Raw genomic sequence first — 279582 nt, forward strand, 5'->3', positions numbered from 1 at the left:
AGGAAACCATGGACAAAACTGTTCTCTTATATACAACGATTTGCCGCCAACTGGAGGAGGACAATCCAAGGATCCCATCGATGATCCCCGCTCCCTCTCCCTCCCCATTAACTATACATTTAGTATCTCGTCTATATAACTCCTTGTGTGTGAGACTGTTTCGGGTATATCGGTATGTACTTCGATTTGTGCTGGAGCAAAGTTCACTGTTCACATGGGCTATCGCATTTGGGAGCACTGATCTTGGGGATCCACCCGGCTCCATATAACATTTACAATATTCGAGGGGCCATTACGAACTAAGAATGGGGGCGTAGCTCTGCTCCCGCCACGAAAACATAGCGTTTCCGATCGAACCGCAAAAGTTTCCATTCCATTTATGCTAAGCACAATTGTTTATTGAACAGAAAACAAAACAGAAAACAGCAAACAGAGATATAAAAGGCAAATCAATCATAAAAGGCTTAACGAACTGGAAGTAATTCGAAATTCAAAATCGAACTGGGTCTGAGATTGGAACTAAAGAACAATAAACGCTAACTTGAAGCCTGAACGGGTTTGAAAATCGGTACGTTGAAGGGTCGAAGGAAGTTGGGGCAGGTAGAAAGGAAGCTGGGCAAGTGTTTCTGCTTACATGTGTAGTTTATTTCACATACGTTAAGGTTCTATTGTTGGTTTCTCATCCTCGGAGCTTTGAATTCACTAATTTTTGCTTTTTGTTTCGTTTTTTCTTTAGTTTTTGATAACATGAAGATCTCTTTGCAATCGGTTAACATCAAATAAGTTTGTAACTGTTGATTATTTACTATATATATATGCTGCTGCGGTTGCGGCTGCTGCTGCTTCTTCTGATCCTTGTGACTGGTTGTGTGTGAGTGGTGTTAGGTGTTAGGTGTGTGGTGCTGGTGTGTGGTGTGTGGTGTGTCCGAGTGTGTGTCTATCTGATTCGGTCCTCCTTAGGCTCCTGATGCTGCTGCTGCTCATTACGACGAAAATATATATAATTATATATTTATATATTACGATTTAATATAGAGTTCTCATTAGGGATTCACAATTATTCTGAAATGGTTTCTCTTTTCGCAGTGCATCTTGTGTTTCGGGGGTTCGTTCTGTAAGCGTTCTGCGTTTCTTTCGCTTTGCCTTTCTGTGTAGCTTCTGCTTTATCTTCAACTTCTGTTCAACTTTTTCGGTTTCGGTTTCGATTTCGATTTCTGTGTGGGTGGGTGGATGTTGGTTGTGTGGATGAGGGATTGATGGTTGGTGTTTGGTGTCTGGTGCATTCTGGATGCTGGATGGGGAGGCGTTTAGCGGGCATTAAACACCGACTGCCTGCCGCTCAGCTTAGCTTAGTTATCCAGCCATGACTCGCGTCATTCTGTGTATTCCCACCAGTCCGTGTCGTAGCCCTCGTGCACGTGCTTCAGCAGAACAGAGCACCGCTTTTCACAATACCTAATCGAATGGGAAATGCACATTACATTACACATCGTCTCGTACTCGTTTGCATGCCATGCCGTTCGCTCGCTCACCTGTATTTATCCTGCACTTTCTGCTTAATATCAGCCAAATTCTCGGATGTAATATCACGTTCCAAATACTCGGACAACGTCTCGGTTGCCGACTCCAAGTCCTTTTGATTATCCTCGAATATCATGGATTGATTGTTCTTTTTCAAGTAATACGCAAACACGTATGTGTACATGAGAGTCTGACGGCACTGGCAAAGTATGTCGACAGCCTTTTTCAGAAATTGCACCTGCAAATGCAATGATTTTGGTTAATTTCTCGGGTTGGTCGTGTACTAATTACTGGACTTACTTCAATCCAGGACATATTGTGCTGCTGCATCTCCTCCATTTTCTGCTTCACAGATGCGTACAATTTGTTCTCGAACTTCATCGACTGCATGTGGTTCATGTAGCGATTGTAGTAGTGGAGATATCTGTCGATTAGGCGGCATAGAAATGTTAATGTTAAATTTTTAAGCCATTTTATATAGTACAGCTTGACAGAGCATTTCAATATGATTTTTTCATTATTAATGAATGGCTTTACTCATAACTGATATATAATAGATAGGCCTTTGCTCCGTTTTAATTTTATTTTTCGTAGATAACTCTACTTGTTTACTAGCGATAAAACTGAATTGCAAATTATAGCTGACTCATTCCTTTCTTTGGCTTAACAATCGTTATCAATAATAATAGCAATTAGCAGATAAAATAAGCGTAATAATGAGTAGGCACTAAAGCATTCTCATCAGTGAGCTGCTTAAAATACAGATCACCCGACCTACATCCATAGGTAAATCGCATTATGAGTTTCATTTTCGTAGGGCCATAATTATATATAACAAAATTAAAAAAAAATACTAAGTTATAATATTTAAAATCAAATCTAACTAATCTTAAAAACTCTAAGAATTTACAAATTTGATTAACTATGTGTTAAGTTACTTAATATTGTTTTGATTGACTTTGCTTTCAGTTAAAGAGTTTCTAAACTAACAACATTGATTTAGGAGCTTTTGCTACTTTGCACATCTAACAATCATAAGCGACGAACCCACCTGGCCAGCTCGGAGCGCAGCTTCTCCTGTGCATCGCGGGCGGTCTTGGCCTCGTCCTCGTCGAAGCGATTGCAGTTGTACCAGGAGGAGCCGTGCGGCTCCCAGGAACCGAGACAGACCCAGCAGAACTCGTGCTTGCAGTTCTGGTTTTTGCACACCATGTGATTGCAGCCGCCGTCCTTCTCGATGGTCACGCTGCACTTGGGACACTCTTTGGTATTGGCCGCAATCCAGTTGGACGTCTCCGAGTCGTCGTCGCACTTCTTGATCCACTTCTTCAGCCAGCGGCACTTGACCGGATCGTGCCAGTTCTCGCCGCAGGCGAAGCAGAAGACATGGCCGCACTTGCAGTGGACGCGACGTGGCTCCGCATACGGCACCTTCACCGCATAGGTGCAGTCGACGGACGGACACCAGCGCAGCAGCTGGTTGCACTCCACAAAGCTATTGGTGATCAGCTGCTGGTACTTGACCCGCACCCGCGCCTCCACTACCAGCTTGGTGACGGTCACATCGTCCACCAGGATATCACAGCCGTGCGCCGCGCACGAAATTGTCTGGCCCTGACCCTCCGTCACGATCTTCGTTGTCAGATACTCGCGCCAACAGATCATGCAGAATCGGTGTCCGCACTCCAGTCCGGTCATGGACTAAATGGAATAAGCATAGAATATTAAATGTTTTATAATGATAATTTGATAACTTTGTGTACGATAACAGTTAATTGTAAATCACTAAACTCTAAAAATTAAAACATGTAACGCAATTAACAAATATGGAAACATTTTACATTTATTTTATACATTTTTAGTTGTTTTGTAATAAATAAACCATCCCAATTGTAAGTCCTTAAAGTCAGTCAAAAGTGAAAGTTGCTAAGAATTGCAACTTAGAATTTACATATTTTACTTTAAGCAGACAGGCGACAAGTCAATTATCCAATCTAAACTATGACATAGCTACACATAACCATGAGCTGCTTAATTTTACTAGACATAACCAGATTCTGCCAGGAAATGTTAAATAAATGGAAACCATCAAAAATTATAAATCAAGCAAGTAAAATATCCGATAAGGTCTGCCAATAAAATAATTGAAATAATACAAATGAAATCATTTAGAATATTTTAGATTTGTGCAGCTAACAAACAGCGACCGAGCGCTATTATCAGATAAGGCATTGTTGGCCAGGCACGGAAATGTTGGCCATACTTCCCCAGAAACGTTCGTGGTAAACCACAATTAGGTCATGCATGATTTCTCCTGCAAGGCAACTTACATCTGACGGAAGCAGTGAAAAGCATATTTCGCACTCCTCGCATTGACTTCTTGTGGTCTGAAATGGAGGAAAATGCATTAGATGGTACCATAAAATGGAACCCCAGCACTTAAGCTTAAGCTCACCTTTTGTCTGACCGCTTCGGTGGCGTTGTTGAAAGGATTTATGACGTGTGCGCATTTGAAGAACTCCTCGGTGTTGTCGTCGAAGTACTTTTCCAAGAGCTTCTCCTTGTCCCACTTGAAGTGATTCAGCAGTATCCGCGCAATGGGTGTGGAGAGCTGTGGACATAAGACGCGAGACGCGACACAAAGCCAATAATGTCAGTGGATGGATGATGTCCAATAAATGGGTCGGGTCTGGCAAAAAGGGGGAAATGCGGAGGCTGGGCTGCATCCCAGTTGGCCTCGAAATCAATGCCAAATCATTAGCGATCACCAGCTAAAGCTGCATTGGGGTGAGCCACCAGCGAATGTGGTTGCGGATGTGGGGAAATACCCTAACCACTGCTTATCGTTTACATTTGTTTAATATATTAAAATGATTTTTCTATCATTTTCAAATTTGCCTAACACAAATCAGAATATTTAAAATGTTTTATGACCAAATCAATTCTATTATTAATTTGCTATTGAACATTTAATTTAGAGCAGCATCAAAAGTAAACATACAATTTTTTTTTTTATTTTCTATTAACTGTGCCTTATTTTGAATACATATTTTCGCAACTTATTGAAAATCAAAAATGGCAATAAGTGTGAAAATTGTTTAAAATAACAAAGAGGAACTTTTTAAGTGTTTTGTTTAGCTAAAAATTAGCTACAAAATATATACATATGTATCAATATTAGAGTGAATCAACACCCTAGAAATTAAAACAAATTCAATGCTGTTTTCAATTTGGTGAATTTACTAACATTTATCAAAAAATACAAAAGTTTTGACACACTTTATGTCTTCAAGGTAGTAGCTTGACCTTTTGTTTACCACAAGCACAGTGGTTGAAGGAATTACTCGAATTCTGGGTTTCCCCCGAAAATCCCTTGAATTCTGTGAAAGTGAAAGAAAGGGGTCGACCAGTAGTCAGCTTTGGTCAAGTCAGCTGCAAAAGCGGATGTGGATGTGGATGTGGATGGGCGACCTTGGGTGCGCCTGCCTGGGTGCTTGTGTTCCGATTTCACTGGCACTGGCAGCCATCAGCGGGCGACCTTCAGCTTATCCCAGATCCCAGGCAGGGCGGTGGGCGGAGACGGGGAGGAGGGGGAGGAGGGGGCGCGAGATGCGCGGGTACACATGCACAAATGCACTATGTGCAGAACAGTATACACTCTGATAGGTCGAATTTTGGTCAACTATTTTAGGAAATTAATTTGGAGATAGATATTTTTGCCACATTCCTATGGTAATTCCTATTTTCAATGTTATTTAGACGAAACCTTAGCTTAAAAAAAAGTAAGCTTGTGTAAATTGTAAATTGATAAGTCTTCTTTGTTAAACACTTTTTTATATGATATTTTTAATGAAATCTATATTATAGCACAATGAAGGGGTTCATAAAGATAACGTTCACGCTAGCGGGCGATGAGTGTACTCTGAAGAGTAACAGTAAGAAAGGAAAGTGAGCTAAATCCGAACTCTAAAGCTTTGCACCGAATGCTGATTTGGGCTGGTGTTCACTGTACTGTGATAGAATCTCAAAACTATGAAGGTTCGTGGTAAGGAAAATAGACTGGGTTTTGTCATTGAACACGGCAGGTATTCACTGTACTCTTTTGTACTCTATTTCTTCCGATTCCGATTCAGTTCGCCTTACCTTCAACAGCAGATTGACATCGTCGATGATCTCCCGCTGGTGTTGCACAATCTCGTCGGTGGTGAGCACCTTGTACTGGTAGTCGTCTTGGTCCAGCTGGCGCTCCGCGGAACTTGGGGGGTCCACCTCCATGCCGAAGTCGTCATCTCCGTCATCGCCCGAGGAAACGTTGCCCGAATCAACATTATCGCAGAAATCATTGTCATTGTCCGAATCCATTTTTCTGTTTCTGTTTTGCGCTTCTGCTTCGGTTTCTGCTGCTCCTTCTCCTTCTCCTGCGCGTTCTCTCTTCCTGCTCCCCTTTCGCACTGCCTCCCCTCTCCCTCTCGACGATCCACTTCCGTTCTGTTTGCAGCTCCTCTCTTTGTTCTTCGCTTTCGTGGCTTTGTTTTCCTCTGGCTTTCCTTTGGTTTGATTTGACTTTTGCTATTGCCTTTTCCTTTGCCCCGTTTTCTACTTGCTTTTGTTTACGTTTTTGCGCAGCCCTTTTATTCGCTTGTTTTTGTTGTTGTTCCCGTGTCGTGGCCCGTTACGTTCAACTGCCAATTTTGCACCAGTTGCACACTTATCACTAAATTTAGCAATTAACTGCTTATTTTAACGCTGTTTTTATTGAATGGAAAAGAAAAGACATATGTGAGATTTTCTAATGACAATAGGAGAGCCTCTTGGCCCTGGCTGGCGCGGTCATACTGGCGGCGGTATTTTTGGCAAAATGGCCACACTGCGTTGCCCACTTAACAGGGGCGAACTGCTGATTTAACAGCGAAAAGCCAAAATAACAGGGCACCTGAACTCTGTTAACTGTATGTGCATGTGTGTTCACGTATATTATGTACACAATGGTTATTTTCCCCCTTTTTCTTGTTTTCTTTTCTTAACAAACAGATTATGTTGTTTTCAAGGCAATTACACACACTAGCGCACTGCTTATATGAGCTGGTCCATACACATACACACGTTACGTGTGTATTGGCACACACACACACACTTAAAAAGCTTATGACTTTTTGTTGACTTTTTACGCACTTTTTAGGCAGAGTGAGAACACTAGCTCATATCACTAATTGTTGCCGACCCGACGTCGAGTTCAGTTGCATTTGCATGGCAGCCTTGCGGGGGTGGCGTTGACGTTGAATCTTAAAAATCGATTTAAATACACGAGCATTTTGAAACATTCATTTCGAGAAATGGCGTGTGACCGTTCATGAAGCTGAAAAATATACCAAAATTAAGTTTAGCACGGACTCAAACGATGTCAACAACTTTTGGACACAGACCATAACCACAATGTCTGGTACCACTGGTCACCCTAATAAGCAAGATGGCGACCAACCCAAAAAGCCTATCAATTTCCGTTAGATTGGCGCCAACAAAATGGTGGTCAAAAACAAATTAATAAAAAAAAAAAACAGTAAAATTTCTATAGTAAAATGCATTTATTCATAGTTTGACATGTTTTTACATAGAGTCGTTAAAAGACAAGCCATCCCTCTCCTATCCGGCACGATCTGCCTTCTCTTTCTATTCGAATCAGGAATAAGAAAGAGATCGCCATCTTATACCCATCTCGCTTTTAATAAATCTTTTTTTCTGAGCAATTGCTAAGTTTCGTATAACATTTCACCTGTTATACGAAATTTAACAATTTGTGTTTTTTTTAGACTGGTTAAGGCGCGTAAAACGTTACCAATTTATTTATTTTGCTTAATTTGCAACATTTTACATGCCTTTCAAAACTAACGGCTTGTAAAACGTTAAGATGAATATTTGTGTGTTTCATTGTGTTTTACAGCTTGACAAACGAGTCAACCATGAAAACACTTATTTTATGATTTTCCAATAATCTTTTTCCTCTTACTGAGCGTAAGACGTAAGCATTTCGATTAGAAGGAAATCATTGTTTCATCTTTGCGCCGGAGCGACCGGTACTATTTATGTTTTTGCTTCGGAAAACGGTTCGAACGAGTTTGAAGGCGTAGGTTTCGAACTGATCTCTAAAGCTAAAAGTTACACTGTTTTTACGTTTTTACCCTTTAGATGGCCATCTAAACACCCTAAGCGGAAGAGAAAAAAGAGAGAAAATAATTAGGATTGTGAAGGAGCAACGTGTCCAAAAAACAACATAGGTTTTGTAACAGAACATCGACACAATACGAAAAATATTCCTGCGAATGAAACTAGAAAGATCCTGGAAGAAACACACTCACTCGGAGCTAGGTTGAAACTGAAACGAAAAGCGGGAAAGAAAAGAAAGTGAGTTATAAATAGGTCACCACCATTTTGTTTGTCACCCATTTGAGTGTAGGTACATATACATACGTTGCTCAGCATGGGAGTACTTACCATGATAATGGAAACTGTACCACATTGAAATAACTATTCAAACGCCCCCAATTTATGTCCTTTCGTCTTAATTTTTTACTTGGTACAAAAAAATGGAAAACTAAAAGCATAAGCCAAACTGAATGCGTAACCAGTGTGTATGTATACCAGAAAATTATTAACTGAGTTACAAATGTGGGCGCGAGTGTGTGTTGGACCAAAACCAAGTCAAATTTAATTTACGTAATCCTACTAAATAAATATCACTATAGTTCGTTTAACGAAGGTCTTGAAATTAATAAAACAATAAAACTAGCTCAAAATTGTGTACAGAAATTGGAAAGAACGCTTTCTTCCGAACCGAACCTCTTGAGAAACGCCTGCTAATGTGCCCAGAGCGGGGATGCTACATCTAGCCATGCTAGCCTTCGATATGTTGCGGTTTTGGGCACACTAAATATGTCTAGACTATAAAATACCGAATATAGTGGGAATGGAATACAGAGGAAAAGAACAAAAAGCGGGAATTGTGAACTTATTCTTTTTCTCCCGCTGTTTTGACTAAATTTTACTAAATCATTAACAAAAATTATAACTTATATTTTTATAACAGATGAATAAAACAGACCTTAATTTTGTTTTCGTTTTCCATTTTTTTCCGAAATCCTAACTTAATTTATATTTTGCTTATGTAAGGAAATGCCCATGAATGCAGGGAAAAATTTAAAAATAGGGGGAATTTTAAAACTTGCTTTTTTCCTCCCGCCTTTTTTGAATAAACATTAGTTTCAGTTTCAAAAATTGAAATTTATTTTTTTATAAGATCTACTGAATTCTTAGTAATACACAATATTTACAATTAAAGCTAAGAAACTTGTATTTTGGTTTTGTAAGCAAATGCAATACGCGATCTATTTTAAGATTTAAAACAAGATAAAAAGACAGCAGTTCGCATATCATTGCCAATGCAGGTTTATTTAGTTTTTATAATCGATCAGTCGTTCATGTCGTTTATGCCCACTCCCACGGCGTGGGCGTGGTCCAGTTCCTTTCCGCCGGCGGCAAGGACGTCGAGCAGCAAGTCGCCCTTGTCCTTGCGCTTACTGGGCCGCACCTTCTTCTGCTGCTGCAGGGCGGCCACTTGGGCGGCGTGCATCTGGCGGCGGTGCTTGTGCATGTTGCCCGAGTTCTTGAAGGTGCGCTCGCAGAAGGCGCACTCGTACAGATCCTGGCCGGTGTGCGTGGCCGTGTGCTCTTCGAGGCCGCGGCTGCTCTTGAACTCCTTGCCGCAGTGCGTGCACTTGTGGTACTCCTTGGGATGGTGATAGCGTATGTGGGCCGCCAGCTTCGCCCGCGATCCCTTCTCCAGGCCGCACTGCTCGCACTTCCACTGCCGCAGCGAGGCGGCATCCAGGTGCATGTACATGTGCTTGCGCAGGCTGTTCTCGTCCGACAGCCACACCTGGCACTCCTGGCACTGCACCTCCGGCAGCTGAGAGCCCTCGCGGTGCACGGTGCGCTTGTGCACCAGCAGGTTCTGCTTCGTCTTGAACTTGGCGCCGCACGAGTCGCAGATGAAGGGCACAAAGGCGGGGTCATGGGTGCGTCGCATGTGCAGTCGCAGGTCCACGGCGGTACGGAAGCTGTAGCAAAGTAAGGTCTTAAAATCGAACCATATGGTTAAGGGCACATTCTGCTAACTTACGATCTGTCGCAGTGCTTGCACTGCTCCTTTCGCTCCTGCTGGTGCACCCTGGAGTGGATGGTGAGGAGAAACTGCTTGGAGAACCGCTTGGAGCACTGATCGCAGGCGAAGCTCAGCTCGTCCTCGTTGGAGTGGAAGCGCAGCATGTGTACATCGTAGCTAATCCGGCTGACCAGCTGCTTGGAACATATCTTGCACCTGCAGTTCGTTCATTAGTATGGGGTTATGCATAAAAAGCTCGTGCGCAGGCTGGGCACGTACCTAAAGTAGTCAGGATCGTTGTGCATGCGCAGATGGTCGACGTAGAGGGCCCGCTTCTTGTAGCGTCGTTGACAGCAGACCACATAGCCGGCGGATTGGTGCTGATTCCGGAAATGGCGCTTCATCTCGGCAAAGTTCTGGAACTGATCGTCGCCGCCGCACATGCAGCACTCCAGACGGCCATGCAAAGCGATGTAGCTGTCCATTTCCCGGCTGTTGCTGGTCCGGCTTTCCGGATCACCCTCGGCATCCTCATCCTCGTCCACCTCCGCCTCTGCCAGCTCCTGGTGGCGCTTCGTCTTGGCCTTGGCCTTAACGACCCGGGTTTTGGGGGCTGCGGCGGCGGCGCGCGGACGCATACTACGCCGGATGGGCGAGGGCAAACGCATCCTCCGTCGACTGGTGGCCCGGATACTACTGCTCCTGCTCCTGCTGCTGCCACTGCTGGCATCGCCATCGATCTCGTTGCACTCCTCGTTGTCCGCCGCCCCGGGACTCACGTCGATCTCCGGCTCGCACAGGATCTGAGCCTTCGTGTCCGCATCCTCGTCCTCCGAGAAGGGCTCGATCTTCAGCTGCTGCAGGCCCAGCTGCTTCTTCATCACCATGGCGCAGAACTGTTCGAAGTCGGCCAACTGCTGCCAGCACTGGGTGCACAGGCACTTGGACACCGCATCGTTGGGCAGGAGCTGTGGGAATATGGATGCTCAGAATGCTAAGGAATACAATCTAAATTGAACTCCAACACTTGCTTACCACCAACTGCAGGTGCTTCTCAATCAGTTCCGCCAGGTTGGAGGGCACCGGCTGCTCGGTGGTGTCCTCCTGGTCGAAGATCGGCACGCTGTGCTCCGCGTCGTCCAGGCAGAGACGGCATATCATAGCTTTTGGGCTGCAGGAACTACCTCCAATTAATTTACTCAATTGCTTGACAAATTCGGTTTACAAGACGTCGCCGCGGAGTTGCCAGATCGCGGGCAGAATCAACGTCAAGTGACAGAGATGCCAAAGCGGGGGAAACTAAAAATGTAGTGCTGGGAAACTTAATGAATAGTTTGTAATAAGATTTCCCAAGCAGTGCTTCATTAACTTTAAAAATGTCGTTAGATAAGATGACAACTATAACTCTACTTAGCTTAAGTTAATGTACTTACCAAAAATTTGACTACTATTAATATTATTCATCTTCATGGTAATAAATTGTAACTGAAGCTAAAATTCTGTCAGCACAAGTAGCTAGAAAAGTAGCCGGACTATCAGCACTGACAGCAACAACACAGGACAACGCGAACCGGACAAACAAAAAGGAAAAGACGCGACGTATCGGAAGAGGCAGATAGAGAGAGAGCAGAGGACGAAGAAGAGGAAGAAGAGGAGTGGCAGCGGAATCGACAAGGACCAGGAAAAAGAAGAAGATTACGCTCCTAGAGAAGTAATTTGTAGCATTAGATCCCAAACCCATTTGCCAGCAAATCTCATCCAGAATGACCGTTTCCGCCGCAGTGGACCAATACACGGTGCTGACCGGGGACCGTTCGAAGATCAAGGACCTGCTGTGCAGCCGGCTGACGGAGTGCGGCTGGCGGGACGAGGTGCGCCTGATGTGCCGCACCATTCTGCTGGAGAAGGGCACCAACAACAGCTTCACCGTGGAGCAGCTCATCACGGAGGTGACACCCAAGGCGCGCACCCTGGTTCCGGATGCCGTGAAGAAGGAGCTCCTCATGAAGATCCGCACCATTCTCACGGAGAACGAGGAGGAGGAGGCCGACGAGGAGATGGAGGAGGACCCATGAACTGAACCATGATGATTTCCACGCAACACTACAGTAATTACTCAGTTTTATTTGTACGGTTTTATACATAAATCCCGGCCAGGGAACGGATACACAAAGTACACAGAGATAGACGTACACACACACACAGATTCAGTCGGGCGTTGGGCACACGGAGCTGTTGCTGACAAAGTCGAAGCCCTCGGTATCGGGTATCTCGATCAGGGACTTGTTGATCCCGCCCAGCGGCGGCAGCATGTGTCCAGCCAAAGGAGCGGGCACGGTAGCACCAGCGACTCCTGGCGTTGGAGCAACTGGAACTGCTGTGGAGGTGATGCTGCTGCTGGGCTGCGAATACTTCCTTACCCAGTCGTTTGGATGCATCTTCTTCTTGTGGTTGTGCATGTTGGCGTGCGACTTAAAGGTGCGCGTGCAGAACTGGCACTGATACAGATCGATGCCCGTGTGGGTGGCCATGTGTTCCTGGAAGAGACAGTCAGGGATTAGTCCGATCAGGATGGGGTGCACGGGTAAACTCACGGCTAGAGCCCGCGGCAGCTTGAACTCCTTGTCGCAGAGGCTGCACTTGTGCCGCTTGGCGGAGTGATGGTACCGCATGTGGCTGCTGAGTGCGGCACGGGATGACTTCTCTGCGTTGCAGAGCAGGCATCGGTACTTAGTGTCGCCGTCGCGATCATCGTGGCGTGCCAGATGCTTGCGCAGGCTCCGCTCGTCCCGCAGCCAGCGGCCGCACAGGGTACACTGCACCTCCGCCACGGGCCCGTCCGGATGCAGCGCCTTCTTGTGGATGAGGAAGTTGGCCTTGCTCCTGAAGTGCGTCCCACAAATGTCGCAAATGATGGGCGTAAAGTCCGCCGCATGCATCCGCTTGACATGGGCGCTCAACTCGAACTTGGTGCGGAATCTGCAATGCGAGATGGGGAAAGCATTAGGGGATTGGCAACCAGCCCAGCGCCACTCACGTCTTGCCGCAGGTGTCGCACACCTCGGGCCGCTCGGTGCCCTTGTGTCCCTTGAGATGCATGGTCAGGAGGAACTTCTTGGCGAAACGCGCCTCGCAGATGGCGCACTGGTGGACCAGCTCCTGCTGCTGCGAGTGGAAGCGCAGCATGTGCATCACCTGGCTGTTGCGGTTGAGGAAGTTCTTGCGGCAGCTCTGGCAGCTAAAGTACTGCGGATCCTTGTGGCAGTGCAGATGGTCGACGTACAGCGTCCGCTTCTTGTACCGATTATTGCAGCACTTCACATAGCCGGTACAGTCGTGCTCCACGCGAAAGTGGCGCTTGAGATCGTTGAAATCCTCCAGCGGAGCGGTGCAAATGGCACAGTCTAGCTTAACATTGGCGGCTATATAGTCGTCCATCTCCTTGATGCTGCTGCGCTTGACGGGCGCCTCAGAGGGATCGTCATTATCATCGGCAGTGACCAGTTTCTTGGTCTTGGGTCGACCGCGTTTGCCACGGGGCTTCGGCTGCTCGTCATCTAGAGCATCTGGAGCTTCTTCTACCTCTGCCTCTGCCTCTGCATCCTCTTCCTCGTCCTCGTCCTCTTCCTGGTCCTCTTCCGCTCCTGTGCTGCTGCGCTTTATCTCCCTTAACCTGGCTCTCGATTCCCTCAAAGATAACTCTGTGATCTTAACCTTGTTCTGCTGCTTGCGCTTCTCGTACTTCCTCTTGATGATCTGATGCGTCTGCTGCAACGGTGTCTTTCGAGGCCTTCCTCTGGGGCGTGGCTTCACCGGATCCGGCACCGGCTCGTCCTCTGGCTGCAACTCGCCTGGCTCAAAGTCCGGCTCGAAGGTGTCGCCATAGTCGCTGTCCTTTTCATCGCCGGCGGACAGGGCATCGATGACCGGTTCGCACAGAATGTGGTCCTTGATGTCGTCGCCCTCGTAGCTGAGCTTCGGCTCGATGGGGGACTCCGTGTTCCACACGACCAGGGCGGGCTCCGGCTCCGCCAGTTCCGGCAGCTCCGGCAGTTCCGTCTTCAGCTGCAGCGAGCGGTGCAGGGATCGCTGCTTGTCCGCCACCATGGAGCAGAAGTGCTCGATCTCGGCCAGCTGCTGCCAGCAGCGGTTACACAGGCACGTCGACACCGCATCGTTGGCCGCCAACTGGGGAGTATTATTGGGGGGTAGTGGATGATCAAGAAGGGCTTTTTTCCGGGTGGGACAGGCAATCCGGTGCTAAATCTACTCACCACCAACTGCAGATGTCGCTCGATTAGCTCCGCCAGCTGGCGCAGCGCCGGTTGCGCCGCTGACTGGGCATCCTGGCCGAAAATGGGCACCCCGTGCTCAGCATCCTCCAGGCAGAGTCGGCATATCATCTCATAAAAGAAAGGACACAAATCGCAAAACGAATTGCTATGCGTTAAATGCAGCTGTTTTTGAGTCGTTGCTGAGTTGTTGCCACGGGCGTTGCCAGACCGCTGCCATAGAGCTGCACAGGAAAAAAGCTAGAAAAAAAAATAGCTTACTTTGCCAAGTTGTTGATTTTGGTTGTTTTTGTTTTACTAACTAAATGTATAAATTTCAACTCTGCGATCAACCAAACACAAGACTTACAGAGATTTTGTAATTCCCAAAACAATAGGACTTTTATGTGCTTTTAAATTTATTGTTGGAATATATTAATGATTTGCGAACAGGGTTAAACCTAAATGAATTATTTTGTATGTTCAACGAAATAATAAAACTGTATACTAATTAAAACGTGTTTCTAGGATATCCATTTCCTGGTTGCAAAGTGATGACTGACGCTTTGGCTTCGGTGGAGTTTGGGGCTTATCTTTGGGGATGGCAATGTGCTTTTTTATGACCAGCAGATCCGATTCCGATTCGCCTAGTAAATCCAAACCAGACAAAGTGCTATCCCTATCCCTATCAGTCTTGTCTCCCAGGACTTCATTAATGGTGTCGTACAGGTTTGCACCCTGTTTTCCTTTTTTCTTTAACTGTCTTTTGGCTATAACGTCGTTCACAAGATCCTCGATACTGGGCGTGATTTGGAGGGCTGGACGTTGTCCGCGGAATGCGAAAAGTTGACCCACTAATTGACCTCCTGTCAAAGTGGCATGAGTTACCAACCAGGTTATCACTTGGTCGATGGAGAGCTCGTTGTTGCTGAAGAAGGGCCGCAGGATCTCCCCATAAATCACCAGACTGCCGCCACCCACTGTGGGCAGCAGCCAGAACAGGAAGAGTAGCTTGATCTCGTTTAGAAATGGAATGAGAGTCCCCAGACTTCCTGTCAGATAATCGACGCCCACATAGACTCCATAGACGATCCAGTACGACAGCCACATGCGGAGTACCTCCACATCGCAGGACGTCTGGCTGTTAAGGATCTTGTAGGAAGCGAATGCCGGATACAAACAGCCCACTAGCAGGGAAAGCAGGTATACAACGTGCGCCAAAATCATAATTTTAATTTTAATAAACTTTAAAATTTTGGATTTCCTTAAAATATATCTATGTACTCTTGGCTTTCAATTTGAAATATGATTTTGCTATGTGAATTTTTATATGAAATGTGAGGGTATGCCTGCTTAACTTTTTATATTTTAAAAACAATAAAAACTAGAATTGTTTTAAAGTTAATTAAAAAATTTACGAAGTTTTAAACATGATTTTATCCCCACACTCAAGAAGAAATTACATTCAACACAAAATATTTTCTTATTTAATAATCTATATCTTGCAATCTTAACTTGCAACTTTTGACTACAGCGTAAAATAAATGCAAGTTATACAATAATTAATAAAAGTATATGCTTAAAAGAAAACTAAAATAGTATTGTGAATACAAATTGCCTTTGGCTATAAATTGGTGACGCATCACTGAATAAGTGTTGATCACCCGGCGGCACTTCACAACACTGAAAACAGATTTGAAACTAAGAAGCGACGCGATGGAGCAAAATAATATTGCAGATAAAACCCAAGTAACAACTGTCTGTTCGTCGGCTCTAATGGAAAACGTGGCCAGCATGAGTGCCGATTCCTGCGATGACCTGTCCGACATTGAGCTCAAGGACGTGCCTGCCCAGCTGGAGACCACCCTGAAGCCGCGGCCATACGAGGCCAGCACTCTGTTCAACATCAACATTGAATCAGAGTATACGCTTGCACTTAGTGATAACACACATGAAGAGGTGTTGGAGAAGTACAAGGAGCGCGCCCAGAAGGAACAGCACAAGTTCTTTGACTTCGTGATGCGGGCAACACTGGACGAGGACAACCGGCCAATGAGCTTCAAGCCCAACGAGGAGCAGCAGCGTCACCTCGATCAGGGCCCCAATTTGCAGAACTTCGTACGGGGCTCTTTGGATTTCATTAATATCGCTACACGATTCCAGGCGAAGCACGAGGAGATGATGGAGCTGCTGGACAGCATAGAGGATCACACTCAGTTCATCCAGAATAACATGTTCAACAATGCTGCGCACCAGAATCTAGCCAGTTAGACAGTATCCAGCATATGACGAAAGGCTACCCCAAAACTGTTGAAATCATAGACTTTTAGCTTAGTACGCAGCTATTTCAAGCTGTAGAAATTTTTTAAAACCAGCTCCATTACTCAATGTGATAGGTAAACCTATTAATAAACTGTACAAATCAAATTCTTATTAGAAATTTGGAACTGAAATGGCTTTCATTGTTTTACCCCCTGAAAAGCTGAATTTGTGGGAACCTTTATAAATGAACTAAAACTGCTTGCAAAAGAAATCTCTATGCCGCTAAAAACTAATTCGAGTAGAAAACTTGCACTCTCCAGACTGACAATTAAAAGCAATAAAAAATATTGAAAGGAACACATTTGCCTGTGTGTAAACGTAAGTTAACAACATTTTGGTTTATTTTCCTGTCTACTTAGGTTTAAGGTTTAATTTAGATTGTTTGTGTTGTGGTTTGATGAGCTGCTCATTCCTTGTTCCAGGCGGCCAGGTATTTCATGAGGTCCGTGAGGCTCTCGAAGTCGGTGCGGCTGGCAGGCGGTTCGTCCTTGGTGATCCTTGGCAGAGCGTTGCCCATCTTGAGACGGAACTCCTGGAACTGCAAGAGAAACGGGAGCATTAGTTGCAAATTCTAGTCGCACACGGAAAGCAGTGCCCACGTCTTTGGCTCCGGACAGCTTCCAGAAGCCGTAGCAGAAGGCTCCGGTGCCGACAACGGCGTACAGAGTGCCCCAGCCCAGTGCCCGCAGGGCCAGGGTGGCTCCCTCGTCCATCAGGATCAGTCCTTGCCGGGTTCCAGCCTGCTGGAGGACCTTGCTGTCCGCCTTCTTCGCGGTGGCCAGCGTCCGGGAGAATCCAAATAGAGCGGATACGCCACCCACTAATCCCAGGAAGGCGCCGGCTGTAAATCGGAGGAGAAGGTGTACTCCAGTCAGATCAGGAGAGTAACTGCCGGTTGGGAGAGGTCAACCCACCCTGGATGCGGAACTTGCGCTCCTTCTCGGCCGCCACTGCATCCGCGTTGGTGCCGGCCTCGTTCATCGTTGCACGAATTTGCTGCGCTGCACAGCTACTGCGATGTATTGTCGTAATTACCCAAACTAGAGTGCACAGCTGATCCTGACCGCTCTTGACTTGACCGACCGATGTTTCACAGCACTGCTGCGGCTGTCGTTGTTCAGCACTAGAATCGGAGCTGCCACATTTCGTTTTTCAAAAAAAAGCTATGTGTTGTTTTGGACACATTTAAGTGCGATTTCCATTACCATTTTTAGCTCAGTGAACTTAACCAATTTTGGTTTTTTCATTGGTAAATTTATTTCGAAGCCTAAATGCCATATAAAATAATAAGTCTGCTCTTTTTAATTATTTACAGTGAACATTGAATTTAGGGTGCAAATGGTAATTTATTTTTAAAATCTCTGAGACAAATGCGTCTGTTTTGAATAGGAAAGTGCCTGTCTGAAAATCTAGCTATAGCCAAAAACAGCCATTTAAGATTCTGGCAACCTACGTCGCGTGACCGTGTTCTTCCGTGGTCTTTTTGAACTTCGACGCTGCGGTCACACTTATCGGTCGGCGTTGTCCGCGTTTTAACAACGCATCGCGTGAAAAAAGGGGTAATTCGCACTCGCAACCGTCTGTTGAGAACGAAAGTTGTAGAATGCAAGGCCTGGGAGCCAGCAACAAACAGTGATTGTTTACCCAGCTTTGTTTTTGCCAACGCTCCCGCAAATTCGCGTCGGGCAGTTCCTTTTTTTTTCGTTCGATTGCACGAGGTGAAAAGTGTGACGACGCAGCAGAAAAACAGAAAGCAGCGCAGCCCCACTTTCTGGGAATCGCAGTCGCCGTCGACAGTTCCCCCGCGCTAGTGGCCACCACTTCCGCCGAGCAGGATGAGCACCACCACGGACTCGAAGGCGCCCCTGCGCCAGGTGAAGCGCGTACAGTTCGGTATTTTGTCACCTGATGAAATTGTAAGTGCAGCTCCGTCCGACGCCATATTGAAAAAAAAAATTGCTAACGAGAATAAAAATTCGCAATCGCCCAAAACGCATTTAATTGGGGGGATATTTGCAAATAAATGGATATTATTAAATATACGCATGTTTTGTTGCCCTCTGTGCGAGGTTAAATCCAACCCAATCGAGTTGGGCACGCGTTCCATTATTTATGGGGATCGATCTGGGTTGGGAACATATCCTCAATATTTCGGATATTTAGGATGTTTGATTTGTTTTGTTAAGAGTGTAATGGATCTTGGACGGCAAAATACCTTGCTTGTTCAGTTAGGTGTCCTTCATAAGTAAATTTGAACAAATATATTACATTATTATTATATTATTATAGCCAAAAGAGAAAGCACTATAATCATTTTTTAAAATAAGTTAGATTTGGTAAAGATCAGCGAATTTCATGTTAATAATTTTGACATTAAGCTATAGTTTTTCCATAAATAAAATATACAGATAAGTTTTTTTGTTCAAAATGCAACAAGTTGAGCCTCATTATTGACTAATCAAAATTATCAAAAACCTGACAAAATATTGTTTACATAGATAATAATCAACAGACATTGTGGTAAACTAAAACTCCCTATTCCTTCAGTAAAACAACATACTTGCCTTTTTTTTATAAATACTAGAAATCTATAAATATCCCTCTACCAAAAGTATTAATTACTTTGTTAGGGTTAAAATACAACGAATTTGTCTTGATGTTTACTTTTTTATATTAAGCAATAACACTTATCGGGTTCTTAAATTCAGCAAAAAGATTTTTTTATACGGTAAAACGGATAAATCATTAATTCCACAAATTTTCCGTTGTAAATCTTTCGCAAGCCTGAGCTTATTTAAAAAAAAATCATTTTTTAGAAATGTATGTATCCTACATTTGAAACTGTCATTTCAAATTCAATAGTATTTCGATATTTTTATAATATATTAATATTGTAATAATATAGCATTGAAAAAATAGTCAAGATAACCCACCAAAGAGATTGTATAAAATTAATAAAAATGTTTAGGATAATAAACAAATAAATGGAATGGTAAGAAAAGGAAACTCCAAGAAGAAATATAAGAAATAAATCCTGTTAAGATCCTATTTATATCTTTTATATATCGAACTTGAATGACTCATGGAACTCTCTTTCTGCTTGCAGCGCCGCATGTCCGTCACCGAGGGCGGCGTCCAGTTCGCCGAGACGATGGAGGGTGGTCGACCCAAACTGGGCGGTCTGATGGATCCGCGCCAGGGCGTCATCGACAGGACGTCGCGCTGCCAGACGTGCGCCGGCAACATGACCGAATGCCCCGGCCACTTTGGACACATCGACCTGGCCAAACCGGTGTTCCACATCGGCTTCATCACCAAGACGATTAAGATCCTGCGCTGCGTGTGCTTCTACTGCTCCAAGATGCTGGTCTCGCCGCACAATCCCAAGATCAAGGAAATCGTGATGAAGTCCAAGGGACAGCCGCGAAAGCGTCTGGCCTATGTGTACGATCTGTGCAAGGGCAAGACGATTTGCGAGGGCGGCGAGGACATGGACCTGACCAAGGAGAACCAACAGCCGGACCCGAACAAGAAGCCCGGTCACGGAGGTTGTGGTCACTACCAGCCGTCGATCCGGCGGACGGGCCTGGATCTCACCGCCGAGTGGAAGCATCCCAACGAGGATTCGCAGGAGAAGAAGATCGTGGTGTCGGCGGAACGTGTCTGGGAGATCCTCAAGCACATCACCGACGAGGAGTGCTTCATCCTGGGCATGGATCCCAAGTACGCTCGTCCCGATTGGATGATCGTCACCGTCCTGCCCGTTCCACCTTTGGCCGTGCGTCCGGCGGTCGTGATGTTCGGTGCGGCCAAGAATCAGGACGATTTGACCCACAAGCTGTCCGACATCATCAAGGCGAACAACGAGCTGCGCAAGAACGAGGCCAGTGGAGCGGCGGCGCACGTGATTCAGGAGAACATCAAGATGCTGCAGTTCCACGTGGCCACGCTGGTGGACAATGACATGCCCGGAATGCCCAGGGCCATGCAGAAGTCGGGAAAGCCACTCAAAGCCATCAAGGCGCGTCTCAAGGGCAAGGAGGGCAGGATTCGTGGCAACTTGATGGGCAAACGTGTGGATTTCTCCGCCCGTACTGTCATCACCCCGGATCCAAATCTGCGTATCGATCAGGTCGGTGTGCCGCGATCCATTGCCCAGAATCTGACCTTCCCCGAGCTGGTCACTCCCTTCAACATCGATCGCATGCAGGAGCTGGTGCGGAGAGGCAACTCCCAGTATCCGGGAGCCAAGTACATTGTGCGCGACAATGGCGAGCGTATCGATCTTCGCTTCCATCCGAAATCCTCTGACCTACATCTGCAGTGCGGCTACAAGGTGGAGCGGCATTTGCGCGACGACGATCTGGTGATCTTCAACCGACAGCCGACGCTCCACAAGATGAGTATGATGGGGCACAGGGTGAAGGTGTTGCCCTGGTCGACGTTCCGCATGAACCTCTCCTGCACATCGCCCTACAATGCCGATTTCGACGGCGACGAGATGAATCTGCACGTGCCGCAGTCCATGGAGACGCGCGCCGAGGTGGAGAACATCCACATCACGCCCAGGCAGATCATCACGCCGCAGGCGAACAAACCCGTCATGGGCATCGTGCAGGACACACTGACGGCGGTGCGCAAGATGACCAAGCGCGATGTGTTCATCACGCGCGAGCAGGTGATGAATCTGCTCATGTTCCTGCCCACGTGGGACGGCAAAATGCCGCAGCCATGCATCCTCAAGCCGCGTCCCCTGTGGACGGGCAAGCAGATCTTCTCTCTGATCATACCCGGCAACGTGAACATGATACGTACGCACTCCACGCATCCGGACGAGGAGGACGACGGACCCTACAAGTGGATCTCGCCCGGCGACACCAAGGTAATGGTCGAGCACGGCGAGCTCATCATGGGCATTCTCTGCAAGAAGACGCTGGGTACTTCGGCCGGTTCGCTGCTGCATATCTGTTTCCTGGAACTCGGTCACGACATCGCCGGTCGGTTCTACGGCAACATTCAGACCGTGATCAACAATTGGCTACTGCTCGAGGGTCACAGCATCGGTATTGGTGACACCATTGCCGATCCGCAGACCTACAACGAGATCCAGCAGGCCATCAAGAAGGCCAAGGACGACGTGATAAACGTTATCCAGAAGGCCCACAACATGGAGCTCGAGCCCACGCCGGGCAACACTCTGCGTCAGACGTTCGAGAACAAGGTGAACCGTATCCTGAACGATGCTCGTGACAAGACTGGTGGCTCGGCCAAGAAGTCTCTCACAGAGTACAACAATCTGAAGGCCATGGTGGTGTCCGGTTCCAAGGGTTCCAACATTAACATCTCACAGGTGAGCTAGAGTTTTTCAATTCATTCGAGACCCCTCAATTTTGACCGACTGGATTGGATTGTTTCTGTTCCCAGGTTATTGCTTGTGTGGGCCAGCAGAACGTGGAGGGTAAGCGAATCCCCTACGGATTCCGCAAGCGCACGCTGCCCCACTTCATCAAGGACGATTACGGTCCCGAGTCGCGTGGCTTCGTGGAGAACTCGTATCTGGCCGGCCTGACGCCCTCCGAGTTCTATTTCCACGCCATGGGCGGTCGTGAGGGTCTGATTGATACCGCTGTGAAGACAGCCGAAACCGGTTACATTCAGCGTCGTCTCATCAAGGCTATGGAGTCGGTGATGGTCAACTACGACGGCACGGTGCGTAACTCGGTGGGCCAGCTCATCCAGCTGCGTTACGGCGAGGACGGCCTGTGCGGCGAGCTGGTGGAGTTCCAGAACATGCCCACGGTGAAGCTGTCGAACAAGGCGTTCGAGAAGCGCTTCAAGTTCGACTGGAGCAACGAGCGGTACATGCGCAAAGTGTTCACGGACGATGTGATCAAGGAGATGACCGACAGCAGCGAAGCCATCCAGGAGCTGGAGTCGGAGTGGGATCGCCTGGTCGGCGATCGTGAAAGCCTGCGGCAAATTTTCCCCAACGGCGACTCCAAGGTGGTGCTGCCCTGCAACCTGCAGCGCATGATCTGGAACGTCCAGAAGATCTTCCACATCAACAAGCGCCTGCCCACGGATCTCTCGCCCATGCGGGTGATCAAGGGTGTCAAGGGACTGCTCGAACGGTGTGTCATTGTGACGGGCAACGATCGGATATCGAAGCAGGCCAACGAGAACGCCACGCTGCTGTTTCAGTGTCTGATCCGCTCAACGCTGTGCACGAAATACGTGTCGGAGGAGTTCCGTCTGTCCACCGAGGCCTTTGAGTGGTTGATCGGAGAAATCGAGACGCGTTTCCAGCAGGCCCAGGCCAATCCGGGCGAGATGGTGGGTGCCTTGGCTGCCCAGAGTTTGGGTGAGCCCGCCACCCAGATGACACTGAACACCTTCCATTTCGCTGGTGTGTCCTCGAAGAACGTGACACTGGGTGTGCCGCGTCTCAAGGAGATCATCAATATATCGAAGAAGCCCAAGGCTCCGTCGCTAACCGTGTTCCTCACTGGCGGAGCCGCCCGCGATGCCGAGAAGGCCAAGAATGTGCTGTGCCGGCTGGAGCATACCACGCTGCGCAAGGTCACGGCCAATACGGCTATTTACTACGATCCGGATCCGCAGAGAACGGTGATATCCGAGGATCAGGAGTTCGTCAATGTCTACTACGAAATGCCCGACTTTGATCCCACCCGCATCTCGCCCTGGCTGCTCCGCATCGAGCTGGATCGCAAGCGGATGACGGACAAGAAGCTGACCATGGAGCAGATTGCCGAGAAGATCAACGTGGGCTTCGGCGAGGACCTCAATTGCATCTTCAACGACGACAATGCCGATAAGCTGGTGCTGCGCATCAGGATCATGAACAACGAGGAGAACAAGTTCCAGGACGAGGACGAGGCCGTTGACAAGATGGAGGACGACATGTTCCTGCGCTGCATTGAGGCCAACATGCTGTCGGACATGACGCTGCAGGGCATCGAGGCCATCGGCAAGGTGTACATGCATCTGCCGCAGACGGACAGCAAGAAGCGCATCGTGATCACCGAGACCGGAGAGTTTAAGGCCATTGGCGAGTGGCTGCTCGAGACGGACGGCACCTCGATGATGAAGGTGCTGTCCGAGCGCGACGTGGACCCCATTCGGACGTCGTCCAACGATATCTGCGAGATCTTCCAGGTGCTGGGCATCGAGGCGGTGCGAAAGTCCGTCGAGAAGGAGATGAACGCCGTGCTGCAGTTCTACGGCCTGTACGTGAACTACCGCCACTTGGCCCTCCTGTGCGACGTGATGACCGCCAAGGGCCATCTGATGGCCATCACCCGTCACGGCATCAACAGGCAGGACACCGGTGCCCTTATGCGTTGCTCCTTCGAGGAGACGGTGGACGTGCTGATGGATGCCGCCGCCCACGCGGAAACGGATCCCATGAGGGGTGTGTCCGAGAACATCATTATGGGCCAGCTGCCCAAGATGGGCACCGGCTGCTTCGACCTGCTGCTCGATGCGGAGAAGTGTCGCTTCGGCATCGAGATCCCCAACACGCTGGGCAGCAGCATGCTGGGCGGCGCCGCCATGTTCATCGGCGGCGGATCGACGCCGAGCATGACGCCACCGATGACGCCGTGGGTCAATTGCAACACGCCGCGTTACTTCTCGCCACCAGGCCATGGTGAGTACTTTTCTTGTCTTATAATTTCTGTTGTAGTTTCAATTTACAAGTCATTTTTCGAATTATTTTATTTAGTGTTTAAAAAGCCAATTTGTCATATTAATTATGTAACGATAATAACAGAAACTAAATAACAAATACCTTTAAATCGTATACTTGAAAATATGGTCCACTTATTTCGATATCCGCAACTAAACTTTTCCCTCTCTTTCTTTTTTGTGTTCGCAGTGAGCGCCATGACTCCCGGCGGACCCAGTTTCTCGCCCTCGGCGGCCTCGGATGCCTCCGGTATGTCGCCCAGCTGGTCACCAGCTCATCCGGGCTCATCGCCCAGTTCACCGGGTCCCTCGATGTCACCGTACTTCCCGGCCTCGCCGAGCGTGTCTCCCTCATACTCCCCAACAAGTCCGAACTACACGGCCTCATCGCCCGGCGGAGCCTCGCCCAATTACTCGCCTTCGAGTCCGAACTATTCGCCGACATCGCCGCTATATGCGGCTGCAAGTCCTCGGTATGCATCCACAACGCCTAACTTCAATCCCCAGTCGACGGGTTACTCGCCATCTTCGTCTGGATACTCGCCAACATCTCCGGTGTACTCGCCCACATCGCATTTCCAGTCGAGTCCGTCATTTGCTGGCAGCGGTAGCAACATGTACTCGCCGGGCAATGCGTATTCGCCCAGCTCGTCCAATTATTCTCCCAATTCACCGTCCTACTCGCCGACATCACCATCCTACTCGCCGTCGAGTCCTTCGTACTCACCTACATCGCCTTGCTATTCGCCGACGTCGCCTTCGTACTCGCCGACGAGTCCGAACTATACACCCGTTACACCCTCTTACTCGCCGACCAGTCCGAACTACTCAGCCTCGCCGCATTATTCACCGGCCTCGCCAGCTTACTCTCAGACGGGGGTGAAGTACTCGCCGACATCGCCCACGTACTCGCCGCCATCACCGTCGTACGATGGCTCGCCTGGGTCACCGCAATATACACCAGGATCGCCGCAGTACTCGCCGGCCTCGCCCAAGTACTCGCCGACCTCACCGCTCTATTCGCCGAGCTCGCCACAGCACTCGCCCTCGAACCAATACAGTCCCACAGGATCGACATACTCGGCGACGAGTCCGAGGTACTCCCCCAACATGTCCATCTACTCGCCGAGCAGCACCAAGTACTCGCCCACCTCGCCAACGTACACGCCCACGGCCCGCAATTACTCGCCCACGTCGCCTATGTACTCTCCAACGGCGCCATCACACTACAGTCCCACAAGTCCGGCCTACTCGCCCAGCAGTCCCACGTTCGAGGAGAGCGACGACTGAGGAAAGGAGGACGGGGGCAGTTCCCCCAGCACATCCCGATCCCCAGAAAGGTCGAGCCGTAGTTAAGACCCGTTTCCGATCGATCTACGGAAGGAGGAGGGCAAATAAAAACCTCTTAAAGTCCGCAAAACATAGCTGATAGATATCTCAAATAGATAAAAGTCATTACTGCTTGCATTTCCAATTTTATCTTATGGAAAAGCGAATTTCACCCCATTTCTCTTTCCACATAAAAGATAAAACTTAAAATGCAGGACAGGATGTAAAAGTTATTATTTGCTTGATGCTTGATTGCTATTGTTGACTTTAAAGTTTCTTGTCACTCCTATGCAACGGATTTTTAAATTTTTTTTTACTATATTTTCTCTGGCCTAAAGTTAGTAGCAAGACCCTAGTTGATAAGTTTGAAGAGAAAAAGTAAACGGGATAACTTAAGTGCGGCAATCAACCAGTAAACACCAAACTCTATATGTAGCGTTTTCCATATAAACTATGGTTTAATCAACCCGCTAAGTTGTTTTCGCCAGCAAAGTGTTTCAAAAGTTTCTTAACTTTTGTATCCAAGTATAAAGACCGCTGTCATGCATATATTACTATCTATATATTCATATATATTTTTATGACCAAAACCGAAAACTTTTTGTAAATTATGACACACAAAAAAAAAAAAAAACAGGTAGAAAAATATTAAATAAAAAAACAAAACCTACTCAAAAGCAGCCGTTTATTTATTTCAATAAAAAAAAAAAAAAATACAACTTTTTGTGAATAAATGCAGTTTGATCATTTTGTTTATCTTTGAACATGCCGACTGCGAATTGGCATGGGCCATCTCAAATTCGGAGCAATTGTCTTCCACCAGCGGGCGGATGACATCCTTTGCATTGCTGCTTGAGCTGGAGCAGTTTTTCTTCTCGAAGTCCTCCATTTGATGGCCAATTTTTGATCGCAAATATTTCACACCTTATTCTTACCGCACTGGAATCCAAATGAAAAGCACATGGCAAGCTGATCCGTTATCGATAAGCTTGAAGACGCCATTTTGAATTAGCAAAACGGTTGGGATTGGGCAATCCGCCGTCCTTTAAAAGTCACAGTTGCGTATGCTGAATTTTTTGCGAGGGGTCTCTAAATCTATTAAACTCTTTAAGAATTCCCTTAGGCGGCTTTTATTTCATTTTAATGCTATTTGTTAGTGGTTAAATGGTAAGCTGAACGTTTAAATAATGGCTTATATCTATTATATCGTAAAACTCCCAAGCCTCCACTTCACCTTCGACAACGCCTCTAGTACACGAAAACAAAGATGGCCGCACGCCATTTAAATTCAATTGCGCCAAGACTTTAGAGTTGCACCCAAAAATCATCGGATTAATATCGGTTAGAAACGTGCAATTAAAAACGTAAGGTTAGGAACGTAAGTTTAGGAACGTAAATTCCAATATCAAGGAATAACTGATCAATTTAAATAGGGTGGTTTTTTATATTCAGTTAAAAAGGAAATATTCGTTGCTGTTTGAGAGCAACAGGAAAGCTCAGAAACAAATATTCTCAGGATATACAATTTGTCTATATTTTTATTAACTTTAATTTTTAATTGGCTTTTCTTTAGAGGTCAACACATACATAAGTAATTTTTTTAATTTGGATTTTGTTCTCAAATTAAGTGAATATATTTGTAGTTTATTCGCATAGCTTTCAAATTATAGTTTTAAAAATCTTTTTTTTTTTTTTTTTTTTTATTAATATCCAAGAGATTTTATTTTGCTGTCTTTTAAAGCATTAGTTAAATGTGCAGAAATGTTTATTTGTGGTCTTTTATTATTTATAGTTTAATTATGATTTACACATTACATTAAAGTTGAATGCACAAAAGTATCCGTTGTTTTAATTGAAGTGTATTGGAAGGCCATTAATAACTGTAAATCCCAGCTGCCCGTCAATCGGTTATCGAAGCTTTCGCCACAACGAACAGAGTTTATGTTTGTGGAATTTCAGGGATTTGAGAGCCAGTGCGGCCACTCCTGGATCTCGTTATAAAGCGTCAGTCCTGGACTCTGGGTGCTAATCACCTGGGAACCGGCGATCAGGGCGTAATCCTCGCTCAACTCCCCCTGTCGCACCCCGCATGCTAGAAGACTTTTGGCCGCCTGCAGAGCCGCATCCGTTGGAAGTTTATCTGTCGGGAATTGAGGACTTGTAGTGCTCCATCTGCAGGAGATGCTCAGCTCACAGCAACTCACCCACGAAGTTCCCGATGAAGGCTATGCCCGTGCCATTGCCGTTGTAGCCATAGGTGTGGGCTCCTCGCAATCCCCAGCCAGTGCCCTCGTAAACAATGCCATCACCGCCAATCAGAAAGCTGTAAGAGATCGCCGGTTACTCAAGTAGGTGGTTACTTAAAAACGCACTAAAACTACGCTTTCTTATTGCTGTGGCTTAAAAAAAAAGTGTTTAATAGCCCTTAATATATGCTGTATGTTAAATAAAAACTACAAACTAGTTTTTTTTTAGTATTAAACTTTAAACCTTTGTTTACTCGGGTAGGTAGTTACTTGCAAACCCACTAGAACAACGCTTTTATATTGCAGTGTCTTAAAATTAGTATTTAATAGCCCTTTCTTAAAAATACCGTTTCTATTTTTAATTATATATTAAACCTAAACTAAAGTTATTAGACCTTAAAGCCTTTGTCCCAGTTCAATTCAGAACTAGCCTACCGTCTTAGTTCATCTTATAAACCAAAAACCTGAGATATTTTTAAGATACTTCTTATGCTAAGTAAGATCTAAAGTAATTAAAACTTAGTCCAAAAGTAAAGCGTTGCCTCTACATGCATGCCCATAAGAATATTGCCTATTAAGCCATCCTTACTTGTAACTGATATCATTGTAGTTCAACTCCTTTTGATGATAATTCTGCATGTTCTGAAGAATATCGGCACACTCAATCAAACCACTGCACTCGCCGGTGACCGTGTGATGGATGACCACGTAGCGGATGGGACGGATTTGGTAATGGAGGCCCAGCGATGGTTTACCGCCCCATTGGCGCTTCAGCTTGATGGTCGGACAATTGTCCGCCCGATGACGCGGCTTTCCGGCGCCCACTATCACTAGAATCGCAGCCACCATCGCCACCACCAAAAATAGCGAACCAATGCGAGCGGAAAACATTGTGTGCAAAGATCTGATGCCGGATGAGAACTGCTCTCGGCGGCTTATCAACCCAGCCGGTTTTATCACCGCCAGCGATCCGAGCTTTCGCCATTTGTTCTCGAGCTTACGATCCGCCAGAGCTACCGGGGGACTCCCGTCCTCTGACCGCCACCCGATCTCCCGATCTCTCGACAGCGATTTCGCGTTCCTTGTTCGGTTCTTTTTCTGTACCACCATATAAAACAGGTTGCAAACAGATCTGCGTTGGCATTTCCGATTTCCAGCTGGTGACGAATGTTTCCCCGAAGTTATAAAGGGTTTGTGAATATATATTTGTTTGCAAATAACATAATAATAATCAATTTTATTTAGATTACAGATACTCTAGGCATCTTGGAAGCAATTAACTGATAACGGGGATTTGGAGCGTAGTCACAGCAACAACTTCATTCATCACAATACACAATTTGTGAGAACGCTACATTCTGAACAGTGAACTCAAACAAATGGAATAATATAACATTCCACTTAATTTTCTATTTTCTTAAGCCGTCGAGAATCTAACAGTTTTCGCTATTAATACCTTATAAAATTAATTTTAATTGTATTTATAAATGCAAATTCAAATTTTTATCTAAACAAAGAATAGTCTTTTGCCAACACTTTAACGTACCTAGTACTTATAAGAAATGTTAATGTTGTAAGTTTTCTGATTCAACTAAATAAATTAAATTTAAAAATTAAATTTAAACCTAAAGTGGCGCCAGAAGAGCACACTTCTACTGTACCAAAATAATTTAGAATTGTTGTATTTTTGTTTTCTTCTTAAAAAAAAAAAGAAAATGCTGTTCTTATCCTTCAAATAAGTTTTTAAAAAATGTATTATATTTTAACGTGTTTTGCATTTTTACAGGATCTCTCAATGAGTGCCTCAGTAAGGATCTTTCACAAAAAAAGCGCTGATAAAAGTTGAACTGCTACCTCACGCATTTCCAAAACCTTTTTTGCGATACATTAAGCTACTGAAGAAATTGAAAAGCTTAAATACATACATTTGAAAGTGGTTTTCGCATCAAAATTGATTCACATAGGCCTACGTCATTATCTGATTGCAAACAGATCAGAAAATGTTCTTTAAATGTTCTTCAAACGAAAGGAAGATAAACATATTAAATAAATTGACGATACTTGCATGTACTAAGCAAATGCATTAATCCACCCGAAAAGAAATCACTCGCCTCGCCCACAACTATTCATAATCACGATATGCATGCCGACATGTCGAACATTCATTCAACCAGTGATCAATGCAATTAAATAAAAAGTGCTAATGTTTCCCTTATGTGGTTAATGGGTAACGGCAAACCTATTTTTATCCTAAAATGGAAGAAGAAGGTAGGCTTTTAAGGTTGGTAACATTTTAAATGTTTTTCTCAGAGACTTTTTAATATTTGGGTCAAAGGCAAGCAAGTGTTACTTACGATTCTGTAATTAAATTTACCCTTTCCCGGTAAATTTTGTATTTTATTGCTTAAATATGAAATTATTTTAAATACATAAATTGCAGAGTTCATAAAAAAGGTTAAAAAAACTAAATTACGAAGCAAAACCTTTGATTTTAAATGTTCGATTATAAAGCAAACTTTTATTTAAATATTAAACTGTATTTTATTTTAGGTAAAGGCATTCGACCAATTATACAATCTACTTAAAATGAAGTTTTAAGTTGAATAATACTTTTATGCATAGTAGAACCTAATAATTGACCCCCATCCATCCAGTGGACATGATTCTGATGCCTTGTCTCTATAAATTGCCCATTACTCATGGTGAGTATTTGCATGCCTTAAGGTTCTCCTCCGAAGGCGATCCGCATTGCTTATGCATTACGCTACCAGCTTGATGAGCAGCTCTGTTTTTTCATTCATTGTGTTTCATTTGTGTTATTGATAAAAGCTATTTGGCTGATAACTGCCACCCACTGGAGCGGCGGCATCTTCGCTATTGCTGCATTACTCATAGCCCTCTCTCAAAATGTTACTGCTACACAGAGAAAAAAATTATTTGGCTTGAAATTAAAGCCCCAAAAAATAGGACGAATTAAAAAAGTATTTAAAATGTTTTTGTTTTTTTCTTAAAATTGTATATAATAAAAATATTTAAAAACAGTTCAATCAATGTAGTTTTAAAGCATAAGCTTAAGTTTCATTTATAAATAAGGATCTGCAACTTATTATATCAACTAATATTAAATTATTTTTTAAGAAAAAATTGCTTTTCATTCCATTACCTACTCTCAATTGCTATAAAATTTATTTGATCAATACTGAGAGTTGATGACAGACCTTAAAAGATTGGTATGTCATTATAAAATATTTTTGTTGTTCTATGAAATTCAAGAACCTTTATTTCTTGCAGTGCACTCTCTTTCGCCTTCACCCACTCTGTGTACTCTCCATTTAGGTGGCGCTGAGTCAGAGGAAAAGTTTGAGGAGCTTTGATGGTCCACCAGCGACCGACTACCAAGTTTAATTACTTCCTTTTTAATTGCCAATCGGAGGGCGGTTAGGGAACAGTGTCAAGGGGGCGTGGCCGGAGCCTAGTTGCACTTGAAGATTACAAATATTAAGGTTGGCCGCCCCTCCGTTCGGCCGCTCACACGATGACATCATGACGTCAGGCGTCATTTATACCGCGATAGCCAGTCAAGTCAATGCGGTCGCCGCCTTTCGTTGAGCACAACTTGTTGGCGTTGGCTGAATTGCCTTGCGGATTCCCTGCACATAGACAGCTCCGGGTAGCATCGACCAGGCCAAGGTGAGTACGTCGGAGCTCCTACCTTGAAATCCCCAATATTAAAAATACCAAATCTCGGTAAATTTCTTCTTTTTTTTTTTTATTTTACTCTTACTTTCCTTTTTGCTTGTCTTAAATAATATTTAAATGTGTCATCTCCTGTTATAATATCAAATAAAATAAACATGTATAACATATATCTTTCCCAATTCGGGAAGTTTAGAACGATGATTAATGTTTCATACCCTTTTTTTTAATTTTTGCGGTTTTTTTTTAATATTTTAAAATAAAAATGATGTGTCCTAAAAACTTTTTTAATAATCATTATTAGGTTTATTATGTTTTTCCAAACTATGTTTAAATCGCCTGTGGTTTAGTGGGTTGTGATTAACAATTTTAATACTAATACAAAAAAAAAAGATAGTGGAGATTAAATATTGGTTAGTAACAATAGTTTGTAGAACAACGGAAAATGTAAAAATATTTAGCACTTAAGCTGCCCTTTATTTTAAGCTAAAAGATGCTTGTAATATTATTGTAAAATTTGTAAGTTATGTAAGTGTGTGTCTCTGGTGATTTAAAACGAAAATAACTAATGAAGGCGTACAATAAGAATTTAGTATTTTGAACTACTTTTTAAAGTGCTTTCAAGTCTCTAAAGTTTTCTTTATCATTTTCGGGTAATTGCGGGTGCTTTCCAGGGTATCCGGTGGGTCGAGTCGCAGTAAATCCGTCTGGAAGCCTTCTGCTACCTCTTGTTTTGTTTTCGCTCGCTGCTGCGTCGACTGCGACGCAAAAATCGAGGCAGAAGCAGCGACTGCCAAAACGCTTGTATTTTTCAGTTTTCGGTTTCAGTTTCGTTTGCAACGTGCGCGCGAAAAGACACAAGAGTCGTATAGTGCGAGAAAAAACCAGTTGGCCGAGTCCTACGACGAATTTTGAGAAAAGTAAGAGTAAGATCCACACCAAAAGCCATAGATATAGAGGAACACTCTTTTGTTTTGCCAGTACTATATGTGTTTTTTTTTTATTTTATTTTTTGTGTTTTTGTATATTCAAAAAGCGCGAGGATTTTCAAATTTTTGGTACTTTACTGTGCAATAAAATGTTGCTATTTTTTCCTACAATTATTTTCACTGTTTGGCCATTAAACTGCATTATTATTGGCGGCGATGATATCATTTCCAGAGTTCGAAATCGCGAAACGAATGCGAATCGTGTTTGCTGGTAAATGCAGTAAGAAAATTTTCTTATCAGCAAGTTGATTTATTTTGTTTTGTTTTCAATATTGATTGGATGTTGTTATTTAGAAATTGGTAAAAGCGGCCTTTTTCATCTTTTATCTTGTTCTTTGAGAAAAAAAACTAAGGGCCCAAGCAACCTGTTGCCCAAGTTGGTTAGCATACATATGCATATGTGTTGAAGTCGTGATATCATATTATTCTTGGGCGGAAATCCGCCGCCCAATCATCATTCAAAATATTTCGTTTTTTGTTTTCGCTTATGTCGCACATGGTTTCAGTTCTAGTTCTGTGTTTTGTTTTTTAATTTTGGTTTCGGTTTAAAGCTTTGGAATTGGGGCCACACCCCTTATCAACCCCTTACCTCGCCCCTGGGATATACACAATGTGTACATACCTATATCACTTCTGTGAATTTTGATGAGCATCATCATCAACATTGTCTGTAAGTTATTGCGTCACCGATGGCGTCATCGTCTTGACTTGACTAATGCGTCGTCGATTTTGAGGAAGGCCTGAATTCTAAAATCCAATCCCCATCCCATTCCACTTTCCATGAGACTTTCAAACACGTTTGTTTTTTTTTCAGGGCTGCTTAACTTTGATTTAGAATTTTTGAAATTCTTAGGCACCGCTTTAATTTATTTTATTCCTGATTTAAGATTGTCTTTATTAAAGACTAGAAATATTTACATATCTATTTTATTATTTTTGTTTTTCAACACTTTCAATTTGTTTTAATACTTATTTTGTTATATGGTTTGGATTTGTCCATCAACAACTTTTCCAAATGGCCAATTTCCAATCTCAATCAGTTTATTTATAAAAGGTGTTAGGTTTTGTGTGTTTAACTCTAACTCCTTCCGTTTTATTTGTTTTAAGCTATCTTCTTCGCACAGCGTTAAACTGGTTTTATTTGTTTGTTTACAACGTTTTTTTTTTTTTGGTTTAATGGTAAACAAATTGGACACAGTTTGAAGTCGGAATAAAGTCTTTATTAACAATCGGCTTTCCAGATATATTCTATACAGAATTAATCAAATCGAACGGCGAAATGAAGCGGTTCTGGAATTCGCAAACATTCTCCATTAAACCCCACACCCACAGCATCTGTACATATTAAGTGTGTGCCCCAATTTCGGGATCGCTTTTTCTTAGCTTTTCCAACGAACAGCAGGCAGCAGACCATAAAGTTCATGACGTTACGGAATATATATAAGCATCTGACCGTCTCCATTCCTAGGCGAACATATAGACGAGCGATTTATCTATTCTGTTCGCTTGCCGATCCCCGAAAAGGGGGGGGACTTGTTGAAAGGGGTCCGTCCGGATCGGTCAAGTAAATAGATTTTTCCGATTCCGATTCCGATTCTCCCACTGCCGCCTGATGCTTCAATAACGCTTTTGGCGCTTTTTCGCCTGCCCAGTTTCGTTCGCTCGCCGAGGCCGGCATTGAAAAATTGTTTTAAAATTAGACAAAAACGAAAAAATCCAAAACAAAAACAGCAACAAATAGATGGCCAAAAATACACAAACATTGTGTGGATACTGTGCAGATCGATGGGCGTGGCAAGGGCGTTCGATCTGTAACAGCTGGCCAAAAGAACAAAAACACGCCATATGAATTACGATATTGGGCGAGATGTTGGAAAACAAGTAGACTTACTCATATATACCGCTTATTTTTATTTTTGGTTAAGCTTTGATTATCAGGAGAGGAATCTGTTATGGAACGTAATCATGTTGATATATACAGCATGAATCACCCACAAAGAAAGCAGGCACTTGTATTGTTTGGTACTTGGCAAACATACATATACATGACTAGTTGAAAGTATTTTTAAAACTTTCACTTAATTTTAATCTTATCAAAGTTAGTATCCAAAATTAAAATTGTTTTGAATATATAAAAAAAAAACACGGTATGACAGCATTGTTGTGTTCTATTACTTAACTAGTATTTTTTCGATTTCAGACCCCACCTTTAACACCCCCAAAAGAACCACCGAAACAAGGCCAAGATGTCGCACTCAGTGACCATTACCCGCACCACCACCAGCACCACCAACACTTCCTACATCGTCCTGAACACGGGCTATCTGAAGACCTTCCCCGGAATTCTCAAGCTCTTTCAGCTGGTGAGTTAAATCCCAACAATGCGTTTAAATTGAAATTAACCAGAATTGTGTTGGTGCAGATCATTGGTGCCGCCATTGTGGGTATTCTGGCATATAACTATCAGGATTACCGCAGCTATTACAGCCGGGGCCAGCAGGATCTGTTCCAGTATCTCATGGCCGTGACCTTTATGATAGGAACGTTTTGCTTACTCCTTGCCTGCCTCACGTCGCTGAGTACGGGTGGCATTATTGCCAAGACGATCTATGTGAGTACTATTCGTGTTAATCGAAAAAAAAAACCACAGAAAACTATCAGGAAAATACAATAGATTTAATTTTGTAATTACTTACATGCCATAGTTCGGTGTCTTAATAAATAAGGTTGAAAACATGTAGTAAAGCGACGTTTAATTACACATCTTAATAATTTTATATGGGAATCGAATTCAAAATTTATTTCTTAACAATTTGTTTATTTTCATATTGTGATGTTTGATCAATTTTAAGAGATTTTAAAATAGATCGCTTGATTCTTGAAGTTTAGTGCATCGTTTGGAGTTTAAATTCGTTGTTCAAATATATTTCCCTATTATTCCTACTTTATATTTCTCTATTTTTCAATACCCTATATTTTCCTTACTTTCCCTTACAACAACAAGAAAATGTCTTGTATTGGTTATTTTAATTTGTAGTAACTCTATTACTCTATTACAAACATGACCAAATTTGAATACCCATTATTTTTGCAGGAGCTGATTTACCACAGCGTTGCCGCCATCCTGATCCTCGTTTCGTCCACCTTCCTGCTGATCCGGTTGCGTGACGTGAAGCACGACGCCTATATGGTGGCCGGCGTTTTGGGATTGGTCAATGCGGTGCTGTACTTCATCAGCGCCTTCTTGGCCCACCGGTCCTACCGCGGCATTTAAGCATTAAAACCAACCAAAACCCATACCCACGCCCACTCGGCAACTCCCGCAAACTTTTGCAACTCCCCTCAGCGAGTGTTCAAGTGGAATCAGCAATCTCGAAGCATTTGTTCTTCCCACATCGACATCCAAATCCATATCCACTTCTAACCATCGGATCGGCCAGACGGAGGAGGCGAGAGCCCGGGCGTAGTAGATGTATAGAAAGTGGGTGCCAAGCGGCGGAATCTTTGTTGTACCGTGAAACGTTCTTTGGCGCTAGTGACACTTACTTATATTTTAACTGATCTATACAACTTTTTTTTGTCTCACTTTCTTTTATACCAAGCAATTGTCATGTATTCGAATAAAGATGTGTGTCTATATGTTTTTCTATAAATTTGCTTGAGTTTCGATTCAATTGTGTTTCCGCAGTTGTGTCAAATGAGCGTTTTGTTATTTTTTGTTATTTGTAACCTATTTATATTTAGATTAATTTAGTCTGAAAAATATTGCATACTTTTGGGCTCGCTGTTAACAGACCAATAATTGCAGTGCACTGCTTTCTTTTTTTTAGCTACATGGCTTCCGCGTTGCCAAACATCGACTGACCCATCAGTGGCCCCTTAAAAGTATGCAACATTTTAGCAAGCCAAAAATTGTTGGCCAAACTTTAATTTTTTGAGGAATAGTTATACACGATTGACAACCCTGCAACACAAAACTAAATGCCGATGGGATGCTTTCATCTTTTGGACAAATTTCAAGCGGTACAAGAGCATCACAGTTTTCTTTGGCCGAGCTTCAACAAAAAACAAAAACTCTTTGAAAATGCTTTATTTTCTTATTTCTCCAAAAACACTGGAAAATAAAACTAATTTTTCAAAAAACGCTTCTTAAAATTCGTTTTTTGTACCGAAAGAAAATTAATTTTTATCAATCGATCGGGAATGCATAGTATAGGTTGACAGCTGTTAAAATAGTAACTCTTTTGACTTTTTGAAAAATCGCCAAAAATCATATTGGAATGTCATACACCGTTGAATTCGTAATAAAATTTCCAATCAAATGGCATTCACAGTTAAAATTTTTTCAGATTTTCGAATTTCGGCAAAAAATGATGATGTACCCCCTTACAAAAAAGTCAAAAATTTGGAAAAAAATAAATTTGTCAAAAAACGTTTTTCAAAATTCGGTTTTTGCGTCAAGACAAAATAAATTGTTTTCAATCGATCAGGGATGGATAGTATGGGTTGCCAGCTGTTCAAAATAGCAACTCTTTTGACTTTGGGTCTTATTTTGGTAAAGTTACAGCAAAAAGACTCTTCAGAAAAAATTTTGTTTGAAAAATCGCCAAAAAACCCAAAAAACACATTAAAAACTTGGTTTTTGTGTCAAAACCCTGGGAAATAATGGTCTAATGTTGGAATGTCATGCACCGTTGAATTCGTAATAAATTTTCCAATCAAATGGCATTCACAGTTAAAATTTTTTCAGATTTTCGAATTTCGGCAAAAAATGATGATGTACCCCCTTACAAAAAAGTCAAAAATTTGGACAAAAATAAATTTGTCAAAAAACGTTTTTCAAAATTCGGTTTTTGCGTCAAGACAAAATAAATTGTTTTCAATCGATCAGGGATGGATGGTATGGGTTGCCAGCTGTTCAAAATAGCAACTCTTTTGACTTTGGGTCTTATTTTGGTAAAGTTACAGCAAAAAGACTCTTCAGAAAAAATGTTGTTTGAAAAATCGCCAAAAATCCCAAAAAACACATTAAAAACTTGGTTTTTGTGTCAAAACACTGGGAAATAATGGTCATCAGTTAGAATGTCATACACCGTTGAATTCGTTATAAAATTTCCAATCAAATGGCATTCACAGTTAAAATTTTTTCAGATTTTCGAATTTCGGCAAAAAATGATGATGTACCCTTACAAAAAAGTCAAAAATTTGGACAAAAATAAATTTGTCAAAAATCGTTTTTCAAAATTCGGTTTTTGCGTCAAGACAAAATAAATTATTTTTAATCGATCAGGGATAGATGGTATGGGTTGCCAGCTGTTCAAAATAGCAACTCTTTTGACTTTGGGTCTTATTTTGGTAAAGTTACAGCAAAAAGACTCTTCAGAAAAAATGTTGTTTGAAAAATCGCCAAAAATCCCAAAAAACACATTAAAAACTTGGTTTTTGTGTCAAAACCCTGGGAAATAATGGTCATCAGTTAGAATGTCATGCACCGTTGAATTCGTAATAAAATTTTGGAAAAAAAATTATGATGTACCCCCCTACCCCTCAGTAGTCAAAACACTTTAGTAATTTTTGTGGTTTTTATTGAATATATTTTAAATTAGTTATCTATAAAATAGTTACTATATAATATAATATATAATAGAATTTGCATCTTTGTTTGTCTTCTCATAGAAATAGATTCTCTAAACACAAAAAATCAATTGAAATTACTAATAATTAAAACACACTTCTCGCTCCATCTGGCGCAGTTTTTATTATATGTTGGTGGCCGAAAGGTCTTCGCCTTCGCTTTCGCCTTTAACTACTAATGTACATATACAGTAAACACAAAAAGTGGTTTAGGTGTATTAAAAAAAAAAAAATCATAGTAATTAAGAGAAGTACACGCAAGTATTAAATATAAAAGAAAAGGGTAATCGATTACGATAAATTAAGCATTTTTCTTTAACAATTAACTGACCTCCATCGATAGCCGACCACACAAACCTTTTGCCTAATAAATACAACTCGTATATCAAGCTTTAAGATATGATTATCGAAAAAAAAAAGAATTACATTTAATTATATGCGCTGCTGGCTGCATTTTGCATTCTGCATTCTGCTTGCTGGAAATATATACAAAAACCGACTTTAAACGAGGAGAACTGGGTAATCTGGGATCTGGATCTGGATCTGGATCGGAATCAGGATTGGGATCGGATAAATGGTAGATGGGGCCTACGTGAGTAAAGCGATTAGTTCTCTTCCTCAAGATGCTTCCTTATATGATCTGAGTGGCTTCTTCTAAGTAATGTAATGTATTCTAGGCAACATTTATGCAACGATTTGAACGATTGAACGATTGAACACACACCGAGACACACGATTAACAATTTTGCTTGGCTTGTAACATTCTCTAAATTCTCATTCCCTTCAGGCGAATAACACTGTACGCTATATGATTGATTATCATCTGATTGATGCACTGATTGGCCGATTAACAAACGCTCTACATAACCAATGGCGGGCTGACACACTGTCGTCGATTCTCCCTATTTTTTGGTACATATATATATGCTATGAATAGGTCTATATGTGTATGCATATGTATATAGATAATGTATATAGTTGTATAATTTATGCTAGGCCAAAGGGCTTACTTTCTTGCCTTGTGGGCCGAAAATTGACATTTATATATATTCGTTGAAACAATGAACTCTATTATCCTCCTCATCCTTATTTATTCTTTCCGTTTTTTTTTTTTTTTTGTTGTTTCTTCTAAACGTATAACAAACATGGATGATATGTCTACCGAAAATTCCGTTGAAATCAGCTTACTCTACCACTACAACTTCCAAACGCTCTGTTCGATCTCAATTATCTTTCATCTCTTTCGTTTTGCTTCAGTTTTCGCATACAATTTGAATTTATCGCGACTTCAGCTAAGTTGTTTTTCGTTTTTCTAGTGTGTGTGTGTGTGTGTGTTTATGAGTGTGTGTGTGTTTGTGGGGGGGGAGGGAGGATGCTGTGGATCACCTAGACACGGTTGCCACCAAACAAGTCTGTGATATTATAGTTTAAATCTACATTTATGTTAACAAAAAATAATTAAAATATTCTTTTATTTAACTTATAAAAATGTAAAGTTTGGTACGAAAAACGTTCAATTTTCCTTTATCTCAATACGGTTTTTTTGTTTTTGTTTTTTTTTGTCAAGTGGCAACCGTGACTCTGCAGTACTCATTTTAGATGCTAGGGCCGTAAAACATTAACTAAACTAAGCTCAAATCGAAATCAATGCATCCTCGTCGTCGTCGTCGTCGTCGGCTTGCCAGTTTGGCTTCCGTTTCCACAACCACTTCCATCTCCCGCTGCAGCACCAATTCCAATTCCAGTTCGGGTTTCCATTTCCATCTGCATCTCCATTGCCCTTCCATCTCCATCTCCAATGACTGCCCAACGCTGATCCACTTCCATTTTCATTTCCATTTCCATTTCCATAGCCATAGCTCCTTAAATCGCCACTTTGCCACCTAGTGATCCTGCAGCTAGGTGATGTTTCGCAGCCGCTCCTCCTCTTTGCATTCGCTTTGGCCCTCTGCCAGTGGGCGGTGGTCGGTGGAGGGGGCGTGGTCGTGGTCGTGTTAGTGCTTGTGGTAGCCATGGCAGCTGATGGTTACATGCAGCACAGGAAGCGATGAAAGAAACTTTTGGCATTGCGGCTGGCCCGGCTGGCCCTTAGCTAACAGATGATACCCTGGTCCAGGCTCAGGTTGTTGGTGGCGGCCACGGCGGCGGCATTCTTGGCCGCAATCACCACATGATGGTGGTGATGATGGTGATGGTGGTGCATGTGATGGTGGTGCAGATGATGGGCGGCTGCATTACTCGCTGTCTTCCCTGAGCTGGAGTTGGAGCTGGAGCTACTGTTGCTGGCAGAGGAGGTGGCTGTGGCTGTTGCTGTTGCGGTTGCTAATGCTGTTGCTGGAGCCGTACTGCTGGCCAAACGCTGGCTGTGGATCAGCAGGGTGGCGGTGCTGCCGGAGTTAGGACTGCTGCCAGGACTTGGACTCCCACTGCATCCATTCTGTGGCATCTGCTGCTGCTGCTGCTGCTTCTTGTAGACCGTGGTAAGCGGCTCCGATGCCCGACGTATACTGTTCATCCTCGTCGTCGTCGTCGTCGTCGACGTGGGCGAATGCAAGCCACTGCTGCTGCAGCTGCTGCCGTTCACCGCCGATCCCCCACTGCGTCGGCACATGGATGCCGAACCCACCGAGTCCTCCAGCTGGAACTTCTTGACCAGAGCCTTGACGGACGTGGCCGAGCCATTCGATTCGCCCGAGGGCGTCTTGCGGATCACCTTGGGCGTGGTGGGGGCATCGGGAAAGAGGGTGAGTGTGGCCACCACTGTGGCATCGTCGATGCCATTGGAGCTGCCCAGCTGAATGGTGGCCACCGGTTTCTTCACAAACGTGGCCGTGTATGTGTTCTCCTTGTCCGAATCCGAGGCTCGTCGCGTCGGCGTCACAATCTGGGTGGGCTTATTGCTGTTGCTGTTGCCGATGCTGTTGCTATTGCCGATGCTGTTGCTGGTCAGCGTGTGGATGGCCGTGGTGGTCTCCGAGCTGGGACTGCTCAGCAGCTTGCTGGTGGCAATGGGTATCTTGGAGATGCTGCCGCTGCTATTCGCCCGATGGTGGCCATTGTGCGTCGGTTTGCTATTGCTGCCGGATTTGGCCAGCTGATGATGGTGCTGCTGTTGTTGTTGCTGCTGTTGCTGCTGCAGCTGTTGTTGCTGCTGCTGATGCTGCAGCTGTTGTTGCTGCTGCTGCTGCTGCTGATGGGTTGGCTCTGACGCTGGCTCCTCCACGGTCTGCTCCTCCACCTCCTCTTCCGGCGCCTCGACGGGCTCCTCTTCATCCTCCACTTCCTCGTCATCGTCATCGTCGTCGTCGTCCTCCTCCTCCTCCTCTTCCTCCTCGGCATCGCTCTGGGGCTGCAGATAGATCTGTCTGTCCAGGGAACAGTCGTCCTTTAGCCAGACGTGCTCCAAGCAGCCGGCGGCATTCATGCGATCGCTATGAAAAAATGGGAATATATCATTAATAAGATTTAAATCACTTAAATCAATTTAAATCACACTTGGGGGTTCAACATTTATTAGAACTTCAAATATAAATAAACTGCCATTTTTTAAATTTAATGTTCCTGCAAAAAAATATATTTCTACTTTGATATTTAATATACTGGCTATAAATTCACATAGTTTCCAATTAGGTTTCGAATTTTATTTATATTTAGCTAACTTTCTTGTTTGGTTTGTCACGTTGCTTTTGCAAGTGTTTTAATATACATGCTACAGTTTGGTTGAATTTGTATGAATAAACTAAACTATAACTAACTTTTTTGATGATGTTGTCAAGTTTTATGGTCCTAAGATCTCCTTATATAGTAAACAGGGCTGTAGTTTTGCTTAAATTTGTATGAAATTGAAGACTACATTTAACATTTTTGATAATCTGGCCTAGTTTTGTACAATTTGATGGCTTTCTTTGATGGCTTTAAGTTCTCCTTTGCAGTGCTGTAAGTTGACCCACTGTGCTATTTAATGGCCGAAACAACACTCACTTTGGCTTAATTCGCAATGCGCGACGGATGAAGTCGATGGCCACCGGCGAGACGCCGCCGAAGAGGTTGTCCGGGAAGGTGAGGGCGCACTGCGAGATGTTGAGGAAGGTCTCCTGCTTGGTGTCGCCGCCGAAGGGCGAGAATCCGGACAGCAGCACGTAGGTGAGCACGCCCACCGACCAGATGTCCGTCAGCAGGGACAGCGGCTCGTACTGCAGCACCTCGGGGGCCACGTAGTCGGGTGTGCCAGCCATTTCCCGCACGTTGATGCCCTCGCACACCACCCGCGAGATGCCAAAGTCGCACAGCTTCAATCCATCTGTTTTATTTGGAGATTTTTTGCACACATTAGAGTTGGTTTTGATTGATCATTTTTGGGTTTTTGGGGGAAAGGAAGGGAAGAGCAATACTCACCTTCAATGCGCTCGCCGGCGAGCAGGATGTTCTGCGGCTTGAGGTCCAAGTGGGCAATGGAGCGGTCGTGCAGGAACTTCAGCGCCTTGAGCACCTCGCGCATGCAGTGGCGGGCCTGCGCCTCCGTCAGGCACTCCTCGTTGTCCAGGATCGTCTGCAGCTCACCACCAGTGGCCCTGCGAGGAGGAGCATTACATTACTTTCGTTGCCAGTTTATTATTTAACAAATCAATAAGTCTTACAAAAGCTAAATTCTTCAGCAAATCACCAATATTCACTATAACAAACCATACTAATCATACACATATAAATCAATTTATGTGCCAGTGTATTATTTAATAAATTAATAAATCTTACAAAAGCTAAATTCTTTAGGGAATTACCTATTCCTATACCTACCTATTCATTATAATAAACCACACTACTAATCATAACTGCCTTCTAACTTTCACACTATAGCTGTTAAAAATTGTTATAGGTTTCTGCCAATAATAAAAAGTAGTTTTATAAGTGAATTTTTATTTACGTAGATTTAATATCGTCTTATGCCTTTAAAGTTTTAAAGCCTTTGATTAAGTAATTTATTTATTGCGTTGACAACAGGTCTTGACAAATTAAATATTGTTCTTAATGCATTATTATTTAACAAATTTACTTCAGCAAAAATGAAGTCTTCTTTTTATTATTTTTATCATATAGCTCAATAGGAAAACTTTCAGTTTTCAAATTATTTAAACGTACATCGAGATGTAGTGGTGGTTACTTCTGGCTTAATAATCCGTATACTTTGTAGTCTAATTTCTATATCTAAGAACCAGAAACGTTTTATTTTGATACTTTTAAATTCATGTAACAATAGTTTAGTTTCTATGACCATTTTTGTTTAGGTTTAGTGTAACTTTGAAAAATGAATTAAATACAAAATTCCTATGGATATGGATATGGAATATGGTTTATAGATATGTTGGGCAATATACTTACAGCTCCAGCAGGAGTGCTGTGTCCGAGCGCGTCTCGTGGACGGCGTTGAGGTTGACGATGTTGTCCTCGCCCTCGCAGAGCATCAGCACCGCGATCTCGTGCTTGATCTCCTTGTCGCTGCTCTGCGCCCGGCGCCTCCGCTTCAGGAACTTGGCCGCGAAGTGCGAGCCCGTGTTCTTGTGGATGGCGCGGCGAACGGCGGCGAATTTGCCCCTGCGAATGGATTGGATTGGATGGGATTGGATTGGATTAGCCAGTGGTTTCTGTTACGACCAGCCAGCCCACACAGTGCAATGCGTGCGTGAGCCAGCTCCGATCATTTTTCATTCATAAGTTGAGTGGTTTTAGATTTGGATTTGGGCCGAGTTGCGGAGTGGAAAACTAAGCACTACGAAAAAAATATGTCCCATAATTTCTAGGGGGTAAAACTTTTTTTTTTAAACAGAACAATTCAAATGTAAAATTTTCTGCTTTAACTCGCATTAATTTTTATTTATTTATAACCATTTCCTTTTGAAAATCATAGCAGTTCGAAATATACCTTATTACACATAATAAAAATACGTGCCATTGAAATAAGACACATTTTAAAATACAAATACATTTACCAGTTCTTACAGGGCATTCATGTATTTAAGAAACTTAAGAAAATATCGGTAGTTTCGGTTCAATCATTATTTTATAAATTCCGATAATAATATTCTTTTTTTTTTTGTAGTGCACAAATCGAACAAAAAGTGACTCAACGCGACGCCTTTTGACAAAGTACGTGCCATAATGAAGCAATTGCGCTTCCGGCAACAGGCAAACAACTAAACAACTAAAACAGCAACACTATTGCCAACACTTAAAGCAACAACTGGCGGAGCAGCAGCGAGAACAGGAGCCAAGAGCGGTGGTCAGAGGAAAGAAACTTTGGTGACAAAGCTGGCATACCAAATAGTTGACCAGCTGCTTCTCTTGTGGATCGGGGATCGGATCGGATCAGATCGGTTCGGTTCGGTTCGTTTTCTCCTGCCCCATTCGAAAGCCCCACCACCCACCACCCACCTCTTCCTGCCAAGAAGACGATCACGCAAGCCTCGATCAGTTAAATGGGAATGTGTAAAAGGGAAGTATTTCGATTACAGCAAAATTCCAATACTCTTATGATAAGTTTTCGATAAGTTTTCATTAGCGATAAAATCGATATTCTTGGCTTTCTTCTACGATTGTTGGCAACGAAACAATTGATAATTAAAAATTTGATTATAGGACCTTCTTATAGGTTTATCTGGCATAACAAGTTTAAGTCATAATTATTAAGCGAAATATGAGTTGCCCAGTAGTGTATAGATATTCCCACGCACATCGATCCCTGATTTTTGATGACATTTTGATTGTCCCATCGTGGTCACTTAGCTAATGAGCTCGTCCGATCTGAAAAGGGGCTTCGGCTGGCCATCAATAATGAGCAGCGCTTGGCCGTCGTCGCCTTCGCCGGACTGGTTTTCTAATTGCCCCCCTCTGGCGGAGATCGCCCTGCCCCTTGGTCGGTTGGTTGTGCCTGTCAAGAGTTCTGTGTCTGCGTTCCGGCAGCCAAAGTTCTCGCGGAGAGCCCCCCTCCAAGTCCAAAACCGCCCCTGGTAACTGTCCCTGTCTCATTCCCTGACATTGACAGCGGACACACGACAGCAGACAGACGACAACAACGGACGACAAACATTGACTTGGACTGGGGCGCTCCTGTCTTTCTACGTCTATTTGCCCTCCCGCTTTCTCCAGCTCCTCCAGTGACATTCGTTGTCTGGTCTTACAGAGGAAAAAATCATTTAAGAACTATTTTTAAGATTTGTACATTTATTATTATAATATGGCAATTTTCAGATACATATTTAAAAAGGTATTGCTATTTTTTATTTTTGTTTAAGAAAGTCCCCTTTTTTTATCTTTTTTATTTTTTAACATTTTTAAAAACGATAATAAATAATTTAATAAGGCTATTGTTAAAGCAATTTATTTTTAGAATGTTTGTTCTTTAAATAAAATATTAACGTTTATTAAAAAAAAATTTTTTTTACTGTTTTTGAATTTTTTTTTAATATTTGACAATTTTTACAAACAAGCTGTTGCTATAGTAATTTAATTTTAACTTTCTCCTCATGAATTATTAGAATTATGTTGTCACTGGAAATCTTAAAAAAAACGTTATTCAACAAGATTTCAGTTCATTAAATCAATTATTAAACTGATACATTTTATACCATTACAAGAATTTTTTCTGTGTATCCTTGACTAGAATCGGATGCCGTGTTCAACATTTGGGCCAGTCTACGTCTACGTCTACAGAGCTACTACTAAAACAAACAACAAACTGTCTAGTGTTGCGGATCATAAAATAAAAGTTGTCCCGGCATCAAATTGAAATATTTAAAGCCTGCAGCCGCAAGCGCAAGCAACTGCAAATCAAAACATAAACATATGGAAGGAAGTCGGGCCACAACTCAACTCAATCCCCGATCCCCAATCCCCAATGGTTTCAGATTCATGTTTTCGTTTGATTTAATTAGCCAGGCGATTTGCATACGCGATGAGAATGAACAGAAATAATGCAACAATGTTGCTTGGGAATATGAAATCACAAGGGGGACAGGACAGGACAACAGACATTATGTTGCACATCTTATGGGGGGATTTATTTAAATATATGATGGACAGGAGAACACACAGCATACTTTAGATGTAGTAACCAAAATACAAAGTTGTATAATGATTTTTATTTATAATTCTGCCACAAGAGGGTATGAAAAGTTTCGATCATCCAGCTTAATGTAGTGTCTCTGCATTACCATAAATTTTAATTAAATTACAATTTTTTGCACTCCTCACTTCTCGGCAGCAGCAACAAAAACTACAACAACAACAACATTGCCTAATTGGGCAAGGTCTTTTCTGATCGTAATAAAGTTATTGCCCTCTTCTACTCTCCTTTTTGGAATTTTATCTGGCTCTTCTGTTTCGGTTTTTGTTTTTATTTTTTTTTTGTATTTTTATTTTTTTTTGCTCATTGCTGGTTGTCCGTTACGTAAGACAGTTGAAATGCTTTTGGCACGACTTTTTGAATTGGATGTTTTTTTTTCATTTTTGTATTTTTGTATTTTGTTTTGTTTACAGTTGGCTGATGACGAAGACATCGGTGGTTTAAGTCACAGTTAAAGAGTAGGAAATCGTCGTGGGCGTGGAATTCTTAGAGAGCTACACAAAACTAAACACAGTTAAGGGTATAGAAATATTTTAAAAGCTGTGTTACAAAGATTACTGAGCAATGACGCAAAAAAAAAAAATTAAAACAAAAAATTGAGCTAATAAACATTTACATTTAAGGGTAGGTAGATCAAAAAATGTATTTCTTGAACGAAAATAAAATTAACACATTTTTAATTACTATTTTTCCCCTAAGTGTTTATAGCATTAACGGGTAGTAAACATTGCCCAGCACTTGGTTAACTGAACTTTAAGAGGTCAAACGCGATGATGATATATAGGAGAGGAAAAATGAGACGGTAGACGATGGCTATAGCCGAGTTCATGGTTGATCGGTGGCGGAGAATTAAACTGGACACACCCACGCAGCTCTGCCCTTTTTTTTTCATTTGAAAGCTCTCAACAAAACATAATAAATAAATAATAAAGTCTTTATAGCAAGATAAAAAAAAAAAAAAAAATCGAGTGTGAATTTTGTTCGTTTTGAAGTGGAATCGGAGAAGATTCTAAAATTGGTCAGCTTTGGCAGCCTTTTTTGTTAGTGTCTTGTCTTGTGCTTTGTTTGATCGTCTCAAATGATCGTCAATCGATCGGATCTACATACATGGCTTACGCCCGCCCCTTAAATGCTGATTTCTTGATCTACCAAAAACCAAAGCAGACGACAATCTCAACTGGAGACGCAGACTCTGAAACAAAGAGCCAAATAAGGTGGCGTTTAAAAACGCGCACAAAACGCGGCGCGTGCACGTGTCAAGATAATGCCCATGGGGCCACAAACGGGTTAAGACGGGGGAGGAGGGTTAAGACTTGATGGGGCTCCAAAAGACTGCGCAATATTTACATTGCCCTTTTCCAGTCATTTACCGCCAGGCTGAGAGATTGGAAAACAATAAGCAAAAAAAAAAAAAAAAACCAAGAAAAAATTGGGAAAATAAACCGAAAACGAAAATGTTGCGAACGACTTTTTATGGTGGCGATTGAAGATCCGCAGAAAAGTAGTGTAAACAATATTGATTTAATTACTCCTTTGGCTATTGCGTTGTCTATATTGCCAAATTACTGATCTACACTTACATTAAAATCAGGCACAAAAAATGATAAAAATAAAATGACACAAGACTTGACTAGCTAGTGGTAATGAAAAGTCAAATAGTTTTATTTTTATAATGATCTCAGATTGGTTTTAATATTTAATTTTTTATATCCTTCAATTTGTAAATTTTTTTTGCGTTTCAGTACGTTTTTAATCACGAAATATTAAAAACTATCTGATGGTAATGCATAATGAAATAGTTTTATTATTTTAATGATTTCATTTTTGTTTATTTATTTATTTTTCAAATCCTTCAATTTGTACAAGTTTTTTTGCGTTTCATTACTTATTTATTTACATATCTCCTGATGAGTGATCTGTGTGATGGCTTTTTCGTTTAACTCTCTCCCTCATAAAACAAATCACCCGCAAAAATGTGCAAATAATTTTAAAGTGCCCCCTTCCCAGTCGTCTTCCTTGTGGCCTGTTTGGATTTTTGTTTACCCAGCTCAATTAAATAAACAACCGCACAGAGAGTCAGAGGCAGTCAGTCAGAAAAGCGGCCCCTCTTTAATTTTCCTATAGCAGATTGCAGATCGTATTGTTTCATTTGGGTTTCGGTTGTTTATGGCTTTTTAATTGTTTTCGCCTTTCGCCGATGCTCGTGTTTACGCATTCCTCTTCTCTTGAGCGGGTCAGTTTTGATTTTGGTTTTGGATTTGGTTTGAGGTGGTTTGCGTTTAGTTTTTGGCTTTTGGTTTAGTCGGGGGGTAATAGCGATTAGGCAAATATGTAAACCAAAATCTAAACAAACAAATAAACAAACAGAACATCAAACAGCAGCAGCTGCCACCGATTGGCAAATCGCATTGAGATCGTCGGTGTAATTTCCAAACTCCCCCACACATCGCATTTCGATCTAATCATTTCGAATCCGATTCCGATTTCGAATCCGATTCCGTTTCCAATTGCCATTCTAATGCTAATGCGATGCGGAACAATGTCACTTGCATTCATTAGCTAATTTGCAATTGCAAATTGCAAATTTCAGATTTTGTTTTGTTAACAAGGTGCAAATTGTTAGGCGGGTGCTGTTTGTTCTAGCCAAAAGGTTAGCGAGTCGGCCAAAAGCGGCAAAACGATCATGGGAAATGGCTGAATTATTTGATTCATAATGATTTTGAAGGTTTCGCGCTTTCCCATTCGCTTTAATTAAATATCAATTATGATTCAATGGTATGGTAATTATAGTTGCGAATTTTAGGTCTTACAATTAATAGTGGGCACGATTTAATGAGAAAGTAATTGCTTAAATTTTGCATTTAATATGTTTTTAATGCAGTTAATAGCCATTATTTAGTCTTAATTATTGGGTTATATTTTTGAGCATTCATTTCTTATTTTCTTTAAACTAAACGTTTTTGTATTTTGTGTTTAAAAAAAAACTAACACGAAATGGATATTGGGTTAATAATAAATTAGAAAAATAAAGTTACCTTAAATTTAAATTTATTTTAATGTTAAAGGTGGTTATTTTTTTTTGATTTTTAAATCGTATTATAATTATAAATGTCGAGCCCAAAAATACGTAAACAGCAATATTTATTTTCAATTTCGATTGGTAAAATTTGGCAAATTTGTATACCTTATTTGTAAGTGATTTGTAAAGCTATTTCTATAAAAATAACTTGAGCCCCATTTAGCTGCATTTTGCTAAGGAATAGGTATCTTCAAAAGTCTGGCTATATATATAATGCCCAACCTTTCCAGGTGCCCAGATATTCCCCCCATTGTGACTTTACAATAACATTTTTGCAACTTGCACTTCTCGACGGTCTGAAGAATTTCAGCTTCCTCTTCTTCTGCCCAACATCTTCGACGTTTTCTTTTCTTTTCTTGTGTACTTTTTTTTCTTTTATTTTTTTTTTTCTGCCTTTGATGGTCTGGGCCCAAAGTGCATCTAAGTGTTGTTGTTGTTGTTGTTGTTGTTGGGCTGGATGGATGCTTTTAGCACAGTGCAGCGAAAGAGGGAGAAGGGTATAGAGGGGCCAGAAAGAAAGAGAGATGGCGAGTGCAATGAACCAGGAGTGAAGCGCAGAGTGGAGTCATCATCGTCATCGTCATCCTCATCCTCATTGCCATCCCCATATCCCCATACCCATAACCATTCCCATCCCCATTCCCATCCACATTTAACGTCAGGCCAACTAATAGTTTTCTTTTTTGACTGACTGTTTGAAAGGTGACTAACGAGACAAGAGACATTCGTTCGTGCACACAGCATAAAAAAAATGTCACTTAGGTTAATGGGATATCCTTCGCAAATATAGGACATGTAGGACATAAAGCTGTACAAATTTCTTATTAAAAGAAAACTTTTCTGATGATATCATATTTAAATAATGTTACAAGTGCAATTAATATGGTATTTTAACTGTATATTTATACTTAAATTAACAATATTTAAAAAAAAAACTTATTTTTAAACATTTAAAACATATTTTTCAGTTTCACTTTGTTTTTTTTTACAACTAACATGTTTATTAGTGACATTTTTAAAGGCCTTTAAGTTGCAGTTTTCTCTGTGCATTATTTCCTCAAGTATGGAATAACTTTTAGGAATTCATATAATGGCCACAACTTTCTCTCAGTGTGCTGGATTCCTTCTAATGTGACAATTAAATTTGTCAGGAAATCCAAGCAGTGCGAAGAATGTGTGCAAGCAGTGCATTGCCCAGAGGAGAAATGCAAGAATGCCGCGGAAAAGAGACGGCCTGCGCGAGACGGGAGCGACAGAGAGGGGGCGACACATGGAGCTGGTGATGAGGGCCCATGCGTCACGATAATATTATTAAGCTGCAGGGCAGCCAGTGCCAGTGCCAGTGCATCCAAAGGAACAAGGGGGGGGGAGGGGAACTAGGGGCACTGGGGGCCCAAGGAGGAGCAGACAAGCCTCTTGTTATGCAAATAAAAACACAGCACAAACACGACGCGGTTCTGATTAGGTTTTTGACCCACAAAATGTCAACAAACCAAGGCAAGGGCAGTTCAGTAAAGGGAAAACAAACAGACGAGGACAAGCGACTAGGTAAGTGTCAAAAAACAAGGATAAGTTGTTGAAGTTGACAAGTGTTTGACATTTCTGTTTTGTCCTTAACTAAATGATGAACATATTTTAAAAGAAAAACGGCAATAGTGCGATATTGTTGAAAAGTTATTGCTTTTTAATAAAAAAAATTTAATCTAAAATTGTTTTTTTATGAAAAAAAAACTTATATTTATTATTATTAAGAATTTACTGTACATTCATCTCCATAATTTTGTTTGCCATCAAAAAACTATAGTACATTCACGTTTCTTTTTAGTTTTGTTCGGCCTTTGTCCAAAATATATTTCATTTCCCGTTTGGCCAGCTATCAGAATAAATCACAAATTGAAGCCCACCACTCTGCGATTCATATGATTTTATTTTATTGTGAGATGATTATGATATTGTTGGCTTTTCGTCGGGCACTTTCCAATTTGCAAATTGACATCAATAATTTCCGTTAAATGTGCCAATTGTTAATGCGTCTTAGAGCCCCCGGTTGGCGGCATTTTCGACGAACGCTTGACCATTTTTGGTCAGCTTAAAAAAATTGACGTTGACGGGCGAAGCGGCAAAAAACGCTCACAAATCGCGTGGGCGTCGCGCGCGCTTTGTTTTTAATTGTGGACAAATTTGGTCAGAGCTTAAAGGCAGCGCGTGTGTTTGTGTGTTTGTGTGTATTTAATTCATTTAATAATTTTGCGTTCGTTTCATTTTTTATTTCGAGTTTTGCCGTAGTCAAGGATTAATGTCTTTGTGTTTATTTCATTAATTTGCAGCTTTGTTTGCTCTTGCCACACACAACACATGCATGACATGCTCTGCATTTTGCATTTAGCATTTAGCATTTGGCATTTCCTTTTCAATGAAGCCCGTGTCAAAGCCCCCGACGAGGGTTTGTCAACAGGGACAGGTTCATAATCGGGTGTCCTGTCCTGGGTGCTTTTGTTTTAACTTCTTTTGTTTTTATTTATTCCATATTTCTTTTTTTTTTTTTTTGCATTTCTTATTTTGTTTATCTGCCTGGGCGAAGAGATTTTGCCTTCGCTTTAAGCACTTGACATTATTACGAGAAGCTTACAGACACATGCTTTTCGAACAAAAAAAAAAACAAAATCGCATATTCATATGCAGAGTCGTACAAAAGAGCCTGCAATGTAGGTGGTATACAGTAAGTGACAAAAGTAAGCAGACATCACAGTTTTTTTTGTAATACTACACTTTTTACTTAAAAAATTTTTTAAATGATGTCTTCAAAAAATTAAAAGGTTATCAAAAAAATTAAATTAAAGAATGTAAATTTTAATTTTGATCATAAGAATTAATACCATAATCAAAATTAATAGCTAACCCAATTTTAATTCAATTTCAAATGCAAGATTATCCTCATAATAACCATAATTCCTAATCAATTATTTAATGTGAACATAGTTAAGACATCATTAAAAACGAACGTAAATGTATGCAAATATATATGAGGCAGTGGGAGAGTCGAATAAATTTTTGATTAGCTGATTTCCATTTCGATGTTAATTAGAAATCATAAAAACAAATATTTGGCGAATAGCTTAATATTTGATAGCACTTTGACAGGTTCGTAGACTTTAGCCACCCACTGTGTTCATTCTATTTTTAGCACAGCATGCAGTCGCATCCTTTGGCCGCCCACCTTCCACTCCTATTTCCGTTTTCATTTCCCATTTCCCACTTCAGCTTGACACATTCAGTCAGTCAGTCAGCCAACGGAAAGAGAGGGCCATACAGGGCTAGAAAGAGAGGACCATAGAGGGCTAGAAAGAGGCAGGGATACAGAGGTATGTAGGGCCATCGACACCCACTTGAAAATGTGTCAGGCTCGTTAGCTTAGTTGGTTTAACCCCCTTGATGCCTTCAGCCTTCACTTGCCTGCCTTTTCGGCTTCCGTTCGCTTACCTATTTAGCTTTCACAGCATTTATATTTTTTTCTTAAGCGGCTTTAATTATGATAAATTAGCTTAGCAATTGCCAATTGGCTGATATGGCACACAGCTGTCCGTTTCGCTTTTTCCCCACTTCCATTTCCATTTCCATATGGCCATACTGCCATAGCCCCAATTGACTTGAGTTGGCTTTTGGCCTGCCGGTTCGGTTCGGATCGGATCGGTTCTGTTATCCTTGAGCTGCCAGCAGTGGGGCTGCTATTTTATTTTATTTTCCCTGTATCGACCGTGATTGGCTGGCCATTGATAAGACGCATTCCTCGAGTTCTTTGGAGCCGGATCACCAGACATGTTGACTGGTTTAGCGACTGTCGACTGTAGTTGATTGCAGGGAATGCAAAAACGAAAACGAATCTAGTGCTGGCAAAAAAAAAAAGGAACTAGTTGTGCAACTGAGTGTTCAATACATTGCAAAAGATGGTCACTTAATCTTTGATATTACAAAAAAAACCCTTTTTAAAATAAATAATTTTAGATAAGGATGGTTGGCAGTAACTTTGCATTTAGGAAATTGATTCCAATAGATTCGAAAACTACACATTTGAATTTCTGTGGTGCCTAAAAAAGTAGTTCCATTGGGAACAAGTACCCACTCCAGTCCACTCAACAAACTGCAACTCCATGTGGCAGCTGTGGGGCTAATCTCGGGGCACATGCCACCAGACAAAATGAATTTATTGGCAGCCCCAAGAATCACAGAAACAAAAAAAAAAAAAAAGTAAGACTGCTGCAAACAATATTGCGATTTGTTTGCCGATATGTTTTTATGCACAACACAGCACAACACAACACAACACAACACAGCACAGCACAGCACAGCACAGCACATACACACTCATTTGTTGACCTTGCCAATATTATAAGGCGCCCAAGAAAGGGAAATCGAGGGAGAAAGAAGGGAAGACGGACCGAGACTATATCTTTGCAGCTTGGCAGAATCATCGGTCGTTGTTCCTGGGCTGGAAATCATTTTGTCGCCGCCCGTTGGACACGTAAAAACTGCTGTCGCTGACGAAGAAGATAGCACGAAGTGCACGGAACACGCATTTAACATATTGTATATGGTGTACTGTACGTGTCATCGGCGTAATCAAGGTCTCAAGTCATGCCCGCAGCAACAAGAGAACGATATTATGCCCTTGCTGGGGGTGTTATCTTTAATTGAGAATTTTTACGAAGGTACCTGGTCCCTGGCATGGGAGCGTTTTTGGGTAAAACTTGAAGAATACCTTGCCCAATAATTATAATAATATAAAAACGTAGAACAACTTATTGGATAAATTAAAATAAAATTTCAGACATGGATCTGTATTTTAATCTGAACAGTTAAAAAGCCGCCTTAGCCAAGCATAAAGATACAAAATTGGTTGTCCGTAAAGCTTGTCCGTACTACTTTGTCCGATATTCTATTCCCTAATGCTTGTCCGTAAATTTCCCTTAAATACTTATGTATATGAATATCATTACATTGAGTAAATTAAGTATTTCCTACAGACTCTACTCAGCCAATTAAACTGCAGATTATGGCTTTTTTGCTCAAAATATGCATACTGCTGCTTTAATATCTTAGCCGTTTGAGTAACCATAAATCTCTGTGGATATTTAAGGTTTCAGATCGAGGAGCAAAATTTATTTATTTTTCAAGTTTATGCTCATTTACCCCGCATGTTTTATTTTGGTTGATATTATTGTCGACTCTTCGATATGCGGATATGCAGCAGGAGTTGAGGAATAAAAAGAAAAAAGACGCGGGCTGGCTGATTTTGCATGCAGGGCACAGCGAGAGATGGGATTTTCTTAGGAAACTCAACTGGCGGCAGTGGCAGCCACCACAAATTATGATTTCTCGTGTTTAATTGTCGTCTCCCTCTGACTTTATCCCTCTGTCTCTTTCTGTGGCAGCTGGTGATGAAGGTCGAAGGCTGGTTGGTTGTTGTTTTCTTTAAGCCGCTTAAGAGGTTACATAAAAATCGGAATTGAAACTGAACCAAAATAAAAAGAAAAATATATATATATATATAAACACATATGTGGAAAATAGTAACAATAAGAAATAACACGAAATGATATGTGGACTAACGGTTTGAACTAGTTTTATTTCTTAGTTAATTCAACTGGTTTTTGCGGCACAACGAAAAGCCCAGAGAAAAGGTTTTCTTAGAAGAGTCTTGCACAAGTTCCAGAATTAAGTCAAGTCCCCAATTTTTGTTTCCCCACTTAACTGGTTTTCTTTTTTGGTTTTTGTTCGGTGAGCTGCATGATTCATTTGTGTATGTGTATGTATATATATGTATATATGGGTGTATTGAAAGAGGGGGGTTAATAAAAAATAAGTTGGTTAAGTCAACACTTTGGGCTTAGCCCTTGACCTCAACTGCAATTTGATGCATTTTCTGGCTTTTGGGCCTTTCCCTTTGGCCGGCTGACTGGCTGGCTGACTGGATGGATGGCGATGTTGTTTGTTATATTTGTTGCCTTAGCTGTCATTAATACTTTGACTTTGGCCTTTTGTGGTTTAACATTATCCAAACAAAACGCTTTGGCACCCACAAAAATACGAGAGCTTGGAAAAAAATAAGATTGCAGTTGATTGACAGAATTGGGACGACAACGACAACACAACTCTTACATCGGGGGGCATAGCATAGCATAGCATAGCATATAGCATAGCAACAACACAGCATGTAAGGCAAAAAATAAAATAAGCATTTGAATTCTGCATGCGTGAAACCCAGCGAAGCGTTAAAGTTCAAAGCGTTGGATTACACGACGAAGTGGCAAAGAGCAAAAAGCGAGGGGCAATCGGTCGGTCGATCGGTCGTTTGGGGGTTAAGAGGGTTGGCTCTGCCTTGGTTTTGACTTTGGTCCAATAAAAAACACACGCAACAACCCACCCACACGCGGTTAACCCTTGGCAGCTCAAGATTGCTTAAAATGTGGTTTAATAGTGATCAAATTGGATCAAGTATTACCAGAAACTAGAATTTATACTTTTAAACAGTAATAAATATTTTAGCTTTAGCATTAAATATTCAAACTCAAACATTGTCCTGTACTTTAACTTTTTTATGCACTTATAACAATGCCATGGTTATATACGAGATTTTTGGGGCATTTAAAAAACTTACTATACCAATAGCTTTAAACAGAGATAAAACATTTTAACGATTTCAAAATACCTAATGTTTATTTTTATTTTCGAGAACTGACTTGCTTAAATAACATGATTACATCATAGAGGCAGCGAGGAGAATAAGAATCATCTGTTTCGATAAACAGTTAAGCAGCGAATCCTTCCCTTTTCGAATGCGAATGCGATGGTGATGGTGGTGATTCATCGACCAGGAACGTTTTACCTTCTCGGATTCTTCAGTCGAGTCTGCTCATTTGGTGTCTGAATGAGTCACAAGTCAATTAAATGTGAGGAAGAGGTAGGGGGGCTATCAAAAGAGTGGGTTGAAAGAAAATAAGTCTCCATTAGGTCTAAACAAAAGTATTTAAAAGATTTGTTACATTTTTCTTGACAAGAATTTCAGAAAAACTCTTGGAAAAATCAACAACCAAATTAATGTAGTACCCTGTACAAAACATTGAAATAGTTGAGTCTTTAATTGATTTATAAATCAAATTGAAATCTTATTATCTACAAAAACCACTGATTTCCATTTTATATCTACAATTGTTTTCTCAAATGAGATGAGTAATAACCCATGAAATCAGCAGACACATAATAAATAAACAATGTTTATTTGACAAAGCTATAACTTTGCTGGCGATTCATAGTATCTTTTAAATTGTGATTTATTTTACATGTTTAAATTAATTTATGACATTCCTTTTATTATTTCCTGTTTGTTCCTAAGTTATTTCTGTGTTATATTATTTCACCTGAGAGCAGTTCCGCTCTCAATTGAATGCTAGTCAATTATGCTAATTCGCCTCCCGCTCCTTTTCTTTTTGTTTTTTAGAGCTCTTCTTTGCCCGCCGCTTGCATTTCTCTGGGAAAAAGTGGAAATGTTTTCACACATGAATGCGAATGCATTCTCTGGCGACGCGGGGCAGGGGCGCAGCCAAAGGGGGATGGGTAGATTGATGGGGGAGTGCAGCAGCAGCAACAACAGCAGCGAGCAGTGGGAAAAAGGGGGGTTTTTAGCTTACATCCCAAGCATTGAAAGTTTTTTTTTTTCTTTTCCTGCCGTTGCAGGCAAACGTTTTGATGGAAACTCGTTTTCCACAGGCAGTTCGCAGTGGGAAAATTGTGGGAAATTTCATGGAAACAATTTTTTTCGTTGCTAAAGTGGGAAAAGGCGAGACGGAGTAAAAAAGAAAGAGAGACAGAGAGAGAGAGAGAGAGAGAGAGAGATATTGTGCAGTCGCATAAATGAAATACAAAAGCTCGATTTTATAGAGTAAATTAAAGTCTCTAAATTCTTCGCATGCAAGGGAAGCAAACTGTCTTGATTCATTCTGTCCTTAATACCTCTCCCCTCTCGGTTTACTTTTTTCTTTTTTTCAAAGGTTCTCACGTCTTTGTGGCTCACATTTTTATAGGCCCATGCCCAGTTCCCCCATTGGCGTGTCTGGAGATCTTCAATCCCGAACCAAATCCCGGCTTGAATTAAAGAGAAGATTAAACCATTGACGAGTTCGTAGAAAGAGGTTAGCAATTGAAGCATTTCCCAAAGAAACTGTTTGCGAATAATGCACAAAATCAATTAAGTAATAGTAAGAATTAAAATTACCTACTAAAAGTATGTTTGTACTTTTGTATTCCCCCTAATCTCTATTTCTACCATGTAATACACATCATTTCATGAGCCGCAGCCTTGAATCATTATTATTTTTAACAACTTCCCATATTAATGACATCAAAGAATTTAATTATTGCGAATTTGATAAAAGTTTCCGACTTCATAGCCATGAGAATTTATCTAAGAATCTTTTAATAAAATATTTAATGTATTTCTTATGTGCTAACAATGAGACGATTATTATTTTCTTAATCTCAGCTCATAAATCAAAGTGGAAAGAAAAAATACAATAAAAGAAGCAACAAACGAAAAATCTTTAATATGTTAACGTTGATCGTGTAAAAAATGTTAATATTAATCAGCAAACTACATTATGAACGTAAACTTGGCACTACTGGCCGTCAAAGTGGAAACGAAATGCAAATGGAAAACTAATGAAAAGCTGCCACTCAAAGGAAAATGTGAAGAAAAAAAATCATATATAGTTGTTTTATTTGTTTTTTTTTGCGCTCACATTAGAGAATTAAATACAAAAATAATCGAATCGAAATCCAAGCACGCAAAGCCAGTCTGAGGATTGGTAGAAGGGGGAACTAGCCGGATTGCCTTGGCCAAGTGAAAGAAAGAGTTGAACAGAAATAAATAAAACCCGCCTCGCATGTGAGCCCGAAGGGGAAAAGCAATGGAAAAGCGAGGGAAAAGCGGCGGGAAATGTCTAGAAGAAGAGCCGCCATTTGGGGCCAGGCAAATGGTTAAATTTAAACGATGGGGGAAATACAAATAACAATAAAAATACAAAGAGCATCAGAAATGGTTTATTTATCGATAAAGAGCTTTTAAAATAAAACCATATCAATATAATCAGATAATTAAATGTTATCCAAGTATCAAAGCCAAGCATAAAAAATGCATAAAATACGCGTTGATTTGAATAAAAAAATATTAAGTGCAGATTATAGAAATGTCTGGGAATGCTGCTATATGGCAATCAACCAGTGCTGGTGATAATTCTGAGAAACAAACGTGTTGAAACCTTAATGAAGAAGATCAATGATTAAAATAAATTACTGAAGTGTTTTTTCCGATGCGATTTGTCGATAGGATCATAAATTATTTATAAAAGAAGGGTAAAAGGCAAGAATCTCAGTATAAGTCTCAGTCTTACATGTTCTCACATAGAAAGTACTGTCTTTTTATTATTATTCTTATCGAATTGATCGGTGTCTTTAATCCCTGGCGAGGACACTCGATTTATCATCTTCCAGCCCTGAACCCACAGTTTATCCCCTATTTTTATCCTCCATAGATCTCTCTTTCTATATATCATGCTGTTGATTTTGTTATTTTTTTTTTTAAGTCATGCCACCACACCTTGCGTGTGTGAAATAAACAATTAATTGGCAATTAATTATTTTTATAACTTTTTAAGCAGTCTCCTTCGTTTGTTTGTAAATATTTTTACAGTTGTACGAGGAAGTAAATGGGGGAAAAGCAAAATTAAAAAAATGCTCTCAAGACGATAATAACGATCTTAGAGCGAAACCCCAGTGCAGAGATTTTAATTTCGTGTTTTTTTTTTTGGGACTGAAAAATGGGTCAAACATGTGACGCTGCAACTGCAAGCTTTTACTTTACAGGTTTGCAACATCATGGCAACCGGCTAACCCAGGGGCAGGAGACGAGGGGGGCTTACAAGGGGGGTCACTAAGGGGAGTTGGAGAAAGGGGTATGCAATAAAAAAAAAAAAAAAAAAAAAAAAATGGAAAGAGAGGGGGTTGCTCTCGTCTGGTGGCCGAGTGAAAAGTGAAGTTTCATTTCGGTTTCAACAACTTTCCTCTCCTCCGGTGGGTGGTTTCCGCCTGTCCAACGAAAGAGACAGCAAAATCGCGTTAGAGTGAGTCGGCTAGATGGGAGGAGGACTCAAACGAAAGAGAGGGAATGATTTGGGGAAGTCGCCAGCACAAATAATACACACAAATGTTGGGGTTACAAAAAACAGCAATTTATAGGATTAAACTTAAGGGAAGAACAAAATATAAATATATTCATGACAAAAAATATTAAAGTTGTAAAAGAGATGAGCTTCTGTATTTATTGTATATATATTTAGCATTATATAGTTTTATTATTTAACTAACTCTTTGGTTTGTTTGAATATTTTGTCCTATTGTTTTAAATATTTGATCTTTGGATCCCTGTGACATCACGCACACATCTCTAAAGTTCGACTTGGCATTGGACTCATTTGCGTAGCAAGGGCGCAAAGTCAAAGTCTTTCCAGTGGAAAGTGTTGAGGCGGGAGTTGCATTAATGCCCATCACGTAGACCCTTTTTACCCCGTCTTTGGCGAGCACAGCACGATCCACATGCCAATTGCAGCGGAAGAAGAGCAGCCGAATCCATGGGTGTAGATAGATTAACTTAAATTTAAAGGGGTTATTAAGAGGAAAAACTTTTGGTTTGACTTTGGAAAGCCTAGAGCACTTTTAAGAATAAATTAAGTTGAATACCCCCTTCGGTTACGCCCATGGATGGAGTGGCAAGGGAGCGACATGAGGCGATGCATTTTTATGATTCTTTTATACTATATATACATTTTGTTGTGTTTCCCTTTGGAGGGGAGCAAACAAAACGAGGTAAAATCATGCGTAAAGATTTTTTTATACAAGCATGTGAATGATTCTATTTGTATGACTACTTCCGCTAGAAAGGGATGGCCTGACAGAGAGCGAAACAGAACGAGGGAGTTGGAGTATATCACTTACAATGCCGTCCACTTAAATGGGCCAGGAATAAGAAAGAACTTACTAAAGAAAAGGGAAAAGGATTGGTACCTCCAAAGAATTTTAATGAACTCTTTTTTCGGGCATACAAAATTAATATGTTTCCTGTTAATTAATTCAGTAATCAGTATTCATCAATTGATCAATCAAAGTTACAGCTCGTGAAATGAATCATACCATGCGCAAGCTAATTTTTCAACATAACTGTTTATATCGAATGTTACTCATCATTTATTAGGATTGTACTACAGCTAGCTTTGGCCATTATTTACTTTTGCATTATTTAAATAAGTAAACTGAATAGAACCTTGTCTGTAGTAATGGAAATTGCCTTACTGGTCAAATGAAAATGTTTGTAATGTATACAGGTTATTTAAATATTAATTAAACACCTTTCCCTTTTAATTACAATGAGAAATCATTGATGCCTCGCTTATAAATAAACTTGTGGGCCATTTGATAGCCCCCTGGATATATCGATTACCTCACTTTTCCCAATTGCGATCCATTCATGACGATGCCGAAGGGCTGGGGTGTTGGAAAATAGTAAACAGAAATTCAGGAAGTCATTTCATATCGAATGACAGCTTTCAATCGAACACTCAACGATTTTTCTTCATTGATTGAAATAAGGAAATGCATTGTGTAAGGTGTGCATAAGAGGGAATGAAGTGAAAAGTAAGATGCTTTTATTATTTTGACTTTATTTAAAACTTTGTTTCTTGGTGGTATTTTAAGGGTTATTGGCGGGTTTTTTCCATTTATCGCAAATTTATTTATTTTCTATCTTGGTGGGTAGTCCTATTTATTTGCACAGTACTGTACTGGATCAGAATCAACAAATTTAACTTCAATTACGAACAAACACAATCGCACTTTTCATTCATTGATCTCCCACACCCTCTCGCTCTTTCCCTCTCCGTCCCCCTAGTTCTGCCTGTCTCGCTCTCTCCCTCTTCGATGGCCTTTTGGTTTCATTCATTCATGCGTGCGATCATTCATTCATTCACTCAGTCAGTCAGTCACTCACTCATTCACGCATTCATATGCACAAATTAAGCGAAGGAAAATACGATTGTTTATTTATTCTTAGCTTGCCGCCACGCTTCTTCTTTGAATTTTTTTCTTTCTTTTTTTCAGTTTCCTACTCGTTGCCATTTTTCAATTAAATTTCAATTTGAGTTTCGCTTCCTCTTCCACGTTTCATGTTGATATTATCGATTGATAAACAACAACAAAATGCGAAAGCGACAGAGGGAGCATTTTTGAATAATTAAAAAAAAGCACTCAACTTCTAAAACTGTTGTAGAAAGTGAGAAAATATTTTGAAATTCCATGGAGAAAATAAGTGATATATTGGCTAATGCTTTTAATTAAACTTTATGCTATATTTAGAGATTTAAAAAATAAAAATAAATCGATGCACCTCTTTTAAACTTTTAAGGTTTTAAAAAAAATTTTTTGTATATAGTATGCATATTATGATTTGTTTTGTCAATATGCTAGGGATACAGAGCAAATTCCTAAACAAAAAAAATTTATATTATACATATATTGTTTTTTTTTATTTTTTTTTTGTCAAATTGATAAACCCTTCAAGGCCGCTACTGTAAATGTTGGCGAATTGTTGCACACCTTAAACAAAGTCGGTGGACATAAAAAAGTATAACAATTTCCCCTCATAAATTATGCAACATTATTTCCTATGTAAAGGGAAGCTTGGGACTTTAATTTTTTTTCTCGCCGCTATTTTGCATCCGAGATGAAGATGAAAATGAAGATGAAGACGGATTGGACTGGAAGAAGTGGCAAAAATGCGGACGCGGCTGCGAAAGTCGCGTCGGAGTCGCCTCGAAACCGCAAAGAAGACAATTGCACACTTCACACACACACAAAAGCAATCTCACATAAACACACACAGCGGAGAGTGTTGGTGTTAGCCAACTCCATTTTGGGCCACAACATTCCATTGTCTATTTTGTAGTGCGCTTTGTTTTCACCTCTCTTTCGCTGGCAATCTGTTTTTCCCTTTAATATGTAACAGTGCAGTCAACAAGAAACTTTTCCTCGCCCAAGAAAGAAAAATAAACACGGCTGCATATACAGCAGAAAATTAAATAAAGTCGCAACCGCAAGGTATTCGCAAACTTTTTGTACCCCCTCGTCTCTTTTTTACCCCATCAATGTTTGAAAACTTTCCACTTTCTTCAAGATTTTTAGAAGTGTAAATATCTTATTCAGAGAATATCTTAACATACGGCAAATATGTGCAAATTTTAAGAAAAGCCCCATTAAAATGTTCATTATTCCCCTTGGTTTTTTATTTAATTATTGAAATGCATAAAAATATATTCAGACTCTGTTTCTAATATACATTTTTGAAATAAATTCTTATATATTTGAATAGCATTCAGAAACGTTTAAGTGGAGCTCATAAGTGAACAATCAAATTAAAAAAAATAAGGAAATACCTGATGTATGCTTTAGAAACTAATCTTTAAAATAACCGCTTAAAACCAACTAACGAATGGTTTAAAGGTATTTTATAAAATCAATAGTTCGCACACCTTTGTCCTTCGAGGGGTTTCGCCTTTTTTACCCCTTTAATCTGGTAATTGTCTCGCCAAATTATATGTGCATAGCATCGAAGAGGAAGAAAAACTGGCGCCAGCAGCAGCGGCAATTATGATCGCAAACGCCAACGCGTTTTGGTGGCGATTTTAAAAGGTGGGTTCAAATCGAACTATAGCCTGCAGATTATATAGATTGGTGGCTGGCTTGTGTGCGGTGGGCATGGGCATGGTTTTGGATATGGGCACCCCTTTCTAGGCCCCCCCTACACACACACACAACCACGACACTTGGGATTTGTAATCTCCGTAAACAAATATGCAAATCAATTAAATTCACTTTTGTTGTTTGTTATTCACTCTCCTGCCCGCAAACCGCTGTTTGGCTAATTGAAAATGCCGCAGGCGTCCGCAGAGTTCTGAGCTGTCACGGACCCCCCCCTTCTCTCAATATACCTCCGACTATTGCCAACACTCCCCAGCCAACCCTCTTTTTACAGCTTAAAAAATAGGGAATCTCTAGCTTAGAGAACTAAAAAAATTTAGAAGTTTTTATCATATAATTTTGTTAGTTACCTTCCTGATATAACTAGTCTGGAGTTATAATTTAAATAATTTTGTATCTTAATTTTTGGAGTGTTGAAAGAAATTTTTTTTTATTTATATATTGAAATTTTCGAATCTTGAAAGAATTTTTTTTGTATGTCAACAGGTAACAAATAATAAAATGACTATTTAAAAATAGAAGAAAATCGAAGTATATAACTATTCATTTTCCACAAGAATTTTAGTCTTTTCCCCTTTTAAATCTTTTTGAATTAATACTTTATTGAGAACTCAAGGCCTGATTGAACCAGTTTTTGTTTCTTTTTTTTTTCGTCAAGTGTAAGCCCACTCTCGAATCACCGCCAACCGACTGACATAATAATTACCGCAACTTGGCGACAAAACAGTTTCCTTCCCAAGTGGCCCACCGCCCCCTTCCCCCTTTTCCCCTTTTAGCCCCTCCACCACTGGACAAGTTGGCCAAGCGTTTGAAACTAATCGTCAGCTTGGATGACTGGGTCTAAAAAAAAAAAAAAAACCGAAACAGTAAAAGAAAAAGACTGTCTTCTGTCGCAGAAAACCGCCGTCTAAGTTGTAACACGAAATGTTTCCTTTTGGGTTTTTTTTTATCTCTATTTCGCTTTTGCTTTGGCATTGAACCATGAAATGTTTTCTACGCTTCGACTGCAATTTTTTGTTCCCTCCCCGGTTTTTTCAATTTTTTTTTAGTAGTCATTGTGCGTCTGGGCCTGGCTTTGCGGTCTTGGCTTGGACAATGTGTCCCAGTCGCCGGTCCGCCAATTAGATAATAATATATAGACAAAAGCCGCCGCCGTTGTTAATTTTTTTTCCTCTATTTTGGATTGCCCCCTCTCGCTATTTTTATGCAATTTTTGTTGCCTTACATTACCTTGAAAATTGGCCAAGCGGGCGGCTTTAAAAACATTTCGCATTCAGTTGGATTTGAACAAAATGTATGCAGGTTTTTTGTAGGAATTTGCAATTGGTACAAGGATATTTGGCGTGGAAAATACCAAATAAAATCATTTTTCAATTGTAACATTGTAACATAACATGTGTAAAATATTTTTCGAAATTAATACATTTAAATTCAAGAAATTGATAAATAAATTGAACTGATTACTGTAGTTCTACATTTTGTTTTTCTAGTCATTCACTGATTCAGTAAATTATGAATGGATCTGCTGTAAAACTTTTTAAAGTCAAAAAAAAAGAGCTCAACTTAAAAAGAATTACAAAGAATGAGGAAACGCATTTGTGGTTTATTTAGCTGTACTTATTTCCCGATTCTTTCAGTTTTTGATCTTCATTCAAGGCAGTCTTCTGGTGGTTCTTTTGGCCAACAGAAAGTATTTTCTTCAGCTGCTTCTTTTTTGCTTCGCTTTGCAGTTGGCTTCTTCGCTCTTCACGTCGCTCTTTTTTTGTGGTTTCTTCTCAGCTACTTTCTTTTTCGAGTTTTGCCGGCTTCTTCTATATAATGCAGTTAAACGCGCCTCTTTCCCCTCGTTTTTCTTGTGTGCAAATTTTTCGCGCTTTTCATTTCTTGCAATGTTATTTAATTTTTTTCTGCCTGCGGCTTTTACCTGACGGATCTTGGCTTCTACTTTGTCATCTTCGCTTTTAGCGTTTATATGGCTTGTCAATTATTTTATAATAAACGAGGTGGAGAGAGAAAGCAACAACTTATTTGGGCCGAGAACGTAAAATGCTGTGGCCAAAAAGGTTTAATTTTTTGTTGGGCTTTAACGTTGTTTTTTTTTTTTTTGTTGTTGTCTTCGTTGACAGAATGGTTCGAAAATTGCGGGTAAGTGAAAAGCGGTTTGTCCACAAAAATAACAGCAACAAAGAGTCGGGCATTGCTAATTGGTTAACTGCAATTGGCAGTCAACTTTTCAATGAGCTGACCCACAAAGCAAAAATGTTGGCCAAAAAGTGTTAAACACATTTTGCGCAACCAAATGTGAAGTGGCACGAGGGTTAATGGGATGCCGAGGGGGCAAGGGGCGGTGGGTGGCAGGAGGCGTAGTCATGCACTAGAAAAAAAAACTCACAGTCCAATTTAATATAAATGTTACATTATTACATCCCCTAACGTTGCTTTTCTTGTAAAAATACAGCAACTGTATTTAAAAAAATTTAATAAATATTGTAAAATGAAAACAATAAATCGAGTTACGTTCTTTTACAAGTGTAAATAGTGTTTTCTCTGTGTAGACACCAAAAACGTGACCGCAAATGGCAGGCAAATTGGCAAATGGCAACACACCAAAATTGTAAAATAAAACGCCGAATTCAATTAACACAATTTTGGGAGTGGGTACAAAATGGGAGGATCTATGGAGGGGTGGCGCAGTGGGTGAACTGGGCGTGGCATTGCTAATGTCTTTTATTTATTTACTACCTCTTTTGACAGGTGGACAGTTTGCAATTTTCCCTGCAGTAAGTTGTCAGCACCTCAATTACCAGATAACTCACTTAGCACTTTCCCATAACATGAAAAAGGAAAACTTCAAAGGACTTCAGATAAAATACTGTAAAAGTTGAAGGCAAAAAAGCTATACAAAAAAGCACACAAAATGTGAAAACAAATTGGCAGCTACTTTTCCAATAGTCGTAAAATATTCAAAACATTGTGAGAAAAACTTTGATAAGTTAGGACACCATTTTAAAGATAATTTAAACCTTATTTTAAAGTAGTTGTAGACTATTTTAAGACATTTACTTATCAAGTTTTAGTCACAAAAGTTGACAATAATTTAATATTTATGTTAATGTTAAATCTATTTTTTCCAAGGAATTAACAAGCTTAGGTTCTCTAACAAATAAGCCATTACATAGGCAAACAAAATGTCAGGCAACACAGATGATTATACGGGTTATATGGGACAAACTCACACAACTCGGCTCCAGTTATATTTCTTAAGTTTTTTTTTATTTATGGATGGGGGCAAAGCTTACCTGTAAAGAGAAGAAAAAAGAGAACACAAACATTAATTCAATTGTTATATGTGGAGAAGTCAGAGGCGTACGCAAAGGTTTTTTTTTAATATTTCCAGGGGACTATAACAATAAAATCATAAATCAGTGAAAATCAAGCATATTTATTTATAAAGTAGTTTAAATTTCGTCTTTATATAAAGCTCACTTTTTTTACGCAAACAATTATAGAACCCCTCCATAAAATGGTTCCTATTTGTCTATCCCCTGGATTTTTTCCAGTTCTCCCATTTACGTTTAAACGTAATCATGAAAAATGACAATTTCTTATCAACTAGCAACACCAGAGAATAACAACAATAAAGTGGAGCCCGCATTGCGTGTATTGTTGTAGTGCTTGGTTTTTTTGTTCTCTTTTTTTGTTGTCCTCAATTTGCGTAAAATGGCACAACGAAATAAATTAAAATGCAGCAACAGTCTCAAGTCGTTCTTTTCCCGCTTTTTCCCCCCGATTTCCTCCCGTTCTTCATGTTCTTCATATCACACGCAACAACAGCATCTCAGTGGACAGGGGCGGTGCGGAAATGGGGGGTCGCGGGGTCAGAGGCGTGACGATAACAAAACAAACGAATGCCGGGTTGGGAATTGTTATCGAAACGAAAGAAACAAAACAAAAAAAAAAAATGTTCAACGAATTATTAAGTACTCTTAAAGTTCTTTAAAACTAAATCAGCTGTTCGATACATACGTTTTTTTTGTTTAGATATACTTGTTGATTAAAGAAATTAAAGGTCAAAAAGATCAAAATAGTATAATATAATAGCCTAATTTGTTGAGAAAATAGTTTTAAAATATTGATTTTTACTAAAAATTAGGGTATATATTAAAGAACATTTTTTTTTTTTTTTTTTTTTTAATTTTGATGCAAAGAAAAGGGGTCGAGTGATAAGATGGATGGCCTATGTGTTGCTTTAGCTGCGTATCTCTCCCCATTTTCTGCTGCAACGTTTTCTTTTTATCAATTTTTTTTTGTATTTTTTTTTGTATTTTTTTTTTCTTTTTATTTTCTTGTGGGTGTCTGCGCTGTTGCACTGTATTTGCTGTTCTTGTTGTTTTAGTTGTTATTTTTTTGTTGTTCTTGCTGCCGTTTTAATTTGCATTTAGCAACGACAGCCGTCCGCTCGTTATGGCGTCGGCAAAAGTTCAAAAGAGTTTCGTTTTTGTTTTTGTTTTCATCAAGTTTTTTAGTTTCAATTTAAATAAGAAAAAAAATATATACACAAAAGAAAAATAGCAGAATGGAATGAAATCTAGCGGCAATTGCGAGTCACTTGGAAAATAAAATATATATATGTATATAAGTATGTATATATATGGACAACTGCACGATTTTATTTCGTATCTTGCATTTTGTTGTCGGATTTTCCTGAAGCGGTAAACTTGAGCGCAGCAGGAGCCACACCCCCGCCACGTGTGCGACTGATTTGGTTTGGATTGGATTGGATTATTATACATACATCCAGCAGTTGGCCAAATTGACGACCACCCGCAACAACGAAAATTAGCGACCGAAAACACACGGAAAACGCGGCCAAATCGCTACGGGCGGTGACTGTTAAGAAAAATATATAAACCGTAAAGACAAGTACAGTGCGTACATTGGAGCAATTAACCTACAATCTATCCACAAAAATCAAAATACTTATACAAAATTAAGACAGTGTTCAGGGTAACGTTTAACTGATAGGCCCAGCCATTCAAAATATCTCTTAAAATTCCCAACCAGTAAATTTATAAATCTTATATGCAGGTCCCACTGTTAACGATTTAAAATTTTAAATGTACTAAGCATTTAATTAGTATTATTTTTTGGAGTCTGAGTCGCGGAGTCGGCGAAAACCTTCAGATCATATCAGTATAGGATCAGTGGCACTGGGTGAGCGGGTGGTTGTGCAATCGGCTTTCTAGTGGAGATGCCAGCCACTTAAGGTCATCGTAACAACAGCAACAACAACAACAGCTTCCGCGAGTGTGCGGTGTGTGTGCTGGGTGTGTGGGTGTATGTGGGGGACAGAGACAGACTGAGGAGTGTAACACAAAGTAAAAGAGAGAGAGAGAGGGGGAAAGAGAGAGGGAGAGTGGCAAAAATATAATTAATGGCACCACTTCAATGCAATTATTGCATAAATATATTGTTAAGACAATAAATATTGGCTGCACATTAATAGCTTGTTGTTTTTGTTTTTTCTCTTTTTTTTATTATTGTTTTTACTTTGTGTTTTTTGTTATTACTGGAATTGTTATTAGTATTTTTGTTGCTGTTGTTGTTGGCGGCAAATTAACAAAGGCCGCAAGTCGCAGCAGCAGCAACAACCGGCAAAACGATTCGCTTGTTTAGACGCCTCAACATCGCCCCCAATCCAGCACAGAAAAAAAAACAACAAGTACTTAACCGACTGTAAACGGTAAAGCAAATGTCGTAATAAAATCATACAAAAAAACAGCAAGCGCCAACAACAACGAAAGAAAATAAAACGCGCACTTAAAAAATGCACACACAAAAAACAGAAGACAACAAAAAAAAAAAAAAAACAATAATATAAGGCCCTGTGCGTTTTTTGCACACGTCTAAAAACGCTATAAAACATTTGTTCTAATATAATGGGCTTCTGGGCAAGCTGCTCGTTAACTTGGCTAATGAATGACTTTCGGCCAGAACCTCAAAATGAACAAGTAACTGTAATTAACTGCCAATTGATTGCGTCTGCGGTGAGATGATTCACAAAACGAGTTAGATAATTGATTCACTTTGTTTTATTTTTTGATTATTAAATGGTTAGTTGATTATTGATTCAGGCGTTTAAGTAAGTTCATTATTTTCAGATTTAAATCAGTTATTTGAGTATTTATTTGGCTATTGATTAGAAATGCTTCTTAAATATTTAACAGAGAATTAGTTTTAAATTATATTCTAAAATTATTCTTTATGTTTTAAGTATCATCATCTCTTTTACAATTATTATTTAAGACCAATCGGCACTAAATTATTTATATAACTTTGCTTTAGGTTAATTCGCTTAGTCAGTTTTTAATGCCATGCAACACAACTGGTACGTCTTCTTGGAATTGATTCATTCGTTTAACCATATTGATTCATTGGCTCGGTAACACATAAATCATACGCCTCGTTGTCCCAATTTGTATGCTGCTGGGTTTTCCCCAGCTCGCCGGCGATTTTCCGTTTCATAATTGGGTCAAAGTTGTCCCCAGACAAATTGCGGCTATCAATGCAAGGCAACCGCCCCCCTATTTTCCTTTTTCCAAGCACTTTTATCCCAGCCGCTTGTGAAAATTCAATTCTAGCGAAACCTACATTGGATTTATTCGATTTTTCCTTTCGGGCATCTGGAAACGATTGTTCATTCTAGTTGGTGGTAGAAAGGGGTTATTATAATCTCATAATCGCCCCTACTTCAGGCAATCTTTCGTCAAATCAATCGATTTATTTGAATGCACAGCGAAAAATGTAAGTATTTTAGTTGCAACTATTAAAGTCAAGTAAACGGAACTGAATTCTCCCAGCAATTATTTGCATTACCTTCAAGATAGATTACTGATTTCATGTTTAAGATTCGTTTGGGATAACATTCTTGGCTACTTCATTTTCAGACAGGCATTTTTCTATCTGTGAAACTGGCTGAGTTACTGACTCACTCCATTTCCTCGTTTATTATTTCTGGCTTTGCATACATAAATCAATGCTGAGATAAGCTCCGGCATCATTGGCGTCGACAAAAGGGTTATTAATTTGTTTATATATTCCACTTTCTTTTGTGTTTAAAGTAAAATGTTGAAAAACGGTAAACAAAAATGCAAACAAAAAAATCAGAATCTATATAAAAATTAGGTGGAGTGAGGTCCAAGTTCGATTCCAACTCAGAATTTTATTTTTATTTGCCAATGGCTTTTTTAAATGGTAATTATATTAATACCGAAATACACTTAATATAAGTAGTCTGACCTAAAAAACTAGTTTAATCAATATGGTTTTTTGTTCTTAGTAAGTTTAAAAAGAAAACAAAATTTTGTTTGAGAGAAAATATATTTTTAAGAGGAAGACCACCTACAGTTCAGAAACTCAAAATCATTATGCACTTGTACTTATCTCAAATATTTATTTGTATGTCTTTTTTTTTATTTATTTTCAAATATTTCACTTATTTGCATTTATTTAATTTTCCAAATAAAACCCCCTCTTGCCACACCTCTGATTTGAGCCCCGCTCTAAACGTGTTTGCATCGATGTCCGTTGGACTTTTCTAGCCATGAGTTGTTAGCATTTGTTGTTAATTTGCCAAGGAGGGGGTGGTGCAAGCGCGGCGTGCACAATTTATTGAACGTTTAAGTTTATAAGTTAAAAAGCTAATTGAAGTTTGACGTTGCCAACAACTGGGCAACTAAAAACCGCATTAAATCATGAGCTGGCGGTTTTTGTCGCGAGCGCGTTTTTGCGGCGCCACTAAATACAGAAACTATAGTAACAAAAAAAAAAAAAAACTATACTAGTAAAAATATAAAATAAAATAACGTAAAAAATACAATACAATAGCTATACAAATGCTGGCCCGTTTTGGCGGCGAAACACGGAAAAAGGCAATGATCAAGCGTTTGGGGGGCTCCTATCTACATTTGGCATCTTTCTCTGGACCGGAGGAGCGAGAATCAAATCGAATCGAATTGAATCGAATCGGTTCGGTTCGAATCGCGTTGCCTTTGATCGCGTTTTTTTTTTTTCAAATGCGCGGGTGGCGCGCTGGAATTCACGCGCCAAAAACACGGTTCGAAAATGGCAATTACTATTTCGCATTTAATACGTTTGTATAAGCTGGGTATGGTGGTTTATGATTTATCATTGTTATTACATCCCCCAGCCATCATTCACACTATTCACTATACACAATCCACCATCCCCACCACCTGCAGTCGTTTTAATGGCGGCTAATTTGACACTGGAACACGCCCGATATATGGTCGTTGTCATCATCATCATCATCGTCATCTCGCCTCTCGACTGTCAAATCAAACTTCGAAACCACTCGACACATTTCACAATTGAGCCAGAGCCATAGACATAGACATAGCCATAGTCAAGCTATTCCCATTCCCAATGCCCGGTTCTATTTAGCATTTGCATGTAAATTATGCTAATTAAAACTAGACAAAACACGTTCATAATACACGCTTAGGTGTTTGTCTTGGCTTGGCTTGGCTTGGCTCGATTCGGTTCGGTTCGGTTTAGTTTGCATCGGAAGATTTCTTTCAAGAGGGTGCTGGCTGGGGTTGGGTTTTTGCCATATTCAGATTCTGGCTGGCATATATATTTACACAAGGCAAGGAAGTAAATTTGTCACCAAGATAATGGTTACTTGGTTTTCCTATATGGCCTGCATCTTGTAAGTGTCCAAATCGCCATTATATGCTGATATATTTTCAGTTTTATGGCTGCCATTAGCCGCGTTTTGTCTACACTTTCCGTTTGTGAAATATCCGAATGATTCACTCTGGGGAATGCTAAGGTAATGTGTTATTACATCTGGCTTTTCAACGACCTGTTTGACGTCTTTGTCTTTGTCTTTGCATTGAGTGAAATTTAAATTTAAATAATAAACTTAAATATGGTGTTGATTTTAATTTGAAATGTTTTTTATCACCGATAATTCCCCTATAAGTTTTTTGCAAAGTTTTCTATGCTAGAAATAAAATGTAATTAGTAAATAATTTAGTGTGTATATTTTTATTCACACATTTTAACTTTTTAGATTTTTTAAACAAATTATTTATTTTTTTGTGGTATTTATTGATATTTTGCCATATTAAACTTGTTTGTTTGTGGTTTGTTTGGCATTTGGCATTTTTAAATATTTTGCTCGTACACCCATTTTGAATTTTATATATTTTGATATAAATATTTCTGGATTCTTTGGGCATTTATTTACTCAATCATTAGCATCGTCATCTAATGTGAATTTGAATCATTCAAGCTTCTACCAGTTTAAGGATTGTCACCTTAAATAGATCTTAGAACACAAATGTTTCTGTTTTCGATTTGTAATAATCGCTTTGCGGTTCCATTTTCATTTTCCGCATGTCGCTAGCCAACTTTTGATTGCCAAATCGAAGTCGGGGCGTCGTGTTCGGGCCATAAACAGTCAAAACAAAACAGTCAGGCAATCGCAGCTTGCCATTTTTTTATGCTCGATATATAAAAAAGTTTTGGGCTTTCTGCTCCGGCAAATTGTTTGTCACGATTCTTAGAGCTGCGTGCCAAAATCTTCAGCTGCGATTGTAATTAAATATGGCTAAATAAAAGTCTGAGCTTGGCCAAAAAATCAAGTTCAAGGTTGGCTCGCACAAATCGTGCTTGGGCTTTAACAAATCCACATTTTTTTCTACGTATTTTGTGTAACGGTTAGGCAAATTTCTGATGCCATTGTTTTGGTGGTGGCGAAAGTTGGCTTCTTTTTCGCCAGTTCTTAACCTAATTAAGCCATTTGTTCTTGGTCTATATGGCACTGGAGCACAAACAGTTATGTCTTGATTTAATGCCCATTTTTATGAATTGCCACATTTGAATAAAGTGTTGTGTTGTGGTGCTAGCTGAAATTGTGGGAATTTCGGGGCAAAATTGTAGGTTTCTCCATAGGCAATAGATTTCTGATAGACGTTAACAAGGACAGGTGTAGGCCTGGCTTGGTCGAAAATCCATGATTCAAACCTCCGTCGTGGGCGTCTGCTGTTGGACGTCTTGATTTTGTTTTATTTTATGGCTGGAGTTTTGGTGCTGCGGTGTCAATGATGACACCATATCATCGTCACTAAAGTTTTCTGACCAAAGTGCAGCCCACACAGGTTCAAAAAAAAAAAAAAAAAAAAAAAAACGCTGGAAAAGGCCTAAAAAGAGGTAGCAACAACCAACAACATCGAAGCGTAACCGAATCATAATGAAATAGTCAGGTCTATACAGACATAAAAATACATTTATATATATCTTTACACAGGTGCACCACACACACGCACACACTGAGCTGAGATCGAACCCAAATCGAAAATCGAAACGAAAACGCTACAAAAATGTTAAGCGCGACTCTCGTGCGGTTTTTGTTTTGGTTTCGGTGTATTTCGATTTTGTTAATGCATTTTGACCAAGTTTGTTTAGCGGGCGCCTAAACGGCGGCAAGGTCGTTCAAGGTAGTCCATAAAAATGCTTTTATTGTTGTTGTATTTTTTTTTTTTTCGATAATGCCAAAGGCGGCACATGCTGCGTATACGCAATGTGTGAAATATAAAAAAGGGGTGAGAGACCCGAGTTATTATAATTCGGTTATCATCATCTGTTTTCGGCCAATAAAAATCTAATGATTGATACCTTTAAAACCCGGTTAGAATAGTTTCATTTTCTTAAAATTTCAAGTGAATTTGTCTTACTTTAAATCGGTTATTCCAATTCTAAATACACATAATATTTAAAAGGTATTCAAATATTACAAATAAAATTTGAAGCAGTTAGTTTAGTTTAAAATTAGTACAAATTATGTTATTAAAACTAACTTTAAAATAAGGTTTTAAGTACCATAATCAAATGTTTCTTTTAAAGATCTTTCATCTTGTTTTGCATAGAATATAAACAAATAACCTACAAATATCATTGTCTAACAATATCTAACCTACAAATTTCTAATTGTGTTAATAATTTAAGTGCTTCCATATATTTCTTATGGGTATTAACCATTTTCATACTTTCTGGTTCTGTTTTTTATATATATAAATATATATTTCAATGGCAGTTGAATAATATTTTGTCTGTACATTTCCTGCCTCCCACTCATTGATCTTTCCTTTGATTGGCAATTCCGTAAATTATCTTGGCCTTGCCCCACTTGAGTCGCCCTTTCGCTCCATCAGCCAGGCCACACTGGTACCTTAATTTTCTTCCTGCTGATTTCGGCCTTGGCCTGAAACTGGACTTTCCTCCACTGATTGCTCATTGTTTGCTTAATGATATTGCAATACGATCTGGTACTTTTGTTTTTGTTTTTATTTTTCGCTTGCTTTTTGCAGTCTCTTGTTTTGGAAACGTTTTTCAATTGCCATTTATTGCAGATACGTATTGTGAGTGGTTTTTTGGGTCAATAGATTTGAATTCCGAGCGGTTTGTTGAACTCTTTACGAACCAGATTCAAATCTGTATCGGGGACCAACAATCTCCCGTTGAGTGCTGTGCAGTGTAGTTTATATACCTTTCACAAATGGCAAACAAACAAAAGTAAAAATTGATATTTTTATGTTAACCCGACGACTGAGGGGAGATTATTATGCAATTTGCCCGGGATCCTATCCTTATAATGAGCAGCAGCAGCAGCAGCAGCAGCAGCAGCAGCAGCCGGGAAAAATGCAAAATCAATTAATTATGAATAATAAAATTTTGCAATAAAAAATCTATCAATATATCTAATGCCAGGCGGTGGCGATGGCGGTGGCGGCAGTGCCATGTATCTGTATCGCTGAGATACACATTACAAGACTCGCAATTGACAGACGATAATTGATGGTTATTGCCGTTGTGCCAAATGGATCCCTGAGTGAGTAATGGAGCGGAAATCTGGAAGTACGAGTATCTGTATCTGTGCAGATAGAGCCCGCGACGCCCACGCCCATGCCCATGCCCATGCCTCGAATCGCTTTTTATTAACCTCTTTTTGTTTTTCCTTTAATATATTCTTTTTAATTGTTTCATAATGACTAAGCGGCAGATAATGCGAGTTGCAATAAAAATAATTTTCAAGTTCATTTGCATAAGAAATAAAAAGTTATTGTTATGGCCGTCGTCGTCTTCTTATTATAATAATTATGGCAACCAGCCGCCGCCCCCTTCACCTTCGATCATACATTATTATCTTAGAACTATCTGTAGTTGCTATTGTGTTTTATTTTATCTACTTGCTGCTGCTTAACAAAGGTCAATGTAAACTCGTTTTGTGCTGATTGATTCATTTGGTCGGTTGTTCGGTCGGTCGGTTGCTCTGTCTCGCGTCAATCTCTTCAAGTTTCCTGCTCTTATATAGACGTATCTTTTAATTATTTTCTATGCTGTATTGATGACTAATTAGTCACAATTATCGCAACATTTCAATTGCAATTGCCCCGCTCTAAAATGGTGCATCGCAGGAGGGTGGGGCACGATTGATCCCCTGAAACGATGACAGATGATGATAATGCTGTTGATGAGTTGATGCCGATGTTTATCAAGAGATCTGCATCAACGTATAGTAATTAATGGCTGGGAATCAATCATCATTTAATCAACAAAGATTTTGTTAATTTTGTTTAAACAATAAGAGACCCAAATTGAGTTGCAAAAGAAAGCATTTACATCCTCGCATTTTTCCAAAAATTGTTTTAATTGTAAATGCAATTTGTCCATCATGCTTAAGATTGATCTACAAATTACATCTTTTGGCAGATATTAAAAAAGGAATTTAAATATAAAGACAATGTCACAAAAAAAGGTATCTATGTGCCTACAACAATCTTGTGTAATATTGTTACTTGTTGGTATTTTATGAGCTTTGATTTTTTTCTTTCTTTCTGTTGAATACAAATAATCAAATGACTAAAGTAGTTATCCATAAAATATAATTTCCTTTTTTGTCTACCACCATTCTACCATAATTTCCATGTGCATCCAACTTAGAGTCCACCGCCTATTGTTCAGTCCCCTATATCCTAAGCCCACCTGTGGAGTCCCTCTCAAGTTTCCCCTGGTGTTCTTGAGCAATCAGCTGATTTCCCACACATAAATTTGGGTCGATTCGTATTTGCTTTTTCCCCTCTGACCAACCAAAAATAAAACAAAAAAACAGAAAAAGGTTACAATGGGGCACTTGGGCACTTTTGCTTCGAGTTCAAAGCCTCCGAGTTGACAGTTCAAGGGGCTATTGAACTGCGATAGGCAAACTGCTTTTGTTTTAAACTAACAAGAAAAAAGAAGAAGTTATGTAGGTATATGACCGCTGACGATGGAACTTTATGGAAATTATTTCGACCGAGAAGTTTGTGTATTCACGTCAGCGGCATAAACCGAAAAAATTCTATGTCAATTAACGGTCTTTTGTTTACAAGAAGAGAGCGGGACGACAAATGTGCGACAGGGAGGGAGCGAAGGTAAGAAATAAAATCAACTTTTCGTGTGGAGCAGTCAGAAAGTCAACACAAAAAAAAAATGCAAACAAATAAACACACCAGACTTTGCAAGAACGTTGACTTAAATACCCTAGAAAAAATAAATATTTATGCAAATTCAAAACAATAGTTCGACTTCTGCCGACACACGAGTATTAATCAGCGTTCCTTAGATTTTTCAGCATTCTTCAGAGCTTTTGTTTCTTAATTATTGTGGTTATTTAAAAATTATGGACGTATTTTGTAAGGAATTTATAATTTCGATTGAACATTTCATTCAATTTAAATTTTAAGAAAATCAACTAAGAAAGGTAAGTATAGATAAATGGTAAATATGTTTTAAAATGGTATTATTGAAAATATAAGAAATCTTAACTTAACTCTCTAAAATTGAGTATCCTAGAATTTATATAGGGTATTTCCACGCAAAATTGTTAACAAGCCGCCATTGTGCGAACTTCATTCTTCATTCTACAGTCTCTCTGTATCTTTTCTCTGCAAGTTTGCCTGTTTGCCAGTTGCCAGTTGCCATATGACTATATGATTGCTGGCTGGCTCTGGCTGAGATGTGTCGAGTGCTAAGGTCAGTTGGTGGTTACACACACTCGCGGCCATTCGTGTGTGTGTGTTTGTTACTTGCAATTTGTTTGCATGTGCGAAATCTTCGGAGCCACAAAACGAACTTTGCTTTGTTGTTTTCTTAGTTTACGAGTGTGTTTTTTTTTTTTTTACAATTCTCTGCAAGCGCTTTCTGTTGTTGTTGCGGCTTTAATGGCGGTAATGGTTGGTTTATGTGCCGGTCTTCAAGTCTTCAGTCTACGGTCGTCTACAGTCTACAGTGTTCAGTCCCCAGTCTTCAGACTTTAGTCAGTGTGCCATGGCAAAAGATAACGCAGTTTGAAAAGCGGGGAGTGTGGGGTAAAATTTAAGGCAAAAGCAGGTCATCGTCACACACACTGAGATAGACAAAAGTTGGCCTTGCCAAGAGATTTTTTTTTATTTGAAGGGATTCCGTTTTTACAGTACCCTTACATTGGATCCTCAAATTTGCCACATTGCTTTAATTCAAATTCAAAACATAAATTGAATTTATATATATGTTATAGAATTACCCCTTTCATCATCATCATCATGTTCGACCCCTCATTTTATAGGCACAGGGTCATGCAAGCAATCATTGCATTATTATTATTTCAATGATTAATATCGAATTAATTATAATTTAATTAAATATTTTTAATTAAAAGGTATAATGTCGAGTTCATTGCCATGGAAATCGGAAAATTTTCTATGAAGGGGCGGAAAACCTTCACTTGGGCTCACATATCGCGACGGGTATTGAATTACCTTTCCATATATGAGCGACATATCGAAAAACTTTCCAACACAGTTCCATTTACTTGCCACAATTTTGTTGCCTGTTGGTTGGTTTATTTTTGTTTTTGTTTTTGTTTTTCTTTTATTATTTATGCGGTGACATTTTTGCGTGCGTGTGCGTTAATTTTTTTCACGGCACAACTCAATCATGATCATACCTACGATCATAATCGTAATCATGATCACTTCTAATGCTGTGCGCGAGCGGCGCGCGTTTTGCTGGCGTCTTTAGCCGCTGGGCTGTCGCCGGCATCAGGTGAAAGTTAAAAGAAAAGCAACAGAAAGAAAAAATAAATAAAATTTCTTCTTTCAGTTTTCGCCTGCACTTTTCCAAGCGACGATTACTTTCGGTGGCTCTCCTGTCTTCGGTCTCCAGTCTCCGGTCTTCGGTATCCAAACTGCGATCTCCGATCTCCGCTCGCCACCGATCTTACACACCACCTCATCAAAGTTAATGTGACAGTTTTGGATGAGTGTGACTATGACGATAATGATGATGGTAATCATGAACTGCAGCCGGATGCAAAAAAGCCGCAACTTTGGAATTCATTTAAAATGAGATTCGGGTGGAATAGGTATTTTTAAGCATAAACCAAGTTTAACATTTTAAAACTCAGAAGAACAAAATTAAAATGATTACTGGTTTTTATTAAAAACATTAAATATCTTGAGATTCATTTAAAAACTCACTCGCCTATAAAATAAAAAATATATTTTTTCATATTTACTCTCTGGACTAAACATTTAAAGTTTATAAAATATATTAGAGTTCTTCAATTTTTATACCCTTGCAGAGGGTATTATAATTTCAGTCAGAAGTTTGCAACGCAGTGAAGGAGACATCTCCGACCCTATAAAGTATATATATTCTTGATCAGCATCACTAGTAGAGTCGATCTAGCCATGTCCGTCTGTCCGTCCGTCTGTCCGTCCGTCTGTCCGTCTGTCCGTCTGTCCGTCCGTTTATATGCAAACTAGTCTCTCAGTTTTAAAGCTATCTGCATGAAACTTTCCCAAAAGTTGTCTTTCTATTGCAGGTAGTATATAAGTCGGAACGAGCCGGATCGGACGACTATAGCATATAGCTCCCATAGGAACAATCGGAAAAATAATTGAAAAAAAATTATTACTTTGCTGTTTTTTAATTTTTTGTTTAGTTCTTCGACATATAGCAATGGTTAAATAATTCAGAATTATGGTTTAAATTTCATCAAAATCGGACGACTATAGCATATAGCTCCCACAGGAACAATCGGAAAAATAATTGAAAAAAAATTATAACTTTGCTGTTTTTTAATTTTTTGTTTTGTTCTTCGACATAAAGCAATGGTTAAATATTTCAGAATTATGGTTAAAATTTCATCAAAATCGGAAGACTATAGCATATAGCTCCCATAGGAACAATCGGAAAAATAATTGAAAAAAAATTATAACTTTCCTGTTTTTTAATTTTTTGTTTAGTTCTTCGACATATAGCAATGGTTAAATAATTCAGAATTATGGTTTAAATTTCATCTAAATCGGACGACTATAGCATATAGCTCCCATAGGAACAATCGGAAAAATAATTGAAAAAAAATTATAACTTTGCTGTTTTTTAATTTTTTGTTTAGTTCTTCGACATATAGCAATGGTTAAATATTTCAGAATTATGGTTTTAATACGCAAGTAAATCATAATTTTAATGTTTTCAAAAATATTTAATTCTTGCGATAGCTGCAAGGGTATATGAACTTCGGCTTGCCGAAGTTTGCTTTCTTTCTTGTTTAAGCATGAAATAATTTGCAAGCTTAACATCAATAACATTCTAGTTAGTTGTGATTTACGCATGCCAGACAAGTGAGCTTTGACTTGGCCTAGTCTGGCTAGTGAAGTGAGTATCTGCTCCGCAATCCAATCGGTTTGGCTAAGATCTGATCTGGTTTTGCCTCGGTTTTGTCTCTTTGCCGCCCACTTTTGGACATGGCAACAACAAGAGGTATTGGCCACAATAACAAAAATGCCTGCAAAGGTCGTTTCCAAGCCGCACAACAAACAGTTCTCTCCATATCGCCATATAGCCATATATCGCCTCTGCCCCGCCAGTTTTTGATATACAACAAAGTAAACCTGAAACTGGCTCGAAAAATAAAATACTTTTAAGAGTATTTGCTGAGTTGGCATTTATGTGTATCTGTGTGTATCTATCTGCCAATGTTTTCCAAGAAGTTTTTGTATTTCAAGTTGAAATATTTGTCTGCTGATCGCCGAGCTTTATATAGATGTAGATATATAAGTATATATATATATATATATGTATATATGTATATATATATATGCATGACTAACGGCAAAATGCGGCGCCAAATTGGAGTTGGAGACTTGGTCCCAAACAAAAAGTATCTTTGGCGTGTGTGTATCTCTATCTATCAGTATCTGGATTCATATCTGTAGTATCTGCATCTGTATGCCGTTTATCTGTGTCTGTCGCTCTGTATGCTCACATATTTCGGCTGCTTTTCTGACTAACAAAAAATGAACTCGTTCATAGTTCGTCTTAATTAGGTTCTCAAACCAAGCGCAAAAAAAAAATTCCCAAAATTTATTTCTATCTTAAAGATGACATAAATATTGTTGTTATCAGTTTGTAAATAGAAAATATTTGTCTTTATAATCAACTATAAGCTCAAGGAATTTTAATTAGTATTTATTTAAAAAGTTAAAAAAATGCGAGTATGTATATTTCGTGTAACTAGAAGAAGCATTAGAAAAACATATGTTTATTTAAATATAGGTTTTAAAAATGTACGTACACATTTAATATTTAACTGTTAAAAAGTAATTCATTGTCTACAATTCCTTGAAATAAGATCACTTTAAATTTTAAGACTTTAACAATGATCGTCCCATTAAAAGCGGATCACATTTTATGAGCTTTTCTTGTTGATATTTATTTTGTTGTAAGTGCTTAGTGTGAGGGGGAAAAGTTCAATAAACTGTTCGAAAAAGTGAACGAAAATCTTGACATTGAACTTTTGTGAGTAATTTACCTCTACGGTCCGGTCCGCCCCCCTTAACCCTCTTAGCCCCCTAAAGCACGCACATCTCTTGACAAATGTTTCACGCGCTCGACTAATAAACCTTTTCTCAAAAAAAAAAAAAATGTTTGCTTCGCTCCATCTGAAAAACAGTTTTATTTTCTGTTGTTGGGCTTTTTGCAATTAGAGGTGCTTAACAATTGGAGAAGAGCTTCGCGACGAGTCGGGCTCTTTATTTATTTATTTTTCTGTATTTTTTTTTTTTTTTTTTGGGAGGTTTGGGGGTATTCCGTTCTGCATGACTGGACAACAAGTCGTTGGACTGACAGACTGGGAATCAATCAACGATCGACGGACAATGTTAAGGTTAAAGAAATTACATTCGATGCCCTAAACTGATCGATCGATTCAAGCAACTAACTAACTATCATCATCATCATCATCATCATCCGCTCTTTCTCTTCAATCAATTACCGTTGAGTTTCTTTACAATTTCAACAAATCGAATCAAGATATAGGCAAAAGAGAAAGAATAACTTCGGTTGGGGGAAGTTATTGAATCTAGCACAACGGCAATTAAATACTCTTTTTAATATAAAATTCGTGGTAGAGTTTGTAATATGTTTGTTGGAATTAAAATATGTTAAAGGTGTAATCTATAGTAAAAATGTTTGCAAAAAAATCAAGCTACTGGCATTATCTTTTCTTTATTTTTTGGATTATCTATAAGTTAAAATTTAAATTTTTATCTTTTTTGACATTCTATTAATTGAAAAAAAAAAATTTTGATTTCTATCTTGGTTTTGAGCCCACGTTAAAGAAATGTTCTTAAATTTCAATACTCTACCCTTCCACCGAAAGAAAGATTTCCATTGTGCAATAAGTTCAAATAGAAGATTATTTACCGTTTTCCGTTTGCTTTCTACAGCATTTATTTATTTATTTGTAGAATTCTTTCCTATTCATTAACCAACTGGGACTCCGAGCGCCTCTGTGTTGCCCACAATTTGTTTTACAAACATACTATATACAGCCAGATAGACAAGCAGCACAGAACAGCACAACACAGCACAGCACAGCACACATTATGCTATGGAGAGTCGTAGTCGTGTACTGTAAAAGTTCAAAGTGCTCTAAAGTGCTTTGACTTCCCACCGACTCTCTGACTCTGGCTTTCTGACTCGGGCGGACTTTCCTATCCCCTTGGCCTCCGCCAGAACTTGTTCATCATCTTTTCATGCTTTGCCGATCTCGAGCTGTCTCCGGATTTCCCCTCCCCTACCCGACTTTTCCTCCACCCCCTTTTCATAGCATTTTCTTCTCGAAGAAGAGAGCAGCTGGTTTACAGGTTGTACGCGGCACAAATTATGCAAGGCCCTTCACAGTTTGAAGTTTATAACCTGGTAAAGTGTGTTCCCCGGCAGAATAACTTGTCTTCAATGGGGGGGAAAGGGGGGGAATGGTATAACGAACTCTGATCAGTGATCGTTGATCTTGAGGCAAGCTGACATCCACAGCCCCTGTTGTGCGATCCCAATCCTTATTTACTTGTCCGCCATCACGATTAATTAGGCAATCTCTAGTCCAAACGTTATGATCTGCTGCAGTTGATCATTAGATGATCTTCCTTTTTTCAAATGAAAGGATATCTGGACTGTTGGTCGCCCTATCTAGATCAGACTTTGAATTGTAATTAATCTTAAACAACTTCTTTAAATTTAGAACTCTTCCCACTTACACGGAAATTCCATGATCTCGCCATTGCGCCCCCATCCACTTTTAATAGTTATCATAACAATTATCTTGGCATTTCTTACCTGCAAATAAACAAAGAGAATACATTATTTTTAGACTGTGCAATGGAAGAGAAAACACCAAAAGGTGAAGAAGCAATAACAATAATATTCAAATAATAAAAATGCCCCATCATATATGGGATGTGAGAAGTTCTCGCACAGCTCCAACAATACAAAAAATTTAATTTATGCAAAAACAAACAACAACAACAACAAATTTAATATACTTGGAAAAAAAAAAAAAAACACTGGCCAGAAAATTCCACACCCCAAAGCTGCAAGTTCCTTCGTACTATATCTATAAATACGATTCTCTCCATGTGGTTACGATGTTATTATTATGATTTTTATTTTCGTTTGCCGGGTTATTTTTAAAACGCCACAGGCAAAACCAAATAAAGCATACAAAGTTCGAGTTCGGGATATATATATCGTTCGATTGTTGGGGAGGTTTCCAAAGACATTGAAAAAAGCGCGAGTTTTTGCACCCAAAAAACAACGAAACTGCACAAAAGTTCAAGAGTTCAAGGCTTGGCCGAAATGTGAGAAAAATCAATAAATCTCAATAATTAAAAACAAATTAACGTGGCCGAGTGTTAATTACCTTTTAAGGAAAGAAAAATACAAATAAAATGAATTGAGGAAAAAACCTAAGCCCAACAAAAGAAGAGCCCCCAAACAATGCCAGTGAAATATGCGAAAAAATAAGTATTTTTCAAGTTATCCAATCATAAAGAGACCTTCAAGCTTGTTACCTAAGGATAATAAATGTCATTTAATTAGTCAACATAAGCAGGTAGACAGGGAGAGTGGAAAAAAGGAAATGGAAGGTTAAGTGAGGCCTTAAATTTTTTTTTTTGAGCTTTCAACTCCAAAGTGATCTTTAATGATCAACAAAAGTACTTGAATTAAATGTGTAATAAAAAAAAAAAAGAATTTTAACTAAAAACTTGGCGACTTTAAAGTCAATTAGTAAATTTGAGACAAATGTTACAATATTAAGTGTTAACTCAAAGCGCAATGTAATATAGAGTTTATGGAATCATATGGAATCATATCAAATCCTGAGCTTTAGAGAACTGTGGGTAAAATGTGTGTTTAAATACCCATAAGTAATATAAGACGGCCTTGTTCTTGCCCGCTTCCCAGTCCATTGAACTGTTGCTAATGGATCGTTTATTTTTTTTCCTTCTCCGATTTTTAAGGAGAGGTTCAAAAAACCCTTTCAGCTCGAAAATCTTTGAAGCGTGCAAATTATGTAAAGAGGAGGCTGAGAGAGGAAGACGCTGCCCATATGTCAGCTTTATTTGGGTAGTGATTTAGCGGACGGACTTTTGGGGGATCCATCAACATCAACTTCGCATCATGATCGTGAGCATTTTTTCGTGGTGCCTTGCTGCTGCTAATTAGTCAAGTACTTTTTGGCATTCGCAGATTTTGAAGAACAATGGGGGGGTTTGGGAAAGAGATGGCTTGAAGAAGCCGAGAAAGAGACGGCACGATGGCATCTCCAATTCTTCGCTCTTCTTGCGCTTTGCTTGGTTGCATCTTCTTGCAGACTGACCAGTTTTCTTGGCAGTTCCATTCGCTGCATCTTTGTTGTTGTTGTTGTTATTGTTGTTGTTTTCAAGGCAAACACCAACGACCTTGACAGCATCTTCAGACCCCCCTCCCCCTTCCGCCAACTCTATCTGTCCCGCTCTCTCACGATCGTTAAAGCCGCATTCCTTCGGTTTGTCCATTTGATTTGATTTGCCTTTTCCTGCATTCCTCGTTATTTTTTTTTTACGTTTTTTGCATTTTACAATATCGTTCTTTATTTTTTACTTGCGGGTGCGGTTGGGTTGATCTCTCCTCCGCAATCCGTACTTGACTCTATTCTGTTCTCTGTTGTTCTCTCTTTTTTTCTGCAATTTGTATACTTGACATGCCAGGTCGTTTATAGTGCGGAACGTGCGTGAGTGAGTGTGGCACTCGGGGTGCCAGTGTGTGTGCGTGCTTTAAAAAGTCTTTTTCGGTCTTTCATCGCTGGTTCTATGCGTAACTTGGTGCTCTGTCGATTTGGCCAACTGAATTTTGGTATACTCTTGTATAATGATAAAATATGCAAATTACAAGCCTTTTGGTGGTAATAATTCTCATATTTTTATATTTATTGGGCCAAGAAATGGTAATAGCCTTTCATTTAACTTGACTTAAGTGTTATTATTTATTATAAAGTAGTTAAACTTGTAGAGCATTAAAACGTCGAAGAATCATACGTTAATTCTCCGAGCACAATGTTTCAGCTTTTCTTAGCAACAGACAAGCAAATGTCGCCTTGAAGCCAATACCGCTTAACCCCTCCACGCCCCATACACACGATCCATCGCCGCCTGAAATGCAATTGCATATTGCACTCACTCAATTATAACAAATTGCAAAATAAGCCATAAGCCATTAATTGTCTTTGTTGGTGGGCAAATTTCATCGAGAATCGCGAATCGCGAATCGAGGGAAAACGTTCAGTCGGCGCATTTCTTGAATAACAATTAAAGCAATTAGATCGACAGCGAGAAGGAAAAGCAACTAGAAAACTACGCAACCAACAATTGCAAAATAATTCTCGATTAATTTGATGCGAAAAAAATGTTCAGCACAAAGCGAGCTGAAAACAAAACACACAAAATATGTAACTAACTAATTAAAAAGTGAAACAAATTTCCACACATGTGGCAATGTTTTCATTTTGCTGTGTTGTGTTGTGTAAGGGGTTAAGAGTGAATGAGTGTGTGAATTATCAATGAATGTAAAGTTCATTTCAATGGGAGCGAAATAAATATATTGCCAGGCGAAGGAATTCGCGCAAAGTGCGGCAATAAATAAGCAAATGCAAATGCAATCTTGAGTACAATGTATGAAGGAATTTGAATCTGGGGAAATGCAGTATTAAATAATTAAAACAAGTTGAATACTAAATGATTGGAAAATTTGTAATTGAGACTTTTTTTACAAGACTTTTCCATTAAAGTATTTAAGAAAATCATTTTAAATCGGTTTTAATCTCGATGTGGGACTGTTTTAAATTTAGTTGACAATAATTCGAGAACATTTTTATTTAATTTTGTAGTAAATGGATTGTAAAGTTACAATTGGTAAACATTTTGTATAAAATAAGCTCCCCAAGAAATATCCAATAAACACCCTTAAAACCAAAACTAAAAGCCCAACCTAACAATTAAATGAGCACTAAAGCAAACCAAAAGTACCCAAAAACCCGATTCGCATGTGAAGCAATTGCAGGCACAATTTGCCATAAAACCCAGCAAAAACTTGAAATGAAAACCGTTAAAAATTAAAATTTCAAATTTGTCAAGCCCCCGAAGCGGTACAAAATAAAAGACTAAAAAGAAAAATATTGTTGCCATTTTCGTTGTGTGGAAACACACAAGGCAAAAGGTGAGTGAAAGAAAGGGAGCCAAAGACGGAGAGGGAGCAGGGTCAGCATGGGTTAAAGCCTTCAACAAGATACAACAGCAACAACATCAAACCAATTTTGAAGTCCCAAAACGATGTCACGTTTTTTTGCCAACAATTTTTGTTTTGTGTATTGTTGTTAAGCGAAAAATTAACATAAACATACGAAAATTATAACAAGCAAGAAGGGAACCTTAACTTTAATACCCTTTCAAGTTTTTATAAAAAAAAGGTATCTATATATATTAATTAAAACTGAATTTTTATCAATATCGCAAAACCCTATATCTAGACTCTACCTCGAGCTTCACATTACAGGGTTAAAAATGCCTTATTTACTGGATTAAAATCGTGAAAAATTAATTTATTATACCCTTTGCAAGGGTATAAATAAGAGTCGCAAGAACGAAACAAGAAATGGCGAAGAAAAGGGGTGGGTGGCAGCAAAAAGTTGGTAACAACAAAACGACAAAGAAAAAGAGGAGAAAGACAGGGACAAAAAGCAATAAGAAGTTTATTTACCTCTTTTTTTTCGAGTCAACAGCAATATGAAAAAATAACCACAAATTCAGCTTTTTATCTGCTACCTCCTAGCCCTCTTGAAACCCCCTTCATAACCCCTATTGACCAAAACAAATGAGCGAACCAAAGCAAGAGATTCACGTTACGCGTTACGATTTTTCAGCCATTTTCATTTTGGTTTTTCACGTTTTTTTCACTCATCATTTTTTAAAGTGGAGTTTTTTTTTTTTGGCAATTGTTCACGCAAATCACGTAAAATGTTTTCATTGCTGGGGCAAAATGTTGCGCATACGCCGCGTTGCCAGTTGTCCAAAAGTTGCTGGCCTGTTGCTTCGGCAATTAGACAATTTCATTTGCCAGCTTTTGTTGTTGTTGCTGCTGTTGGCCGCTTCTGATGCAACGGTAAATTGGCTTTGGCTGCTTTTGTTGTTCTTTTTTTTTCAAGCATAAAGTGCGGAAATTTTGTCGCCAGAGTTGCACCGTTAGCATTTTCAAGTTAGTCATCAGTTTTTGTTGCTGGCAGTTGGGTAGGTAGGTCAGCTTAAAATGTTTTTTTTTGTTTTGTTTATAATATTTGATAAGAAGTTTCGGGCACAGCACAGTTGCTCATTAGAATTTTAAGTGGTTTTTAAAAAAAACTTCAAAGAAGTGTTTTAATCAAATTATTTTGAAAACAATTGTGCCATGATTTTAAACGCTTTATTTATTTGGTTTTTAAATTTAAAGAAATAAACATTTTTCTTTATCGATCTTATAGTGCTTTTATTTATAAGTTTCCAAGTACTTAAGTGAGAAATTATATTACAGTCCCCTTAAGTACTATATTTTCTTGAATTCCCAGCCATTGGACTTACCTCTTATCAATCTAGCCCTTATTTGCCATCTGGCCCTTATCGTCTTAAAAAGCACAGCGAAATCAAGAGCAAAGTAAACTGCAGAAATGTGTTATACCGAAGTATTTTTTTTTCATTTGTATTATTTTTATTATTATCGCCCAACCTTTTTATCGCCCCAGCGATAAGCACGCTAATTGCCCTGACCATCGATTAGATATCGAGCTGGGTACAGTTTTCCTTGCTCTTGGGAATGGAAATGGAAAAACAAAGAAAAGTTAGAAAAATCGAATCCAAAATGAATGCCAAAAGTAAGGTCACAACTTGACCATAAACTTAGTTTTTGCTGGCTTCCAGTTCTATTTGAGATTTCGTTTTCTGTTCGGGGTTAAGGTTCGTTTTCTATTTCTATTTCTATTTCTCTTGATTTATATTTCTCTTTTCCACGGCTTGGCCCAATGCCATTTTGGCATTGCACTTGTGCCTGGCTTTATTTTATTTTTTTTTTTTGGGTTAGTCACTCGAATGCATTTTCAGTCAAGCTTCCCATTATTTTTTTCCGCTTATAATTAATTCAGCGGAAATGTTTGTGTCTCCCCGCCGCCATGCGTCATCGTTGCATTTTGTTAGCTTTAAATTAAAAGCCGCCTCATTGTCACCTTTGTGCCTGGCCAATTTTGGAATTGAACTCTATATAGTAGAGTACATATATATATATATATATCTTTTTTTGCTTTCCATTCGAGTGTGCGGATCATTAATTTCAGTGTCAGTTGATTGATCGATTAATCGCTTGATTAGTTTCGTAGTTTTTCCTCGATCAAGCCAATGTCAAATTGGAAATTTCATTATCATGCCTGTCGTTCCTATCATCATCGCCTGTTATCAGCTGTTATGCCTCTGACTGGATGCAAACAGCGAGATATTGTAGAGCCCTTAAGTCCCGTCCCGGCCAAAGTCCCCCCGCCGACATATGGAAATTTGTTTTCTCATGCGAAACACAACTTTGTAGTCCGCGATTGAATAACACCACACGAAACAACTTGCATCATCTGCTGCCCAGTTAGCCAACTGAACTAGTTCTCCAACAAGTGAGTTTGAATAATGGAAATTAAAAAGCTTAAAGTGCTTTTAAAAATTGTCATTCTAATTTCATTTGGTAAAAATTGTTTTCATCAGATAAAATCTCTTAGATAAATTAATTGAAAATACCTATCTTATATAATTTTTTGAGTGAGCACTTTTAAGTTTTTCAAAGAAACATTTTATAAAAATCACAGCTTTATTTAATTATGTCGGAGTTAAGAAGTGTAATGAATTATTTAATGCTCAAGCCTAATATTAAAATGAAATATAAGAATTAAACTAATAAGTAACCAAGTATTAACACTAAAATCCAAAGTTAGTGATTTTTTAAAGATCTACTTATTTTTGTATTATTCCCCATTTCAAGCAACCAATGTGAGTCAGCTCCATTTGGCGGGCACAAGTATATGTCCAAAAGGCCCCCTTCACTTTTGAACTTTTCAAACGAATCCACTGACAACTTTTGTTCCTTTCTCGACATCCCCCGCAGAAAAAAACCAAAAGAATAGAGGCACAAAATGACTCCTTTTGTTGCCCATGGCCATGTCAATGTCAACAGGCCACGGGCTTTGGCTTTTTATTTTTGGCCTGCGACAAAAAAAAAAAAAAGAATAATGTAGACAAGAACGAAATTGTTTTCCCCCCAATGAAATGCGTCATTGAGCCGAAGAATTAGGAATTGTGAGCCATGGAAACGCGAGAAGGCGGCGGAGGGCAAAGGTTACACAGTAGGAAAATAAGAAGGCACGGGCTTTGTACGTGAAAATGCGACTCGAGTGCATGGGGAACATTGAAATGTAAAACAGCAACAAGAGCACGGGAGCTACAGAGAGAATAACAAACCGGTAAGAACAAAAATCGTTTTACAAGAATATATTTGGAATACGATTTTTATTCATATCTACAACTTTTAAAATATACATATAAATATATAAATATTTTAGAACTTATATGCCTTACATGAATAAATACTCTAATACATTTAAAATATAAATAATAAATAAATAAATATTTTAGAACATACAATAATAAAGTTATTTTATTTAGATCTTAAGGTTTTCTCACTCTGCATACCCTAATCGGCGACAAAAAAATAAATACGAAAAATGACTCGCGTTGCCGAGTCGCATTTTATTATCTTATCGTTATTTGTGGAAGACAGAGACTAAAGGGAAGCGTCGCAAAAGCGGGGCACAAAGGGGTAAATAATAGGGGGGAAAACACCAGCCACCCACTCACCACCCAAAAGCCACCCAGCCAAGGTATGCTGTTTGTGTGCCAAGATAAAATTCCACTGGCCCGTATAAATATTACGAAAAAAAAATGCTGTAATCACCAGAGCAGAAGACAAAACGATTTTGCAAGTTTAACTTTATTTGAAATAAATACTAAAAAAAATATCTGCAAGAACTTCCGCTCTCTTCAATGGGAAGGGGGCCCCCCTGTCAAGGTCACTGCACATTGATTTCGAACTCGTTCGCTTTGCTCAGCCTTGACTGGAGTCAACTAACCACAAAAAAGCAGTTAAAAACATACATGAAACGTATAAACACAGTGGGGTTAAAAAGAATTCATAACTTAAAGGTTAAAGGCCATTTCGCAGCGCGTCAAGCGGAAATGGAAATCAAAAAATGGCCTAAAAATTGCTAAATAACAAAGGCAGCTAGAGCCAAAAGGCAATTAGAAAAAAAAAATAACAAAAGATCAAAACAAACTAAATCATTAGGCAAAATGGAAGCATTAGGAAAATAAGTTTTCAAGATGTCCTTGACATTTGGATATTTCCCCCGAGGCAGTGGAAAAGTTGGGGATGCTTGGAAAAATGTTTCGACAGGTGACAGGAACAGTTAGAGCTGTATTTTAATTGGAATTCCTGACAGCTCACGCGAATTCAAAAGCCCTTATTGTTTTGGTTCTATGAGCTAGTATTTGCAAATTAAATAGTCTGAAAATAATGTACTTTTAAAACAATTTGCAAATGTGAAAGCATAAAAAACATTTTGATATGGTATGGTATTGGTAGCCCATTAGAACTGAGATTTTTGGTTAAATTTATTTCATTAATATTATTGCTTTTGCGGCTGGCAGCTTACCATAAGGGTCTTAAGTTTCCATCCCTCTTTCATTGATCACCCTTCTGTTTACCTTTCGGCAAATTGTCGTGACATTTGGCCATAGTTCACATTAAGCTGTCAGCATGACTTAGTCACCCTGTCAATGACCCTACCCTTCCCCTCCTCCCACACTCCCCCCCGGCAACCATCCCCCGGCCCATCCCCTCGAAATGACAGCCAAAAACCTCATTAAATGCAGCTGCAGCTTTATCAACAGAAGGAACGAGAACCAGGGGCGGTGGGTGCCAGGGGGTTTTATGAGAGCAATTAAAGTTCAATGCAGCAAGCAAGTGGAAGAGGAAGACAAACACATGCCACACTGCGAGGAAAAAGGATCACTAAAGCACTAGAAAGCACAAGCCCAATATAACCCAGTAACTTCTAATTTGGTTGATAGGTATTCAATATAAATTCAGTTCATCATTAATTGGCAATTTCAAATACATTAATCTATATAACATAAAAACACACTTGATTATCATTGCTCTTTTTTTAATATATATTTAAAAATGTAGCCACAAAGAATTTTTTTTTTAATAAACATCTAAAATATTTTTGGGCAGTGCATTATAGTAGTCAAAAAGATCCGAAAAACAAATATTTAATGGTGGTTCGGGTGTGAGTGTAGGTGGTTTTTCACTTCCATCGCCCCAAGGGTTGCAATCTATTCCCATTTATTTAATGTCAATGTCCAGGGCGTCGACATCACGATTTATTTTTGGTGGAGAAATGGAGTTGCTAATATTTCACTTCGGACAAGAACATTTCTTCTAATTTTATGTTTTGTCATCAATTTTTATTGACTTTTCGGTTTTTATTTTTTTTTTTTTTCGTTTTTGGAGTGAGATTTATCATCCCCCAAGCTTTCCCACCCATTGAAATTACCGTTAACAACAAGGAAATGTTTACAAAACACATATTTTCTTGCATTTCTTTTGATAAGCAGCTTTTGTTTCTCTGATATCTCGCTCTCGTGTTTTTACTGCCGCATTTAACTCCTCTTATACCCACAACTACAGTATACTCTCCAAAAAGTTAACATATTATTTTGGTTTTTTATTTTTGTTTTAAAGGGTTGGGTTGGATTTTTCAGCCTAAACTACAGTATCCTTCCAAAATTTATGATAAACATTTTACTAATTTTTTCTTGTATTGTTTTATTGAAAGTGCACTGTAACAACAGAAAATATGTTGATTGCACTTTCTTCAAGCTTTGCTGACTGATTATTTCTGTCTCTTTCTATCTATCTAGCTCCGGCTCTTTCTTCGTCGTCTTCTCCTCTGGCTTTCTTGTCTTCTCACTTGGCTTTTATTATCTTCAGTCTTCAATTGTTTTTCTTGTTGTTGTCAACGCGTTAATTATCTGAAGAAAACATTTTTTTCTGTTGTTTGAAGGCAAAAGTGTTGATGTGGATGTTGTCTTTTTTTTTGTTTTATGTTGTTGTTGCTTCCTGAAGCGGGTGTCTTATTGTTATTGTTTGATATGTGAGGTTCGCATTGGTGGAGGATAGGGATTTAACAAAATTACATCTAACATAAGCATATATTTATTTACTATGTCATTTAATTTTTTCAATAATATATTTTTTGAAAATATGTCAATACAATAAACAAAATAATAAAAGCTAAATTGACAATGTAAACAAAATCACAGATGTATATTTTTAAAAAATATTTACATATACGTCAAAGAACTTAAAAATTTTAAACAAACTTTGAGCGTGTTTGTTTATATGCGTAACAAATGAATGAGCTTCATGCAAATTAGTTTTGGCCCAAAGAAAGTTTGATTATCTTCGAAAGTTTGCGATTCCATGTCCCGCTGACATTTTCCAGCGCAGAAGTTTCCATCATTCCTAAATATAGACCGTCCAAGGTCGCATTCCCAGTAAACCACCCGGCGAATTCGCCACCCCATCATTCCCATTTTGACTGTTGACTGACACTCCCCCCAAGAGCTTAGCATAAACCACTCAGTCGGCATATTGAAAAACTCAATTAAAATGAACTCATCATCGACAGTTTGGGGCGCTCTTCTTTATTTGCAGCCCATAAAAGAGATAATCAAAACTGTATCAATACGAGGCAATAAATCATTGGCAGCGTGGGCGTCTCGACTTGGTTTCGGTTAATTAGCCAAAATGGCAATTTGAAAAATTAATTTGCAAATAAACAAAGCTAAACAGAAAAGGAGCAACGGCCCCAGTGGGTAAATGTGGGTGGGTATGAGGCAGTTAAAGCCAAATTTTAATGCGTATTTTTCAGCAAACAAATAAATGCATTAACACCAACCCGAAATGCAGATAAACAAATAAAAAAGTCTTAGCAAATGGATTTTCTTTGTACTTTTTAGGTAAAATGTTTACAAAATGGCATTGTAACTTTGTTCCAGAAAAACCAAATAAAGCAATATTTGTTTTACATATTTACATAAATTCTAAAAAAATGTTTCTCTATTGTTTATGCTTTAACTTACCCAATCTTTAAATTTAAAGCAAAACTGCATTTCCCCTTTCCATTTTTTGGTTTTAAACTTTGTCCCCCAACTACCCTTGTATCTTTTCATTTACACACATGGTGGCAAAATCGATTTCGCCTGTAAAAACAAAGGGAAAATCTCGAATCCTGTTGACTTTGTCAATGGGTCCTCGAAACATTAAGGGCGGCGAAGATGTGCGATAGGCACATCCTGGGCACCCTACTCAACACTCAATACTTAAAACCCAATACCCCTATTATGATCGATATTCCCCTCGGGCAGCGTTTAAGATTACCAAGAAAACTTTGACTTTGTCAAAGAGCCCAGAAAATAAATGATGTTCGTGCTGTGCTGCTGCTGCAGAGGGTGGTTATAATGGGCTTTTATATTATTTTGCTAGAACTGAACCTCGCCCACGCACAAAGTTGTTTGAGACCAGAGAAACCGAGGCAGAAAACTGAAAATGAACCCAAACTCATCTATCAGCTGTTTGAGTATGTATTTGTTTCTGTGTGGGCGGCCTTCTCCACCACCTCCCCATTTTGGGTGTTTTGCTTTTTGGAAGGGATTCTGGGGGTTGATTTTCCTTTGACGTCAGTCACACTCATTGAGGTTATGTTAGGTCTCAGAAATGTAGAAAACCATTAAGGGGAAAATTCGTTTATCAGTGGGAAAGTCTGTGCAACATTTGACATTTGTTAAACTTCAATTTGGTATGATTTCCTTTTGTGTTTCTAACTTGATTAAGAGGTTTATTCTAAATAAATGAAATATGTGTATTTTTTGTTAATTAGATCCTACAAATCAAATACCGAAACAAGATATATTAATGTTTGCGAAAAGGAATATGCTCAGGGGCAACACTATTTAATATTCGTCAAATAGGCAAACACCCCAGTCATCAGACATGTGTTATATATTTGTCTACCTGCACAAATTATCCCAAACTTAATCCCACATAAATAAAGGCCCCCCAAAGGTGTGACTTTCCTCGTGTGCGAGCTTCAATTGAATTGTAAATCATTGTTAATTATTATTGATTCGCACTCTCCACCAAAAATCTACGTATACACACATTATTTTTTGTGTGCAAAAAATGGAATAAAATTTCCATTATGCAAGCGTTCGGCTGCCGCATGCTGCCCACAAAATGCGTCCTAATTTCCAATTGAAAGGCCAACTCCGAGCTCCAAAAAAACTGGACAATGTGCCAATGCTGAAGTCAAGTGGGCTTTGTGAAGTCTTGTGGCAGCCACAACAACCAAACACGGCCAAAGACAACTGAAAAACCAGCAACCAAATCTCCAACTCCGGTGTCCACAACTTCATTTGTCTCGCTGTCAATTTGTATTTCTTTTTCTTCGATTTTTTTCATTTTTTTTTACCATATAAATTGGGCCATAAGCCAACAACAACAATGGTCAAGCGAGCAAACACAAACATATAGTTTTTTATTTTTCCATACATATATCATCCCATCCATCCAAGTCCAATTATGCACAGCTCAAAAGTTATAAGAAATATATTGTAATATGTGCGTCGCCCAATTGGCCAATATTTATTTTGGCATTCCGGCTTGCAGAAATCAGAAATCCCCTTCGATCCCCTTGCCACTCGAATGATTGACAGCTTGCAATTGTCGAACATTTCCATTTTGGCAGGTTTTTTATTTCACTGGTCATTAGGGCTAAACTTTTTTTGGGGCGAAATGTATTGTGACATAGGGGGTTCATTTAAATACGCTTCAAGTATTTTAGTTGTGTTATTTATGTTTTATATTTAACAACTAACAATAAGTAGGTTCATAGTTTTAGAGCTTAAAAAATATATGTAATTCTGTTATTCTGTTATAAAATTCTTATCAATGTATTTGTGTTATATTGCAGTTGTATTTGAAGTAATTCTATTTGCCCAATTTTGAACCTAATTGGTACAAAATATTTGTATCGCAATGCAAAGGTATTAATACAAAACAAAGAACACCCCTTCATTTACTCACTTTCCTCACTTGGTTTTTGTCCTAATCGTTATCTTTTTGCGACTGATAAAAACAAATTAAGCTCTTTTTTTCTGGCCCACAGAACGCATTTCTTGGGGGAAACGTTCAAAAATGATGCGTTGATAAAGCAAACGACCCCAAAAAAATAAGAAAATACTGAAAATAAAAACAAAGTCAAGACAAAACGTGAAACGAAAGAAAAGGCAGCAACAAGTTGGTATTGAGCGAATGCGGAACCAGAGAAGCATGAGAAACCGAAGCGAAATGGCTTAAAAACAAATGACTATTACCGAGGAAAAAAAACCCGTCTGCGGCAGAACCTTTGCTGCTGTATAAGGCAATTTTGGCATTGGAATTCCGAGGGAGTAACATTAAAATACATTTAAAAATCAAATTAAGTGCCAAAGAATTTGGGACTTCGAAAGGGAAGGGAATAATAGAAGGAAAAGTAAATCAAAAGAGAGTTCGAAATGTAAGTCAATTAAATAAAATTGTAAGGCCACAGAAAATATTCAAAATATTTCATTATAAAATACAATAAAAATAAGATACATAAATATGCAGTTTCGGTAAATAATGATTCCTAATTCGCATTTCAAAGAAGCAAATTTGCTATGAATTAGTGAAATTTGAAGACTTTTAAAACGATCACAACTAATGCCATAACATTTATGAGAAAGTTAAATTTATTATACAAAACATGTGAATCCATTAAATTTTCATAAACTCAAAGCAAATTTAACGGTTTTAACTTAACATATTAAATAGATTTATTAAAATGTATCTTAAATAAAGGAGAAGCTTAAGATATCATTTAATTTATGATTAAATGTTATATTTATATGCCCGGCAAAAGAACTTAACAAACTTTAAAAAACAGAGCTTTACTTGGGACTTATTTTTTACATTTTGAAATACTTACGAACCCCATAAGGTATACAACTTTAGTTAACGAAGTAAGATATATCACCTAGCGCCCTCTTGAACTACTTTCGTGAAGTATTACCCAACTTAATAAATATAATTTTCATGGGGTTTTTACAACCAACACTACGGAGAAACGGTTCCCTGATAAGAATTACGATTTGAGACCCACAATCGATGACAGAAAAATTGTATTTCATACGGCTGGCTGCTTACGAAACTCAAAAACGTCGATTGGGATTTAAGTTTTATTATTAATTTTCGTTTGTTTTTTATTTTTTTGTTGATAACATAAAGCTTATCAAAAATGGGGGAATATGGTGATAGATGGGTACCGTGGAAGTACGAAACAGTGGGGCTGGAAAACAAACGACCTTCGTGAGGGGAAAAAGGGGCGTTGTGGGTGGCAGTTAGAAGATTTAGATGAAACAACGAAATGCAAAACTATCGAGGCAAAAACCAAGCGAAATTCGAAAAAGTTATAATGAAAAGGGTAGAAAATGCAAATTTAGCTGAAAGTAAAGGGCATTTGAGAGGGATAGGAGTACAGAGAGAACGAGATGGGGCAAATCGAAGCCAGGTGGAGCAAAAGAGACGGAACATGAGGGTCAGTTCGCCAGCATACGGTAACAGCTGCTCTTTGGAAGAGTAAGGAAAAGGGAGAAAAAGAGCAGAACAAGGAAGATGATGATGAGGAAGATGAGGAATAGGGAAGCATGCAAAGAAAAACACGAGAAGAAGGAGATGCACAGTGGTTGCACAAACCCAAAATTCCTTGAACCAAAATCAGGTAAATAAACTATGAACCCTCGATACATACAACGTCCATTGGCAGGATCACCTCGAAAATAACAGCAAGAAATCTATTTAAAATTCATTTTGTAGTTGAAGTGAAACGAAGATAAAACACATTTATTTATTTTGGGCTAAATTCAATACTACAGTTTGCCAATACTAGAATTATCGAAAAAATTAAATTTATATTCTTGTCAAAATAAAGTTCAAGCATTTTTCGAAGTTAAATAGATGCTTCCTTTAACACTTAACCAAGAATATATATAACAAATTTATAAGTAAGTTTAAAAATTTATGGAAAAAAATATTTTCATAGCTGAAATGTAGCCCAATCATTAAAATATGAATTTTATGTTGTATTTTGTTTAAACTTCCAGGTAATTTTCATAACAAAACCACTGTGCCGTTATCCACACAAAAACTCTCTTTTTGTCTCCCGTCCACGCGAGTGTGTGTGTTGAGTAGAAGCTCACACACACAGGCCAGGCACAAGAAAGAAGAAAAAAGTAAATAAAACAAGTTTTGAGACGCAGAAGTTTTTCAGAAAAATAAAACAGACTCGCGACTGACTTTCTTTAACATTTTTAGCTTTGTTTCGGTGTTTTTGGGATTTCGCTTTTATTTTTTTGGCAGCTGTTTTTGCACAGAAAGAAAAAATACGATGATCAAACCGATCAATTTGACCATCATTTCAACAAATTGCTATGTCAAAAAACATTTACTTGCGAATTTCATTTTTATGTTCAAATTTTGTTCTTGATTTTACCCTTTGATGAACAAATGTACACTTTAAATTGATTTAACCATAATTTCAATTTAATTTAACTTATTCGCTTTTCATTATAAGTCTTCGTCTTAAGTAATATTTTATTTTGTAAAGCATCAAATTATGTTAATACAATTAAGTTTAAATAAATAAAATCTGAATTCAGACAAATATTGACATCCGCAAGTCGAACTAGATTTATTTGTAAAAGAGTGTAAACACGTGTTGGACTATTCTGATCTCGAACTCCACAACTTATCTTTTGTTTTTGGCTTGATAGCTACATATGGTTTCTGTGTAGGTTTAATCTCGATTTAACGACTTCTACAGATCAAATCACAAATCAGTATGAACGATTTATATAAATGCAATTTTTTTTTACAGAAAAATAATCTAAAACAAAGATATTATTGTATTTATTTGAATAATGCACTTGAATAACGTTTGGTTAAGATTTTCCTTCATTGTTTTTTACCTAAAGATCTACTCCTCAAGGGAACTGGTAAGTAGAAATGTGACTCGATATCGAGCTGCTTTTCTTTCCGTGTGGAGATGCGAGAAACTTGTTTTTTGCGTATTTTTTGGCAAGGGAAAAGGAAACTCACCTGGCAAACGGCGTCTGTTCCACCTCGTAGATCTCGTTGATGTCGTGACACGACACGAGAAGTCCCTTTAGCCGATCGGCGTCCACGTCCAGAAGTCCGTCTCCAATGGGAAAGATTCCCTTTTCGGTGAACATGGTGTGTGTTTGTTGTGTGTGTGCTGTGGTGTGTTGTTTTGTGTGTGTGAAGATCGAATCTTCTTTCGATTTTTTGACTTTATAATCCTTCGTTTGATTGCCTTTTGTATTTTGCGGGGGTAAAATTCAAATCTCAACTGCACAAGAACCAAAAAAAATTGTAGTTTTAATGATAAACACACACGCTTAAAAATAATTCTGCGGAAAACGTTGCGCGCGCTCTCTCCGTTTTCCACACAGAGAGAGGGAGAAGACAAAATTCCAGTACAAAACAACAAAAAAAAAAATAAAAGAAGCAAAAACTATGCAACTGCAACACACACACACACGCGCGCTAAGCGAGGCCCGAAAAAATTCCCGCGTGTGTATGTATGTGTGAGGCTGTTGCTGCTCCGTTGTTTTTATTTTTGTTATTTTCGGTATTTTGCAAGTACCGTTCTCAGCGAAGAACTCCTCTCCTGCTTCTTCCTCGTTTGGCAAAGTGCGAAAAATGGCCCGCAGATTTGGCCAGGTGCTGTTGTTGTTTTTGTTGCGGATACGGAGGTACGGATGCACAAGAAACTCGCGAGCGCGCACGAACCGTTCGTTGGCGAGGAAAATTTCAATTTGCTCGGAGAAACGCCGATAACGACGATTATTATGGGCAGTGGGTAGAGGTGGAGAAACTCCGATTGGTCGGGTGGTTGAGAACTTCGGTGGTTGCGAACTTGGAATGCGAACAGAAATGTTAAAAATCAACGTTTTCCTTACATTCAGTTACAAATCATAATATTCCTAAGAGAAATAATTCTTATCATAATTTTCCTAGCACAAGTGGGCTTTTTAAAATTATGGAAATTTTACAAAAATGATAACTTGGATGCTTGAAAGTTTTTATTTTTTTTTTCTGTTTTAAAATAAAATCTTGTACCACTCTTCTTCGTAGTGTCTTTGGTACAATAATTTTGGTCTTAAAGCCGTGTTATAGGTCCCACTTTTTGCATGTAAATTACACATATTTTAAAACAAAAAAAAGCTGAGCGGCTGGTATGTCGAGATTGATTTAAAGCATATATCTTACATCTCAAACAACATTTTGATGAGAAGAGCGATTACCGCCATCGAGATTTCCCGCTATTGGTTGATAACTCGGATAATACAACCGATAAAAAGGTTAGTTATCAATTGGTTGATAACTTGGATAATACAACCGATAAAAATGTTAGCTATCAATGCTTGTCTGAATGTCATCAACGTTTTTCCATCTCTAACGATTAGCAAGCCACTTTATAAATGGTCACACCAAGAAAAACCGTTAACGATGTCTCTAACGGTGCTAACAGAAATGTTAAATTCAACTGCACACTGGGCCTATTTAAAAAACCCAAAACAATGTTTGTAAAATCTATTAAAAGATAAAATTATTATAATGTTATCAAAGACCAATGATTGAATTACTTTAATTACCAAGTTAAGGAAAAATAGTCGTTAAATTTTGGAAACACTAAAAAAAACATATATCTTTCGCCATGTTGCGGGTATGAGCAAACATGGTACATATAAATAATGTCTGAGTTATGATATAGCTCTATATATTTATTGTTTATGCCGAAAAAAAGGGTGTATCCTAACATGCCTGTTAAAACTGTGACTGTGGCTTATCTAAATATACCTGCAGTCGGGAATTTTGGGCTTAAATTTTAATAACATTGTCTTTTATTTTTAAAGTATTTGAAATTTAAACGTAAAAAATGATATAATTTAATCCTGATTTCTCTGCTCTAAGGAAATGAAATAAAATTCAAACTATTTCCCTTTTTTACTTTACCAAATCCAATAAAATATTTGATCATCAAATTTGGAAGATATGTTTTTCGCAATCAATACAATTTAGTTTAGGGCCATATATGAATTATATTTAACACAATCAATACAATTTAATTAGAAGCTATAAATTCAAATGAATTATGTACGGCATTGTCACCTTTTTAATTTTTTACTACTGAGCTTGGTAACATGGTAACATTGCACCGAATTCAAAACATGTTTTTGCTCAAGTAGTATTTTTGAAAAATATATATTTTCCTTAAAAGAAGAGACATCCAATTTGTTGTGCGTTTTGTGTGGCGCCTGTTGTCGGGGCGTGGGGCGTGGCCCAGCCCACAAATAGTTGGCATCTCGCGTGTCTATTGAATTCTCAATTTTATATTTATATTTATGCTTGCAGTTCCCTGGCTTTTCCTCCCCCTCCCAGTTTTTCCGCCGATTTCCCTGGCGAGTGTAGGTGTGCCCGCCTGCATGAGTGTGTGTGTGCTCCACTTGCAAACCGATGCACATTTTTCATGCACTTAAAAAATAATTTTAAGCTTTAAAAAAGTTATGATAGCAAAGATAAGTCAGAAGAAATTTATAGAAATCGACACAAAGCTTGTTAAAATTTGAATTTAAAACTGCTCCCATTTTACATGATGACAACAGTTTCCATTTATTATTTATAAGAAATGGTATTCTTCAAAATTGGAATAGAATTTGAATATATGGTAGCCAAATTTGAAGGCTAATATTTTTTTTTTCAGTGCAATCGGATTGGATGGGATATGCAGTGGATATGCGTTATGCTTGCAGCTTTTCGTGTGTGTCGCATATATTTTTGTCACCACGACGGCATCTCAGGAATGCGGAGCACCAGAAATAAACCAAGTGCAAAAACCTTTAGCATCCATCTATTTATAATGCCGTCGTCTCCGGATCTCCTCGAGTTTTTTTTTTATTTAGCTTTTTGCCGGACGGTCGCCTCGTTCCTGATTTTCTTCTTGCCGCGAACTCGCCAAAAACTCCTCTTGGCAGCCATTCAAGTTTAGCAGATCCGGCTTTTGACCTACGGAAAATGCTTGGCCACTGCATAAATAGAAAATCGGATCGGCGAGCGATCGCGAGTAACCCGAAAAGTGTAAAACGAGAAGAAAAGGAGTATTCTATATGTATTACAAAATTTAGAATTTTGCGATTGAATTAGAATCTTTTTTGGAAATGCTAGTGTCATTTCCATTAATTGCAAAAAAATGTAATTTTGGAAATATGATTTCTGAGAATAAGAAAAAGTAAAATACCTCTAATAAAATACCTTTGCTTTTGTGTGCTTAAACAATTTTATATATGTCCTATAATAAATTTGTTTCTATTTGAATTACACAATCAAACATTTTTTTTTTTTTAAGTCTTTCTAAATTATACAATTAAGTTAAGTTTGTATGTTTTTTTAGAATACATTTTTTTTTGGGAATTTAAAACATTTAATTTTATACATTTCTCTGCTTGAAATTTATTCTCAACAATTACTGAAAAATCATTCTGAATTACAGGCCTATATGCATAAATTAATGCATTTATACATATTTAAATCAGAAATCCATAGCGACGAGAACGAAAAACATATTTAAATGCATTTATGCATTGCTTTATTTGGGGGTGCTTAAATTCTGAAAATCGCATCCAAAATGTAATCTCAAAAGATTGAATGTTGAAGAATTAATTTTCTGACGTGTCGATTTTTAAGATAGGGCATGTCAGTTATTCGAAACATGAGCTCTATAACTCTTATTATACAAAAAGATTTAATAAAAGTTTTAGGTCTTATGGTTTGGGTTATTGCACTATGACGCGATTAGAACCTTGACTCCCATTCTTTTTAGGTACAATTTCTAAAGAAACACACAATATTATAAATTTGAATACTTGTACTCTACGGAGTTACAATTCCATGTAAATAGTTTTAAGTTGTAAGCATAGTGTGTGTGTGCTTTTAACCTTAGTTACAGAAATGCAAAGACATCCAGCTGACTTGTCAAAATGATGCAATTTAAATGTTGGTTCCTCAACTGCTAACTATACACATAATTCGTAAATAGTAAACTAATAGTTGTTAGGCTGGTAAAACGAAAACAGGCTTTCCAAACAAGTGTACAGTTTAACAAGGCATAAGAATAGATATAGTTTCAAAAGAAAAAACAGCATTATGAACTTATGTCCTCGTACTCTGCGGAGTTGCATCTCCAATCAAAAAAGTTCTAAACATAGCAATTTAAAAACTATACATGAAGTTTAAAAACCAAAATTAAACAAAGACAGAGATAGAGACAGAGCGCAGTTGGCTTACCACAAAAGTTTACAGTTTAATGAGACATAAAGTGGGAATTTGGTTTTATTTATCAAAAAAAAAATAAGATGCGGATTCAGCTGGCTGCTGCTGGGCCACCAGCCACCAGCTACTTGTCCTTCTTGTCGGCGGCCAGGGCGTTGTACAGGCGGTTGACCTCGTTGGCCACCAGGTTGTCCAGGACGATGCCGTTCTGGTCGATGAAGGCGGCGCAGGACTTGTTGCTGCTCTGCTCGCGCCGCTTGCCGTTCTTTGAGTCGCGCACGCTGAGGGTCAGCAGATACTTGTCGTCGTACTTGCGCATGTCGGAGCTGGCCTCCCACAGCCGCTCCCGCTCCTTGTCCTTCTGCAGGGCCACCGCGAAGGTGCCCTTCTCGCGGAAGCTGGAGTGCAGGGTCAGGATGCCCAACAGGGCGAAGTAGGCCAGCACGCTGAACAGCAGGACGGGACGCGACTGCGGGAATGGGTGGGTAAAGTCCCAGGCGTGGGCCATGATGGCCACGCCCACGGCGAGGGCGCACAGGGCCAGCCGGGTGTTGACCAGCCCGAATTGCTCCTTCAACTGGGGACGGTCGCCCAGCAGGCAGGTCTTCACCGCATCGTCCAGGGCGTGCTTCACCGCCGATCCATCCCACTTGTTCACCTTCACCAGCTGGCAGATTGGGCACAATACATACATATAATACACAGAGATTAGTGGTGGCTTCAATATACAACAACAGAAGTGCACAATGACGTGTCTTGGAAGTCGATCTTCATGGACCAATTGCCAAGCCGGCATCCGGCGTTTCTCACCTCGTCTCCCGGCTGCGACTTTTCCTCCTTCTTGGCCATGTTTTCTGTACCCTTGTTAGCCCTTTGCTGCCCTTGCTTATTCAGAAAATCGTGTGTGGCAGCAGGAAAAACTCTTTTCGCAGGAGATTCTTCCCTTTTTTTTTTGTGACAACGCGACAACAAAATTTTCTATCGCCTATCGCAGCTTATCGATAACATGCCAGCGTTGCCAGAGCGGGCAGTCGGGTAAAAATACCAAAAAGTTCCTTGCAAATTAAACAGGTGCCCGCGTAATTCAAATAATTTTAAAAGTATTTTAGGCATATTTATATATTTCTTATCTAGCACTCTCAATGCCTTACGCGGCATTAATATGGTATAATTATATATATTTTAAAATAGGATTAAATATTTCTTAAATACTTAATACCTGATGCTTTTAAACTTTAATCGCCCTTTAAAAAGTACAAAACTTGCACGATATCTATAATGAATTGTGCTTACTCAATGATAGAAAATTGTCAACTACTTTTAAAACTAAAGAAAAATGTTATTTAAACCAAAAATGTTATTAAAAAAAAATAGACCATAATTTTTTCCTAGAAATATTGAAGTAACATTTATTCATCACCAAGCGTGTTTAATATTTAATGGAAAAAAAAACTGTCTGAGCCAACTAGTATACATGCATATACATATGTACAAAAAGCTCAGCTTATGCAATAAAAAAATGTTTTACAAAAGAGTGCCTATAAATACAGAGTATGAAATCAATTCACATGGACTTCAGCTGCGCCATCAGGTCCTCCACACTGGTTTCGTCCGCGGGCGCAGTTACACTTTCCCCTGGATTTTCGCTGGATTTTTCGGGGGCTTCGTAGGCCAGTCGTAGACCCTCGCCAACCTCAGAGCTTTTGGCTGGCTGTGGATCACTTGGCGGTGAATCTGCGGGCACCAACTCAATGCCCCACTCGTTGGTGGCATGCAGTGGCTCCTCGCTGACCACCTCCTCCTTTATCACCACCGGCTTGGGCCTGGCCTGGAACTCCTTTTGCCTGAGCAAACAATAGCTATCGTCGCACTGCGGATTCGGCTTGAGCGTCATCCTGGGAAAGAAGTCGCTGAGGGCATTGTAGCCCAGATAGTCGGATACCTCGCCGAAGTTCAGCAGATACTTGAGGGCGTTCTGGACGAGGAAGCCGGCCGTAATGCCCATGGTTGTGGGCAGGGAGGCGGCGCACACGCCCTCCCGTTTCAGCGTCCTCTCGTCAATGTTCTCGGCCACCACCAGCGGCGGAGCACAGGCGAAGCAGGCGGTGTCCCCGGGCCGGATGAACTGGATGTGCCCCGAGACGGCGTTCTCCGAGACGCCCGACTCGAACCAGTTCAGATTGCGCTCGTTGCACGCCGCATTGATCGCCATGCGGGCCTCAAAGTTGTCCACACAGCTGAGCACCAGATCCACCGGTTGCCCGTCCACAAAGCCGCACTGCGAGATGGTGTCCAGGAAGCGTTCGAAGTTGTCCACCGTCGTGATGTTGTAGTTGTGCGCCTCAATCCGCACGTCCGGATTGATGAAGCTCAGCGTATCGACGGCGGCATCCACCTTGGAGAGACCGGCCTGGTCGGGCGTGAAGAACAGCCGGTTCATGTTGGCCAGCTCCACCTTGTCGTAGTCGAACAGGATCAGTTTGCCAATGCCGCAGCTGCAAGAAATGAGGCTAATTAATAGGACATCTACATAGCTTAATTTACCAACATTGTGGCAAGTAAACAAATGAAATTGATCATAGCTTTTGCATGAGGAGCACTCCCACCCATCTAGGTACTACCTTCGCTAAGTAAACTAGTTAAGGGTTCTCTCAAGACTGACTAGCAGTTAGCATTTCTCGCAGTGTACGAACCGTGTCAGCATGTCGGCGGTGACGCTTCCCACGCCGCCGACGCCCACAATGGCCACCGCCTTGTCCCGGATGCGCTCGTAGTCCTTGACAATGTTCATCCGCTGCAGGGCCATTAGCCGGCTGTAGGGATTGGAGTCCACCACCTCGGCGGACATGCGTGCGATGCGGTCGCGTACCGGACGATTTGGACCACCGCCAGTACTTCCACTGCCGATCCGGTGCTCCTCCATCTCCGATTTCATCTCCGCGATGATCGCCTGCAGTTCGTCGATGGCGTTGGACATCCTGGCGATTGGCGATGGCAAATCCCGATCCTCAAGCTTTTGTGCACGGCAAAAAGAGCCTGTAAACTTTCGCTTTCGATTTAGCTTCGCTGCCGCCGTGTCACTTTCGGATAGTGTTACCAGATGGTGAATTTTAATTTCCCCCCAAATGGGCTCTTTACCAGCACTGGATTACCGCTAAAAACTGCACATTTCCCCCTAAATTTAAATGTGAGTTTGGTTTCAAACATGTTAATGAAAGTAAAATATATTAAACTGACAATTGTTTAACAAATGTATATTATATCAATGTATTTGAAATTTTTGCCAGTTTATAAACAAAACCCACATTGAAATCCTATTAACTTTAGTTATTGTACCCCATCGAAATGCTCGATGGCCGTCAGTAAAAATACCGCAAAATACCAAAATAAATAATATTGTGAGGATAGTGCTGGAAAATTCTAAAAACGGCGCGCTTATTTGAATATAAAGTTTGACAGCATGATAAAGGGCATTTTTTAAGAACAAGTCAACCAAATCCCTTAATTCAATGTTTAATATACATTTTTTTAGCTGTTTACAATATCAAAAGAAAACTAATTCGATATATAAGAACCAACTACCCAAATAGAACCCATAAAAATAGATATATAAAGTTTATTGTTAATTTTTTCCTTAAATCATTGCCAATCCTTTGCTGCAATTTTTTTGGTGAATTGATTCATACGATCGATTTGTATAATTACACAAAAGTTTTATTGTCAAAATCATTACACAAAAAAGGTATTATAATTATTAAATAACCAAAAAAAAAAAAGAACAGTTAAAGGAAGATGACGATAGTTGTGGTGTTGCTTTTCGTATTAAATGCGACAAAAAAATAATTCATTTAGGTACTATTCAATAAATCGAGTGTTGGAGCACGTTTATTATTTAATATTATCAATATTACTGTATAAACCGGTGACTATCACTTGCCAACAAGTAGAGATATATGTATGGATAAGTGTCCGTTCTGTGTAGCTTATTGTGTACGGTGTGCTGTCCGCCATCTCGGTGACCACCGTCCATCCGCGTGGGTCACCTGCACCTGCTCCGTCCGTCCGTCGGGGTCACCAGGTTCAAAAGGTTCACCTGGTCCGCGGCTGCAGGCGCACTCGGAAGCCCTCCTCCCGCTTCAGGATGATGTCCGCCTGCAGCTTGAAGTCCGATTCGGTCAGGTCCGAGTAGACACGGTAGTTCCGCAAAATGGTCGACAGAAGGATCTTTAGCTTGAGCATCGCATACTTGCGCCCTGAAATTAAATGGATTGTGGACGTCCTTAAATCATACGTATTTACTTGTATAATGTGATTTATTTAATTCTTTTAAACATGTTCTTTGATTTAATTAAATACTTTTGTCTTCTAGATGTTTTATCTTTTTAATACACAGATATTTCTACTTCTTCAACATATAAAAACAGAAAGTCTAAATAATCACTAGTTTTAAATGGATAAAAAGTTAAACAAAGAATGCAATTAAAAAAAAAGTCTTCCGAATTTTGATTACATAAAAAGATAAATGAGGGAATATGTCTTATTAAAAATAGTTAGAGAGACATGAAATTTCTTCATAAATGGTTTTTGCAGCTAATTATTTTGAAAAACTATTTAAATTAAACACTTTTATATGAAAACTTACCCACACAGCTGCGTGGTCCCGCGGAAAAGGGCACGAAGGCATAGTAGTGGCGGTTGGCCTGCCGCTCCGGCAGAAAGTTGTCCGGATCGAAGACATTGGGATTGGCGTAGACCTTCGGATTGCGGTGCAGCAGGACGGTGGCCACCGTCACCGTGGCGCCCCTGGGAATCACGTAGTTGCCGGAGTTCAGCTTGAGGTCCTCCTGCAGCTCGCGGGCGATCAGCGGTACGGGCGGGTACATTCGCAGCGTCTCCATCAGACACCGCTCCAGATACTTCATCTCCAGGGTGTCCTGTCATCGGGATGTACACAGTTTTAGATGCAGATACAGGAAGTTGAAGAAATGATTTTAATGTTAACCACTAATGTGCATTAAATTGCTCAAATATGGAATGTCAGAGCTCTACAACCACATTATTTGATAGATAGAAATATTAAAACATTGACTTAATGTAGCTTATTAAACAAAAAAAACTATAAGATACTAATATTTATATTAATATATTAAGAATGATTGGTATTCACAGAAGGAATAAGACATAAACCCTTAGGTTTTATGATTTATCTATACACAGGGAAATGTAGCAAAAGTTGTAGGTTTAAAAACAGTGTCGAAACATTTTGAAAATGTAAATGCATCAAACCAATTTACTACTTAAATTTTTTGTTTTATTTATTTAATTGTTTTTACTTTTTTTTTGCACTTAAAACGTGGAATAACTTTCTCTGTGTACCAATTTATCGTAAGTTTGAGCTTAAGTAAGATGTATACCTAACTTCAATGAGATACCCACCTGAAACGTGGCCGGTCGCTGTGAGTCACCGAAAATGGAGTCGAGTTCGGCGAGCACGCGGTCCTGGATGTCCTGGTGGATGCCCATCAGCGAGAGGAAGAACGAGGAGCCGGCTGCCGTGGTGTCGTGACCCTCGAACATGATGGTGTCCACCTGCTCCTTGATCTCCGTGTCGGTGATGATGGCCCCGTTCTGGGCACTTTCGAGCATCAGGTCGAGGAAGGCCAGCCGTTTCTTTTCGCCAATGTCGTTGTCCTCTACATCCAGGTCGTCCTTGAGTCCGGCCGACTGGCCATACGAAAGTCCAGCCACCGGAGCGCCATTGCTCTTGTCATCCTTTGCGCTAGCTGCCTGATCCTGTTCCGGCTGATTCTGCCCATTCTGGCCATTCTGCTCGCTCTGTTCCCTTTCCAAGGCAGCCGCCTTGAGCTCACACTGGGCCAAGGAGCCACGGGTGCCCTGCTCGAAGGCCGCCTTCTTGCTCTTGATCACCTTGGTGGTCAGGCCGTGGATGATGTTCAGCAGGCGCCCCTGCTCCTTGTAGTACCTGGTTAGGGTGAACACGAACTCGTTGCGCAGGAAGATGCTGCGGTGGCGGGCGTGCAGGATGTCGCACATCCGCATCACGGCCATCGCGTACTCGAAGCCCGACTTGTCCTGCGTCTTCTTCGACACGCCCATCGCCGTCTCTGGAAGGCCAAAGAACACTCTGTGAGAAACCCACTTCAAAATATACACAAAAAAAAAACACCTAAAAATTAACTACATTCAATACTAATTTATATAGCGCCTATACATAAGTTATAGGTATTTTTCATTATACACCCCAAATTGGTATGTGAGGTATGTGGTATGCCATCAAATGATTATTAAACATTATACATTTGATAAGTTTTCAGTATTTTTCCAAAGTAAAAGCTTAAAAGTTTTCCCTTTAATCTTTTAATAAATTCAACAGAGTTATCTGAGACTTGAAACCCAATTAAAAATAAGAAATTGAATATAGTTACTTTAACAAGAAATTAGGTACAAAATCTGTCTTAAATCTTTCTTAATAATAAGAAAGAAAGCTTTAAGAACCTATTAAAACTCTTCTCATGTTAAAGAAATATATTTTGCAAATTATTTTCAACTTGTTTAAAATGTTGCCACTAGTATTTAAATAAATTCAACAGAGTTATCAATTAAAAGTCATTAATGTAACCAAACTTTGTATAAAATATTTTAAATTTAAATAGCAAAAGGAACTTTTAAAACGATTAAATTTTGAAAATACGTTTCTTAGCACTTAACCAGATTCAACGACATAGGAAATTAACTAATAAGCTATGCTTTTGTAAATGTTTGATGTCGAAAACAGAAAGCAGTCCTGGATCAGTTCAACAAACATGCTCTTTATCCTCATTGACAGAACTAATACCGCTGTTAAACATAATTTAATCATGCGTTAAATGAGCAAATTTAATTCTAATTTTCGCCCAGTGCAGAATGGGATCGGACTCGGTGTTTTGGCGATCGGAGATGGATCCCCAGCTCAAATGGGGGGAAGTGGAATGCACTCGCCTGACCCAAGCGCCAATTGAACTTAACAAACAGACAACAGAACAGAAGTCGGCGGCGGAGGTGGAGGTGGAGGTGGCCCCTGGATGCCCCACCAGCTCACCATCCCGGCTGTCTAATTGTAGATACAATGCATAAATAGATCTATAGATGACAGCATAAACGAGCTTACGGGCAGATCCGCTTGGAGAGTAAAATGTTTTTGTGCTGTGGGAAAAATGGAAAAATGCGGGCAAGGAATTCGGCATTTAAGCGTGCTTTCTGTCTCGGCGAAAGGAGTTTTTTTTTTTGGCATTTTCTAAGCCAACAAATAATTTAAATTTAAATGCTGGATGCTAAAGAATATTCCCAAATGTATAACAACTAATTTGTTAAAAATTTTCACAGCCAAAGCATATTTATTTAACACTAATGGGCTTAGAAAAAAAAGGTTTTAAAATAAATAAGTTTGGGTTATTGGTTCAAATAAATATTTATCTATTCGAATTTAAAGAATCGGTGGTCTGCAAAGGTATCTTATATCAAATAAGTTTCCAAACTTGTATTGAGAAAATTCTGTACAGCTTAAATTTCTATTTAATTGTAATATCATCATAAGGAAAAATAAATAAAAATTTATTGGATTATTATGCTGAGATATATTTACCAAATATATTAAATAATTAATAAGAAAAAAATAAATAAAATTAGATAAATATTTAACAATAATAAACAAAAATAAGAAAATGCAATTAATATTTAATAAAAATAAACTAATATAAAAAAAATAAAATTAATATTAAATGTCAATGAAAAAAGTATCATAGGGCATAAATACATAGCACTTGCTTACTTTTTGATATTGATTTGAGCAATTAAGCTTTTCAACTAAAATCTCAGTCATGAGACGTATCCATAGACCTTACAAATATAATGCCAACATTTTGAGAACTTATCCATATAGTATTTAAGGGTATATAGTACATAAACAATTCCATTCTGAGTTGACTTGCCGGGAAATGGGAAATCGGGCTTATGCAATGACATTTCGTTTTTCCTGCCCATTCTTACGAATTCGAAATGTAAAGTGAAAAAATAGAAAAATAGAAAAATGAGAAAAATTTGCAGTTTTCGTTGAGGTCTTAATTGCTAATTGCCCGTTTGCGTCAGACCCCATAACCATAATCACAGTATCGCCGTGAAGTGAACAACAACCACAACAACCACAACAACCAAAACAACCATAACAACCACAACAACCTCATCGCTGGCCGTCGGCCGTTGCATTCAAATTTTCCTGATTAAATGCTTAATGGCAATGCGACGTGCCTTTAATTGCAGCCCAGCTTGGCCAGAGATTTTTGATTCATTCGGTGCATTTCGCTGGCAGTTCGGTTCGCTTCGGTCCCATCCAGTTGCGTTCTGTGAGTCTTGGCTGCATTTCAATTTCAATTGACGGGACGAAGGCGGAGGCACTTGGTCACTTGGGCCCTGGGCTGTTGTAATGGCTACAGCCATAGCTACAGCTCTGGGATAATAATAATTGCATAAGCAATGGCCTAGAAATCAATCCGAAATCGGCCAAACAGCGACTACGGCAATGTCATTAACATTGGCCGCCTTCCAATACGTCTAGCACTATCTGGTTTCACTTTTTTTTTTCCAGACTCGCCGAAAAACGTGTTTGGCTTTAAGCGAATTGTCGGGTGGTATGACATTTTGGGTGGCATTTTGCAAGTCCGACTTTGGGTGGTCCAAAAGCATAGGGATAACCTTCACCTGCATTCACAAATTCGCCTTGTTTTTATAAAAAAATAAAAAAAAAATCCCTATATACGGCAGGACTTTGCCAAGATAAATGAGTTTTCTAATAGCATTTTTTCATATTTAAAAATATTTTTAATATTATACTTCAAATTGCAGTATGTATATTTTGAATGCTTTTTAACTGAATTATTTAAAGTTTGTTAATAAATAAAACCTGTTTAATATATCTTTACCCCCCGCTGAGTTACAATAGGATATATTCATTTTCAAACAATTTTGTAACTTGATTCGTTAGGAACCAATTTAAATTTATATAACAGAACAGAAAATAATCCTTATATGAGGTTTTTATTTTTATTATTTTTTTTTATTATATTTATTTTATAAGCCACAGGAATAAAATTCGTTGACTTACGATGGCTTTTTCCGGAATGGGATCCCAATCACAGCACTTAAGTTGTGCATCAATATTGACCTTAGAGAACTCCAATTAAGGAAACCAAGCCTGAGTTACGATAGTTAGTTTTTGATAGGGAAAGACCACTCATTATGAATTTATCGTAACTGAGCCACATGATCGTTTAGAGGACAAACCCCAACCAGTTTGCAGCAGTTTGGCAGATGGCGGTGGCATAATTCGGTTAGATCGGGGGCCGGGATCTGATATAGTACATATGTATCATATGTATACATATCTATGTATTTATATGTATATCTCATTTGCGCCCATTGTGGGGGCACAACAAAAGGGGCTGAAATTTTTGATTTGTCAGTATATAGGGAAATGGGTCTGCACTCAATTGTGTGTGGCATACAATATAATGTATCACAATATAGTATGTTTTGGCGGAGATTAGGTGACTTGGGCACACGCATATAACTGAAACTGAAACTGAAATGATGCTGGGTATGGTGTGTGTGTTTTGCTGTGTGTGTGTTTTGGTGTGGGAATGATGATGATGATGATGATGATGATGATGATGGTGTGCCGCTGCGAGTGCGTGAGAGTTGACTGTACTTTTGTGTAATCACCATAACACCATATCACTATATCACCATATAACGTATCTCTATATCTATATCTATATCTATATCTGTTCACTGTTCCCTGTTCCCTGTTCACTGTTCACTTACCCAATAGAATCTCCACGGTTGCCTCGCTCATGTAATCATGGCAATCAAAAGTGCGACCATCCTCCGCACGCAGTTTCCTCACCACATTGCGCGAGTTCTCGTTAAAGAGCTCGATGAAGCTCTTCAAGACGTTCAGATGGAATGTGGGTGCGATCAGTTTGCGGTGCGAACGCCATTTTTGACCTGCAACAACAAATGGGGAAAGATTGAGTCTAAATAAAAGAGTCCACGTGAAAGTAATGACCCAAAAACCTAGGCAAGTATTATCATTAATATATATAATATTACATATTATTATAATATTTTTTATTTAAATAACTTTCTCTTAAAAAGGTTTTCTACATTTTAAATTTGATCTTTTAAAATGAACAAATTTAAAAACAAATTTGATAATTTTCCCGCAGAGCAATCAAGACTTACTAAAATTATTAAAAGCATCTGCCGTACTTTAAAGTTTGGTTTTTAATTTTAGTAAATTAATATTTAATATAATTTTGGGACATCACTTTTAGTTTTAATTGTTCTAACAATTTGTTGAAGTTCATTTCCCATTTAACACTTTAAAATTTCGTTTGCCTTCTTTTTTTTTAATTTTTAAATAAAACTTTAAAATGTTAAGCACAAACGACTCCATTATTTTTCTCCGTGACTTTTCTGCGACGTTGATTTTATTTATAGCGGCATTGTTGTGCCAACTGTCAGACTAGCGGATCGCTTAATTAATTTATGATTCCGCAAATTGCATTAGTGGCAAGTGGCAAATGGTCCTCAAACTGGCACTAGCTCCACCCCCAATAAAGCCCGCCCCCTAAGGTCCGCCACCCGCTCACCTGTGCTGATCAGCAGGCCATCGCCCAGCCAGGGCTTGAAGAACTTGTACTCGGATGCCTTGTCGATGTAGACGTGACTGCTCAGGAGTAGCTCCACGTCCCGGGGATCGTAGATGAAGACCACCAACTTGGGCCCGATCCACATCTTGGCTATGTGCTCGAAGGGGGCGCTCTTCCGGATGACTGTTTTGAAAACAGCTGCAAACGATGGCGAGATATTTGAAACTTATCGAAATATTTTCAAGGAGATCAAGAAATTCCGAAGAAAAACTTATAATTTAAAGATTCCTCACTTCGTTTTTTATTTGAAATTATAAATTTAAGCAAAAGGAATAAATAAATATATATATTTAAGAAATAGTGTCACTTAATGCTGACCATCAAATACCTTCGACAGGTATGTAGTACAATTCCATATAATTGCATTTCATTCATAAGTTAAGCAATTAATTACGTTAAATAAAAGGACAAAGCTTAAAAAGTCCACAAATATGTTTTTATGTTAATTAATCAGATCAGCATTTATTGAACTTCAAATTGTAAAGAAATAAACCAAAACCCAAATTCAGAAGCATTTTTCTCTGCACTAAATTTGGGATTTAATATACTTGAAAGAATTAATTTCATTAAATAAATAATGAAGTGTTAGATTAAATAGTATTTATTGTTAAAAAGTTTGTAATAGAAGAATTTTAATGCTTGTTTGTGTTTTATGTAGAATTTATGTGGAAACTCATCACTAAGTTGTTTTAAATTCTAGGGAAATAGTAGTAATGTTGATGCTTTTTATTAAAAATCCAAATAAAAATAAACAAAAAAAAAAGCAGGCCGTTATCATTAATTTAAAATGAATATCATTTACGCATATTAAATTTATCCTAGATATAGGATATATCAAATTTATCTTCTCTGTTTACACTTCCTAATTAAGAATGGTGCGGCACTTAAGTATGGCATTTACATGAAGCGGGTCCGATCACATCGAACAGGTGGCCCACGATGGGCAGACCCCTGGGTCCCGGCAGTCGTCCGGCCAGCCTGTACAGGTGGGCCCGGGATATTCGCCAGTAGATGTACCACAGCACCAGCGTGGGCAGCAGCAGGAAGTAGAAGACGCTGCTGGGCGAACCCAGTGCGGCGTCCTTCTTCAGCACTTCCATGGCTCCGGAATGGGATCCTATCTTATCCAATCCTGTTTCAATCAACTTCTTGTTCACCAGCGTAATATCACCAAAACACCAAACAAAAAAGCGATCCGATCGGTTTCGTTCGATTCGGTTCGATTCGGTTCGGAGCACGCACACTTCCACTTCCACTTCCCAGGTACACGGATCGATCGGGAGCGCTTTATCGGTCGAGCTATCGATCAGCTATCCATGGGATGGTGGATGATGGGATCGGATCGGATCGGATCGGAGATCGGAGATCGGATGGGACCGGATGTTACTCGCTGCTCGTCTAGCGCACAACTAAACGGTGATGACGGTGGCATCCAGCGAAAAATGATCACGAAAAATCAACACACACGGAGCACACACATCCGCAACACAGCCCACACACACACACTGGGGGTGTGGAACTGAGACTGGGACTGAGAATGAGACTGGAACTCGACTCGCAGATATATAAATCAGAAACGATAATCGCATTCGCACTCCTCGCGCCTCCTCTAATCCACCGACTAGCCAGCGGCGATGGTGCGAACGACTTTTATAGCCAACAATGTGCAGCATATGTACACTGAAAAAAAATTTACCACATTTGAAACTCTTTTCCATAAGAAAATTAATCAAATGCCTTTTTTCTTACATTTAAAATGACTTTTTCCGCCAGAAAGGACCTTGTATTTGCCCCAGTCTATAAAAACTGATAAAAGAAGTTTGCTTCATCTTATTTTTTAGGTATTTTCCATAAGCAAATTAATTAACTGCTTCTTTCTTAACACTTAAAAGTACATTTTTGTAAGTAAGTTTGTTAAAAAAAAAAATATAATATGTAATAATCAAGGTACTTTCTAAGTGTATTTTCTTAATTTCATATTAAGTTTGTGATATTTCAAAAAAATATTTTATGTTCCATTTAGCATTCCGAAAATTGTATCTATTTTTTACCCGATCTTGAAGCGAAAAGGGCACTAGATATTTGAACAGTGCTAAAGTAAATAAGAGGGGGTGGGTTTGTTTGGGGGTAAAATCTGTAGAATCGTTTCTCAGCTCTTCATAAAGCTCCCGGTGAAAGTTTTATTCGCCATAAGTAGCGAGCTTCAAAATCAAGCGACGAATTTAGTCAAAGCTTGCAGCTTTAAGCTAATGTGGCAGGAATTTAATTAATTATACTTTAGCGATGTGTAGTTAAAAGCTTTTAAATATGAAAAGATCCCTTTATTAATAAGATTCCTAACCAACTTAAACTTATATCATTTATCATATTTTCCACAAAAAAAATATGCCCTATTTAAAACAACTTGAAAATTGTTGAAGTCTTTTTTCTGTTTTTATTTTTAAGATGACATTTATGCATGGCATGGACAAGAGTTACAATTAAGATTACATATAACTTAAGCTACATCATACGGTTAGAATTACTCAAAAAAAAAATGATTATCTATGACTATAGACATTAAATCACCTGCCGCGCTTTGCATGTGTGAGATGAGTATGTTGTGGCCTCAGTACGTATGAGCAATGTTATTGCCTAGACATTTGACTATATAATAGCTATAGGTACGGACACTAACTTATGGAAGTCTGGCAGTGCTACAGTAGTCGAGCCAGAAGCCAGTAGCCAGTACCCACTGTAACCCATGGACGACGATCAGCAGCCTAACTACGTTTGATATTTTTCTTGATATTTTGTTTTTCTTGCTGGCTACCCAAAATTATGCAGCACTTTTTACGATGGAAGCTCTCTCGCTGTCTGTTATTTTCTTTTTGTTTTTTCTTTTCTAGTTTCATTTTTAGACAGAGGACTCGTAGATGACGATTTGCAGGACCTTGGGCTTGTTGTTCTGGGCCTCCTTGACCTCCTTCAGTATGGCATTGGTGATGGCCTCCAAAGCTGCAATATCGGGACTGTGATCGTTCTTCTTGCTATTCCACTTGGGCATGGACACCTGGGTGTATATTTTATTGTAATTGCAATGTGATGAGTGTTTCTATTAGAGGTTTCATACCGTAAGGACCTTCTGCAGGGCTGCATAATCGAGACCTGTGCCGGCTGTCTCACCCAAACGCCGTAAAGTCTCCGCCATGGGTCCAGATAGTTCCTGAAAACATTGGTTGCATTTATTATTAAATATATTTGAGTGTAAAGGACATGTCTATCGAAGACGTTTGAGTTTTGATTATGTGTAACTTGTTTAATGAATGCTTTAGGAATTTAATGTTACCTATTCTCACAAAAACAAAAAATTTTTACTATTTAAAAACTTTAAGCTAAAAAAGTATTATTTTAAAACTTGCTTAAAATACATATTATTTCAGGACCGATAAAAATACATATTTATAGCTACATTTGTAAATAAATATTTTAATACAGCCTCTTAACATTTTCATAAATATTTTAAAGGATTTCCCAAAAATAAAACGTCTTAATGAAATGGATAAGATCTATAATGTGAAACTTACCTGAATCTTGGCCCAACTTGTTGCATATTGCCGCCTAACCAGCTCAATTATAGTTGATGTCAGGGCGAGGCCAATGAGAATATACAATGTGCATAGCAACATATAGTTGGGTTTCTCTGAAATGGGTAAAATTAAGTAAATAAACAAGTAAGTAAATTAATATCATATGAACCTACTTGGCACCAAATCACCAAATCCGATGGTTGTCATGGTGATGAAACAAAAGTAGAAACCGTCGAAGAAGGTCCAGTCATCTTCCCAGAGCAAAAGAAGACCAGCTCCGGCGGCCAAGTAAACACCCAAAAAACCAACGGCCAAAATGGCATAGAACCAAGTTTTGCCTATAAAGTTGGTGAATTTTGGCTTGGCTGGGGAAAAATAGTAAAGTCAATTAGTATATATATAATAACTGTACAAGTACTGTGTGACGTTGTAGAGCTTTCAAGCAAAAACGGAAACTATATTATTTTGGCAAAGCCAACAGTGCGTATGAGCAATAATTTATAAGGGAACCACTTTTATTATTACTCATACGTAATGATAAAGTTTAAATTGTATATTGATTGCAAGCATTTCCTTTCCTTTTAATTTTAAATATATTTTATTTTAAACATATTAATTCTAATATAACTTACTGGGCATATGTGTGCCAAACACGGAGACAGCGGTGGCAAACAATCGACCCCAATCGGCAATCACTGTGAGGGTGAAGGGAATGCCGACGAGGGCGAAGCAAATGCAAAATACGCGACCACCAGTCGTCACTGGCACAATATTGCCATAGCCTGAAATAAGTGAATGCTAATTACTTCAATTAGGCTCCAAGCCAAAATTTCTTATTAAAAGAACAAAGATATAAGGGATAAGCATTTAAACATAATAAATGAAACATATTTAATTGATTTTAAAACAGAACTCTTTTGTTACCGTTCTTGAAAAATATATTTAATTATTTAATATTCTTTTGAAAATAACAAAAAATTTAAAACTTTCAAAAGCATTTCATTAAAGCTATGAATTTTCCTGTTATTTAATTATATGACAAATAAAAGCATATAAATTAATATTGTAAAAATGGTAAATTAGTTAACACATAAATTGATATATGAAAATTATTTTTATAGATTTGTTATTGAAAAAAACGAAAACTTGTTAACTTAAAATATATTTTTGTATATGCCTAACCCATTACTAACCTATGGTGGTTAACACAGTTGATGAGAAGAACACAGCTTGCAGAATGCTCCATCGCTCGTAGGGCTCTGGAAAGTCTTTATCAGCCACTATCAGCAGCCCTCCCTCAGCCGCCTGTTGAACGGCCTGTGAAAACACAATTAATGGATAGGATAAAGGGTAGAAAATTATGAAAATAAGTATTATTCTAACCGCTTCATATTTTGCCAACTCAAAGGACAACAGCACGTCGAGATTGTGGACATCGGTGTTATTCAGTATGGTGTGCATGAAGCGTTCCCTGTGGGTTTTCACCACATCCTTGAGATGGGAAAGTCGTTCCACCTCCGCAGGACGTTCTAAATGCCGAAATATCTAAAACAAAAAATTGTTTGTTAAACAAGTAAATCAAAAACAAATCCATATACAGCTTAATTTTAATTTTATTCATTATAATACATTTTATTCATTAAATTTAGGCAAATACTTTCTTGAAATCTTTCATAAATCCATTGCCTGACTTGTACTGAAAAGTAAATCAACTTTTAAACTTTTACTTGGAAAACCCAAAACAATAAATAATATTTTTCATTACATTTATCTAAAAATTTCCATTCAATGCGATTAATTCCTGGAATATTGCTAAGTGCTTTTCCGAATATTCATGCAAAAAAAAACATTTAAATTCCGATAAATTTTGAACTTTACCTTGTGACCTTCACCCCGTCGACTAATAATAATTATGAACAATAACTTTACAATTATTTTTAATGAGCCAAACAAAAAAAATGCCCCATTCATTTGGAATTTAACATTTCGTTGTTTGATGTTTTAGTGATGAAAAGAAACGTAAATACAACAAAATCAAATCTTCATTCAATTTCTCACACATCATCACGAGAAATTTGTTTAACTTGTAGTATGTTGTTTTCGATATAAAAATAGTTTGCACAAATTGATTTTGAGTTTTATTTTTAACAGCAAATCGAAAGCGTGAACCAGAGAAGCCAGAGAAATGTTTGCGAAAAAAGCGAATGAATTTGGAAATTCAATTTAAATGTGTCAGAGACGATGATTTTTCTTCGGCACACACAGACACGCACACACACTGGAAAAAAAATAAATTGGGGTAAGGAAGATATACGGTCAGCCTTGAGTGACTGTGACTGTGACTTTGACAGAGTTGCAGAAGCTTTGAATTCTTAGCACGTCTCTTCCTTTTGATTAATTGAATTCGTTGTACTCGCCTCCACTTAATTTCAGTTTTCCCCCGCTGCACAATTTTGCATTTGGTTAATTAAATTATGTCCTCCGAAATCAATCCTTTTCCCTTTTCCCTGACCAATTTAAAGGCGACAAGTTGTCCAACTTGCAATGGTGTCATGTCACTTACATCTTACATATATCACATATATACATATATAGAAGGAACTCGCAGACAGATCTGTAATTTGGTTCGTTATTTCCGAAGACAGACTTACAGCTGAAAGTTTGCGACTGGGTTTATTTCTGTGCTGGCGCATAAATTATAATTATTATTGGCCATGGGGTTATCTGTGGCTCCACTCTTTTTGTTTGCTGACCACTCGGAAAGAGGGGCATCCCCTGAGTTATGATAAGGCTGGGAAAGTGGGAGGGTTAGGTAGACCTTGGCCCCAGGGAAATGGAAGCTGACTTCTTCGAATACAGTGACTGCTGGTGTTCCCTATATATTCATAATATTTTGTTTTAAAAGGTCAATTTAAAGACTAAAATTTAAAATAAAATAGCTGCAATATTAGAATTTTAAACTAAATTTAAATATAAATTTAACAATTAATGTTGTCAATGTTTGTGAGACAACAAAAATATGTGGTTTGCAAATAAAAAAATTGGGTTAAACAATAATTCGAATATTTTTTTTAATAACACAACGTTTTCATTGATTTATAAAGGAAAGAAATGTACAAAATTAGTGGATAGGACCTTTTTTTTAGGACTTACAATTTAATAGTTTTTATACTTTTAAAAATGTATTGCTCTATAATTATTAATGTAAGAGGACTTAAATATTAATGTAAAAGTTAATGTTGTCAATGTTCCTTGCAAAGTAGAAAATTGGGTTAAACAATAATCCGAATTTATGACAAATGTCTCGCTCTAGTAGTTTTGTCCATAAAATCACTGTTTCGCAAAGTGACTTCCTGCCCGCAACTCTTTGCTAATGCCGGCTTATGGTACTTGTCACTTTGTCACCCCATTTTGCACACCATAAATCACACGCAGCAGAGCTAGAGTGTTTTCCGCACCCGAATCCCCAATCCTCAATCCCTAATCCCTAGATCCTAGTCCACCCTCCCCCAATCCTGGCCCTATACCATCCAGTCAGCATACATGTGCGGCAATTAACGCACGACATATGGAAATAATGGAGTGGTCCCGCCGGTGCCTTTTCCTGACCACCTGAACTGTGCTTCTATGAGCGGTGCACTATGAAAAAAATATTATTATAAAATATTGAAATGGATTATACCACACATCCTAACCTTTTTCATAATAATAATTTAATAATATTTTATATGTTAAAGCACTTCCTAACCTTTTTTAAGACCTTTATTATCTTATCTTGATGTTGTATTCCTAGAAATAGTAAGAAATGTGTTTAACATTCTCTTTAGAAGTATAAATAAATGATAAATTTATCAATACCTTTAAAAAGTAGGAAAACTAGTAAAATTTTCTAGTTTTAGCTCTAACATATTAGATCACAGTTTTTAATTTTACAAAAAGTGTTGTGAACTTTTAAAAAACAACAATAACGAATCCTTTATTTGTAAAATTTTTACGTTTAAGAGTTTTTACAAAAAGAAAAAAATTCCTGAGATTTTACGTTGTTAGTTGGCCAAATTAAGATCCACAATCAGTTTTGGCAGTGTGATTCTGGCCATTTCGGGAGTGGCAGTTAAAATACCGCAAACAGGGCTGGACCTAATCCAGATTGACAAGCCTGGCCAGAAACAAGAAACACACTTCGTAATCCCGCTTTTGCAGCTGCTCCTTTTTTTATTATTTTTTTTTAAATAGCCACCGCCAGTGTTCAACGCGGTTTCTCTTCATTACAAAGAGGGAAAAGAAAGCAAAACAAAAATCCCGGCTAAAATGTTTTCGCAACTCCAGCTGTTGGTTGCTAGCCACGAGTATAATAATAATAATGATGTGCGCGCCCATTTAGCGGGCGATAACTCATTTCCGCTGCGAGCGCCCTGAAAAGCAGGCTACGGTCAATAAACAGCCCGCAGACTAAATGGCAGCCCCAAGCCGGAAACAAGGTCACAGATTGATTCAATACACCATCTAGCGAACGATGAAGTGCGGGGCATGATATAGGGGGTCATATTTCAGGATCTATGGGGTGCACTAAGCTGAAATTTGGGATGAGCAGAGGAACACGGAAATCATATAGATCCATATATGTTTGTGTTTATTATGTGGGATAAAAAATAGGTGCTTATAGTGAGGGTCACACTGCGCAATTGGGGACGAGCACTATAAATTTAAGAAATTTAAGAAAATTGCTCTTTTGTTTCAGAATCTTTTATTTTTGACTACGGGCATGATATGGGGGGTCATATTTCAGGATCTATGGGGTGCACTTAGCTGAAATTTGGGATGATGAGAGGAATACAGGTCCTTATATTGTAGTGTTTATTATTGGGGCTAACACACTCCGCTTAAAATATAAGCAATTTAAGCAAATAGTTGTTAATTCTGCAGAATCTGTGCATTCAGAATCTTTTATTTCGGACAATTACAATTACAATTAGTTAATTTAACTTTTAAATCTTCGTATTATTTAATCTATCAACTAAAAAAAATGTTCACTCAAATTCATAAGACAGAGGATAATCTCTCTAAACAAATTCGGTATCTCAGAATGTAATTATCTACGCCAATAAAAAAACGTAATGCTCAAGAGCAAACACTAGCCCAAAGCCCATCATTCAACGAACATGGAGAAATAACAATAAATCTTTACAGTGCGTATTTATGATTATTTACCAGAAGAGAACATTATAACGAGGGCCGTAAGCTGAAGAAATCAAAACAAATGCGTCGGGCCAATGCATAATAAATATAAATGGATATTATTTATTGAAAATTAGTTCCAGGGGCGGCAATGACCTCCAGTTCCCAGGACCCTGACCCAAAGAAGGGCGAAAGTTTCAGAGTCCTGCCAAAACGGAAAAGTCAAGTCGTGAAATAGTGAAAATGCGAACATGGACAACGGCGTCCATTGGGCGCCCTTTTTTGAAGCGGATTTTGCTATAACCTTTAATATTGTTTCACTTTCTCGCCCAAAAAAACAGAGAACAGAAAACAGAAAAAAAAACATAAATGAGACTTGTTTGTTTATGGGCAGGGGCAACAACACTTTTCCACATTTTCCGATTCGCCGCGCTTCTGTCGTTCGCGTTTAAAACCGCGGGAGGGCAGCGTCAGCAAATTTGGTTTGTTGATTTTATGAGTTTATGATTTGATACCAAATTAGACATAATTTCCACAAACTTGTTGTTGCATGCATAAATATAAATCGCTGTCAGTTCATTAAGTTCTGATTATTTATTGAGTGCGCCTCGCTCGTCGCAATAAAACCGAATGGCATGAGGGCTCTTAGCCAGAAGATCTATTGTAAAATTTAACGATTGAACTTGTTAAGTGATTTGATGGCCAGCACTTACACTCGATATCTGTGGATAATAACTAACTGGAAATTGGCAGGCTGTTAAAACTGATAAAGAAGAATGGAATATGTGTGGCACCATTCACTTAAATAAAATATATTTATTATGAAAACACCATATCTAGCCTTACTTTCAGAAAATGTAAATGTATTGACGATTAAACTTGTTAGTTGATTTAATGCTATGGCAGTGAACATTTTGAGTTCTATGTCTGATAATGAAATGAAATTCAACAAGCTGTATAAGGTAATAAAAAAGACTTGAAGACGCAATAATTTAAAAATTATTACAGAATAATTTGAAGAAGTGTTAACCAAGAATGAATGGCTTGTGAATATAAACGGCTGTCGTAATCTTTAATAGTTAATATCTCGGGATCCCTTCGGCGAAATCGCAATAAATTTGGTATGCAGAACAATCACAGCACGAGGCACTTGTAACAGTGGGATTTCCTGCCGAGTTCCACGCAAACACTTCAAGAAATCCCATTTCCAATCCCATCCCACCCAGCCCCTCCTCTCCAAAATCCCATCTCGTTGACACAGAACGGAAAAAGGCCCAATTATAATCGTAAATATAAACGCTTATGGCTTTTTATTGCCATCGGCACAGCAGCCCGTTGAGGACCACCCACTGCTGGCTACTCCATTCGCACTTTTCGCCACTTGACATATTTATGCGTAATTATTATGGCCAAGGCCGTACTGCCACAAAAATATGGCACAGTTAAAATAAAACAAAATCAAATAAAAACAGAAAAGAAAAGAAAAGAAAAGAACAGTGAACAAAGAACAGTGAACAGTGAACAGCACCGAAATCAAATTAAAATCCAGTGGAATGATAATGTCGGGAAGGGGAGCCCCACCTGCGGTTAATTAACCAATTCCGGGCACAATGCCCGGCAAAAATCGCCGAGTAAGTGCCATTCCTGGAGCGCCTTTTGGATGTTCGTTTTATGCTAATGCCGCCGCTTGACCCAAATAACCATAGTCCCGAACCGAACTTCATGGGCTGGGCATTGCGATTGTTTGGTTTGGTTTGAATTGGTTTGGTTCCAAAATCCAGAGATTGTCATCATTATCGGGTCTAGACACATGCCACATGGCCATGATGGTGATTACCAAACCAAGACTTTTGTCACTGATTTCCCCCCAGACTGAGCCGAAATGGGCAATCATCACAGGCATGGGAAATCAGCAGGGATGGTTCAGGAATCTATTTGCCAACATAAATTAAGTTTACACTATTTTCTTGCAACACTTTTAATATAAATCGTAGATTATTTTTAATTTGAAGGGTTACAGAGCTACTAAAAATACGAGTACTTTTATAATTAAGCCAAGATTTATATGTGAAATAAATCTTAGTGTCTACATATATATATATATAAACTTTGTTGATGACCTAAGATTATATTTGCTTGTAATATATAAATCTTATAATTTACAAGCTGGTAACGTCATCACTGAAACTCTACCAAATCTTTTGACTTGATCGTAAGCCGACTTTAAGCTCTCAGAGCTGTTTTGGCTAAGAAATCATAACAAATCAGACGGGAATCGAGGCAGTGGCCCACACTCAACCTTTGACCCCTGCCCCGTCGAATGACCCAACCACCATTTTTGCGTGTCCATCAGCACGTGACAAGAAGAATAAAAAAATGTGCATGCCACGACAACAAATCAGCTGTTTAGGGGTAATATACATATATAGGGTATATATTATATAATACACACACACGCTCCAAACACACTTGCCCCCGCCCCCGCCTCCGCCCACATTACTTTTTTTTCGGTCGTTTGATTTGTGTGCGTCTGCGGCGTGTTTTTTACCGCCCCGCGATGTGTGTGAGCCAAACATGGCAGCACCGAAAAGCAGAAAGATTACGCCCGTCGAATCACAAGACGGTCTTCAGATTGCGTGCCACATGGCACGGCATTGCGTGGTGATAGAAGGAGGGGGCGGGGAGTGGGGGGCGAAGGCGGAGGCGGAGGCGGAGGCTGGCGATGGATGCCACTCACGACCTGAAGCGATAGTATCGCAGCATAAATCCCAACATAAATAAGTAAACCTCTGAATTTATATATATTTCGTGTACTATCTCTTACTTGATTTGGTTTTGAAAATAAATGGATGCCAATAGTATCGGAGTATAAATCCCAAATTGTCTGGTGGGATTTTAAAGCCTCACTTCATTACACATTCTCTTGAATTCGGTACTTAAAATCCTCTAATCTTATTTTTTTTTTAAATATTACCCATTTCATATACCTAAGAAAAATTGCAATGTTTTGCATTAATAATAACTATGATCAAACAGCGAATCTAGAATTTTAGGACGACATTTTTATTATCATGAAATTTTTCAATTTTAATACTTAAAAGTATTATGGGCTTGTAAAGTTATGGAAAACTTCAACCAAAACTACATTTAAAAAATTTTAAATGTAAAATTATAAATAATAATATATTCTGCTTGACTACAATGTAAACGTCTAAAAGAAAATAAAAATTAAACAAAATAGTATTTAAAGTATTAATGCTGTATAAAATCATAGTTAATTAAAAAAAAAAGAAAGTTGTTCATTTATTCTCCTCTCTAACCACTTTGCGTGTTCAAATAAAAAGATTCTTGGAAACCAAGAAAGTTGGAGTTGAGTCGTAACTATGCAGTGTTTAAAATTGTTATTTCCCCGAAAATGGAATCATGAATAAATTATAAGTCACGCCAAAGGCCTTCTCTAGCGTGAATTTAAGCTGCTTTAATCGCATTATAAGAGCTTGTCCAATGACTTTCAGTTCTCTGCCTCCGAAATCACCTGCTCATCTCTATGTCTTGTGATCTTAAGTTCTCAAGTGTCTTAATGAGCCACGAGAAAAATAACATAAATAATGATTATTCGAAAATAATGAAGTACAAGGCAAATCAAGTGGACAGCCAAGAGATATAGTTTTTTAATTTTCTAATTACGAGCTGGTGAATTACCATTCCCGCCCCCTTTCGTTGGCAGTTGTCCATGGGAAAACGGAGGGGGTGTGCTGACTTTTGATTGACACTGTGTTGTGGCCAGCTGCCGGATGAATTTGTTGGCTAATGAGATTGCTGTTCTTGGCTATGTGGCCCACGATGATTTGTGTGTTTTACTCGCATTTTATTTTATTTTATTTCATTTTATTTTCAATTTGCAAGCGATGGCATCATTTTTGGACAAGGGGCGGTCAAACCATGAAATTGATATCTTTTGCTGAGGGGAAATACTTATAAGTTTGTTTCAAGAGTCTTGCATGTGGTCAAATCTATAAATGGCTACCTCAATTTGGGCAGCTTAAATTTGTAGTAGGTTTTAGGCAATTTTTTGAGGGAGGAGCACCAATAAAACTTCCAAATGTGCAAACAAAAGGGTTTAAAGTGAGATAAAACTGTTAATAAATTGTGTTGCTGTGGCTTACGGAAATTATCATCTTTTTTGAGATTTTCTGTTGCTTACCTAAGCTAAAAATTTATTTAATAATATATTTATGTACAAATTAAAAAATTTAAAAATGGTTTCGGCATATTAAGTTTACAAAGAAAAATACATACTCTTAATAAAAAGTTTTTTAACAAAGCAAAGCCGCATATAATAATGCAATTAAACTTTAAAAAGTTACAATCCCCAGCAAAATCCGCTTTTGAGACTTTAAGTCCATAACGTATACTGTATGAACTCCCCTAGCAATTTCCATAATCGACTTGTGCAACTTTCATAACTTCCCCTTTCAATAAGCTAAACTTTAATGCATTTTGCAGCCTGTCAAAGATCGCGCAAAGTATTATATCCATCTATTTACTTGCTGGCTGGTGAGTGCGTAAGTGTTTTTATTGTTTACCGCATGTCGTTCACTCGCTTTTGCGGAAAATATGCTGAGTTGGTAGCGAAACTTTGGCTCAAACAATGTCACACGCTGCGTATGCGCATTATGTGCATTTAGCGCACACTCGCAGTAACACACAGAAAGTCATCATCAATCAACGCCATCTTGACATGCACAAATTTTGCACGCAACTTTTGCATGCCGAGGTATTCGGTGGGTATATATATAAACTTTAAATCACCCATTGATTGTAAATTATCAAATGAGAAATTCTTTTTCAAAGAATGAAGAATCCATTGAATTTATATTTTGGATTTATATTTTCGGGAAAGCTGATTTTGTTTTTAAAAACAATTTGAAGTCGCCAACATTTATATTCATATATTTTTTTTAATGTTAATCACCTTTTTAAATAAACAAATAAAAGCACATAAAAAAAATCATTTTAAGCAGACAGAATAATAAAGATATTTTTAATTATGTATTTAGGTACTCTTTACGTATGAATTAAGCCTATTTTTGGCAAATAGAAAATGCTTTTCACTCTGGCAGACATGCCTATTTTTATACCCTGTAAAAACCTTTTAGGGATCTGCTCCTGCCGCTGCGTTTGCCTTCAAAATTGAGTTGCTTTGACTTCGACTTGCGTGCTGCCTTATGTCTACGATTGTGTCGACTGTCGACCTGCATAAAAAAAAAAAACAATCAAAGCTTCGTCAATGCTCAAGTGAGGGGTGGGCAAATTGGCCAAGTTTTGGGGGAGGATGAGGACGAGGACGAGGAGGTGGATTAATGGCTGGCTGGCTGGCTCGGATTTTGGCTTAGCACCGATTTTGGTGCAGCACGCAAGGCGCCACAATGGCCGGGACTGAAAAGTTGACCGAGTTCTAGTTCGCTGTTTTTTGGCTTACTCCTGTTTTGACTCCTTTGCTGGCTGGCTTTCACTTTCTGGTAATTGCTGCGGTCGAATTTGGTGAAAGTGTTTGCAGTGTATTAGAAGGTGTCCCGTTTTTGGTAAAAGGCCTTAAACAATTTTGTAAAAATTTTGTTTACCATTTAAAAAAAAATTTTTATTTTTAAAATAAAAAAAAAAATATACAACTCTTTAAATAAATTAACCTAAATTAAAAATATTAAAAAAAATCAAGAAAGAGATATAAACGTTTTATAATGCTATAATATAGAAATACATTGATATTGATTTTATACAACCTAAAATGTATTTCTAATTAATAATAATCTTTTAAAAAAAACCATAAACAAGTTCACATTGATAAATAAATAGTTCAAAATCCTAAAGAGCTTATAGAGTAGAGATCAAAGTCAATTGCTCACATAGCTGTCTTCTAATACAAGCGGTCATGTGGAAGAAATCATAATGAACATCTGGATTCGATCACATAACAATCAAATTCTTGGTAATAAAAATGTTGCAATTCTATTTATAAAAATTCATTCAAAAATTATAAAGAGATTAATTTTTGTTAAGTACTTCATCAGCATATTGAAAAAAAATATTAAAATGTCAATAATTTTTTGGGAAATTCATATAGCAACCTAACTTATTCAAAAGAGCATTGATGCAGCCTTTATCGAAAAAACAAGTATTTCTTGTTTGGCTTAACTGAAGTCCGTCCCCACTCCCCTTTTCAATTATGCTAATACGGCGTCGAACGTTTTGTTATGAGCCACTTCCTCCCACTTAAACCACCTACAAAGGCCTAAAAAAATGAGAAAATAGCAAAACTTTAAGAAGAGCAATAACAAGAACAACAACCTTGACGTGCCAACTCCACATAAAATTGTATGGATATTTTTATGTTTGTTTGCCTCGTTGCCAATTTAAATTTCACACCATAAATACGTAATATTCGAAAACAAAAAGAGCAACAATTTTATGCTAAGCAAATATATAAATCAAATCAGCAACGAGAGCGCAACGGTAGTTTATTATTTTAATTTGCTAATAAATTGTATAAATTATTAATGCCAGCACATTTGCTATGGCCAGTTTGTTTTGGCAGACATACAGCAACAATCATCATCATAATTATACTGCGATTCTGCAAATAGTTTACAAATGATTTTCAATTTATATCCGCGAGCAGCGAGCGAGAACGAGTCCAATTCAAACAAAGAATTCTTCAAATTTATTTGCTTCTCGGTTAAAGATAGAAACGAGCGTGGAATATGCTATATGCTAGCAATGTTAGCATAAAAAAAAAAATCACTCATTCGCATATTACTCATACGCCTCGTACTCCGCCTTTACCAAGCGCAAGGCAAACCAAGAAAAACAACAGCGAATATAAGGTGAGAAAGACGCGAACAAGCTAACATTGCGGAAAAATGAAAGTGATAGTGATGGCCAGCGGTTAATTGCGGACCGAGGGGGTTAATTGTTGCTATTGTCAAGGGGCGTGTGTGATCGGGCCGCCCATAAACAGTGACGTCTCCTTTTAATCCCCAAAAGCGTGGGTGAATTCCGTGGGATAAATATAACAAATTCAGAAACGTATAGGCATTTAAATGGCAAATAAATACTGCCAAATGTAAATAGTGTCCGTCTGGCGAAAAATGCAATGGACTTTGGCTTGGCGACGGAAAATGGAAAATGACTGGCAAAAAAGTTTTTAATTTCTTGAGTAAATTCTTTTCTGCATTAAAGAAAACACAAGCTCAAGTTTGTTGTTTTAATTTTATTTCCAAGTGTTTTTAAGTTCAAAGACTAGAAATATATTTGTTTACTTCAATTGATACTCTAACTATTATATTTTATTGAAGAAATCATTGTTATCAAAACTTTTCATAAGAAAAAAATAACATATATAATGCACCTTTTACTTAAATAAGTTCCTTATAAAGCAAATATTTATAACCACAACCCTCATATTTATATTTAATTTTATGAAAAATTTCCGCATAAAACATTCCTGTCAAATCGTTGACCATCAATTTTTCACACTCTTAAAGTACATAAATTTACCACAATCTGGGCAGATCTATAAGTTCGCCATAAAAATATAAAAAATAAATCGCATCGTGTAAACAAACAATTAAAAGTAAAAACTGATAAGTGCGATAAACCAACTGGCTGGGACATTAACGATTGATACTGATGGATGGATGCTTCCAGCGGATCGGGGTTAACGTTAACTGCACCATGCACTTGGTGACCTGAATCGCTGAAAGGCGCTGAAAAGCCACTACACTTTGCATATAGACACGATAAATATATATATTCAACTTAACGAGATTCCCCAATGAGTCAATTTTATATATTTTTCGTATTTTTGGACGGGACACGCGACGCGACAGAATCTCGATTGGGAGGGAGGGTATGGATATAAATTCATTTCACACTCGGCAAAATGCCGCATAAATCTGTCCGATTCTTGTCACCTGCCTGTCGCCGCATAATTTGTTAATAATTTTACGGTTTAACGGTTCTTCGGCTCTCCCTCACTCTCGCCCACCCACTTGATGTATTCATTTTGTATTTATTCCACTGGCCGCTGGCCAAAAATAATTTGTATCTCGTGCCTCTTGACACATGTACATACATATGTATGTAAAACAACAAAAAGGCCGGCCCATTCTTGCGTGTTAAACTGCCGAAAGTTTCCACTTTTCACTTCCAAAGTGATTTTATGACTTGCAATCCATTTGATCTCTGGTCCTTCTTTTCGGTTATAAATTGAATCTCGATTTGTATGCCTCATGCGTGGTCGAACTTTGTCTAATACACTTAAACACTTTGGTCAGAGTTTGTTCTATCCCGCCCCATCATCTCACTATATGTATATCGAATGGATCTTTGTCTCGCAGCGTGTCATTGTGTCATTGTTTCGTAATTTGGGGAAAGTTCGGGGTGGGATAAATTGATGGCACATGATTGGAATTTGCAAGAGGTGACAAAAAACTGAAGCAATAGTCTTGCATAGCTTGGGGCGCTGGAGCATAAAGGCTTCATTAGCAAACCAAAATCAAATGGACGTTGGGGTATTTCATCAGTTGCTGTGATAAAGAAATACAAATATTGGTGACACCATCCAAATAAATTATTTGTTTCCTAAAAAAAATAATCAACATTTTTACTATTCATATTTAGAATGTTTATTTAAACGTTTATGCTTTTTTTTACTTTTAGAAAAAATAAATAAATTTGCACAAGACTTTCGATTGTAAAATTTGTTTTTTAATTAACATATTCCTTTTATATTAAAAGTAAATAATACTAGTACTAATCAACATGTATATACATATATCGATAAAATGTTTTCTAAACGTTTAAGCTTTACTTTAAATTAACTTTTCGATTAACTAACCAATTAAATTTGAATAAGACTTTCGATTGTAGAACTAACATATTCCTTAAATACAACTATTAATTGCCAGAAAATGGTTTCAGGTTCTTCTGTTAACTCAGTGCTCATCCAAAGATTAAAAATTCTCTGTTATAACTTCCTAAAAATAAAAGTTAAAATTGTGTTCATTTAACCTTAACTTTCTATCACGCTTTATCACCTTTTAAGCGGCGCGGGTCAATAAAAATGTCAAAATGTTGGCCTAATGTGAACCTGACGTGATTTTCTAACGTTCTCCGAAATGCCTTTCCCTCTTCGGTTTTTCCCATTCGCTCTTCTTTTGTATTCCTGTTGCAAACATCCGCGGTGGAAATGCGGAAAAGCGTCGATTGGGCCGTGCCTAGTTCCTGACTTTTGGCAGCCGCTTTTATTTTGGTTTTGGATTCCGTTCAGGGCCAAGAAGCAAATTGGCCTCGATATGAAAAATCATGTCTGGTCAGGCTTGGATGGGTCAGTTAATCAGATAGCACCAGCACTCACATGAGCATATAGATGGCACAATACAGCCGTGGTCAAATTGGTTGAATTTTAGCAAAATATAAAATAAAATAAATACAAATTGATAATTCAACCAACTTTAAATAGGTTTCGAAAGAAAATAAATACAAATTGATAAGCTAGTTCAAATAGATTTCTGTGATATTTATAAATTTGTTTTTAAACTGTTTGCCTTAAAATTGTAGAGATATGTAATTAATTTATTAATTAATATTTTTAAGAATAAAATTATTGAAATTATTTTTTTTTCATTTTCTGAAATTCAAATACAAAGTTGACAGCAACAAGATGTGACTATTTATAAATTTATTTGAATGTAGTTTGTACTAAAATTGAAGATATTTTAATTTTTACATACAGTTTGAAAATTAAAAAGTTTATTGAATTTAAATTTTTATTAGATTCGATTTTTATTAAAACTTATTTCAGCCATAACTATTATTTATGTTTAAATTTAAAATTAGTGATAAAAGATGCTATTATCTTAACTGCAACCGTATATATGTATATAATCTTTTATAAAAGGGAGAAAGTGAGGGAAATGGGTTGGGTTGTCTCGAGTCTAATTGGCCGTTTTGTTGTTGTGTGTTATTCTGGCCAACAACTTAATTCGCTTGGCCTCTAACTTTGTCCGCTGGACAACTTTTGACAAAGTAAAATTTGTAACACTCACACTTAGACAAGCGGAGAAAGCTCACACACACACTCACACACACGTGAAAAGAATTGACGACGCCTTCGAGTATGCTACAAAATGCTAATTAAAATGATTTATGGCCACTCAACCCCCATTTTTGGCCATATGTGAAATGGAGGCTGTTTGCTCGTAATTCGAGCCTTACTCCTTTCCGCTTCCCTGGGCCTTTGACTTTGGCTTTGGCTTAATTAATAAATAAACTGGGCGGTCTTAAGGCGAAAAACGGAAACAAAACCATTAAATAGATAAATGTCAATTGCTTCATGGCCCGCTCGTCAACAAAACCAATTAAAACTTTGTGTTTTCTGCTCCCAAAAAGTGATTTCACTTTAAAGCAGCTTATCTATCAAATAAGAAAAGAAGAAATTCAAAAAGAATGACGCCATGAATGTCTGGTGAGCTTGAAATTAAATACTTTCCAAACTTATACTTGGGAATATATATTTTATTATGTTAAATTTAATTTTAAAACATTTTTTCTCAAATTAAAAATAAACCTTAAATTTGTTGTATTTTATCTAAGAAAAAGTATTAAAATTAAACAAAAAAGTTGGAAATATATAATTTATTATTTTATATTTGTTAATTTTTTTTTTAAGCAACAAGTCAACTGTGTATATAACGTAAAAACTATGGAGTATTAAAATAAAACTATTAAGTTCTTATAAAAAATCATTTAATTTTAAGATGGATTTTTTGCTTTGCAGAAATCTCAAGATCATAATTCAGAGCTAATTATAGGGCAGAAAACTTTATTTTGTAAACTAATCTCTGGGGGAGTGCAGATGGGGTCAAAAGTTTTTGTCACTGGTCAAGTGACTGAATCTGATTTCCGGCCAGAAAAAATTGAAGAAAAACAGTGAGAAAACTTAAATGTCATGTGATATGCTGATGTGGACAGTTCCGTTCACGTCCCAGAATTCATTTCCGTTTAACTTCAAGTTGGCAGATGACATTGGGTTAAAGGGTCGATTCTGGGGTTAAGTCAATGCAAAGTAAATTGCGAACCAAAACTCAAATCGAACTGAACGATAGGGGCACCTTTGAAGTTGCAATCACTAAGCAAATCACTTTTAACATAATAATCATTTGAATTAATTTTTGAAGTAAAAAACCAAAAAACAAAACAAAAACACAATCTTTTCTCACCAAAAGCGATGTTAAAAATGTATCATTACAATTTCATCAGCTTTTCTTCAGTTTATTAAGAAAAGATCAAGCAATGAAGACCTGGGAAAATCGGAACATAAAACAAATGCTGTTCGCCATGTGAATTTGAAACAAATTTGATGAGCCATTTAAGTGAGAAGTGCGCATAATTGGCCAACATGTGGTGTCTGTGGCCAAGAGTTTGAAGGGTGGGATTTGGAATTGGGGATTCGATTCCTATTCCTCGACAATCCATATGAATGCGAATGTGTTGCCTGATTAATGCATGGCTTTTGTTGCCAGAAATCTGCGCAATTCGCCACATATTTTATATCAGCGAGGTGTTGATGGGGCTGGAATATTGCGGTGGATCGGGAATCGCAGGGGAACTCAACTTGATGTAGCACAGTATATCCAAGAATTCGAGGCAACATGAATCATTTAGTTGCCAAGGCAGTCCATATATATAGAGTCACTTTATGCATGAACCTGACAACTGGCATTCAGCATATGTAACACTTCAAAAATGTGTTTTAATTGTGGGAGTACCTAATTGAAAAACCAATCAAATTTCATATGAGTTTAACAATATTAATAATAATATTTATCTGTTTAAGGCAATAAAACATCAATCGAATCTCAAGGGGAAATGTCTATAACGACTGTATTATGATTATCAATATCAAAAAACCCATTTGAAATGGCTTTAATGTAATTAATATCAATACAATTTTTTTTAAAAAGATCCCGATTATTCAACAAAGTATTTAATGTCAAAATATATTTTCTTAAAATTGCAATGTTTAAATGCAAAAACTATCTGAAGTCTTTGCTTATAAATTGATAATTCACAATTAACTTTATAAGTTGTTTATTTCCTTATCACTAGCAATGAACTAATTCATTAATATTTGCACATTAAGCAGCAATGATTTTTAGTGTATAAAACAAATAGCCTGTATTAAGCACTAGTCTCGCAGTGCATATATATCAGATATCCTCGATAAGCTTCGACATCCATTCGTTCAGCTTATTTTGCCCAACACCCACACCATATCCACTCCATGGCATATCCTGGGCCCGTAATTGTGGCTGCTCGCCCAAGGAAATTGAGAGGCAATATAACAAATACCTTCCCGACACGACACTCGACCATATGTCAAGTCGTGGGAGACAACAATTAAGGCTCTTGATTTCCCCTCGATATTGCCCGCGGATCAAATGCAGCTATTTTGCAGTCATGGACAACTGACGACATCAATTTCAAATAAACCAGCACCAGCGGTTACTATAGAGTATACCAAAAGCTGAAACCACGACGTCATTGGGCAAAATGTAAATGTTTAGACAAGGCCAGAAAGATGTGGTCTGGACGTGGTCCGCCTGATGCAGTTCCTCCTGCTCCGCCGACAAAAAAGTCAGACAGGCAGACAGCCAGACAGGCAGACAGATTTGGATTCGGCTGTCTGGATATGCAGTGGCAATTAGGGGAGGCGGGGCACTTAAATGTACAAAATAGTTTTATGACTTAATTTTTCGGCTAATCTTTAGTATTTTCACTGCAATAAATTTTGGCTCTGTTTGGGTTATTGTCTTTATTCTTATTGGTACAGTAAACGATCGAGAGATTCATAATTTAACTTTTTAAAAATAAAGTACAACGTTTTTCAGTGCAACAATGATTAAAAATCAAAAGATTTAATCATTGTAGCTCACTGTTGATATACAGAACAACATTTATGTGTACTTAATAGAGGACAATCTGGAAGGAAATATGTAAATTAAATTTGAAAAATTTAATTTCCAAAATAAGAAACTTTATTTTTTTAGGAAAGTAGTTTCTTGATGTTAATATAACATTTTTAAGCCACAAACAAATACATTAACTTAATCAGCTAAGTAATATTTAGAGGGCAAAACACTTTAAAATATTTTTCATTCAAATATGTTTTTGTAGCAAGATAATAAAAAAATTTCAATAGGATTTGTAATTGCCATATTTGAACTTTATAATTTTATTAATTTTAAATTGAGCACCAAACAAAATTAAATGAATGTGAGTTGATAAGATTCGATTTCAACCATGTATATGTATGGTTTTATATTAATATCAAGCCACTCCTTCAAAATTTTGGCAATGTAATGCCCAAAAAACAATGCCTTGTTTGACAGCAAAATCCCTTAGACACAAAAAAAGTCAGTTTAATCACTTGTTCCACTTTGGCAAAGTATTGTTAACCCTATTTAATCCCTTTCTTCGATGGGGCACTGTATTTATGTGTTGTGCTTTTCGTTCTTGCTCCAAACAATTTTAACGCTCGCCGTTTTCGGCATTTCGGGCCCAATACAAATCATTTTGCATGTTCGCGGCGGCCGCAAAAGGCGAAAAAAGGCGGAAAAAATAACATCGAAAATAATTAAATATTTGTTTAGTTATGTTCGGGTCTGATGGGGACGTGGAACACACGTTCTTCTTACCAATCCGCCCACGCCGCAGTAGATGGACAGCGAGACGAGCAGTCCGATGTGATTGAGGGCCGACTTCCACTTTACCGACTGCCAGAAGGCCAGGCCACGCCTACCCCGACCGCCCGACGCCCCCTTGGCCACGCCCCCGCCCTCGACGGCATCCACACGGCGGTCCAGGTGCTTAAGCTTCTCCAGCAACTCGGTGCTAGCCTCATCCTGCGAATCGTACTCCTTCACCGCCACCTTTTTGATCGGCATTATCCTATTCCTATTTGTTTTTTTTTTTTCCTCTTATCCCTCAATTATTATGTTAATAATTTAATCTTTTATTTAATTGCTATTTTATTTATTGGCTTAGGGGCCCCGGCCCACTTCGGTCCTGCGAGTCCAACATTTTTCGGGGCACTCTCACGCAAATGGGCAATTTTCGAAATTTTTCGCACTCGCGCCAAACGCTCTGGAAATCGACGCAGCCCCCGAAATCCCGAAGAGAACCAACCGTCAACAAGTCAAAGTTGCGACTGTTGTGTTTTAGCATTGAATACGCAACGCCCAAGCCCCCCAACGAAAAGGTGGCAACTTTGGGGAGCCAAACATGTGGCAACATTGCGCAGAATGCCCAAAAATATATTTGAGTTAATTTAATGTGATTTGGCGAAGATTGAGGCAATAATTCTAAAAGATTTTACTATTTTTTCAATGTATTTAACATTTAGAAATTATTTATTTTCATACATTCTGTTCATAAGTAAGGTTGAGGCAACAATTCTTAAAGATATTCTTATTTGGTAATGTATTTAGCATTTAAGCTTGGGTCAGATTTTCCTATTTCTACTACATAATAACAAATAAGTCAGCTTACATCAGAACTAATCAAAAGTGCTATTTTAATCTGCTCATTTAACTTGGTAATATAAAATAACAACGACTATAACTAAAACTAATTTAATATACAATTAAAGCAAAATAGAAAGCATACATGAGATAGCATTAACTATATTAATGTATAATTATTGTAATTAAGTATAAAGTGTATTTGCCCAAACATTTAATTTAATTGTAATATTTGATGATAGAAATATGATTTACTTAGTAAATAAAAAAAATCCTTTTTACCTATATTAACAGATAACAATAATTGTACAAATGTTGTTTCAATAATACTTATTTAATTTACTCTGGTACCAAAATAAAAGAAAAGGCTCTTTTTAGCTTAGATTTCAAATAGAGTTTAAAATAAGGCGGTCAAAAGTTCATTCGAGCACAATATGGCAACTTTGGCCAGTTCAAAATTGTTTTAAATAACGCGCACAAGACCCAAAAATATGGAATCTTTCTCAGCTAAACAGAAATAAAGATCAATTTTTTCATGTGAACCGCTTAAAATTCAAGCCCAATAAAAAACTTGCAATATGTATTGGTTCTTTTTGTTTTCCTTTTCTTTATACATACATACATATTATTTTGTTCATTAATACATTGAATTTACAATTAATTTAATTTGATCCATACTTATATATATAAATATATATTTATATATGCACGAATGCATAATTGTTTTTAAACTTATTAGTTTTCAATTAAAAAAAAAAATGTTAGAGTTTGAACAAACGAACATTGCGTCTTCGTTTCTTTTTTTTTGTAAAACTAACATAACGATCTGTTTAAGCAACTTAAACATTAGATATTAAATCTCATATTTTGTTTTAATTTCCCTTACTAATTCATTTATTTCCACTGTTTTGCGCAAAATTGCAAATTGAGTGAGTGAGTTTGTGTGGATCCATCGGTTCAAGTCCTGTAAGCTGACTAGATCAGCAACTTATTTATGTGCAAATTATTTAAATTTGCACCATTTACATTCTTTTACAAAAATGTACCCTAAATATATGCCACTTTTGGTACCCATCATAAAAATGAAAGTGTTTTTAAAAATATCAATACGACTATTTGTTGATCTTAATAGGGATGTTATTAAAAATCCAGACTAAGCTCAAACTTAGTCGCTTTTGTGTGTGATTGCTATTGTGAGTGTGTGAATGCTTCTGTGAGTACTTTGTTGTGCAATTTGCCAGCTTCCTAGGATTCTAACGCAGTCATTATGTCGTCCAACGTGCCCCTGGAGATGGCATGGCGGCTGGAGTTCAGCTGGAAGTCGGGCTCTAAAAAGCAGAAGCACAAAATTTAATTAGTGAAAGGCATTTCCACATTATTATAATGTAAGTAAGGAATAGGATACAAGTGATTATTTCTGAGGATGTTGTTATAAAACAAACAAATGCCAAAACAACTAAACAGATGGTATTTCACAGTTTAATTTTTTTTATTAAAAGAAGGAATGTTTGTTTTAATGCAAAATTTAATATTCTTTAAATATGTTTAAATTAAAAAAGAGCGCATAAAAAGCTACTTTTACATAGTAGACTTCTAACAGGGACCCAAAATAGGTTATTTTAGAGTTTTATTTTTAAAGGAGTATTGCTATTTATTTTACTGATTTTTATATACATTGTAAGCAAGAATGAAGTTTTTTATTTATTAACCAATCTTTCATACACTTTTTCGAAAAGAGTACTATAATTACAAATTACCAAAAAATTTTAAATCTGTATTTGTTTTGAAATGTATTGAATAATATAAGCATTTTTTCCAAACAAAATATTTAAATAAAATTATTACTTAAAGTTAAAGAGTAAAACGTTATGAATGTTGGGAAAGAAAAAAAATGTTTTTATTTGTATAAATTGTAAATCATGAAAAAAATGTTTGGTTTGTAAACCAATCGTTTAAAGTAATTTAAACTATTATCTTTTATTGAAATGCATATATATGTACTTCAAAAATGTAAATTCGTTCTTTACAAAAAAATCTATATTTTCCACTACAGCTTTATGACATAGCGACAAGTCTTAATAACACTTAATTGTGATACCTAGTTTGACAGAAGGTAAACACAATTGCCAATAAAGTAGTTGTTCTGATGGAAACGGAATGGAAATGTGTGGATAATTGTGATGCCTATGAACAAGCGTATTTATGGCTTAAAAATGGGGGGGGTTGGTTGCAAGCCAAGGGGAACTTAATGATATGCAACGCAAACGGAACGCGATTAAAAACCAGATAATAAACGTACTTAGGTGGCTTGAAAACATAGCCCCTCTCTAATTGTAATCTACAAAAATAAATATGATATTATTGGTTGCGTGTTCAGTGGATCGAGGGGGAGTTCGTCGGCCACTCACCAACTAGCTGGCCCAGGACCTCGTCATCCAGTGTGGGCATGGGCTCGATGGGCGAGTAGAAGGGCGTCGATATGCTGGATCCGCTGGTGGGGTTGCTGCCATTCACTGTCCTGGTCGCCGATGGCGGGGTCGTCATCAGCTCCGCGGGCAGTTCGCCGGGATCGAGGGCGTCGTCGGCGACGATCGCATCCGCTGGTTGTTCTTCCTCTGCTCCGACGGATACCGCTGCTGGCTTGGCCTCCTCCTCCTCCTCTTCGGCAGGAGCAGCTCCAGCAGCTGCTTGTGGCTTACCGTGATCGCTGGCGGACTTAAAGCTGCAGTCGGAATCCCCCGAATCGAGGCGGCTGCGCTGCTTGGGCGTACTCTGGCGGGATAAGGGCGTGTGCAACTGACGGACATCGTCCAGGGACGTCTGGATCTCCAGCACATCATCCTGGTTGTCTTCAGTGGTGGTGGTTGTGGTGGTATTGGTTGTGGTGTTGGTGGTGGTGGTGTTGGTTGTGGTGGTGTTGGTTGTGGTGTTGATTGTGTTGTTGATTGTGGTGTTGGTTTTGGTGTTGGTGGTGGTATTGGTTGTGGTGTTGATTGTGGTGGTGTTGGTTGTGGTGTTGGTGGACGGAAGCTGTGGTGGGGGAGTTGAAAATTCCCTACCGTCTTCCTCCGCCTTCCCCACTTCCTCCATTTGTTCTTCTTGTTCTGCGGGTTTTTGGGCGCTTGCATTGAGGTCTTCAGAAGTTTCCACTGCAGTTTCCTCATCCAAATTTTCAGCTGAGACTACCTGCTCGGCCTTTTCTTCCGTTTCTTCTACTGTTTCCCCTGACTTGTCTTCTGCATTTCCCACCGGCTGGTCTTCAACATTTTCCCCAGGTTCGCCACTTAAGTCTGTATTTTCCTCTGTTGCATCTGGTGCTGGTGCCTCTCCGTCTCTTTCTACTTCATTTGTTTCAACAGCGTCTATGTCGTTCTCTTCCGTTTGTGACTGAATTTCCTCCACCACTGGCTTGTTTTCCTCCTCGCTGGCGGCTTTGACTTCCACTTTATTGGTGGCGGCATCGACAACTTCCGCTGTGACTATGGAAAGCTCTTCCTTTACAATCTCATTTGACATTTCCTTTGTTCTCTCCTTTTCTTTAAGCGTTTTGTCGGCCTTCTCCTTTTCCTTAAGCGATTTATCAGGCTTTTTGTTGAAGCTCTCTTTGAGGGGTTTTGGTGGCTTTTTGGGGATATCCTTTTGCTTTTTTACAAACGGCTTTTCGTCCTCATCGTCGCTGATGGTCGTGGTGAACGTTATCCTTTTTTTCTTGGGCGGAGGCGTTCCAGGTCGCTGAATGCCTGGCAGTTCGTTGGGCACTGGCCGTGAAAACAGAGAAGATTGCATTAGTTTTAGCTTTGCTTTGATTTTGTATTTAGCAGAACGCACAACACACCTGAAAACATTATTTCTTACTTCTCATTCATGTGATATTAATAAATTGTTTTTTTTTCTTGATCCCACATTGTATTATTCTTACTTCTTAGTCATGTGATATTTATAAATGAGTCTTTTCCTAAGCCCACTTTGTATTAATTATAATCGTATAGCAGCAAACACACAAGATATTTCTTACTTCTTAGTCATGTGGTATTAATAAATGATTCTTTTCTTGATCCCACTTCGAATTTATTATAATCGTCTTGGTTTTAACTTCAAAGATTGCTTCTATAAAATGGTTTAAGAAACAGACCAATCATGTGCGTGCAGTCGATAAAATGGTTATTCGATGTCGACTTTGATTGCCGACATGATATGGAACAAATGAGTGTACATAAAAAATATAAATGATTAGATATTCATGACTACCAATCATGTTTTTTGGTCATCGATCTAGTCTTGACCCCTAGATAAGGACTATTTAATCTGTTATCAATCTGACTATTGCGTCTACCTACCCTTGAACCACTCGTCCTTTTTGGGCATCGAACTAAACTTGAACCCTGGATAAGGACCATTTAATCTGTCGTCAGCCTGACTATTGCGTCTACCTACCTATGTACTCCTCGTCCTCATCCTCGCCAGCATTGGGCCCATCGTCCAGGCGCAGGCTGGCCAAACTGGAGAGCGGCAGACGCTGGTGCGATCGCTTGAGACGTTTGGCCATCGGCAATGGCGAACCGTTGCAGGAGCGGCGCTTGCCCTTGCCGCGCAGTCCTCCGGGAGCAGATGCCGAGGAGCCGGTGGCGATCGGAGGTAGAAGCGGTGTGGAGGTCAGAGCTATATCCTCCAGCACATTCCCGGTGGCATCCACCCGCTGCAGGCGTGTCGGCTTGGGCGATTTCGATGAGATCGAGCCGAATGTCGCCCGACGCGAGCTGCCCTCGCTGCTGCCCAGGATTTCCACGGCCTCACTGAAGGACACCGACTTGTTGGCCTTCGGGGGGCGGCCCTTCTTGGCCCCGCCAATGAGCCGCGCACCGCAGGCGAGCCCCTTGTGGCCACTCGTTGGCCAGTGGAGCCTCTTGACCCTCACCACGCTGTTAAAGAAGCGCACTCCAAAGCGCTCGATCAAAGCCTGACTGGCATGGCATCCGCGAATCGGCTTGGTCTTTGACTTGGGCTTCGGTTTGGGTTTTGGTCTGGCTTTGGGCACCTGGGGGACCGGTGTCTGTTTCTTCATCTGGCGCCTGACCAAACTGGGCGGCGGTGTGTGAGTGCGCGCCAAATGCTGCGAGGCCCGCTTCTTGGCGCCATTCTGCAGAGGAACTTTGATGTGGAAATTGGGCTTGCACGTAGGCTTGGGCGATGACTTCTGACCCTTGGGCGACGACTTCTGACCCTTGGGCAGCGACTTCTGAACCTTGGGCGACAATTGGGTGTTCTTCTTGGGCCTGCCACGCCCCCGGCTTCTCTGGGGAGCGTCGACCACATCGGCAAAGGGTGAATTGGCCACGGATTCAAGGGCCGAGTCGATTTCCTGCTGTTTGAGACGACGCACTCGCACCACGCACTCCTTATCGAAATTTGGCTTGGCCAGCGGCTGATCGGTGAACATCTTCTGCTGCGCCTTGGTCTTGGTGGGCATGGTGGTCAGTTGGTGGTCCTCCGACTCCTCATCCTCCTCGTCGTCGTCAGCCTTCTTCTGCAACTCGGGCTCGGCTGTCCTTTTCTTGTGCGGTTTTAGAGGAGGACCCGGTTTTTTAGCCTTGTCCAGTTCCACGCCTTTCTTAGGTTTCGTCGACGCTGTGCCAGCCTCCTTCTCATCTTTGAATTGGCTTACCATCTGCACAGCTTCGTCCATTTCCTCGATTTCATCATTTTTCTTCATCCTTTTTGGCATTTTGAAAAACGATTCGTCTGAGTTATGATGTAGGTTGTCACTGGACTCTCGTCTGGGTATTTGAAAAGGTGACTCGTCCAGATCCGCCTCCTTGTCCAAATCATCCTCGTTCGATAGAATTCCACCGTCCAGGAGGTCTGTAAAAAGTAAAAAACAATCCAAAAAGGAGGGAAGATGGTTATTTCTTTGAGAAGCACTTATTTTGCTGGCGGAAAGGCGGTGGTAATTGTACCTATTGAGTCCAGCGGCGAATCGGGCGGTATCGGCGACGGGGTGGATATCTTTCGCTCCACCGGATTTATTGTTTGCGGCGGCGGCGCCGCTTTTACCATATCAAATATGTCCATTTTCGCGGAATGCCGCCCGTTGCGAATTTCCCACGAAAAGGAGAAAACGAAAGGAACGCACGTTTGCCACACGGTTTATTTGGCCTAATCGCCTTTATTTGGACCAGTTAGTGGCGACCTTTCGATTCGGACAATTCCTGGCTCGGCACGAGCACCCAGTTCGTCTTCCTAATTACCTGGATGCGCTCGAAAATCGCGTTTTCGTTCAGCTAAAAATCGCTTGATTTTTACAACATTTAAAGACGCTATCACCGGTGTGACCGTGCCGGAGATAACGCATAAATACTAGAGCAAATGCATTACAGAGATGGGTGTTTTTTTCGGTTTTAATTTGCTCTGCCAAAGGTAACCTTAAAATTTGGAGGAATTGCAAAACAATTCAAAAGAAGGATGAATGAAGGAGATGGGATTTCTTTTTGAAATCAGTAAGAATGTTTGTTTCTTATTTGTAGGACCAACATGATGTTGTTGTTGTTGCAAGCATACTGAACTGACTCTTATTTTTTCGGAAAATTTATTTTACAAAGTAATTGTTTTCAACATTTATTTGTAATTTTTTTCTAATGTAATACATTCAAAAATGTCCATTTACTACTCCGGAACGCGGTCTATTGAACAGCTTGCAGTTTTCCAATTTCCAATTGGATAATTCTTATTCATACACAGTTATAACAATTTGGCCATTGAGGGCAGAAAGGGCCTAAAAATGTTAACCCAAAAGGCTGTGTTTTGTAATTAACTCTTAGCTGGTATGTTAATAATAATAGAATTAATTTAATGTTAGTCCTGGAACGTTGCCCACTGTGCAATATATACCCGTGGTTGGAGTCTGTGCTTAATTGCAGACAAGGATATGCACATTGAGTGGTATATTTTTGGTATATTCCGACGCCATCGATGGTTGTAGCGAAGACATCGATGGTATCGAAAGAACATCGATTTTGGTTCCATCCCTAGCCAGTGGGCGAAAAAAAACATTCGTCAATTCTCCGTCGTCGATCGAACGCTGTATTTTTTTCCAGTGCAATATTCGGCCGATGAATAAAAAGAGTGAATTGAAGTACTCCCTAAAAAAATTATAGTAAATAAATGTAGTCAAAAAGAACGACTGTGAGAGAGAGCGTAATACAAAACGAGTGCTGTGGCTGAGGTGTGTGCGTATGCGTGTATGTGTGTGTGACGTTTACAGCAAAAAGTTCGGAGGTGTCGTCAAAATTTTCGAGTATTTTAAAGTTAATGCAACCGATTCCCGATCGGATATGAATTGATCGCAAATAATCGATCTAATCGGATATGGAGAAATATTGCTAATTGCAAACAAAACAGGGAAAAACAATAAACAACGGCAATTTGTTGCTGCCGCAACAGCAACAACAACAACAGCACACTAACACCACCCCCTGTTTCAGCCTAACGGTTCATTCACAGTGGCAGAGGAATAAACAGTAGAAGAAGAAGAAGAGGTGAGTTCCAGCATCTTTATTTATATTTTATGTCTGGTTGTTCCTCTCTAAAAAAAACTACGTGTGTATGTAAACATTATCAACGAAAAATGGAGTGAGAAAAAATACAGAAACTTTCTTTCGCTGTCTGTGTGGCATTTGGCTTGCGAGTGTGTTAGTGACTTTGCTGCTGTTCATTTTTTTTTTTTACAAATTAGCGAAGCAGCAAAAGAAAAACTGGTACAAATTTTGTATGCTTTATTTTCGCGCATTAATGTAATTAAAAGCGTCCATTGTCCATCATCATTCATCATCGTTCATCATCGCTTCGCAGCTTCGCTGGGAAACAACAACATTGATAACAGGGCAGTCCTGCCCTTCCTTTTTCCATATCCATTCTTATTGCGATTTCCATTGCCCATTTCCCATTTCCACTTCCCATTCTCACTTCTCATTCCCTCTTCCACTTTCCACTCCCACCACATCAGCTGCTGCCCTCCAGTTGTTGTTGTTGTGTTGTAACCTTGTCTTCCTTTACTTTCCACCCACTTTTTGTGGGTCCATACAGTGGGAGAATTCTGAAAGACATTTTGCAGTTACATTTTTTTTTTAATTTTGTCCTACTTAGTACCAATTTATGAATTCTGTACAGCTAAACTTCCATATCTGTAACTTCAACAACTCAATGACCCTAAAAAATCAAACCAATATTAAGCCAGGAAAATATTTAACAAAATTAATGGAACCAGTACACAATCCCTAAAAAAAACATGCAATCAGTGCCACCAAAAGCAACTCAACAATAAAATAAATAATTTTAAGAAAAATGTTTTAAAATTTTTTTCTTTGTAATGCAAAAAACAGTTTCTCGAAAATTCGCAACATAGCTTTTAGTAAAGTAAAGAAATACTTTTTGTAAGCCAGATTTAATTATATTTTCCACTGTGCATCGCTCCATCTTGCTCTGACGTTCTCTGCGCCTGCGCATTGCCAACACGACGACACCTTGCACGCAGCGTTGCCACCTTGCACATGGCCCACGTAGACGCGACATACAGTTGGGGTAAAATAGTTAATTATTTTTGTGCTTGAGATAAAGATAAATAATATAAAATGTATTGTTATCCGAGTTCGTGTTATCTGAGATAATCGGTAATGAAAGTTAAAGTATTCTACAATTTTTTATAAACTTACCATTTATTTATTTTGCATTATAAACAAGCTCTTAATATTATAGAGTTTTAATAGAAGAACCCTACAAGACTTTTTTTTTTTAATTTTCTTAAAGTTAAGTTAACTTGTGCCGGCTTAAGATAACCTTGTGTTTTGGTTTTCTTTCGCATGTAGATTAAATATACGTGCAATTCGGTGGTTTCTGTCAGCTTTGTTTGAAAGACATTGTGATCTTAAAGACAACTAAAACCAAAAAAATTCGGGTCTTGCTTTTTTACTACCAGATTATTAAAGGCTTTGACTTAAAATATACATTCGAAATATATTAATGTAAAGTTTTAAGTTAAAATTGAGGAAGGCCTTGTTGGACATGGAGTGCTACTCCTTTGGCCGCTGCTGTACTAGGCAAGCCGTACTCCAGTATATTTGTATGTGTGCGGGGAGATGTTGCGTGCTTATTCAAATTTCAGTTGTGCTATTTATTTAAATCACGAGCATTAAAACTAGTGGAACACATGGAGCAGAAAGTCATCGTCATGTTAATTATGATCATAAATTTGCAGACAGTGTGGGTGTGGGTGTATCATCCGTCATTATCTGGGGAAGGTTGGAGCAGGATAGCCTTCATTCTGTCGTCTCTTGCCAAAAAAAAAACCAAGTCATTTTTTTGGCTTATTCAAATCGGAATTCTTTTTGTTTTTAGCGGGTTTTTCAACTATCTGCTCAAGTGTTTTCGCCATGTTTCATTATTTGTATTGTTTTATGATATTTTGGCGCTTGTTTGTTAGTTATTATGTTGCCCATTTGGAACGCAAGCTATCGACCTTCGCAGCAAAGCCGCGAAAATATATATGTCAAAAATAATTTGCACTTGAGTCTGTTTCCCTATCGTCGTTGTTTTGCTTTTTTCGGTATATTCATATACACACAGTTTTTAACGGATCATAAAAAGCGGTTGCCAACACTTTTTCGCGCAACCATACTTAAACACAAATTAAGTAAGCCAACTGGAAAATTACAGTGATCGCTAGAAAATCGGGGGAGTCCAAACATATTTTTCTACATTTTATTTTAATATGAATAAACAATGTTAAAAATGTGGTTGAATATCTTAAAAAATACATTTTTTTTTATAATTTGAAACCTAACAGACTAATGTTTTTGAAAGCATTTCCATAGTTATTAAAAAGAAAGTGTAAGTAATAATAAAATACAATTTTAAAGTGACATATCGTAAAACATGCGTATTATTAACATTAAATAAAACAAATTACCTTAATTGAATACTAATTAATGGTAAGGTTTTAAACCCTTTTTTTTGGGTTCAACAAAATAAGTAATTAGCGAAGCCACACTTTATCGGTCTTTAGTGGTTTCCTCTTAAATGTTGTTTTTAAAAAAGATTGACAACCTCATGCCGTCTCTTGCGATTGCGCAGCTTCCTTTGTCTGCCGTCCCTTTCTGGCGACGCCAAAAGTGCCGTTATGTAAAATTCAGGCAATAGCTTCCACAACATAAACAACATACACACAAAAACCCCCCAAGAAATATCGAAACAAACAACAATGAGGCGGCATCAGCATCCACAGTCAGAGCCAAGGTATTGTGGCCACTTGGCCAACTGGAGACTTACCTGATTTACCTGCCCCAAAGCGTAGAAAATCAGTTAACAACAGAAGCGGTATAAGCGATACCGATATGTGTGCCAATCTCTACGCAGACGTGCTGGCATTTCATCCCACAGTAAATGCCCATTAATTCGAGTTAACTTTGGTTAGAAGAAATTTCAAAAAGACATATTCATTGTTTTCATTAAACTTTATTATTATTTTATCACATAATATTAATATAGTATTCACTTTGGATTGTGATGTGAAACTTTTAAAACTGTATATTTTCACACAATTAAATAGAGCAGGAAAAAATTTTAATTATTTTGTTTTGGCCAATACCTACTGTATTTGGTAAAATTCCAGATTTGAAGAAATGAATTTACAGTTTCGACTACATACTTTTTGTGGTTTTTATCTATAGCTAGTTTTCTTTCCTGATTGTTGGAGCTTATTTGCCGGTTTATATATATAGTTTTTTTTTCAGTCATTCAACAGCAATTGCAGACACATATCGTTTTTTGTTATTTACTATGGCTCGGAACTGAAGGAGTTTCGTCTGTTTTCATTTCATTTTCAGTTCGGTTTCGGTTTCTGGCCGCTGTTGAAATCCAAAACGACTCAAATATTGCGCTGAAAACACTTTTTATTGGAGCACTTGTGAATGCTACTGGGAAAATGTTTATTTCAGCCAATAGCAACTGAAACAACAATGGCATTACTACAATAATAAATGTTATCGTATTGATTCTATTCAGTCTTGATTAAATCGTGTCGTAAAAATCCTTTATGTAATTCAACTTGACATTTAAATTTGTTTTATTATTTGCTAATTAAAATGATTAAGCCTTAAGGTCAATGCTTTGCATGTGATGATATGAGTTCAATAAAAATCATGAGCATCCCACTAAGTATCAAAAAATAAACAGCTGAAAAAACTAATTGCTTGTGTATATTATTGCCATATTATTCTGGCTTATCTCAATATTTTTTTCTGAGTGTAGTAGTAGTATACAGCAGCATTTTGTGAATAAATTATGTTAATGCGTTGGGAGTTAGTCGGTGCTCTCGTGGGGTGCCTAAAAACTCAGGGGAGTTGTGTTTCATAATTTCATTTTGCGTCTGCTTTTTCCGTTTGTTTCATATTTTTAGTTTACTTGGTTTTATTTCATCGTGCCGCCCTTTTACTCACTCCTCTTACCATACAAAAGCGGTTTAAATAATAGTGTAATTGATGTTGAAAAAAAATTCAAAAAATATTTTAAAACAAATAATGTCAATTGTTGAAGTTTTATAAATTCTTATTCAAAATTTATCTTCATTAAAACTCAAAAACATTTAATTTTTTTAATTTGTAAGAAAGATTAACAAATAAATCGAATATTTTCTAGTAGACCAACCCCAATCCTATTAATCTGGCTGCAGCTGTAAGTGCAATTCGTGCGATAAAGTTTCATTGTTCTCAAATCTTAAATTGTACTCGAGCGGAGTGCGTCTTTCTACTGATTGAAGAAATCGTCGAATTCTTATCGTCTGGGCCTCTTATTCCCCCCGTTGGTTTCTATTTCGCCCTTCCTGCTTCTGGTTATAATGGGTACTGCGCCCTATCAGTTGCTCTGCTGCACTTGTTTTTCACTTGTTTAGGATTCGAGTCGATAAATGGGAAATTGAGTTCGAGCTGGGGCGACACTTGGGACTTACGTTATTACATTAGCATTACCACTAATTGTGGTAAGCAGACAGGTAAATGCATTTTCTAATTACCATGGCCGTACAGTGGTCGCTCGTTAAGGGGCAAACATAATTTGCGGGCTTGGTCCTCAATGGGTTAAAACTTTTTAACCACAAATTTTGATTAGGCTTTTATTTCCTTAATCGTGCCAGCGCTTTTGTTTTTTGTAATTGCAAACATTAATTCAATGACATTGACATTAATACAATTTATTGTATATATTCCCAATGTATCAACCAAAATCAATTCAATGTTAAACAGAAGAATGGTTTATTCTCATAATTATGTTTGTGTAGTTTGTTGATTTCATAGAAAACAGCCTTATCGGGTGTTTACTGTGGCTGACGTCACAGCATTGTCAAGGGCTCAATTGCAGTGCGTCGGAGTGAGATAGCCACTGAACAAACAATTCAAATTGGGTTAATGAGAGTTGGCCAACTCAGGGCTTGGTTCTATATGTATCCGTGTGTATCTGTGTATACAAGTGGGCGGGGTTTGGGGTCTGGGCGTGGCATTCATGAATTTTTGATGATTGGGCTTAAATTACATTGGGGACACAAAGACTGGCTGTGATATTAGGAAACATTCTTATACGGGTCAGACATATGATTAGGGCTTTGCCATCCCACTGGATTAGTTCATAACATAAACATAAAGCCATTGGGAATTTCGTTAAAGAGACTGCTTAAAGCTGCTATTGGTTGTATGAAAATCTTGAGTGTTGGTCAAGTTTTTTTATTCATTAAAGTGTTTTAGTTAAACATACAATTTTAGTTAAAACGCAACTATTGATTTTTCCTACATGCTTTATGAACTGTGAAATGCCAGACTAACATATGTGACCTTTCTTGCTGCGCTCTAATATTGATCCGGTTAATCTATGAAATGCCAGTATGTGCCTTATTGCGATGGATGCGACTGTACGGAGAGGCATATGGCTCGGGGGCGTGACTCGAGATGCATTAAAAAATGCAAATGCAAATGCAGATGCAAATGCAGATATGTGTGCGTGCGCAAATTAGCAAAACAATACATGAACTCCGCTAAATACTGTCGTCGTCCCGGTCACCCATGTATTATTCATTTTGTCGGCAAAAAAATAAAGCCAAACACAAATCGGAAACAAAACAAAATAAAAACAGCAAATGAGCAAATTGTGATTTGTTCGAAAGTCGTTGTCAAAGAGGAGGTGGCGCGGGGTGAAAAATTAGCTAAAGCATTCACCATCAGGTTTCTGACTAATCGCCTGGTACAGTGCGGTCCATTTAAATTGGTCATCAGCATGGCATCAGCCTGTAAAAGATAGCGAACAGATGTGACTGTGGTCGCGGCAGATATAGAATTTAAGCGAACCACAGAGATAAAATAAAATAACATTGCAATGAGGCTAGCACAACATTTACTAATAATTATTTTGCACGAATATTTTATACTCTCTGTTTAAGACAATAGTTTTTATATTTTGTATTGAATTTCATATATTAATAGAGAAACAATAATTTACAGCCTTAAAAATTGAAAAAAATTAATCCTAAAAAGTTCTTCAATACAGAATTTAGCCTAAAATATGTTAAAAATCATCTCTATAGTGAAAGTGAGAGGAAAACAAGTTTTGGGCATATTAAAAACCACATTTAAAATGCCATGAGTCACAGAATTGGGTTGAAAACGTTTACCTGCGACAAAGCGAACGGTCGGATTAAAATACCCTAAAAATAATCGGAAATTGTGTTGGTGCCTTTATTTTTTATTTTATCTGTGGGTTGCCGACGTCTAACGGTTCTGCATATATAATTCTAAGACCATGAGTCGGCTTGGAGTTAACGATTCTGTTTTTTTTCCAGCAATTCTCATAAAAAGCCACCAACTCCAAACGAAGAAGAAGGCGAAATGTGAAGAACTTTTTATGAATGAATTAGACTGGAAATAGTGCAGAAATATCTGCCAACACACATGTGAGCGTGCTTCAGTCTATATGTAAGCACGAGATTATATGTACACATATGCTCCTATATATTTTCATATGCCTGCACTCAAGCTTAAGGCTGTAGAAACTTGAGAGGTCTTAGAACCCACAGTGGGCGTTAATAATTAAGGGGCCCAACTCATAGACCATGCAAAAAAAAATTATATGTATATATATATATATATATGTTGCCCTCTGGCATGTGTGGTTACAATCGTTTAAGCTGAAAACTTAAAGAGTTCTCTTTCTCTCCTATTAAGATTCATTAATTTATTTCCAGAGGGTATGTTTCATCGTTCCGCTGGCAGAGTGTTAACATCTGTTAACCGACTGTAACTACAATTAGTTATCGTTATTCTCTCGGTATATATGTGTACACTTGTCTGCTGGCATTATTTTCGTTTGATTTGCTGCTGTCGCAATTATCTTTGCATTGAATTGATAGTGGCAATGAAACAATGTTTAAGAATTGCCAATTCAGCACCAAAATACACCTTAACATGGTACAGTAGCCTCTAGTTGAAGAGCAACTGTGAAAGAATAGGAAAACATATAATAACCATCTAGCAAAATAGAAATCAAATTAAATGTTAAAACAAACTAGGTTTGGAATGGTATTAAAAAAATATTAATGTAATTAAATTTAAACATATGTAAGTTTTTAAAGCGAAATGTTGCTTACATTTGTGTAGAAATAGTAACTATGTATGATAATTTTGTTTTAGGGAGTCTAAAAATGGTAAAATAAATAAATGCGGCAATATATTCCTTGCATTCGTCAAACAGTTTAAGCAAATTCGTTAAATAAAAAAAGTTAACTAAAAGTTTTAATCAGCGAGCTTGCACTGTAACGAAAATTGGACAGCCTAAAAGTATGACGAGTTTGAATGGCAGTCAATGTGACACACTTACTTATCGATTTTCATTGATCTAAAATCAGGTTAAATATCTTGTTAGACTTTGTGACGTCAACGAAAACTTTTACCAGCATTTACCCAATTTTCTTTTAAATTAGTGTCTAGCGTGGCCCAAAAGTATGCCTTGGGTTCGTTTCTATTTCTAGCACTTCTATGTGTGTGTGTGAATGATAAGAGGTAAAGGTGTTATCAATGGTTCCGCAGTAGACGAGTCTATATAAACGAGTATGGACAAATATTAATGAAACCCGCACGAAAAGAGTGACTATCAGTTTTACCTATTGGTCTTTGCTCTATCTTCGATTTTATTACTATTTTCGAATGCATTTATATAAAAGTGTTTTATTTGCCTTACTCGTTTGAGTACCTGTCAAAGATAATCCCACACGACGTGTTCGACAGACGAAAATAAAAAGCTAGTTAATTACATTGTACTGAAACAAATTATTAAGAAATTTCTTTAGGACATTCTTGAAATTTTATTAATTTAACTTTAAAGTTTCTTACTTCAGAAAGTCATATGATAAAGTACTGTAAATTAAAGCTGACATCATTAAAATATCTCTTTATTTAAAATAAATAATAATTTTATACCGAAAATAATAATAATAAAAAAGTACAGTTTAAATAAATATTTCTTTATTAAAATCATTTCATTTCATTCTTTTTAAAATCATTTTTCTTAAGGAATTGTTTTTGAAATATGTTTTTCCCCTCTGAAAGTATGAAATGAAAATAATTACTTTTTCCTTTTAAAAACCTTTATTTTTTTCCAAACTATGAACTATGAACTCGACGAACTTTGAATACAATTAGTGTTATCATCGCCAACCAAATCGATGCTTAATGTTATGTATGGTTTATAGGTGTTAATTTTTCGTCTTGTTGTGTTATCGTAATCCCTTGCGAGCTTTTTTTCAGAGCTAATCTTGCCAATCGGTGTTTGTATTAACACAATTATGAAGTATCCCCACCACTTGAACATCGACCAGGTTTCTATTTGCTTTCGTGTAGTTGCTTCGGAGGCTCCTCAAGGCCCCAGTTTGGTGCCTGATATCGATAAAGATCGGCATGCAACCGGATGGGCGACGAATTCGCCATTATTCGCGTTTATTGTTGGCTTGTGGATTTGCAAAGCTTACTTCTGGCCAAATAAATCGATTCCACGGCAACACAACACCTGCCAAAATCCGTTAGAACTTGTACCCGCATAATCAGCAATTTTTATAGCGTTTATTTGTTTTATTCGTCTACGTAAATTTCTTAAAATAGTTAACACTATCGACCAATTAAAAAAAAAATGGCTTAAACCAACTTAACAGACTACTTTAGTGCATATTGTGAAGTTTTTGTTGATACATGGGCGGATGGAAGCAATGATTTTTTGCTAATAAAACGGAAATTTGTTCAATTTTACTACCTAAAACTGCTAAATATATGGGATTATTGGTTAAAGTGGGATTATTTTTTAAATTCAATAGTTTTAGAAATTATAGAATTAAAAAGGTTTTGATTATTTGACATTCTGAACACCGTTTCTTATAGAATAATTTTTATAGAATTTACAAATATGTCCAAATAGCTTTTGAATGTTGACATAGACATTCACTGAATGTAAACAAAGGCTTGGTTGGCTAAATCATTGAATGTAAACGTAAAAGTTTTAGCTTGGATACAAATATCTTTTGAGAGTTTAAAGTGCCTCATACAAAATACCTTCGATTATGTTTAAACATTTGAGGATACGACTTAAAGAAGCTGTTGAATGATGACATTCACTGAATGTAGTTTGTTATCAAATGGGTAATTGCACAGTTTGTAGCCTGATAGTTCTAAAAGACTACTACAATACTACTGACCACTGGTGGTCATCACATTGACCAGGCCGGGCATTACTTCCGCCTGAATGGGTCCGTATTCAACCCGTTCGCCGTCCACCACCAGGATGCCATCGGAGCTGTTCGGTTCGATCCGGAATGCCCGGCAGGTCACCACCTTGATGAAGGGATCCTCACCGATGGGCAGATGGGTGCCCGTGTTCAGACTGAGCATGAAATTGAGCAGCTGATGGCGACTCACGCCACTGCGAATGATCACCAGGTAGATGAGGCCATCGTCTAGCCGGGATTCGGGGGCAAAGAAGACGTCGGATGAGAGGTGGGTAGTGTAGGCGGCGTGGACCATCACAAAGTCGCCATCCTCGCAGACCCAGCCGTCTGTGCCCTGCAGTGGCACCTGCAGTCCCGGAATGGTGCCCGTTGGCACCTTCTCCGCAAATTCCGCGTTGGCCGCCTCAATGCGCTGGCTCACACTCAAGCGACTGCGATTGGAGCGCAGACTGGGTCCACCGAGGGAGTAGTATGCAGTTCTTCGCGACATGGCCGAGTGCCAGCTATCCGCATTCTGGCGATAGACCGAACGATCCAGGGATATGGCATCGGCAAACTGCTCCGAATCGAGGTCGTCCTCATCTTCCTCGGGTAAATCACGAAATTCCCCAGCATTCAGCGGCAAAGAAGAACGTATTGCTGCGGGTCTCTTCTCCTCTTTGGGATTTTCCCGAGCCTCTTTGGCTGCCTCCACGGGTGGCTCCTCATCTTTTTTGTTCTTGGCCAGTAGATAGGACACCCTGCCCTTGTAGGTTCGCAGGGTTATAAGCCTTTTGATGGCCCACAGCGTGAATCTCTGCGCTCCAATCGATCGCAGGCGCTCACTTTCAATATCGATGTCGGCTATCAGACCCCAGCCCACCGACAGGAAGGAGTACATCACAAAGTGCTTATCCTGGGGCGCCAGTTCCACCCTGACCACATCCATGGGCGTACTCTTGCCGGCAATGCAGGTCAAGGTGGCATGGAGAATGGGCTTGGGCTCGTACGGTTCGTTGCAGTGATGGGCCACACTTTTGGCCAGACCATTGCCCGAACCGCACGGTATGATGCCCAGCGGTAGCATTCGGCAGGCCTTGCGCCAATCCATGCGCTCCATCAGGCCGTTGAGTACTTCGTAGAAGAGGCCATCGCCGGAGGCGACCACAATGCCTGAATAGCGCTCCAGCAGATCCTTCCTGGTGCGCACAAATTCCTTGGCATACTGAGGATGTGTGGTGATCTGCAGATCATACTGGGCCTCCGCTTCCGTCAGCAGGGGGGCCACCTGTTTCTGGAAGAGCTCGCGACCTTTGCCAGAGCCGGACTTGGGATTGAGTAGAATGAGCAATTGTTTGCCCGAGTCGGCGGGGGCATTGCTGCCGTTTTCACGCTTATGTTTGCGGATCGTATGATGCCATAGCTCTGCGGTCTGGAGATTGACATCGTAGTTATTGCTGGATCGAAAGCGTAGAATCCTGAGGGTTTGCACACGCCTTAGGGGTTTTTCCTTCTTCAGATAGGCATAGATGTACAAATAGGCACTGTTATCGCTATCCGGTTCGGGTTCCGCCTCCTGACCCGGCACATTGGGATTCCGGCAGGAGTTGAGGCCACCCCTGGCTCGTTTCTTAAGGCGTGGACCATACCGAGATCCTATGATGTCATCGATCCTTATTAGTTGCTCGTTTATTTGATCATCTGCGTCCGTTTCGCGACGCAGGTAAACTCCTTCGGGGCAGAGTTTAACCTGGATTTTAATGCTGTGCTTGCGGCGACTGTTGTCCACGAAAAAGATCTCGCTCAGTTCCGGGGGAGTGCCACCGCCCATTTCGGTATCCGAGGTGGGCGTGGAGGGCTCCTGTGCATGTCCACCATTCCCCAGCAGATTTTCCTCCGACGTCGCTGTGTTGGCCGTCATTATTTCGTTGGTTTTTTTTGGAATATCTATTTCGTCTTTGCCTCTTCTTTTAGCGCTTCTTTGACCTTGTCTTCACATGCAAAAAATAAACAACACAAAAAAACACACAAAAACACAATGGTTATAAGGTGGTGCAAAAAAAAAAAAAAAAAACAAAATAGAAGAGCGTTTGCAAAAAATAAAATAATTGCCAACTTGAAAACTCGTTTATTTCGGTGTTTATTGTGCGTCGACTTTTACTATTATTATAAGTTTTGTTCCATCTGTGTCAAATTGGAGTTTGTAAACAGGTTTTCATGCCAGCAAATTATATATAATTATTTCTATTTGCTTTGGATTTATGTCGAAATTTGAAAGCTCTGCGATTGGTTGTTATATTATTTCACTTGAATGGTAAAAACAAACACTTAAATACGCAAACAAAAATTGTATTTAGGGCCTGTTTATATTTGACTTTATTTGATTGTATTCTTTATTTTTGTAGACTTTAAAAACCAGTTAATGATTAAGTTCCTTTCTTTAAAAAATTTTTCCATTGTTTAATTTTTTTTCACTGTGTTTCTCAACAATCCACATATTACAAATAATATTTTTCTTTGTTACTGTAAGTTTGTTGCTCATAATTTTGATAGCACTCATAAAATGATTAGTTTTATTTTTTGTGGACTATGTTGCTTATGATTTTTGAGTATTATTTTGAAGTTAATTTAGGTTACTTGTTATGATAAATTTAAAATGTTAGTTTTATATATTATTTGATTTTAAAAGCGTATTTTTTAATCCCTTTGGGCGGGTGAATAACTTTTTAATTATTTATTTGTGGCAATTCAATCAAAATAGTTGTATTTTTTACACTTGTTTTTTGTTGGTAGTAACAAGAGATTGTTATGTTTACGTTTTAATTAAATGAAGGGTTATTTTTTGTTGATAGCTCGGCTCGTTATCGCGCAGCGACTCGCTATTTACTATTTTTGTTTGGCATTACATTTAATTGTTTGTCCACATGCGATCGACGCTGTTCACCGTCGAAAGTCTGCGTTGTATATGTATTACATATGGGGCTCCGATCCGATCCAATCCGATCCGGGTTGCGATCGCTTCCTGTGCGCTTGACACGACAATTCGTACTGAAACTCGGAATCGCGAGGGTGAACTAACCTTATTTTCAATGGAGATTTGGTTTTACGATTGCATTGTTGCTGTTGCTGTTACTGTTGGTGTTGACTTTGCCTTTGCCTTTGCTTTTGATTTTGACTTTGCTTTTACTTTCTCACATACACAAAAGCACACCCCACACACTTGTTGTTTTTTGTTATTTTTTTTTTGTTTTTGTTTATTGTTGTGTCGAAATCTAATCACCACGTATCGTATCGATGAGATATTACTGCCTTTGGCTGCCTTTGCCATGTCTTTATCTTTGCCACTGTCTGCTCCACTATTATAGTTTTATTTATTTTCATTACTTTTATTCGATTTACTTGTAAGCGTTATGTAGCTTTTCTCAGTGTACTGATGTGAAATTGAACAATTTGCCTTTGACTTTGGAACGAAAGCTTTTTGGCATTGCCTTTTGGGATATGAGAATGTTGCATTTTTTCACCCTCTCTAAGGTACAGTGAGTACCTGATAAATTGAACATTTGCGGTCTTCTTTTAATGTATAGTTCTGGTGATCTAATAAAAGTATATAAAAATGTATAATTTCGGATAACCACTGTAGTAATAGCGTTCCGCATGCAATAAAAGTGGAAAATGCTTTGCAAATTTTCAACAAATCAGAAATTTGGATAGCCCATTTATAGGACTACTGTAGTTTACCTGCCACATGCAATAGCAATGTACCGACAATGCAATTGTTTGCTTACATAGACAATGAAACACCACTTAACCCCACCAGGGCCTTTCTGTTGGTTTAATCGATCATTTTGCGTGGGATAAGTAAGTAATATACAGCGGGTGGGGGTTTTGCGGCACCTGTTGCGTATACGTCATGTTGGTCTTCAGATCTTATCGCTTATCATATGTCCCAATGATAGCTGTCACCTGGTGACTCATTCAATCACAATTCGCACGATATGTCCCATTTTACGCGTTTAATGTTTTTTCAAAAAAAAAAAAAAATAAACACCCAAATACCCATTTCTGCAGAATCGCTTGCCAGGTGTTAGATTTGAATTTACTTGATAAGTTTAAGGGCTTTGCCATAAATAAATCGCAATTTCTTAGAATAATCAAATTTTTTTGTTTGCTTCAGACAGGTGCACAAAGCTAATTTTTAATATTTTCTATATGCTTTTAAACTGCGCGTTTGTTGATATCAGTAAACGAAATGAAGATTGTAAAAGTGTAGTTGATATTGCTGACGGTCATTTTTGGACCTATACAAAATACAGTGGGGACTAAGAAACGAAAATGAATGCACCAAAACAGCATTTAATATTATCAATAAAAATGTACTCATTCGCTAATAAATTTAAACATGTTTTTTCAACCCTTTTATTCTTCAATGACACACCATTTGTATATTTAAGAATGTCGATTTTAAAATTTTAAAAAATTAAATTCCTTATTCATGTATGTAAATTTAGAATTGTTTTTAACGTAAACAAATTATAAGAATGATAAGAGTTATGGCCAAATATATAAAAGAAACAATAAATACATGCCAACGATAATATTTCCGTTCTTGGATTTGTTTTTTAATAAGAACAAACGCACCTTTGCCTTGCCTTTGTTTTCCTTTTTTCTTAAACATACGATAGTTTTAACAAACCCCTAAAAATAGCCAATAAAAATGTTTTTATAAAAACAAAGGTTTTTATATATATATATTTTAAGCACACCTATTACCAGCATTATTGACGCAAGTGACTTACCTTGCTGTATTTTACTGTAGTTAAATTGAGAGATACGCCTTGTAATAGAAGACACGCCAAAGTGGAATTTTTAATGGGTTTAAAACGTTTGACTGTCTGATTCATGGAAGGTTTAGCGTTCGCACCTAAGTGAATCAGACCACAAAACGAATGCAGACACAGAGGCAAGACTACAAGACCCCCTCTTGGTAATTATAACTCGTTCATTAGTCTTAAAAACTTTGATTTATCATTTGAAAAGGGAACCACTCAAGTGGTTACTAACTGCATCATACAAATTCCATATATACTATGTATAAATAGACACCAACCATGTGTATGCACTTGCTCACGAAAAACCGTATTTCACTGGCTTGTTTATCGTTTCCTGACCTACATATCTATTTGAATTTACTTTGCCTTTCAATTGTATTGAAACCGGCTGGAGCAGGAGCAGCTTTCTGAAGGCAGGGGCCAAGTGGAGGGGTGCGGCATTGTCTGGCCAGAAGAATCCATTAGATAATGGCCAGACGGAGGCAGACGCCAACCCAAAGGCGGCTCAGAGTGCCTCCAGATATAGACAGATGTATTATAGGGGACTATTGGGGGTTAACACTAAATGATGGACTGCCAGTGTATCCATTAAATGTATAAAACAAAAATAGTACACCTTAATAGAGGTATTTTCGGAACATTTTCCTTTTTACAAAATTATAGTGCAAACGTCTTATCAAATTCTGATGAAATAAATACAAAAAGTAAGGCGTGAAAAATGGAACTGCATTTTTTTTTATAGATGACAACTTTATTTATCAGCAAAGCCATATAAATTTAAATTTTGATCCCTTTAGATAAGATCATGCCATACTTCCCATAAATAAATCATACATCACTTCATGCAATAAAAGTTGATAAAATGTAATGTTCAAAGGTACATTACTCCGTTTCTTAGAATTGGGTAATGGGGAATGTCAGATTAATAGAAGTAATAACTACGACAAGAATTTTAGAGTATAACAAATGCGATATGAGAGTCGTTCTGACGTTGCTTCACCAAAATCAAAACAACAAACTCCGCAGTCTTTCTACTGCATTAAAATCGAACTGATTGATCAGTGGAGAATAAAATCACAAATCGCTGGAATGTGTAACTTATCAAAAGACACCAACAGAGTAAAAAGACAAAGTTATTGTATTACCAATCTAATATAAACATCACTGCGTCTATTATTGTTCTCCAACCGTCTTCGGCAATCTTTTTCTCTCCAAATTGATAACAGTTTTGCTTTTAACAAGTTCGAACTTCCTCTGGATTTATTTTTGTTTTTGCCGAGAGAACTAGAAAAGTCAAAAATTCTTGATACAAAATGGGGCTCTCTTTGGCGATTGTTTTTTTTTTTTTTTATAAGTACAGTAAGCTCACAAAAATCATTAACACTTGATGTGACCAGTAACCATTTTTGCATTTAATTTAATTCTTTCTTTTTACTCTTAAATCTTCTAAAACTGTTTTCTAAAATTTTCTTTTTATAAATTTCAATCAACACTTGTTTTGATAGTGTTTGCAATACTTTCTTCTTTTATTTTGATCACTTATCTACCCTACTTTTGGTTTGAATTTTTTTTTTTAATACTGAGAGTGAAAAAGAGGAAAGTTAAACTTGATCTAGTTGCGTGAAAGAGTTGAATATACCCGCTCGGAAGAAATAGTCGCCAAGGCAATCAACAGAAAGCCCTGACAGCTTTTTCCATTGTTCAGTTGCAGGTCCGCCCGTCCCCCCACGAACCCCCTTTATAAGCACGGGTTTTGTAGGGCGCACGAATAATAAACAGAACGAGAGAAAAACAAAAAACACAGAGGCTGGCAAACAGACTGGAATACTTTGCACTCGCTTCTATTTGTTTTATATATTTTGTAGTATTTCCATTATGTGGCACATGCCAGATCTCGAGAGGAGTTCATTTCACTGGTCTCTCGAAATCCGGTAACTTCAGTTTCGCTACTTACTATCTATCATTAATATATCAATGATCTAAAGATTGTATTTTCTTGTACATACAGTGTGCGAACTGGGAGCATCATGTGGCGGTCTTAGGAAAATCAGCAAGGGATTAATCATCGCGGATCGCGAATCGGGCATCGGGCATCACAGTTCGCAACGATCGAGATCTAGGCAGCGTAACGTAACCCAGGGACTTAAACTTCAGCAGGGAGTATAGACTGAGATCGGAGATCGTCGTTCTGCGTCAGAAGATGACCCTGACCACAACGATCACTGCCTCATCAGCCGAGAGCCAAGCGAAAATGGACGTGAAGGGCGGCGCACTTCCCGGCGAAGAGAACCTGCCCACCTCCGAGATGAATCTGCTGGCCAAGCTGGAGGCGGCCAACAAGCTCATCGAGAGCGATGCCAAGTCCCTCAACTCTCTGCACTCCACGCACAGTCGCAAGAACTCGGACACGAGTCAGATCAGCCTCACGTCGAGTAAGTATTCTGTACAATGGCATCCAAAAATTAAATAATGCAAGAAGTATTCTTGTTTTTACTAATGTGATATTTTAGTTTAAGGCTTTTAATATTTGTAAACCAATGTCGGAATCTATGCCTAACGATTTAACTATGTAAACGATATACATCCAAGTCTTCAGCTTAAATAATATTATTGTCATTATCATTGTTAAAAGCTAATAATTTTAGTACCACACAAAATATTATTATTATTATAAAGTCAATTACTACTCTATGTTGATAGTGTTTAATACGCTTTAAATAAGTAGATTTAAAAAAGGTCTAAGATTATTACCCTTTATGTTTTCGGTCAGGAAATAATACATTTATTTGTTAATTATTTATTAAATACTAAGTCGTGTTAATAAAAAGATTGAGCTTAGAACAGTACTTAAAAACATTTTTATTATAGCAAAAATAATTATAGCGTAATCATTCTATGGCAAAATCCATTTTAAAAGATATTATCGATAAGGAATTTCGTTTGGTAGCTGTATTGTGACTAGGTGACTAATGTTAAATCAGATTCTGACAAAAATCGATGACCAAATATACACTGTTCTGATAGATAGATAAATAAATATAAATAAAAATCGTAGTTAATAGGAATTTATTCAATAACAAAAGAGTTATGTCTTACTTGGGTAATTAGTTAATAATGTATTTACTTGCTTAATAAATAGAACTCGATGAGTAACAAGTATCGTATTTACAGGTGGCAACTCGGTGGCGGAGGAGGACACCTGGACGACGTGGGCCACCATCCTGAACGACTGGGAGGGAGCTCTGAAGCGCAAGAATCCCTGCGTGGGTGAGCTGGTGCGCCGCGGAATTCCGCACCACTTTCGGGCGATCGTGTGGCAGCAGCTGAGCGGAGCGGCGGAGGCGGACAAGAAACAGTATGCGGAATACATCAAGGCAACCAGTGCCTGCGAGAAGGTGATCCGGCGGGACATTGCCCGCACCTATCCCGAGGTGGAGTTCTTCAAGGAGAAGGACGGACCCGGCCAGGAGGCCCTGTTCAACGTGATCAAGGCCTATTCGCTGCACGATCGCGAGGTGGGCTACTGCCAGGGATCCGGCTTCATTGTCGGACTGCTGCTGATGCAAATGCCCGAGGAGGAGGCCTTCGCCGTGCTCGTGCAGATCATGAAGCAGCATCGCATGCGGCACATGTTCAAGCCGTCGATGTCGGAGCTTGGTCTGTGCATGTACCAGCTGGAGAACCTGGTGCAGGAGCAGATACCCGACATGCACATACACTTCCAGCAGCAGGGCTTCCAGACGACCATGTACGCCTCCAGTTGGTTCCTCACCCTGTACACCACCACCCTGAATGTCAATCTCTCATGCCGCATCATGGACGTCTTCCTCAGCGAGGGCATGGAGTTCATCTTCAAGGTGGCCCTGGCCCTGCTCCTCACCGGCAAGGAAACGCTGCTCTGCCTGGACATGGAGGCCATGCTGAAGTTCTTCCAGAAGGAGCTGCCCGGTCGCGTCGAGGCCGACGTCGAGGGCTTCTTCAATCTGGCCTACTCCCTCAAGCTGAACACCAAGCGCATGAAGAAGATGGAGAAGGAGTACCAGGACCTCAAGAAGAAGGAGCAGGAGGAGATGGCCGAGCTGCGGCGTCTGAGACGCGAGAACTGCCTGCTGAAGCAGCGCAATGAGCTGCTCGAGGCCGAAAGTGCCGAACTCGCGGATCGCCTGGTGCGCGGCCAAGTCTCCAGAGCTGAGGAAGAGGAAACTAGGTAAAGATCTCTAACTAAGGTGATTGGTTAAGTTTAAGAAATTCTTAGTTTTTCTCCAATTGGCGCCTTTGTAACCATCATACTTATCTTAACAAATCAGCTTAATGTTGTTATTGTAGAATATAATGTAGCAAAGTTAATTAGTGTTTGTTAAAAAGATTTGACAGTGCGTTGATTATTAGTACATATTACTTAATTTACTATATACTTGATTTGTATTATATTCCAGCTATGCCATTCAAACAGAGTTGATGCAATTGCGGCGCTCTTATTTGGAGGTCTCCCATCAGCTGGAAAACGCCAATGAGGAGGTCCGCGGCTTGAGTCTTCGCCTTCAGGAGAATGTGAGTATATTGTGGCCATCTCCGTGAACTCATCCCTCAAATACATCGATCCCCGACCCCAATGTCTCGGTCATGTGTCCTGTAACTAAAACGGAATCTGTTGCTAATCTTCTGTATTCTTTTCTATTTTATTTGATTTCTTATGGTTGTGGTGCTTCAAATTACACACACAAAAATGTTCGCTTTAATCCGAAAAAAAAAAACAAAAAAAAAATGAAAATAAATACTCAAATCCCATACAGAATGTATCCATCGACAGCGTAAGTATCTCGTGAGCCACTCACGCAACCTCGTTTTGTAGTTTGAATGTACAATACAATAACTCTGCCGTTCGATTGTTTTGCATGTTTATTGTTTTGCCCTAAATACATAAATAGAAAATATAAACACATATTCGTATTTGTAACCAATAGGCTCAGAAATTCTTCAATAATATCGATTTCTGGGCTTCTTCCATCTTCATTTATTATGCCATTGTACTATAGAAATTAACCTTATTCAATTAGTTGTGTTTGTTTTTAAATATAATTCATATATATTAGTATCAATTTATCATTAAATATAAATCATATACAAAATTAAAACTTGCAAAAATATTTTATTGCTAATAAATCATATAACATCAATCCTTTTTGGAAAATTATAAAATATAATTTAATAATGCTTTAAACTTTAGTGTTATTTTTCCTGAATTTTACCAAGTTAAGTACGCAACGAAGAATAACGTAGGATAAGTACATATGTAAATGAGCGTGTAACCCAAGTAAACTTATTTGTATCATAGCTAACCACCCACACTCTGCATGCCCAAAACCCACATAAATTTATAATAAATCAGTCTAAATTAATGCCATTCTTGCTTGCCATTTAGAACAACTCCCGGCAGTCGTCCATCGACGAGCTCTGCATGAAGGAGGAGGCGCTTAAGCAGCGCGACGAGATGGTCTCCTGTCTGCTGGAGGAGCTGGTGAAAGTGCGCCAGGGTCTGGCCGAGAGCGAGGATCAGATCAGGAACCTGAAGGCCAAGGTGGAGGAGCTGGAGGAGGACAAGAAGACGCTGCGGGAGACGACGCCGGACAATTCGGTGGCCCACCTGCAGGACGAGCTGATTGCCAGCAAATTGCGCGAGGCGGAGGCCTCACTCTCGCTGAAGGACCTCAAGCAGCGGGTGCAGGAGCTGAGCAGCCAGTGGCAGCGACAGCTGGCGGAGAACCAGCGCAGCGAAAGCGAACGCACCACCAACGCCGTGGACTCCACGCCCAAGAAGCTGCTGACCAACTTCTTCGACAGCTCCAAGAGCAGCGAGCACACCCAGAAGCTTGAGGAGGAGCTGATGACCACACGCATTCGCGAAATGGAGACGCTCACCGAGCTCAAGGAGCTGCGACTGAAGGTCATGGAGCTGGAGACGCAGGTCCAGGTGTCCACCAATCAACTGCGGCGGCAGGACGAGGAGCACAAGAAGCTCAAGGAGGAGCTCGAAATGGCCGTGACCAGGGAGAAGGACATGTCCAACAAGGCGCGCGAACAGCAGCACAGGTGAGCACACGTTTATTTAAATATTAAACGTGGCACTTGTGTATAATATGCATCCCAAAATCAATTTCCAGATACTCGGATCTGGAATCTCGCATGAAGGATGAGCTGATGAACGTGAAAATCAAATTCACCGAGCAGAGCCAAACGGTGGCCGAACTGAAACAGGAAATTTCACGACTAGAGACCAAGGTAAGCACTACATACTTTTATTTTTTCTATATATTTACTTATGCTACCCTGCCCTTTATAATCACAGAACTCAGAGATGCTCGCCGAGGGCGAACTGCGCGCCAATCTGGATGATTCGGATAAGGTGCGCGACCTGCAGGACAGGCTGGCCGACATGAAGGCGGAGGTGAGCAAGGGACGCCATTCGATGCCCAGAGCATTTGCCGCTAATCCCCCACTGCATTTGGTTTTGGTTTCGTTTTAAGTTCATTCAAATGCCAGCAACAGCAGCAGCAGACATTCACTAATAACACGCACCCACCCACTTTACACCCACTCAACAATCACTCACCTAACTGACTTAACCAGACTAAGACCAGAGCAGAGTAATATTTCCAATTTGGAGGAGCGCCACCTTAAATATGCTTTGTTTGCTAGTTAACTTCAGGTCAAATCTGTTTGTTCTTGGAGGCTCAGAAAGTATTTAATTTACCAGCAGTAAATAAAATAAAATTGAGTTTTAATCCTTTGTATATTTACCTTCTATATATATTCTATTCTAAAAATGTTAATTTTAAAAATTATAAAACAAAAATAATATAGTTAAACAAAAACATAGGTAAATATTGTTCATATGCTGATATTCAATATCAATATCCAAAAAAATTGTGATTGTAAGTTAAAAGGGTCTATCCCTGCCCAGAACAGTCAGTATTTTGACTGATATATTTATTTTTACCATGTAAGAACATTCAGATTTGACATGAAAGACAAGTTAAACAGTTTGTATAGAAAATTCTTTATATTCTGTTGCGCTCGCTCACTGTGGCATATCAACAGGCTTATGAGTTTGCTAAGCTTCACTGTATACACCCTTTAGTTTTCGCTATTCTTTGATTTTATTGTTTCTTTTATTTTGCGTTTGATTACTTTTGAAAACCCATTCCGTAACCCATCTGTGAGCCAAGATAATAATCGGGTATTTCTCATTGAATTTCTTTCTCACACGCAAAAACAAAAAAACAATGCGTTGTTGGTTTTGCTATATAGTATCCCACGCCAATAACCAGCCCCGACACTGAACCGTGGAAATGGATAAGCTAAACTAATTTTAACACAACCCAAAAACGAAAACCAATTGAATAAAAGCAAAATTAAACGAGCAAAATTACCAAAAAAAAAAAAAACAAAAATTAATAAAAGCAAACTACCGAAAAAACCAATTTGAAAGTCAAGAAGCCACAATTATCCTCTAATCTTTATTGCCACACACACACACAACCCTCGAAAACATTAAAAATCCAACCTCAAGCAGCAGGCCAATCTACCAACTACCCAGGTCTCTATGAAACTGCTCAAAGCATCTCAGTACTTTTAAGCATTGCGTATTTGTAGCGTTCGTTGACCTTAACTTTCCATAGTTTGCACGTTCTACAGCTTCTAGACCCTCGCCATCGTTTATACCCCCTTTCCATAGTTTGAAAATGCATGAATCATTCAATTGGCAACATCATAAAAAATTGTTTCCAAGGGAAAAAAAATGTAGTTTATAAATTACAAAAATTAGCTTGTCTGAAATTCTGTTCATAGTGACTTCTTTTCATAAACAAAAATGAGCATTCAAAATATTCAAAAATTTGTTTTTGCTTTTATAAAATATTTAAACAGCATAAATAATATAAATTATACCATAGTAAACATTTATAAGTATATTTGGTAATAGATATACATTAATTTTGCTGCCCAGTGTAATGGTCTTTTAATTCACAAAGCTTTTTACTAGCTTTGAGCTTATTCTCAAACCCTAATCTGTAAGTTGTTCTAGTTCCGATCTAGCAAAACTTTGCCTCTGTTCTATGCTTTATTTTTTGTATGGGTCAATGACTTCACTCGTATTCGTTCTAAGATTGAATGCATCGGATGCTAGTTGTTGCCATTGAAATTGCCTGATTTTAATCAATCTTCGCTGTTGTTTGTTTTGCATACTTGTGATGACGTATTGTGATCGTTGGTCTTGACACGAGTACCTGTCATCAGTTGATGCTGTTTTGACACGAGTTCGTTTTGGCCTTGCCATAAAATTCCCATCAGCTTTGGATTATTTATTTAGATTTCTAATTGAGACGTTTTAGTCCCTGCGGAAACGTTTCTAGACCTGTGATTTATAGAAATGCGTTTTGTAATGTTATTAATTTTCTGCACGCTTGCATGCCTTCTTATCTAACAGACATATTCATAGCAACTAATCAATAAGGTATTTAAGACACGTTTCTGTACACGAACACTTTAATCAGATCTCTGTTTAACCAGATCTATGTTTTTCTTATTTCTAAATTACTAAGTAAAGCAATTAATGGCGGTTTTTATAGGCATATTTTTTTAGATATTTTATTGAAAATTGTCAATCAAATTTATTTTGAAGAATTCAAATCAGTTCTGTTCTCAACATATTTTACTTAAATATGATAAAGTCTAATTTTATTTAAAGAGAAATCTTTTGCATATTTTAGCCGCATGACCAAAATTCAATAATTGCTTTGGCCTTGTAATTGTAAATATGTTTTTTTTTTGAACTATTTCTTTTTAAATAATATTTAAAAGAACTTTCAACTAATGAAACCTTTTGATTTACTATAGCTGACGGCGCTAAAGAGTCGTGGCAAATATCCGGGCACAAAACTGCGCAGCTCATCGATCCAATCGATCGAATCGACCGAGATCGACTTCAACGATCTGAATATGGTGAGGCGCGGGAGTACGGAGCTGTCGACATAACCTAGAGATCGACCAGATCCAGCAGATCCTCACCAAATAAGAACCACAAACACAACCACAACCAGGAGAATAGCAGCGAGTGAGAGGGGAGAGAAAAATCAGGGCAGTACAGGATACACCCATAAGTATATGGGGAAGCGAGCTGAAGCCGATTTATATATATATGCATCATTGATATATATGTAAGGGCAGGCCTGTGATCACAAAGAAGGAACGAATCGGATGGAGCATCAGCATCGGGCACAGCAAGTTAATTAAGGATCGAGGAGGAGAGAGCAGAATAGTTGCAATCCCATTACAATACTATTTTATTTATGTTAATATTCGGTTAGACTTAACTATTATGATATGCATATTTTAGTATGATTATTTGTATCTACATTTTTTTTTTTTGGCAATAACTTTATTACTGTTATGTTTTACACTCGAAACACACTCATATTTATTTATTTTAAATCCTAATTGAAACGATATTGTGAGTATTTTACAACCCCTGTACATTGATCGATGGCAACTGATCCGATGCGATGGATTGCAGATAGGTGATTGGCATTTGGCATTTGGATATCCCCTAGATATATAGCACATATGCGCAAAGCAATGAATTTTATGTATACCCCCAAGAACCCATTTCCCTAACCAAGCATCCTGTGAATCACTTTTAATGTAAGTTTTAAGCGAATCAAATTGTTCTTTGGCCAGGCGAAGAAAACGTTTTTAATCAATGCGCCGACTTTTTAAAGTGTACTCATTTTTCGGTTTCGTCATATGATTTGTATTATGATTTCATCCCCGTAGAATGATATTAACACTCATACACACATTTGTCTGGAATGAATTTTGTAACTCTCGTATAGTAAGCTAAACCAATTTAAACTTTAAAGTAAAATAAAACCAAGTGCGAAAGACAAAGTAACAAGCGTGGCCAAATGCAGAGAGAAATGCAAGATGAAAAACTGAAAAACAAATATTATACAACTATTACAAATAGTTTAAAACGATATGTGAAAGAACCACGAGAAAAGATATCCCATTTTCTCCCCGTTTTAAGAACGATATTACGATAACGACTACGATATTCACACTAACGATATTCTACTTAGTTAAAAGTAGCGCTTTTCTAAACCTCTAAAAAAGAAGTATGATTTATATGGTTATTTTAATCAATACCAATCTTAAACGATTTGGCAGCTTGTCGCGAAAACCGATTTCGACATCGAATTTCGAACGATTACCGATTATCCACAAACAATACAATTATTCAGGTTAAACCGTTTTCCATGTGCAATATTATAGGTTTTTTTTTGTTTCCTATTCTGTATCAAGTCTTTATTATCATTCGTTAGCATGATGTCCTCATTGTTTAGGTTTGTTACTTACCGCGTTTAAGACCGATAACTTAATTTTCGTAATTACATTGATTTGCACATCATGACAAACCGATTAGAATCAGCGAGAGAAGTATGAAATCTATGTAATATGTTTTTAGCACGTAAGAAAGGCGAAAATGGTGTCACAAAAAACTTTGTTATGTAAACACTTAGTATATGTAATGCCTAAGTTTTGTTCCCGACTTTTGATAAACGACTAGAATTTTTTGTTCTATGCGATAATTAATTATTATGATTATGTAATGTATGTACTATATATATTTATATATATTTCTGCGGCTAAAAGACGAGGTTGTTGGGGCAGTATTAACAATCAGCAGCAGTTAACAGACATTTTAATATATGAAACATTCCCGAGAAAGTTAAATTTCCCCCAAAAACAGTTTCCCCAACAGCCTCGAGTCTTAAGAAATTGGCAAATCTAGAGTTAATTGCGTATTATGTTATGGCAAGCGAAGGCACAAATTATACGATATCTAAAATAGTTTATACAAATTTATACCCATGCATATGGAGCATTGTTGGCCAAAGTCTAGACTTGGTCCGTGCATAGTTGATGTTAACCGATTTGATTGACCAATAAGTGCGGAATTTGTGAGAAATACTGATCAAACAATTGCCCCACTTAGTGAATCATCGGTGAGGTACAATGAACCCCCGTCGATAGCAGCTAATTTTATTGCCTTGTCACTTCGATTTGATAAATGTGAAAAGACTTTGCAGTTTATCAATTTAGCGTGCGAATGTCAACGACTTTGGCCAAGGCAGAAAGCAGACGGTAAAACGATTTGTTGACTCTGCCAAACGGTCGAAACTCCTTTGAATCCAATTAATTAGCGGGCACACTCGCATATAGCATATACTTAATGCAAATAAATCAAGTTCAGCTTCCATTGAGCAAAATCAGTCTTCAATGTTAATTTTAATTGGCACTTATTTATTGCGTTTCTTGTTTCATTCATTGTTGACCATTGAGCAAAACCCAACAAACCCAACAAACCAACAAACAAAATTCAAATCACAAATGGAATGTAGTTGACAAAATACCACAACAAATAGTGTTATATACTTTACATATACAAAAATATATATATACATAACTATATCAATATAACGATAAAACTGACAACTGAAGAGCAGAGAAAACTCGCAGGGCTACAGTATGGATGAAGTAAAATTCAACTAAAACTACAAAAATCAATAAAATTAAACAGATATACAAAACGAAATCAAAGTTACAATTTTTAGTATTAAATAAATAAAATGAAAAGCAAAAAATATAGCGTTTGTATTGGGAATTATTTCAGCCAATTTTAGCTTATCGGCCAGGGAAAAAAGTCAACCCCATCAATGAACCCTAGCACTGAACTCCAGTTTTTAATCTACTTGCAGTCTATGTGTGTACTATATACACTGTAGAAATCAGAACGTGCAGGCAAAATAAATCGCACAGCATTAAGAGTAACTGTTTTATGCAGCTGGCGACCTATACTACCCACCCACAATCGATTCAGAAAAATAAATTTGGATTTGATTCAAACACTGATTTTTAAAAATCGATTTTTTGACTAATTAATTTTTTGACCAATTTTTGCATTTTTTATATATCATCATTTTTTCGAAAATTGGCTAAATTTAAACATTTTTAACTGTGACTGCTTTTCGATTGGAAATTTTATTACGAATTCAACGGTGTATGACATTTCAACATTTGACCATTATTTCTCAGGGTTTTGACACAAAAACCAAGTTTTTAATGTGTTTTTTGCGATTTTTTGTTATTACTTTGCCAAAATAAGACCCAAAGTCAAAAGAGTTGCTATTTTGAACAGCTGGCAACCCATGCCATCCATCCCTGATCGATTAAAAACAATTAATTTAGTTTTGACAAAAAAACCAAATTATGAAAAACGTTTTTTGATAAATTTATTTACGTCCAAATTTCTGACTTTTTTGTAAGGGGGTACATCATAATTTTTTGCCGAAATTCGAAAATCTGAAAAAATTTTAACTGTGAATGCCATTTGATTGGAAATTTTATTACGAATTCAACTGTGTATGACATTCCAACATTAGACCATTATTTCCCAGGGTTTTGACACAAAAACCAAGTTTTTAATGTGTTTTTTGGGATTTTTTGCGATTTTTCAAACAACATTTTTTCTGAAGAGTCTTTTTGCTGTAACTTTACCAAATTAAGACCCAAAGTCAAAAGAGTTGCTATTTTGAAAAGCTGGCAACCCATACCATCCATCCCTGATCGATTGAAAATAATTTATTTTGTCTTGACGCAAAAACCGAATTTTGAAAAACGTTTTTTGACAAATTTATTTTTGTCCAAATTTTTGACTTTTTTGTAAGGGGGTACATCATAATTTTTTGCCGAAATTCGAAAATCTGAAAAAATTTTAACTGTGAATGCCATTTGATTGGAAATTTTATTACGAATTCAACTGTGTATGACATTCCAACATTAGACCATTATTTCCCAGGGTTTTGACACAAAAACCAAGTTTTTAATGTGTTTTTTGGGATTTTTGGCGATTTTTCAAACAAAATTTTTTCTGTAGTCTTTTTGCTGTAACTTAACCAAAATAAGACCCAAAGTCAAAAGAGTTGCTATTTTGAACAGCTGGCAACCCATACCATCCATCCCTGATCGATTAAAAACAATTAATTTAGTTTTGACAAAAAAACCGAATTTTGAAAAACGTTTTTTGATAAATTTATTTATGTCCAAATTTCTGACTTTTTTGTAAGGGGGTACATCATCATTTTTTGCCGAAATTCGAAAATCTGAAAAAATGTTAACTGTGAATGCCATTTCATTGGAAATTTTATTACGAATTCAACGGTGTATGACATTCCAACATTAGACCATTATTTCCCAGGGTTTTGACACAAAAACCAAGTTTTTAATGTGTTTTTTGGGATTTTTGGCGATTTTTCAAACAACATTTTTTCTGAAGAGTCTTTTTGCTGTAACTTTACCAAAATAAGACCCAAAGTCAAAAGAGTTGCTATTTTGAAAAGCTGGCAACCCATACCATCCATCCCTGATCGATTGAAAATAATTTATTTTGTCTTGACGCAAAAACCGAATTTTGAAAAACGTTTTTTGACAAATTTATTTTTGTCCAAATTTTTGACTTTTTTGTAAGGGGGTACATCATCATTTTTTGCCGAAATTCGAAAATCTGAAAAAATTTTAACTGTGAATGCCATTTGATTGGAAATTTTATTACGAATTCGACGGTGTATGACATTCCAACATTAGACCATTATTTCCCAGGGTTTTGACACAAAAACCAAGTTTTTAATGTGTTTTTTGGGATTTTTGGCGATTTTTCAAACAACATTTTTTCTGAAGAGTCTTTTTGCTGTAACTTTACCAAAATAAGACCCAAAGTCAAAAGAGTTGCTATTTTGAAAAGCTGGCAACCCATACCATCCATCCCTGATCGATTGAAAATAATTTATTTTGTCTTGACGCAAAAACCGAATTTTGAAAAACGTTTTTTGACAAATTTATTTTTGTCCAAATTTTTGACTTTTTTGTAAGGGGGTACATCATCATTTTTTGCCGAAATTCGAAAATCTGAAAAAATTTTAACTGTGAATGCCATTTGATTGGAAATTTTATTACGAATTCGACGGTGTATGACATTCCAACATTAGACCATTATTTCCCAGGGTTTTGACACAAAAACCAAGTTTTTAATGTGTTTTTTGGGATTTTTGGCGATTTTTCAAACAAAATTTTTTCTGTAGAGTCTTTTTGCTGTAACTTAACCAAAATAAGACCCAAAGTCAAAAGAGTTGCTATTTTGAACAGCTGGCAACCCATACCATCCATCCCTAATCGATTAAAAACAATTAATTTAGTTTTGACGCAAAAACCGAATTTTGAAAAACGTTTTTTGATAAATTTATTTTTGTCCAAATTTCTGACTTTTTTGTAAGGGGGTACATCATCATTTTTTGCCGAAATTCGAAAATCTGAAAAAATTTTAACTGTGAATGCCATTTGATTGGAAATTTTATTACGAATTCAACGGTGTATGACATTCCAACATTAGACCATTATTTCCCAGGGTTTTGACACAAAAACCAAGTTTTTAATGTGTTTTTTGGGATTTTTGGCGATTTTTCAAACAACATTTTTTCTGAAGAGTCTTTTTGCTGTAACTTTACCAAAATAAGACCCAAAGTCAAAAGAGTTGCTATTTTGAAAAGCTGGCAACCCATACCATCCATCCCTGATCGATTGAAAATAATTTATTTTGTCTTGACGCAAAAACCGAATTTTGAAAAAAAATTTTTGACAAATTTATTTTTGTCCAAATTTTTGACTTTTTTGTAAGGGGGTACATCATCATTTTTTGCCGAAATTCGAAAATCTGAAAAAATTTTAACTGTGAATGCCATTTGATTGGAAATTTTATTACGAATTCAACGGTGTATGACATTCCAACATTAGACCATTATTTCCCAGGGTTTTGACACAAAAACCAAGTTTTTAATGTGTTTTTTGGGATTTTTGGCGATTTTTCAAACAACATTTTTTCTGAAGAGTCTTTTTGCTGTAACTTTACCAAAATAAGACCCAAAGTCAAAAGAGTTGCTATTTTGAAAAGCTGGCAACCCATACCATCCATCCCTGATCGATTGAAAATAATTTATTTTGTCTTGACGCAAAAACCGAATTTTGAAAAAAAATTTTTGACAAATTTATTTTTGTCCAAATTTTTGACTTTTTTGTAAGGGGGTACATCATCATTTTTTGCCGAAATTCGAAAATCTGAAAAAATTTTAACTGTGAATGCCATTTGATTGGAAATTTTATTACGAATTCGACGGTGTATGACATTCCAACATTAGACCATTATTTCCCAGGGTTTTGACACAAAAACCAAGTTTTTAATGTGTTTTTTGGGATTTTTGGCGATTTTTCAAACAAAATTTTTTCTGTAGAGTCTTTTTGCTGTAACTTAACCAAAATAAGACCCAAAGTCAAAAGAGTTGCTATTTTGAACAGCTGGCAACCCATACCATCCATCCCTGATCGATTAAAAACAATTAATTTAGTTTTGACGCAAAAACCGAATTTTGAAAAACGTTTTTTGATAAATTTATTTTTGTCCAAATTTCTGACTTTTTTGTAAGGGGGTACATCATCATTTTTTGCAGAAATTTGAAAAACTGAAAAAATTCTAACTGTGAATGCCATTCGATTGAAAATTTTATAACGAATTCAACGGTGTATGACATTCCAACATTAGACCATTATTTCCCAGGGTTTTGACACAAAAACCAAGTTTTTAATGTGTTTTTTGGGATTTTTGGCGATTTTTCAAACAAAATTTTACCTGTATAGTCTTTTTGCTGTAACTTAACCAAAATAAGACCCAAAGTCAAAAGAGTTGCTATTTTGAACAGCTGGCAACCCATACCATCCATCCCTGATCGATTAAAAACAATTAATTTAGTTTTGACGCAAAAACCGAATTTTGAAAAACGTTTTTTGATAAATTTATTTTTGTCCAAATTTCTGACTTTTTTGTAAGGGGGTACATCATCATTTTTTGCAGAAATTTGAAAAACTGAAAAAATTCTAACTGTGAATGCCATTCGATTGAAAATTTTATAACGAATTCAACGGTGTATGACATTCCAACATTAGACCATTATTTCCCAGGGTTTTGACACAAAAACCAAGTTTTTAATGTGTTTTTTGGGATTTTTGGCGATTTTTCAAACAACATTTTTTCTGAAGAGTCTTTTTGCTGTAACTTTACCAAAATAAGACCCAAAGTCAAAAGAGTTGCTATTTTGAAAAGCTGGCAACCCATACCATCCATCCCTGATCGATTGAAAATAATTTATTTTGTCTTGACGCAAAAACCGAATTTTGAAAAACGTTTTTTGACAAATTTATTTTTGTCCAAATTTTTGACTTTTTTTTCATCATTTTTTGCCGAAATTCGAAAATCTGAAAAAATTTTAACTGTGAATGCCATTTGATTGGAAATTTTATTACGAATTCGACGGTGTATGACATTCCAACATTAGACCATTATTTCCCAGGGTTTTGACACAAAAACCAAGTTTTTAATGTGTTTTTTGGGATTTTTGGCGATTTTTCAAACAAAATTTTTTCTGTAGAGTCTTTTTGCTGTAACTTAACCAAAATAAGACCCAAAGTCAAAAGAGTTGCTATTTTGAACAGCTGGCAACCCATACCATCCATCCCTGATCGATTAAAAACAATTAATTTAGTTTTGACGCAAAAACCGAATTTTGAAAAACGTTTTTTGATAAATTTATTTTTGTCCAAATTTCTGACTTTTTTGTAAGGGGGTACATCATCATTTTTTGCAGAAATTTGAAAAACTGAAAAAATTCTAACTGTGAATGCCATTCGATTGAAAATTTTATAACGAATTCAACGGTGTATGACATTCCAACATTAGACCATTATTTCCCAGGGTTTTGACACAAAAACCAAGTTTTTAATGTGTTTTTTGGGATTTTTGGCGATTTTTCAAACAAAATTTTTTCTGTAGAGTCTTTTTGCTGTAACTTAACCAAAATAAGACCCAAAGTCAAAAGAGTTGCTATTTTGAACAGCTGGCAACCCATACCATCCATCCCTGATCGATTAAAAACAATTAATTTAGTTTTGACGCAAAAACCGAATTTTGAAAAACGTTTTTTGATAAATTTATTTTTGTCCAAATTTCTGACTTTTTTGTAAGGGGGTACATCATCATTTTTTGCCGAAATTCGAAAATCTGAAAAAATTTTAACTGTGAATGCCATTTGATTGGAAATTTTATTACGAATTCAACGGTGTATGACATTCCAACATTAGACCATTATTTCCCAGGGTTTTGACACAAAAACCAAGTTTTTAATGTGTTTTTTGGGATTTTTGGCGATTTTTCAAACAACATTTTTTCTGAAGAGTCTTTTTGCTGTAACTTTACCAAAATAAGACCCAAAGTCAAAAGAGTTGCTATTTTGAAAAGCTGGCAACCCATACCATCCATCCCTGATCGATTGAAAATAATTTATTTTGTCTTGACGCAAAAACCGAATTTTGAAAAACGTTTTTTGACAAATTTATTTTTGTCCAAATTTTTGACTTTATTGTAAGGGGGTACATCATCATTTTTTGCCGAAATTCGAAAATCTGAAAAAATTTTAACTGTGAATGCCATTTGATTGGAAATTTTATTACGAATTCGACGGTGTATGACATTCCAACATTAGACCATTATTTCCCAGGGTTTTGACACAAAAACCAAGTTTTTAATGTGTTTTTTGGGATTTTTGGCGATTTTTCAAACAAAATTTTTTCTGTAGAGTCTTTTTGCTGTAACTTAACCAAAATAAGACCCAAAGTCAAAAGAGTTGCTATTTTGAACAGCTGGCAACCCATACCATCCATCCCTGATCGATTAAAAACAATTAATTTAGTTTTGACGCAAAAACCGAATTTTGAAAAACGTTTTTTGATAAATTTATTTTTGTCCAAATTTCTGACTTTTTTGTAAGGGGGTACATCATCATTTTTTGCAGAAATTTGAAAAACTGAAAAAATTCTAACTGTGAATGCCATTCGATTGAAAATTTTATAACGAATTCAACGGTGTATGACATTCCAACATTAGACCATTATTTCCCAGGGTTTTGACACAAAAACCAAGTTTTTAATGTGTTTTTTGGGATTTTTGGCGATTTTTCAAACAAAATTTTTTCTGTAGAGTCTTTTTGCTGTAACTTAACCAAAATAAGACCCAAAGTCAAAAGAGTTGCTATTTTGAACAGCTGGCAACCCATACCATCCATCCCTGATCGATTAAAAACAATTAATTTAGTTTTGACGCAAAAACCGAATTTTGAAAAACGTTTTTTGATAAATTTATTTTTGTCCAAATTTCTGACTTTTTTGTAAGGGGGTACATCATCATTTTTTGCCGAAATTCGAAAATCTGAAAAAATTTTAACTGTGAATGCCATTTGATTGGAAATTTTATTACGAATTCAACGGTGTATGACATTCCAACATTAGACCATTATTTCCCAGGGTTTTGACACAAAAACCAAGTTTTTAATGTGTTTTTTGGGATTTTTGGCGATTTTTCAAACAACATTTTTTCTGAAGAGTCTTTTTGCTGTAACTTTACCAAAATAAGACCCAAAGTCAAAAGAGTTGCTATTTTGAAAAGCTGGCAACCCATACCATCCATCCCTGATCGATTGAAAATAATTTATTTTGTCTTGACGCAAAAACCGAATTTTGAAAAAAAATTTTTGACAAATTTATTTTTGTCCAAATTTTTGACTTTTTTGTAAGGGGGTACATCATCATTTTTTGCCGAAATTCGAAAATCTGAAAAAATTTTAACTGTGAATGCCATTTGATTGGAAATTTTATTACGAATTCAACGGTGTATGACATTCCAACATTAGACCATTATTTCCCAGGGTTTTGACACAAAAACCAAGTTTTTAATGTGTTTTTTGGGATTTTTGGCGATTTTTCAAACAACATTTTTTCTGAAGAGTCTTTTTGCTGTAACTTTACCAAAATAAGACCCAAAGTCAAAAGAGTTGCTATTTTGAAAAGCTGGCAACCCATACCATCCATCCCTGATCGATTGAAAATAATTTATTTTGTCTTGACGCAAAAACCGAATTTTGAAAAACGTTTTTTGACAAATTTATTTTTGTCCAAATTTTTGACTTTATTGTAAGGGGGTACATCATCATTTTTTGCCGAAATTCGAAAATCTGAAAAAATTTTAACTGTGAATGCCATTTGATTGGAAATTTTATTACGAATTCGACGGTGTATGACATTCCAACATTAGACCATTATTTCCCAGGGTTTTGACACAAAAACCAAGTTTTTAATGTGTTTTTTGGGATTTTTGGCGATTTTTCAAACAAAATTTTTTCTGTAGAGTCTTTTTGCTGTAACTTAACCAAAATAAGACCCAAAGTCAAAAGAGTTGCTATTTTGAACAGCTGGCAACCCATACCATCCATCCCTGATCGATTAAAAACAATTAATTTAGTTTTGACGCAAAAACCGAATTTTGAAAAACGTTTTTTGATAAATTTATTTTTGTCCAAATTTCTGACTTTTTTGTAAGGGGGGTACATCATCATTTTTTGCAGAAATTTGAAAAACTGAAAAAATTCTAACTGTGAATGCCATTCGATTGAAAATTTTATAACGAATTCAACGGTGTATGACATTCCAACATTAGACCATTATTTCCCAGGGTTTTGACACAAAAACCAAGTTTTTAATGTGTTTTTTGGGATTTTTGGCGATTTTTCAAACAAAATTTTTTCTGTAGAGTCTTTTTGCTGTAACTTAACCAAAATAAGACCCAAAGTCAAAAGAGTTGCTATTTTGAACAGCTGGCAACCCATACCATCCATCCCTGATCGATTAAAAACAATTAATTTAGTTTTGACGCAAAAACCGAATTTTGAAAAACGTTTTTTGATAAATTTATTTTTGTCCAAATTTCTGACTTTATTGTAAGGGGGTACATCATCATTTTTTGCCGAAATTCGAAAATCTGAAAAAATTTTAACTGTGAATGCCATTTGATTGGAAATTTTATTACGAATTCAACGGTGTATGACATTCCAACATTAGACCATTATTTCCCAGGGTTTTGACACAAAAACCAAGTTTTTAATGTGTTTTTTGGGATTTTTGGCGATTTTTCAAACAACATTTTTTCTGAAGAGTCTTTTTGCTGTAACTTTACCAAAATAAGACCCAAAGTCAAAAGAGTTGCTATTTTGAAAAGCTGGCAACCCATACCATCCATCCCTGATCGATTGAAAATAATTTATTTTGTCTTGACGCAAAAACCGAATTTTGAAAAAAATTTTTTGACAAATTTATTTTTGTCCAAATTTCTGACTTTTTTGTAAGGGGGTACATCATCATTTTTTGCAGAAATTTGAAAATCTGAAAAAATTTTAACTGTGAATGCCATTCGATTGAAAATTTTATTACGAATTCAAAGGTGTATGACATTCCAACATTTGACCATTATTTTCCAGGGTTTTGACACAAAAACCAAATTTTTAATGTGTTTTTTTGCGATTATGTTGTAATTCAATCTACTTTTATTTTGTAGTTTTGCCAGGAATCAGTTCTATACAAGTCCAAAGTCGGGCAAAATTTTTATTTTCAATAAATTATATTTTTTGGTGTGGTTTCGATACGTAACTCCCAAAAACGTTTGCCTTAAATTCATTTTTCGAGTCCCCTTCATTATAATTCCAATCGCCGCCCAAACCAGTTAGAAAAAATCACATTTATTGTATTGTGTATTTTTTTTTATTTTTTAGTGCATTTGCTTAACTAGAGAGTATATGTATGTAGTTTAGGATTAAAGTTAATTATTTAATATCATTAACAAGTAGGGGGGTGTTTGATACTATAGCTTTATGTTTTTTTGTTGAGGATGGTGTGGATGTCTTTTTGGGTTCTTGCTCTTCTTAAACTCATCTCTATCTCGCTGACCATGTATATATTTATTGCATAGTATTGCTGGTCCAACAAAAAACTCGCACTAAATCCTAAGTAACAGCAGCTAAAAAAAAAAAAGAAAAAAACATGGGAAATATCAGCAAGATGGGAGCTGCCTTAGGGTTCTAGTTCTGGGTTGTGGAAAATACGTTAGGTAAAAACTAAGCCTACGGTATGCATATAACTTCGCGTTCGGTGTTCGGGTGTTCGTGGGTCAGTGGATCAAAAAGGTGGTGGTGGTTTAACAACAATCTAGAAATCGATAACAATTCTGGAGACGGTACGTCCTGCCCCCCTATTCGTCCAGGCAGATGGTACGCAAAATGGCCTCCACCACGGAGTAGGGATCGCAATTGGAGCTGGGCCGGCGATCCTCGAAGTAGCCCTTGCCATCGTCGTTGACTCCGCGGGGAATGCGTATGCTGCAGCCGCGGTTAGCCACTCCGGCACTGAAGTCGTTGATGGAGCTCGTCTCGTGCTTTCCGGTCAGACGACGGGCGTTGTCCTGGCCCTGCTTGGGGTCGTAGGCCCGGATGTGCCGCTCGTGGCACTTGGACAGCTTGGCCACCGCCTTCTCGATGTCCCGGATGCCGCCATCTTCGCGCATCGCCTTCGTGGAGACGTTGGTGTGGGCACCGGCGCCGTTCCAGTCGCCGGGCATCGGCTTGGGGTCCAGAGTGGACACAATCTGTATGTTACAAACAAAATGTTCACATTAATAAATTATCAACAAGAAAGCTGTTTTTTTTAACTTCAAAAAAAAATCATAATTAATATAAATGGGGCTAAGAACTTACGCCAAACTCCTCGGAGATGCGGTGCAAGAGGAAACGGGCCATCCAAAGGTCGTCGCCGATGGAGATTCCCACGCAGGGTCCCACTTGGAATTCCCACTGGGCGGGCATCACTTCAGCATTGGTGCCGGACACCTTGATTCCGGCGTACAGACAGGCCCGGTAGTGGGCATCCACAATGTCGCGGGCGTAAACCTGAAAATGGTAACCAAATGTTGGTCAAATATCACATATTGGAAGTAGAAAGCTTTTGAGAAACACTGAAAAAAGCTAAAAAAAAAGGGTCATCAAATGAAATATTACGTATACGCCCCATTGTCTACCTTTAAATATAAGTAGTCAAGCAGTAGCAACAGCTCATTTTAAAAAGTCGCAAGCAGTCAAAGCAGCAAAAAGCAAAAAGTTTACGACTTTTGCTATTTCGACTGCAGTTTTTTAAACACTGTTAAAATAGATACAAATACTTAAAAATAATAATAAATAATAATACTTGTAAAGCAAAACAATTTCATTATAAAATTCGTATTGTAATTACACAAGAATCTATTGGCAAAAAACATTTACAAATATATTTGATATCATTTCAAAGTTGAATTAAAACCAAACAAAATTAACCAACAAAATTACGTATACGCCACAGTGGTTGGCGACAAGTAACCAAGTTTTTCTGATCTTTGTAATGTTTTGTCTCTTATTAATTAGGTTCAAAATCCCTTAAAAATATTAACATTGTATGAATAAGTGTATTTTAAATATGCTGAATCACGAATTTCGTTTTTAATTGTTTATTTCTAGTGCTTCGATCAATTTAAACCTTTAATGGACTCACCTTATTGGCACCAACGCCGCAGTAGTAGGGTCCCTGGGGTCCGGGGAAGCCGTTCTTGGGCCAACCAAGTGGATGGCCATCGAAGTCGAGGAAGGTGTACTCCTGCTCGATGCCGAACCAGGGTTCCGCGTCCACGCACTTGTTGGCCACCTCCAGACAGGTCTTGCGCTTATTGGTCTCCGTGGGGGTGCCGTCGAACTTGTAGGTGTCGCACATCACCAGAATGTTGTTGCCGCGGCGGAAGGGGTCCTTGTAGATGGCCACCGGGTACAGGTAGGTGTCCGAGTTGGATCCCTCGGCCTGGTAGCACGAGCTTCCATCATAGTTCCACACGGGCAGCTCTATAATGGTGAAAAATTAGGAAACAAAAGTGGGGGTTAGTCCATATCCATTCCCATTAGTCGCTGCTGGGGGGTTAATTTTAAAGGGTGACCTCGTCGCTCACATAGCATGCGATACCCTCGAATTAAATGTAATTGATGGCAATTGAATGAGCATGGAAATGGGGTTCGACAGGGTTCGGTTTGAAAGTTCACATCTCCCCATTATTTCAGTCCTAAGCTCGTTAACTTATTGTTGCAAATAATCAATTGAAAAACTAAATAGAATATTTTGTGTTTGTGTTCTCAATATTAGTCTTTGAATTTAATCAAATAAATGCTTCATCAAGTAAAAAACTTAGATAAAATTTTAGTGCATTGTAGACGTATTCTAATTTGACACAACAGGGCAAACAATATTTTCAGTCTTAACCCCTTTAGGACTTTTATTTCGTTTTAAAATGATTGATGGCAATATATTTAAGTGAAACCGGCAGAGAGCCATTTAGTTTGTTTAACATTTTATTTTGATTGATTTATGACTAACTTAAAATAGGTTTTTGTTTCGAACAATTAGGTGATTTTCTCAGAAAACAATGGTGTAGCGTAAATATAGAAGCTATAATTATAAACTAAATGCTGTTGTTTATGACTGATTTAAAACATGTTATATATAAATAGCTTGCCCTATTTTTCTATAGTTGTCTATCCTACTGTACCTTTGTTTATGTAAAAGCATATGCATATGAATTAAATTTGTTGTGCGCCTATTAAGTTTCAAAACGCAAGCTGCAACCGCGCTACTCTCCTGTTTTTCCACCACTTGCCTTGCATTTTGATGATCCATCAAAAAATGGGGCTTGTGAGTGAGAATGAAAATTTAGATAGGGGGGATGTGGTGTTGGGTGACGGAAGTTTGTTCACTCGCTAACTCGTTTCCCCATTGCCTGTTGTTTATTATAATAAATAGTTAATTCCCCCGTATGTAAATAATGCTAATGAAAATATTTCACTTATGCAAATTTCTGGGCGAATGCAGGGGGGGAGGGGGGCGCATTGCATTGTTGTAACAGGCGGGGGGTGACCTTGAGCCAGCGATTTCATTTACAATCTGGTATCTCGTGTTGGTTCTCTATCTCTATCTTTCATTCCCATTGCGGCTGTATGTGTGTGCTCGAGTATCTGTGTGCCACTCGAATTGATAAACAGCTGTAGATTTTTCCACACACACACACCGTGGCGCAAATAGCGACTGCATCTCAAATACAAATGTCAGTGTGTCACTGTGTCAGTAGCACTACAGTTATTAGCCTTGCTTTGCCTTGCCTTGCTCTCCAAACAGCCACCAAACACAACCCACTACCCACCGCCCCCTATATACTCGTACAACCCTTGCAAACACTGTTGCTATTTGCTTCCGATTTCTGTCCTACACAGAAAGAATAACATGAAAATCTGATTGCACTATCAGCCGTTGGAGATTGCACTTCTTGAGATCATGAATCTTCAAAATTACTAGTTGGAGTTACCATCTAAATACATTTAATATAGTAGTTCAACCGATATTCACAAGCTATTATGATTTTCAATGGAAAATAACTAATAAAGCATTTTATAGAAATAATAAAATGTAATCAATCTAAAAGTGATTTTAAATCAATTCAACAATTCAAAAATTATTTTCTAATAATAATGGCTTTAAGCTAAATATTTATTCTAAGTATTTGTAATCTGTACTTTTTAACCACTATTCCAACTGATTTTTTCTCTCCCTCTATATCTTCGTACCCTGCTCATCCTTGAAGTGACTGGCAATTTTGTGTCTAAAGTGTTTAGAAATGCAATCGAGTTAAAAGTTTTCAATTACTTTTGGTTGTGGGGGGGTGAAAAGGAACAGACAACAAAATCGATTGTCCTTTATTGAAAGAGGCACGCTTTAACGATTAAATGTAATTTGTTGACAATTTTCTTTGCAAGTGCTCAATTAGAATTTCGCTTTGAACTTAAAATGGGGAAGGGAGAAGGGGCATATGCAGTTCTACACCTCCCTTTTGCACATTAGGGTGCGTCACACACTCATCAAATACAAATTTATCCAATTTCTCTCACACCTACACGCCATATGACCATCCTTTTCCAACGCTAGTCAAATGCAATTTCTGTGAGGAGAACCGTTGCGAGTGTGGGTCCCGCTTCTTAATGAGTAATTGTGCGCATTAAGTCATTTGTTTTTATTTGTGTTTTGCTTTTGCTTTCAAGTGCAAGGGTAATAATTAAGTTGACAGGTTGTTCGGGGTTTACAAAGTTGGGGGTTTTTTCTTAAGCCGAACAGACAACTGTCCGTCCTTGTCACTCGGCTGATTGGGTTTGCGGTTACATCTTCCAAGTAGCAACTACGCCAGCTGGAACATTTCTTATTTGCAATTTTGTTAAGTTTTTAATTGAAATCATTTTTTTTTTGTTTCTAAAAGATAGATTTTGAAAAATAAATATTAAAAAAAAATTTCTTTAGGTTTGAGTTTAACCAAGTTGATAATGTTGTTATTATTGGGGTTGATAACACTCTGATTTTCTGAGAAGTTAGAAGACTTCATAAACGTGTGTCACAGCAAAAGTTAGAAATAAGTTTACAATACCCTTAATACCCATACCCCTAATTGCTTCCTCTTCTTACTGCGTGGGTAATTGCACATTAAATAGCAATCAATTAGCAGCGAGCACAAAAAACTCTTTCAAGTCCGGACGGCCTTTTATAAAGCACCCCGATTAAATCGCATTATCAGACGCGAGTCGTGAAAATACTGTTTTAAGACCATAAAGCAAGCACTTCCCAGACGTTCGACCAGCCGAAGACCCGCCGCCAGAAACGTGCGAAGGCAAAGGTCATCGCTGGGGTTGTATAGCCCCGTACCCCGTGTGAGGGATCAATAAAAAACCGCAACAGACGAAGCCGTTCATTGCCACAATTTTTGGAGCGTTTATGGGCTAGATTTTCAGACGTTCGTAAAATCGCACAGATCGAGTATAGTATAGCTATAGCCATACAATATATAGCAATTGCGTAGTAATTGCTGGCAAATGTGACTTTTAAAGCGAATTAAAAGTGACAATTTGCCGGCGGAAGATAGCGGACGATAATACTATATATATTATGTGTATAAATACTTTCTGATTTTCTAAAATCTATAATTTATGTGTCTATGTTATTGTCAATATAAATAAACACTGACTTTAATAGACAATTAGTTTTTCTGAATCATTTGTGAATTACAATCACAAACCTTTTAGATCTTATCTACATTTAAGTTCTATAATAAATATAAATAAACCTTGACTTCTGAATGATTTGATATACAGAACTTGTGAAAAAGCAAACAGATCTTTTAAAAATAGAAATTTACTCAGTTAGCTTCTAATTTAGGATTGAGCCAGTATTTCTGGTCATTAAAAGTGTTTGACTAATTTTAAAAAATTAGCACCTGGCGAGACATAACTTTTTCATTTTCTTCGTCTTTTAAATTTAAGCGTTTATATATATATTTTTTAATTCTTTAGTTCTTTCTTCTCCTGTTGAACTTGAATTAAGGTTCATTCTCACGCGATCTATTAAATCCTCATTACGATTTTCAACTGGTTTTAAAAGCGATTTGTATGGACGAAAACTAGTAGAACACCGCGATAAATCAAGCCAACGTCTGAGACTGATAAGATTACACTCGCAGAAAATCAAGTATTTCGCACATAAATCAAGTGCGACCTATGTTGCGATAAGTATGAAATTACTTAATGCCGGTATTTCAAGTACTTGATCCAGGCGCCATTTAACAATAAACTAATCGAGAGTTATAATTAAGGTTTAGCGAACAAATATAAGGCATTTGGTCTAAATAAGAGTTGATTGTTTAATAAATTTAAAAGAAGTAGTAAGTTAAATGTCACGGACGATAATGATCTTGGCCATGTAAACAGAGGGCTCACGGGTTCTTTCGATTGTGCTCCTACACCGCTTTAAAGGCTAATACTTTTATCAAGTTACAGCAGGCTTATCATGAGTCTTGAGTTGCTGATTTTTGAGTGTACTTATGGGATTACCACAAATCCCTTACAAGTATAACAATTTCGTTTTAGAAAACATCACAAAAGAACCTGGGATTCTTGATAACGGAACTATTTGTGATTGACTTTTAGTAGTAAATAAAATAGTAAGATTAAGAACTGAAGTTATGTATTTTATTTTAAAGAATTAGCAATATATTTGAAAAAAATAGAAAACAAGAAATAAATTCAAATGTTAATATATGATTATACTTTTCTAATTGATTAGAAAATTTCTGAATTTTTTGTAAATAACTAGGCTACTAAGACTTTGATCTTAAATCGAAATCCAGGTAATCTGGATCTGTTTCTACAACAAATTTATTTGCATGTTCCTCAACATTTTTTGGGAAGACTTGACCGTTTGAAGACTTACCCTTGGGGCTCTCGGGAATAAAGTCGAGGGTGCGGTCCTTGCAGCGCAGATCCTCGCCGGTGCCGTCGATCCACACGTAGGTGGCCTGGACGATATTCTCCTGCAGCGGCAGCGACAGGTAGCGATCGAGGATCGTCTTGTTGATGCGCGCGTTGGGCGAGTCCTCCAGGATCCTAGCGGACATACTGCTGTTGCGATTAGGGCACCCAACAAAAAAAAAAAGGGTGGATATACAAATCGTAAGCGGATCAGAAATAAACAATGTTCTTTTGGCACTCGGTTTTTTTTTTTAATTTGGCGGGGGATTCCCCTTTATATATTCTCTTTTGGAGATGATCTGCACACCTGATTTATTAGCACTCGGATTGGGCCTGTTTGGTATCTGATTGGTGGCGGGACGACGGCTGCGTCCTTTCTTTCTGATTGGGATTTGGATTTGGTGTGCGCGGAAGCGTTGCTGGAACACGACTAAGCTGGAGCCCCTTGTTCCAACTCAATTTATAATGACCAACAACAAACAACAAAGCAAAACAAAAGCAACGCGCTCGCGTTTGCCTCTTGTTGTTGCTGTAGTTCTGTGTTGTTGCTATTAGTGTAGTATAAACTATACTATACACTATACTATACACTATACACTACACACCGTACTATACTTACAACAAACTACCAGCGACTGCGACGCCGGCAGCGACGCCGGCAGCATGCCATTGAAAACAAAAGCAACAGCTGTTGTCGCCGCAGCAAAAGCAGCGCTGCGGCAGCGCAGCCGCTGCACGATCAACGCCCCCTCTATCTCGCTCGCACTCCCACTGGCTCGCCCTCCCACTTCCACCCACTGATTAGACGCTCTGCAGTTTGTCGCCGGTGTCGCGTGCGAGAGCGAGAGGGCTCTAGAGCTCTCCCAATTGGATTCCTGGCTGACGCTTCCGGTTACACAAAAAAAAATGCACAGTTCTTTCTTAAATTCGCATAGAAGTTATGTGATTGATTAATCGAGTGCGCAAGCAAAAATTAAAATTTTAAAATATAATATCATCGCAAATTTTAATGTTTGATGCCTAATCCAAAATATTAAACAAAATATTGAACAAAAATAAAGTGTAAAACCCATTTAAATTATAATAATTATCAATAATTAAAATGATACAATTATTTAAAAAAAAATTGAACACAGAAAACAAAATATAACAAATAAAGTAGGTAACAATTTTGCCTTTGCTTTTAAAATAATATCCTTTTCTTATTTTAAACATCCCATTTCAATCAGAATTCAACTTAAACTTTGAAGTAGCCACAGAATGCACAGATTTGTTTTCTGTGTAAGATTAACAGTTGCAGGTTAAGGAGTTGCCAAATTGTTTTGTTTATTTTTAATTCACTTTTGATGTGCGAGCAGATGCGTGTAAATGAGTAAATGTCGCCTTATCAGGTGGATCGCCAGCAAATGATTTATTTATTTCTTTTTTTTTTGTCTTGTTTTGACAAGGACAAGGACAGTCGGCTGATGTAATGATGAACAACTTACGCTGAATGCATTTTATTGTCCGCTTTTAATGTTTTCCCGAACTCTTAACGAAAGTATTTCCACACGCGAACTATGAACTGGCGGCACTTGAGTTGAATTTGAATAGAATGCTTTCTTAATTCCGGTGAGGAGTTTCGAATTGAGCTGATACAGTGGGCACTTCTTTGGAGCGACTGCGCAGATCCAGCGGCGATTGATCTGCTTTTATAGGCTCTCCGATCCGATCAGTTCGCACTCGGACAGCTGGGGGGATGTTCGGTTGTGTGACTCGATTTTTTGATTATTTTTATGGCGCAAAAAGCAAACACGACCATGTGCTAATTACCTTTTCAAGATTCTCACATTTTTATTATTGTTTGGCGTCGCGCCCGCCTCGTCAAGCTGAGAAACAAAGATAAATGCCACAAAAAGGGAGCAACTCCTTTAACCCACAAAAATCGCCATCCCTTAACCCCTTAAAGCCCTCCCCCCAAACTGAAACTCCTTAACACCCTATCGCAATTGCGTACCATACACCCGCCGCAAAATGTTAGCCATGTTTGCAGGCCGGAGGTGTGAAAAACTTAATTGCAAACGAGTTTCGCACAGAAAGGTTAACTGTTTCTACGGATTTTAATGGCTTCGTCTAGGCGGTAATGTAAGTTGACGGGAATCGACAACTTATCAGGGCAGTTTTCCATATTTGACACTGACATGTTCTACCCTACATGGTGTTAAACAATATGTTTCCTCTAGCGGTTTCTTTCTACTTTTCAAAAAAGGTATTAGAATTACAATTTTTACAACTTTTTAAAAAAATGTCACACTGGTAAACTGTTTTAAAAAATCAAGGAAATCTTTCGGTTTAAATTGAGCAATGAAGAATAATACATTTTCAGTAATCAAAGCTAAATATATACAAAATATATAACATATTTAACATATTTAAGACCGCAAATAAAGAAGGTGAAAAAACGAATTAAAACAAATTTTTTTTCCTTTAAGAAACATATATAACATTTATAACATTTTGTTTATTCAATTTTCTATTTCTATTACTATCTTTAGTGCTAAATTAGTTTGTCAAACCTATTTTCTCTTTGGGTGTATCCAATTTGGTAGCTGATCTAAATTTAAACGCAAATAAAAACGTCTGGACGGGCAGACGATCGCAAGAAACAACAACTTAACGTATCAAATAAATTGCGACAAGCTACATTTTATTTCAATTTTAAATGCACAATTAACATATGTGCCGGCCAGCCGAAAACGCACAGACAAACATAAAATAAAACAAACAAGCAAACGTGAAATAATTTTCTATTAATCGTCTGCTGCGTCTTCAATTCCGCTCAGTGTTGGCAAGAAAACTTTTTTTCGTGGGAAGAAAAGCCATTAAATTTAATTTAAAAATGATTTATAACTGAACCTTTGTTCATTGAAATGATCATTTTACAGGTAGTTATTTGGAATTTAAATTTAATTACTCAGAAGTCACGTGTGCATATATATATGAAGTTGGCCACCACTGCGTATGAGTTATTTAATTAGTCATTTCGTATTTTTCACAATTTCAATGCTTCATTTAAGCCTTTCAAAAAGAAACAAAATTTGTGTATTTTATAAAAATATTTAGCAATGTTCAATATATAAAAACGGTCACCACTTCGTATACGTAATTTTATTTGGTCAACTCGACTAAAGCTGTATTTCAAAGTTGTATGACCAATGTTGATATTGGTATTATGTTCATTGATGCTTAATAGTTCATTAATTTGATAACAATGTAAGCATTTAAAGCTTCTTTTTTTTGAAAGGAAAAAAAACATTTTAAATTAATACTATTTGTTTTTCCATACTAAAAAAACATTCTTAGTTGCACATATTGGTTTATTGATAAAAATAACTATTAATTGTATTTAGTCTTTTAGGTCTTACTTTAAAATTATTAAAAATATACATGTAAAATTCTTAAATATAAAAAAAAAAATGTGACTATTTGCGACTGTACTTTAAGAATATTCAAAAAATAATATACCAAAAATGGAATTTATAAATTTGTACATCCCTTATGATATATATACTTTTGTGGCCAGCTTATTTTAAAGAAAAAGGCCAAAAAAATGGCTAATTAGTCAACGCTGGCTATCCGATCACGTGAACGGCGCATGCGTTTCCCGCTGCGGTCATCAGCCGTCTCCGTCCGCCGTCCGCCGATCGTCGTCCGTCTTCTGGTGTTTGCTCGCATTTAACGAGGCTTTTTCGCGAGCCTCTCTCTCTTGCCGGCTGCATTCAAATTGGCTTAGGCGACGGGCAGGCGATCGCGGGGCCATAAAGCCCGAAAAGCAAACAAAAAGCCAGCTAAAAAGCGTAACACTTCGATCTGCGATAGTGATAGTGCTGGTCAAGATTACTTGTCCAGGAGGTGGCCCGCCTTAATACCCGGCTAGAAGAAGAGCCGGCGACGCGTGGCGGCGATAACCGACTTAGCGGTAAGTAGGTGAAGGCAGCGGCCATTATATGGACCCATATATATACGTATGTATATACGTATATATATATATATATATGACTAATTGATTGGCGCAGACTGTGGTAATTGGGGAATTTGAATTGACATTACTACTTCTCATATTTCACATTAATTTCGCCAGCTTAATTGGCGATCATCAAGCGGCAATTTATGATCGAGGCCCATCATCAGGCGTTGGTTCTATTTTTAGGCCCCGCGTTGGGCGCCAGTTTCCCGGTTGACCAGCTCATCGAGGTCACCAGTTCGGTTGGATCCGATTCAGCACTAGATCCCGACGGCGTTAAGTACTGGCAATTCAGTAATATTTCTGTTTGCAAGTGATACGTTTACAATCACAAGTTCTCAATATCACGTTTTTGTTTTGTATTGTTATCTTTAGTATCTGGTTTTTTATATATGTATATAATACAATTATTTAACTTTCTACCTAACTGTATAATTACTTACTTATAAGCTTTGATTGATTTGTTCAATAATTAAATAAACACCAGCAGCTTTGTTTACTATTTGGCAACGTGTAACTCTAATTTGTTATTTATATTTACAAGTTATCCAAACAAATTAGCCTATCTTTTGCAGTACCTTAGACTTAGTAGTAATAATATCAGTTGTTCCTTTAAAAACTGGCATTAGGGCTTTTCAATTACTAGCTGATGCAGATTTAGAGATTTAATTCCAGCGAATTCAAACTAAATGTTCCAGAACCATTATCAGTAAATCGATGGGGGTCACCACCGCATTATTATTGGGCGCCATTTTCTAGGGATGACTATCGCTCCATCGAGTGGATTTCACTCTTTTGCTAGTTGGCTGCCTCTGTTTGGGTTTGGCCACTTGTGGGCTGCCATAAAGTTGCATAATCCGTCGCCCAATGGCCGATTGCCGCCGGCCAGCCAAAGATTGGAGGCAAATAGTGCTTCTGATTCCGGCCGGGGACCCTGAACTTTGCCAGTGTTACGTATTTGCAGCCGTTTAGCTGGAAAGTCTGTGTAGGGGATGTTAGTCTGCAGTTTCAAAACGAAACAGTACAAAAACCAAAGAAAGAAAAAACCCGAATAAAAATTATACAATGCGACACTCTTTATGTCCCCAATTGGCGTATAAACTCTATTAAACAATTTATGCTCTAAACTGTCTGAATTGCTTAACTTCTTTATGACACTCGCATTCGCATTCGGCTTCGGGCCCGCACGCTTATTTATTCTATAATAAACTTATCTAATAGTCATGTGCACTATATGCCCGCAAGGGCTGTATTGTTTTTGGTTCTGGTTCTGTTGATGGTGCTGGTGCTGGGGATGTTTTGTGGTGCCAGCTCAGTTCGGTTTGCTTTGGATCGGCTTGTCATGAAACAAAACGGAAGACGGAAAACAGAAAACAGAAAACAGAACTGAACCGAGCTGCGTGATCGGATACTCTTGTGCCCCCCAAATGCCCATGCCCCTCATCCAAATTAAGGCTTAGCTCCCTCGGATTCAGCTGATTCTACTGTTTCTAGTGACTCTTCAAAAACAATGTCAGGCCATCTCAATTGATATGAGTACTGGGAGCTTTTCTTTATACACTTCTGAATCTATAAAATGACAGTGATGTCTAGGTCATATCCTTACCCAGGTTTAACTTAAACTTCAGGAACAATCCAGAAACAGATTTACAAATAAATACTTTTAAAATATGTTTATTATATTCAATTGCATTTTTAAAATTTTAAATTAAACTTGAACTATTTCTAGATTGTTATTTACATGTTAATGAAAATTATTAATTAAAATTGTTTATTTTAATATATGTTTGTTTACTGTCTAGAATTGTTATTCCTTTTATCTGAGGCTTTACTGTATTGGTGTTGCGTGTTAACAAGTGGGTGTGCGTGTTCAGCAGGGGGTGCGTTTGCAAGGGGGCGGTATGTGGGAGGCACTTACTCTGTTGCTAGGAAGCTGCGATTTGGTAGTGCCTAGCACAAAAAACCAAAAAAAAAAAAAAACCATAAACCAAATGCATATGGAAAAGGGGCAACTACTGACTGCTGAACAATTGGCGTTGATTCAATTTGCTATCCATTTGCGGTGCTCGGCACTGCCTTTGCAATTATGCCCATCAAATCTATCCCAATCCAGCGAATCAAGCAATTTACCCCTCATCATTATTATCATCATCCAGTGTTTTATATCAATTTGGATGCCCTTGTATTTTCGCAGGAGGGGTATTTTTTCACATATTCAAAAGTTGACTCTTTTAGGATATAAAAAAATAATTTTAAACGGTATTTTTATTATATATTATATTTATAAACAAAGAGGATTTCCCTTAAAATAAAAAGTTCATAAAGAGAAAGTTCTAAAATTGTATATTTTATATTATTTTGTAAATCAGTATTGATTTCCTCTAATTGTTTTTAATTTATATATAGTGTGAGAACCTTTAAAGGTCCTGAACCTTTACAGTAACCTTAGCGGTGCTCAAGATCGACCTTCGATGGCGTAGCGGCTTTTTCAAACCCGATCAAAAACAAAAAAAAACCAAAACCCCTGGAGCCTCCAGGTGTGTGTGTGTGTGCCATCGCTGACGACACCAGTCCGAGGAACGTGCACTGCTAATCTAAGTATATATACTACATGAAAAAGTGGTATAAAAAGTAAAAAAAAAAAAAACTTAGACTCGTCTGTGGCGTTGACATCAAAACTTCAATACATCAATGGTCGCACTCGAAAACCCGAACACAGACGGTCGGACAGGTTTGCATGATTTATGACTCCGCCACTGTGACAAGCTTCACGGCGAACAGGTGCGGACTCCACTAGGGGGTTAAGGTGCTCAGTGGGTTAACATGCGAATTTCAGGTACTCTAATTTCCATATAATCCAGTTCAAGTAATACTGAAAACTGATTTTGTTTTGAGGCAATTGGCAAATTGAAGAATATAAAATAAAAGGATTTGGACTTTGGTGCACTGAATTGATCTTAAAAAAAATAATAATAAGAGCCTTAATTTAGCTTTAAGAAAGATTAGGTGGCCCTATATTTACACTGTAAAATCGTTAAAATAATGTACCAAGATATCTTAAAACTATTCTTTGGCATAAACATTTTAGTCTTGAATCACGTGATACAAAGAAAACAAGCTGCTTTATATCCAATCTGCTTGGCACCACATTTCTGGTTTGCGATAAGGCCACCTATTATAAGCAATTAAAACCTTATCAATGTGAATCATCAAGGTGACTGATTAGTATGAAGTAAAGTTGCAAATATGCTTTACTTAGCGATATAAAATAATTATATTTGCATTGCATAAATATTAGATGTTGACCGAGAACAAGCAGGCGGATTACAACCAAAACAGCAGTGACAAGAAATTAGATAAGTTGTGTGACTTTAAGCCGATTTAAGGGGAATTCCATTAAGTTCATAGGTGATAAGCCAGACTGATACGACTTGGAGAAAAATCAATAAAAATCATAGTAGGCAAGGCAAACAATACAATTACAATAGAAATATACATTTTGGGTATCCAGAACCCATCGAATCCGCTCCTGAAACCTCATGCTGTGCGTGAGTGGGTTTGAGATTAGTTAAAAACGCATGAATTTGACGAGTCCGACGTCCGAGTGCCTTAATCTTGATTTGTTTGTATTTTGATTACTGAAATTAGCGGCTAGCGCTAATTGATGCATTAGCTCTGATTGCGACTCGTTCCCGGCTACTTGTGCCTGTCGACTGCTCCGATTCTCGATCTGTCCCATAAATAAAGTAACAAAGGGAGCAACTCACGAGTCCAAGGGATTATCCACTATGTCACCAATTATCGAGACTTTTAAATAGCAAAATTTACTGGTTACTGGTCGAACTTTGGCAAACTTTGCCTGAATAACAAGTCAATTAAATGGGCCTGCTCAGATTTGGGGCTTCGGGAGGCGGTTACACTACAAAGCAATATATATTTAAAATATTTAACCTTAAAAAAAGTAGTTTCTTGATTATAGGAAAAAATTCCTTGATTTATGGAAATAAGGACTTGGAGAAATTACATTGAAGTCTTAGGCTAAATGGATGATTTATTCCAATTCCATTCGTTTAATTTGTTTATAACAAACTATTAAGTTCTACGTTCGAATCCTGTCTTAGTGATTTCAAAAAAATATAGCATTTAGTAATAGGAAACGAAATAATTTATTTAAGGCAAAACTATTTAATAAATAGAAAATTATAAAGAGAACTAAAAATACAACTTAAATCTACAAATTTGGTCTGCACTTTTTTCACGAGTGTGAAAGTATGATTTAAGTTGCCTATATAAAGGAGGTTTCTTGCCAGGACATGGCTCAAAGGTGTTTCAACCATGGTCAAGTGGTTTCGGTTCCTCAAGCGCGATCAGCAGCTGTCCGTGTATTTCTTTGCGGTGCCCCGTCTTAGCCTGGATATAATGGGCTATTGGCCCGGAGGCACCGGCGATCGTCTGCCCCGGAGATCCATTGTCCACTTTGTGATCCTGTCGATTGGCGTCATCACCGAATGGCATGCAGGACTGCGATTCCTGGACCAGCAGCAGATAACCCTGGCCCTGGAGACCCTCTGTCCAGCGGGAACTTCGGCGGTCACGCTCCTCAAGATGTTTCTCATGCTGCGCTACCGCCGGGATCTGTCTACCATGTCGGATCGCCTGAGGAGCCTCCTCTTCGACCTCAAGTCGGAGCGATCCGACCAGCATGACATCCGGCTGAGCCACTCGGTGAAGGCGGCTCGCATCAACTTCTGGCCTCTGTCCACCGGGTTCTTCACCTGCACCACCTACAACCTGAAGCCACTGCTGATCGCCTTGGTCCTGTATCTCCAGGATCGCTTCGACGGATTCGTCTGGTTCACCCCCTTCAATATGACGTGAGCAGATTATTAATTAAAACTATCCTTACAGAAATTTTAACTAAAAGTGACAAATAATCCTGTTTTTTTTAATTTCATGTATTCTATGCTAAGAAAATGTTATTTCAATATTATTCAAAAATACTAAAAAGAAATTATATTTTGGTTGTATTAAAAACGTGGTAGTTTTTAATATAATCAAAATATTTGATCACAGGCTAACAAGTTTATACTTGAAATACCTTTAACTTCATTAATAAAAAAAAAGGAGTAGTAAAAATTAGCATCTGACTATTTAATTCAAAATGTTTGAACTAAACAATAAATCAAAATATTAAATACAATTCGTATTTAATTGCATTATTTAATATAAACATTTAATTAGGAAAATATAAAAATTAAAATGGGACCTATTTGAGTTAATTATAGTTTAAATATTACAGAATGCCCACGGTTCTATTGAGATCTCCATTCTTCCCCCTGACCTACGTTTTCATTGCCTATACGGGGTATGTGACCGTATTTATGTTCGGAGGCTGCGATGGTTTTTATTTCGAGTTCTGTGCCCACTTGTCATCCCTGTTTGAATTGCTCCAGGCGGAGCTACGATCCATTTTCAGGCCCTACGAAGGTGAGCTTACAATTAGCCTAAAAATATTTTAATTTGATTATTTTTGAAGATTATTTGGAGCTTTCGCCGGTGCAGCTTTATAGTCTTGAGCAGCGAATGCGGGAAGTCATCATGAGGCAGAATACCATTATCGAGCTGACCAACTTTTTCCGGGAGCGTTATACCGTTATTACATTGGCCCATTTTGTGTCCGCTGCCATGGTGATTGGCTTCAGCATGGTCAATCTTCTGACAGCAGGAGGAAATAGTCTGGGAGCCCTGCTCTATGTGGCCTACACGGTGGCCGCCTTGAGTCAACTTCTGGTCTATTGCTATGGCGGCACTCTGGTGGCCGAAAGTGTGAGTTATGTGGCTCTTGGGTGATTTTTCCTGCAACCTCCTACTTGTAGAGTATGGAGTTGTGCCGAGTGATGAGCACTTGTCCCTGGCAATTGTTTAAGCCTCCACAGCGGCGCCTCGTTCAGCTAATGATCCTGCGATCCCAACGACCCATATCCATGGCAGTGCCTTTCTTTTCCCCTTCACTGGCCACCTTTGCTGCGGTAAGATATATAAATTCAAATAAATCTTTCAAAAATGTTATAATTAAAAGTCTAAAAGTATGCAATACAAAATGGGACTTGTATTTTGTAATGAATTCATGGGACTTTTGTATTTGAAAATATATTGTTGCATACTTTTAGACACCTTTTTACTCATGTGATTTTAAAACTTTATGTGAGTAATGTGGCAAACTGGTTTATGTAGTTTTTGGTTCATAAATTCCTTTTTTATTTAATATTTATAAAATTAAACACAAAATACAACATTTATTCATTGATTTACCATTAAACTTGAACTTTTGTCTCCTGCAGATTCTTCAGACTTCGGGCTCTATAATTGCCCTCTGTAAATCTTTTCAATAAACGAATATATACATAAAATTATAATCACTTAATTTGCTATTTCTTAAATAAATGGTTTATATATTTTAATCCTTTCAAACTCAAATGTATTTATTAGATTCGTGAAATCTCTTTGAAGTACTGTTTATTCACAGAACCACATTTTTTTGGGAGCCTTTTTCTATCGGCAATCTCCAATAATTAGGCGCTGACTCCACCATTCCCATGACCACTTCTAATTCATTTTCCAACCAAAACACGCGACCCAAACAATGGGGTTTCCTTAGTTGACAGCAGAAAGCGGACCCAGAATGACATCGCCAGATGAGCGGAGTTTCTGGGAGCGGCACGAGTTTAAGTTCTACCAGTACGGCCATGTGTACGCCCTGATCTATGGCCAGGTGGTGATCGACTATGTGCCCCAGAGGGCGTTGAGGCGTGGCATTAAGGTCCTTCTCATTCTGTATGGCCACCTGTTCAGTTTGCTGTTGATTGTGGTACTGCCCGCCTACTTTTGCTATCACTTTGGCACCCTAACCGATACTTTGGACCGGCGTTTGCAACTGCTCTTCTATGTGGGTTTCGCCAATACGGCCATTAAGTATGCCACCGTGATTGTGACCTATGTGGCCAATACCGTGCACTTTGAGGCCATCAACCAGAAGTGCACCCTGCAGAGGATGCATCTGGAGCGAGAGTTCAAGAATGCGCCGCAGGAACCGAAGAAACCCTTCGAGTTTCTCATGTACTTCAAGTTCTGCCTTATCAATCTGATGATGATGATCCAGGTGTGCGGCATTTTTGCCCAATACGGCGAGAAGGGTTCGGCTAGCCAGGTGCGAGTCCACTTCGTCGTCTACGCCTTTGTGCTGTGGAACTACACGGAGAACATGGCGGACTATTGCTACTGGATCAACGCCTCGGTGCTGAAGTACTACAGACAGTTCAACCTCCAGTTGGATTCGCTGCGCGAGGAGATTGATGGGTTGAGGCCCGGCCGGGGAATGCTCCTGCATCGCTGCTGTGAGCTTAGCGATCGGCTGGAGGTGCTGCGTCGAAGGTGCCGCGAAATCCACGACCTGCAGAGGGAGAGCTTTCGCATGCATCAGTTCCAGCTGATCGGCCTCATGCTGAGCACCCTCATCAACAACCTGACCAATTTCTACACCCTGTTCCACATGCTGGCCAAGCAGTCGCTGGAGGAGGTCAGTTACCCGGTGGTCGTGGGATCCGTCTACGCCACCGGCTTCTACATAGACACCTACATCGTGACCCTGGTCAACGAGCACATCAAGCTGGAGCTGGAGAACGTGGCCCTAACCATGCGGCGGTTCGCCGAGCCACCGGCCAGGGACGAGCGACTCACCAGGGAGGTAAGCCATCGAAAAAGGTAAAATCTTGTCCAAATCTGAAAAAAAAAAATTGCGAACTATATTTTTCATATGCATTTTTTCCTATTGCCTATCATAAAACTTATAAAAGGAATATCATTGATGAAAAAACAATTTTAAAATAAATATATTGTTAGAAATATTTTGCTTATATCCAGATAGAACACCTTTCGCTGGAGCTACTCAACTATCAGCCACCCATGCTCTGTGGACTTTTGCACCTCGATCGCCGATTGGTCTACCTCATCGCTGTTACCGCATTTTCATACTTCATAACTCTGGTGCAGTTCGATCTCCTTCTGCGCAGGAAGTCCTAGGCCAGGAAATGGTCTCCAAAGAGCTGAAATCCCAAAAAGAACCCTAAATAAACCGAATTTAATACACAAAAATTAAAATAGTCACAAACAAAAATTAGGCATAAACATTACAAAATAGTGAAACTTATACCACAAACAGTATTAAAGTATAAGTTTTAATTCAATACTGAATAACATAGCCCAAAAACTTTTAGTTTCATTTCTATACCGAAGTGTTTAAAATTTTAGTCAAAGGCCTTGTTTTTAAGCCCCATACGTTTTATTTTGGCTCTTTTGTGGTATTAATATAATCCTTATCTTATTAAAAAATTGTTCATACCCAATAGTTTAAAATTCATTTCACAATAGTTTAGTTTCTATGAGCATATTTTCTTTCGATGTAGGTATATCTCATCACCTCTTTAATTAAATTTTAGACGAGAAAATAATAAAAGAATAAAAGACATCTGAACAAGTCGTATTGATTTTTCTCTAATTTAACGTTTATTTTAACAAAAGATATTACCCTAATGGCAGTGGAACGAGGCGTGTCCTTTGAAGATAGCCGTTCAACGGTCTGCTGTTTGGTCAGATAAGCGTTGAATAGTCTAGTGTATTCCGATGCACTCCTTTGGGGCGATATTCAGTTACTGGCCACGATGCGAGTCCGCAGGTTGTGCCAGATGGCCCTGCGCTCCTGGATGGGATTGGTCCTGAGCCTGGGACTGTCCTGCCACTATTATAGCCACACTCGTGGTCGCCTGGTCCACTCGCGACTTCTGCAGATCTACAACTGGATGACAATGGTCGCCAACATTGTACTGTATTTCCCATACTTTACTTACGCTCTGGTCTATTTTGCGGAGGGCACATTTAGGCGGCAGTCATTCGTGATTATGGTAAGCAAAATTGCAAAATTGCAAAATATGCAGTAGCTGGATTTACAATTTCAGTTTAGTTTTAGAGTGAAAAGCGTCTTTATGCTGGTAAAAATAACATAGTAAATCCAAATATTCTTTACTCAGTTTAAAAATATTTGGTTTGATTTTCATCCATTTCATCTATCGATTTTTATATTTAAAAAATTTAATTAATGTTTAGATTCAGTAAAATGCATTTTACTCATATCCACATTAATGCAATCAAATAGGCATTGTATTATATATTATGATTTAAAATATAATTTAGGTACTTAATATTAAATTGTAATTTCCATAGTCAATGTTGAACTCTTTCTGAAGCGTTTTATAAAGAAAGCATTATTTTAAAAATTTAAAAAATATTTTTTTGAACATTTTCGGAATATATTTAAAGGTCTGCCATGGCAACGTAAAACTTCAATTCGTGGCGCTGTCAATCCAAACATTATGGAGACTTCTATGCGAGCGACAGGTGTGCCAGGTGTACAACGAATTGTCAGGGATAACTGAGCTGGAGCTGAAGTGCGAGGAGCACAGTCGCTTCTACCACGTGGTGTTTCTGGCCAAGATGCATAATTTTCTGCACAACTTTAACTTCGGTCTGAGTGTGCTGCTCGTTACGGGCATGCGAACGTTCGGAATGTTGGACGTTCTGTCCATCATATACTTCATCTACAACTGCCTGGCCAGAAACGCCGTCCAGGTCACCTATGTCCTCCTGCTCCTCGAGCTGAGTGAGGCACTGCGTCTGAATGGCCAGCAGCAGCCGGAATCCTATGGCCAACTCAAGGAGCAGTTGCGACGGGAAGAGCGTCTGATGGAGCTTGTGCGCCGAGTGCATCGATTTTTCGCCTGGATGGTGGCGGTCACTTTGTTCTACGAGCTGTACTTCAACACGGCCACCATCTACCTGGGCTATTCCTTCGTCATCCAGCGCAACGATGCCCTGGGCCTGCACTTGCACGCCTTGAAGATCCTGCTAACAGTCCTCTGCTTTGTGGTCAAGCTATCGGACGTCCTGCTCCTCCAGATCGTCTGTGAACACCTGCTCGGGCAGCAAAACCAACTGTGCGCCACTCCAAAAGTCCCAGCGAAGGCAGCTCATAGACAGGTGAATAATAAACAACTAAAACCCATTTTAAGCAACTAAAAAATACACAGTTCTTTTGCCTTAAAAGAATTAAAGAGGAAATATAGGAGTAAGAATTGTTCTTTCAACCCTATAAGAACCCCAGTTAAAGTAGATAGATTTCAAGATAAATTAAAATTGTATTATTTTTTGGAGCATTTAGGTAAACAAATGTTAAATCAGAAATATTAATCTGTATGGGACTTTTACTCAGGAGCACCGAAATATCTATAAACAGTAATAGTAGTTCCGGTCTTATATTCAATCTTTAGAATACAAAAAATAATTTGTCTTTCCTTAAAAAGTTTTTTATATACTTAACAATTCACTTAAGTGGAGAATTTCTTTGCTAATAACTTAAACCTTTTATGAACAATTCCTAAATAGTATTTTAGTTATTATTTAGCTAATAATTCATTTTTTTGTTCAAGTGGGAAATGTCTGTTTTCAGACGAGCCATTAGACGAGCTTCGCCGGAGAACAAAGTGCTGGGTATGTTTAGCATGGATATGCGGTGTGCCTTCGCCCTGATAAGCTGCAGTTTGTCCTATGGCATCATCATCATTCAAATTGGATACGTTCGTGGTTGAAGTTGTCTCCAATTTTCCCGCCCTTCAAAAAGGAAGAAAAAAAAAACCGGCGAAGTAATCATGCACTCAATCGGCACTTCGCTTCAATTACGTTAATTACTTGGATAATCTGTGGCGAAACGAAAACAAGACACGGAGTTTATGAAACCATAGTTGTGATGGCCACAAAACTTAAAGGAAGTAAGCTTACTATTTTTTTAACATAAATAAAATGTTATATTAAATACAAGTAAAACATTGTTTTAATGACGACAGTTGGGTATAAGTTGAACACCATTGTATAGCAAACAAAAAATTGTTTAAAATAGTTTTGTAGGGTTATAACTTATATTATAGTTATAAATTAAATATCAATACAATATTGTAAAAATAAAGTGCTATTTTGGCCATTATTTCAATCTTGAAATTTATTATAAAAGGTTATTAAGAAAATCTATTCTATTTTACACTGTATTGTTTTTTAATTTTTTTGCTTTTATTTTCAAAAGTTATTTTCAATTTGGCAAAAGTTTGATAGGTCCTTTATCTTTGTTCGGCTTAGTTGTCGGTTTTTTTATTAAGAGTTTTGATATGTGAGAAAAGACATCAGGATTTTCCACGGCATGCAGTGAGAAATTGTTACCCGAGTTAACAGACGAAGGATTTAATGTCCAAATCCGTTGATTTGGCTGGATCATTGGTCTTAACACCACTGGGCTCCCTTATATTTCTGGTGAGATTATCCAGTTTTGATTCATATTTCGGCACCACCTTCAGTTGATACTTTGCCGCTTTAAGTCCGTCCAGACGTCTCTGCTCCTCCTTGATGAGATTGGCGGCCACTTCGAGTGTGTTTTTTTTGCTGCGTTCCGATATTTGCAATTGTCTGCGGCTCTGGATCCTCGCCCAGCGAATGCGCATGTGGTAGGCGTGTGAGGGGTGCAGGGCATCACACATGCGATCCACGATGGAGGAATCTATGCCATTTGTCTCCAGCTTGGTCTGCATCCTGGAGATCTTTAAGTTCTTCACCCTGGCTACCTCATCACTGTTGGAATGAGCAAGGCAAATGGCTTTTTTCGCCGCCTTGACCTCTGTTTTCTGTCGTTTCAGTTTGATCTTGGGCTCGGACCTTTCAGGCTTATCAGCTGGTTGCTCCTCCTGTTTTTCAAAGAGCTCCTTGACCCGTTTGTTCAACAGCCTGGCGTCTGATTCGCGCACCATCCTTTCTATGTTCCTGGTCCTCATCAAATCAATCATTCTGCGATCCCTGAGTGGATGTCCCACCGGACTGCGCCTCCGTTCTTTGATCTCAAGGATCTTCAGCGGTATGGTGGAGCTCGGTGTGGGGTGGTCACCTGGGTCCTGGAACCGCAGGCTCCTCGCCAGCTGCTCCCCTCTTTTCTGCGCACTGTGCCTCCGCATGGTGGCCGATATTTCGGAGGGCAGGCGTTGGCTTGGCTTCCTAACCTTCTTATCCTGGCCTCGGACCAAGGGGTGAATCCTTACCATATTAGCTGTCAAAAAAATATAGTTATTTATGATACATTTTATTATTAAATCGACTTTTGATTTGTTTTAAATTCCTGTAAACAAAAGTCTATGACCTTTCAATCTTTAACTTTTCAGGCTTTAACTTTATACCTTTAAAAGCTTGTGATTGGTTCAATTTCCTGAAATGAGTCTTAGAAAAGAAAAAAAGTAACCGAAATATACCCACCATTTGGAGAGGTATTGACCCTAAAGGGAGAGTCCTTGGTCCTTTCCATATAGCGGAGTTTATTCCCAGTGCGAATGGAGCCACCGGTGGAAGTGCCCGAGTTATTACTGATCTGCCGCATCAGGCGTCTCAAAGGTCCCTGATTGCAGACCCGTGGCTTGCCAGCGTCGTCTGGATACAATGTAGAATGCTATTAATAATCCATTTTAAAATCCACCTAATAAATCCTACGCATTAGACGGCGTTGTGTGGAGCCGCATGAATTCAGGATTTTCCTTATCCAATTCAACCTGATGGTGTACGCCATTGCTGAAGTCAGCTGTCTTCGACTCCAATTGAAATGCACAAAGAAAAAAGAGGAACGGAAGAGCAATTTTAAGACCGAATTTCACATGGGTGTTTATTTATTTTAGTCCATTACTTAATTGGGAAACCAAACGAATGACATCGTGTCTAAAGCCTGCCCAGATGAATTTGGCAGAGAATTTTAAGTTGCCTCTAATTTAAAATAGACATAAAGACATTACAAAAATTAGATTTTAAGGCCCTTTTTTGATTCAGTTTTAGCTGCAGCAAAAAAAGTATACTTTTAAATTTTAAAGCATTTAGCTACGCTAAAATCGGTGCCACTATTTAAACACATATTTTTCAAAATAGTAAATAAACAATGATTACAAGAAACAATATTAAGGTTTTTGAAAATTGTTATGGATTTAAGGGAACTCCTGAAACATAAATAATAAAATTCCAAGGCATATGATTACGTATTTTTATTACGGTTTATTTCGAGTGTGTTTTTGGGGTGTGGGCGAGTGTTTCATCCGCTGATGAACAAATTACATTTGACATAATACATAATGAAAACGCACTTGAGGCCGAATGGGGTCTCTAATTATTTTCTCGCACATGAACATGAGTATTGTACATATGTTGGGTGTACTTGTGAGTTTTTGCCCATATATATCAACCCAATTCCTAAACTCATTACTTTCCTTCCATTGGTTTTCACTATCATTTATAGCATATATAGCTAATGCCGATCCATACGCGAACTTCAACAAAATTGAATTTAATTTATTTTCTTTTCTCATCGCTAAGGCTAAAAGTTTTCTTCTTTTTGTTTTGTTTCTTTTTTCATGGGTGTATGACTAGCGAAAAACCCTTGCAATTTGATGAGGGTGGCAGTGGGTCAGGATGTAAAATGTGATGTAAACGGGATGTAAATGTAAATGTGAGCGGAAACCATACAAAAGCTGCCCGTACATGTGTCTATGTGTGTGTATATTTTCGTCGATTTTCGATATTCGCTTCGATTCGATTCGACAACAACAACAACAAAAAGAAAAGGCACAATTTTGATGAAACGCTTTCCCATGCTTTGTATGCGCGCGCGTATGTGTAAGTGGATAGGATATACATATATGTATGGAATTTTTTTGATTTTTTTTTTTTTTTTTTGATAAAGAAAGTCCTCTTTTTTAGCCGCTCCTTGATCTAATTGTAGTATATTTTGTTTATCTAGTTGATAATTGCTTGATAGTTAGTTCTCGAGGGTTTCATGTTTGTTAGTAAAATCTAAGGCTAGTTGGAAAAATGATTTGGATTTAGTTTTGGTTTTTGGGGGCGTCTCTCGAAAGAATCGCTTGGAAAACAGGCATTCCACTTGATTTAAATATTTATGTTTGAGCGAAAAGAATCACTTGCTACGATTAGTCACCCAAAAAGAAGTGGGGCGCACCCTGTTAAGCGGTTATCTATAGTTAACTCCTCTGCTCATCGTTTAATGTTAATGCAATGCTTTTCGTATGCTAGTTGGATGTATCAAATTGATTAAGAAGTTTGTTTTTTATTTTGTTTTATTACACTTAAGGTTCCTCCGCTTTTTTCTGTGTTTTGTTTTGTTTCGTTTAGAGTTGAAATTATTCGCATAGTTTTTTTATTTTGTTTTTAATTGTTTATCCTTTTTGTTTTAGGTTGTTTATTAAATATAACAATGCTCTCGGCGCATACATTGTGAAAATTATAATGAATTTGTTTTTTCTGTATTCGTATAATAGTTATATGTATATATTTTTGAAATAATATCCATAGCTACTGCTGCTGCTGTGGCGTCGTCGACGTTTTTGCAATATACAAAAAAGATAAATAAAAAAAATGTTTTAAGTAGGAGTAGGAGAGGGAGCAAGAGAGATGGACAGAGTAAAAAAAAATAATAATATTTCTATGCATATACGCATGAATAATAATGTTAACACTCAACTTGAATTTTGCTAAATTTTCTTGAACAAATTTCGTGTGTATTTTCCTTTCTGTGCGTTGGCTATAAATCGTAGATTGGTTTATATAAATTAATCAGCAAATGTATAGTTATCTAATTTGAGTTGATCTCATCTCCAGCTCTGCTTCTTCTTCTTCACTTCCGCTTCCTTATTTATTTATTTATTTGCCTTTGCAATTCGATTTGTCTTGTGTGTGTGTTTGTGTTGTGTGTATAAAATTAGACTGCAACGGTAATCCATGTTTGCTTGTATGGGTTCGTTTGTGTGTGTGTGTGTGTGTGTGTATTATCTACATACTATATTTGTTTCATAGATTGTTAAATATACATATTTTACTCATTATATAGATTTAAATCAACGCGACAACAAATTCCATTTCTCCTTTTCACCTCCTTTTTTCTTTCCACTCGGTTGCTGCCGTAGTTTACATTATGCGGGTGTTTCGTGTATATTTATATAGTAAAATGACTTTGTTTCGACGATTTCTTGCGGACTATAGGCTAAATGGTACAGATATATAGTAAGTAGATGTGTGAATGAATGTCTGTGGTTTAATATGCAACTTTTCCGCTAGTTTCTAGTATTTATCATACGCATGTTTACTGATTCTTTCGGTTTTTTATATAGTTCTTCTTGGTTTTACTTTTGTGTTGCTTTTAGGCAAAGGCGAGTGGGAAAAATTACATACATCTAACAACAAATGCACCAACGTTTTTCATTATCTCCATCGTTATTAGCTTCGATATTCATCAATATATTTATCATTATCATTAGATCGTAATCGTAAATCGTTATCGCCATTCTCTGACTATCCGCTAGATCTGCAACCGTAACCGTAACCGCCTTAGCATCTGCGTCCCGTCATCGTCGTCATTATTCGTAGTCAGCTACTAAACATTGTCGTACTTAAAGTTAACCACCATGCAATGCGCTTGTGCATCAACATCACCATAACCCCAGAACATCGGTGTGCTTGGGTGGGTGCCTGTGCCTTGCATGTTTACATATTTATATAGATCAATATATATCAAAAAACACATTATCGTCAACATAACTAACTCGCTATAACTCTTGGCTCTCGTATATAAACTTCAACATAAACAAACAACACTCTAGCGCTTAACGAACTCCTCAAAGCCATCCTCTTTCCGCTCGTCTCTATGCTTTTATAATCGGATCTTAGTCTATATAAGTGGTGTGTTATATATATATATATATATATATATATATATATATATTATAATTCGCTTTTTTTTTTGTTTATATTCAACTTTGTTCTAACTAAAAACTATACACCTTTGTCCGCTTCAGTTTGAACACCCATAACTCTCATCTCATATCCCTACGATGCCAAATGCTTTTCTCTGATGTTCGTCCAACTCCATCTTCTTCTAGCTGCTGGATGTACGTTCATCGATGAGTGCATCCAAAAAAAATTACTTTGGACAATTTGCTACATTAAGTTGGCTGCTGCGGCTGCGTCATTATAGATTTTACTGTCAGTATAGTCAAGTTGTTAGTCTGTGGTTCCGTTTCCGTTTTCTGTCATTGTCGTTGTCAATCTTGTTATAGTTGTGGCTGCTGTTGTTGTTGCTGTTGTTATTGCTGTGGCTGCTGCTGTTGTTGTAGTTGTTGCTGTTGTTGTTGTTGTTGTAGTAGTTGTTACTGTAATGCATCATCAGTGCGGCGTCTTCTGTTGCGGCTGCTGATTTGTTGCTGCTGCTGTTGCTCCTATTGTTGTTCTCGAGACCGGTCGGCATCGAACTCGAGGCGGCAGTGTCCATGTTGTTGTGGCTGTTGGTCATAGAGATTCCTTGGAAGGTACCCAAATGGTTGGTCCCGACTGGGACCAAATCATCGATTTCACTTTGCTGTAGATCTCCTCGATGGTGTCGCCCTGAACCACGCCTGTAAGGGTTAACAAACAAAAAGGTTAAACAATATTCAAATTGTTGTTAAACCTTAATAAAATAAACAAAATTCTACGAAAGCTTTATCTAATATTTTCTTGACGCACCCGTAAAGTATTCTCCGAATTCCTGCTCCATTTTAATCGCCCGCTCATAAGTCTTCTTGGCCTGCTCTTCCGTCATGCGGCGATTCATCTCCCTGTGGTACAAACAAACAAACAATAAATATTAGCAGAAATTTTTAACCTCTCGGCTTTTAAAGAACCTACATTACAGAGTCCACCGACTTGGGTTTGATGAAAACTGCGACGGGATAAAGCTGGGCCACTTGAAGGCGCTTAATGGCATTGCCGGATACGTCCAGGATGCAGTGCTTGCCCTTCTCCGCCACTTCGCGTACACTGGCCACCGAGGTGCCGTACAGATTGTCGTTGTACTGGCCCGCCTCGATAAACAAATGGTTCTGAATATCCCGTTCCATTTGTTCGCGAGAGGACACAAAGTGATAGTCCCTACCGTCCACCTCGTACTCCCGTTTAGGTCGGGTGGTGTCTAAATAAAATAAATATATACAAATCAACTCACACTTCATTTTCTTAAAATATGCGAAGAGGTAGTACCAAAAACTTCGGCCCACCCGAGGGCGCCACAAAATCATAATTTGTTATAACACATTCTTGTTGTGTCGAAATGCATTGTAGTTTTCAGTCCAATTTTATTAACTACTTACGTGGCACACATGAGCCAAACTTGTCGGGATACTCCGATATTAAGTCGTCGTTGATGCGGTCCTTCAGCGGGCCCAGGATAATCACCGGACGCGTGTAGTTTATGGACAAGCGCTGCACGGCCTCATAGGACAACACGTTCTCCTCGGAAGCTGGAAAGTAGGTTAAGCAATCGGATTAGGGCCTTGACGTGCAGGTGCTCTACATCATCGCAAAGTGTTCTAAATGAGTGGGATTCGGAAGGGGAATGGGAGGTGGGAATTTTTCAGAGCAATTATCTTGGGTTCTCGGGGGCTCTACAAAGCAAAGTTCTATCTTGGTCTATGTTGTAACAGGGGCAAAAATATTACAAGAGATCCATATAGATCGAGGCAAGTCACTTAGAGTTAGAGATGTAAATAATTAAGTTAATTTGTAAGCTAGAGGCAATTACATTCTACGGTTTAAGGGAAATAGTGGGAGAATTTATATCTCTATGTAAGGTTCGTTAAGGCTCTCACACACAACAATTTACAATTGTTTCATTTTTTTTTTAATTGAATTTGCAAAATAAAAATTAAAGAAACCGGTACATACTTGCCAAGTTGTCTTTTAATGAGCAAGTATTCATTGAACTCGGAGGAAACTTATAAATCGAGCAAAGGTATCATTCTACGGTAATAATGTTCAATGCTAATTGGGGACCTAAGTAGAAGGAGTCACTTAAAACTTAAAGTTGACAATAAAATGATATGAAACTTAAAATTGAAACCAAAAAGCAAATGTAAATGCAAAATGTGGCATGGTAATTAAAGCTACTACACTTATGTACGACTTGGGTCATATACATAGAGGATATAGATATGATAGATATGTAGACATAGAGCAGGCGATCTACGAGCAAACAGTAAACAGATAGTGGGCACACTTGGTAATGTCTTACATGGATACATATTACATACATGACATCATGATGTTACATACATGGCACACAAAAACTTGGACAACATGAAATCAAAATCTGTGTTTTGAGTGTTATGATTGAGTGTTAATTATGTTTAGATAATTAGAACTAGCTTAGGTTATTGTCTTGGCTTTGGATGAACCCAGTTATTGGATTTTTTTTTTTTTTGCTGTTGTGGTTGAGGGAACACAGTCGAACTTCCTCATTACCAGGGTCAGGAGGGATATGGGATATTACTCACTTGACGCCTTGTAGAACTCACGGATCAACTCTTTTTGGGACTCATTTACAGACACACGTACGTTGAGAGCTACGGGTTGGATTAACAACTGATCGATTAAGGCAAATAAAACTCCCTCGGTTTGTACAATTCCTTTATTTCAGTTTTTGTTTCGGTTTGATTTTGGCTGGGGTTTTATCTTAACCCGCAATTATTTCACAAATATCTCAGAACCCTAAGACGAAAGGTTTTTGGGGGACTTTATCTGACATTTCTCCCTTAAACAGAAACAATTTTTGCGGTGATTCGGGTGGAGGGTACATGCAAAATACACGACACGAGACGAGCAATACATAAATACAACAGCAAACCAACTAAATTGGAATCGGTCCAGTACTCTTTATATGATCTAGATAGACGTGTGTCAACCAGGTGAGTGTGTTTTAGTTAGCTAAGAAAAGGACAGGGACATACAACTAACCGGGCAAAGGGATAAAAGTACTCTAAGCACTCAGCTCATTTGGGAAGCGTTCAGATCTTTTGATCCATGGGTCAACGTCTGTTGCTGCTCGGGTGATACTACGCAGTGTGGCAACCAAAAAAAAAGAGGCAAACAATACAGGTTGTGAGTGTGACAGTTGTGTGTTTCTGGTGGGTTCACAAAATTTTCTATCATCATTCGATTCTACGCAACTATCAACATTTCACAACAGTTCAAAAACTTATAAGCAAACTATAAGGCTCAGGAAAACTAAAAAAATTTATAAAGTTCAAGTTTTGTGTCCAAGGAAGTTTTTTAGATGGTTTTGCAATTGCAGTTTGATCTTGAAGACAGTTGTATGCAGCATATGCACGGTCTTAAATAATATATGTAGTAATAATATTAACGAAATGTCTCTGCTAGTATAAAAATAATCATTCTACTTGCAAAAAGAGAGTTTAAGGCTTTTCATAGTAAATATTCCGATATAGAAAATAAAATCATTGAAAGAAAGAAATGGAATAACCAAAACCTACTAAAAGCATTTTAGAAACTTATCTAAAAAATGTATTTTTTAAAGACAAATCGCGATAGAAATAAATGTATAGCAGAGAAAGAGGCAGAGAGATAGATGAAGTGAGACAGCATGAGTGAGAGACAAAGCAAGAGATAGGCAGAAATAAAAGAAAGAACAAAAAATATAACCAAAAGGAATTGATCTTGCAAAATTTTGTTTCTTTGTATTCATAACTAAATATTTAACTTTCATTCTTTCGGTTTTTTTTTTTTTTAAGTAGAAGAAAACATAAGCTTTGTTATAATTTTCACTAGTATTACAAAAAGAGAAGAGACTTTTGCTGTATTTTTGCTGTTGGTTCTTGTGGTTGTTTTATATATTTTTGTGATTGTTGGTTGTTCAGATGCTCGACTTACGATAGTCAGCATCATTATTCTCCAAGTAGATCAGAGTTATCTGCTCCATATCGGGTAACTCCACCCTGTAGATAATCTCGCCTGAGCAGTGATTAGTTGATAGCGATGATAGCGCAGATTTAGAAGAATTTAGTAGTTGTTGTTGTCGCAGTTCGTGAACGCATGGTTATAACAAATATATATGTATACATATAAAGATATTTATCGGTTGGTTGTTGGTTGGATTTTTTCGGTTTGTTTGGTTGGTTGGTTGGTTGGTTGTTGAGAAGTTAAATATTTATATATAGAGCGATTTATTGATATGTGTAGAATGGGATTGTGTGTATTTAGAACAAGAGAAAGTTTCGTGAGTTAAACAGAGGTTTACAAAGAACAAATAATTAGGGATGTGTGTTTCGGTGTGGTTCCATCATAGATATATATATTATATATATTTGAGAAACAAAGAGAGATGGAGTGAAGTTGCGTTTGCGTTACGCATAATTATAAATCGGTAGTAGATATAGTAGCAGACATAGTAGTAGAATAGTAGTAGATTCGAACGGCAGTAGTTGTTGTTGTCGTTGTTGTTGAAGTAGTTGTTGTTGTTGGTTGGTAGTAGTTGAGTAGTAGGCAAACAACACAAGAATTCAAAGTAGTTCACAGACACAGGGGTTAAATGTAATAGAAGAACAAAAATACCAAAGGATTAACAACAAATCGAAATCGAAATCACCTTTTACTCATGTCTTGTACTGTCTATCTGTGGCTGATTGAAAACTTAAAAATGGCACTTGAAAGGGAGAATGGGGGAGTTTATTTGAGTTGAGTTTCTCCCTGTGTACGTATATGGACTTTTCGTGTGCATTCCGAGCTGAGAAATGTCCAGAAAATCTTTCTTTCGGTTGGCTGTGGTGTAGCTGTATGATCTGTTCTGTATTTACACCAAGTACGCCATTCCAGTTACATCTATATGTACATTATATATCGCATCGAGTGTGGCAACATTGAAATACGACGTGATACAAGCGGATAAAAAGGAACAGTGAGCTGAGATCGAAACGGTATATCATTTTAGTTCTGTCTGCAGTGTCCGTATGTACTCAATGTAATGTAAGCAATCAGGTGGACCAAACATTTAAATTAAAAGGAGAACACAAAAACCTAAAGTACAGAGCCCTTGTCCTTGAAAGATCATAGCTGGATGTTAAGGAGATTCGATGTACAGATTTCCTGTATAGCCTTATGTAAAGGTGGTAGAATCTGTTCATATATTCTATGAAGATCTGATGTACATCCGATTTTACATTTTTTTTCTCATTCCCTTTATACATTTAGTGTACATTTAATGGACATTTACATGCATATGATAGAGTTCTTTCGAAAGGAACATTTGGACGACCCAAATATTACCGCAAACGTTTTGCGGAGCGGTTAGGTACATAGAAAATATAGTGGGCTATATATGTATATTTGGAAAATCTTGACATGTATTTATAGCGGTAGAGAGTGATGTACGAGTAGAGATCGGCAGATACATGTGATGTACAGATGTATAGATGAAAATAAAAAGCACTAAGAACCGAAAAGTCTAACGGAACCAACGAAAAATCAAATTACATTTGATCACGTGTAATGTTTGATGTATGCATGTATGTAAATAGGCATGTTATGTATGTATATATGCAGGTAAGTGGTTAGTCGCATGTGTTTCTGCTGAGACTGTGTTAGTTCTTACAGCAAATGCATTTCTATGTATGTTAATCGAAAGTTAGCACTTGGTTAAATGTTATGTTAAGTCTTTTTTATGTTCAGTGAATATACTCAGATATATAGTTAAATATTCATGTATAAGTTGATATCGTTATGGATTTGTTGGTAAATTTTTCTGATAGAGTACATACCTCCTTCAGCATTGGCATCGTCTTGTGTGTAGCAAAGCATAAAGGCTAGAAAAACGAAACGAAACGAGAAACCGAAAGAGAAGAGAAAAGAGAGAAACAGAAGAGAAGAAATCGAAAGAGAAATGTTTTGGTCAGTTTAAAACAGAATGGCGGTGGAAATCGCTTCATTTGGGTAGACACAACATTAATTATTATTATATTTTGTTAAATATGTGATATTGAATGGTTCTTTTTTCACCAAGCTACCATTAATGTATGTAACGTTACGTTTAATACTCGAAATTTGTGTCCAATTAAAATAGCTTTATGATATTTGGATTATTTATTAAGAAAAAGTGAACTTAAAATGTGGTTTGGTTTTTCAACTGGTAACTGATATATAACTTTGATGTAAGAACCACTCAAGATATGGGCAAATTAAAGAAACCATCTGAAGGTTCCTTCTATTTCTGTATGTAATAATAGTTAGAACAAAATGGCAAGTAGTCAAAGGTTGTTTGAGGTTTTTAATAAACTGTTTAAAGTCTTAGTGATGTAGATATTTAATGAAAGCAGCTGGACACAAAGTTTTTAGTATTGATTTTCGAAAGAGAGAAGAGCGATAAGAAGATAAATGTACTGTCATTAGAGAGTAGCGGGGAGAAAAGCTTTTAAAATGAACGAAATCAAGTTGGTTTCATCTCGATGGGGCTGGTGATGATCATATGATGTACATTGATGTAGAACGTGCAACTCTGCCGCTGAAGAACGCTCTTCTGATACAGATACTTTTTTGTTTAGCTTAATCCAAGACTATATACACGATGATGGCCATGAGCTATATAGAAATCCCCCGCGAGGACTAACGGTTAGTAAGATCGTGTGGCTATAGCTTACTGTCTAAAATGTGTTTGCGTGTGTTCGTTTACAGGTGTATTGTGTGATTGTTAACCAAGACTAGACCATCTGAGAAGCCCTGACACCTTGATACATTTACAAGCGGATAGATCTTGATATATATACCGCCGATTTCGGCTTCGTTCGAAAACATTTCCACCTGATATTGTCGACACTTACGTTGCGGTTCATTCGCTTGGTTATTGTTGACATTATTAATGTCCATTTCGCTGGTGCTGCTCACAACTCCATTGGCTAAACATATAGTTCGGGATCGGGGCACACACAAGATAATACGACATCCAACATCCAAGCACATCGAATGGGACAGGAAATGTGTGAGCATGTGTGATGTATCAGTGTGGTTGATTCGTCGTTTCATCGATGGATTCAATCGGTCCATCCAGGAGTTGGTGAGTGTGGATAATATGAGTGTTTGGACATCACGGGTTTCGGTGGGGAAAAACATATGGAAAAAAACCAGAAATGTAAATCATATAAAATGCATAACAAAACGAAAACAAAAATGTTGAAACGGTGAATAAGAACTTGTCAACCAAAAACATCAAACGAAACATTTATCTAATTTAATTTTAACAATTGAAAAAAAATGAACTCAGGGCAGGACAAATGCAAAAAATGTAAGGTGAAAAACTTTAAGCTGCTGATGACTATTCTTAACAAATGTATGCCGTATTTAAAATATAATTAAATCCTTTAGTGCCCACAATTAACTTAATTTTAAACAAAAATAGTAAAAATTTTCATAAACTTTTTTGAAACACATACAACTAGGGTAATTTAACATAACTTTTGACGGCATGAAAGGCTTAAATAAGAACAATCACCATTGGCTAAATAAAAACTGGACAAGAACGACGAGAGTGAGGTTTTGCGCAAATTTGGTGCTCTTCGCGAAAGATGTCTTAACATTTATATCTTCTTATCGTAATCGAAACAGACACACTCTCAAGTCAATCGAACACCCGCCCAAAAGCACACAAGCACATCCAGTCAGAGATTCAGTAGAGAAAAAGCGACAGAGTGAAAGTCGTTGAGCCTTAAGTACTAAATAACTAAACCAAAAACGCCTTGAGCTTGAGTTGCTTGATGTTCTCCCATTACTGGCCATCTCCGGGAAAAAAGCGAACGATCGAGACTGTGACAGAGACGGACTGCTGGCTTCCCTTGGACTTGGTCTACTTACGCTCTTGGTCGCTGCCATCTTCATTCTTCTCATCGCGACTCTTCATAAACGGAAATTTCCGCGAGAAGGTGAAATTCTTTTTCTTTCGGTCCAATGTCGATTGCTAGAAGAAAAGAAAATAAATTATTATAAATGAATTTTGGCGAAATGTTGTCTAAGATAAAGATAAACAACAAAGTAGTCTAAGATAAAGAAAAAGATTACTTTATTTCAGAAAATCAATCAAGTAATTTAACCCAACATTTGCAGTTATGATATGGCGCAATATAACAGACATATAGAAAATAATAAAGATTGACTTGGATAACTGTAGGCTTTCTGAGCTATACAATTTTGCTAAGCTTTAAAATATTTTGAATATAACAAACAAATTTAAAATTTGCCGATTTAAAGTGGGATTTTAGTTATATTTCTTGAGCTCGTCTCACCTTATCCAGATTATTATTGGCTGCCGCATGTCCCTGGAACTTGACACTGCGGTCCCGAGCTCGCATTTTGCGCTCCCAGCGTCTCTTCGATGGCACAATGCCGATCTGCTCGTCCTCATTGTCGCCCAGGACTCGTCGCGCCTGCCACCATTCGTCGTCGGAGGCGTTGGTCACGTGCAGAATATCGCCGTGCTTGAAGGGCAATCCTCGGGAGGGCAATCCATCGTCCCGATTGGGATCGTAGTCGAACAGGGCCCGCACATACAATGAACGCTTCTGCGTGGTCCGTAGCAGGGTTCCCGATCCACCGGCACCGAGGGCAGCCTGTTGCTTCAACTCCTGGATGCGCGCCTCGAAGCGGTTGTACTCCTCCGGGCGATACTGCGCCAACAGGGTCACCACTCCGCCTGAAGTCTGAAATAATAATAATAATTGGTTAAAACTAAGAAATTTGAATTGTAGCTTTGGATTAAAGATCAATCAATAAAAAAAAATTCTATAAATTTCAAGACAATTCAGTTCTTTCTTTTTTTTGAGTTTAGCAAGAAAATACACTTTTTCGATTCTTGTTTAAATTTATTTTAGTAAATTTTTATAAATTAATATTTAAAAGTTCTGCTAAAATTGTATTCATTCAAAGGTCAGTCAAAAGCAAAACAAAAATGTATTTAGTAAATGTACTTTACAGATAATATATTGATCGTTTAAAACCAGTTTAGTAATATTCCTATTTCCTATATTTTTTTTTTTCGTTTTGGGCATTTATTCCTTATTGGGTACTGACCTTGAGCGCCTGGGCCGCCTCCTCGTGGGTGGCGTGCGTGAGGTTGACATTGTTCACGCTGAGCAGCTGGTCGCCGCGCTTCAGCTCGGAGCCCAGATCTGCCGGACCGCCGGCCAGGATGAAGGACACATAGATGCCCTGCCCATCCTCGCCACCAACGATGTTGAAGCCCAGACCCTGGGGTCCCTTCTGGATGGTGATGGTGCGCGGTTCTCTGCGGAGACAAGGCTCTATGATATAATACTCAATTATAGGGATTAGTGATAGAGGAACTCACCTGGTTATATCCTCGGTGCTGACGGCACGCGGAGTTCCTGGCGGAACGGCGGCCAGGACATTTGTGGAGGCGTATCGCGAGCCGGGCTCTAGTTTGTTATCAGAAATTTGTGATTTTTGTTTAGGTTTATCGGTCGTTTTTTCGTAGCACATTGAATGAGAATAATTATTGAGACATGACAAAGATAGACAGATAGACAAAGAGGGAGATAGAGATAGAGACAAAGACAGAGACAGAGAGAGAGAGATATATATAGAGCGGTTAATAATGCTTTGAGAAATATAATGCTTTCTTGCAGATTCAGCGCGTCCAGAAAGACTCCAGACAGAGACAGACAAAACACAAAAGGGACAGAGACAGCAGGCACCGCCGAGAAAGAGAAACAAACTGGTTAAAGAAAAAGAGACAGCGACAAAAACTGAGGCCAACGGAAACGGAAACGGAAGACAACTGAACGGAAACTGAAGATTGCATTTGATTTCCCCCCACAACACAAACACACACTATACACAGGCATACACGACTCCAGGCACACACCAATAACGCTTATTAACACCTTAATATACAGCACAACAAATCAACAGAGATCGGGGGATCAGATATTATGGTCTGATCCAGAGCACAACTCTAAAGGGCGGGATGTTCAAATCAACAGCATGGCGGTGAGGAGACTACGGGTAAAGGCGGGAGCAGCTTCCAGCGTGTGAAAATGAAAGTGATCTCTTCTCGAGCCTCAAATTACTTGGCACAGCAGCAATAGCAATAAGGAGGACATATATATTGCCACAAAAGGAGGGAGTTAGTGAAAGGAAATATCTACGGAAGGATTAAAGGATACAATTAGGTCTCGCATTAAACCTGACTCAAGTGCCTTTACTCAAGGAGATGCCATAAACGCACTCGAGCAGGTCAAAAACATATACACATAATGGTTAAAATGTAAACAAATCTAAATACAGAAATTAGTTGAAAAAATAAATACAGTTTAAAATAACGAAAGATGGTTACAATTTTAAGTTATTGTACTGTTAAAATATTCAAGAATTTGTATTCAAGAGAGCTTGAATCAGAACAGTATGAAAGTCCAAGATATAAAAATAAGAAATTAAATAGTTGGGTAAACATATTAGGTATTAACAAAAGTAAGAGGTACAACGATAAGAATATGCATGATGGATAATAATAATAAATAAAATAAAAATAAACATAATACAAACAGAGATAAAACAGTGTTTTAAATAAAATAGTATAGACGAAAAGTAAGGAAACAAAGAGCAATGACGGAGCCCAGCACAAGTGCATTTATTCAAGGAGATCGCAGGACCTTCAATAAACACCCTCGACCGGGACAAATTGATGAGCGTATATTAATTAAAACAGAAGATCGGTTAAATAATAAACAAAACAAATCAATCGCTTACGGCGCGGCTGGGGTGATTGGGATCGGTTGTTTGTTTGATTGGATTCGACAGGCAGGGCGGGCATGGAAGCATTGTTATAGAAGGTGGCGGGTGGAGTTGCTGCTGCTGCTGCTGCTGCTGTTTGTGTTGCTGCTGCTGCGGCTGCAACTGCAACAGTTGCCGTCGTGCTGCTGCTTATGTTGTTGTTGATGTTATTGCTGTTGTTGATGTTATTGCTATTGATAATGCTAAGCGACGGCGGCAACTTGCTGCTACTGTTGGTGGCTGTGGCCGTGACTGTGGTGACTGTGGTGTTGCTGATTGTGGTGTTGCTTGCAATGACTGAGGCAGATGCAGATGCAGATGCAGATGCGATTGCTGCTGCTGCTGTTGCTTGTGGTGTTGGTGGTGAATCGACAACCGTCTGTCCCACACTGTTAAGCGCACCTGTCGACTGCGAATTGACCATCGGCGTCTGATGCTGCTGCTGGTGCACCTGACTTTGGCTCTGGCTGGTGGCCAACTGCGATTGCGACTGCGACAACTGCTGTCCGGATGTCAGGCCTCCTCCTCCGCCGCCGGACGCACTGGTGGTCAGGTGCTGCGTCTTGCCAATGATCAGCGTCACCTTGTCGGTGATCGACTTAAGCGTGGCCACCGCCAGTTCGTGCGTTACGTTCTCCAGGTTCTTTTCGCTCTGTCGGGATATAAACAAATATTAAATTAGATGCCATTGAAATCTATAGTCGAAGCTATCCGACTCTGAATTGTCAGGTAATTTTATTTAACTAAAAAAACGTATAAATTCTTTTTTATTCAGAGAATACAATGATTTTTTAACAACATAAATCTCAAAGACTTCAACTTCTTAAGTAAAAAAGTTGCAATACCTTTCTGAAATAGCTTCTTGTAACACTGCCTGTTTTCATAAAGAAAAAAAAGAAATCATAAAAAAATCACACTTGACCTAGCCTATAATAAAACTAATCAATTAGTAAAACCTCTAAGCCTTGTTTTTTTATGGAAACCATATTATATAAAACTTATGGGACAGACCAAGATTTTTATATGTTTTCAACCTAACACAAACCTCAACTAATGCAAAATATGGCTCATAAATTACAAAAATGATATGGCTACACCCACCCCGTTGGTGCGCACTGCAATCAGCTTGTCCCCGATGGAGAGACGTCCGTCCACCTGCGCTGCTCCGCCGTCCATCAGCTTGGTCACATAGATGCCATTGTCGCCGGGGATGTGCTGGTTGCCAATGCCGCCGGCGATGGAGAAGCCCAGTCCCTTGCCGCCCTTGACCAGGTCGATTTCGATGACCTTCGGTCCACCGGCCGCATCCCGGGCATCGCCGGCTGCCGATCCAGCCGCCGGTGTGGTGGCCGTTCCACGTTTCCGCTTCACATGCAGCTTGACCACATTGCCGGCCTTCTTTAGGGCATCCACGGCGGCGGCATGTGGCACATCCACCACGGACACCTCGTTCACGGACACGATGATGTCGTTGATGCTCAGCCGTCCATCGGCGGCAGCTGCTCCGCCGGAAATGAGCTTGGTGATGTAGATGGAGGTGTCGGTGCCGATGTGCGGATTATCCGTACCGCCGGCAATGGAGAAGCCCAATCCGGAGTTGCCGCGCTCCAACTGAATGTCCTCGTATAACCAGCTATCATCGCCATTCACCTGGAGTGGAGTGGAGATCATTAGTTTCTGGTTGATTCGGTGTTCGGGGGTTAGAAAATATTCACACAAACGCCACAACGTTGGAATAATGATGGGTGTGTTAAGTGTTTTAGTGTTTCATTATGTAAATATGTGATGAGATGTGTTTTTATGTGTAAAATGGTTTTAATTAGTATTAGTATGTTTTCTGTGATAATATAACAACATAATAATAACATAATATCAATTTAAAAATATTAAAATATAATAAATGGCTCGAGTTAATCAAATGTTTATAATTTTATTGTATACATTTCATTATAAATATGATCTTAAACGTGTCAGTTTCAGATTTATTACTTGCAATACATAAGTAATTAATTTTTAGCTTAACAGATTTGTTAATAACACAATTATAATGTGGCCATTGACATTATTTTTATTGTACAATAATCGTATTGATTGTTAGAAAATATCCCAGCATACGCCCTTGTTTATAATTTGAATGCTGTCATTTTGAGCAGATGCGAATATAACCTTTCTCAGCGTCTTGCTGTGATTTATGATGTCATAGTATGGATAATTCAGTTAGGCTGCGAAAACATAAAACAACATGAACAAAGACGAACACACGACGATCACACGAAAAAATGCAAATGCAGTTAAAACGAAGACAAACAACGTTGATTTTTAGCCTGTTTTCATTCTCGATTTCCACTAAAAAAACTATATGTGGTATTGCTCAAAAAAAATTGTAAAATATTGAAATTAGTTAGCTGCAATATAAAAACGGAAGACAAATTAACAACTGTTAAAGTTATTAAAAACAAACCCAAAAGATTCTTAAATTTAAGGAATTTTAAAATTAAAATTTAAAAGTTAAAGCTTGTCTTTAAAAAAAGATTTAATTAAGAACTTTTAAAATGGTTGATCTTGTTTAAAATATTTTATTGAAATTATGAATACCACATTAATATTAAATAGAAATCGATAATGGCAACAGGATGGCTTATAATCTTTTCTAGTTTCGGGTCCATCGAATGGCTTACCTTTGCCGACGACGCCTTATGGAGCTGTAGAGGGTGATGAAAGTGAAAGAGGAAAGTTTAGAGAGGATTCGATCCGTACAGAGACTTATAAATATATTTTAACCCTCGAAAGCCCCCAGGCCGCACCCTCGCCGGAGATGGGAAATCGTGTCAATGGCGACTCTTGAAATATCTTGAATTATCTGGGCCGTAGCCAAAACTCTCGTTGCAATTAACGGGCGACCAAAAAAATTGAAAAACAGTCGCACAAAAACCAACAGCAGTGCGCTAAAAATGGCAACAAAAACAACAGCTTGCACAACTCGAAGCGATCTTGGAGGGTTAAGGGGTGGGGTTGGACGGGTTATGGCATCGTTAAACGAGTTCAATTGATTAGCAGCCCAGTGTAAATGAATTCATCAAGCGGCGACGACAGCAACATTAACCCTAAGAAACTGTATGCAATGCAAAAGTGGGCGTTGCTCTCCCTCTTAACCCCCCAGTGCCCCCATAGTGGTGGCTCTAGTCTAGCGAAAAATTGCCAATTAACCCTGGGAGTGGGTCAAGTCAAGTATACGCCTAGGGAACTTAAGAAGGCGGGCTAAAAATATTAAATATGCTCTGTGTGTTAATCGCTGGAGGATACTCGATGGGGCGGCGACAGTGGTAAGTCGCTAAAGGGGAATTCTGCGATTCAAGGATATCTTTTTGTGTTATCTTTCATGCCTTACAATTTTTTAAAGATATTATAAGATTATAAAATTATTTATAAGATGCCTTTGAATAAATGCCACTGTGAATTTCAATTGTAAACAAAAACTTAACCTTTTTTTTAGAGAAGGTCAACTTGCTTGTTTTTCAAATGACTTATAGATATTTTCCCGGAGAAACCTCTAAACTAAGTGTAACGATTTCATAACTCATTGGAAACCAAAGAACACAGGCAAGGCAAAAACTTGAAAAATCAACTCTTCCAATGGCGCTTTATTCTTGTAATTACAAGAACGACGTGCTACGTCCATAAGATCCCATTAGCGACCCAACACTGTACATGGCACTTAGGCTAACAGGTTCGTGCCGCTTTTGCTTCCGCTGACAACTCTGGTTACACTTTTTTCCAACCCAAAAAGAATTATAAAAAGATGAAAAATTACATCATAAAGTTAACAATCGGAACTCACTTAATAGGAGCGGGCGTGTTTCGGTGGTAATGGGGTAAAAGTGGAAGGGGTGTTGGGACAAACACAAGACATTGAGCCAACTAAACCCCAAGCAAAAACATAAAGAAAAAACAAAAACAAAAAATAAACCACAACAACAGCACGCTATATTAACGGGGCCAACGAGCTACAATCGGTTTTTTTCTGCTTCTGCTTTTTTTTTCGGGTGCCTCATTTTTTTTTGTAAAGTTGCACACCCTTGAAATTAGTGGCTGGCACTAAAGCCAAATCATATCATATATAGAAAGCTTATCTTATCTATGATGAACATATGCTTGGGGGCCACAAGCACGCTGGAAATGCGGAAAACCGAACCATAGACGATAAAATTCTTAAGCTTTTGTAAGAAAGTCAGAATTCCAATGCACATTAGAGACTGTCATGAAAAGAATCGAGATGCTATAAAGTAACACTTACAACCCCACAAATCAAACGAGTCATCAATATATACTCTATTTCAAGTACTTTTTTTTTGATTACACGCTTTGCATGCAAAGCGGGAAAATGAAATTTAATACGTAATGCACTAGAGTAAAATTGCAAACAATGGCTGTACTCAGCAGATACAAATTATCTATATTATAAAGCAACTTTTCTAGGTTAAGACTTATGAAAAAAAAATTGATGAATATACGTTATTGCATGGACTGGAAATTTAATTCATATTTACGTTTTGATTGAATCACAAAATGGTTCATTAAAAACATTAAAAAGACTAGTCAACAAAATGAAGAATAGAAAAACGGAAGACCCAGTTATCCAAGATAAACAAAAATGACTCATAGGAAAATTGCGTGAGATATAGTGCAAAAATGTCGCGTTTATTTTGCTAGGCAGTATGCCATAAAAAATTAAAAAGATTACTGAGAATAGTTCCAACATAAACACCACCGAACCTACATATACACCATATTTAAAGCGCAAAAATAAAAAATATGAACAGGGCCAATAAGAAATTTGAATGCGTCAAGCTGCGTTGCACTTCATTGATCAAATCAAATAGAAAAATGTTGGCATTTTGCCCAGGGGTTTACTATATGAGATCGGACGTACGAAACGGGACGTGACGATGATCGTGGTCGAAACACCTGCGAGACTCTAAACCGAAACGGAAACCCAAACCCATTATTCCGACCCAGAGGGGGTGGGAAGTACTAAAATTATGGTTCAATGTGTAAACTTGTCCTTCGAACTTATTTGTTGTTCCCACTGTCGACTGGTGCGTGATTTGTTTATACGTTTTTATAAAAAGTATACTGAGTCCACAAAGTTAATCTCCTTGGGTTTTTCATTGGACATCAGTTGATAAATTATTATTTCTTGGTCATTAGAAAAGAAGACATTAGTAAAAGGTTCTTAGCATTTTAAAATTTATTGCTGATATTCAAGCAATACAAATTTTTAAAGCGTTTTCATCTCTTTTAGAGTAAATACAATTTGTATGCTTTTAAGTGGCATTACTTTTCCACATAGTCAATATCCACTGTAAATTCCTTTGTTTTGTGGGTGGCAGAAGACTCGAAAATAAAACTATTTCTGGCAAAAAACAAGCGAGAGGGAAGATCAAATTGGGGACAACGACAACAAGTGCAGTGGCTACGCCTGCGCTGCATATTAAGGGCACCAACAACAGCACCAACAACAATAGGAGCAGCAGCACAAGAAGCGAAAACAATAACAAATCCAGCAAAAGAAGAACCGTTGACCGAGCATTAGAAAGAGATGGCAAGAGTCTTTCTAATATTTTTTTTTCGCTGCGAACGCAAAGACGCTAAAACGATGACAACGCACCCAATTGTGTAAGTGTGAATGTGTTCACAGTGGCGGGCAAAATGGCAGAAACAAAAAAAAAAAAACCATGAAAAAGTAACATTCTTATTGACTGAACAATAACTAAATTAGAACTAGCATTAGTTAAATTCTTATTGACTAAAATGAGAAATCACCATATACTATTTTTTTAAGGTGAGGTTGCATACAGTTGCAACCATAAACCGGGCAATATTACTGTTTTCAAGGGGTAAACAATGCTCCTAGCATGCGTAAACAAATATTAATACTTAAGTAAGCTGTAAATAAACAGACTTTTTGAGAACTGGTATAAACAAATGATTCTCCTATAAACTTAAATGCACTTCAATGCACTTTAAACAGGAAGTAATAGCAGTAATGTTGCCACTATAATTTTGCCCGCAGCTGTTCGCACACTTGTATATCGCTTTTGAATCGAGGAAAATCGGCTAGCTTTCAGTCTGTCTGCGAATTTGATTTAAAAATAAACCATGGAATCATCGCGCACTATATAGAGCGTAGATGCCAAGCTTTTCCACCAGATATTGTTCGCTATATAAAGCCAATGGATATGGATAATGGATAATGCTCCGATTTTTACCGAATCCAGATTGAAGAGCGACGAAACTTTCTTGATAAATCCGCCGCCGCTGCCGCCGCCGTCGCGCTTCTTTTTCCGTGTTGTCATCGCTGCAGCTTTGTTTAATTATTTATATATCTCAATTTTATATACTTTTATGGCAGTTCAAGGGTTAACGTTTCAGCCAGACAAACACCAACACACGGGCAAAAGCCGGCGCTGCTGCTTCTTACTAATTTACTTTAGCTTTTATTTGCTGCCTGTGGTTATCCAACTTTTGCACTAGATAAACAAAAATGCACACATTTCGAACGGTTAGTGGTTTGCTTTTTATATATTATATTTAAATCGCACGCACGGGCGTGTTGTTTGTATTTTAGCGATCGGGAAACTAAACTAAAAAAAAGAGGCCGCTGCCGCAACAACAAACACAAAAAATAACACAATGCGAGAGAGGGAGAGGGCGATTTTTTTTTTCGGTATACCGACGAAAATTCTCTCTCTCTCTCCTTGTTTTGTTGGCATTTTTCCCCCCTCCGTTCCGATCGATAGGCGGTCTATCGTTATCGCCACACTCCAGTTATATGCATAACCGCCGACGGAAATAACTGTACGCTGACTCACACAAATAAAACAGATTGTGTTTTGTTTCGCAATTCACATTTCCAGATTCACAAATAACAAACAAAAAAGAACGAGGGAAGCGACGGAAAAGCGAACGCGACGAAAACAACACACCCAACTAATCTAATAGCGCTGCAAAAAAAAAACCGATTGCTACGCCTATCGGCAGTGTGACCGTAGACTGATCTTTGTACCATGCCGAAAATTACTAGATTGGGGACCGTGCCCCTTTATATTAAACATTTTTTTTTATAAATTAGTTAAAAAAATATAAAATTTTTCTTGTGTTGTTAGATTTCCCATATATAAACCCAGTTATATGCGATTACTAAAATAACCTGATAGTGAAATGCAACTTAATTTGGTTTCGGTTCAAAATATGGTTAATGGTAACGGTTCGAGTCAGGGCTAACTTGGTTCCTTCTGATTCTAATTGGAATATTACTTTTACAGAAGTTACAGAGATCAATCTCTGCGTTCAAATCCAGTTCCAGATTTTGGGTCGATTTATTTTTTTTTTTTTTGCCCCCTTTCTAAGCTTTTGAATTTTTTTACAGAAATTTGACATGAAAGTGGCATACCTTAAAATGTTTTTATTCAATTCCCTTAAAATCTGCGTTCAAATCTCGGTTTCTAATTATAGGTCTATTTTTTTTTTAATTTTTCGAAAAAAGGCCATGTAACGTCACAAATGTGCTTACAATATTTCCCATATATCATAGATTGAAATATTGAAACGAGGAAAAAGTTTCTAAATACGTTTTTCTGAGTGGCAAAAGCAAAACTTAAAATAAAAATCAATACAAACCATAAATCATCAAAGCAATAAAAACAAACAAACATGTCAAATAAGAAGCGCAAAATGTATATATATTTTTTAAGGTTTCACATGGTGTGTTTCTTAAATTAAAATAGAATTTTATTTGGCAAATAAAAACATTAACATAACCAAATCATGCATGAAACTTAGACTAAAATTATAAAAAATTTGGATCAAATTGGCTTTATTACAATTTTTTCATCGCTCTTAAACACAAATCAAATTTTATTTGAAAAATAGCATAAACATAACGGAATCATGCACTAAAAACTTAGTATAAACATCGTAAGCTTTAATATAAAGAAAATGTGCTTCGCCTGTTGGCACGTTTCTCGCTTTCATTTGTGTTTTCTTTCTGGTCAGGTAAGCTACAACGAGCAACAACAACGCACCGGAAACGGAAATGGGCGACGCTTGGCCCACAAAAACGAGGAGGCCGAGCGCCGTAAGCGTCTTAAGTAAGTAACGATTCGTTAAAAAGGCGGCAAAATGGGGAAAAAAGGCGGATAAATAGAGGGGGCGGTAAGGCATAAAACAGGCGTGCTCCCAATTGCACGGCTTTTCCATTGGCGTTTTAAAATTGTGGGCGGTTAAGTCTTCCGTACTAAATAAATAATTGAGGTAAAAATGCGATTGCGGTTCTGTAACTCAAGTAATCGAACAAAAATCTACAATATAATTGTTGTCTGAATTTTGAAAGAATTTAATCGATTTTTCAAATCGATTCTATAAAATTGTATAATACAGCTTTTAGAAGAAATAAATCAAGAAATTTTCAATTTATTTAAATTAAACAAGGTATTGAATAAATTCCAATGTGTCAATTCAAAAATAAAATGTTTAATTGCTATTAATTTGTAAATAATAAAAAAAATCTATTTAAAAACTGTAACAAAATGTAGATTTTATTTTTCCCACTAAATCAAGCGATTTTTTAACAACTTCTAGGATTGCTTTGCAAAATGAATTAATTAGTTATCGCTATTAGCTTGTTAATTTGTTCATGAAACCGCCAAAACGAAGTGCAAATGGGAGCAGCCTTGAAACTACGAACTAATGAATTCTTCGAGCAGGGGGCTAATTACACAGCCAGCTGTTTCCACTTCCTCAGCATGTTCTTGAGCTGGTTGTTCTGCCCTCGAGGACTTTTTCCCGCCGGAAAATGGGTGGGAAATCTAGGTTGACTCGAAAGCACGCTTTAGCATTTTGGCGTGATTGCCGTTGTTAAGGCGAAGTTGGTAATGGTGTTGGTGTTGATGTTGGCTTTGATGTTGATGTTGATGGAGGCTTACGAGGACTCGCTTGCGTTGGTGTGCGTGTTGGTGTATCTGTGTGTGTGACTGTATCTGTATTTGTGATTTCTGCTACGGGTTTTCAGCTAAAGCCGTTGGCACAAATGATTAAATTGCAGCAACTTACAGTCTGCGACCCGCTCCTGGACTTGGATCCCTGCTGCAACTGTTGCTGCTGCTGTTGCGGCTGCTGCGGATTCTGCTGCAGCTGCTGTGGGGAGCGGGAGCTGCGCTGTTGCTGCTGCTGCTCGATCGATGGCTCCTTCGCATTTTCCGTATCCGACTCGATGCGCATGCGCTGATTCTGCGAAAGAAAATTAAACGAAAGGCGATCAGGATCAAGATCATACAGTACATACAGTTTGTAAGCCATTAAACCCATTGATTAAAATTAATTGATACATCTTGAAAAACATAAAGTTCCCACTGTGACCCATATAAATAAGGGAATTCCTAAGAATTATATTTGATTCCCACAAAATCCAATTTCATTGCGATAGATTATTCATAGAATTTTGGCATTCCCAAAAATAGTACCCATTGTTGATAGTTTCAGCACTTACATTGGCACAACAGCAGGCATACCGCGAACCACCCCCCGACTCATTGACCCTTTCCTTTTCCTTATCCTTTTTCTGGCGATCCCTGGATTGGTGTTGCTCCTGCTGCTGCTGTTGTTGTTGTTGTTGTTGTTGCGATGGCGGAGCGGTCAGTTGGCGTCGACGGCGACGCATTCGCACCGGCGACCGCGCACCAACATAATTGGAAAAGCGACGCCGCGAGTGCCGCACTATCGACACCCAGTCTATCATTTCTCACAGTGCAAGGCGGCCTCTGTCTGCCACGCGATTTTTACGAATTTGTATTGTTTAAATAAATTAAAGCTCTAGTTCTGTTTAAATCGGTGGGCTAGTATGTTTCCTGGTTTGGTTTGTGATTTAGTTTTTCACTTTGCGCGTTTCATTTTCACTTTAAAGTATTTTAAATAATTAAAAAAATATATATTTTTTTTACACCGAAATGGCTCCACGATTCAGGTATTTAAGGACTTTCTTTATAATAGATTTCTTGTTTTTCGAATAACATATTAAATATTATTAAAAATATAATTTTCAACAAGATATCATACAGCTTTTTAATGCCTTGCCATTCAATTCGAATTTTATGACCGAACAAAGAACAATTTAATCAAGACGAGATTGTGATGGCGTATTTTCTCTTTGAAGAGTTGCGATAGCAACAAGTTGGGTGCAAACAGCCGGAAAAACGGAAAAGCTGAAACGAATGGGATTGAAATCGGCACCCTCGCTGTCTTTGTTTGTTTTTCACCGGTTACACACACAAACCAAGATGAAAATCTGTTTGCCATTTGAATTTGTGCTACACACAAAAAAAAGGAACATACACACATTTGCAGTTAATGTTTTTTATACCCCAATATTTTGGTTTGCCGTTTAAGAAATAATACCTAAAATTAATTAACCGGAATAAACCGAATTCGTTTGGTAATCGTTTCGAAAAATACTATATATCTCTAAAAATTTCAATGAAACATTAATCATTCCTTTATTTTCTTTGGAGCTTATTTATTTTTATTTTTTGCATTGAGAGAAAAATTGATTTGTGATCAATTTGCCAGAATAAATATTTACGTTTTCAAATTGGTTACCTAGGATTTGGTTTTAATCGAGCTTGGAATTTATTAAAATTATTTTGTTGGTTCGAGGACGACATTAAAAAAAAATTAACAATACTGTTTCTTGTTCGGATTTTATTATTTAATTATTATTTTCTTAAATGGTTATATTTTTTGGCTCGCTAATTTTGCTTTCGAGATTTTTATTAAGTAGCTTTGTGTTGATTATAAAAATTCGACTTTGAAGTTTGCATTGTTTTCTTGTAGAGAGCTCTCGTTTGGCGTCCGATTTTTATAAAGTGTGTGCCAAGGTCCAAAATTCGAATGCTGAATACTTTTTGTTTACAGCCGGAGTGGGAGAACATGTGTTCTCATCGGCGGATGTTCTAAATTCGAAAAATTTTCGTTGCTGTAGACGAAATTAGCAGCGGAAAATCAAAATCCAAACGTTATTTGGCATGAAAGAATCGAAAAAAAAACCAAACAGTGCGAGCTGCCAAAATAAATAGATTGATATATTGCTCGTCTCGTTTATGTTGCTTTTCTTGTTGCTTTAACGATGTTTTCCAATGCCAGACGGCCATGAATGAAAAACACAACAAAAGGCAGAGAGACAAAAACGAGAGAAATGGGAAAAGGAAAGAACTAAGTAAGTGTTGCAGAAAACCATTTAAAGTTTAGAAATCAGTGAATATTTAAAAAACAATTTTATTTTAAATCACAGGTGCTTTTTTAAATTTTTATTTTAAATGATAAAAACATTTTGGAATAAATTTTTTTAGAAGTTTGGTTTTATTTGTTTTTTAAAAAAAAATTATTTTTTCCATGTGAAAAATTTAAAATTTTTTTTAAATGGTAAATTTATGCATTCATTAATTTTTGGTCATTAAAACACTTTTAATGTCTCTCTTCACATAAATTATAATTAGTTAAATATTCAGCGGAAAATGAGTTTATTGAGTTTTATTAAAATTTAATTAGAGAACTAAATAGTTCCATTCAACACAAACTTATTCCATAGCACATTCTTAGCAATTTCTTACGGAATTTGCCACTATAATCAAACGTGTCAACCATATGCTGTGAGTTATCACGATTTCTAACAATTAATTAAAGTAATGGCTCAATTAACTGCTGTGCAGGTTTAATCACTTTTAATTTGTGCCACCTGGTGTTGGTTTTAATTGGGGGGCGATGACTGTGCGGCACGTGGGGCGTATACGTAATATTTGGAAGTCTGCCTGTTGTTCATCCGCCCCGTAGTTCACCTTTCACCTTGTAATGCCTCAAACTTAGTCTTGTCTTGTTTTATCTTGTTCTTTCTTGTTGGTTGTTCTTTCGTTTCGTTTTTTCTTTGTTTTCTTATTTGATGTGTACATTCTGTCTTACAATTATGTAAAATGTTTGTTTTTTTGGCGCCAAAGGAGATGAGTGATGGACACGCATGTGTCAAAGTCTCAAGAAAAAAAAAAAAGAAAAAAAATGGAAGCCGACCAACCACTGATAACAACACTAAATAAAGAAATAGAGAGGAAGGACACGCTATGGCTCACACAGAGAAAAAAAAAAAACAAAACAATATGACAATGTTTATTTTCAAGTAATATTTTTTTCTTTCATTAAAAATAACATCGTGGGTAAGCGTAATTTTTGTTAATAATTGAAATTTATTTTAATTGCACGATCCACATGTTCTCTAAGCTCAAGTTCTTATTATTTATTATTGATCTAAGGCAAAATATAGTAAAATCGACTTTGTTAAACTCTTACAAAGCATTTTTAAGATTTTGTTTGTCTGTTGGCTAAAAAAAAGGATAATAAAAAATCAACCGAATTGTGGAACCACAAGTGTTTGTGCTTTATTTATTTATTGTTGTGTGCCTGCACGTTTAACGAGGGTTAAACAGCGTCTGGGGGGTTAAAGGGTATTCCCCGCAGCCACGCACACCACAAACACCCTACAAAAACACACATATTGAAAGGCAGACAGCCACGCGCCGCTATGCAAAATTGTTGTGCGACTCGACGCGTCAACGGCACGACTGTTACTACCGCCTTTGCCGTTCCGTGTGCCGCTGCCGTTTTTCCTTTGCCGCCCGCCACCAGCGCCCACCCCGAAATTACCACCCACCTCCCCCCCATGAGAATTACCACCCACCACCCCCAAAGGGGCATACTACACCACACCAGACCAGACCAGACCAGACCCACGGGTCCGGGGGTCCATGTCCGTTCGCCAAAAACCGAGAGCGTTCGTGTTTTACCGCCTCTGCCTCTGTCGCCGCCCCCGCACCGCCTCTGTCGGCGTCGCTGCCTCGGCCCGGCCAAACAAAAAACAACAACAAAAAAACTTGGAAAGAAAATATATAGAGCGCCAAAGAAATAAGTAATGGGAACCTTGGGCAATCGTTCATTGGTTAGCACTGATAACAAACATTTGTCGGCACGCCGGCAGCATCCTTCAAACCTAGAGACACATTCTTGGGTGCGATACAGTGATACCTCGCTTTAAAAACAAATTTAAATGTAATTTCCATTCATTTTTTTTCTTTTTTTGGTAAAATACTTATACAATTTAACATTTTAGGTCAATAACATAAAAATTTTCTTCAAAAACGCATTTTTTTGCTTTACATTTCTCATCTAAACGAATTTTGACTTTTTTCTAAGAAGTTTAAGCTTAAAGAATTTTACAAAGGGCAGAAAGTAATAAGAAAGTATGAAGGACATTTGTCCTAAAGACTTTGTGTTAAGTTTGTTATTAAAAATGATATTTGTGGTAAAAAAAAATTGTTAAATTACTATTTCCTTTTAGTTTTTGAGAAAGAGGATGAGCATTTTTACCTTTGGTTTGCTGAATAAAAATATATCATAGCATACTTTTAAAAATTTTTATATGTGATTTTAAATCTCTTGGGAAGTCTGTGGTACATCATAATTAAAAATTAAATATATTGGCGATAGAGAAATAAAAATTTAATTACAAATAAATATATTAGTAAAGCAATCGCGAAACCAGGGGTTTACCAACAGTCAGAGCCCACTGTACCCGTCAACAGTTTACCGTTCGTATACCGCCTACCGCCTAACGCCTATCGCTTATCGTTTGCCGATTTCTGACTTACCGTTTCGCTATTTCGCCGTTCCGATGAACGTTGTACGGTTCCACGATTTCACGATTTCTGAATTTCACGACTCGACGACTTAACGACCCTCCGATTTTTAGTACGCATGTCCCAGGCGACAAACAACAAAGAGAAACAGCAAAAAAGCGGGCGCGAAAGGACAACAAACAAAGTAAATTGCCAAACGGCAGCGGGTGCAAGCGAGAAGGCAGCTGTCGGAGCGAGCGGGAGGGCAGGAGAAAGCGAAAGGTTGGAAATCTGAGCCTTTGTGTCTGCTCCTGTTTTTTTTTTTTTAATGTATAGGTATAGTACAGCGACATCAATCACCTCGAACCGCAACGGAAAAGAATCGACATTGTGTTACCCTTTAAGCTTCATTCCATCTTAATTATAGAATTGAGTTATTATTTTTTGATTTTTTTTTTGGATAACTTTGAAAGTTATATTTCTGGCAGAGTTTTTGGTTTTAAAAACCAGGCAAAGGCAAACTATCATTAGCTTGCAATGGAAGCTTTATATATTAATAATTTACAAATTTAATAATCTTTTCAAAAAAAAAACAAAACAATTGTTTTCGGAAAAAATTGTTTCAGAATATGTTTAAAATCCATACCTATCATAGTAGAAATTAAAATTGATAACTATAGTATAAAAATAATATAAGTATAATTATCAATGTTCTTAGGTATTAGTTCTAATCTTTACAACAGACACCTTTGCACCTTTGCAACCAATCAATCCATTTAAAGGGAATTGTTGTTTTGTAAATGTATCTGTTAAATATCTGTGTAATGGGTATCCAAATGCCCCGATTGCCGGATTGGCATGGGTGCACCGGTTGTCATAGCCACTTAAGCCGCAACAATTTTTAAGGGACATCTGGCCGTAAGGACATTCAACCGCCTCTCTCACGGATTGAGGACCCACTCCCACCCATTTCCATCCACTCGCCACGTGCTTGGGCCCTGGGACATGTTCAAGAGATTTCAATTAGCTGTGGGCCATCTAATGGTTGTGCTCTCGATTTTATGCATCCACTGCAGGAGGCTGCTTAGGAGGGCTCCACTTTTATGGGGCGGATATTAACCCATTTATTCGCTTAATTAAGATTTGCTGAACAACAAAAATTTAATAACTCATAGATATAGAAGTCTTTTCGGACTTTTCCTATCTACCAGTTAGGTAACAATTTCCTTATTATCAAATAGTCAACTATCAATTAGTAAACTATTGTAAATTAACTTTGTGAAACCTATATGGCAATTGTTTCGAAAGTACTTCTCAAAGGACATTTTAATACAAATTAATATGGAAACTTTTTAAGAAACAAACTGCCAATTAGTAAATCATTATTAGCTTTGAAAAACGAAATTACTTTGTAAAATTTATGTGGCAATAGTTTATGAATTACTTTTTTGTTTGTCGTTTAAAATTTAGTAATTTTAAAATAATGAAGCAAAAGGTTAAATTATTTCAAATTAATTTTTTAAATATGCTTTTCAAATTTTAAATAAATTGTGTATGAAGATGTAATAATAGTTTGGAATAGTAAGCCTAAGGATATTTATTTCAATAAAATGTAAAAAAAAAATTTACCAATGTCACACAAGCAAAAGGTCTTAAATACTTTTTATGAAATCGAGAAAACCTACACCTTGCCGCCCAAATTTAGCTATAAAATAATGTTAAGAATGACTATTATTTACTAATCTCCCATAACCCAAAGTTTGGTAAGACACCTCGTTGAAAAACTTGTTTGAGAGTTAGTGGGGATGTCAAATGGGTATAGAATATATGATAATGGTCTCAATGGGATGTATGCAGTGTGTATCTTACCAATATCTCTTCCAATTCACTCTTAAAAGTTCTGCTGAGGGCCTCGGCCTGCGCTTGGGCACTGACATTATTCGCGATCTGATTCTGATTGAGGACTGATTGGTTGGTTTGATTGGATGAGGCGTCGTTGTTAAACTCATAGGCGCAATTACGATTTAAATTTGAAGTTTTGATAAACTGTGCAAGTTTCGGGTATAGTAAGTAGTAGTTGTAGTAGTAGTAGTAGTAGTAGTAGTAGGCGTGATGTGGAAGAAGAGAAGAACAGAGAACAGTATAGAGTAGAGCAGATCGAGTGAGATGGGAACCACGGCGAAAACACAATTAGAAACAGGAACTAGAAAAACTAGAAGGGTTAAATGCAAATCTCTAGTGAATTGAAAACATTAAAAATTGTATGAATGGAGTGCACAAATAAATTTCAAATTGGTTTTCCAAAGTGAAATTTATAGCAGCATACTTTACGCAGCTTATTACGTTTTCAAATCTTCAGAAATTGCATTTGTTCCTTTAAATATATAAAAGAGGAACAGGCTACCAAAAAAAAAAAGGTTATAACATTAATTAAAGGTTATAACATTAACATAATACAATAAAGTACAAGAAAAACGCCAAGAATTTACGTAACCTCTAGAGGAAGCAGGAGAAAAACAATTTAGATAGTATTTATAATCGAAGGGACCAGCCTAAATAACTAAGTATATAAAAAGGGACAGAGTTAAACGGATACAAATTAGATCTCAAAAAGGATCATGCAAAGAAAAGTAGGAAAGATATATCAAAGTATAAGCAAATCGTAAAAGTTTGAATTGATCGCTAGAGACGGGTATTAAAAGGATTTATAAATACCACTTAAAGAAAGTATAAAAAAAAGTCGGATAGAGATATTAGAGATATTATTTTAAATTCGAGGAGCAACGGCATAATATGGCATAACTTTACAGTGGAATTTAAGTACAAGAAATAAGCAACAGGTTAGGAATCAAAACAGAATCCGAAACTATAGATCAGAGTTAATTAATTAATGAGATATTATCTCATTTTCGTTAAGAAAGAGGTCAAGAACGGTACAGAGTAGAGAGAATAATAAAACATTATAGAAAAAATATCTATTAAAATAAAAGCATAATAGAGTTGATTTCAAAAACGAAACTTTAAAGAAAAGCAGAGTATATAGATGACTGATGAGATCTGAAGCATTACCAGATGAATAAGTTCGTTTGAGGAAATGAGACGTAATGATTTTGAAACGAAAATCTAAAGTTGGTCTAATCAGGAGGAGATATATTTGGCTAAACGGAGATACGTTTTAGTTCACACCTCCCCTAAAACTAACTTTCATCCCAAACTTATAACGTTCTATATATGGAATCGTAGTCTCCGTAGTATCCTACTCACATCGGCTATTTTAACGGCCTGTCCGTCCTTCTCCCATTTGGTTGCAATTTGCAAGGTCTCCGCTGTCTTTTGCTGTATGCTCTTCGAGTCATCCAATAATGTCAATTCATAGAATTCTTGTATATCTGAAATTAGAAAAAATTATCCACAGTTAATATTTTTGCCTTAAAATGTGTATAAGCTAGTTTGTTTCTAAATTAAGTTTAATAAATTACTTAAGCCATAGCTGAAAATGTGTTAATAAAAATTTCAGTAGACTTTTTTATCCTTTGAAAAATTATCTAAATTTTACTTTAGAAATGCCAAATACCATCTGCACTAGTTCATACTTTTGAACAACTTTTAAGGTGATTTCAAATCACTACACAATTTTTTTTTTAAGATTGTAAATTATTTTATAATTGTTGGAGGCCTGAACAGAGCAAGTATTAAAACATCTTGATTAAAAAATAAATTAAATAATACAATTGTAATAATCTTTAAAAGTAAGGTTGCAAAATATTAGGCATTATATAAAAGGGTCTAACAGTTACAAAGTTTGTTCTTTTAAATACATAGTTCCATTGGAAATTGCAAATACCGGCTTATAATTAGAAGTACTTATTTAAGATAAAATCCAACTATCAGTCAAAAAAGATAATACAATTGTAGATCGCATTCAAACATTCAACCGATTTCAGAAATTTTCTTAATTAATTAAACAGAATATTGAAATATCCTGATACAGTATTTTCCGTAAATAAAACTAACTTCAAATTATCATTCTAAATTATTGAAAAGTTAGAATATTTAAAACTATCTTTTCGGAATTAATTTAACGCTGATTTAGTCCATATCTCATAAGCCGATTTCTGTAAATCTCACAACAATGTAGTTGAAAAATATCCTTCAATAATATTCTTTGTCTTCATTCCTTTAACTCCATTGATTAATTCTGAAAGAAATGAAAATATATTAGAAATTTTGTAACTCATAGTCAAAAATAAAATCTCTTACCTCAGTGAAAGCAAATTCTACAAGCATTTATATATGATCACACAGAGCCTTTGTTTATTTGCCCAGCTGCTGCTGTTTAATGTCGTTATATTAATGTATCCGTTCCAAAAGGCTTTTAAATCGGACTTCCTTCGATTGCCGTACTCAGCGAAAAATAAAAAAACCAACTCAAGCTCAGCAAATCTGAATGAATAAGTCCTCCACACCAGTACAGATTTTTGGATTGTGAAAACAAACAGGGAATAAAAGTGGCAGTGGCAGTGCGGTTAATAAAGTTGAACACATTGACTAACGATAACGAGCAACTGGAGTGCAGTCGAACGAATAAACAAACGGTTCGAAGACGCTGCCGGGATTTTGTAGTTAAATACAATGAAGAAACACTGAAAAAAATGTGTCAAAAAGTTCCAATGCCCAGAAAAGAAAACTTTTTTTTGAAAATCATTTTGACCAGCAATAATATTTAATAAGAAATAAATTAATTATTCATTTGTTCTGAAATTTGTTATTTATAGTCCAGCCAAAAAAGGATAAATACTATTTTACTTCTATTCAATAATACATTGATAATTATCAAGAAAATTCTATTCAATTTGAGAAAATTTCCATTAACCTCCAATTTATAATTTAACTGCCAACTTTAAATTCATAAATTATTTCAGTGCGGTATAGGCTTAAGTACTTAAATTATTACAGTGTCATAGAGGCATTGAACGACTTTTGCCAGAGAAGCGGAAATCAGAAACTGTCAGACTGCATCTCAAATGCACACATTTCAATGCAAACTGACGCCGCCACTGACAGCGGAAGGGGGTGGCGGAAAACGGGGGCGGAACGAGTGAGGGGGAGGCGTGGCAATACTCATATACCACACATACAACCATATGCCGCAGCCAATATGTTTCGCTTCAACAGCAGTCAAGTGGCCCAAATGGGAGAAACTGAAATCCGACTGAAGCTCGGAACCAAAAAAACTGGAAAAAATAAAATTGAAACGAAATCCATAGCGCCCATTTAATTTCCTGTGCCCGACAGCCCCAAAAAAAGGAGAAAGAGAGGCGGGCATACAAAAGGGGGAAAGAGAAAACAGGAGCATTGAATTCCATGGGGCATTGCTATCCCACCAATATTGCATGGAAAAGTACGCACAGTCATTGAAAACTGTGTACATAAAGTACAGGGCTCACTGGAAAACTTATCATTTCACTGTGCTAACTAATTTAAAAATTAATTTTCTTCAAATTAACACTGAAATCAAACAAAACAAACATTCCTTAAAACGTTGATGTTATTTGCTTTTATTATAAAATTAAAAACATATGTATCATTCATTTATTTATTCATTAAAACAATTTGAGTTTCTATGACAGCATTAGCCTTAAATATTTTCTGTAAAATATATATTAAATATATATTTATACAATAAAAAAAGTTAACTCAAGCAGACCATTAACAAAGAAGAATTTAAATAAATGCTAAAATGCTAAAAACTTAAAAATACACTAAATTCGGATTTTTTTCCGAGAGACCACTGTATGTGCACATAAACGTCGTAATTTTTGTTGCGTTATGCAATCGATTTGGCCACTTGAACTTAAAATGAGTTATCGAACGCCCCGGAATGCTTCCTGTAAATGGCTTCCTAAGCATTGTTATTTTTCCCTCCATTTATCGTTCCTTCAATTTGTGTTCTGCTTTGTTTCCCTCGGTTTTAATTTTTATTTTTTGTTTTGCCCACATTTTTTAGCTTGGCTCAGCTGAATGCCAATGCCGATGAAAAAAGAGATGCTAAGCTTCAGGTTACGCCATCTCTCGTTTTATCTCGCTGTGGGGAATTCCAGGAAATCGATAAGACCCCTCTTAAAAGTATCCACATTATATCTGCATTTGTATTCAAATAGATACAGTTGCAGTGAAAATAATAGCCCACTTTACATACATGATTGTGAAAAACAATATAAATGAATATTTCAAATATATAAATTATATACATTTTGATATGCATTATAAAATACAATTAATATTACATATGTACATATATTAATGGAAAAATAAATGTTTAAGACTTAATTAAATCTATTTCTGTGAATTGGTACTATTATATTAACCGCGATTGTACTACTCGAATATGTATATGTAAATGTAAGTATGCTGCAGATGATTCGAATTCTAGGCCAATTAAATTGGGATTTTGGCCCGCACATGGCTCTTCATGACCTTTTACACCCCTGTACAACCCCTGGCGAGTCCTTATCTTTATCTTGAGTGCCAATTGTTCTGCCTGTATGCCACTGAAAACTAAAACTATAAAAAAAATCAACTCAGGGACAAAACCGTTGAAGCAGTAAGTTTTTTTTTAGGTTTTAATCCCGGCTCTATAGATGGGTCTTAAATGTATAACTCATCCGCAGAGTTGTCTCTGTTTTATATATGTTAAAAAAAATGATTATTAGCTTACCATTTTCTTTAAAGGCAATAAATTTACATTTTAATAATGTTTTAGAAGAATTTTTTGCCATTAGAAATATCTATTATTTGTAAAATACAATTAAATCAGTCTCAGTGTCATACAAGCATAACAGATTCAATGTAAATATTTCCAACAAATGAGGAAATGAGATGAAAAGAAAGAGAGAGAGACAGACAGAGACTGAAACCTAACCTCAAGTTTAACATTATACCCGAAACACCCACGTGTTTCGTGCGTCGGGATGTGGCTAATACCTTGTTAATTATTTCACACGCACACACACCTCGAAATCTGTGGGGTGAACCATTGTAGCTGTTTAAATTCAAGGCTATTATCTCACCATTATGAAATTTACCATTCGGCGTACTATATTTGAGAAAATAAGATATTAATTTGATTAAAATTACATATTTGTATAGAAATATCAAGAGCAGTTGAACAGAAAAAAAATTTAAACAATTTTTTATCATCAAAAGGAGGTCAGTCAATTAAATATATATTTTAAGCCAAGCTGTTTTTTTTTTTTAATTTCTGCGGTATTGGTTATACCGCGATATACCGCTTCTGCCCTATCTCTATGTATTAAACATCTATAATCATGTCGTATTGAGGTGTGACCATACGGCCATTAGAATCTAGGTCCAGCCCAATGCTTAGCCATATAAAAGCTTCTGTTTCCTAACGTGTCACGTGTTTGGCTTGTTTGCATTTGGGTTTGTGTGTGCTTGTTAGCCGTTTAACATTTCTGACACGCTAAGCGCAGCCACTGAAACAGTAACGGTAACGGTAACAGGAGAAGAGGAAGAGCACCGGAGCAACGGGATAGAAGGTAGAAGAGGAGGAGGAGGAGAAGAATGAGGACTCTAACGAAACGAAACGAAAAGGATTATGCAACTGCCACTGACAGCGGGCAACACATTTTGCACCCAGGGGGCCTATAGAAAGGGACGGGGGCACACAGAGCGAGAGGGCCATAGGGGGCTAGAAAGAGATGGGGGGTGTGGCATTGGGCAGAACTTTTGCAAATTATACAACAGGCGAACCCCGCTAAACAGACAACTGCAGACCAACCGCCCGTCTCAAAATGGATGAACGTATTATGGACGGGGAGCGAGATGGGGAGAATAACGATAGTGATGGAGCTAGAATAAAATTCAAGCAGCGAGTTCAACCAATAGTGCTGCCAAAAATCTAATAAGCGATTCGGAGCTAATCTAAAATAAATTGGTCATACAACAGCCTTAAAAAAACACATGTTCACCGAATACATACTGCTTTTATTAAAAATAAATGGATCGAACTAAAAAAAAAATAATTAAAGGTGCACTACACATTGTATTGATTTAGCCTTTTTAAATATATCCCCAGTTATCGTGTTAAAAAATATTTCTTTAAGAAAAAATAGATCCTGAGATTACAATGTTTGTAATAAAACATATTTTTCTTTGTAAAAATTGTTTTTGAAAAAAAAAATTTTTTTTTGAAAGGATTTTTTATTTTTACAGCCATAACTACAAATCACGAAGTTAATCAATCAGCCTTATTATTGATCTTTTTAAATAGCCAGATTAAGTGAAAAAGGCTAAATTAGCCGCATACCTATTAGACGCCTGCTGTTTTCAGCTGTTTCTATTGCTGCGCTGCTTGGGCTGTTTGACCCAAATCCTTTGCAATATTATCGTTTTGCTGTCGCTGTTGTTGCTATTCCCTTTGTTGCTGTTTGTGTTGCTGCTTGTCAAGTGAAAACAATTTCCAGCAAGAAGAACAGAAACAGAACAGACCAAAAATCGATTGGCGATAGGCGATAGGCAACAGTACAGATAAGAACTACTTTTCAAGGATCTTTCCTGCTCATTAAACACTTTTTAACCATCTTGGCAGAAAGTTTGCAACTTTGTTCGCGTTAAAAGTTTCAGAATCAATAGGTGAAGATGAGCGTGGTTAAATTTTATTTTGTATTGAGCCTTGTTTTAACTTATTTACTAGTATTCTTAATTTGTATTTTTTGATACTCACCTAACAGCGCTTGAAACAAGCGAGATTTAAATATGCGTATAACGCGTTCGATTGCAATACGCAGCGCCCGATCCTGCGGCTCCGAAAGTCTCGCGTGATAGTCCTCGAGCAGCTCAAGAGCCCGATGAGCTTCTGCAAAATAAAGATGATAATTATTATTAATATAAATTGATAATTGTTTGCTTTAGTTCTATAACAAAAAATATGTTCTTTTAATCATCTAAGGTCCTGTAAATTTACATTATTTCGCAGTTTCACTTTTTTGTCTTAAATATAAATAGTGCTTCTATGGTGTTCATTGCCTTTTGTTATTCCTTTTAATGGCATTTGGCCTTTCATATTTGTCCTTTCCTCTTCTTAACTGTTCACATTTCCTGAAATTATGCTGCTACGCTTTACTATAATCTAATGGATTCTTATTAGTTGGTCTTTAAAAAACTATTGTATGGCTATTTATGTTTTTTTTTTTGTTGACCATCAGAAATTAATTATTACAATGCTTGTTGTTAATTGTATTATAGGTGGTTGTAATTAGTTATATTATAGATATTTAAATTGATTCCTATCCGAACTGTTTTCTATATCTTTTTAAAGAGAAAGCCTTTAATTAAGGCGTACTTTGTATATCCGCAATCCGCTTTTCCTCATCCTGGCTGATCTCCAGACCGGCTTGTCCGAAAACCGTTGACCAGAAGCCCCGCTCGAAACCCTTTTCCGAACCCTGCTCCGAGCCACTCTCTCCCGTCGATTCCTGGATGTGGGATCTCTGTTTGGACTTTGGTTTTGGCTTGCTTTTCGCCTTAATCTGCAGTTCCGACTGCGATTTCTCGAGACTTTCCCGCTCGAGGGTCTCAATCATGGTGCGAAAGCGACTCAGTTCCATTCGCAAGCCCTCGGAACTGTGCCGACTTGATGAGGAGACGGAAAGTCCGGATATTCCGGATAGCAGGCGACAACGAGCTGCGCCCCCCAAAGATGAGGACGAAGGACCTTCCCACTCATCTCGCGAGGCATCACTCTCGGACTTCTCGAAATATCCAGACTCGACGTCTGGCGTTCGAACCATTGAAGTGGAGGAGAGCATGTGTCCGTATTCCAAAAGATCCTGAGCGGAATAGAAGCATTCGACGGATTCGCGGACACTATCACGTAGGGAAGAAGGACACTTCAGGGGTTCGGGATCGGGATCGGTTGAGGGTTCCACTTCCGGTTCGTTTTCCATATCCCCAACTTTAATGGCAATTGCCCGGTTGGTATCATCGATTTGTTCAACCACTTCTACGGCTTCTGCCGACGACTGAACCAAAACCACCAATGTTGGCTGGTCGTCTGCTCGAATCTGAGCCTTCTTCTGCGGCAGCAAAGACTCCTCTTCGGGCTCCTCTTCATCGTCCGCCGGAGAAGAATCCTCCTCCTCGTCGTCATTGTCATGGAACGACTTGTCGTCGCTACTCAGCAGCCCCTCGTTGGGATCGCTGCTCTTCTCCCGTTCCGAATCCGTATCAGAGTCCATTTTCTGAACCAGCAATGGAACCTCTCTTCGGGTCCAAGTACCGCGCTAAACTGGCCCGACTTTTGAGCTCTATAATGCCATAGTTCGGGGGCTGCTGACGCCGATAAATCAATAAAGATTGACGCTTTTTAAACATTTTTTTTCTATTTCTTGGCCCTAGTTATTTCATTTTATGTTTCAGCAATTCTTTTTGTCTCCCCGAGTACAACATGGGATTATCAAGAAGAAAAATGACAAACATTTCTAAAATATCTTCTTAAGTAATTTAGAATTTGAATACTATTTTAGTGTTTTCTTACATTATTATTTAAAATTCCCATAATGCTTACAATTCCCAGATGATTGTTAAAAAAATCTATGCTATGGCTAATAAGTTAAAGCTTTATATTTTTTTAAAATAGATTTATCTAAAAGTAAACCATTTAAAAGTTTAAGAGTGTTGAGTGCGGCCAGATCACTTTATGTATTTAAGACTTAGCATGACCATATTTCTTTGAATTTATAACGTTTATTGTACGTAATGATTAATTTAATAAATGAATGAAGAAACAAAATATACTTTTTCGATTCCACAAATTAGCTTAGTATAGTTTTGGTACCCTTTCGGAAAGTCAGAGGTCAAGTCCTATGCTGCCGTTGATTGTCATTCGTCCGACGTTTGCCAAAAAATTAAACACATAATTTATTATTATAATCGAGTCGCATTATGGCCACACACACACACCCTTAAATATATTTAAACCAACAATGTATCTGTGTCCGTAGTTTGATGTCCCCAGCACGCGTCAAACGCCGACAATGACCTTCACTGACAATTTGCGAGGCTGCTGGCATCCCAGACCGTTTTCCCATTTTCCGTCTTTTACAGCTTTTATTTCGCTCATCTTTTTGTTTTTCTTCTTTTTTTTTGGTCATTTCAGTTGACCAAATATGATGTTTATGTGACATAATCAAATAAAATTCTTTGTCTGCATTAATTCAGCTTGTTTTAGAGGTTCTAAAGCAGTTGGATATATTCCTTTGGCCAGAAACGAAAAAGTTTTTCGGTAAAACAACAAACTTTTGGCACCAGCAGAGTTAAATGATCTACTAAAATTGCAATTGAAAAACTAATACCAACTTGTGCATATAGTCTAAAACTTTCCAAACAAATCAGTGAGCTGTAATGTTTCAGTGTGCAACTGAAAAAATTACTTAATAAAAATATTGTTCAAAATAAAAAAAAAATACTCAATTATACTCCCCATTGATATTGATACTTAAAACATTACTTTTTAGCAGTCACAATCCCATAGGCAGTTTATTATATACATAAGATCTAAAAGTCACATATAATTAAGTATTGTTTGGGATTGTTTTAAGTCTCAATAAACTTCAGTGACTTGGGAAGTCATATTACATAATAAATAGATTTTAACAATGTTTGCGAAATGCTGTAAGCTTATTTAGTAGTTACTCTAACCTACTCTCTAAACTGTACACAGTTTTTTCAGAACCGCCATTCATAAGGCAGCCAATTTAATTGACTTTCAGGTAATGCTCAAGAGCCATATATAGTGCACAAAAAAACCAACAAAAAAAATAAATAAAAAATGGGGGAATAAAAGTGCAATTTTTTGCTTACCTTGCTTTTTCACTGGCATTCTGTGAGCGGTGTTTCTGCTACTATTTATGGTGGTGCTGGTGGAAATGGCAGCGGAAATGGCGGTGGTGCAGCAGCTTTGAGTGTGGTTCAACGCCGCCGAACTCGGAAAAGCGTGGGTCGCAATTTTGAGAATTTACTGGAGTCGCTTTCGAGTAGAAATATGCGGGAAAATCGCTTTGGCTTTTCGTCCTTTAGTTCTGCGGGCACATGTATATATATAAATATATATATATCATATATATTGTTCCGTATATGGTAGAATATAGAGTATTTTATGTACAAATTATGTTGTTTTGGCTTTCAAACATAGTTGGAGATTTGTTTAAATTTTGCGCTTAATTGTTTTTGGGGCAGTTTTGTGGTTACATTGACGTGTGCGTTTTCTTTCAATTTCTTTGTGAATTTCACATTTCAGTGGCACCTCCTGTACTTCCGGTTCTATAGCATTTATATTTCACTTAAAATTCGGCTATCATCGAAATGTCGTTCTTTCTTCTTCACAACACAACACCAACACAAAAAAACTCTAATCGTTTTTCTCTCTTTTTTGATTCACTTTATTTTATTCTATATTCCATCCAACATCTAGAAGTCGAAAAACAAAATAGAACGGTTGAAAAACTATGCTTCTTCGGATTTAATTATCAAAACAAATATTGTTGTATAATCATAAAAAAAAAATTACGAAAATGGCAGACACACACAGTTGCAGTTAAATATGCTTCCAATTGCAACAAAAAGTGTACAGTGCTCACTCGTTAAGTGTTATTTTTAAGTGCATTTTATATTTTTCAAGGAAATTTAATGAAGATTTTTTAAACACTTTTTAGTGAGAAATAAATGAGATCCTTTTATATTTATATTTATTGGAAAAAGATCTTTCATAACTAAAACTTGAATAAGAAAAATTTTCTTAAATTAATGTATATTTCCTATAGATTTATATATATTTTGAATGATTTGGAAAATATAACTAACTAACAATTTAATTTCAAAGTCAAATTAAAAGTTTGAATACTTTAAATTCGACTCGATTTTTTAAAAAATTTTGAAATAATATTTTTAAAAAGTTTTCCATCCGAGCTTCCCCTTGCTGTTTTTCGGTATGATCACTGTACTTAATTTTTGTTTTTCAGACACTCATATTTGGGAAATAAGAAAAAATTGAAAAGGCAGAAACAAATCGCGTCGCGGCGATGTCGAAATTCTCGTCTGGTCGTTTGTTTCACGATCGCTATTGTCGAGGTGAATTTATTTACATATTTTCGCCAGTCTGTGTGAGTGCTGGCTGCTTTTTTTGCTATTTCAGCTAAATGTTTTTTTGTGCAGTTGCTCTAGATTCACTTGAAAAAAAAATGGTGAAGCACATACAAAAAAATTCATTGGAGGAGGTAGAGTTGAAATGTCAAAGTTGGGTTCTTTTCGTTTCGTTTTGTTTGTTTTTTTTTTTTTGCTCTGGCTCTGGCTTTGGCTTGATAACTTGTTACATTGGCCAGGTCGAAATTCCGAAATTCCGCACACCCGCACCGCACACAGACATACGTCCAACTGAGGCAATAACGGTGCTCTGCTTTTGGCCCTCGGTCGCCCTCTCTCCCTCTCTTTTTGGCCCCCTTTCTCTCACCGACCGAGAATGAGAATCCCGAGCGTTTCACAGTCGTCGGTCGACGGACCAACAATTAGTGTTTGCATATACACCAGATGCCAGAGACCCAAAGACCAGAGACGAGATATATATCTATCCGCCAGCGTCGGATGCCTTTTTTGCTCCTTTTAAAAGTTGCCAACGCGAGATTATCAGAAATAACTAAAGCACCATTCGCTTTACTTTTGGTCAATATTTAGCCAAACAAATAAAAGTTTCTCTTTTTGTATATTATTATATATTATCAAAAAGGTTTTACTTTCTCCTCGAAATAATCGTTGGCATAGCTGAGAGACGAAAATTTATTTTTGCCTGCTTATTTATTTAAATTGTTTTTTGTGTAATTGTTTTTGTTTTAAAATTATAGTTGTAAGATAATAAGAAATGTCTAAGCCTTAAGGCATTGGTCAAGTATTTACTGAACAAAATAAATTCCTACCAGCTATATTTTATATAAAAAAAATAAATAAGAAGATTTATTAAAATAACAATTTTATATTAAGATTTCCCGTTGGTTAATGCCTTTTGCGGCTTTAAAAAGATGCCAAATATATGTTTATGCAAAAAGTCTATTCAATATGACCTATATACTTTCCCACAATTTTATAACAAAACACTACTGCAATATAAGCAAAATTATTAAACTATAGAACTTTTGTTTATACAGATAATAAATAAACAATCCGCACAATACAGAATCAGTTAGGGTAGTCCCGAAATTGATAATTAACAGAAAACCAAATCAAAATAAATTATTCGTTAAATGTTTTATATTTTGTAAACAACTTTTATTATAAATAAGATTTTAGTGTTATTTGAAAAAACAAGAAAAGAACTAGTTTTCAGATAAGTTTAAGACGTCCATTTTGCTGATCTACTTTTAATATAATCAGTAGGTATGCAAGTAAACACAAAATATTCCTGAAAATGGCTTTTTACAACAAGAAACGCGTTTTGGCTGGTATGAATTATTTAATAAATTTCCACAAATAGCAGGAGAATGTCTAAACCGACAATCCCAACTGCCAGGAAGCCATTATTTAGACTAAAAAGACGGGATCCTTGGGTCTCTATTAAAATGAAGCCCTGATGGGCTTCACTTTGTGTACGTCAGTGACGCGAATTACTTGAAAAACAATTGAAGAACTAGACGGGTCAATACACAACGTCAAGAAAGGCCAGACGAAAGGGGAGATGGCGATGAAGAAAGTGGAGAAAGAGGGAGGCCAAAACAGAGCTAACGACTGGAAACTAGGAAACGCGCATCGAGAAAGACAGCAACAATAATAACACTAATAATAATAACAACACGGGTAACGATGACTGGGTTCAATCACCTTTGGGAATTACGTACCGGTTATTACGGTTATTATTATTATTATCCTACCCGGACAGTTTTCAACCGTTGTACATATATTAAAGCCTACACACGAACAAAAAGTATATACTTCAAGTGGTTATGCCATTTAAAACATTTTATTTGTGTGAGTTTAGGATCAATTCTGTTTTAGTTTTTCTATTTCAAAAATAATATTTTGCATAGTTCAATGTATCTTGTTGAATAGTATCAAAGAAGCCTAATCTAAAGGTTATTTTTAAATGGACGTCCCTGTATTTTCTGTGTACCTACGCTTTGTTTGATTTTGTGTGTGAGTTAGAATTCTATAGATTTAATTTATGTGCGTCATTTGTTTCCTATTTTTAATGTCTTTCGGCCGCTTAGAGCACTTTTTTTCACCCGCACACACGTCGTATAATTGATATGCACACTCCTACACACGCACAACTGTGTACAATTGTATTGCCTATTTTTATGGTCCTCAAGTCCTTGTTGGTGGACATGTGTGTGAGAATGTTAGATACAGTGATCGTTGGCAAATGCGGTGAGCGGAAAATGTATTTAAATTATCAAACATAATATTTTATTAAAAACAGTTATAAAAATGGTTATATTTATTAATAAGAATTAAATAACTCATAAAATAAGTCATTAGTTTTTGAAAAATCCCTTGAAATAATTAATCCGTCCTATAAAATTATATTACATTTTAGTTAACTAATTTTTTTTTTAAGTAACTACTATATTTTAAGCATGTTTTTCATGCATTTTAAATAAAAAATAATATATGGATCTTGCAGAAATTAAATTAAACAAGATTTCAATTCGAATCTTTAATGCTGTAAGTCTTTCCCTTTTAGCCAGCGATCACTGTACCCCACATAAGGACTCCAACACACACACGTTCATACGCTTTCACCTGCTGCAGGCGCGAGCCCAGAAAAGTATGCAGCAAAAAGGAGAGCATATGCAATAAACACTCAATTCCACGCACACAAACGCACGAAAAGCATACACTTGCAGAGAGATATTAACCGCTAAGGATTGACGTTCGCCTGGCGGATTTTTGACCTTGACATGTCGCCCGTGGTGGTAATTGTAGCTGTTTTCGGTGGATCGGAGTGCGAGTATGTTAAAAAGCAAGGGGCAAATCGGATGAAAATCGGAGGGAAAATCGGGCGGAAAACTGGGTCGCAGATAGGAGGTGATTAATTATTCAGCCGCAGCATAATTATTCGAGCGTTGTGGTGTGTGTGTTATTTATAGACTAGCCGAAAAAAAACAACACAGTAAAAACACAGAAAGAAAACCGTTATGATTGTGTGTAAAAAAGAAGAAGAAATAGAGAGAAATAGAGTCGAGAGAGCATTGTAAACTTATTAATACTAATAAGAAAATTTGCACACACAGACAAACCGTCACTGAAAATTTTTCTCATTTTGAACAAAAAAATTAAAAAAGGGATGCTGTGAATTATGTATGCTCCACTCACACACATACACCTATTGCAACTGCAATGCAACACACGGGGAAAAAAATCAGCTGGCTGTTTACCGTTACACACACACGTGCCTCTTCGGCAATTATTTGATTTTTCCTGTACATCCTTTATATTACTTTATTAACAACATCCCTTGCACACACACGTACAGATAACCACACACACACAGGGACAGGAAAAAAAAGGAGCACCTTAAAAAAAAAACCGTTTTAATGTCTCTTTTTAACTCCTGCAGGCAAATCAAGGTACATTTTCTTTACGTTTCTCCACTTTATCCTTTTTCTCGCTTTTCATTTTCCTTTGTACACCGACACTGACTGTATTTTGTGCTCCTCACGCACACACACTCACTGGCAAAAAGGACATGCGTTTGGCACAGCCTTCGGGGATTTAGTGTTTAATATAAATATGTAGCGGCAGCACGGCTCCTTTCCACATATATTATATTATATAGAAACATTACATTCTAGACGTGAAACTATGTTATGTTGCAGTGTGACCGACGAGTTTTTCTGCTCACTGCACCGCGTGCTAGAGATGGCCTACTCATAAGAGGCTAACGCGTTCAAAAGTATCGTTTTTTGTATCAAAGCTTTTTTCACGATAAATTCAAAATTATAATGGCATACTTAATTAATCAAAATTTTTATTTTTAGTTTATTTGGTCTGAGTTTACTTTGTATTTCTATATTTTTATTTAAAAAAAAAAATAAAAAATTGTATCATTATTTATGTACTTCAGTCAAATATTGAATTGGGTTGCAGTTGGATTGCATTCCAACTGGACGGTGAGAGGACAAACTCCAATTGTAACTTTAATTTAACTAAATAATAAATAATTAGCAATTTTTAAAATACATAAGAAGTTACAAAATATATATATAAATACATAATTTAATCAATGCATAGGCGGATTTGAAGTACTTTTTTCATTTCCGTTAAGTGTTCTATCTAGGTGAAGGGAAAAGTAAAAAAAATACTATATAACTGATAATTTTTTTATACGATAACGGGAAAACCTATTCGAAACTTCATAGTAATACAGCTTTTACATTAGGAAAATTGTTGGTTGCAGTATTTCATTATTATCTTAACATCAACAGATTTAAAATTAGAACACTACCCATGTTAAACATACAAAACGAAAGTTGTATTTATTTTGAATTCGCTAGCGTTAGGCCGTCAAAACAATAGAGTTATGGTACAGGATTTACGGTTTGTCCGGCTGGCGCACTTTGTCCGGATGGGGATAGCAGCAGCACCGAACGCAGCGGAAAAAAAAGTGCTTACATGATAATTTTTTGTTTAAAAATAGCTTTAACAGTAGGACAGTGGCGGAAGCTCCCCGGATTTCCAGATTCCAGTATGGAGTAATATGGAGACCTGACCTACAGGTCGCCGCCGCCGCGCTTTTGGAGCATCTGGGCAAATCGCTGGGTGATCAGCAGCGAGGTGTCAATGAATCGGTCAACGCAGTTGCTCAAACATGTCTCGGTGGCGTGGTCCAGTTTGGTGCTGGGCTTCCCAATGCACTTCTCCCAGCAGATCTCGTTGAACTCGTGTATCTAAATGGGGGCGGGGATTGGGTGACCGGTTCGATTAACAAATGGGCTCTTTTGTTATGGTGGGTCTCTTTTGTATATGCTCACCTGTGCATTGACCTGTGCCTTCTGTTTCTCGATCATGAGGAACTCCTGCAGCTCCTTGTCGTTGCCGGAAAGGTTCTCAAATTCGGACATGGTGTGATTTTCAGTGAAAAATCTTACAAAACAGCCAGACTCCAAAATTTTATATTTTTGAGGTTTGAGTTTTGAGGTTATATAAAGAGACGGCAGTGACTGACAGCTGTGCGGTGTGGCCAACGACTCGAAAAAAAAACATACTAAAATAGTTTGTAAGGTGTAATCCGATGGTGGTTGCCATGGATGGACATTGTCGCTGACCCAAACCACAAACTGTATTTACAGAAAGCACTCAATACAGTAAAATATAAACATATAAAAATAAATAAATCATAAGATTGAAACGTTTTTTATTATGCATTTTTTGAAATGTTGACATATTAATATATTTTCATAAAAATTAAAATGCAGTTATAGTTCTAAAAATAACTGTGCTTTTCTATACTTGTTTTTTAATTTACTTTTAAAAGCATATTAAAATACTTAAACAGTTAATTATACATTAGATTTCTTTTATTCAAACGATACTTTTGCTCGCGTTAGCCCCTTAAGTGCAGGCCATCACTACCGGGCGGTGTATTTGGTAGAAAACCCAGTTGGTCACACTACAAACCCCAAACTTGGGGAAAAATATCGCTATTCGTGGCTTGTGTTGTATTGTATATTCGCAGTTGCAGCTTCGCTTCGACTGCAGACCCAGTTTCTGATCGAACGCGACTATAAACAAAGTGCGACTATATCTCTGGCGGTGGCTCCAACTTTTCCAGCCGTCCTGCCCTCCAAAAATTTTGGATCTTGCTGGCGTTTCGGGTTTCCAATATCGGACCTCTGATTTCCGATTTCTTCTGTTGACGGATCGCCAAATTGGTTCTTCAGGCAGTGTTGGCACCATCGTCGGCGGCGAATTCTAGCGGGGATTGCGAGGAAAGCGGCGGTATCCAGGAGGTTCTCCGCCGGAGGCATCCATGGAACTCCCGCTGAAAGTTGGCCATCCATCCTAGCAACCTGCCATAACGGCAGTGGAGGAGAAGGCAGAAGGATAAGGGTAAGATCAGTCATTCACCAGTGTCGGGGTTCGAAGAAGCAACTAGAAACACCTAGAAATGTAGCAAAACCTCGAGGAGCAACCACTGAAGGGAACCACAAGAAACTCCTACTCCTAAGTAAGCAAATAGGCCAAGGAAGCACCCATAAAACTAGCCGAATCTTAAGGAAGGATCACGGATCTAACTGGAGGGCATGAAGGAGCAGCTGCATTAGCTCCCTCTCGTTCTCTGCCAAAAACTGCTGCTGCAGGAGGAGCAACAAGGACCTCAAGGACCGGAGGCACCAGTCACCACCAATCCGCCGATGGCTCTGGCCAGCGGAGGGGACGACAGAATGGACGACAGCAGCAGCGGACGCACTTCGCTGGCGGACAGCGCCAGTCTGACCAACTCCTCCATGCGCAGCGGCGCCTCGTCGCAGAGCATGCACGCCATCGATGGCACCATCCGGGTGTTCAACTACATGACCAACGACTATGAGCGCTTCTTTGCCACGATGCTGTGCGAGGAGATCTGCAACGCGATGTGCCGCATCCTGGGCATTGCCAAGAATGCCCAGCTCCTCTATGGGATACGGGAGCACGCCACCTCGCGTCGCTCGTCGCCGCTGGTGCGGCTGGATCTCACGTGGTCGCTGCCCGGCGAGCGACTCAGCTGCCAGGTGATCTACTGCTTCCGGATGCGATTCCGGGTTCCCGAATTGGACAGCCAGCTGGAGCAGATCGATGGACGGAGCCACAAGTTCCTCTACGCCCAGATGCGCTACGACATGCGTAACGAACAAATCCCGGAGATACGCTATCCGGAGCACAAGGACGACACCACAGGCCTGGCCGTGATGGACATGCTGATCGACGACCAGGAGCAGACGCCCGACCAGCAGGCGGTGCGCTCCATCGAGAAGCTATACAAGATGTATTTGCCACCGAGCTTGTGGCGTGCGCACAGCTTCTTCGTGGGCTCCAAGATCCGCGAGGTGTTCCGCAACCTGAAGGCCAACTCGCCGAATGTGGAGCGCCTCAAGTGGCACTATGTCCACCAGATTGCCCACCTGGCGCCCACCTACATGACCGAGCAGTTCACCTGCACCGTTCAGTATCTGCCCAACGAGGAGATGCCGCGCGGCGGCGGCGGGCCCATCGGCACCAGTCTGGCCCACTCGGTCAGCAACTCTACGTCGACGCTGGCCACCTCCGGATCCACCAACACACTCTCCACGCTCACCGGCAATCCCAGCCAGGGCGCCAGTGGCGGCGGCAGTGGCAGCGGCAAGAAGGGCAAACGGCGATCCACCAGCACCGGCATCGATGTCTACGTGCGGGTCTTCCCGCACGACTCCCTGGAGCCGGGTCTCAAGGTGGCCAGGGTCACCTCGGAGGCCACACTCAAGGTAAATGTGCACCAAGTTTTACCAAAATTTTGTTTCAGTTTCATGTTTTCAAAAAATAATTCAAAAACTCTCTTTAGGGACTTTGTCAGGCAATTTAGAACTTTAAGATTAGTTTTCAAATGAATGTAGGTTTAAATCGGTTTTCTCAGTTCGCTTTAAATTTTAAGTTTTCTTTCAAGTAAATAGAAATTGTTGACCCCTTGCCCACGCCTTTCATTTCTGATGAATTTCTTTATGATATCTAATACCTACAAAAGAAAACACAAAACATCGATTTTTAATGAGAAATGACTTAGAATTTTACATATTTAATTTGGCCACTTTTTCGAACGTGCCTGAAAGGAAATGTTCTACTTTAAAATTTTAATAAATCAAGCAAACTGAATACAATTTATTTAACCGAGTTTAAAAATAAAGCTTACAAATTTTGAAACACAAAAAAAATTGTTCAGCATGTTTGATGATAACCCAAATTATAAACTTACTTTAGAATAGATTCGAAAATTTACTTGGTTCTTGTTTAATGTCTATGACATTTGTTTCTTATCCTGACTTTAAATCAAAAAAACTTGATTGCAAAGCATTTGTGGATTTTTCCGAATGGTTGTTAATCAGAACTTGAAGCGTGTTCCATTTATATTAATCTCATTAAGGAAAACCATCCAGTTTATTTCGAAAACATTTTTATTGATTCCTCAGTTTAATTGCAAACTGCCCGCCTGATTGTCTCGCTCTCCAGTTAACTTAAAAATACATCTTATCGGGGGCAAACAAAGTGCGACATTAAGGGGTCAGGCTGGCTGAAAAGAGCTGACAGAGAAAAACACGAACGATAACAATGTTTCTTCTACAGTGGATTCTGGTGGGCGGCGTGGAGGGAATATTCATGATCTCCAAAATCAACGACACCGATGTAAGGCTGGAAATCGTGGGCCTGCCCAAAGGCTACGAAATGCACTTCCAGACGGAAAAGGAAATGAAGTCATTCATCTCCTATCTGGGTATCTATATCAGGTGAGTTGTCAAGTTCTTTGCTTTGTCGATTTTTTAAAAATTCAAATCTAAAAATTCGCATTCCAAATTATTATTATTTATTTTAGTATTTGAGAAGTTTGATTTTTTGCAAAAAGAGTCTAAAACCAAATATTTTATAATTGCTTCAGTCGATTCCTAGAAATCTAAAACATAATAAAAATCAGTATGTTCTTATGGGGGTTAAATCAAAAAATGTTTTCTTATTAAAAGCAATTATATTTTATTCACAGCACGAAATCGCCCATATAGGTTCAGCTTATTATATACATATATGCTGACATTTGAGTTTAACAATCTCCTAATCAGAAAATTGTCGTTTGATTAGTTTCACAGCCAAAATTTAATGATTTCTATTGAATAACACTACTTAATATATTAACTTGTAACTTTTGAAACCTGTATTTGTATGCATTAATCAAAGCTTTATTTTATTTTGGTGTGTAATACTCCTCTTACACATTTTATTAGCTTTAAGTTTTTAAAGAAGTATTTTTCATGCTCTATTTAATGAAATTTTTAAGTTATATTAATAACTAGAACACTTAACTTAATCAATGAAGTTAACCTCATATCCTTTGCCTTCTGCCTTGCAGATTGTCCTGCAAGTGGATGCAGGACCTGTGCCACTCCTACCGCACGCCCTCCTTGGAGGAGCTGAGCTCCCTCCACTGCCATGGACCAATCGGCGGTGCCTATTCGCTGATGAAGCTGCACGAGAACGGGGACAAGTGTGGCAGCTACATTGTGCGCGAGTGCGATCGCGAATACAACATCTACTACATTGATATCAACACCAAAATGTGAGTACTGGGCTTCAAAATCGCCCAGATAATCAGCAGTCATATCCCAGGTCTGTGGGTTATCAGGCTTAGAAAGTGTTTAAATTCTATATTTAACAATATATCGTTCTCTATTGGATAACGTTTTTAAAAAACTTTAGTTGTAATACAGACAGATTATAATGGCCTTTCTTACTTTTTGCAGCATTTTCACATAACTTTGATTGTACAATACTTTGTTTTTTGTTTTTTTCACGCATGTTATATACCCACTCTTTCAATTGTGGAAGTAAAGAAAACGTTTTTTACAATCCTTCACTTGCGTTTTAAAAAAATATTTATTTTATTTTCTTCGTATTTTAATTGCGGAAGTAAAGATAAGATTTTTTACACATTCTAAAACCGAGTTGTTTGAAAAGCCACGTTTTTTTTTTGCTTGAAACCCTCAGTTGCGTCATAAAAAATATGTTTAGTGTTTTGCATTGATAATTTGTGAATTTAAGCTGTGGATAAACAAACGATGGCTTTTCTCCTTACAGCATAGCCAAAAATACAGATCAGGAGCGTTGCAAAACCGAGACATTTAGGATCGTGCGCAAGGACTCGCAGTGGAAGCTGAGCTACAACAATGCGGAGCATGTGCTGAACTCACTGCACGAGGTGGCGCACTTCATCCAGGCGGACAGTCCCGACCGCTATCGCATACCCGCCTCCAAGTACGACAAGCCGCCGCTGCTGCTCCTGCTGCTGCCAAAGAACCTCAAGGCCAAAAAGACTGACCTGCAACTCAGCGAGGCGGAGCTGCAGCGCCGCAATCCGCAGATCTTCAATCCCAAGACTGATCTGCAATGGTATCCAGGTGGGGCATCCCTTTTGAAATTGCTTAAAAATATATTTAATTAAGATCTTCTCGCTGCGTAGATTCGATTTCGCTGAGCGACGATGGCATGATGTTCACGATGCGCGGCGATTGGATCCAACAGAGTCCCGTCAAGGATGTCTCGGTGACCATGAAGATGCTGAAGAGCGATGGCAACTTCATGGAGTTCTTTCGGCTGGCCCAGACCTGGAGCCTCATCCAATCGCCGCAGTTTCTCAAGCTCTACGGCCTGACGCTCGCCGATCCGTACACCATGGTCATGGAGTACTCGCGCCACGGGCCGCTGAACAAGTTTCTGCACTCGGTGCCGCACGTCAGTCTCAACTGTCTGCTCGATCTGATGCACGGACTGGTGCGCGGCATGCACTATCTGCAGGACAACAAGATCATCCACAACTATATACGGTGCAGCAATCTGTACGTGACCAAATACGATCCATCCTCGTTCGTGCTTGATGCCAAAATCAGCGATCCCGGCTATCCGCGTCCCTACCGAGAATCCGAGTGAGTAGTTAGCCCACAATTGTCACGTTTTTGATAAGTGGAGGAAGAAGGGTGTGTTCAAAATAGCAGCCCTGTTCGTCATAATTTTCGAAAGTAATCTCAAAAGCACAAGGCAGAGGAACCATGACTCCAAAGTTAGTAGTTATTCATAAATCTTTAAATAGTTTTTAATATAAATTGATAAATACTCTGATATGGATTTTGGTAGAAGAATATATTCCAACATAAGCGATATAGTATTTTGTTTTAATTTAATTTTAATTGAAAATTTTGTATACTCATTTATTGAATGCAAATGTTTGCTAAACATATAGTTATTTATAAATCCACCAGATCTATTATAAAGTAGTACGGATGTGGAAGTAGAAATTCGAATATATATTCCAAAATTAGCGCGATTTTTATTCTTTAATTACTTTATTTCAAATTGAAAAAGTAAAATATACATTTATTGAATGCAAGTTATTTATAAATCTTTTACGACGTAGTGCGGATGTGAAAGTAGAACTACGAAAAGTTAAATATAGATTTATATATTTTGGCCACATTGTGTTACTTTCCGCCCGCAGCTCGCCGTGGATACCCACCAAGTATTATCGCAACCTGCAGGCGGCCAAACTGGATCAGACCACCCAGCTGTGGGCCTTCGCCACCACCATATACGAGATCTTCTCCCGCTGCAAGACGGATCTGCGGACGCTGCGGCAGGAGCAACTGCTGCGGCAGCGGAACATCGATGGCAACATACTCAGAACACTCGATCCGGACCTGTGTCCCACTCTGATGTTCGAGACCATCATGGACGGCTGGTCGGACGACGAGGAGAAGCAGTTCAGCCACCACGACATCTTCTCCCGCCTCAACAGGATCAAGGAGGAAATACTGCCCAACTACATGCCACCGCCCGAGATCGCAACAAGTGAGTTTGCTCAATCCGAAATAACAATGTATATATGATATGTTAGTCAATTTGTGCTTCAAATGATCAATGCTTATGTTGACAGGCACTAGTTTATTCCAGCCACTCATTTCATATATTTAATTTTTGTTACATTGTGATTTTCCGTGGAAATAATCAGCACTTTTCTAGAATCACCTTATCTCTTGCAGTAAGGCAAAACATTTGTATATGCTTTATATATGCATCAGAAATAATTAAACAATAAATAAACTAAATAACTTGCTTGAAGCAATATTTTTTTTTAGCTAAACTTTTTAGTTACATTTATAAAGGCACAAAATGTAATCAGCAAAGCAAAACATTTGTGTATATTTTCTATATGCATTAGCAATAATTAAACACTATTAATAAATTAAATTAGTTCAATAATGCAATTATTGCTTATTATTTATTATTATTAAAGCAAAAAAATATAAGCAGCTCTAACGGATAAGAAAATTCGATTGAAATTTTAGGTTAACTTAGTTTACCTATTTTTAGATAACTTAATATAATTAAAAATCGATTTGATACTATAAACATATCCAATGTAAGGAACGGTTAAATAGCCCTATGTGTGTTTTTTTGATTTGTTACTTTTACAATACACTTAAAAGCAATTTACAAACCTTGTTTTCAAAACTATAACAATTTCTTTGCCCTTTTGCAGATGGCACTGGCGATGAGGAAGTCGAGATCAGCGGCGACCTGCCCTCCCATAATCCCTTCCCCGGATCGCACATGCTGATGGTAATACCGCTGACCAGCGAGTGCCGGGTGATCTACAACATGGCCAACATGATTGGCCAGGGACACTATGGCACCGTCTACAAAGGCCACCTGGAGTTCAACGACAAGGATCAGGCGCGGGAGCAGGTGGCCATCAAGATGCTGAACACCATGCAGGTGTCGACCGACTTCCATCGCGAGATCGGCATTATGCGCACGTTGGATCACCCCAATGTGGTCAAGTTTAAGTATTGGGCGGAGAGGTCGCACTGCATCATCATGGAGTACCTGTCCGGTTCCTTCGAAACGTACCTGCGCTTCGAGGCGCCCAATCTCAAGGATCCGCGTCTCGTCGGTTTCGCCCTGGACATTGCACAAGTAAGTTTGGTCTTCTTCAGAACTTTAATCAATTTAATATTTATATTTATATATTTATGCATACTAAACTTTTATAAGAGTTAATTCATCTTTATTTTTGCATTTGTAAACCTGTCTGATAATTGTAATGTTATATTTTCAAACCGTTTATCATTATTTTTATGACTTTCTATTGAAATTGTAAAAGAAATTCAATTTCCCAAACCTAGTTGATAATACTTGTTTGTTAAGCATATTATTTTAGTGATATTTAATTAATTATTTATCTTGCCGCAGGGTATGAAATATTTATCCGGCATGGGTTTGATTCATCGGGACTTGGCCGCCCGAAACATTCTCGTGGATCACAATGGCGATCGCGATTGCGTCAAAATCTCAGACTTCGGCCTGGCGCAATTCGCCAATTCCGATGGATATTACTACGCCACGAGCAGACGAGATATTCCCATTAAGTGGTAAGGAAAATCTAACCAGGTTATATGGTGTGTCTTATCAAATGTGTCCTTGGAGGTTTTTCTTTATCTTGCCTTATCTCCTACAAACATAATCTTTTAAACGTGTAATAATCTTTGTAAAAAAGACTTTTAAAATATTCTTTTTTAAATGGTAAATTCAGAAAGAATTAGTTATTATTTTTTACTTGACACTGCTTTGGTAAACCTTTTAAATAAATTCATTCCTTTCGATTGACAGGTATTCCCCGGAGGCCATCTCCACCTGCAGATTCTCATCGTACTCGGACGTTTGGAGCTATGGCGTGACGCTCTTCGAAATGTTCTCCCGAGGCGAAGTGCCCAATCTGGTGCCGATGCAGACATCGCAGGATGACTTCCTCAATCGCCTCGAAAGCGGCGAACGGTGAGTTGTGCCCAGTTGTGCCCTCAGAGATAACCACTGACCAAATTCTCATTAAATTTGTCAAGATCTATGTATATATGTATGTGTTTCAAAATTAATGGGAACTCGAGATAACCTTTGTAACACGCGTCGCTGCAAAGTGTCAGTTCATTTATAGCTTTGACCAAATGCAGAGAGATTTATTACGTTTAACAGCTGTGTGAATTCTATTGACCTTAAATATCTCTTATGGATTTTGTGATTATTTTTAAATAAAAATATAAATTTATTTGCGTGATGGGCGGGTACTTTATAAATTGCTAGTTTTTATTAGTTGATAATATTGATGTTTAGTAACCTTATTAACGTCTTATATCCTTCATAGCATTAGCCAAATTCATAGAGACAAGCTACTTAAATTATGAACATTTAACATCTATGTGAATTTTATGGATTTTGGGATTATTTTTTTGTATATAGAAATTTTAAACTTTTTGTACCCTGCTTTACTTTGACCAAATTTATAGGGACAAGCTAAGTGAGTTTTATGGATTATAAGATTTTTTTCTACTATTGTCTTTTATATAAATATGCATTCTAAAATTGTGCAATGTATTTGCAGATTAAATCGGCCGGCCAGTTGTCCGGACTTTATGTACGACCTGATGCTGTTGTGCTGGCATGCCACGCCCCGTTCGCGGCCCAGTTTCGCCACCATCGTGGACATCATCACACGGGAAATGGCCACCAAGGTGTCGCATCCGGCGGATGGCCACCAGTCGCCGCCAAATCCGAATCTGCCGACGGTGGGCGAGTGAGAGCAGACAACGAGTGTTCCAAACACGAAAACAGAATGATATACATATATTTAGGCATAAGTTTTTTTTAAGCTGTTAGCATTTAAACTGTACGTTTTTAAAACAACACAATCAAACCGCAAATCACTAAACGTAACTCTCGGCTTGGTTTGCTTTTAAAAGAATCAACCCATCAATACCCCATCCATCCATCCATCTATCCATCCATCCATCTATCCATCCATCCATCTATCCATCTATCCATCCATCCATCCATCTATCCATCCATCCATCCATCCATCCATTTACATCAAAACACAAAACACTCACGCCTTTGTAAGATTTTTCGGATTCTTGCGCGACTTCAGTTTTAATATTGTGCTAACCATTGGCGCTCTTTTCTCGTCCCCTCGCCCCACTCCCTTTCTTGACTAAGCGGATGTCCCCGACTTTATATATACCATATATATATCTATATATATATATATATATATGTATAAACAATTCTCAACCTTTGTGTTATACATTTTAGCCCACTTTGTTAAATATTGTTAAGCTAAAGCTTAAATTTTTTGTAATGCCCACGCAAAAACACTAAACACTAAACTAAATATAATGTGTAAATATTAATTGAACTAGTTTAGGGTTTCGACACGAACGGCAACACACGGCAATTTACACAAAAAAAAAAAAGATCGAAGGGCGGCGGACGGATCGAAAGGATCTCGGTTCCGCGGATCGACTAATATTATTCTACAAAATCATGTGCACATATAGTCCTAAGGTATGTCAATTAATGTCGATCAAATGCCATTTTAACCTACAATGCTTCGAAACAGAAACGAATTATATATTTACATGCTATACAAGCCACTATACAAGCCGGTATATGCACAACAACACAACCGCAGGCACAATAACTTATTGATGTTAACGAGAATGGATATTTCCGAAATAAATCAATTTTCTTACGTGTTTAATAATGAATTTTATTATTGCATTATATATATTGGGATCAGAACGGGAGTTTCTGGTTGTGTTTAAAGGGATCTCAACGTTGCAGCCTCTAATTTAATTTTATTTAATATAAATACAACACATCAGAACATTTATTCGAGAATATTATGTTATATTGACCTTATACATATATTTTATTTGTTTTAGCATCTAAGCCATATATTTGAGATATATCAAAAAATTATAAAATTTCTGCTTTCCAAATGCAAATAATCGAAATCAGTCAACAAAAACGTTTTTAGTTTTCTATAAAATGTATATTTGATCATTAGAGAACAGGATATTTTTCTCGAACCATACAAACGACAGAGATGGCACTACTTTTATAGAAAAATTCTATATATTCAATCCTATGAAATTTTTAAATCGAGATTGTTAGGTTTAGACATCCAACTATTTTATTTGGGAATAGATAACAGCAAATAGATCTTAAAGAACTACTTGGAATACCTACATATGTGTTGATTTCAATTATTTGTATTTACTTTCAGACACGAGTATAACAGCTTTTTGTGAAATTCAGTGTTAGTTCATTATATATACAGGTTTTACTTATCTTGTTTTAGTTATTTTAGTCTTATAAATATGTACTTATGAGCCCTTTTACAACTTTCTGTTTTTCAGTGCCTGCTGTTAAATGCAAATTTAGGGGTTAAATGTAAAATGGCAGTTCCATATGTTAAATACTATCTAAATCCTAATTTATAAATGGCAAAAAAACCTTTTACCCTATATATACTAATCTTCAAACGACGGTTTTTGGCAATATTATTAAAAATACTGCCATTGTGGCATAAATATAAACTCAATTTTAAAGTGGAACAAAAGTTGCTTATGTCTTACTTACAAACGAATCTTATATGGTATATGGTGCCCATTTGCAACTCACTGATTGAGCTACTCTTAAGTTAGTTAATTCTAAAGAATAGGTTGTCTCCTTAACAAGATACTGTATACCAGTCCTTGCTATCAAATGTAAAACTCAACTATTAAATGGTAAATAAGAATTCCCTACAAACTACTCTTGTTATATAAGTAGTTTCGAAATAATCTTGTTGTACCCTAACTAGTTGGCTGATAACACCCTTCTTATCAAATATCCTTAATATTAATGGCATATTATTTATTGGTTATAATAGAGTTTTTGGTAAATATTTAATGTGAGCGTGGCTTAGCAAGTTTTTGCTTTATGGTATGGTTTTTTAATTACAGCACTTGAGTCGCACGACATAAAAATCGATTAGAACATTAAAAGAATTTTCGTCATATTTTTTTTGTATTAAATTCCTTACTGGTTAAATGTGAATAAAGTTAAAGTCAGTTTAATATTTATATTTTGAAAATCAAATTCAAATGTTGGTCAAAAATGATTTGTAGTCATCAAATTGATCATCATATCAACTGATTTCTGTCTTCAGAGCTCAAGTACAAATTGGTTCTCTTAAATTTAAATAAACTCAGTGTGTTCCACTGGCAAAGTAATAACGTTACTTGAAAAAACCTTCGAGACTTAATGAGGCGGTAACTGTAGGATTCCTAGGTTTTTTCTGCAGCAAAACCTTTTTCTCGAGCAAATGCCAAAATCCTCGTTTCTGTTTCCATATGCCATGCTCTCCGCGTTTTTCCTTTTAAGATGATTTTTAAATCGCCTAGATTGTTTCATTTGGATGCAACGAGTGATCCTTAGATTGGCCAACATCCGACTTTCTTGGCTCTCCGGTTAAAAAGTATAGTGTAGTAATTTGTAATTGATAAATAAAAACTTCCTCGCTAGCAGAAGCCATAAGACTTAAGGAACTTGGTTCTGGTCTACATTCGGATTTGGCGATGCCTATAGACATGCAACGATACAAAGTGATCCCAAGTTTTGGCTGTATTCCGATTTCTGGGCCAGATTAGTATCAGAATTTTGGCGGGTGCTAGGAGCTCTCCGCGTTCTTCTTCCTCAGCGTGTCCATGACCCCGGCAAAGTTGGCCGTTTTCTTTTTGGCCGACTTGGGCGTGGATGTCTGACTACGGACGCGCATTTGGGTGGGGGCCACCTCGTCGCTGAAATCAAAGTCATTGGCCTTTTGGGGTCTGAAATGGGAGGTGGGGGGGAAGGCATTATATGGGTTATATATATCCAATTATATAGCCAGAAATCTTACTCCTGTTCAATGACATCGGCTGCCTGCTCCAGTTCCTTGCTATTTGCGCCGGATCCGACCTCCGGCGATGGAGCCCTGCGTCCCGGGAATTGCCACTGCAGTTCCGGAATATTTCCCGCCTCCAGCATCAGATAATAGCCCTCCAGCTCCTCGGCATTGGCCGAAAACTTGTCCGCCGTATTCGCCGTCGGTTCCACATCGGTGGCCATTTCGTATTTGATCACTTTATTCAAAAATACGCACTCCTACATCCGAATTTTCTAGTAAAATCAATGAAAATCGATTTTATGTGGCCCGAAAAGTTGTTGTTTGTTTTTTGGCTTGCTCTTTTCGATAACTTCACAATCGATTGGCACTGGCAGTGCTGCAAAACGACGAAACAGGGCGGTTTATTTAAATTGCAGCCGCTGCCTACATTGGTAAATCTATTTATAGGTTTCTTTATGCACTTAAGTGCATATCCATGCTCGGTTCCGCGTACAGAGATCTTTCGAGGCGGTATCTAGATGCCATATTGTTTGTTTTAGGGGGAAAACTATTGACTCGCTTAAAATGTACACTTTTGAATTCAAAAATGCATTTTTTTACTATATTCCTTGATTTGTTTATGCTTTTTAAGTATATGTTTTGACTAAAACTATTTTAATGCTCTTATCTGCTGACTTTTACTTTTGTGAAGGTCCATATACTTGATTTTTTTTTTATGCTAAACAACAATAAAACTCAGAGATATTTCTTATAAACTAATTGTTTGTTTTATATTTTGGCTTAATGCATTCATTCAAACGTAGTTTTATTAAAAAAAACTTTTTATCACAAGATAAAAAATAGTTTGAAATAAAATATAAAGTTTTAACTCTTATTAATTTCAGTATAATTAAAACAAAATTGATAAACTGTGCCTTTTAGGATTCATTATATTGAAATAAATTTAATTACAAAAAAATCACACCAAATTAATGATGACCACAGTATTCAGCAAAAGCAGATAAGACCCGACCTTTTATACGAAAAGCCATCGATTATTCATTTTTCATTTTATTTGTATTTATTTACTTTGTGATTACTAAATTCTTAGAACTTTATTCAAAATCATCCTCGTCCGTCGTGCTGCCGTTTCTGCTGCTCCATCCGCTCCTGCTCACATATCATATATCTCAGTTGATCTGATCTGATCGTCTCCACAACCGATTAATGCCGGACACGGATATCCCTGTGGTGTTCCTTGTTCCTCCCGATCCTGCTGATCCTTCTCTTTGTGGCTGGCTGTTTAGCGTTCGTTTTCTATGACTTACACGTACCATACATATACATAAGTATTATTATTATTATTATAATTATTATTATTATTATAATTATTATATTGTTGTTTGCTGTTTGCTTGCTTTGTATACTCGTATATAAAAAAGAATAATCGTACATATTTAATTTAATTAATTAAAAACACAATTTGATTGCAAAAAGAAAGGTTTCTACAATACGTAATTAAATACGGATACGTCCTGATCGTTGGTATTGTTGCCACCGCCGCCGCCACCACCTCCGCCGCGATTGGAGGAGCCGGAGGACTTGTTGGAGCCGTGGGCGGCGATGGTCAGCTGGTTGGCCTGATGGATCACCGAGGTGATGTCGCTCTGCGACGCCGAGATGTCCTTGCTGGTTAGCACATCGCTGCTACTCGATCCCGAGGAGATGTGTCGCTCGGCGATGCCGTACTGGATCGGCTGATAGCCGTGACTTGGATTGTACGTGGCCGAGTATGGCATGTAGATGGGCGGGTTCGGGAGCGGCCCGATGTCGCTGGTGATGCTCTCGGTGTCCGCATGGCTCAGCGCATGGCCGCCGTGCCCGTGCGGCAGCTGGTGCGGATGCAGATGGCCCTGGCCCCGGCCCAGCAGATTGGGATTGCGCTCCTCGTTCACCACGTAGTAGCACTGCTCCGAGAAGGTCAGCTTGTTGACCGTGTGCTTGATGTAATTGCTGCGCAGCATGGCCGAGACGATCCGTCGCGCCTCCCGCCTGTCCTGCACATCCTCCACATTCTCCAGCACCCAGTTGACCGCATCGGCCCCGATGAACGCGTTCGGTATGGTGATCTTTAGCCACATGCGATCCCTGATCTCCAGACCGCTGTCCGGCTTCGTCATCGCCTTGACGATCTCCTCGAGGTTGTTCTGGTCCAGTCGCTCCTTGATCGGCTCCGCAATGTCGGCGATAATACTGTCGTGCGATGTGAGGGCCTGGGTGTGCGCCACCCAGGCACCGGGATCGATGGGCCGCACCGGCTCCGTGCGCGGAATGGTGAAGTAGCCCTTCGGATTGGGGTCCCAGCACTTGGCCACCACCAGCTTGATGGGTCCCGGCTTCTGGACCACCTCTCTCAGCACCCGCACCGCCTCGTCGTTGGTCATGTTCTCGAAGTTCACGTCGTTCACCTGCAGGATCATGTCGCCCGGCTCGATGCGTCCGTCGAGGGCCACGGCACCGCCCTTCATGATGCTGCCCACATAGATGCCGCCATCGCCGCCGCGATTCGACTGGCCAACAATGGAGATGCCCAGGAAGTTGACGGCCTCCATGTTGATGGAGACGGTGATGATGTTCAGGGACATGGTCGAGTCCGTTATGGAGCTGTACGAGGAGGTGCGCGACATGCTGGGCGCCCGTTTTTTGCGCCTCTGCGGCTTCTTGCGCACCTGCAGCCGCTGGACGCTGCTGTAGTCGGTCATGTCGCGATCGAGGGTCAACTCGGATTCGGTGCCAAAGAGACTGGTCGAGTCCAGATCGCTGGAGAGCACCGAGGCCGATTGATATGTGAGCGGTGGCGGTTGCAGCAGCGGATTGCCCATCATTTTCTGATGATGCAGTACCTGCTGCTGCTGTTGCTGCTGCTGCTGTTGTTGTTGCTTCTGCGCCAGCTGGACAGGCTGCACCTGCTGCTGTTGTTGTTGTTGCTGCTGCTGCTGTTGTTGCTGCTGCTGCTGCTGGATCTTCCTGTTGGTCAGCACACCCATGCCCAGTTCACACTCGCTGGTGGGCAGCTCGGAGCAATTGTCCGACTGATTGGTGCCATCGGCCGATACCAACCAGGACACAACGCGCCCATTGAAGCAGGGCAGGATGGTCGAGTCATCGGCTATCTCCTCCTTGACCACACCGAAATCCGCATCCATGGACTTGAAGAAGTACTTGTAGTTGTTGTTCTGCTTGTTCAGCACCAGCTTGAAATCGCGCAGCGTCACCTGGGCAGATGGAATGGGGATCTTCACCAGATACGGCGTCGTCTCATCGTCGATGTGGTATATCACCTTCGTCTCCTGCCCGCCGCCCCTGTCCGCGTCCATTTTGCCCCTTTTCACTGGCTACACACGGCCACACAACACGATTGGGGGGGGGGCACAAAAAAAAAACAGTAAAAACACAGGAAAATCGGGAAATCAGGAAAGGAAAACCCTTTGCAACAAAAATCACTCGCTTTTCTCCCCCTCCTGTCGTCTCTGTCTCTCTTGCCCTCTCGCTCTCGCACGCGTTTCTTTTCCTTTTTCTTTCTCTTTTTTTTGGGCTGGGTGTTCCGTTCAATGCGAATAGCGATTGTGAATGCTATCAAATCGGTTGTAGAACTGCTCCATTGGCGTGATTTCTATCGCGTTAATATCGGGCGGGCAGTACGTTGCGCAAAATTCGGGGGCGAAACATGCATATTGCTAGTTTACCAATAATTTTGTTCGAATTTTATTTTGAGACTAAAAAAAACTGACCGACGCAGTGTGGTATCCGCTTTTTACGCACAGAATGCTAAAACGCCTACCGGGAGTAGGAGATATTTTCCAAATGCCATGCACTTGGTCACACTAGCAATAGCTGGACGGAAAATCGTTTTGATGCATTTTCCTCATGTGGAAATTTAAAAATCCATTCCCAATTAACTTGACCTTTTTTACAAAATAATAAACCAAGGCAATGCTTTATTTTCCCTTAGGCGGGCCACTTGTCACTGAAAAAAACAAGGCTGCCAGATTGTTGCAAGAAAGCTTAACTTTTGAATTTTCTGGAAAATAGCTTCTAGGCTCTACTAAGCTCCAATACATTCTCTTTTTTGAAACATCCACTATTTGAGCATTGGATTTTGATTTGCACTTTTCATCGAGTAAAGACTAAAATGAGTAACGGTCACTTCTCTAGCGTCCGGTAATAAAATACCAAAAATGGAACAATAAGTCGTTGTTATCGATAGTTAACGTTATATTTAAACCTGTTTTTTCAAAATATTTTACAATTCTAAAAGTACATTATGAATAAATTTATTTACATTTGCTGTGTATTGGTTTACTCTGAAGCTAGTGCAAATTCTCTTTAATAAAATATGGAAAATGTTTATATATTTGAACCCAGTCCGGATGAGAAAATAAAAATAAATTATTTACTTACAAATTTGTTGAGACTTGAACTGGCTTTCCTATTTTTCATATCAAGATTCGTAGGATTAAAAGTTCACAACAATTTCAATTAAATAGTTAACGATTTTGTACATTGTACTCTAGAAAAAATCTATTAGATCTTAATTACTTGGACAACAAAAATAATGCACAAAAAATAGCTTATACGAATTTGATTTAAAGTTTTTGTTATACAAGGATGAGCGTACATTCGTTTAATCTTTTCAAAGTATCAGATAAAAAACTCCAGCGAATGGTGGTGCATTTTATTTATAGCCCTTTGCTTCCCAGATAACCTCTGCATGCCAATTATCAGCCGCCCCCGTTGAGAATCAAAAGCATTTTTTATTTAAATCAGTTTTCTCTTTTATTTGTATGTTTTAAAGGGCTTTTCAGTTAAATATACACTCGACTTAAACGCTACACCTCCATTTTGGCGTAAACAGACATGCGTACGCCTTGTTTTACATAGTTGTAAATGAACTACGATTTAAATAATTGCCGTTTAAAAAAGTGTTCGATTTTTAATTATTCTTAAGGGGGGAGGGGGAGTCGTATGACATTACAAATAAAACCAGGATTGATTCCTCCGCCAAATTTCCGATCTTTTCGAATTTCTCAACATATCATGCTTAAATGTTTAGTATATAGTACATAGATACATCCGCCGTTTGTATTTATGTATGTCCGTCTGCTGTTTACGATATAATATATATATTATAGTTACACTAGACTAACTATTACAACTAAGTTAATCGTTTTACAAAAAAAAAACTTGTTATAGTATTATCGGTTTGCTAATGCACAAAACAAATTATCGAGTGTCCGTTTTCTGTGTGTGTGTGTGTGTGTGTGTGGGGGGGGGGTTGGGGGTGTTGGAGGGGTGTGTGTGTGTGTGAATTATTTTTTACAATGTGATACGTTTCCTAGTGGTGCCAGTGGTCCTCTGATCCTCACTTGGTGTTCACCATCTCCACCAGAGTGCTGCTGAGCGACAGACGGTCGACGATGTCCAGCAGGATCTCCACATCCTTGACGGTGGTCACCGTTTCGGGGGCGCCCATTAGATTCACATGCTTGCCATCGATGTTCGCATAGAAGCACTTGTTCTTGAAGATTATGGCCCGGTCGTAGGGCACCCGGCACTTGCTCCTGTCCACCACGGAACGGCGGAAGAGCACGCACGACGGCTGGTACTTGTGGCGGTCCTCCTCGGGTATGTTGTAAGCCTTGAGATCGCCCGTAAAGATGGTCATCGTCTGGCGGGTCATCAGCGAGGGCGACACCTTGTACAGGGTCACCTTGCTGCTCCATTTGCCGGAGGGCATCTTAATCCTGGCCGCCACATTGGCCAGCTTGACCAGCGCCAGCTCCAGGCAGGTGCGCTGCTGGCGTGTTGCCTTGCCCGGCGAGTCCTTGGGCGTGCTGATCACATGCCACGTCTCGTAGCAGGTGATCTTCTTCACCACGCGCCCATCCTCCTCGCAGAAAGTGGTGGTCTCGGGCGGGAAGTACTTGAAAGTGCCTGAATCCTCCGCACCGCCGCCACTGGCCGACGGTGGCTCCTTCTGGGCGGCCTCCTCCTTCACACGCTGTTCCTGCTGCAGCTGTTGGTTCTCCTTGCTCCTGCGTTGTGGACTCAAGCTGGGCTTCTTGAACACCGGCTGCTCGTCTACCTCGTCCAGCAGCTTGCTCAGCTTCCTGTCGGCACGGGCATTCACCGTCGAAGCTGTCGTGGACAGCACATTGCGGCGGTTACTGTTCCACTTGTTGACGCCGGATGTTGGTGGTCCTCCACCTCCTCCTCCTCCTCCTCCTCCTCCACCTCCGCCTCCGCCACCTGCTGTTGCGGATGCTGCTGGGGCTGCTGCCTGTTTGGGATTCTTACGGGTCACAATCGATGCCGGTATCTCATCGTCATCGAAGTCCAGATCTGGATCTGGATCGTCCTCCTCGGTGTCCGCGTATGTGGGGCACAGCTCCTTGCCCATGCTCATCAGCGGCTTCATCGACTGCGTCTTCTTGCCCATCTCCGTGTTGAGAATCCTTGGCCTGGGCTTGGGCAGCTGGATTTGGTTTTGACTCTGGCTCTGGATATGCAAGGGGCCCAATTTGGTGTTTACACTGCTGTTGCTGGCCAGGATCTTGATGCGTTTGGCCGGGTTGCCGACTGCATTGTTGGTTGCAGCAGCGGGCGTGGATTTCTCCGAGTTGACAGTGATGGATTTCTTCTCGTTGACCCCCAAATTGCTGGGCAGGATGTTTCTGGTGCGCGGCCTGCCCACAGCTTGCTTTTTGCTGGCATTGCTAGCTGCTGCAGCGGCCACTGCACTGTGGGATCTGGTAATGAGCACATCGTCCTGGTTGATAATGTCATCGATGTTGACAATGGTGAATGTGGGCACATCGTCGCCCTCAGACTCGTTCTTCTCCACGCTATTGGAGCCTCCTCCGACCGCCGAGCGTGTGGTGGGCGTAGAACTGACCGCATGCGAGTTGGAGTTGCTCGAGGAGTTCATCTTGTGGGTGCTGCCTCGTCGCTGTGGCAGCATCCTGGCCGGCACACTGCCCGCCTGGCCCAACTTGGGTCGCGTGCTCGCACTGGGCGTGATCGTCTTGGTGGTGGTGGTGGCGCCATTCACCACTGGCACGGTGCGCTGCTGAGGGCCGCCACCGCTCGAAGAGATGACCATGCGCTTGCGGACCACAGGACTCTCACTCTCGCTGGTCTCCAGCCTGCGTTTGGCGGATGCTGGGCCGGGACCGGAGCCCGATCCCGATCCCGATCCCTCCGTCATACTGGCATTGCTCCTTGCCATATTGACGGCCATGGTGCGGCGCAACTGCTGCAGGCTGCTGGGTGCAGTGCGTCCGCCGGTCGAATTGATGACTACCTTGGCGCTTACCCCGCTGGAAGTCAGGCTGGACGCGTTGGACGTGCTGGCATTGGCATTACTGGCCTTTGGTGGACGTCCACGTCCACGCTTGACCGGCGGCAGCTTGCGACGCATTTCCTGTTCGTACTCGGCCTCGCTGATATCGTCATCCTCGTCGTCGTCGTCGTCGTCCTCGTCGGACTTGTGCAGCTGGGGATTGAAGGCGGCATCCGCCAGCTCGTCATCGTCGTCCTCGTCCAAGTCCAGCAGATCGCTGATGTCGTCGTCATTCGTGAACAGCTGCTTGGCCTGCCGGCCATGGCGTCCTGCGACGGAATGACTGCCACCACCACCGTCGCCCATGGAGGCCATGTACTTGGGCGTAACCATGTCCTCGCTGGCGTACTTGGGATTCGGCTTGATGGAGCGCCTGGAGCGACTGGCCGCAATGGTGGGCGGCGGACTCTCCGGCACATGTCTGGCTGCTGCCGAAGCCGGTTTGTAGATCTGCTGCTTGGGCGATTCCGCTTGGGTGGAGCGCCGTGCCTTGAGCAGGCCCAGCTTGTGGGGATTGGCGCCGCCGGCGTGCGGATGCCCGCCGGAGCTGCCTAGCAGGACGGTGGTGCGTCGCTTGGCCATATTGACCGACTCCTTGGAGACCGATTCCCTGATAATCTTTGAACGTGGCGGTGGCGAAGGCGAGGCCGCTGGCTTCACGGCTTGCCGGGTGCGCGGTGAGGGCTTGTCCTGGACCACGCCAACCAATCCTCCGGAGCGGCGGCTTGTGCGGGTCTCTCGCAGCTCCTGCTGCGACTCCCGCTGATTATCCCTCTTCCTCAGTTTGCCGGCTGGCGTTGCTCCTCGCGGCGAAGGCGACTCCTCCTCCTCCTCGCGCAGATTCCTCACGTAGACAATGCAAGGACGTGTCTTGACGCTTTCAGCTGCCTGTTTTTTTCCAGCTCGCATCTTTCATGGGTGGCTAGAATTGGAATTGAAGACAAAACAAATAGCCTCATTATTGTGACCATATAGGAAAATGTACAGTGAGCCATGGTCCATGGGAAACGCAAGGTTTTAATTTAATTTACTGTGCCCAAATATAAAGACAATCTGCTTGAGTGACATTTTCTCTAAACGCACAGGGAAAATAAAAATTTTATGAAGCACTACCATTTACCAGGGTTTAATTGTATATGGCATATGTAACCTTTTTCTTATAGGCGTTTTTATTGAGGTCAAACTTGTTTAATTACAAATATAATAATTGTGTTTATTTTTGTATTGATTTTCTAACTGAAATTTTCTCGCAGTGCAAAACACACAAATACTAAGAAATGGCGCCCTTTTCGGATTCGGCCGTTCTTGACCAAGAACAATGCGGCAAGGAAATATTTTTTAGACCTTATGAGCATTTATTGCAAAGCAAGCTGCGCTATTTTCACTGAATAGAAAAAAACCCCGGCTTGTCAGCCACAACACATTGCACATAGGCAAGGCGCACTGTTTTTAATAGAAATATGTATGTAATGAGCCGCTGCTCTGGCAACTCTGGCGCCTATTTTCGTCACTTTTTCGCGCGCCAGTCGCAGCACTTACACACACACGCTCATATATAGAGAGAAAAGAAAGAAATTTGCACTTTATTGTAGCTAAAATTCGCTAGCTTACCTTCGCAAATCGCTTTACATTTTCTCGGGCGTTTGTTATTGCCTTTAATCGCACTTTTCGCTGGCACTTTCACAACGCGGCGCTCTCTTTTCCGTTCTGCTCCGTCTCTCTCGCTGCAAAGCTGGCTCTCCGCGTTGATGGCCACACTTAATTGGCAAACGCGTTTGGTTTCGCAAAATAGGAAACCGCTTGCCCGTCTCTTGGATTCTTTTTCCTTTCGGGGAAAAAAAATGAAAACTCAACTGGCGAAGATGCACAACAACAACCGAACTGCAGAAGGAGAGCAGCAAAAGTGGTGGCAATATAGTGGCCAAACCGATGAGAGGGCAACCAGGTGGCAACCCGAGATGGCGATGTTTTTCTACCCAACTGTACCACACACACACATGCACGACGGCTCTGTGTGTTGTTGGTTTTCTTTTTTAAAGGCGCTTTCGTGGTTTTTGCACTTTGAATTCCACTTAATTGCACTCACTAATCGATTGGTTCAAATCTGCTAGTGGCTGCTATTTGCAAACACTGAATAGTAGTTACTGTTTTACACGATTATCACGATTCCGATTCCCGCGCTCGAAATTACTCGCTCTTGGCTGAAACTGGAACTGAAAAGAGAGCGGCTTGGTGTTGAGAAGTGTCGGCTGGCTAGTGTTGGAAAACGCCCAACTTCAGTTGGTCACACTGGCATTTAACCCCCCTTGCGAACCCACCACATCATGAACATTTGAATTTGTTTTTATTTAGCATTAACAATTTGGTTACAATTTGATTGTTCTACTTCAAAGCCGAGGGCTGCGGGCAGCGGTACTTGGCCATCTCCACCTCCGCCTCGGCGTAGCTGAAGCGATTAAAGCAGTAATATTCGGGCACCTTGTATTCCGCCGTGGCCGATGCCCCGGGTCCGACTGGTCCAGTGATGGGCTTTACGCAATTACTGGTCAATCCTGTTACGGCTGGCGAGGATGTGGCCTGCTGGGCGGATCCTGCAGAACCCGATCCCGATGCACTGGGTCTGCCTCCGCCGGAAACGGGTCCGCCCTTGATCTGGCTGTAGCAGCGGCTCAGAGCCGGGCGCAGTGCACGCGTTGGCGAGAACATTGTGGGTTTAAATACTACTCGGGAATCGTTTTATTTGCAAAAATAATTCACGTAATCACGTATCAACAAAGTGCCTGTGTTGGCCAACGTCAAAACTCTGCTAATCCGCGAATCATGTGGCAAGGCTTTGTCGGGTAGGGAAAGCTGCCAGCCTGGCGGAAATTTAAATACTTCATTAAATGGTCTTTGTTTTTTATTGTATTTTATATTAATTAATTTGCGGGTTGGAAAGAAGTTCACCAAGAGGTAGATTAAAAATTAGTTCCCTTGGGTATTACTTAGAACTAATCAATTTATGCCAAATATCTCTTAGCCTTCAGAACATCTGGTAAGGCCAATATATACCAACTTATTTAGCTATATATTTAATAATATAAAATAAAACTAGGGCTTTGGATGTAATAAGCCCAGTTATATGAACTACTCTTTTGTTTTCAATCTGTTAAAAAAAGAAAACCTTGGTCTGGGCAAACCTTTGAAATCAATACAGTTGTTTGAAACATTTAACTAAATTAGGTTTATTATAAGTTCTACAACTATTTTCTCGTCTTGAACTTGGGCTGCGCCTTTCCATAATGCTGATCGATGTGGGAAACGGGCGCCCGCTTCTTGTCATTGCGTTCCTTTTGCGATTTACTGCGACACTTGACGCTGGCGGCGCCCGCTTGATTTTTTCCCAACTGATGGAACTTCTTGCGCTCCTCGCGAATGTTCTTCAGCTGCTGGCGTTCGTTCTTCAGGACCTTGTAGTTTTTGGCCGGTTTCTTCAGAGGCTTGGCGCCCAGCTTCACGAGCTGGAACATTTCCATTTTGCTCTTGTTTTTGATCACCCGCTGGTTTTTCATCGCGAAGTTGAGCACCTCGTGGCGGGCTCTTTTGATGTCGAACTCGGGATTCAGTTCATTTCCGGCTTCCTTGATTTTGTGTGGCTTCTTCTCGGATGATCCTTCGTCCTGCTTTTTGGCTGCATTTTTCACAGGAGCTCGCGGTTCGTGGAAGACGAGGGCCTGGAAATCGCTGTTTTCCTGCTTCTTCTGTAGCGCCAGGGCCGCTCGCGTGGGCACCGGCTTAAAATCCTCGCTTACGTTCATTTTCCGATCGGTTGTCGCCAAAGTTCAGTAAAAAAAAAGGTAAATAATATGAAATCAAAATATTGAGGGCACATGTACAATGCGAAAATGAACTAAATATGCCAAGATCGCCTGTGCCTATCTGGCAGCCCTGGCTGGAGTTCAGTGTGTTTCTTTTCGGAAGGTGACTTTTCGATTCCCTTTATTACGTCACAAATACACATATTTAAAAAATAAAATTTATACAGTTGTGATTTATTTATTAAATTTCATTTAAATTGTTCACTCTTTTTGTTTCGTTTTATTTTCGTTGGGTGTATTTTAAGATTTAAAAAACAGTTAAATTTGAATAAACGCAAAACTTATATCTATTATTGAACATATTAAAAACACATATTAAAAACACATTTTTGAATTAAAAAATTATTTCTATTATTTATTTTATTTCATAGTATCTGACCAAAACTCTTCTGGCAGCCAGTCCATCTCCCAGCCAATTGGATCCTGATCTTCGTCGATGGAAAACTTCGGATTGGGATTGGACAGGCCATCAAAATTATTGAAGGGAGTGGCATCCAAAGGGACTGTGGCGCAGCTCATCCAACTTTGGACGCGTGTAATGGGTGGTGGAACGGGTAGAGATTGTTCAGCAAGCTTACTAGTACACCTGGAATCCTCTTTATAAGCCGTAAAATCCAGAAACTTGTCCTGATCCTCCAGTGATTGCGATTCCAAATCGTTTTCATTCCGGACCACTTCAGTTGGTAATGGGGGAATGGTTTCGTTGGACGAGCAAGAGGCCGCCACATTTACTATATAGCTAATGGGATCTTCCATCTGCAACTTAAGGGATTGCATTGAGGAGCGACTAATGGGTCGTGAAACCTGGAAGGGATTGCCCTCCCTGCGGCGCCGTGGCTCCCGGTGTTCCGACTTTCCCTTCCCAGACGTCGTAATCCTGCTTCCATTGATGATGCTCTTTAAGGACATCAGCGATACCTTCCCATGGGAGTACTTTTTGACCTGCGGAAGACAGCTGGTCCGCATTTTCTTGTTTAAAGGAGTGGTCAGGCGACCATCCACGTAGTCATTGCGCGGCTTGACGAAGATTCCTGCTAGATATTTTAGCATTTTCGGGTTACTAACAATTTTAATCGGTGCAGGCGGTTGGTTCAGAAATCAGTTATGGTCAAGATGTAAATATCAAGATATACGAAACTCATCAAATAACTATTGTAAATTGTGACTTATGATTCAAGGAAATATGATTTATCTTAATAGTTTAATAATAATAAATAATAACTAAAAGCTTGTGGTACAATTCCCCAAAAATCTGCATTAAAATCTTTGTTTATAAATTCGGGTCGATTTTAATTTCATATCTTTATGTCAGACCATAACCGACACGATTTCATTAAAACCGATTTCATCGTTGGGAAATAAAACAAAATATGTATTTCAATGGAAGACAATCAGATTTTTGTCTAAGAAATGAACTTTCTGGTCCACTGTACACTGTTTGATTTACGTGGCCGCCACCAATGTTATGTTAACAGAGCTCGAGAATCCAACATTCTGGCAACGCTGCGCGGGATTGACAAAAAAAACAATGCCCTGCCAGGAATTTCGAAGCAGCGGAAAACTGAATAAAAAAGCGATAAACTAGACTGAAGGAAAAGCGGAAAATGGCCAGGAACACGGGCAGCTCCTCGGGCTCCACGCCGGCGTCGGCAGCGGCAGCGGCGGCAGCAGCGGCTTCAAATGCCAAACAGAAACGCAATCCCGGTTTCAGTTTGTCCTCCAATCTGATCCTTGACAAGTGGAAAACGATGATTGGATGCGTGTGCCTGGCGATAGCCTCGTACTTTGGCTATCTGGGCTACCTGGAGACGCGGGTGAACACGCCCTTTGACCACCAGAAGATGGTGGTGCATGCCGGTCTGGAGCAGCCGGATCGGTATTGGGGCTCCTACAGGCCACTCAACTACTTTGGAATGAAGACGCGTGATCCACATTCGCTGGTCATGGGCCTGATGTGGTACACACCGAGTAATCTTGGGCCGGGTGGCCAGGGCATTCGGCATTGGTGCGAGCAGGGCGACAAGCTGGACTCCTACGGATGGACACATCACGATGGCCGAAGCTTTGGCGTCCAGGAGATCCAGGATCTGCCCTTCGAGCTGAAGACCTCGTTCGTGAAGTACCCGGAGGGCAAGCAGTACGGCGGCGATTGGACGGCCCGCATATCGGTGAGGAATACGACGCGCGCCTGGGACAAGAGCATCTCGCTGATCTGGTATGTGGCCCTTGATGAGCGCACCAATGGGCACATCAAGTACGTGTCGGATGACAAGAGCCCGGAGCCGGGCGTCTACGGTGAGACGCAGGGCCTGGGCGAGTTTCAGGTGCGTTTCCATGCCGTCAAGGGCAAGATCCTGCACAAATCGTACCTCAGCACGGTGGCCCCATCGCTGGCCAAGCTCAAGGACACGCTCTTCTCGCACTTTCGCGCCTTTGCCGACAAGCGGGGCAATCGCTTTATCGGCCTGCCCGGCGAGATAGTCTCCCAGAATGGTCTGCCATCCAACAATCCCGAGCCGAACTTCATAGCCATACAGATCACGGCCGAGGTGGACTTCACGCTGGACATCACATACCAGTCGACGTCTGGATTTTCCCTGGGCGAATCCATACCCAAGCCGCCGACGGGCCGTGCCTATCAGGATTCGTTGCAGGCCAAGATCGTCCAGTTCGAGCAGCGTTTCGAGGAGCGCTTCCGGCTAAAGCAGAAGGGTCACTCCCCGGAGGAGGTGAGATTCGCGCGCAACGCCTTCAGCAACACGCTCGGTGGCATTGGCTACTTCTACGGCTCCAGTCGGGTGCAATCGGTGCACACCAAGAACCCAGTGCCCTACTGGAAGGCTCCGCTCTACACGGCCGTGCCATCGCGCAGCTTCTTCCCCAGGGGCTTCCTGTGGGACGAGGGCTTCCACGGCCTGCTGATCAGCGCCTGGGATGTGGACATCGAGCTGGACATCATATGCCATTGGTTCGATCTGCTCAACGTGGAGGGCTGGATCCCGCGGGAGCAGATCCTGGGCGTGGAGGCACTGGCCAAGGTCCCCGAGGAGTTTGTCACGCAGCGCAACAGCAATGCCAATCCGCCGACCTTCTTCCTTACGCTCCGGAAGCTGCTGACCACCCATCGGGCGGAGTTGTCCCAAAACGGACGGCTGGCCACGCTGGAGCGGCTGTATCCGCGCATGCAGGCCTGGTTCAACTGGTACAACACCACGCAGAAGGGTGAGTCTCCTGCCATCCCTGTCTATATGGTGTCTTAATACTGCCCCCTCGTTCCAGGTGAGCTGCTGGGCACTTACTTGTGGCGCGGCAGGAATGCCACAACCATGCGCGAACTGAACCCCAAGAGCTTGTCCTCCGGCCTCGACGACTATCCGCGGGCCTCGCATCCCACGGACAGGGAGCGCCACCTGGACCTGCGCTGTTGGATTGCCCTGGCCGCCAGTGTGATGGCCGAGTTGTCCACTCTGCTGGGCAAAGACGATGTCAAGTACTATGAGACGGCCTCCTATTTGACGGACAACGAGCAGCTGAATCGCCTGCACTTGGCACCCTACAGCGAACAGTACTCGGATTGGGGTCTGCACACGGACCAGGTGAAACTGAAGCGTCCGCCGGCTCTGGCGCCGCAGCAGCAGCAGCGGCATCAGTACCAGCAGCAGCAACAGCAACCCGAAATGCGGCGCGTGGTTGGTGAGGTGCCCACCTATCAGTTCGTGGACAGCGCGTTTGGCTATGTCAGTCTGTTTCCGCTGCTGCTGGAGCAACTGGATCACGATTCGCCGTATCTGACCAAGCTGCTGCACGATCTTCGCGATCCCGAACAGCTGTGGACCAAATACGGCCTGCGTTCGCTCTCCAAGCGATCGCCGCTGTACATGAAGCGCAACACGGAGCACGATCCACCGTATTGGCGTGGACCCATCTGGATTAATATTAACTATCTGGCCGCCAAGGCTCTGCATCACTATGGCAAAATCGATGGGCCGAATGCCTCATTGGCGCGCCAGATTTACGCCGAACTGCGCGACAATCTGGTGGGCAACATCTTCCGGGAGTACCAGCGCAGTGGCTATTTGTGGGAGCAGTACGACGACACCACCGGCCAGGGCAAGGGCTGCAATCTCTTCTCCGGCTGGACGGCCACCGTTGTCCTCCTGATGGCCGAGCAGTTCTAGACTGCCTCTTGCCTCTCGAAGAAGAAAAAAAAATAAATAAATCTGCTGTGAGTTCCTCAACGAACATCCCTGCCCGGATTCCTGAAATGATCTAATTGTTTGTGTTTAGGATAGATGGGTTTTCTTTGACCCAATAAACGCTACACAATAATTTGCTTTGAATTTAGCAAACTGATATTTTTGTCAATTAAGAAAGGCTTTTTAATTTGTACAATGCATCTCACCCTAATGGATTTTCAATGTAAAATTTAGCTCTTACTTCTTTTAAATATGTACCAGGTGTAATGCTTTTAAAATAATGTATTTTTAGCGATTCTGTGTCATAGAAAACTCAGCTATCCTTATGTAGACTACTGTAATTGCGCGTGTACTCCTTAGAAATTCCAGTCTCTAGTTGCTGTACAATACTTAAGAAACTTTGACAAACAAACCGAGTGAAAAAATGAAGTAAATGGAAGGTCATTTTAGCGTTAAATAGACGAATTTTAAAATTATAACAAATATATACTAAAAAAAGTAACCAAAATGTGTAGTTCTTTCAATGCGATAAAGTTGAATCTAAATCCCCTTCAAAAACCTCAAACTTTTTGCAACGTTTGATTTTTATTTTAGTTTAAAGGATATTCAAAACAACTAATAATTTGAGTTTTGTTCATGTTTTATTTAATTTTTCTTTTGGCAATTCCTGTCACTTGGAATACTCCGATATTATTGCTATATTATACACAATTTCCTTAACTATATTGTACACACAATCGCACTCACTTACAGGCATGCATACACTCACAGGCAGACATATATATTTTGTCTTTTCTTTGTTAGCTTTTTGTTCTCTTTTTGCATAAAAAAGGTACAAAAATGATATATGCACGATATACTTAATGCAAAACTAATTAGATAATTGTTTAATGTGTCTAAAATTACCCTAAAGAAAAGAAAGAAAAACGAAATCAAAAATGGTCAAGGTAATATATAAAAAAAAAAAAATTAAGGTAGAGGTTTTCTTTGTTCGGTGTTTGACTCAAGTGGGGGCTGGTTAGTCTTATTTTAGGGCTAATTAAAACGTTTATACGATCTACGTGTGTATTACTTTAGCAAGTACGCGTCCGGATTTCAATGAACTTTGGGGAGTGACTGTCACAGTAACAAACAAACAAACAAACAATAAAACAAAAAAGGGAAGCCATTTGGGGCTGGGAGACATTTTTACAAAGATTATTTAAGATATAGGTAAGTATGATCTACTGAGATATATATGGCGCTGCCTATACATCATGAAGTACTTGGAACAAAGTCTTTATATGGCCAGAACCAAAGTCAATCTGTTAATCTCTCTATACTCTAAACGGAAATGGGATTAACGCTGGCAGATCTCGATCTCAATATCGATCCGGATCACTCATCCTTCTTCTTGACGCGTCTCCTGAACGACGGCAGGCGATCCAACAGGGCCAGCAAAATGCTACCGGGCAATCGCTGGTGCTGATTGATCAGATCCTCGATAGCTGTGGCCACCTAAAAAAGAGAATAAGCAAATCAATAAGTGGGGGACTCTCAAAATATAAGTTTTAATATGGAAATTTCTTAAAAAGCTAAATAAAAAAGTTAGGAAATCATACATTTAGAAGACATTTGAACGTTTTTTTGTAATTATTTTAGGAACAATTATGTGTGTTTTATGCAGCTATAAAAAAATAAGAAATTTAATAAATGTAGACTGCTTCTTATCAAAGAGCTTAATAATATATATCTATTTTCTAATTTAAAAAAAAATTGTATTTTATATAAATATATTACAGCTGGTTTAAAGTGTTTTGTCGTCATTGACAATTTTGTGAAAATAATGACAAGAAAATAGGGCAGTACAAAAAATAGCAAACAGTATTCTAATGAAAAATAAAATTAGAATTAAATTAGTAGAGTTTTTAAAGTTTATTACAAAAATATCGGTATAACACCGTACAGAGAAATGTGTTTTTAATTAAGTTTAAAACAATTTGTCAGCCAGCTAATTTAAGTGCATTTATGTATTGTTTAATGTTCATTGAACAACTGGTAATTGCTCTTACCTTAATCTGCAGATCCTGCGGCGTGAGGTTCTCGTCGTACGGAATGGGCTTGCCCAAATACGTGCGGAACTTGACCGGGAATCCGCCGTAGATGGGGTAGACCGGAATGCGCACCTTGTTGTACAGCCGCATGAAGAAGGTGCGAAAGATGCCCACCTGGCGGAAGCCCTCGCGCAGATTCTGCGTGAAGCACGGAATGATGGGGGCCTTCGCCTCGATGGCCACCTTGGCGAATCCGACGCGATTCCGCCAGAGGAGCTCGTAGTAGTGATCCCCGAACTGCGCCTCGTAGACGCCGCCCGGGGAAATGGCCAGCAGATTGCCATCACGCAGGATGCTCACGCATGATTGCACGGTGCCGGGACTGACGTGGAATGCCTCCGAAATGGTGCCCCAGCCGGGCAACTTGAACAGGAACCGATCGCCGATCGTGTATATCAAACGCTCGCGCTGCAACAACATCCTCGAGTTCAGATAGTACATGTCGATGGGTATGGCTCCGTGGTAGTAGACAATCAGCGCCGGACCCTCCTGCGGCACATTCTCCAGGCCGATCACCTCGTAGCCATGGTAAATCCGGGCATGGGCATCCCAGATGGCCGCCACAATCTTCCGACCAACCCGCCAGAAGTTGCGATCCCCTTGCACAGCTCGCATTATGACCTGCCTGGAAATGATATTATAATATTATATTTTATTTATTTTAGAAAATAAATAATAAATAATAAATAAATATGATCATTTTCTACACATCAAACCTTAAGAGGTTTTTGTTTTACAATTTATTTTATTAAGATTTCGAATAGCCATAAACATACAATCATCAGATATTGATAAAGTTCAGAAAAATGATGATTCTATGATTTTGGACCTGAACCAAAGTTAAAATTTAAGTTTAAAAAGTTCATTCAGGTTTGGCTTTGCTCCCTAAATTAATTGGCAACAACAATAAGAGAACTGGCAGGCGCCCACTGATAATTATGTTTAAATTTAGTTGGCTGTCCGCAGGTGTTATCAGCATAAATTGGTCGTGTCTCCCCATGCATATCAAATAACTTATAAATCAATATACACACAAGCAAGAAATGTCGCCTCACCTTGGCAAAACTGCGTTTAGTGGCAACTGATAACAGGGTTCATTCACAAATCTTCTGGCCCCTTGGCGACCAAAACAAAGTGGGACAGTAATGAAAAAAAAAGAATCCCCTAGTTTCCATTTAATATATTCTGGAACAGAAGTGACCAACATTTTAGATCAAGCCGAAATTACAAATAATTCTTATAAAATATCATATTAATATCCCTCGGTAACACCAAGATCTGAAAAATATTTTCCATATTTATTTTAACGTTATCCATTAAAGTTAACATTAGTTTTAAAGTATGTATAAAAAAATATGTATTTAAAAATTAAAGTTCTCGTTAAAAGTTATTATATTTGC

At 38.6% G+C, this 279582-nt stretch overlaps 35 protein-coding genes and 2 long non-coding RNA genes across 79 annotated transcripts in view; 11 read left to right on the forward strand and 26 right to left on the reverse strand.

Moving 5' to 3' along the window:
• Positions 1-623: 623 nt before the first annotated feature.
• Positions 624-6880, reverse strand: LOC108142689 (E3 ubiquitin-protein ligase ariadne-1). Its single transcript, XM_017266697.2, has 8 exons — positions 6694-6880; positions 5665-6267; positions 3977-4132; positions 3852-3908; positions 2573-3222; positions 1822-1945; positions 1533-1759; positions 624-1455 (listed from the first exon to the last, which is right to left on the reverse strand). The coding sequence occupies exons 2-8, from the start codon at positions 5881-5883 to the stop codon at positions 1374-1376; spliced, it is 1515 nt and encodes a 504-aa protein (XP_017122186.1). The 5' UTR covers positions 5884-6267; positions 6694-6880; the 3' UTR covers positions 624-1373.
• A 382-nt stretch (positions 6881-7262) lies between these two features.
• Positions 7263-8349, reverse strand: LOC108142257. Of its 2 annotated transcripts, XR_001774288.2 has the most exons (3): positions 8011-8349; positions 7875-7891; positions 7263-7721 (listed from the first exon to the last, which is right to left on the reverse strand). It is a non-coding gene; the product is annotated as an uncharacterized LOC108142257 (long non-coding RNA). The 2 variants fall into 2 exon arrangements; XR_005977624.1 differs by having other exon boundaries at positions 7263-7891.
• Positions 8350-8937: 588 nt separating this feature from the next.
• On the reverse strand, positions 8938-10936 carry LOC108142861 (transcription factor grauzone). The gene is made up of 4 exons (XM_017266931.2): positions 10712-10936; positions 9956-10644; positions 9695-9892; positions 8938-9632 (listed from the first exon to the last, which is right to left on the reverse strand). The coding sequence occupies exons 1-4, from the start codon at positions 10835-10837 to the stop codon at positions 8984-8986; spliced, it is 1662 nt and encodes a 553-aa protein (XP_017122420.1). The 5' UTR covers positions 10838-10936; the 3' UTR covers positions 8938-8983.
• A 314-nt stretch (positions 10937-11250) lies between these two features.
• On the forward strand, positions 11251-11852 carry LOC108142789 (enhancer of yellow 2 transcription factor). Of its 2 annotated transcripts, none has more exons than XM_017266835.2 (2): positions 11251-11387; positions 11439-11852. In XM_017266835.2, the coding sequence occupies exon 2, from the start codon at positions 11440-11442 to the stop codon at positions 11749-11751; it is 312 nt and encodes a 103-aa protein (XP_017122324.1). In that variant the 5' UTR covers positions 11251-11387; position 11439; the 3' UTR covers positions 11752-11852. The 2 variants fall into 2 exon arrangements, with proteins under 2 accessions (XP_017122324.1, XP_017122325.1); XM_017266836.2 differs by having other exon boundaries at positions 11459-11852.
• LOC108142787 (transcription factor grauzone) lies at positions 11781-14173 on the reverse strand. Its single transcript, XM_017266833.2, has 4 exons — positions 13951-14173; positions 12714-13864; positions 12271-12655; positions 11781-12213 (listed from the first exon to the last, which is right to left on the reverse strand). Exons 1-4 carry the CDS (start codon positions 14077-14079, stop codon positions 11884-11886), a joined length of 1995 nt encoding a protein of 664 aa, XP_017122322.1. The 5' UTR covers positions 14080-14173; the 3' UTR covers positions 11781-11883.
• A 175-nt stretch (positions 14174-14348) lies between these two features.
• LOC108142305 (uncharacterized protein T19C3.4) lies at positions 14349-15250 on the reverse strand. The gene has a single exon (XM_017266056.2). It carries the CDS (start codon positions 15172-15174, stop codon positions 14455-14457), a length of 720 nt encoding a protein of 239 aa, XP_017121545.1. The 5' UTR covers positions 15175-15250; the 3' UTR covers positions 14349-14454.
• A 393-nt stretch (positions 15251-15643) lies between these two features.
• Positions 15644-16374, forward strand: LOC108142225. The gene has a single exon (XM_017265943.2). It carries the CDS (start codon positions 15664-15666, stop codon positions 16216-16218), a length of 555 nt encoding a protein of 184 aa, XP_017121432.1. The 5' UTR covers positions 15644-15663; the 3' UTR covers positions 16219-16374.
• Positions 16375-16588: 214 nt separating this feature from the next.
• Positions 16589-17362, reverse strand: LOC108142226 (transmembrane protein 242). The gene is made up of 3 exons (XM_017265944.2): positions 17184-17362; positions 16869-17110; positions 16589-16807 (listed from the first exon to the last, which is right to left on the reverse strand). Exons 1-3 carry the CDS (start codon positions 17248-17250, stop codon positions 16676-16678), a joined length of 441 nt encoding a protein of 146 aa, XP_017121433.1. The 5' UTR covers positions 17251-17362; the 3' UTR covers positions 16589-16675.
• Positions 17363-17766: 404 nt separating this feature from the next.
• On the forward strand, positions 17767-25722 carry LOC108142485 (DNA-directed RNA polymerase II subunit RPB1). The gene is made up of 4 exons (XM_017266371.2): positions 17767-18185; positions 19376-21619; positions 21694-23938; positions 24167-25722. The coding sequence occupies exons 1-4, from the start codon at positions 18105-18107 to the stop codon at positions 25264-25266; spliced, it is 5670 nt and encodes a 1889-aa protein (XP_017121860.1). The 5' UTR covers positions 17767-18104; the 3' UTR covers positions 25267-25722.
• A 1347-nt stretch (positions 25723-27069) lies between these two features.
• Positions 27070-28459, reverse strand: LOC108142827 (peptidoglycan-recognition protein SA). The gene is made up of 3 exons (XM_017266891.2): positions 28141-28459; positions 27510-27628; positions 27070-27445 (listed from the first exon to the last, which is right to left on the reverse strand). The coding sequence occupies exons 1-3, from the start codon at positions 28440-28442 to the stop codon at positions 27261-27263; spliced, it is 606 nt and encodes a 201-aa protein (XP_017122380.2). The 5' UTR covers positions 28443-28459; the 3' UTR covers positions 27070-27260.
• On the forward strand, positions 28458-30340 carry LOC108142828. Of its 2 annotated transcripts, XR_005977917.1 has the most exons (4): positions 28458-28741; positions 28797-28893; positions 29338-29832; positions 30102-30340. It is a non-coding gene; the product is annotated as an uncharacterized LOC108142828 (long non-coding RNA). The 2 variants fall into 2 exon arrangements; XR_001774312.2 differs by lacking the exons at positions 29338-29832; positions 30102-30340 and having other exon boundaries at positions 28797-29287.
• A 1716-nt stretch (positions 30341-32056) lies between these two features.
• Positions 32057-35889, forward strand: LOC108142829. Of its 2 annotated transcripts, none has more exons than XM_017266892.2 (4): positions 32057-32167; positions 34437-34599; positions 34659-34847; positions 35331-35889. In XM_017266892.2, the coding sequence occupies exons 2-4, from the start codon at positions 34483-34485 to the stop codon at positions 35508-35510; spliced, it is 486 nt and encodes a 161-aa protein (XP_017122381.1). In that variant the 5' UTR covers positions 32057-32167; positions 34437-34482; the 3' UTR covers positions 35511-35889. The 2 variants fall into 2 exon arrangements, with proteins under 2 accessions (XP_017122381.1, XP_017122382.1); XM_017266893.2 differs by having other exon boundaries at positions 32109-32173.
• A 2068-nt stretch (positions 35890-37957) lies between these two features.
• LOC108142345 (aspartate and glycine-rich protein-like) lies at positions 37958-39884 on the reverse strand. The gene has a single exon (XM_017266103.2). It carries the CDS (start codon positions 39882-39884, stop codon positions 39504-39506), a length of 381 nt encoding a protein of 126 aa, XP_017121592.1. The 3' UTR covers positions 37958-39503.
• Positions 39885-39962: 78 nt separating this feature from the next.
• On the reverse strand, positions 39963-98956 carry LOC108142343 (death-associated protein kinase related). 2 transcript variants are annotated; one of them, XM_017266102.2, is made up of 6 exons: positions 98777-98956; positions 98209-98479; positions 43247-43459; positions 42266-42441; positions 41852-42170; positions 39963-41301 (listed from the first exon to the last, which is right to left on the reverse strand). In XM_017266102.2, the coding sequence occupies exons 2-6, from the start codon at positions 98340-98342 to the stop codon at positions 39963-39965; spliced, it is 2181 nt and encodes a 726-aa protein (XP_017121591.1). In that variant the 5' UTR covers positions 98343-98479; positions 98777-98956. The 2 variants fall into 2 exon arrangements, with proteins under 2 accessions (XP_017121591.1, XP_017121590.1); XM_017266101.2 differs by lacking the exon at positions 98777-98956 and having other exon boundaries at positions 98209-98769.
• A 3512-nt stretch (positions 98957-102468) lies between these two features.
• Positions 102469-103447, reverse strand: LOC108142833 (signal peptidase complex subunit 2). Its single transcript, XM_017266898.2, has 2 exons — positions 103273-103447; positions 102469-103129 (listed from the first exon to the last, which is right to left on the reverse strand). The coding sequence occupies exons 1-2, from the start codon at positions 103309-103311 to the stop codon at positions 102587-102589; spliced, it is 582 nt and encodes a 193-aa protein (XP_017122387.1). The 5' UTR covers positions 103312-103447; the 3' UTR covers positions 102469-102586.
• Positions 103448-103843: 396 nt separating this feature from the next.
• LOC108142798 (ubiquitin-like modifier-activating enzyme 5) lies at positions 103844-105566 on the reverse strand. The gene is made up of 2 exons (XM_017266852.2): positions 105156-105566; positions 103844-104957 (listed from the first exon to the last, which is right to left on the reverse strand). The coding sequence occupies exons 1-2, from the start codon at positions 105437-105439 to the stop codon at positions 104027-104029; spliced, it is 1215 nt and encodes a 404-aa protein (XP_017122341.1). The 5' UTR covers positions 105440-105566; the 3' UTR covers positions 103844-104026.
• A 592-nt stretch (positions 105567-106158) lies between these two features.
• LOC108142683 (cytochrome P450 4g15) lies at positions 106159-114820 on the reverse strand. The gene is made up of 6 exons (XM_017266689.2): positions 114130-114820; positions 113169-113366; positions 112339-112521; positions 107899-108587; positions 107105-107396; positions 106159-106715 (listed from the first exon to the last, which is right to left on the reverse strand). The coding sequence occupies exons 1-6, from the start codon at positions 114326-114328 to the stop codon at positions 106552-106554; spliced, it is 1725 nt and encodes a 574-aa protein (XP_017122178.1). The 5' UTR covers positions 114329-114820; the 3' UTR covers positions 106159-106551.
• Positions 114821-115639: 819 nt separating this feature from the next.
• LOC108142263 (TWiK family of potassium channels protein 7) lies at positions 115640-136231 on the reverse strand. Its single transcript, XM_017265984.2, has 8 exons — positions 135733-136231; positions 118181-118342; positions 117991-118114; positions 117430-117579; positions 116971-117162; positions 116795-116910; positions 116341-116433; positions 115640-116280 (listed from the first exon to the last, which is right to left on the reverse strand). The coding sequence occupies exons 1-8, from the start codon at positions 135979-135981 to the stop codon at positions 116125-116127; spliced, it is 1242 nt and encodes a 413-aa protein (XP_017121473.1). The 5' UTR covers positions 135982-136231; the 3' UTR covers positions 115640-116124.
• A 1048-nt stretch (positions 136232-137279) lies between these two features.
• On the reverse strand, positions 137280-142902 carry LOC108142776 (nucleolar and coiled-body phosphoprotein 1). 5 transcript variants are annotated; one of them, XM_017266819.2, is made up of 5 exons: positions 142512-142902; positions 140992-142416; positions 138966-140315; positions 138857-138895; positions 137826-137885 (listed from the first exon to the last, which is right to left on the reverse strand). In XM_017266819.2, the coding sequence occupies exons 1-4, from the start codon at positions 142624-142626 to the stop codon at positions 138885-138887; spliced, it is 2901 nt and encodes a 966-aa protein (XP_017122308.1). In that variant the 5' UTR covers positions 142627-142902; the 3' UTR covers positions 137826-137885; positions 138857-138884. The 5 variants fall into 5 exon arrangements, 4 of the variants coding, with proteins under 4 accessions (XP_017122307.1, XP_017122308.1, XP_041566672.1 ...); XR_005977968.1 differs by lacking the exons at positions 137826-137885; positions 138857-138895; positions 138966-140315 and adding exons at positions 140398-140512; positions 140573-140842; positions 140895-140939; XM_017266818.2 differs by lacking the exon at positions 138857-138895 and having other exon boundaries at positions 137280-137885.
• A 675-nt stretch (positions 142903-143577) lies between these two features.
• Positions 143578-168123, forward strand: LOC108142487 (ecotropic viral integration site 5 ortholog). 4 transcript variants are annotated; one of them, XR_001774299.2, is made up of 10 exons: positions 143578-144089; positions 160172-160595; positions 161335-162370; positions 162600-162714; positions 162957-162974; positions 163586-164253; positions 164325-164442; positions 164510-164608; positions 165472-165760; positions 167059-167146. XR_001774299.2 is itself a non-coding variant. In XM_017266373.2 (9 exons), exons 2-9 carry the CDS (start codon positions 160364-160366, stop codon positions 167194-167196), a joined length of 2424 nt encoding a protein of 807 aa, XP_017121862.1. In that variant the 5' UTR covers positions 143579-144089; positions 160172-160363; the 3' UTR covers positions 167197-168123. The 4 variants fall into 4 exon arrangements, 2 of the variants coding, with proteins under 2 accessions (XP_017121862.1, XP_017121863.1); XR_001774300.2 differs by lacking the exon at positions 162957-162974; XM_017266373.2 differs by lacking the exon at positions 165472-165760 and having other exon boundaries at positions 143579-144089; positions 167059-168123.
• On the reverse strand, positions 152210-156407 carry LOC108142489 (sphingosine kinase 1). Of its 3 annotated transcripts, none has more exons than XM_017266376.2 (2): positions 156309-156407; positions 152210-155325 (listed from the first exon to the last, which is right to left on the reverse strand). In XM_017266376.2, the coding sequence occupies exon 2, from the start codon at positions 155253-155255 to the stop codon at positions 153318-153320; it is 1938 nt and encodes a 645-aa protein (XP_017121865.1). In that variant the 5' UTR covers positions 155256-155325; positions 156309-156407; the 3' UTR covers positions 152210-153317. The 3 variants fall into 3 exon arrangements, with proteins under 3 accessions (XP_017121865.1, XP_017121864.1, XP_017121866.1); XM_017266375.2 differs by having other exon boundaries at positions 156241-156390; XM_017266377.2 differs by lacking the exon at positions 156309-156407 and adding an exon at positions 156151-156206.
• A 10819-nt stretch (positions 168124-178942) lies between the features above and the next one.
• On the reverse strand, positions 178943-187274 carry LOC108142708 (glutamine synthetase 2 cytoplasmic). Of its 4 annotated transcripts, none has more exons than XM_041710223.1 (5): positions 187097-187274; positions 185572-185756; positions 180781-181121; positions 179955-180146; positions 178943-179845 (listed from the first exon to the last, which is right to left on the reverse strand). In XM_041710223.1, exons 1-5 carry the CDS (start codon positions 187105-187107, stop codon positions 179453-179455), a joined length of 1122 nt encoding a protein of 373 aa, XP_041566157.1. In that variant the 5' UTR covers positions 187108-187274; the 3' UTR covers positions 178943-179452. The 4 variants fall into 4 exon arrangements, with proteins under 4 accessions (XP_041566157.1, XP_017122216.1, XP_017122215.1 ...); XM_017266727.2 differs by having other exon boundaries at positions 185572-185744; positions 187097-187273; XM_017266726.2 differs by lacking the exon at positions 187097-187274 and adding an exon at positions 185917-186046.
• A 6673-nt stretch (positions 187275-193947) lies between these two features.
• LOC108142313 (odorant receptor 10a) lies at positions 193948-196004 on the forward strand. The gene is made up of 5 exons (XM_017266065.1): positions 193948-194486; positions 194912-195099; positions 195149-195438; positions 195489-195641; positions 195954-196004. The coding sequence occupies exons 1-5, from the start codon at positions 193948-193950 to the stop codon at positions 196002-196004; spliced, it is 1221 nt and encodes a 406-aa protein (XP_017121554.1).
• A 290-nt stretch (positions 196005-196294) lies between these two features.
• On the forward strand, positions 196295-197726 carry LOC108142331 (gustatory receptor 10a). The gene is made up of 2 exons (XM_017266085.2): positions 196295-197356; positions 197533-197726. Exons 1-2 carry the CDS (start codon positions 196295-196297, stop codon positions 197689-197691), a joined length of 1221 nt encoding a protein of 406 aa, XP_017121574.1. The 3' UTR covers positions 197692-197726.
• Positions 197727-198204: 478 nt separating this feature from the next.
• LOC108142371 (putative gustatory receptor 10b) lies at positions 198205-200652 on the forward strand. The gene is made up of 3 exons (XM_017266198.2): positions 198205-198569; positions 198985-199701; positions 200151-200652. Exons 1-3 carry the CDS (start codon positions 198330-198332, stop codon positions 200307-200309), a joined length of 1116 nt encoding a protein of 371 aa, XP_017121687.1. The 5' UTR covers positions 198205-198329; the 3' UTR covers positions 200310-200652.
• Positions 200653-200709: 57 nt separating this feature from the next.
• LOC108142370 lies at positions 200710-203921 on the reverse strand. The gene is made up of 3 exons (XM_017266197.2): positions 202240-203921; positions 202009-202179; positions 200710-201805 (listed from the first exon to the last, which is right to left on the reverse strand). The coding sequence occupies exons 1-3, from the start codon at positions 202313-202315 to the stop codon at positions 200937-200939; spliced, it is 1116 nt and encodes a 371-aa protein (XP_017121686.1). The 5' UTR covers positions 202316-203921; the 3' UTR covers positions 200710-200936.
• Positions 203922-203936: 15 nt separating this feature from the next.
• Positions 203937-247001, reverse strand: LOC108142367 (disks large 1 tumor suppressor protein). Of its 26 annotated transcripts, XM_041710782.1 has the most exons (20): positions 246855-247001; positions 241998-242215; positions 238861-238992; positions 233379-233503; positions 231984-232160; positions 225514-225690; positions 219081-219104; positions 217504-218052; positions 216379-217054; positions 214958-215045; positions 214681-214894; positions 213897-214310; positions 213469-213571; positions 212442-212516; positions 211386-211430; positions 209503-209583; positions 206928-207077; positions 206467-206749; positions 206305-206396; positions 203937-206195 (listed from the first exon to the last, which is right to left on the reverse strand). In XM_041710782.1, exons 2-20 carry the CDS (start codon positions 242014-242016, stop codon positions 206089-206091), a joined length of 3531 nt encoding a protein of 1176 aa, XP_041566716.1. In that variant the 5' UTR covers positions 242017-242215; positions 246855-247001; the 3' UTR covers positions 203937-206088. The 26 variants fall into 26 exon arrangements, with proteins under 26 accessions (XP_041566716.1, XP_041566715.1, XP_041566724.1 ...); XM_041710781.1 differs by lacking the exon at positions 246855-247001 and having other exon boundaries at positions 241998-242588; XM_041710790.1 differs by lacking the exon at positions 246855-247001 and having other exon boundaries at positions 216805-217054; positions 241998-242586.
• A 630-nt stretch (positions 247002-247631) lies between these two features.
• LOC108142253 (mitochondrial import inner membrane translocase subunit Tim8) lies at positions 247632-248360 on the reverse strand. The gene is made up of 2 exons (XM_017265973.1): positions 248153-248360; positions 247632-248068 (listed from the first exon to the last, which is right to left on the reverse strand). The coding sequence occupies exons 1-2, from the start codon at positions 248240-248242 to the stop codon at positions 247892-247894; spliced, it is 267 nt and encodes an 88-aa protein (XP_017121462.1). The 5' UTR covers positions 248243-248360; the 3' UTR covers positions 247632-247891.
• Positions 248361-248770: 410 nt separating this feature from the next.
• On the forward strand, positions 248771-258480 carry LOC108142555 (tyrosine-protein kinase hopscotch). Its single transcript, XM_017266494.2, has 10 exons — positions 248771-250621; positions 251475-251635; positions 252250-252456; positions 252975-253294; positions 253357-253819; positions 254389-254738; positions 255430-255866; positions 256143-256321; positions 256560-256724; positions 257326-258480. The coding sequence occupies exons 1-10, from the start codon at positions 249536-249538 to the stop codon at positions 257519-257521; spliced, it is 3564 nt and encodes a 1187-aa protein (XP_017121983.1). The 5' UTR covers positions 248771-249535; the 3' UTR covers positions 257522-258480.
• A 1143-nt stretch (positions 258481-259623) lies between these two features.
• Positions 259624-260993, reverse strand: LOC108142556. Its single transcript, XM_017266495.2, has 2 exons — positions 260668-260993; positions 259624-260596 (listed from the first exon to the last, which is right to left on the reverse strand). Exons 1-2 carry the CDS (start codon positions 260874-260876, stop codon positions 260437-260439), a joined length of 369 nt encoding a protein of 122 aa, XP_017121984.1. The 5' UTR covers positions 260877-260993; the 3' UTR covers positions 259624-260436.
• A 696-nt stretch (positions 260994-261689) lies between these two features.
• Positions 261690-264445, reverse strand: LOC108142756 (segment polarity protein dishevelled). Its single transcript, XM_017266788.2, has one exon. It carries the CDS (start codon positions 264009-264011, stop codon positions 262140-262142), a length of 1872 nt encoding a protein of 623 aa, XP_017122277.1. The 5' UTR covers positions 264012-264445; the 3' UTR covers positions 261690-262139.
• A 1520-nt stretch (positions 264446-265965) lies between these two features.
• On the reverse strand, positions 265966-270256 carry LOC108142682 (serine/threonine-protein kinase CST20). The gene is made up of 2 exons (XM_017266688.2): positions 269648-270256; positions 265966-268958 (listed from the first exon to the last, which is right to left on the reverse strand). Exon 2 carries the CDS (start codon positions 268943-268945, stop codon positions 266057-266059), a length of 2889 nt encoding a protein of 962 aa, XP_017122177.1. The 5' UTR covers positions 268946-268958; positions 269648-270256; the 3' UTR covers positions 265966-266056.
• A 107-nt stretch (positions 270257-270363) lies between these two features.
• Positions 270364-270858, reverse strand: LOC108142198. Its single transcript, XM_017265883.2, has one exon. It carries the CDS (start codon positions 270740-270742, stop codon positions 270419-270421), a length of 324 nt encoding a protein of 107 aa, XP_017121372.1. The 5' UTR covers positions 270743-270858; the 3' UTR covers positions 270364-270418.
• A 374-nt stretch (positions 270859-271232) lies between these two features.
• LOC108142197 (uncharacterized protein C1orf131 homolog) lies at positions 271233-271942 on the reverse strand. The gene has a single exon (XM_017265882.2). It carries the CDS (start codon positions 271831-271833, stop codon positions 271279-271281), a length of 555 nt encoding a protein of 184 aa, XP_017121371.1. The 5' UTR covers positions 271834-271942; the 3' UTR covers positions 271233-271278.
• A 285-nt stretch (positions 271943-272227) lies between these two features.
• LOC108142168 lies at positions 272228-273035 on the reverse strand. The gene has a single exon (XM_017265852.2). The coding sequence runs from the start codon at positions 272941-272943 to the stop codon at positions 272254-272256; it is 690 nt and encodes a 229-aa protein (XP_017121341.1). The 5' UTR covers positions 272944-273035; the 3' UTR covers positions 272228-272253.
• Positions 273036-273381: 346 nt separating this feature from the next.
• Positions 273382-276591, forward strand: LOC108142626 (alpha-glucosidase 2). Its single transcript, XM_017266616.2, has 2 exons — positions 273382-275115; positions 275173-276591. Exons 1-2 carry the CDS (start codon positions 273498-273500, stop codon positions 276069-276071), a joined length of 2517 nt encoding a protein of 838 aa, XP_017122105.1. The 5' UTR covers positions 273382-273497; the 3' UTR covers positions 276072-276591.
• Positions 276592-276711: 120 nt separating this feature from the next.
• Positions 276712-279582, reverse strand: part of LOC108142627 (transmembrane protein 68) — a 5911-nt gene continuing 3040 nt past the window's right edge. Inside the window, exons 3-4 of the mRNA XM_017266618.2 lie at positions 278141-278807; positions 276712-277586 (exon numbers count right to left, since the gene is read on the reverse strand). Coding sequence (XP_017122107.1) covers positions 277467-277586; positions 278141-278807 — 787 coding nt within the window. The 3' untranslated portion in view covers positions 276712-277466. The remainder of the gene's footprint in view (positions 277587-278140; positions 278808-279582) is intronic.

The sequence above is a fragment of the Drosophila elegans genome, unplaced genomic scaffold (genome assembly GCF_018152505.1).
Source record: "Drosophila elegans isolate 14027-0461.03 unplaced genomic scaffold, ASM1815250v1 contig_149, whole genome shotgun sequence".
NCBI classification, from domain to species: Eukaryota; Metazoa; Arthropoda; class Insecta; order Diptera; family Drosophilidae; genus Drosophila; species Drosophila elegans.

Coding starts and splice junctions, on each gene's coding strand:
- LOC108142689 (XM_017266697.2), bottom strand. CDS start 5,883: ATGGATTCGGACAATGACAATGATTTCTGCGATAATGTTGATTCGGGC. Junction 3,223..3,851: donor TTTCACTGCTTCCGTCAGAT/GTAAGTTGCCTT, acceptor TATTCCATTTAG/TCCATGACCGGACTGGAGTG. Junction 1,456..1,532: donor AAAGTGCAGGATAAATACAG/GTGAGCGAGCGA, acceptor CCATTCGATTAG/GTATTGTGAAAAGCGGTGCT.
- LOC108142861 (XM_017266931.2), bottom strand. CDS start 10,837: ATGATATGCCGTCTCTGCCTGGACGACGCGGAGCACAGCGTGCCGATC. Junction 9,893..9,955: donor AACGATCCTGACTACTTTAG/GTACGTGCCCAG, acceptor AACGAACTGCAG/GTGCAAGATATGTTCCAAGC. Junction 9,633..9,694: donor TGCAAGCACTGCGACAGATC/GTAAGTTAGCAG, acceptor ACTTTGCTACAG/CTTCCGTACCGCCGTGGACC.
- LOC108142789 (XM_017266835.2), top strand. CDS start 11,440: ATGACCGTTTCCGCCGCAGTGGACCAATACACGGTGCTGACCGGGGAC.
- LOC108142787 (XM_017266833.2), bottom strand. CDS start 14,079: ATGATATGCCGACTCTGCCTGGAGGATGCTGAGCACGGGGTGCCCATT. Junction 13,865..13,950: donor AGCGACATCTGCAGTTGGTG/GTGAGTAGATTT, acceptor AATACTCCCCAG/TTGGCGGCCAACGATGCGGT. Junction 12,214..12,270: donor AGCTGCCGCGGGCTCTAGCC/GTGAGTTTACCC, acceptor TGTCTCTTCCAG/GAACACATGGCCACCCACAC.
- LOC108142305 (XM_017266056.2), bottom strand. CDS start 15,174: ATGATTTTGGCGCACGTTGTATACCTGCTTTCCCTGCTAGTGGGCTGT.
- LOC108142225 (XM_017265943.2), top strand. CDS start 15,664: ATGGAGCAAAATAATATTGCAGATAAAACCCAAGTAACAACTGTCTGT.
- LOC108142226 (XM_017265944.2), bottom strand. CDS start 17,250: ATGAACGAGGCCGGCACCAACGCGGATGCAGTGGCGGCCGAGAAGGAG. Junction 17,111..17,183: donor GCGCAAGTTCCGCATCCAGG/GTGGGTTGACCT, acceptor TCCGATTTACAG/CCGGCGCCTTCCTGGGATTA. Junction 16,808..16,868: donor AGCTGTCCGGAGCCAAAGAC/GTGGGCACTGCT, acceptor TTTCTCTTGCAG/TTCCAGGAGTTCCGTCTCAA.
- LOC108142485 (XM_017266371.2), top strand. CDS start 18,105: ATGAGCACCACCACGGACTCGAAGGCGCCCCTGCGCCAGGTGAAGCGC. Junction 18,186..19,375: donor TTTTGTCACCTGATGAAATT/GTAAGTGCAGCT, acceptor TTCTGCTTGCAG/CGCCGCATGTCCGTCACCGA. Junction 23,939..24,166: donor CTTCTCGCCACCAGGCCATG/GTGAGTACTTTT, acceptor TTGTGTTCGCAG/TGAGCGCCATGACTCCCGGC.
- LOC108142827 (XM_017266891.2), bottom strand. CDS start 28,442: ATGTTTTCCGCTCGCATTGGTTCGCTATTTTTGGTGGTGGCGATGGTG. Junction 27,629..28,140: donor TACAATGATATCAGTTACAA/GTAAGGATGGCT, acceptor GATCTCTTACAG/CTTTCTGATTGGCGGTGATG. Junction 27,446..27,509: donor CTTCATCGGGAACTTCGTGG/GTGAGTTGCTGT, acceptor AATTCCCGACAG/ATAAACTTCCAACGGATGCG.
- LOC108142829 (XM_017266892.2), top strand. CDS start 34,483: ATGTCGCACTCAGTGACCATTACCCGCACCACCACCAGCACCACCAAC. Junction 34,600..34,658: donor TTCTCAAGCTCTTTCAGCTG/GTGAGTTAAATC, acceptor GTGTTGGTGCAG/ATCATTGGTGCCGCCATTGT. Junction 34,848..35,330: donor TTATTGCCAAGACGATCTAT/GTGAGTACTATT, acceptor TTATTTTTGCAG/GAGCTGATTTACCACAGCGT.
- LOC108142345 (XM_017266103.2), bottom strand. CDS start 39,884: ATGGCTACCACAAGCACTAACACGACCACGACCACGCCCCCTCCACCG.
- LOC108142343 (XM_017266102.2), bottom strand. CDS start 98,342: ATGTTCACCGAAAAGGGAATCTTTCCCATTGGAGACGGACTTCTGGAC. Junction 43,460..98,208: donor GAACAGACGCCGTTTGCCAG/GTGAGTTTCCTT, acceptor ATCCATTCGCAG/GGGCAAATTCGCCGCCGTTC. Junction 41,302..41,851: donor GCATTGCGAATTAAGCCAAA/GTGAGTGTTGTT, acceptor ATTTTTTCATAG/CGATCGCATGAATGCCGCCG.
- LOC108142833 (XM_017266898.2), bottom strand. CDS start 103,311: ATGGCCAAGAAGGAGGAAAAGTCGCAGCCGGGAGACGAG. Junction 103,130..103,272: donor AGTCGCAGCCGGGAGACGAG/GTGAGAAACGCC, acceptor CCAATCTGCCAG/CTGGTGAAGGTGAACAAGTG.
- LOC108142798 (XM_017266852.2), bottom strand. CDS start 105,439: ATGTCCAACGCCATCGACGAACTGCAGGCGATCATCGCGGAGATGAAA. Junction 104,958..105,155: donor ACCGCCGACATGCTGACACG/GTTCGTACACTG, acceptor CATTTCTTGCAG/CTGCGGCATTGGCAAACTGA.
- LOC108142683 (XM_017266689.2), bottom strand. CDS start 114,328: ATGGAAGTGCTGAAGAAGGACGCCGCACTGGGTTCGCCCAGCAGCGTC. Junction 108,588..112,338: donor AACCGTGGAGATTCTATTGG/GTAAGTGAACAG, acceptor TTGGCCTTCCAG/AGACGGCGATGGGCGTGTCG. Junction 107,397..107,898: donor AGCGACCGGCCACGTTTCAG/GTGGGTATCTCA, acceptor TCCCGATGACAG/GACACCCTGGAGATGAAGTA.
- LOC108142263 (XM_017265984.2), bottom strand. CDS start 135,981: ATGCCGATCAAAAAGGTGGCGGTGAAGGAGTACGATTCGCAGGATGAG. Junction 118,115..118,180: donor AGTTGGCAAAATATGAAGCG/GTTAGAATAATA, acceptor GTGTTTTCACAG/GCCGTTCAACAGGCGGCTGA. Junction 116,281..116,340: donor CCCTGCAGAAGGTCCTTACG/GTATGAAACCTC, acceptor ATATACACCCAG/GTGTCCATGCCCAAGTGGAA.
- LOC108142776 (XM_017266818.2), bottom strand. CDS start 142,626: ATGGACATATTTGATATGGTAAAAGCGGCGCCGCCGCCGCAAACAATA. Junction 142,417..142,511: donor TTCGCCGCTGGACTCAATAG/GTACAATTACCA, acceptor TACTTTTTACAG/ACCTCCTGGACGGTGGAATT. Junction 137,886..138,965: donor GGTCCTGGGCCAGCTAGTTG/GTGAGTGGCCGA, acceptor TCTGCTTTTTAG/AGCCCGACTTCCAGCTGAAC.
- LOC108142489 (XM_017266376.2), bottom strand. CDS start 155,255: ATGACGGCCAACACAGCGACGTCGGAGGAAAATCTGCTGGGGAATGGT.
- LOC108142487 (XM_017266373.2), top strand. CDS start 160,364: ATGACCCTGACCACAACGATCACTGCCTCATCAGCCGAGAGCCAAGCG. Junction 162,371..162,599: donor GCTGAGGAAGAGGAAACTAG/GTAAAGATCTCT, acceptor ATTATATTCCAG/CTATGCCATTCAAACAGAGT. Junction 164,609..167,058: donor TGGCCGACATGAAGGCGGAG/GTGAGCAAGGGA, acceptor GATTTACTATAG/CTGACGGCGCTAAAGAGTCG.
- LOC108142708 (XM_041710223.1), bottom strand. Junction 181,122..185,571: donor TATTCCCGAGAGCCCCAAGG/GTAAGTCTTCAA, acceptor TCACCATTATAG/AGCTGCCCGTGTGGAACTAT. Junction 180,147..180,780: donor GCGGCGTTGGTGCCAATAAG/GTGAGTCCATTA, acceptor TACCATTTTCAG/GTTTACGCCCGCGACATTGT.
- LOC108142313 (XM_017266065.1), top strand. CDS start 193,948: ATGGTCAAGTGGTTTCGGTTCCTCAAGCGCGATCAGCAGCTGTCCGTG. Junction 195,100..195,148: donor CATTTTCAGGCCCTACGAAG/GTGAGCTTACAA, acceptor TTATTTTTGAAG/ATTATTTGGAGCTTTCGCCG. Junction 195,642..195,953: donor CACTGGCCACCTTTGCTGCG/GTAAGATATATA, acceptor TGTCTCCTGCAG/ATTCTTCAGACTTCGGGCTC.
- LOC108142331 (XM_017266085.2), top strand. CDS start 196,295: ATGACATCGCCAGATGAGCGGAGTTTCTGGGAGCGGCACGAGTTTAAG. Junction 197,357..197,532: donor ACGAGCGACTCACCAGGGAG/GTAAGCCATCGA, acceptor GCTTATATCCAG/ATAGAACACCTTTCGCTGGA.
- LOC108142371 (XM_017266198.2), top strand. CDS start 198,330: ATGCGAGTCCGCAGGTTGTGCCAGATGGCCCTGCGCTCCTGGATGGGA. Junction 198,570..198,984: donor GGCAGTCATTCGTGATTATG/GTAAGCAAAATT, acceptor ATATATTTAAAG/GTCTGCCATGGCAACGTAAA. Junction 199,702..200,150: donor CGAAGGCAGCTCATAGACAG/GTGAATAATAAA, acceptor TTTTTGTTCAAG/TGGGAAATGTCTGTTTTCAG.
- LOC108142370 (XM_017266197.2), bottom strand. CDS start 202,315: ATGGCGTACACCATCAGGTTGAATTGGATAAGGAAAATCCTGAATTCA. Junction 202,180..202,239: donor CACACAACGCCGTCTAATGC/GTAGGATTTATT, acceptor CATTGTATCCAG/ACGACGCTGGCAAGCCACGG. Junction 201,806..202,008: donor GGTCAATACCTCTCCAAATG/GTGGGTATATTT, acceptor TTTTTTTGACAG/CTAATATGGTAAGGATTCAC.
- LOC108142367 (XM_041710782.1), bottom strand. Junction 209,584..211,385: donor CGATGCCAATGCTGAAGGAG/GTATGTACTCTA, acceptor ATCACTGCTCAG/GCGAGATTATCTACAGGGTG. Junction 206,397..206,466: donor AAGTCGGTGGACTCTGTAAT/GTAGGTTCTTTA, acceptor TTTGTACCACAG/GGAGATGAATCGCCGCATGA.
- LOC108142253 (XM_017265973.1), bottom strand. CDS start 248,242: ATGTCCGAATTTGAGAACCTTTCCGGCAACGACAAGGAGCTGCAGGAG. Junction 248,069..248,152: donor AGGCACAGGTCAATGCACAG/GTGAGCATATAC, acceptor GCCCCCATTTAG/ATACACGAGTTCAACGAGAT.
- LOC108142555 (XM_017266494.2), top strand. CDS start 249,536: ATGGCTCTGGCCAGCGGAGGGGACGACAGAATGGACGACAGCAGCAGC. Junction 252,457..252,974: donor ATTGATATCAACACCAAAAT/GTGAGTACTGGG, acceptor TTCTCCTTACAG/CATAGCCAAAAATACAGATC. Junction 256,322..256,559: donor CGAGATATTCCCATTAAGTG/GTAAGGAAAATC, acceptor TTCGATTGACAG/GTATTCCCCGGAGGCCATCT.
- LOC108142556 (XM_017266495.2), bottom strand. CDS start 260,876: ATGGCCACCGATGTGGAACCGACGGCGAATACGGCGGACAAGTTTTCG. Junction 260,597..260,667: donor GCCGATGTCATTGAACAGGA/GTAAGATTTCTG, acceptor CTCCCATTTCAG/ACCCCAAAAGGCCAATGACT.
- LOC108142756 (XM_017266788.2), bottom strand. CDS start 264,011: ATGGACGCGGACAGGGGCGGCGGGCAGGAGACGAAGGTGATATACCAC.
- LOC108142682 (XM_017266688.2), bottom strand. CDS start 268,945: ATGCGAGCTGGAAAAAAACAGGCAGCTGAAAGCGTCAAGACACGTCCT.
- LOC108142198 (XM_017265883.2), bottom strand. CDS start 270,742: ATGTTCTCGCCAACGCGTGCACTGCGCCCGGCTCTGAGCCGCTGCTAC.
- LOC108142197 (XM_017265882.2), bottom strand. CDS start 271,833: ATGAACGTAAGCGAGGATTTTAAGCCGGTGCCCACGCGAGCGGCCCTG.
- LOC108142168 (XM_017265852.2), bottom strand. CDS start 272,943: ATGCTAAAATATCTAGCAGGAATCTTCGTCAAGCCGCGCAATGACTAC.
- LOC108142626 (XM_017266616.2), top strand. CDS start 273,498: ATGGCCAGGAACACGGGCAGCTCCTCGGGCTCCACGCCGGCGTCGGCA. Junction 275,116..275,172: donor GTACAACACCACGCAGAAGG/GTGAGTCTCCTG, acceptor CCCTCGTTCCAG/GTGAGCTGCTGGGCACTTAC.